Source organism: Ranitomeya imitator, chromosome 3 (genome assembly GCF_032444005.1).
Source record: "Ranitomeya imitator isolate aRanImi1 chromosome 3, aRanImi1.pri, whole genome shotgun sequence".
Classification (NCBI taxonomy): domain Eukaryota; kingdom Metazoa; phylum Chordata; class Amphibia; order Anura; family Dendrobatidae; genus Ranitomeya; species Ranitomeya imitator.
The window spans coordinates 366,915,150-367,203,507 of NC_091284.1; the positions used below are offsets into that span (position 1 = coordinate 366,915,150).

Consider the following 288,358-nt stretch of genomic DNA (forward strand, 5'->3'; position numbering starts at 1 on the left):
AGGTAAAAATTCAAAAATCACACCAAAATGGCGGGCAGAGTGTGTCACAGTACGGCATGTTTCTGATTGGTCGCTCGCAGCAGGCGGCAACCAATCAGACACTGGACACTGTTGACGTCACTTATCTCCGGACATTAGCTCCGGACATTAGCTCCGGACATTAGCTCCGGACAGGAAGTTGGCACAAATTGCAGGAAGTAGTATTCTAGGCAATTATATATTAGAAATGAAAACTTTACATTTTACTCAAAAATATACCTATAAAGAGAAAAACCAGACAAACTGAACATTTTGCAGTGGTCTCTTAATTGTTACCGGAGCTGTACATGGTTGGGCTCAGCACAGCCGAATCCTAATGGAGACAGAAATATCCATCCCAGTAAAAAATATAAATGTATATATTTTTAAAGGTATGGAGAGGCCAAAATAGAACTTGTGCTATGGTGTCCTGTGAATTCTATGTACGCCCCTGCTTGAAAGTCGGCGATAATGAGGGGAATCTACCCTGTTGTTCGGAGCCCGAGGCTCCAGGGGTCCCATGGCCAGATTGTCCTCATCATGCCAGGCAAGGAGGGGAGCCCAGACATATTTCTTTCACAGGCACCCCAAGCTGTCAGTGTCCTCCCCTGATATGCTCTATATAATGGACACCTTTCTGTACTATACAGTATGTGTGTGTATATAAAGTTTACCCTTATATATTATACACTGCTCAAAAAAATAAAGGGAAGACTAAAATCCCACATCCTAGATATCACTGAATGAAAAATTCCAGTTGTAAATCTTTATTCATTTCCTAGTGGAATGTGTTGAGAACAATTAAACCTAAAAATGATCAACATAAATCACAAGTAATATCCCACAGAGGCCTGGAATTGGAATGATGCTCAAAATCAAAGTGGAAAATGAAGTACAGACTGATCCAACTTCAGTGAAAATGCATTGTAGCGTGGCTAAAGGATGTCTAATCGATGGGAGATATGTGTCTTATAGATGGCTTGCTGCTGTGATGTAACCATAGCTACCTATATGTGTTTCAGGACCTGTGGTGATGTCACAACCACATGTCTGGTCATGTGATAGGTTCTGGGTGTGGTTAGACATATAAAAGAAAGCCTAATGCTTAACACAGATAGATATGTGAGGAGGTGAAACCCTCCTGTGTGTGTAAAGGCTCCAGGACTGAGCCGGAAGGACTGGACATTTGTTTTTCTTTTCCTGAGCCAAAGGCTATTTGTTTTTCTGTTATTTCGCCACGTGGTTTATGATGCAATAAACCCTATGAACTTTTTCAAGAAACGTGCCTCCTGAGTCTCAGACATCGCACCCGAGTGAGTGAAATCCCTACAATTGGTGGAGAATGCGGGCAGCGTTCCCAGCGGAGATGAAGAGTCTGTTATTGGATGTCCTGGGTCAAGTCTGTGGTAAGCCAGCAAGCTTTGCCGGAGAAAATGGAGGACCTGCTGAAACACTTGCTCCAGTCGCAGCAAGAGAGCAACAGGCTGTTGATGCAGCAGATTCAACAGAACCAGCAGCAGATACAACAGAGCCAGCAGGAGCAACGGCAGCAGATACAACAGAGCCAGCAGGAGCAACGGCAGCAGATGCAGCTTCTGGCAACCGCCATCCAGGGCAAGACGAGCGCCCCAACCCCAGGTCTGGCTGATGACACCCACGTTCGGAAGACGGTAAGACGCGCGTTGCAAAAAATGACTCCCGGGGATGATGTTGAGGCCTTCCTGACGGTGTTTGAGAGGGTCGCTGAGCGGGAAAAACTTCCGCCAGAGCAGTGGGCAGAGGTACTGGCGCCATACCTGACGGGAGAACCCCAGAAGGCGTACTATGATTTGACCTTGCAGGATGCCAAGGAGTATCACAAATTGAAAGCCGAGATTCTCGCACGTTTGGGGGTGACACTGACTGTCAGGGCAAAGCGAGTTCACTGCTGGGCCTATCACCGGGACAAACCACCTCGTTCCCAAATGTTTGATCTGTTGCACCTGGTCCAGAAATGACTGCAGCCAGAGTCATCTACACCTGCACAGATGGTAGAACGGGTGATGATGGATCGGTTTGTTCATTCCCTCCCAAGGCCTATACAGTCTTGGGTTGCCCAGGGTGATCCCCAGAATGCCGACGAGCTGATCGGACTGGTTGAGAGATACCAAGGGTTGGAAGGCTCCTTCGGGAGGCAGCCCATGCCGTACTGGGGGTCCCAGAAGGGAGCTGAGTCCCAAAAAGGGGTGGTGCGTCCAAGGTCACAAAGGGCGGGGGAGGTGGTGCCCAAGGTCCCTACGGGTGATATTATTTGTTGGAGGTGCCACGGGCCGGGACATATAGCTGCCCATTGTTCCCAGACCACTGAGCAGATGGACTGCAGCATGGGACGCCGTTGTTCATACTATGCGTATCCAGCCTGTAGTGTGAACTCTCCATCCAACGAGGGACCTCAAGCGTGTCCCGTAAAGGTGAACGGTCGAGCAGTAACGGCACTGTTAGACTCGGGGAGCCTAGTGACCCTGGTGAGGGCCACTTTTCCTCTCCACCTGCTCCCAGGAAAGAAGGTCGGAGTGCGATGCATACATGGTGATGCAAAGGACTACCCTATGGCCAGGGTGGACATTGAAACGGCATGTGGCACTCAGTCCCACATAGTCGGCGTCGTTCAGGACTTGTTGCACCCTATAATTATTGGCCGGGATTTCTGTTTGTTTTGGGATTTGTGGGGGAAAGGTTCTGGGCTGCCTAGCAAGAGTAGGGAACCAATGAACCCTGGAAAGGTGTCACCACACCCAGAGTCAGACAGGTTTCCTTTTTGTGTCCTGGTTGGAGATGAGGAGGAAGTGTCCCCTGCATCTGACATTCTGGAGTTAGAGGTATCCGGTGAAAATTTTGGGACTGCTCAACATAGGGACCCCACTCGGAGGGAAGCCTTTAATAATGTCACAGTTATTGACGGGGTGGTACAGGAGCCGGGGGCAGACACAAGATTTCCCCATTTTCTGATGAGTGGGGAGTTGTTGTACCGAGTCACGAAAATAAGGGAGGAGTTGGTAGAGCAGTTGGTAGTGCCGGGTCCGTATAGACGGAAGGTGTTGGACATGGCCCATTCACACATCTTGGGTGGACACCTAGGGGTGGAAAAAACGCAGGAACGGGTTGTGCAGAGGTTCTATTGGCCTGGGTGTCACCGGGAAATAGTGAACTATTGCAGGTCCTGCCCTACATGTCAGCTAACTGCTCCCACTCCTCATTTCCGGAACCCCCTTGTGCCACTGCCCATTATTGAGGTACCGTTCGAGAGAATTGCCATGGACTTGGTCGGTCCCTTAGTTAAATCAGCTCGGGGCCATCAGTATATATTAGTCATCCTGGACTATGCCACACGCTATCCTGAGGCAATTCCCTTGAGAAATTCTTCCTCAAAGAGCATAGCCCGCGAGTTGGTCCATGTCTTTTCCCGGACAGGTCTGCCGAAGGAGATCCTGACTGACCATGGTACACCTTTCATGAGCAAGGTGATGAGGGAGTTATGCAAAGCCCTGAAAATCTCCCAGTTCAGGACCTCGGTGTACCATCCCCAGTCAGATGGCCTTGTTGAGAGATTTAACAAGACTCTGAAGAGCATGCTGAGAAAAGCTATTGAGAAAGATGGTAGAGACTGGGATTGTCTCTTACCCTATCTGATGTTTTCCATTCGTGAAGTTCCACAGGCCTCCACAGGGTTCTCACCATTTGAGCTTCTATATGGCCGACATCTGCGAGGACTCCTGGATATAGCCAAGGAAACCTGGGAAGCCGAAGTCACGCCCCACAGAGCGTCATTGAGCATGTGGCCCTGATGCAGCAGAGGATTGCAAAGGTGATGCCTATCGTGAAAGAGCACCTCCTCCAGGCACAAGAAGCTCAGGCCAGGGTCTACAACCGGTCTGCAAGAGTGAGGCAGTTCAATCCGGGAGACCGAGTTCTTGTGTTGGTTCCGACGGTGGAAAGTAAGTTCTTGGCCAAATGGCAAGGGCCATATGAGGTCATCGAGAAACTTGGTGAAGTAAACTATAAAATTCACCAACCAGGAAGACAGAAACCATTCCAAGTATACCATGTCAACCTTATCAAGCCGTGGCAAGATAGAGAGCCGACAGTAACTCCATCGTTGTTAAGCAACCCAAAAGATGAGGTTGGAGCCGTTACTATAGCGGAGACGCTATCGGAGTCCCAGAAACAGCAATGCTGGGAGTTACTCCAGAAAAACAGGGACCTGTTTTCCGAGTTGCCTGGGTACACGAAGGTCATAGAGCATGAGGTCCTGACAGAGCCCCATGTGCGCGTGAACGTGAAGCCCTATAGAATTCCTGAGGCCCGTCGAGAAATAGTCTCCAAGGAAGTGGAGCGTATGTTGAAGCTTGGAGTCATTGAGGAATCCAAGAGCGGTTGGTCGAGCCCAATTGTCCTGGTCCCAAAACCTGATGGGGAGTGGAGATTTTGCAACGACTATCGGAAGTTGAATGAGGTCTCCAAGTTCGACGCATATCCCATGCCCCGCGTTGATGAGCTCATCGAAAGGCTTGGGCCCGCCAGGTACATAACCACCTTGGATTTGACGAAGGGGTATTGGCAGATCCCCATGGCACAGGAAGCCAAGGAGAAGACGGCGTTTTCTACACCAGATGGATGCTTCCAGTATGTCCGGATGCCATTTGGCCTACAGGGAGCTCCGGCCACTTTCCAAAGGGCTATGGATAGAGTCCTTGCACCCCACAAGGCATACGCTGCTGCGTACCTAGATGATATCGTCATCTTTAGCCCGGACTGGGAGAGTCATCTGGAGAAAGTCCAAGCGGTGTTTGATGCTATAAGAGAGGCCGGATTTACAATAAACCCGAAGAAGTGTGCATTGGGTAAAGAAGAGGCTAAGTACCTTGGATACATAGTGGGTCATGGAGAAATAAAACCCCAAATCAGTAAAGTGGAGGCAATTCAAACATGGCCAAAACCAGTTTCCAAGAAGCAAGTTAAAGCCTTCCTGGGAATCGTGGGATATTACAGGAGGTTCATCCCAAACTTCGCCACAATGGCGGCGCCTCTGACTGACCTGCTAAAAGGCACAAAATCAGTAATGGTTAAGTGGTCCGAAGAAACAGATTCAGCCTTCCAAGAAATGAAAGAGGCTTTATGTAAGCAACCCGTTCTGATGGCCCCAAACTTCAAGAAAGAGTTTATTCTTCAGACAGATGCCTCAGATGTTGGGGTGGGAGCAGTCCTTTCCCAAGAACTACATGGAGAGGAGCATCCTGTTCTCTATCTGAGTAGGAAGCTGTCCTCGTCTGAAAAGAACTACTCAGTCGTTGAAAAGGAGTGCTTGGCCATAAAATGGGCAGTCGACACATTACGGTACTATTTGCTGGGACGTAAATTTAGACTGATATCCGACCATGCCCCACTTAGGTGGATGAGGGAAACGAAGGCTAGAAATGCTAGGGTCACCCGTTGTTTCTTAGCCCTGCAGGACTTCTGTTTCCATGTGGAACATAGGGCCGGAAAGCTGCACGGTAATGCTGATGCCCTGTCAAGAATCCCTTGTCTAGTGGGAGAAAGTGCCAAGCCCCACGGCTTTAGGCAGAGGGGGGAGGTATGTAGCGTGGCTAAAGGATGTCTAATCGATGGGAGATATGTGTCTTATAGATGGCTTGCTGCTGTGATGTAACCATAGCTACCTATATGTGTTTCAGGACCTGTGGTGATGTCACAACCACATGTCTGGTCATGTGATGGGTTCTGGGTGTGGTTAGACATATAAAAGAAAGCCTAATGCTTAACACAGATAGATATGTGAGGAGGTGAAACCCTCCTGTGTGTGTCAAGGCTCCAGGACTGAGCCGGAAGGACTGGACATTTGTTTTTCTTTTCCTGAGCCAAAGGCTATTTGTTTTTCTGTTATTTCGCCACGTGGTTTATGATGCAATAAACCCTATGAACTTTTTCAAGAAACGTGCCTCCTGAGTCTCAGACGTCGCACCCGAGTGAGTGAAATCCCTACAGCATCAAGACAAAGAAATGATGTTCAGTAGTGTGTGTGGCCTCCACGTGCCTGTTTGATCTCCCTACAATGCCTGGGCATGCTCCTGATTAGGCGGCGGATGGTCTCCTGAGGACAGTCTGTGGTGCAATGTGACGTTGATGGATGGTGCGAGACATGATGTCCCAGATGTGCTCAACTGCATTCAGATCGGCGGAACTGGTGGGCAAGTCCATAGCATCCATGCCTTCATCATGCAGGAACTGCTGACACACTCCAGCCACATGAGGTCTGGCATTGTTCTGCATTAGGAGGAACCCAGGGCAAAATGCACCAGTATATGGTCTCACAAGGGGTGTGAGGATTTCATGTTTGTACCTAATGGCAGTCAGGCTACATATGGCAAGCACATGGAGGACTGTGCGGCCCTCCAAAGAAATGCCACTTCACACCATTACTGACCCACTGCCAAACCGGTCTTGCTTAAGGATGTTGCAGGCAGCAGATTGCTCTCCATGGCGTGTCCTGACTCTGTCATGTCTGTCACATGTGCTCAGTGTGATCCTGCTTTCATCTGTGAAGAGCACAGGGCGCCAGTGGCAAATTTGTCAATCCTGGTGTTCCGTGACAAATGCCAAGCGTCGTGCACGGTGTTGGGATGTGAGCACAACCCCCATCTGTGGACGTCGGGCACTCAGACAATCCTCATGGAGTCAGTTTCTAACTGACACATGCACATTTGTGGCCTGCTGGAGGTCATTTTGCAGGGCTCTGGCAGTGCTCCTCCTGTTCCTCCTTGCACAAAGGTGGAGGTAGTGGTCCTGCTGCTGGGTTGCTGCCCTCCTACGGCCACCTCCACGTTACCTGGTGTGCTGACCTGGTGCCTCCAGCCTTTTGACACTACGCTGACACACAGCAAACCTTCTTGCCACAGCTTGCATTGATGTGCCATCCTGGATGAGCTGCAGTACCTGAGCCACTTGCGTGGGTGTTAAAGTCCGTCTCATGCTATCACGAGTGTGAAAGCACAACCAACATTCAAAAATGACCAAAGCATCAGCCAGAAAGCATTGGCACTGAGATGTGGTCTGTGGTTCACACCTGCAGAGCCACTCCTTTATTGAGGGTGTCTGGATAATTGCCAATAATTTCCATCTGTTGTCTATTCTATTTGCACAACAACATATGAACTTGATTGTCAAACAGTGTTGCTTCCTAAGTGGACATTTTGATTTCGCAGAACTTTGATTTACTTGAAGTTATATTCTGTTGTTTAAGTGTTCCCTTTATTTTTTGAGCAGTATATATATATATATATATATATATATATAAACCACAATACTCACCTCTCCTCCTCGTTTCCCCCGCTGATCCTGGCTCTGCTTCGGTCTCAGAGGCTGCACTGTCCTCTGCCCAACACATCATGGTGCACAATGAAGTGACGTGATCGATCACCCGCTGTGTCAGAGGCAGAGGGTAATGATGGGAGAGGGAGCATCATCTTTCAACTCTATCAGCATCTATGATACTGATACAGTTGAATGTGGTGTGCGGGAGGCAGCGACGGCCTCCCTGACTCACGGGCTTCATAGCGATCACGTGGTTTGCGGCTATTAGCGGCATGCCACTGGCTGGGGGCCCCTGGGGGAGTGAGAGCCCTACACAGCTGCCTAGTCTGCTTCACGTAACACTGGCCTTGTGAACACGAAGCGCAGAGTGCAAAATGTAAAATAATTCTTACCAAAACAATGCTATGATGTTTACAACTAGTTCATTCAAGTAGGGTAAAATGACAGTACATGCACCAATACATGTAACAACTGTGGCAATCTGATAAACTAATGACTAATATTGAACATTTAGTAACTTACAACATCCAGTTAGAAAGTCGCTGGTGCCCCAATATGTGCTTTGCCCTGCTTGATCAGTTATACCATGCTCATGCCACTGTAAAATGTTACTGTTTGGTGACAATTTAGGCGCATGCACAAAAGCTTTTTGGTGTCAAGTTGAAAGCTCTTTTACTGCCAATGAATGCATTATTCAAGAAGAGATACTGAATCATCAGAAATAAGCACTGACTTGGCAGAGCAGCTAATATGCAGCCTTGTACTGTTTGGACAAGTGTATAAAAAGCACGGGGCACATTTCTTGCCATAACATAAAGGACAGAATCATTCTTCTGTTCACTGAAAACAAAATGAGGCCTACAAAGAAAATAACACAGTTCCTACAGTCAAATATGGTGAAGGTTCAAAGATGTTTGGAGATTGTTTTGCTGCATCTGGCACTGGGCACCTTGACTGTCTGTAAGGCATCATGATATCTTAAGATTACCAAAGGATTTCAGGCCACAATGTGGTGCCGAGTGTCAGAAATTGGAGTTTGCGTTCTAGGTCATGAATATTCCAGAAAGGAAAATAACCCTAAATATACTTCTAGAAGCGCCCAGAAAAAGATAGAGGCAAAGTGCTGGAGAGTTCTGAAGTGGCCAGCAATGAGTCCAGATCTATATCCCATTGAACACCTGTGGAGAGATCTTTAAAGTACTGTCGGGAGAAGGCACCCTTCAAATATGAGAGATGTGGAGCAGTTTGCAAAAGAAGAGTGGTCCAGAATTCCAGTTGAGAGGTGTAATAAGCTGTATGATGGTTCTAGAAAGCAATGGATTGCAGTTATTTATTACAAAGGGTGTAAAACCAAATTTTAAGGTGAGGGTGCCAACATTTTTATTCTGTCCATTTTTGGGGTTTAACATTAAATTATGTCCAATGTTATTTTTTTTTCTGTTTCTTTTTGTATTATTACAATACACCCAAAGGAAATAAAGATGTGTATAACCAAATGTGTCATTGCAATAATTATTGGGAGAAATACATTTTCTGGAACAATTTCAAGGGTGCCAATACTTTTGGCCAAGACTGTATATAGGTACTGTTCATTAAAGATTGAGGACTGTCTTATCTTTCTAAACTAGCTTGTTTTATTTCTAAGGATTGGCCTAAAGGAATGTTTAACCCCTTAATCCCATATGATGTATATCCTGTAAAGGTGACTTGGGGCTTAATTCCCAGTGACGGGAAAGTACGGCATATGCGATCGGCCGCGCTCACGGGGGGAGCGCGGCTGACCGCGGCCGTGTGTCCGCTGACTATAGCAGCTGACATCTGGCACTATGTGCCTGGAGTGGTCACGGACCACTCCTGGCACATTAACCCCGGGCTCACTGCGATCAAACATGATCGCAGTGTTCCGGTGGCTTAGGGAAGCATCACGCAGGGAGGGGGCTCCATGTGTGCTTCCCTGAGACCCTTGGAGCAACGCCATGTGATCGCGTTGCTCAGAGGGTCTCCTACTTCCTCCTCCCTGCTGGCCCCATATCCAATATAGCCGCAGGGCTGCTTCCAGGTCCTGCAGGGAGGTGGCTTGCAAGCGCCTGCTCAGAGCAAGCGTCCCTGCAGTGCCTGTCAGATCGCTGATCTGACACAGTGCTCTCTACAGTATCAGATCAGCAATCTGACCCTATAACATGATGCCCCCCCTCCCCCTGGGGCAATGTTATAAAGTTAAAAAAAAAATATTCACATATGTAAAAAAAAAAAAAATTCCTAAATAAAGAAAAAAAAAAATATTGTTCCCATAAATACATTTCTTTATCTAAATAAAAAAAAACAATAAAGTACACATATTTAGTATTGCCGCGTCCAGAATGAACCGACCTATAAAACTGTCCCACTAGTTAACCCCTTCAGTGATCACCATAAAAAAATGAGGCAAAAAGCAAAGCTTTATTATCATACCGCCAAACAAAAAGTGGAATAACACGCAATTGAAAATACGGATATAAATAACCATGGAACCGCTGAAAACGTCATCTTGTCCCGCAAAAAATGACCTGCAATACAGCATCATCAGCGAAAAATAAAAAAGTTATAGCTCTCAGAATAAAGCGATGCAAAAATAATTATTTTTTCTATAAAATAGTTTTTAAAAGCGCCAAAACATAAAAAAATGACATAAATGAGGTATAGCTGTAATCGTACTATCCCGAAGAATAAAACTGCTTTATCAATTTTACCAAACGCGGAACGGTATAAACGCCCCCCAAAAAAAGAATTCATGAATTGCTGGTTTTTAGTCATTCTGCATCACAAAAATCGGAATAAAAAGCGATCAAAATATGTCACGTGCCCGAAAATGTTACCAATAAAAACGTCAATTCGTCCCACTAAAAACAAGACCTCATATGACTCCGTGGACCAAAATGTGGAAAAATTATAGCTCTCAAAATGTGGAGATGCAAAAACTATTTTTTGCAATAAAAAACATCTTTTAGTGGGTGACAGCTGCCAATCACGAAAATCTGCTAAAATCCCCGCTATAAATAGTAAATCCATCCCCCCTTCATGACCCCATTATTTAGGGAAAAATAATAAAATAAAAAATGTATTTATTTCCATTTTCCCATTAGGGTTAGGATTAGGGTTACGGTTGGGGCTAGGGTTAGGGTTGGGGCTAGGTTAGGGTTGGGGTGAGGGTTAGGATTGAGGTTAGGGTTGGGACTAGGGTTAGGGTTGGGGTTAGGGCTAGGGTTAGGGCTAGGGTTAGGGTTGGAGTTGGGCTAGGGTTAGAGTTGGGGTTAGGGCTACAGTTAGGGTTGAGACTAAATTTAGGGTTAGGGTTGGGGCTAAAGTTAGGGTTAGAGTTGGGACTAAAGTTAGGATTAGGGTTGGGGCAAAAATTAGGGTTAGGGTTTGGATTACATTTACGGTTGTGATTAGGGTTAGGGGTGTGTCAGAATTAGGGTTATCGTTAGGGTTATGGTTGGGATCAGGGTTAGAGGTGTGTTGGAGTTAGGGGTGTGGTTAGAATTGGGATTAGGGTTGGGGTCTGTTGGGGTTAGGGGGGTGTTGGGGTTAGGGGTGTGGTTGGGGTTAGGGTTAGGGGCATGTTCGGGTTAGAGGTGTGGTTAGGATTATGGGTAAAGTTGGGATTAGGGTTAGGGGTGCGTTTGGGTTAGGGTTTCAGTTAGAATTGGGGGCTTCCACTGTTTAGGCCCATCAAGGGCTCTCCAAACGCGACATGTTCTGCGTTTAAAAAGTAAAACAGTGCTCCTTCCTTTCCGAGCTCTGCCATACGCCCAAACGTTGCTCCCCCCACATGTGGGGTATCAGCGTACTCAGGAACAATTGGACAACAACTTTTGGGGTTCAATTTCTCTTGTTACCCTTGGGGGGCTAAAAAAAACTTTTTATGGAAAAAAATTATTTATTATTTTCACAGCTCTGCGTTATAAACTGTAGTAAAACACTTGGGGGTTCAAAGTTCTCACAACACATTTAGATAAGTTCCTTGGGGAGTCTAGTTTCCAATATGGGGTCACTTGTGGGGGGCTTCTGTTTAGGTACATTAGGGGCTCTGCAAACGCAATGTGACGCCTGCAGACCATTCCATCTAAGTCTGCATTCCAAACGGCGCTCCTTCCTTTCCGAGCTCTGCCATGCTTCTAAACAGTGGTTCCCCCCACAAATGGGGTATTAGCGTACTCAAGACAAATTGGACAACAACATTTGAGGTCCAATTTTTCCTGTTACCCTTGGGAAAATACAAAACTGGGGGCTAAAAAAATAATTTTTGTGAAAATAAAAATAATTTTTATTTTCAAGGCTCTACGTTATAAACTTCTGTGAAGCACTTGGGGGTTCAAAGCTCTCACAACACATCTAGATAAGTTCATTAGGGGGTCTACTTTCCAAATTGGTGTCACTTTTGGGGGGTTTCAATGTTTAGGCACATCAAGGGCTCTCCAAACGTGACATGGTTTCACATCTCATTTCCAGTCAATTTTGCATTGAAAAGTCAAACGGGAAGTCCTTCCCTTCAGAGCTCTGCCAGGCGCCCAAACAGTGGATTACCCCCACATATCAGGTATCAGCGTACTCAAGATAAATTGCACAACAACTTTTGTCATCCAAATTCTTTTCTTACCCTTGGAAAAATTAAAAATTGGGGGGGGAAATATCATTTTTGTAAAAAAATATGATTTTTTATTTTTACAGCTTTACATTGTAAACTTCTGTGAAGCACTTGGTGGATCAATGTATGCATCACACATCTAGATAAGTTCCTTAGGGGGTCTACTTTCCAAAATGGTGACACTTGTGGGGGGTTTCAATGTCTAGGCACATCAGGGGCTCTCCAAACACAACATGGCATCCCATCTCAATTCCAGTTAATTTTGCATTGAAAAGTCAAGCAGCGCTCCTTCCCTTCCGAGCTCTGCCATGCGCGCAGTGGTTTACCCCAACATAAGGGGTATCGGCATACTCAGGACAAATTGTGCAACAACGTTTGTGGTCCATTTTCTCCTGCTACCCTTGGTAAAATAAAACAAATTGGAGCTGAATTAATTTTTTTGTGAAAAAAAGTTAAATGTTTTTTTTTTTTAAACATTTCAAAAATTCCTGTGAAACACCTGAAGGGTTAATAAACTTCTTGAATGTGGTTTTGAGCACCTTGAGGGGTGCAGTTTTTAGAATGGTGTCACATTTGGTTATTTTCTATTATATAGACCCCTCAAAATGACTTCAAATGAGATGTGGTCCCTAAAAAAAATGGTGGTGTAAAAATGAGAAATTGCTGGTCAAATTTTAACCCTTATAACTCCCTAACAAAAAAAAATTTGATTCCAAAATTGTGCTGATGTAAAGTAGACATGTGGGAAATGTTAATTATTAAATATTTTGTGTGACATATCTCTGTGATTTAAGGGCATAAAAATTCAAATTTGGAAAATTGCAAAATTTTCTAAATTTTCGCCAAATTTTCATTTTTTCACAAATAAACACAGGTTATATCAAATAAATTTTACCACTATCATGAAGTACAATATGTCACGAGAAAACAGTGTCAGAATCACTGGGATCCGTTGAAGCGTCCCAGAGTTATAGCCTCATAAATGGACAGTGGTCAGAATTGTAAAAATTGGCCAGGTCATTAACGTGCAAACCACCCTTGGGGGTTAAGGGGTTAATGTTTGTTGGTATATTCTAAGAACAATATATGAAAACATCAGCTACAGCATATCACAATTGTTCATACGCTGCACATCGTCCATTTTCTACAGTAATAGGATCTTACAAAAAATAAAGAATTTTGTATCTATGTACACAATAAGCAGGATACGGGGCCAAAATGCCTAATAAGATGCCAGTTCATGAATATATGCATATAAATCTTCCCAAAAGAATAACAGTGTGTGAGTCTCCAGATTATTCACATCATCACTGTAATATGTGCAAAGTGACTACTAATACCCCTTCTTATCAATAGGCTTAGCTGGAACTTACCATCTAAGAACAGGTAACTACTATTGTTATGCAAATTTCATCCAGTAGTTTTCAGGGAAGATCAAATAAATTCATGAATAAGATTGCAGAAGGGGTATTGATCCTGAAAATCGAGCTATTACATATAATAACAGGAAAATAAATAGCATCGCTTTAATCACCCAAATTTTAGGGCTATGCATATTCCATTACACCACAAGCTGCTATATCTACAGTAGATAGTACTCTTTCTGGAAAGGATTCGATTAATGGGGCACCTGGTGGGTTTTCTTCACTTGTGCTGAGTGAATGATAAAATTTCACTTCTTGAAAGTCCACATCGTGCTTATGCAAAATCAAAGATTATATTTACAGAACATGCTTTTTATTAAAATCTGTAGAAAACTCTCACCCAATGGATCAAATTCAGCTAAAAGAATAAGAATACATTCAAGATATTTCCAAGGACGAGTAACATAGGGGAAATATAGACACTTAATGAGGGGCAAACACATCCCTACTAACAGTGTTTGCACACATATTTTTTATCAGGAAAAAGAACATGTTTTCTAGTGAAAACCATTTAAGGAAATGTTCCGTCTTTGGGGAGACTTCGGAGGGTTTTTTAATTTCTTTAATTGAAGTGTTTCTCATACGATTTTGGAGAGGCTTTTTTTTCCAGTTGCAACTTTTTTGCAGCCTTTTTATTGGATAGTGCCCAGCTTGATATGCTTTCCATTAAGATATGTTTCAAGGAAGGGACATGTCCTTTCTTTTCTTTCAACAGATGTTTCACAAAACCTGAAACAAAAGAAAACTGCTCAAAACACTGAACATATAAAGAGCAAAGTCGTTTTTAGTGATGAGCAAATTTGCTCGGATAAGTTGTTATCTGAGAATGCTTGGGTGCTAACCCAGTGAGAGAGACGTGCACGTGCGGGGACTCGAACATATCCTTATCCGAGCATGTTCGCTCATCACTAGTGGTTTTACAATTCAAATGAATAGGAAGAGTCCTTCCAACGTTTTATTGAGCGATTCTTCAGTGGTCTTTTAGAGCGGACACACTCCAAAAGACTCATCAAAAAACTTTGATTGGGCATGCTCTATCATTAGCAAAAAATGTTAAGGAAGCAAGGAAGCTAGTGGAAGTGGAATCTCCTTCAAGAGACCAGAAATTACAATACAGTTTAAGGCACTATAAATTAGAACACAATTTACACAAGCAAAATTGTTATTTAAGTGTTATATAAAGGCAACCTAGCCTTCATGCTGACTAAAACATGGACAGCATGATTCTGAGCCTGGCTGTGTGTTTGCAGTAAGGTGTAACCATCCTTGAAACACTCCAGTGTATGAAAATCTATGTAGTAATAGTAATTGGACTAGTCTAATCTCTGTGTATGATCTCATCTTGAAATTATATGATCTGCCACAGCATTTCAGAAAACATATACCTGGCTTTCATTGTGGAGCCATTTTTTTAATTCATACTTCTCCTAGTTTGAGCAGCATGAATTGCATAGAGTCAAGATGCCTCCTGAATGGAGAAACTAGTTGCAAGCATTGCTCATGTGTAATTCTAGCCCGTTATTCCTCACAAAAACTCTTCAAATCCTAAAGGTACCGTGGGCCCATTATATGAACTCTGAGCTTTAGTTCCTTCCATAAATTTCTATCAGTTTCAGGACAGGTGATTTACTGGGACATTCTAGACATTTATTTTCTTTCTCTGTAACCAACTGACAGTTTCCTTGGCCACCCCGTGTTAGCTTCATCATCCTGACAAATGATGGCAGATTTTTATCAAGAATGTCTCATTAAATGTCTCCATTCATTCTTCAATTATATTAAGTTTGCCAGTGCTAAAAAAACAGCCCCACAACATTGTGTTCATACCTCCAAACGTTACTGTTTGTGTGGTTTTTGGGGGTTACATGCAGTGCCTTTTGGCTTCCAAACATGATGGGCATTGTGGCATCCAAAGAGTTCAATTTTGGTCTCATCTGACCAGACTACATTCTCACAGTATTTCACAGGCTTGTCTACATTTTGTTGAACAAACTTTAAACACATGAGCATGCTTTTAGTTCCACAACGGAGTCTTGCACCGTGAGCGTATATGCAGGCCGAAGAGGTTGAGTGCATTACTCATTATTTTCTTTGAATCAATTGTACCTGCTGATTCAAAATATTTCTGTAGCTCTCTACAGGTGGTCTTGGCTCTTGTATAACTCTTGTGATAAATCTTTTCTCTCCTCTGTATGAAATTTTGTGGGGAACACCTGGTTGTGGCCAGTTTATTGTAAAATGTTGTTCTTTCCACTTCAAGATAATGGCCTCTACAGTGCTGTTACCTTTAATAGTTTAGAAATTCTACCATTATTATGCTTTGCAGCAATAAGGTTTTGAAAGTCTTGAGACATCTCACTTATTTTACCCACCCCATCACGAGATGTTTCTTCTGTGATGCCTTGGTAATGAAAGACCTTACATAGGCCATCAGTTGAACCAGCTGATATTATTTTTCACTAAGTGGCAGGATTGCTTTCTAATTACTAATAGATTTCCTCTGGTGTCATGCCTTTCTGTGGCTTTTTGCAACTCTCTTTCTGCATGTGTTCAATGCTTTTTCCCGGTGTTTTTTCTCCTTATTACACGTAACTTCATTTATGGACGTTTAATTTCTTTGCTTGTGTGGATTGGATGGGTTATTATCACCATCTGGTTAGAATTTCACGTCAATAGCACCTTTGGAAATAAATGCAATATCTTCAGTCAGATCATTTTGCAAAATGTGCTATAATGTAAAAAAGTTTGCTTTGTACAGTGGGCAAAATAAGTATTTGATCCCTTGCTGATTTTGTAAATTTGGCCTCTGACAAAGTTATGAACAGTCTATAATTTTAAGGGTAGGCTAATTTTAACTTTGAGAGATAGAATATCAAAATAAAATTCAGAAAATCACATTGTATAAATTATATAAAGCTATTTGCATTTTACAGTGAGAAATGAGTATTTGATCCCTCTGGCAAACAAGACTTAATACTTAGTGTCAAAACTCTTGTTGACAAGCACAGTCAGACGTTTTTGTATTTGATGATGAGGTTTACGCACATGTCAGGAGAAATTTTGGTCTACTCCTCTTTGCAGATCATCTCTAAATCATTAAGATTTTGAGGCTGACTGTCATGGTTAGGACATGGTTAACATCCTGTTCTCTTAGGGTTAATTTTGCTGGCCTCCCTTTCATTCTGGGAGGGGTATTTATACTCATACCAAACTAGGATTCGCTGTCAGCTATACTTTCTGTTCTAGTCTGTGTGCCTGGCCTCTGGAGTGTTTGCTCGGTTTGCAATTGTCTTCCTTGCTCTCCTTGCATTACTCTGTTTGTTTGTTCCTCTGGATTTCTGACATCTGGCTTCACTTCTGACAATCCCCTGTTTAACACCTTTGGTACTTCGTGATCTCCTGTCTCTGATCTTAGCTTGTTCGACTAATCTCTTGTGTTTATCCTTCCTCTGTTCCCTGGCTTCTGGCTCTGTCCTCGATCACCTCCCACTCTGTCACATGGTTCAGGTCGTGTTTGTACCTGTTTAGTTATCCGGCTCTTTCCTCAGCTCCCTTGCTGCTATGTTCAGCTTTTCCCACAGCAGTATTACCAGGGAGCCGTGACACTGTTGCTTGTCAACTCAGAGCTTCAACTCCCTCCATAAGTTTTCTATGGGAATAAGGTCTGGAGATTGGCTAGGCCACTTCATGACCTTAATGTGCTTCTTTTTGAGCCACTCCTTTTTTTTCCTTGGCTGTATGTTTTGGGTCATTGTCTTGCTGGAAGACCCAGCCACAACTCATTTTTAATGTCCTGGCGGAGGGAAGGAGTTTGTCATTCAGGATTTTACGGTATATGGCTCCATCCATTCTCCCATTGATGTTATGAAATAGTCCTGGGCCCTTAGCAGAGATACCCCCAAAACATAATATTTCCATCTACATGCTTGAAAGTGGGGGCGTGTTCTTTGGGTCATATGCAGAATTTCTCTTCCTCCAAACACGGCTAGTTGAGTTAATCTCAAAGACCTCAATTTTTGTCTCATCTGACAACAGCACCTTCTCCCAATCACTCACAGAATCATCCAGATGTTCATTGGCAAACTTCAGAGATGCTTTCACATGTTCCTTCTTGAGCAGGGGGACCTTGCAGGCACTGCAAGATTTTAAACCTTTACAGCGTAATGTGTTACCAATGGTTTTCTTGGTCAATGTGATCCCAGCTTCCTTGAGATCATTAACAAGTTCCCCCCATGTGGTTTTAGGTTGATCTCTCACCTTTCTCATGATTAAGGATACCCGACGAGGTGAGATTTTGCATGATGCCCCAGATTGATGTTGATTGACAGTCGTTTTGTATTTCTTCCATTTTCTTACTACAGTAGTGCATCAACAGATGTCTCCTTATCACCCAGTGTCTTACTTATGGTTTTGTAGCCCATTCCAGCTGTGTACAGGTCTATGATCTTGTGCCTGACATCCTTATAAAGCTCTTTAATCTTGCCCATGTTGTAAAGATTAGATTCTGACTGATTAAGTCTGTGGACAGGAGTCTTTTATAAATGTGACTGTTGTAAAGGTACCGTCACACTAGACGATATTGCTAGCGATCCGTGACGTTGCAGCGTCCTCACTAGCGATATCGTTCAGTGTGACAGGCAGCAGCGATCAGGCCCCTGCTGGGAGATCGCTGGTCGGGGAAGAAAGTCCAGAACTTTATATTGTCGCTGGACTCCCCGCAGACATCGCTGAATCGGCGTGTGTGACACCGATTCAGCGATGTCTTCACTGGTAACCAGGGTAAACATCGGGTAACTAAGCGAAGGGCCGCGCTTAGTAACCCGATGTTTACCCTGGTTACCATCCTAAAAGTAAAAAAAACAAACACTACATACTTACCTACAGCTGTCTGTCCTCCAGCGCTGTGCTCTGCACTCCTCCTGTACTGGCTGTGAGTGTCGGTCAGCCGGAAAGCAGAGCGGTGACGTCACCGCTCTGCTTTCCGGCCGCTGTGCTCACAGACAGTACAGGAGGAGTGCAGAGCACAGCGCTGGAGGACAGACGGCTGTAGGTAAGTATGTACTGTTTGTTTTTTTTTACTTTTAAGATGGTAACCAGGGTAAACATCGGGTTACTAAGCGCGGCCCTGCGCTTAGTTACCCGATGTTTACCCTGGTTACCGGCATCGTTGGTCGCTGGAGAGCGGTCTGTGTGACAGCTCTCCAGCGACCAAACAGCGACGCTGCAGCGATCCGGATCGTTGTCGGTATCGCTGCAGCGTCGCTAAGTGTGACGGTACCTTTAGACAGCTGTCTTTAATGCAGGTAACAAGCTGATTAGGAACATCTAATTGGTCTGTAGGCGCCAGAACTCTTAATGGTTGGTAGGAGATCAAATACTTATTTCTCACTGCAAAATGCAAATAAATGTATATAATTTATACAATGTGATATTCTGGATTTTATTTTTGATATTCTATCTCTCAATGTTAAAATTAACCTACCCTTAAAATTATAGATGGTCATGTCTTTGTCAGTGGGCAAATATACAAAATCAGTAAGGGATCAAATACTTGTTTTCCCCACTGTATACATGCACAGTTGGGCTACATTTCTTTGTCAGGATGAAGAAAGCGAAATATTCATTGGGACAGCGGGGACATGATATGAACAGGTGTCCAGTGCATGTAAGTGTATCTAGAATGTTTATAATGTTTATATACTTGACTGTATTACCCACGCTTTGAATAAGGGGAAAAGTGTAACCCATATCATCAAATAACAGTAGGGTAACCTTGTAACTTACTAGTGCATTCAAAACCACTGTGAATATTGCTATGTATGTCCCTGCTTAAAGTACAGCGGTCTCTGTGGTATATATTAAAAGATTGTATATGTTTTAACTCTGTTTAAATAAAAAGTGTTTTATTAAGCTTACTAGTCTTTGCCTGATGAAGAGACCTGTGTAGTCTCGAAAGCTTACAATTTGTTACCATCTTTTCAGTTGGCCATTAAAAGGTATCAACCACTGAGGACTCTCAATTCTAAATATTTTTCTATCTACTGGCTAACACGGTACCAAGATATATATCTTTCCGTTATTAAGCTTAATACACTCATTGGGTCTTTGCCCTTTATGCTAGTGTATTTAATTCAAGTTTTGCCCTGTTACTTTTTATGTGTATGAATAATAGATATCCTGCTATAACTAATTATCAGTGCATTTAACTCTTTCGCATAGAGAGACAATCTGTCCAGGAAGTATCTGGAAGTCAACAGGAGGGAGGCCAGACGTTGTTGGGAGAGGATACGGTCATGTGAGGGTCATATATTCTTGATTTATATTCTTTAATTTTAGATGTATGGTGATATCCATCAATTATTGATTAGTTTGCGTTCCATAGACCATTAATATGTCAATTTGTACTTAACAAATTGCACAATTTATGCAGTAAAGATTTCTTGAATCTTTCATACAGTGAGATCTGATGTGTGATTTAAGTGTTCCCTTAATATTTTTTTAAGTCGTGCAGTTTGCATTGCAACTTTCACAGATATATCCAACATAACAATGGCCTATTCTACAAACATTCAGATATAAATCTGAAAATGTTGAAGCAATACGCAAGTTATATCTGCATACAGTCACAATCTATGATTATTAGTTTGAGAAAATATGATTTATTCATGTTCCATCTTATGTGATTTTCTTGAAGTCCTCTTTTTCCATATTTAGACTCTCTTTAAAAATCCTAGCAAATATGAATAAATAAAAAGTGCAATCCATTTTTGTTCCCCTTGTTTTAGCAGTTTCTTTGATGATTCAATAATTTAGAGTCATGTTCTCTGCAGAGGCCTCACTGACACAAATTACACTTTACTGTATTCATGGGGATATCTTTCTGCAATATGCATAATCTTACATTCCCCTGATTTCCACTTACATTAAACATCTAAAGCAGGCATCCATCTATCTTCCAGGCTGCATTTGCACGTCTTTCTTTTTTCACAGCTCTTAAAAGCATCATCCTATCCCCACAAGCTAATAAAGGCAGTTTGCTGTCACTGTACAGATTTCAAGCAGCAGGACAGGGACTATTTGTGGCCTAAAGTTACTAAAAGAAAATTGCAGTGTTGCAAATGCCAGTGTGCTTATCCACCAGCATACCTTTGTGCAACGTTTTGGCAACTCACCATATAATGTAAAGTTAATCCGTCAGATTTCCCATGCTATGCTTTCTGAAGACATCATGTGTAGAGGAAGATGCATTGAGCTCAAGATACAGGTGCTTCTCACAAAATTAGAATATCATCAAAAACTTAATTGATTTTAGTTTTTCAATACAAAAAGTGAAACTCATGTATTATGTAGAGTGATTACAAACAGAGTGATCTATTTCAAGTGTTTATTTCCGTTAGTGTTGATTAGTGATGGGCGAGCACTGAAATGCTCGGGTGCTCGTTGCTTGAGTCAAGCAGATTGGAATACTCGGGTACTCGGCCAGAACAACGAGCCCAATGTAAGTCTATGAGAGACCCAAGTATTTTTACCGCGATCCCCCCCCCCCCAGGGGTCCTTTTAAGGTCCAAAAATGTCTGAAAATGATGGAAACACTGCTCAAATGACACAGAAACCTCAAATGGCTTATCTAGGGGGGCAGCCGGGGCATGTGCCCCGGGCGCAGCCGGCAGGGGGCGCATTTAGGACTCCTAATTTGGCGGTCCGCAATGTCTCCCCCGGTGGCTGCATTCTGCTGCCCCCCCCAGATTGAGAGTCGGCTGTTCTCTGTGCCGACTGTCAAGCTGACAGCCGACACAGAGAAGTTGCAGCACGCCGGCTCCCAACATGTGCAGATAAACCGCATGTGCAGCCTGTGGGGCTGCACTGGGGTCCGGTGGAGATGGAAGGGGCCCCTGCAGGGTGGTTGCGACGTGCAGGGAGAAATCCTTGCAGCTACGCTGCCTACAAGAGAAAATAGCAGCGGAGAGGAGAGAGGTGTTGTGTGTGTGTATGTGTATAGGTGAGAGGTGCTGCTTGTGTGTTGTGTGTGTATAGGTGAGAGGTGCTGTGTGTGTGTTGTGTGTGTGCATGCGTGCATGCGTAGTGCTGCGGGTGAATGTGCAGAGAGGTAAATGGTTTTGTGTGTGTGTACGGGGAGGAGAGGCGAGGGTAATGATGGGGCTGATGGGGAGAGGGCAATAATTGGGATAGAGGGGGAGGAGGTAATGATGGATGTGGTGGAATGGGCAATGATGGAGGTGGAATGGGCAATGATGGGGTGGGGGGAGGAAATGATGGAGGTGGTGGAATGGGCAATGATTGGGGTGGGGGAGGCTATGATGGAGGTGGGAATGGGCAATGATGGTGGTGGGGGGAGAATGCAATGATGGTGGTGGAGGAGGAAATCATGGAGGTGGTGGAAAGGGCAATAATGAGGGGGAAGAAATGATGGAGGTGGTAGAATGGACAAGGATGGTGGTGGTGGAAAGCACACTGATGATATTGGAGGGGGAGTAAATGATGGAGGTGGTAGAATGGGCAAGTATGGTGATGGCAGCGGAAAGGACAATGATGATGGTGGTGGAAAGGGCAATGATGGGAGTGCTGGGGAAGGAATAAATGATGGAGATGGTGGAATGGGAAATTATGGGGTGGTGGGAGAGAAAGCAATGATAGTAGTGGTGGAGAAGGAAAAGATGGAGGTGGTGAAGAGAGCAATGATGGGGTGGAGTACAGGAAAATAATGGGCATATGTGAGGAAACTGTACAGGAGAATGGGGGGCATGTATGAGGAAACAGTACTGGGGAATGGGGGGCATATCTGAGGAAACAGTATGGGGGATGGGTGCAGACAGTATGAGGAGCGAATGGGGGAATGTATGTGGACACAGTATGAGTAGCAATGTGAAAAATGTATATGGACAGAGTATGGGGAGTGAGGGTGATGGGATGTGTGCAGACACAGTATGGGGAGTCAGGTGAGCAGGCAGTGTAGAAAGTGAGGGGGTAAATATATGAGGAGACAGTATTGTGAATGGGGATGTCACCGGCAGCGACACTTTAGCGTACTATGAGGGGCCCTGTGCCAGTGACGTCGCTAACGAGTATTCCCCCCCACCTGATGATGGAACCTGCACTTTCATCTGCACCTTCCTCTTTGTCCCCGTGTAAGGTGGTATAGTATGCGGGAAGGGGAACCTCACTTTCAGCAGGGTCAGAATCTGGCTGTGTAGCGTGCAAGGGGAATGTAGCTTGGCTAATATTGAAGATGGGGGAAAGCCAAATTTTAATAGCGTTTCCTGCATGAAAGTCCAGTCAACCCTATCGAAAGCTTTCTCAGCATCTATGCTCATTAGTGCAATCGGTATTTTCTTCAATTTTGCATATTGCATAAGATGCAAGACTTTGTATGTGTTATCTTTCCCCTCTCTACCTTTCACAAATACAGATTGATTCAGGGAGATTAAGCCAGTAGCCGCTTTCAAGGTCAAGTGTGAAAAAGAACCTAACTTTCCTCAGAGCAGACAGGGACTTATCAATCCGGGGTAACGGGCATGAGTCCCTCACAGTACATGCATTGAGTTTTGGTAATCCACACAAAAACACAAGGTGCCGTCTGTTATGGCTGGTAATTCAGTACCACAATGGACATAGAGGTCAGTGCACATACAGTGACCTGGCAATAACCCAAAAAATAAGAACGAGCTCTGAGACGTGGGAACTCTGTTGACCGCAATCCCTAATCCTCTCCAACACAACTAGAGGCAGCCGTGGATTGCACCTAACGCTACCTATGCAACTCGGCACGGCCTGAGAAACTAGCTAGCCTGAAGATGGAACATAAGCCTACCTTGCCTCAGAGAAATACCCCAAAGGAAAAGGCAGCCCCCACATATAATGACTGTGAGTTAAGATGAAAAGACAAACGTAGAGATGAAATAGATTTAGCAAAGTGAGGCCCAACTTCCTGAACAGAGCGAGGATAGAAAAGGCAACTTTGCGGTCAACACAAAACCCTACAAAATCCACGCAAAGGGGGCAAAAAGACCCTCCATACCGAACTAACGGCACGGAGGTACACCCTCTGCGTCCCAGAGCTTCCAGCTAGCAGAAAAAACAAATTGACAAGCTGGAATAGAAAAAACAGCAAACAAATAGCAAAGAGGAACTTAGCTATGCAGATCAGCAGGCCACAGGAACACTCCAGGAGGAAACAGGTCCAACACTAGAACATTGACTGGAAACAAGGATCCAAGCACCAGGTGGAGTTAAATAGGGTAGCACCTAACGACTTCACCATATCACCTGAGGAAGGAAACTCAGAAGCCGCAGTACCACTTTTCTCCATCAACAGAAGATCACAGAGAGAATCAGCCGAAGTACCACTTGTGACCACAAGAGGGAGCTCTGCCACAGAATTCACAACAGTACCCCCCCCCTTGAGGTGGGGTCACCGAACCCTCACCAGAGCTCCCAGGCTCCCAGGACGACCAGGATGAGCCATATGAAAGGCACGAACAAGATCGGGAGCATGGACATCAGAGGCAAAGACCCAGGAATTATCTTCCTGAGCATAACCCTTCCACTTTACCAGATACTGGAGTTTCCGTCTAGAAACACGAGAATCCAAAATCTTCTCCACAATATACTCCAACTCCCCCTCCACCAAAACCGGGGCAGGAGGATCAACAGATGGAACCACGGGTGCCACGTATCTCCGCAACAATGACCTATGGAATACGTTATGTATGGAAAAAGAATCTGGAAGGGTCAGACGAAAAGACACAGGATTAAGGACCTCAAAAATCCTATACGGACCAATAAAACGAGGTTTAAACTTAGGAGAGGAGACCTTCATAGGAATATGACGAGAAGATAACCAAACCAAGTCCCCAACCCGAAGTCGGGGACCCACACAGCGTCTGCGATTAGCGAAACGTTGAGCCTTCTCCTGGGACAAGGTCAAATTGTCCACTACATGAGTCCAAATCTGCTGCAACCTATCCACCACAGTATCCACACCAGGACAGTCCGAAGACTCAACCTGCCCTGAAGAGAAACGAGGATGGAACCCAGAGTTGCAGAAAAACGGTGAAACCAAGGTAGCCGAGCTGGCCCGATTATTAAGGGCGAACTCAGCCAAAGGCAAAAAGGACAACCAGTCATCCTGATCAGCAGAAACAAACCATCTCAGATATGTCTCCAAGGTCTGATTGGTTCGTTCGGTCTGGCCATTAGTCTGAGGATGGAAAGCCAAGGAAAAAGACAAGTCAATGCCCATCCTACCACAAAAGGCTCGCCAAAACCTCGAAACAAACTGGGAACCTCTGTCAGAAACGATATTCTCTGGAATGCCATGTAAACGAACCACATGCTGGAAAAACAATGGCACCAAATCAGAGGAGGAAGGCAATTTAGACAAGGGTACCAAATGGACCATCTTAGAGAAGCGATCACAGACCACCCAAATGACTGACATCTTTTGAGAGACGGGAAGATCTGAAATAAAATCCATAGAGATATGTGTCCAAGGCCTCTTCGGGACCGGCAAGGGTAAAAGCAACCCACTGGCACGAGAACAGCAGGGCTTAGCCCGAGCACAAATCCCACAGGACTGCACAAAAGTACGCACATCCCGCGACAGAGATGGCCACCAAAAGGATCTAGCCACTAACTCTCTGGTACCAAAGATTCCAGGATGACCAGCCAACACCGAACAATGAACCTCAGAGATGACTTTATTCGTCCACCTATCAGGGACAAACAGTCTCTCCGCTGGGCAACGATCAGGTTTATTAGCCTGAAATTTCTGCAGCACCCGCCGCAAATCAGGGGAGATGGCAGACACAATTACTCCCTCTTTGAGGATACCCACCGGCTCAGATACACCCGGAGAGTCAGGCACAAAACTCCTAGACAGAGCATCCGCCTTCACATTTTTAGAGCCCGGAAGGTATGAAATAACAAAGTCAAAGCGGGCAAAAAACAACGACCAACGAGCTTGTCTAGGATTCAACTGCTTGGCGGACTCGAAATAAGTCAAGTTCTTATGATCAGTCAAGACCACCACGCGATGCTTAGCTCCTTCAAGCCAATGACGCCACTCCTCGAATGCCCACTTCATGGCCAGCAACTCTCGATTGCCCACATCATAATTTCGCTCAGCAGGCAAAAACTTCCTGGAAAAGAAGGCACATGGTTTCATCACCGAGCAATCAGAACCTCTCTGCGACAAAACAGCCCCCGATCCAATCTCAGAAGCATCAACCTCGACCTGGAACAGAAGCGAAACATCTGGCTGACACAACACAGGGGCAGAAGAAAAACGACGCTTCAACTCTTGAAAAGCTTCCACAGCAGCAGAAGACCAATTGACCACATCAGCACCTTTCTTGGTCAAATCGGTCAATGGTTTAGCAATACTAGAAAAATTGCAGATGAAGCGACGATAAAAATTAGCAAAGCCCAGGAACTTTTGCAGACTTTTCAGAGATGTCGGCTGAGTCCAATTATGGATGGCTTGGACCTTAACAGGGTCCATCTCAATAGTAGAAGGGGAAAAAATGAACCCCAAAAATGAAACCTTCTGAACACCAAAGAGACACTTTGATCCCTTTACAAACAAAGAATTAGCACGCAGGACCTGAAACACCGTTCTGACCTGCTTCACATGAGACTCCCAATCATCCGAGAAGATCAAAATGTCATCTAAGTACACAATCAGGAATTTATCCAGGTACTCTCGGAAGATGTCATGCATAAAGGACTGAAACACTGATGGAGCATTGGCAAGTCCGAATGGCATTACTAGATACTCAAAATGGCCCTTGGGCGTATTAAATGCAGTTTTCCACTCATCGCCTCGCTTAATACGCACAAGATTATACGCACCACGAAGATCTATCTTGGTGAACCAACTAGCCCCCTTAATCCGAGCAAACATATCAGAAAACAATGGCAAGGGGTACTGAAATTTAACCGTGATCTTATTCAGAAGGCGGTAATCTATACAAGGTCTCAGTGAACCATCCTTCTTGGCTACAAAAAAGAACCCTGCTCCCAATGGCGACGATGACGGGCGAATATGCCCCTTCTCCAAATACTCCTTCATATAACTCCGCATAGCGGCGTGCTCAGGCACAGATAAACAGTCGACCTTTTGGGAATTTACTACCAGAATCAAATCGATAGCACAATCACAATCCCTATGCGGAGGTAGGGTATCGGACTTGGGCTCATCAAATAGATCCCGGTAATCAGACAAAAACTCAGGAACCTCGGAAGGGGTTGATGACGAAATTGTCAGAAATGGGACATCACCATGTACCCCCTGACAACCCCAGCTGGACACAGACATGGATTTCCAATCTAATACTGGATTATGGACTTGTAGCCATGGCAACCCCAACACGACCACATCATGCAGATTATGCAACACCAGAAAGCGAATAACCTCCTGATGTGCAGGAGCCATGCACTTGGTCAGCTGGGTCCAGTACTGAGGCTTATTCTTGGCCAAAGGCGTAGCATCAATTCCTCTCAATGGAATAGGACACTGCAAGGGCTCCAAGACAAACCCACAACGCCTAGCATACTCCAAGTCCATCAAATTCAAAGCAGCGCCTGAGTCCACAAATGCCATGACAGAATACGATGACAAAGAGCAGATCAAGGTAACGGACAGAAGAAATTTTGACTGTACCGTACCAATGGTGGCAGACCTAGCGAACCGCTTAGTGCGCTTAGGACAATCAGAGATAGCATGAGTGGAATCACCACAGTAGAAACACAGCCCATTCAGACGTCTGTGTTCTTGCCGTTCAACTCTGGTCAAAGTCCTATCGCACTGCATAGGCTCAGTTACTACCGCCAAATGGTGCACAGATTTACGCTCGCGCAAGCGTCGACCGATCTGAATGGCCAAAGACATAGACTCATTCAGACCAGCAGGCATAGGAAATCCCACCATGACATCCTTAAGGGCTTCAGAGAGACCTATTCTGAAAATAGCTGCGAGCGCACCTTCATTCCACTGAGTGAGTACGGACCACTTTCTAAATTTCTGACAGTATACCTCTATTTCATCCTGACCCTGACACAGAGCCAGCAAATTCTTCTCTGCCTGATCCACAGAATTAGGCTCATCCTTACAGCAATCCGAGCGCCAGGAAAAACGCATCGATATTACTTAATGCAGGATCTCCTGACGCAAGAGAAAATGCCCAGTCCTGAGGGTCGCCACGCAAAAAAGAAATAACGATCCTAACTTGTTGACCTGGGTCACCAGAGGAACGAGGTTTCAAAGCTAGAAATAGTTTGCAATTATTTTTGAAACTCAGAAATTTAGTTCTATCTCCAAAAAACAAATCAGGAATAGGAATTCTCGGTTCTAACATAGAATTCTGAACCACAAAGTCTTGAATACTTTGTACTCTTGCCGTGAGCTGATCCACACATGATGACAGACTTTTAATGTCCATTGCTACACCTGTGTCCTGAACCACCCAAATGTCTAGGGGAAAAAAAAGGCAAAACACAGTGCAAAGGAAACAAAATGGTCTCAGAACTTCTTTTTTCCCTCTATTGAGAATCATTAGTACTTTTGGCTTCCAGTACTGTTATGGCTGGTAATTCAGTACCACAATGGATATAGAGGTCAGTACACATACAGTGACCTGGCAATAACCCAAAAAATAAGAACGAGCTCTGAGACGTGGGAACTCTGTTGACCGCAATCCCTAATCCTCTCCAACACAACTAGAGGCAGCCGTGGATTGCGCCTAACGCTACCTATGCAACTCGGCACGGCCTGAGAAACTAGCTAGCCTGAAGATGGAAAATAAGCCTTCCTTGCCTCAGAGACATACCCCAAAGGAAAAGGCAGCCCCCACATATAATGACTGTGAGTTAAGATGAAAAGACAAACGTAGAGATGAAATAGATTTAGCAAAGTGAGGCCCAACTTCCTGAACAGAGCGAGGATAGAAAAGGCAACTTTGCGGTCAACACAAAACCCTACAAAATCCACGCAAAGGGGGCAAAAAGACCCTCCGTACCGAACTAATGGCACGGAGGTACACCCTCTGCGTCCCAGAGCTTCCAGCTAGCAGAAAAAACAAATTGACAAGCTGGAATAGAAAAAACAGCAAACAAATAGCAAAGAGGAACTTAGCTATGCAGATCAGCAGGCCACAGGAACACTCCAGGAGGAAACAGGTCCAACACTAGAACATTGACTGGAAGCAAGGATCCAAGCACCAGGTGGAGTTAAATAGGGTAGCACCTAACGACTTCACCATATCACCTGAGGAAGGAAACTCAAAAGCCGCAGTACCACTTTTCTCCATCAACAGAAGATCACAGAGAGAATCAGCCGAAGTACCACTTGTGACCACAAGAGGGAGCTCTGCCACAGAATTCACAACAGCCGTCTTTCTTCTGTACTAACACAATTGGAGCAGCCCACGGACTTTGGCTCTCCCTAATCATGCCAGCCTACAACATCTGTTTCAATATGCTCTTCACTTCCTGGTATAACTGTGGGGGGATTTGCCATTAACGCTCTCTTATGGGTGCGGTGCTCCTCGTTGGTATTTCGTGCGTAATGGCCGGGGTGCAGCCAAAATCATCCTCGTGGAGGGTGAAAACTTCTTTATACCTTCCCAGCAGAGCTTCTACCTGTCGCACCTGAGTGGTTTGAGTTCGGGCAGCTCAGCCCGCTTACGTTCCAGGATGGGTCAGCCCTCCTTAATGTCATGAGGCTCTGGCATGGAGATGCAGTTTAATGACACAGTCCAAGGATCTCCAGTTTGTACCTCCAGTTGTACTGTTTGAGGGGGCACTATTTCCTCAGGTAGGTTCATTGTTTGGGCCACCACACTTCTGGGAACAAAAGAAATGTCCTGAGCTTCTAAGTTGATGTACCGCATGGGAACGGTCCCTTCCCATACAATGGCTAATGTATGCACCACTAGGAGCCCTGTGGGTAATTGTTCAGAAGAGGATGGTTCGATTTGGACCTCAACCCCCTCCAAGGGGACACAAGTGCGAACGGCAGAGACAGTAATGTTTATCCTGGTGGAAGAACAATTTTGGTGGAGGCTGGGACAATTACTTTTTTAACATTCCTTTCTCACAGTTAGACTCCTGTAATTGTGCCACTTGTGATAGTTGTTGAAAAAATTTTTTCTCTGTGGTGTATGTGGGCCCCACTGTTTTAGAGTCTCATTAGAGGGGTCTCTGAGAAGAAGGCTCCCAAACTCCTTCAGCACATTCATTTCAAAGGTGACAGCGGGTCCATAATTCACTTCTCCCTGTGTCCGCACCACACCTTTCCCACAGACAGACACCTGCATCCATACCACCCCTGCGACCGGGATGGGTAGCTTGTTGGCTGCCATGAACTTTATCTCAGAGCTCCTTTCAGGTCGGTTTGCTTGGGGAAAGTGTTGCCGGTAGTAAGCCTCTGAAAGTGTGTTACCCTTGCAATGCATTCATATATTGGGTTACGGTCTCCACCTCCCTCTGCATTCTACTAAAAAGACGTGTTCTCGGTTTCCCTATGTCTGTGGGGTCTCCATGAGTCTCCTTCAAGATCTGTAACACCTTGTTAAAGGTATCCCTGTCTCGTGGGGTCCGTAAAATTACTGAATCTCTGGCTTCCCCATCCAAAGCCACCTCAGCCTCCAGCGCAGGGGTCATGGGGTGCATTGTCATCATGCCTCTAAGGCGTTCAGTCCAGCTCCACAGCATAGTGTCGCTCCCCGAGAATTTGGGAAAATTACTCAGCATGGCCCCAGGGAAAGGCTAGTCCTGGGGCCACCCTCAACTGCTTGGTCTGCCGCCTGTATGCTACTGGACTGCATCCTGCCGACTGCGCCAAGTGTAGGTTAATTAATCAGTCTATGTGTGGTGGAGGATGGTGGCTGGAAGATCCCATGGTGGCCCTGCAGGTGCAAGATGTCTCCGATCCGGCCCCACAGAAGGGCGATACACTGACTCCTTGCGATGATCCGGGCAGAGGGGTGGAGGGGCAGAGGTGAAGTTCGGCGGCACAGTGGAAGAAGCATAAAGTTCAGCAGACAAGGCCGCAGCAGAAGCACACAGTCCAGCAGACACAGCCACAGGCACTGGCCGGTCCTTAGCAGGCACCATAAGGATGGGACTAAGTGGTGCCTCCGCGGTGGTGAGTGGAGCCAAGGTACGCACTCTTTACTAGTCACTACCCAGTGTGGATGTCTCTTTAGGCTGAGGGTAGTGCATGTCGGCAGTAACACTATCTGGGAATACAGGCACAGCTAGCTGGCATGGGTTCGTCACGAGGGAGTCAACCGTCTCACTACTCACAAGCTCGTTCCCTGCCAAGTGTTCTGTCTTCCTGCTCAATCTGCTATTTGTGTCGGACCCACCCCAATCAGTCCAGTGTCCTGAACTGCTCCGGTCAGAAATCTCATCCTCCTGAAACAATGGTGACAGCCCCAACAGTTCCGGCCCAGACATGCAAGAGAGACCGTTAGCTTGACTCTCCTCCCTACACTTACAACTACACACCATAATTAAAATGTATTTGGCATGCAAACTCTTATAGAATAAACTGTAAATTACTGCATATGGAATGGCAAGCAGAACTCACACGCTTCATTATTAGTCTGGGTTTAAAACCTGTCAAGTGAAAACATGCTATTAACCTTCAGATGTATGGTAATAAGCATATTAATAGCATTCTGAATCTGCCCCCACTGCTGGAATGAAATTAACTGTCAGTCATAGTTGGGGTGCAGTTTTACAGTTGGCGCTTACTATACACAGAGTGGTGGCTGAACTCGTGCTGCCCACGCCACCATAACTGAAACATGAATGCTGCAGGGACAACCAAAGTTAATTTCCTCCTAGCAGCAGTCATCAAATTAACAGTGCCAGCCAGTAGGGCAGATTCAGAACATTACTAATCTGTAGGCCAATCTCATATCTGCAGGTCAATAGTGTTTTTTCATGTGACAGGTTGCCTTAAAGACTAACAAAAAGAGCTTCTGGACTTGGGAGTAAGGCTCCAGACAGTGTGTGATTTGTTCCTTAGGTGTGAGAATTATTAAGATGATGAGAGATACTTATGGGGATATTTACCATATATACTCGAGTATAAGTTGAACAGAGTATAAACCGAGGCACCTAAATTTTCCAGGGAAAACTGGGTAAGCTTATTAATTCGAGTATAAGCTGGGTATGTATTGTCCCCTTATCCCTGTCCTGCTATGTGTGGCCCCCTGTCTTGTCCTGCTCTGTGTGGTTCCCCACGTCCTGTCCTGCTCTGTGTGGCTACCCCTGTTGTTTGCATGGGTCCCCTCATTGTATACATTGCTCACCCCGTCCCATCCTGTGTGCATGGCTCGGCTCCCCTGTCCCATCTTTGTATGCATGGCTGGGCTCCCCTGTCTCATCTTTGTAACCATGGCTTGGCTCCCCCATCCTCCCCCATACTACCTCATCATACTCACCCTCCTTGCGCCATCGCTGCATGTCCCTGCATCTGCATTGTCCCGATGTGGCAGTTGTTCCTGTGCTAAGCGGTCACTTGGTACCACTCATTAAGTTAATTAATATGCACTCCATGCCTATGGGAATGGAGACGCGTGCATATTCATTACCTTAATAAGCAGTACCACGTGACCGTTCAGCAAAAGGAAGAGGAGCTACCGCACCATTACAATGGAGATGCAGGGACGTTCAGCGACGGCGTGAGGAGGGTGAGTATGATGTCACAGCCGCCGGCTCCTGCCGCTGCTCCACCGCTCCCTTCCCCTGCTGGCTTTCTGGACAATGACTCATGTATAAGCTGAGGGGGGCGTTTTCAGCACAAAAAAAATGTGCTGAAAATCTTGGCTTTATACACACGTGTATATGGTAGTTTAAAGAACAACTCCTGTTTGAAAGCTACATGCTGAGACACTTTCTCTACCCTGCAATTTCACCTGTAAAGACACAGGTATTACTGATTGAATAATACCGTTCTCCAACTTTTTCATGTTGAACCTGGATCATAATGTAAAAATAGCTGCATAGAGGAATAAAATATTTATTATTTTTTAATTTCACCTCTCCATTGCAGAGATTGTAGCAATCACAATATTGGCATTTAATGAGTTAACTTTATATTTTTAAGTCCAAACAGGTGTTATTAGTTAGTTTTCTGCATACTTCTTCTGCCTGCATAAGTTTTCCATTCATCAGCAAGCAGCAACACAAACCCACAATGGCTAAGGTTTTTCAGCACATGAGATGTAATGAGACAGCTCTGGTCTCCTGGTCTAACCTCCTGCATGATTAGAAAGGCCTGGGTATATCACACAGATGACTCACACCTTTCAGATAATTTCGACGTGGGGGTAAGGCTAGGTTCACATTGCGTTAGGGCAATCCGTTTAGCGCATAGCGCTAGCGTATTGCGCTAAAGCAATGCCTTTAGAGGGATCGCGTTTTCCGATCTCGCTAGCACAGATCCCCGATCTGCGCTAGCAAGGAACGGACCTCGGTCCGTCACAAAATAACGGCACATGATAAAAATCACATTGCCATCAATGGGTGCGCTAATTGACCCGTTGCATGGCGTTAATAGCGACAATTTTGCCGTGCAACGGAGTCCGTTAGAGTTAACCCATTAACGCAATGTGAACCTAGCCTAAGGGTAGCAGATAGTAATACTTTATGTTGTCATCAAAGAGTAAAATTGAATCAACAGTTTCCCTCTACATATGAGTGACTGAATGACAGAGACAGATCTTTAAAAAGGTTATTCAGTGATCAGCATTTTTCATCTATCCATAAGAAAGGTGCTAAACTTATGGATGGATACTGGTCCAACCATTGTTATCTCCTCGAAAAGAAAGGTCCTTTATCTCACATGTGAATGAAAGAAAATGTCCATGTTCACATCACACCTATTTTTATGATGCCATAATAGCAGGGTCTACTTGTTCCATGAAAGAATAAAACAATTTTATGAAATGTCATTTTTATTATATAACATATATCCAGGACATAATTTAGACAACAAATTATAGAATGTACAGTACACATGTATATAATGCTACATTTTAAATGTACAGCATAGCTTATGTATCCCCATGTTTATGAATTCCTTGTGACACCATAAATCAATGTTTAGTATTCATCTCCTTGAGTTATCCATAACAGCATTTGGAAGTTTCACGCAGAGGGCAAAGCAAGTTATATTCTTTCTTAATATTTGGCCTTGGCATACAATTCAACTTTCATTTTGTTCCTTCATGGCTGATGGGTCCCATCAAGTAAAATTCAATCTTCATAACCTGTTTCCTTCAAGAAAGAAGGCAGGAAAAAGAAGAGTATTTTCCCAGGGAGATGTCATTTATTTGTGGTTATGATTTATTTTGCTTTTTTTCTTTGCTCGGTCACACAAGAGGAGTATTCCATTTTTTTCTTCATTTAATTTTTTAGATAGGATTGAAAGTAATATTGCTGTCAAAATATCTTTGGGAATAGTGTAAAAGATTTCTCTGGACAAGTCCAAATACACAATACTTGCAACAAACATATATATATGTGTATATGTATAAATATAGACATATATAATTATTTAATTGTTTAATTGTTTTTTTATTTTTTCATTTTTAAAACCCTCCAGTTTTATTTTAATGCTTTCCTTATATACAAGATTATTATAAATATTATTATTATTTTATTATAATGTCAAATATTTATTTTGGGCATATACCTGAGCTCTGCCTGCTGCCATTAATAACAGTGAGGCTGCAGTTGATGGGAATATTTATCAGCCAGCACCAGCACTAGGGGTGGGCTGGGCCTGGTGGATAGAGGCAAATGCCCCCTGGCACACTCCCCCAGCAGCAGTACGGGCCGGCAGCATAATGGATATTGTGCGTGGCTGTGTGCGTGGTGCACTGTGACGCGGCCGACAGCAGACACAGCCGCATCACAGTCTATCAGCGCACACATCTGCGCCAGGGCTGGGAGCTGTGCATGGCCGTCATATTGATGGCTGCGCAGCTCCTGCCCCCTCCATGCTCTCTGTACTACGGGGTCAGGTGTCAGGCGTGCACGATGACGTCATCGTGCATGCGCCAACATGTCCTGGACACTGGAAGCACAGAAGCATTGCAGGGGAGAGACTGGTGAGGTATGAAAAACTTTTGTTTCCTTTATAAAATGAATTTGATGGGTGGGGGGAACTGCAAGTGATGAAGTTGGGGGGTGTAAGGAGGACTGCACATGATGGAGTTTGGGGGTTAAAGGAGACTGCACTTGATGAGGTGGGGGGGTAAGTGTGGCTGCATGTGATGAAGAGGGAGTGGGGTTGTGCAAGATGGAGTTTGGGGCTTAAAGGAGACTGCACATGATGGACTGGGGGTAAGTGGGGCTGCACATGATAAAGGAGGAGTGGGGCTGCACATCATGGAGTTTGGTGGTTAAAGGAGACTGCACATGATGGCATGAGGAGGTAAGTGGAGCTGCAGATGAAAAAGGAGGAGTGGAGCTGCACATGATGGAGTTTGAGGGTAAAAGGAGACTGCACATGATGGCATGGGGGTAAGGCTAGTTTCACATTTGCGTTTAAAAACGCAGTGTTTAAAACGCAAACGCAGGTGGTGAAAAAAACGCATGTAAACACGTGCAAACACTGCGTTTTTAGACGCATGCGTTTTCGCATGCGGTAAAAAAACACGTCGTTTTTACTCGTTTACATGCGTTTTTCCTGCGTTTGCGTTTTTGGTACGCATGATGAGAAATTTTTGGGGGGAATAAAAAGCGTCTTTAGTGTGTGACAGCTGCCAATCATAAAAATCAACTAGAAGACCCACTATAAATAGAAATGGCTAGGGTTAGGGTTAGGGTTAGGATCCCTATGGTTGGGGTTAGGGTTAGGGTTAGGATCCCTAGGGTTAGGGTTAGGGTTTAGATCCCTAGGGTTAGGGTTAGGGTTAGGATCCCTAGGGTTAGGGTTAGGGTTATGGTTAGGATCCCTAGGGTTAGGGTTAGGGTTTAGATCCCTAGGGTTAGGGTTAGGGCTAGGATCCCTAGGGTTAGGGTTAGGGTTAGGATCCCTAGGGTTAGGGTTAGGGTTAGGATCCCTAGGGTTGGGGTTAGGGTTAGGCTCCCTAGGGTTAGGGTTAGGGTTTAGATCCCTAGGGTTAGGGTTAGGATCCCTAGGGTTAGGGTTAGGGTTAGGATCCCTAGGGTTAGGGTTAGGATCCCTAGGGTTAGGGTTAGGATCCCTAGGGTAAGGGTTAGGGTTAGGGTTTGGATGCCTAGGGTTAGGGTTAGAGTTAGGGTTTGGATCCCTTTATCACCTTGATGGTGGGGGGTGGCTTATCAGTGTGTAGACTTGTTTTTTTCTATGGAAACGCATGCGTTAAAAAACGCAACCAAACGCATGTGCTTAAAAACGCATGCGTTTACATAGACAGCAATACGTTTTTTGCGGCAAAAAAACACCTCTAGAAATTACTACATGTTGCATTTCTGCAACAAAACGCAAGCATAGAAACAACGCATGCGTCGTCAAACACGGCAAAACGCATACAAAAAAAATGCATGCGTTTCTAATGTTAAATATAGGAAAAAAAATGCATGCTTTTTTTGCGCTAAAATGCAAATGTGAAACCAGCCTAAGTGGAGCTGCACATGATGAAGGTGGAGTGGGGCTGCACATGATGGAGTTTGGGGGTTAAAGGAGACTGCACATGATTGAGTTGGGGGTAAGTGGGGCTTCACATGATGAAGGGGGAGTGGGGCTGCACATGATGGAATTAGGGGGTTAAAGGAGACTGTACTTAATGGAGTGGGGGGTAAATGGGGCTGCACATGATGAAGTGGAGGGAATGGGGCTGTACATGATGGAGTGGGGCCGCATATGATGACATGGGGTAAGGGGATTGCACACGATGAAGGGGGAGTAGGGCTGCACATGAAGTGAGGGATAAGGGAAACTGCACATGAAGAAAAAGGGGGAGTGGGAATGCACATGATGAAGTGGGGGGAGTGGGGCTGCACATGATGAAGTGGGGGAAGTGGGGCTGCACATGATGAAGTAGGGGTAAGGGGGACTGCACATGAAGTGGGGTAAGGGGGAATGAGCATGATGAATTGGGGGTAAGGGGGACTGCACATGATAAAGTGGTGGGTAAGGTGGACTCCACATGAAGTGGGGGGTAAGGGGGGCTGCACATGATGAAGTGGGGGGAAGCTGACAGCAAATGATGAAGTGTGTCTGAGGGGGGACTGGACATAATGAAATTGAAGGGGCATAAGGGGCTGCAAATGATGAAGGGGCACTGCAAATGAAGTGAGGTGGTGATAGGGGACTGCAGTGGATGAAGTAAGGGGACTTCAAATTAAAGTGGGGTGACTGCAAAATATGAAGTTGGGAGAGGACGGGGGACTGCAAATGATGAATTCAGTGTGAGGGATGGGGGACAGCAATTTAATTAAAGGGAACCTGTCACCCCCTCAGGCGTTTGTAACTAAAAGAGCCACCTTGTGCACCACAAATGCTGCATTGTGACAAGTTGGCTCTTTTATGATAATGGTGGGAATGATAATGCAGCAAGAGGAGGCGTTGCCCAGAGCGCACAGGCCCGGAGTGACAGCTGTGCTGCGTCTGATTAGGAAGGAAAGTCCCGCTCCAGGGACGATTTCAGGGTATGAGGGGCGCAATTTATAAACGTTTATTTCAGCGTGTGCAGGCATCATAACTAAAAGAGCCACCTTGTCAGAATGCAGCATTTGTGCTGCACAAGATGGCTCTTTTAGTTCCAAATGCCTGAGGGGGGTGACAGGTTCCCTTTAAAGGTGGGGGTGGGGAGAGCAAATGATGAATTGAAGGGTGGGTGGGGAGAGCAAATGATGATCTAGGCGGTGAACAAATAATGAATTTTGAGGGAAGGGGAGTAAATGATGTATTGAGTGTGGGGTGGAGCAGTTGATAATGAATAGAGGGTGTGAGAAATACATGACAATGAATTGGGTCAGGAGGGGCATGTAAATATAATGAATTAGGGTTAGAGTGGGAGGTACATAGTGGGGGGCGATGAGGATGAGGTGACTGGTAATGAATTGGGGGAAAGAGTACAGGAGCTAATTAATTTATATATTAAATGGGGAAAGTGGCTATTTTTAGTTAGTGGATGCACAGTGGTGGATTAAAATTTGTATTTGGAATGGTGGGTTAATAATAATAATTTTATTTCTATGGCGCCAACATATTCCACCCCACTTTACATTTTATAGGGGATAGAAAATGGACATAAAGCATAACAATAAACACATAGATACCAAAAGGAATGAGCGCCCTGGTCACAAGCTTACAATCTATGAGGTTGCAATAACTAGTGATGAGCGAACATGCTCGCCACTACTTGGTACTACTCTTCAGATCTATGAGACCTGGCACCGCCCTGCTCGCCGCATTCTGCTCCGGACTTAGGTAGTGTACAGCTGCTGCTGAGGTAGGGTCAGAATCGTCCTTTTAAGGCCGGTGTCACACTCAGCGTAGTGAAATACAGTCCGTATTTTACAGGTATAATACGCAAAAATGATCCCAAAACAGTCTTCCGTATGTCATCCATATGGAATGGGTACTGCGTTTTTTTCTCGCAACCTTGCAAAATGGACATATAATGGATCCATGGGCTCAAATATTCGTGAAAACATATATACAGTATATATATATATATATATATATATATATATATATATATATATATATATACACAGTACAGACCAAAAGTTTGGACACACCTCATTTAAAGATTTTTCTGTATTTTCATGACTATGAAAATTGTACTGAAGGCATCAAAACTACGAATTAATACATGTGGAATTATATACTTACAGCTGTGCTCCTGACTGTAAAAACTGAGGAATGAATTGAAAGCAGGGGAACGTAGCATCGCAGACTTGCTGTTCTGCGCCCCCTGCTGGTATAAACTCATATGAACTCTAGCATGGGAATTTTTCTATTTTCTCATGCTAAAGTTCATATGAGTTTATACCAGCAGGGGGCGCAGCACCGCAAATCTACGATGCTACGTTCCCCTGCTTTCAATTAATTCCCCAGATTTTACAGTCAGGAGCACAGCTGCATTAGCAGGCTCCTGGCTGTAAAATTATTTAACCCCTTCAGATGGATTTACAGCGTGGGACGTGACTGAGCGCCGGAAAGGTATGGGATATTGTTGCTTTTTTATTTTTGTTCTTTTACAGAACGAGGGTCTTCACATGGATTAAGTGTATAATAAAGATTTTACAACCCCAGGTGTGTTTTTATTTCAGTAAAATACTTTATTTTTAATGTGTGTGTATTATTAACCTTTTAATATTATAGGATTAATAATGGATAGGTGTCTTATTGACACCTCTCCATTATTAACCAGGCTTAATGTCATCTTACAATAGCAAGGTGACATTAACTCTTTATTACCCCATATCCCACTGCTACTCGGGAGTGGGAAGAGAGAGGCTAAGTGCCAGAATATGCGCATCTTACAGATGTGCCTTCTCTGGGGTGGCTCGGGGCAGATGTTTTTAGCCAGCGGGGGAGGGGGGGGGGAAATAACCATGGTCCCTCTCTAGGCTACTAATAACTGCCCTCAGTCACTGGCTTTCCCACTCTGGCGGAGAAAATTGCGCGGGAGACCAAGCCAGTTTATTCCGTGATTTAACCCTTTATTTTAACAGCTAGAGCCCCCAAATTTTGCACACAGACTCTAACATTATAAGTGAGGAATATGTGAAAAAAAGGGATATTTCAGCCAGGCCCTGACCACAAGCATACATGACCACACTGGCGCAAAGCTCATAACAAAGATTGATACTAGCGCATGGCCGTGTTGCCATGCAAACCTTTTATATTTGCAACAACTTCAAGACCTTCCCAGAGGACCAATGGGAGTTGCTTCAGGACCTGAGCGTGTGACCCCTGACCTCCAATGAGAGGTCTTCCTTTGGGCATGCTAAGAAGGGAGAAGGCAGGACTTAGTCCCAGAAGCGGTCCAAGAAGCGAGAACTGTAACCCCCATGGGGAAATGTTTGGCAGCCCATACACTTTGTGTATGGGCATTACAAGTCTAGGAGACCCGCTCCTTAACATTGGGCCTGGTTTTTAATAATGCGTTCCACCACATATCATCATTCGCTGCCACTGGAACACCATGGTGAACATGTTGTATGCTGCTACAGCCATTCAATTTTTGGGAAATGGTGTCTATGAAACCCATAAATAATTTTATAAAACTGTAACCCCCATGGGGAAATGTTTGTCAGACTATGCACTTAGTGTATGGGCATTACAAGTCTAGGAGCCCCGCTCCTTAACATTTGCCCTAGTTTTTAATAATGCCTTCCTCCACGTATCATCATTCGCCGTCACTAGAACACCATGGTGAATGTGTTGTATGCTGCTACCGTCATTCAATTTTTATGCAAGGGTTTTTAAAGATGCCTGTTAATCAAGCAAAATCCATTTTGGTTTTGCTTTGGTATGTTTTTAGGTGCACCTGTAAAAATGGCGTGAATCTCTGACAGCATTGCTTACAGCTGTGACCTAGGAGTCAGAAATGCTTCCAGCGGCGATCCCCATGATGTTCCCATGTCATTTGAGCAGTGTTTCCATCATTTGTAGATGTTTTTAGACCTTAAAAGGACCCCCGGGGATTGCGGTAAAAATACTCGGGTTTCCCATAGACTTACATTGGACTCGTTGCTCAGGTCGAGTACGTGAGTATTCCAATTTGCTCGACCCGAGCAACGAGCACTCGAGCATTTTAGAGCTCGCCCATCACTAATAATAACCAATTATATATTGATTGTGGGTGAAGACACAAAAGAGAATAGTAAAACCAAAAACACTCAGTTTGAAAAAAATGTTGCAGTAATCCGCAAGTGCTAGTAAAAGATGTAAAAAACAGGGTATTTGGTTGATACGTTTTTTGCAAAAAATGTATACTAAGCTGCTCTACCAATCTTCACGGTATACCCTTATCAGAGCAGTCCTAACTAATGTATGCAATCCCTATCTGATGTATTTAAAAACCTGATCATCTGTATATAACCTGTGTGAACAGGGTTCAGAGAGGAAAAATCCATGTGTGCATACAGGGTAGAACAGCTTATGTGCAGATAGCCCAAGAGGAGTGGTGGAACTCCCCAGTCTTGTAGACACAAGAGAACAATTATGGAAACAGGAACACATGGGCTACTTGCACAGTGAACAAGTCTGTATGATCATGTTCACACACCACCAAGAAACCTGAAGACACAAAAGAGAATAGTAAAACCAAAAACACTCAGTTTGCAAAAAATGTTGCAGTAATCCGCAAGTGCTAGTAAAAGATGTTAAAATCAGGGTATTTGGTTGATACGTTTTTTGCAAAAAATGTATACTAAGCTGCTCTACCAATCTTCACGGTATACCCTTATCAGAGCAGTCCTAACTAATGTATGCAATCCCTATCTGATGTATTTAAAAACCTGATCATCTGTATATAACCTGTGTGAACAGGGTTCAGAGAGGAAAAATCCATGTGTGCATACAGGGTAGAACAGCTTATGTGCAGATAGCCCAAGAGGAGTGGTGGAACTCCCCAGTCTTGTAGACACAAGAGAACAATTATGGAAACAGGAACACATGGGCTACTTGCACAGTGAACAAGTCTGTATGATCATGTTCACACACCACCAAGAAACCTGAAGACACAAAAGAGAATAGTAAAACCAAAAACACTCAGTTTGAAAAAAATGTTGCAGTAATCCGCAAGTGCTAGTAAAAGATGTAAAAAACAGGGTATTTGGTTGATACGTTTTTTGCAAAAAATGTATACTAAGCTGCTCTACCAATCTTCACGGTATACCCTTATCAGAGCAGTCCTAACTAATGTATGCAATCCCTATCTGATGTATTTAAAAACCTGATCATCTGTATATAACCTGTGTGAACAGGGTTCAGAGAGGAAAAATCCATGTGTGCATACAGGGTAGAACAGCTTATGTGCAGATAGCCCAAGAGGAGTGGTGGAACTCCCCAGTCTTGTAGACACAAGAGAACAATTATGGAAACAGGAACACATGGGCTACTTGCACAGTGAACAAGTCTGTATGATCATGTTCACACACCACCAAGAAACCTGAAGACACAAAAGAGAATAGTAAAACCAAAAACACTCAGTTTGAAAAAAATGTTGCAGTAATCCGCAAGTGCTAGTAAAAGATGTAAAAAACAGGGTATTTGGTTGATACGTTTTTTGCAAAAAATGTATACTAAGCTGCTCTACCAATCTTCACGGTATACCCTTATCAGAGCAGTCCTAACTAATGTATGCAATCCCTATCTGATGTATTAGGTAGTGTAGAGCTGCTGCTGCAATACATCAGATAGGGATTGCATACATTAGTTAGGACTGCTCTGATAAGGGTATACCGTGAAGATTGGTAGAGCAGCTTAGTATACATTTTTTGCAAAAAACGTATCAACCAAATACCCTGTTTTTTACATCTTTTACTAGCACTTGCGGATTACTGCAACATTTTTTTCAAACTGAGTGTTTTTGGTTTTACTATTCTCTTTTGTGTCTTCAGGTTTCTTAGTGGTGTGTGAACATGATCATACAGACTTGTTCACTGTGCAAGTAGCCCATGTGTTCCTGTTTCCATAATTGTTCTCTTGTGTCTACAAGACTGGGGAGTTCCACCACTCCTCTTGGGCTATCTGCACATAAGCTGTTCTACCCTGTATGCACACATGGATTTTTTCTCTCTGAACCCTGTTCACACAGGTTATATACAGATGATCAGGTTTTTAAATACATCAGATAGGGATTGCATACATTAGTTAGGACTGCTCTGATAAGGGTATACCGTGAAGATTGGTAGAGCAGCTTAGTATACATTTTTTGCAAAAAACGTATCAACCAAATACCCTGTTTTTTACATCTTTTACTAGCACTTGCGGATTACTGCAACATTTTTTTCAAACTGAGTGTTTTTGGTTTTACTATTCTCTTTTGTGTCTTCAGGTTTCTTGGTGGTGTGTTAACATGATCATACAGACTTGTTCACTGTGCAAGTAGCCCATGTGTTCCTGTTTCCATAATTGTTCTCTTGTGTCTACAAGACTGGGGAGTTCCACCACTCCTCTTGGGCTATCTGCACATAAGCTGTTCTACCCTGTATGCACACATGGATTTTTCCTCTCTGAACCCTGTTCACACAGGTTATATACAGATGATCAGGTTTTTAAATACATCAGATAGGGATTGCATACATTAGTTAGGACTGCTCTGATAAGGGTATACCGTGAAGATTGGTAGAGCAGCTTAGTATACATTTTTTGCAAAAAACGTATCAACCAAATACCCTGTTTTTTACATCTTTTACTAGCACTTGCGGATTACTGCAACATTTTTTTCAAACTGAGTGTTTTTGGTTTTACTATTCTCTTTTGTGTCTTCAGGTTTCTTGGTGGTGTGTGAACATGATCATACAGACTTGTTCACTGTGCAAGTAGCCCATGTGTTCCTGTTTCCATAATTGTTCTCTTGTGTCTACAAGACTGGGGAGTTCCACCACTCCTCTTGGGCTATCTGCACATAAGCTGTTCTACCCTGTATGCACACATGGATTTTTCCTCTCTGAACCCTGTTCACACAGGTAATGTACAGATGATCAGGTTTTTAAATACATCAGATAGGGATTGCATACATTAGTTAGGACTGCTCTGATAAGGGTATACCGTGAAGATTGGTAGAGCAGCTTAGTATACATTTTTTGCAAAAAACGTATCAACCAAATACCCTGTTTTTTACATCTTTTACTAGCACTTGCGGATTACTGCAACATTTTTTTCAAACTGAGTGTTTTTGGTTTTACTATTCTCTTTTGTGTCTTCAGGTTTCTTGGTGGTGTGTGAACATGATCATACAGACTTGTTCACTGTGCAAGTAGCCCATGTGTTCCTGTTTCCATAATTGTTCTCTTGTGTCTACAAGACTGGGGAGTTCCACCACTCCTCTTGGGCTATCTGCACATAAGCTGTTCTACCCTGTATGCACACATGGATTTTTCCTCTCTGAACCCTGTTCACACAGGTTATATACAGATGATCAGGTTTTTAAATACATCAGATAGGGATTGCATACATTAGTTAGGACTGCTCTGATAAGGGTATACCGTGAAGATTGGTAGAGCAGCTTAGTATACATTTTTTGCAAAAAACGTATCAACCAAATACCCTGTTTTTTACATCTTTTACTAGCACTTGCGGATTACTGCAACATTTTTTTCAAACTGAGTGTTTTTGGTTTTACTATTCTCTTTTGTGTCTTCAGGTTTCTTGGTGGTGTGTGAACATGATCATACAGACTTGTTCACTGTGCAAGTAGCCCATGTGTTCCTGTTTCCATAATTGTTCTCTTGTGTCTACAAGACTGGGGAGTTCCACCACTCCTCTTGGGCTATCTGCACAATAGCTGTTCTACCCTGTATGCACACATGGATTTTTCCTCTCTGAACCCTGTTCACACAGGTTATATACAGATGATCAGGTTTTTAAATACATCAGATAGGGATTGCATACATTAGTTAGGACTGCTCTGATAAGGGTATACCGTGAAGATTGGTAGAGCAGCTTAGTATACATTTTTTGCAAAAAACGTATCAACCAAATACCCTGTTTTTTACATCTTTTACTAGCACTTGCGGATTACTGCAACATTTTTTTCAAACTGAGTGTTTTTGGTTTTACTACTCTCTTTTGTGTCTTCAGGTTTCTTGGTGGTGTGTGAACATGATCATACAGACTTGTTCACTGTGCAAGTAGCCCATGTGTTCCTGTTTCCATAATTGTTCTCTTGTGTCTACAAGACTGGGGAGTTCCACCACTCCTCTTGGGCTATCTGCACATAAGCTGTTCTACCCTGTATGCACACATGGATTTTTCCTCTCTGAACCCTGTTCACACAGGTTATATACAGATGATCAGGTTTTTAAATACATCAGATAGGGATTGCATACATTAGTTAGGACTGCTCTGATAAGGGTATACCGTGAAGATTGGTAGAGCAGCTTAGTATACATTTTTTGCAAAAAACGTATCAACCAAATACCCTGTTTTTTACATCTTTTACTAGCACTTGCGGATTACTGCAACATTTTTTTCAAACTGAGTGTTTTTGGTTTTACTATTCTCTTTTGTGTCTTCAGGTTTCTTGGTGGTGTGTGAACATGATCATACAGACTTGTTCACTGTGCAAGTAGCCCATGTGTTCCTGTTTCCATAATTGTTCTCTTGTGTCTACAAGACTGGGGAGTTCCACCACTCCTCTTGGGCTATCTGCACATAAGCTGTTCTACCCTGTATGCACACATGGATTTTTCCTCTCTGAACCCTGTTCACACAGGTTATATACAGATGATCAGGTTTTTAAATACATCAGATAGGGATTGCATACATTAGTTAGGACTGCTCTGATAAGGGTATACCGTGAAGATTGGTAGAGCAGCTTAGTATACATTTTTTGCAAAAAACGTATCAACCAAATACCCTGTTTTTTACATCTTTTACTAGCACTTGCGGATTACTGCAACATTTTTTTCAAACTGAGTGTTTTTGGTTTTACTATTCTCTTTTGTGCCTTCAGGTTTCTTAGTGGTGTGTGAACATGATCATACAGACTTGTTCACTGTGCAAGTAGCCCATGTGTTCCTGTTTCCATAATTGTTCTCTTGTGTCTACAAGACTGGGGAGTTCCACCACTCCTCTTGGGCTATCTGCACATAAGCTGTTCTACCCTGTATGCACACATGGATTTTTTCTCTCTGAACCCTGTTCACACAGGTTATATACAGATGATCAGGTTTTTAAATACATCAGATAGGGATTGCATACATTAGTTAGGACTGCTCTGATAAGGGTATACCGTGAAGATTGGTAGAGCAGCTTAGTATACATTTTTTGCAAAAAACGTATCAACCAAATACCCTGTTTTTTACATCTTTTACTAGCACTTGCGGATTACTGCAACATTTTTTTCAAACTGAGTGTTTTTGGTTTTACTATTCTCTTTTGTGTCTTCAGGTTTCTTGGTGGTGTGTGAACATGATCATACAGACTTGTTCACTGTGCAAGTAGCCCATGTGTTCCTGTTTCCATAATTGTTCTCTTGTGTCTACAAGACTGGGGAGTTCCACCACTCCTCTTGGGCTATCTGCACATAAGCTGTTCTACCCTGTATGCACACATGGATTTTTCCTCTCTGAACCCTGTTCACACAGGTTATATACAGATGATCAGGTTTTTAAATACATCAGATAGGGATTGCATACATTAGTTAGGACTGCTCTGATAAGGGTATACCGTGAAGATTGGTAGAGCAGCTTAGTATACATTTTTTGCAAAAAACGTATCAACCAAATACCCTGTTTTTTACATCTTTTACTAGCACTTGCGGATTACTGCAACATTTTTTTCAAACTGAGTGTTTTTGGTTTTACTATTCTCTTTTGTGTCTTCAGGTTTCTTGGTGGTGTGTGAACATGATCATACAGACTTGTTCACTGTGCAAGTAGCCCATGTGTTCCTGTTTCCATAATTGTTCTCTTGTGTCTACAAGACTGGGGAGTTCCACCACTCCTCTTGGGCTATCTGCACATAAGCTGTTCTACCCTGTATGCACACATGGATTTTTCCTCTCTGAACCCTGTTCACACAGGTAATGTACAGATGATCAGGTTTTTAAATACATCAGATAGGGATTGCATACATTAGTTAGGACTGCTCTGATAAGGGTATACCGTGAAGATTGGTAGAGCAGCTTAGTATACATTTTTTGCAAAAAACGTATCAACCAAATACCCTGTTTTTTACATCTTTTACTAGCACTTGCGGATTACTGCAACATTTTTTTCAAACTGAGTGTTTTTGGTTTTACTATTCTCTTTTGTGTCTTCAGGTTTCTTGGTGGTGTGTGAACATGATCATACAGACTTGTTCACTGTGCAAGTAGCCCATGTGTTCCTGTTTCCATAATTGTTCTCTTGTGTCTACAAGACTGGGGAGTTCCACCACTCCTCTTGGGCTATCTGCACATAAGCTGTTCTACCCTGTATGCACACATGGATTTTTCCTCTCTGAACCCTGTTCACACAGGTTATATACAGATGATCAGGTTTTTAAATACATCAGATAGGGATTGCATACATTAGTTAGGACTGCTCTGATAAGGGTATACCGTGAAGATTGGTAGAGCAGCTTAGTATACATTTTTTGCAAAAAACGTATCAACCAAATACCCTGTTTTTTACATCTTTTACTAGCACTTGCGGATTACTGCAACATTTTTTTCAAACTGAGTGTTTTTGGTTTTACTATTCTCTTTTGTGTCTTCAGGTTTCTTGGTGGTGTGTGAACATGATCATACAGACTTGTTCACTGTGCAAGTAGCCCATGTGTTCCTGTTTCCATAATTGTTCTCTTGTGTCTACAAGACTGGGGAGTTCCACCACTCCTCTTGGGCTATCTGCACATAAGCTGTTCTACCCTGTATGCACACATGGATTTTTCCTCTCTGAACCCTGTTCACACAGGTTATATACAGATGATCAGGTTTTTAAATACATCAGATAGGGATTGCATACATTAGTTAGGACTGCTCTGATAAGGGTATACCGTGAAGATTGGTAGAGCAGCTTAGTATACATTTTTTGCAAAAAACGTATCAACCAAATACCCTGTTTTTTACATCTTTTACTAGCACTTGCGGATTACTGCAACATTTTTTTCAAACTGAGTGTTTTTGGTTTTACTATTCTCTTTTGTGTCTTCAGGTTTCTTGGTGGTGTGTGAACATGATCATACAGACTTGTTCACTGTGCAAGTAGCCCATGTGTTCCTGTTTCCATAATTGTTCTCTTGTGTCTACAAGACTGGGGAGTTCCACCACTCCTCTTGGGCTATCTGCACATAAGCTGTTCTACCCTGTATGCACACATGGATTTTTCCTCTCTGAACCCTGTTCACACAGGTTATATACAGATGATCAGGTTTTTAAATACATCAGATAGGGATTGCATACATTAGTTAGGACTGCTCTGATAAGGGTATACCGTGAAGATTGGTAGAGCAGCTTAGTATACATTTTTTGCAAAAAACGTATCAACCAAATACCCTGTTTTTTACATCTTTTACTAGCACTTGCGGATTACTGCAACATTTTTTTCAAACTGAGTGTTTTTGGTTTTACTATTCTCTTTTGTGTCTTCAGGTTTCTTGGTGGTGTGTGAACATGATCATACAGACTTGTTCACTGTGCAAGTAGCCCATGTGTTCCTGTTTCCACATTGATTGTGGGTGCACCACTGTATTCAGATGTGTAGTGTAGAAGAAAGTTAGGAATGAGCGCGTTAATAACCTTCGATGACGTCGCGGCTTGTGATTGGTCGCGTGAGTGGTCACATGACCGCTCAGCGACCAATCACAAGCCGCGACGTCATCGAAGGTACTTAACAAGCTCTTTCATAGGAAGGAAAACATGGCGATTGCAGCGGTGACAACCAGGGCCCGTCCGAGGGTAAGTATATCAATATTTTTTATTTTTATTCTTTATTTTACACATTAATCTAAATCCCGATACCGATTCCCGATATCACAAAAATATCAGAACTCGGTATCGGAATTTCGATACCGCAAATATCGGCCGATACCCGATACTTGCGGTATCGGAATGCTCAACACTAGTCCTTATGTATTGCCAGTCCTACTCTAACACAAAAAACACCATAAGAGGAAAAACCTCCACTATTCTTGACAAAAAAACCAGTACACAGGCAGAGATGCTTACTTGTCCAAGGCCTCCAAACAGGTGTGCCAGGCAGCCTAATCCTGATTGTAGGCTGGCTGCATTATCGATATTATTGCACCTGTGCATCTGTCATCCACCATCTTAACTTGGGTCCGCTGCACTTTGGTTAGTTTAATTGTTTGGAGGCCTTGGGCAGGTAAGCATCTCTGCCTGTGTACTAGTTTTTTGATAAACAGTTTTCAACCTGGATGGTGCCCAGGGGCGGATTATCAGAGGGTCAATATGGGCGGTAGCCCAGAGCCCAGTGGTCTGGGGGGGCCCTGGGCTACCGCACAGATTGACCCTCCACTAATTGTCTGAATGCCCGCCAGCATTTGTGTGCCCCCGGACCCGGTGGGCAGAGAGAGGGGGCCCGCATTGGTTGGGAGGTGCGTGTATCAGCCGGTCAGCTGAGAGCTCCGAGTCCCTGCACCAGGCCTGCACCCAGCCGCACACCACATAATGGCTGCTCTGTGCACAGGACCTGTGATGAGGTCACAGGATGGGAGGAGTCAGGGTCACATGATCGGGAGGAGGACCTCCGTGTACAGGACTTTGCTGGTTGCCATGGCGCCAGAGGAGGGTAAGGCAGCGTATGTGTGAGGTCAGGAGGTTTTTACAGGGTGGATGTAGCAGAGCCGTGTGTGTACGAGGTGTATGGATCTGAGCAGCGTGTGAAAGGTCTATGGAGCGGAGTCGTGTGTGTACGATGTGTACGGATCCGTGTGCATGAGGTGTACGGAGCAGAGCAGCGTGTGTATGAGGTGTACGGAGCGGAGTCGTGTGTACAAGGTGTACGGAGCACAGCCGCGTGTGTACGAGGTGTACGGAGCACAGCCGCGTGTGTACGAGGTGTACGGAGCGCAGCCGCGTGCGTACGAGGTGTACGGAGCGGAGTCGTGTGTAAGAGGTGTACGGAGCCATGTGTACGAGGTGTACGGAGCACAGCCGCGTGTGTATGAGGTGTACGGAGCGGAGCCGTGTGTACGAGGTGTACGGAGCACAGCCGCGTGTGTACGGAGCGGAGCCGTGTGTACGAGGTGTACGGAGCACTGCCGTGTGTGTACGAGGTGTACAGAGCGGAGCAGCATGTGAAAGGTGTATGGAGTGGAGTCGTGTGTACGAGGTGTACGGAGCACAGCCGCGTGTGTACGAGGTGTACGGAGCACAGCCGCGTGTGTACGAGGTGTACGGAGCACTGCCGCGTGTGTACGGAGCGGAGTCGTGTGTAAGAGGTGTACGGAGCCATGTGTACAAGGTGTACGGAGCACAGCCGCATGTGTACAAGGTGTACGGAGCGGAGTCGTGTGTAAGAGGTGTATGGAGCCATGTGTACGAGGTGTACGGAGCACAGCCGCGTGTGTACGAGGTATACGGAGCGCAGCCGCGTGCGTACGAGGTGTACGGAGCGGAGTCGTGTGTAAGAGGTGTACGGAGCCATGTGTACAAGGTGTACGGAGCACAGCCGCGTGTGTATGAGGTGTACGGAGCGGAGCCGTGTGTACGAGGTGTACGGAGCACAGCCGCGTGTGTATGGAGCGGAGCCGTGTGTACGAGGTGTACGGAGCACTGCCGCGTGTGTACGAGGTGTACGGAGCGGAGCAGCATGTGAAAGGTGTATGGAGTGGAGTCGTGTGTACGAGGTGTACAGAGCACAGCCGCGTGTGTACGAGGTGTACGGAGCACTGCCGCGTGTGTACGGAGCGGAGTCGTGTGTAAGAGGTGTACGGAGCCATGTGTACAAGGTGTACGGAGCACAGCCGCATGTGTACAAGGTGTACGGAGCGGAGTCGTGTGTAAGAGGTGTACGGAGCACAGCCGCGTGTGTACGAGGTGTACGGAGCCATGTGTACAAGGTGTACGGAGCACAGCCGCATGTGTACAAGGTGTACGGAGCGGAGTCGTGTGTAAGAGGTGTATGGAGCCATGTGTACGAGGTGTACGGAGCACAGCCGCGTGTGTACGAGGTGTACGGAGCGGAGCCGTGTGTACGAGGTGTACGGAGCCATGTGTACAAGGTGTACGGAGCACAGCCGCATGTGTACAAGGTGTACGGAGCGGAGTCGTGTGTAAGAGGTGTACGGAGCCATATGTACGAGGTGTACGGAGCACAGCCGCGTGTGTACGAGGTGTACGGAGCGGAGCCGTGTGTACGGAGCACAGCCGCGTGTGTACGAGGTGTACGGAGCCATGTGTACAAGGTGTACGGAGCACAGCCGCATGTGTACAAGGTGTACGGAGCGGAGTCGTGTGTAAGAGGTGTACGGAGCCATGTGTACGAGGTGTACGGAGCACAGCCGCGTGTGTACGAGGTGTACGGAGCGGAGCAGCATGTGAAAGGTGTACGGAGTGGAGTCGTGTGTACGAGGTGTACGGAGCACAGCCGCGTGTGTACGAGGTACGGAGCGGAGCAGCATGTGAAAGGTGTACGGAGCGAAGTCGTGTGTACGAGGTGTACGGAGCACAGGCGCGTGTGTACGAGGTGTACGGAGCACTGCCGCGTTTGTACGAGGTGTACGGAGCGGAGTCGTGTGTAAGAGGTGTACGGAGCCATGTGTACAAGGTGTACGGAGCACAGCCGCATCTGTACAAGGTGTACGGAGCGGAGTTGTGTGTAAGAGGTGTACGGAGCCATGTGTACGAGGTGTACGGAGCACAGCCGCGTGTGTACGAGGTGTACGGAGCACTGCCGCGTGTGTACGAGGTGTGCGGAGCAGCATGTGAAAGGTGTACGGAGTGGAGTCGTGTGTACGAGGTGTACGGAGCACAGCCGCGTGTGTACGAGGTGTACGGAGCACAGCCACGTGTGTATGAGGTGTACGGAGTAGTGCCGTGTGTGTACGAGATGTATGGAGAGGAGCCGTATGTGTATGAGGTGTACGCAGCGGAGCTGTGTGTGTGCAAGGTCTGCGGAGCAATGTGTATGGAGCGGAACGGTGTGTGTATGAGGTGTACGGAGTAGTGCCGTGTGTACGAGATGTATGGAGCGGAGCCGCGTGTGTATGAGGTGTACGGAGCACAGCCACATGTGTATGAGGTGTACGGAGTAGTGCCATGTGTGTACGAGATGTATGGAGAGGAGCCGTATGTGTATGAGGTGTACGCAGCGGAGCAGTGTGTGCAATGTGTATGGAGCGGAACGGTGTGTGTATGAGGTGTATGGAGTGGAGCCGTGTGTGTATGAGGTGTATGGAGCGGAGTCGTGTATGAGGTGTATGGAGCAGAGCCGTGTGTGTATGAGGTGTATGGAGCAGAGCCGTGTGTGTATGAGGTGTATGGAGCGGAGCCGTGTATGAGGTGTATGGAGCAGAGCCGTGTGTGTATGAGGTGTATGGAGCAGAGCCGTGTATGAGGTGTATGGAGCGGAGCTGAATGTGTACAGAGTGGAGCCGTGTGTGTATGAGATGTATGGAGTGGAGCCGTGTGTACGGAGCGGAGCCGTGTATGCAAAGTTTACGGAGCGCAGCCGCGTGTGTAGGAGTAGCTATGTGTGGCCATTATCATGTGCGGCCAATATACAGTAAGGAGCATCATGTGTGGCCATTATACAGTATGGAGCATTATGTGCGGTCATTATACAGTATGGAGCATCATGTGCGGTCATTATACACTATGGAGCATCATGTGTGGTCATTATACAGTATGGAGCATCATGTGCGGTCATTATACAGTATGGAGCATCATGTGCGGTCATTATACAGTATGGAGCATCATGTGGGGCCATTATACAGTATTGAGCATCATGTGGTCATGTGGGGTCGTTATACAGTATGGAGCACTGTGTGGCCATTATACAATATCGAGCACTGTGTGGCCATATTTTTTTTTTATAATTATTCTTTATGAACAGTGTGATCAGCAGTGCTAAATGGGTGTGGTTGAGACATGGATATGGGTGTGACTAGTGAATGGGTGTGGTCAGAGGTGTGTCCTAAAATTTGCTGCGGCGCGCAACGCGCGCCGCAAACTTTGTCCCTCTTTCCCAACTTCAAAAGTTGGGAGGTATGGTAATATGTGGTCTGGAAATGGTGCGGTGGTATTTGTCCCTTGTATGTGCTATTATTCAATCACTGTGGTTGTAATTTGTGGTCTGGTCATGGTGCGGTGGTATTTGTTCCTTGTATGTGATATTATTGGTCAAGATATACCTAAATTGTATTGCAGATTTTAACAAATATTTCCTAGGTTACAGTAGAGTAGGGCCCGGCCCTTTTTCTGGAATAATCTGGTTCGGGTATATCGTGACCCCCGTCACGTGACCGGGGGGGCCCACAGTGTGTGAACAGCCCGGGGCCCTGGCTACCCTTAATCCACCCCTGATGGTGCCCATATCCGGGCAAAGCGCCAGAATTGTTGCATCTAATAGATGCGCCTTTTCTGTGCAGCTGCGGGCTACTATTTTTAGGCTGGGGGGCCAATATCTATCTACCCTTATCAGCCTGAGAATTGCAGCCCCCAGCTGTCTGCTGTAGCTTGGATTGTTGTAAAAAAAAGGGGGGACCACAATCCTTTTTTAAATTATTTATATAAATAATTTATTTAAAAAAATGGCATGTTGCCCCTCTATTTTTGATAACAAACCACAGTAAAGCTGACAACCTTCAGGTGTTGGTTTTGTCCTGCAATTATTATCAAAAATGGAAGAGACCCCACATCATGTTTTTCAAATGTATTTATTTATTTCTCAGATGCTGGCTGGTGAAAACTCTCATCAGCCTAGCGGCCTCTCACTACTATCAGCGACAGCAGGTGTATGCTGATCAGAGTAATACTGGCGATAACCTTTTTACTGCAGATCACAGCTGCTGGCTCACACACTGTCATCTGACAGCATAGAAACTGCAGCTCTCACCAGCGATAACGATCTTACCGCCGACTAGAACCGCCAGTGTTTTTCACGCTGTCATCAAGATGACAACGTGGGAACAGCCGATGTTCGAGGTGTCGAACCCGAACAGTAACACAGAATTCCTGGAGAAGTACCTGTTTGGGGTCCGTTGAATGAACACAGTCATAACTTCAGAATGCATTACCCCTACCTGAAGATGTAACCATCAGATGACTTGAGTAAAATATCCCTATGTCAAGTGGGCGGAGTAGATGGCGATTATGGGTATGGGTCTGGACAGTGTATGTGGATTGATGACCTGGACATGGACGAATCTAGCATCGATCAAATTAAACCCTGCCCCACTGTCCTTAAATTAAGACATAACCACCTTAATTTTCTCCAGATGAATCTCATCTGGCAGAAAAAGTTGTGTCCTACCCACAGAAGTGATAAGTACACCCGGGTTGTAACCTCTTTGTTTTCCAGCGGCTGTTTACCATGAGATAGGGAAGGACATGTGCCCTTGAAATGGCCTTTTTTACAACAGTAAAAACACACTCCCCCTTTGCACTGAACAACAGACTGCTTTTCAGGATGACATGCACCCAAATGAGCCTTCTAGTTCCTAAGATGACTCATAGCTAGTGTTGAGCGATACCGTCCGATACTTGAAAGTATCGGTATCGGATAGTATCGGCCGATACCCGAAAAATATCGGATATCGCCGATACCGATATCCGATACCAATACAAGTCAATGGGACATCAAGTATCGGAAGGTATTCTCATGGTTCCCAGGGTCTGAAGGAGAGGAAACTCTCCTTCAGACCCTGGGAACCATAGGGATGTGTAAAATAAAGAATTAAAATAAAAAATATTGATATGCTCACCTCTCCGGCGGCCCCTGGACTTCACGCTGCTAACCGGGAGGCTTCTTTGTTTAAAAAGCGCGCCTTTCGGACCTGTGAATGACGTCCTGGCTTCTGATTGGTCGCGTGCCGCCCATGTGACCGGCACGCGACCAATCAGAGGCCGCGACGTCATTCGCAGGTCCTCAATTCCTAGCATTAGCAGTTTTGTGAATGAGAATGACGTCGCGGCTTCTGATTGGCCGCGTGCCGCCCATGTGACCGACCAATCAGAAGCCGGGACGTCATTCACAGGTCCGAAAGGCGCGCTTTTTAAACAAAGAAGCCTCCCGGTTAGCAGCGTGAAGTCCAGGGGCCGCCGGAGAGGTGAGCATATCAATATTTTTTTTTTTAATTCTTTATTTTACACATCCCTATTAATTCGATACCGATACCCGATATCACAAAAATATCGGATCTCGGTATCGGAATTCCGATACCGCAAGTATCGGCCGATACCCGATACTTGCGGTATCGGAATGCTCAACACTACTCATAGCTGATTTATATTGGCCTTAGACCACGTACACATTGAGAAGTCTCCCAATGTTTCTGGCGAAGAAAGTCATCAACTCGGATAGCCAGAGACATGGCCACCTCAAGGGAAACTGGAGTCTCATACGGTGAAAAAAACCCACGTAACACAGTTCTTATTATATGTGCGGCTGCTGAATCCCTGATGAACCCCCGTCATATCCATGGGGGGGGGGGAAACGCGTCGGGCATTGCTTGGAGAGATTGCTGATTAGCGCCTTGTTCACTATCTGAATCCATACAACCGTGTCTCCTGGACATTAGGATGAAATACCACAACTAATAGATGAGTATCAATGCTGGTGGTGCCATATTGCCTCTATGCTGGAAGAGACGATTGTGTCTTTACATTATGAGTACAGATTTTTAAAGGGCTCCTTTACATTTTCTATAGGAGATGACTCATACTGCACTATGCACTTTAATATTGTGGTATTATTTATCAATTAATTTTCTTTATCTGGGAAACCTTCTATGGTTATGTCTGGACAATATTAGATTCATTGCACCCTGTTTACCTATATTTAACAACTTTTTTGGGGGCATACTTTGTCTTGTCTATGTATGCTCAGTATATCACTAGATTATTGTGATAACAATCTTTTACTACGTAACATCTGAGAAATCTGAGACATTTTGCCTTTGTGACATACGGTTTTCGTTTTTTGTATGTTGTTTTTTTTGGGTGCCAGAGTGTATTGGGACATTTTCTGCATCTTATATCCCCATTGTAGGGATTTTTGAGGGACCCTATGGTCAGTCGACGTTGAGTGGGGGCGCCTACCGTAGAAAATTTGGGTGCCTACCTCCACTTCCAGGCAGTGTTTTCCCAAAGGGATCTTTTAGGTTCAACCAGAATTCCTAGGGATCTCTAGGGATTATGAGGGTGAGCCGTCAAGGAGTGGGGGCGCCTACCGTAGAAAATTAGGGTGCCTACCTCCACTTCCAGGCAGGTTGAAGTAAAGCGACCCCTAGGGCCTAACAGGTACATACCATGTGTTCTTTTTATATATTGTATTATTTTTGATGAAAAGACACCTTTTGAATTGATTTCCAATAAAAGTTATATTTTAGGGATCCTTGTTTCTTTTAGGTTTTTTAGTCTCATATAGTGCTAAGGCATCCTTAATGATAGCCCTTCACAGAACTGGCTATGGAGAGTGGGTGTTATGTGGACCACCTCCGAAACTCCTCCGCAGGCCGGTTTCCCTGCAGAAGCTGACGCATTGTGAACTCAGCCAAGGATACATGGTAGGGGTCTTCATTTATATTATCCAGCACCAGAAAAAATTACTCCATCATCTTGAGCGACTGGGAGAAAAAATGCCCATGCTTTGGAGTCACCCTGAAGGAGCGAGATTATTATCCCCACACGTTGCTCCTCAGTTCCTGAGGATCAAGGATGTAACCTAAGGTACAGTTTAAAGACTTCCCTGAAACCACGAACTTTTCCGGCCCTCAAGAGATCCTGTCAAGCAAAGCGATCTTGGGCTTAACTAAGGGTTGACTGGGAGTCATGGTTTCCAAACGTGATGTGCTAGGGTGCTGCAAAACAACAGTGCGTAAATCTGACACTTCCAGGCTCAGCTGCTGCAGTTGTCCTGTCAGAAGTAATAGGATCCATAATGGATCAATAAACAGTTTAGGTCAGAGCTAAAGTCATGACTAGGGTTGAGCGAAACGGATCGGACAAATTGAAAAATCGCCAACTTTCGGCAAAGTCGGGTCTCGTTAAACCCGACCTGATCCTAGTGTGGGATCGGCCATAAGGTCAACGATTAGCGCGACAAAATCACGTTTCGTATGACGTTTTCAGCGCCATTTTTCATCCAATGAAGGAGGACGCAGAGTGTGGGCAGCGTGATGACATAGGTCTCGGTCCCCACCATCTTAGAGAAGGGCATGACAGTGATTGGCTTGCTTTCTGCTGCATCACAGGGGCTATAAAGGGGCGTGCATGCCGACCGCCATCTTACTTCTGCCCATCTTAGCATAGGGAGAGGTTGCTGCAGCTGCATCAGAAGAAGGGATATAGTTAGGGAGGGAAGATTAAGCCCCGAAACTGCTTGTGCTGTAGCGATTTCCACTGTCCAACACTACCTTTTCTTTGCAGGGACAGTGGAGTTTATATTTTTGTGCATCAGCACTGTAGCTTATTAGGCTGCCTTATAAGGCTCCCTGATAGCTGCATTGCTGTTTGTACGCCGCTGTGCAAACAAACTGCTTTTTTAAAAGCAAAAATCCTGTTGCTCCTTTCTGCCCAGTTATCTTGTTTATTTGTCCACACTTTTGTGTGCAGCAGTCCTTTTTATTGCTGCCATACTAGTCCTGAGATCATTGTAGGGAGATTGAAATTGTACTACAGCCCTTTTGTTTTTTGATGTATCTTCCAGCCACGTTCTGCCACTTATATTGTGTAGTGTAATACACTGTGCCTGAGTTTTGGTGCAGTCTCCCACCAAAAAAAGGGAGATTTAAATTGGCACTAAGTGGATCTACGTCAGTTCTGTTAGTTTGTCGTACATCTTCCAGCCACGTTCTGCCACTAACATTGTGTAGTGTAATACACTTGGCCTGAGTTTTGTTGCAGTCTCCCACCAAAAAAAGGGAGATTTAAATTGGCACAAAGTGGATCTACGTCAATTCTGTTAGTTTGTCGTACATCTTCCAGCCAAGTTCTGCCACTTACATTGCGTAGTTTAAAACACTGGACCTGAGTTTTGGTGCAGTCCCCCCCCAAAAAAGGGAGATTTAAACTGGCACTAAGTGGATCTACGTCAGTTCTGTTAGTTTGTTGTACATCTTCCAGCAACGTTCTGCCACTTACATTGTGTAGTGTAATACACTGGGCCTGCGTTTTGTTGCAGTCTCCCCCCCAAAAAGGAGATTTAAATTGGCACTAAGTGGATCTACCTCAGTTCTGTTAGTTTGTCGTATATCTTCCAGCCACGTTCTGCCACTTACATTGTGTAGGGTAATACACTGGGCCTGAGTTTTGGTGCAGTCTCCCCCCCAAAAAGAGGAGATTTAAATTCTCAACAAGTTTATATACACCTTCTACCTTGTTTCACAGTACCATACAACGGTTGTTATTTTTGGTTAGATTTTTCCAAGAATGAGGAAGTCTGGTGGAAGAGGCCGTGGGCGGTCGTTGCCAGCTGGTACTGATGGTGCTGGTGGTTGTGGAGCAACTGGTGGTAGTGGGAAAAGCTACACAAGGCCTCGAAGGCTCCCTTATCTGGGATTAGGAAAACAGCTTTTAAAGCCGCAGCAGCAGGAAAAAGTTTTGGCTTTCCTTGCTGACTAAGCCTCTAGCTCTTTTGCCTCCTCTTCAGAAAGTTCGAAATATAAAAGCAGCGAGTTGTCAGTGGATGCTCCCGGTCAGGAACAAGTCGCTTCCTTGTGTCCTTCACCCAAACCAAAAGTGAAGGATGCGGCAAGCGACACGACAGTTTACTCCATGGAGCTCTTTACACATACCGTGCCTGGGTTAGCGAGGGAAATTGTTAAAAGCCCATTACAAGATGAATCGGACATGAAGTGAACAGATGCACAGCCACAGCTAGATTATTATGCTGTTCCATTGACTCAGATCACTACATTGCCCTAGCAGTGTACTGAGCCAGAATCTGACCCTGATGAGACTATGGTGTCCCATACCGAACGCTATAGCACCTTACACGGTGACACAGAGGAAGGTGCACATGAAATTGAAGAGGAGGTGATAGATGACCCAGTTGTTGACCCAGATTGGCAGCCATCAGTGGAAGAGGGTGCCGCTGCCAGTATCTCAGAAGCGGAGGAGGATGATCCGCAGCAGCTATCTACATCGCAACAGCTTTCATCTGGCAGGCCCGTATCTGGCCAAAAACATTTGTCAAAACCCAAAACAGTTTTAGGACAGCATGGCCATCTGGTTAAAGTAGCACAGCGTGCAATGCCTGAAAAGGTATTCCATAGTAGGAAGAGTGCAGTGGGAGAATTTTTTAACCAAGATCCGAATGATGAGTGCAAAGTTATCTGTAAGAAATGCTCAAAGACCTTTAGCAGAGGGAAGAATCTCCAAAATTTAAATACAACGTGCATGCTTAGACTTTTAACCAGGATGCACTTGCAAGCCTGGACTAACTACCAAACGTCCCGTACCATTGGTGCACATGCTCAGAATGAAGGTAGTCAGCAATGCTACATTGCTTCCCTTACTGTAAGCCCACCGGTTAGGACAACACCATCAACAAATGTGGAGGTATCGTCGCAAGGCCAAAGCAGTCAGGGAATCTAAAGGTTCTTGGTAGGAAACACTGTATGTAGGCCAACATCAAGAATACCATCACCAACCGTCTCTCAATCTGCCATGTCCACCACCACCCCCGCTACTTCCACCATATGCAGCTTCCAGTCAAGCTCACCCTACAAGAGACTCTCGTTAGGAAAAGAAAGCACTCATCCTGTCATCCGTGTACACAGGGTTTCAATGCCCACATTGCTAGACTAATCTCGTTAGAGTTGATGCCCTACCGGTTGGTTGAAAGCGAAGCTTTCAAAGCCCTGATGGCCTATGCAGTACCACGCTATGACCTACCCAGTCAACACCTCTTTGCAAGAAAAGCCATCCAAGCCCTCCACCAGCATTTCAAAGACCGCATTGTCCATGCACTGAGGCAATCAATCAGTAGAAAGGTGCACCTCACAACAGATCCATGGACCAGTAGGCATGGCCAGGGACGTTACTTGTCCATCACAGCACACTGGGTTAATGTGGTGGATGTAGGGTCCACAGGGGACAGCCATAGTGGGACAGCTCTGCCTAGCCCACGGTCTAGGAAACAGTTGGCTGTAGGCGTCGCTACTCCTCCTCCTCCTCCTCCTCCAGAAGCTAAAGCTCGTCCACAGAGCGCAGTTGCATGACCACTCCATCCGCAGCTGCCAGTGTTGCACATGAGGTGTCCCATTATCGAACAGCTAGTGGTAAGCGTCAGCAGGTTGTGTTAGAAATGAAGTGCTTGGGCGACAACAGACACACTGCGGAAGTACTGGCCGAGTACTTGCAGCAAGAATCTCAGTCATGGCTGGGCAGTGTACATCTTGAGGCAGGCAAGGTAGTCAGTGATAACGGAAGGAATTTTATGGCTGCCATAGCCCTTTCAGAACTGAAACACATACCTTGCCTGGCTCACACCTTGAACCTGGTGGTGCAGTGCTTCCTGAAAAATTATCTAGAGTTACCAGCCCTGCTCCTGAAGGTGCAAAGACTTTGCTTGCACATCCGCCAGTCGCCCGTACACTCCAGCCGTATGCTGAATCATCAGCGATTGCTGAATCTTCCCCAGCACTGCCTAATAATCAACATTGCAACAAGGTGGAACTCCACACTGCACATGGTTCAGAGGCTGTGCGAACAGAGGCGTGCTGTCATTTATTTGTGGGAGTATACACATACATGGGCAGGCAGTTGGATGGCAGACATGGAGTTGTCTGGTGTTAAGTGGTCGAAGCTACAAGACCTCTGTCAAGGCCTTCAGTGTTTTGAGGAATGCACACGGCTGGTAAGTTCAGAAGACGCCATCATAAGCATGAGCATCCCACTAATGCATCTGCTGATGCAAAGTTTGATGCACATTAAGGAGCAGGCGTCTGCAGCCGCGGATGAGGGAAGCCTTGATGACAGTCAGATGTGGTCTGGTCAGGGAACTCTCCTGGATGAGGTGGCGGATGAAGTGGAGGAGGAGGATGATGGGGATGAATATTTATGGCATGAGGATGCTTCTCAGGGGGCAATAGAAGCTGGTGGCATTGCAAGGTCAGGTACAGGGTTTTTGCGGGCCACAAGTAACATAGTTACATAGTAACATAGTTAGTAAGGCCGAAAAAAGACATTTGTCCATCCAGTTCAGCCTATATTCCATAATAATAAATACCCAGATCTACGTCCTTCTACAGAACCTAATAATTGTATGATACAATATTGTTCTGCTCCAGGAAGACATCCAGGCCTCTCTTGAACCCCTCAACTGAGTTCGCCATCACCACCTCCTCAGGCAAGCAATTCCAGATTCTCACTGCCCTAACAGTAAAGAATCCTCTTCTATGTTGGTGGAAAAACCTTCTCTCCTCCAGACGCAAAGAATGCCCCCTTGTGCCCGTCACCTTCCTTGGTATAAACAGATCCTCAGCGAGATATTTGTATTGTCCCCTTATATACTTATACATGGTTATTAGATCGCCCCTCAGTCGTCTTTTTTCTAGACTAAATAATCCTAATTTCGCTAATCTATCTGGGTATTGTAGTTCTCCCATCCCCTTTATTAATTTTGTTGCCCTCCTTTGTACTCTCTCTAGTTCCATTATATCCTTCCTGAGCACCGGTGCCCAAAACTGGACACAGTACTCCATGTGCGGTCTAACTAGGGATTTGTACAGAGGCAGTATAATCCTCTCATCATGTGTATCCAGACCTCTTTTAATGCACCCCATGATCCTGTTTGCCTTGGCAGCTGCTGCCTGGCACTGGCTGCTCCAGGTAAGTTTATCATTAACTAGGATCCCCAAGTCCTTCTCCCTGTCAGATTTACCCAGTGGTTTCCCGTTCAGTGTGTAATGGTGATATTGATTCCCTCTTCCCATGTGTATAACCTTACATTTATCATTGTTAAACCTCATCTGCCACCTTTCAGCCCAAGTTTCCAACTTATCCAGATCCATCTGTAGCAGAATACTATCTTCTCTTGTATTAACTGCTTTACATAGTTTTGTATCATCTGCAAATATCGATATTTTACTGTGTAAACCTTTTACCAGATCATTAATGAATATGTTGAAGAGAACAGGTCCCAATACTGACCCCTGCGGTACCCCACTGGTCACAGCGACCCAGTTAGAGACTATACCATTTATAACCACCCTCTGCTTTCTATCACTAAGCCAGTTACTAACCCATTTACACACATGTTCCCCCAGACCAAGCATTCTCATTTTGTGTACCAACCTCTTGTGCGGCACGGTATCAAACGCTTTGGAAAAATCGAGATATACCACGTCCAATGACTCACCGTGGTCCAGCCTATAGCTTACCTCTTCATAAAAACTGATTAGATTGGTTTGACAGGAGCGATTTCTCATAAACCCATGCTGATATGGAGTTAAACAGTTATTCTCATTGAGATAATCCAGAATAACATCCCTCAGAAACCCTTCAAATATTTTACCAACAATAGAGGTTAGACTTACTGGCCTATAATTTCCAGGTTCACTTTTAGAGCCCTTTTTGAATATTGGCACCACATTTGCTATGCGCCAGTCCTGCGGAACAGACCCTGTCGCTATAGAGTCACTAAAAATAAGAAATAATGGTTTATCTATTACATTACTTAGTTCTCTTAGTACTCGTGGGTGTATGCCATCCGGACCCGGAGATTTATCTATTTTAATCTTATTTAGCCGGTTTCGCACCTCTTCTTGGGTTAGATTGGTGACCCTTAATATAGGGTTTTCATTGTTTCTTGGGATTTCACCTAGCATTTCATTTTCCACCGTGAATACCGTGGAGAAGAAGGTGTTTAATATGTTAGCTTTTTCCTCGTCATCTACAACCATTCTTTCCTCACTGTTTTTTAAGGGGCCTACATTTTCAGTTTTTATTCTTTTACTATTGATATAGTTGAAGAACAGTTTGGGATTAGTTTTACTCTCCTTAGCAATGTGCTTCTCTGTTTCCTTTTTGGCAGCTTTAATTAGTTTTTTAGATAAAGTATTTTTCTCCCTATAGTTTTTTAGAGCTTCAATGGTGCCATCCTGCTTTAGTAGTGCAAATGCTTTCTTTTTACTGTTAATTGCCTGTCTTACTTCTTTGTTTAGCCACATTGGGTTTTTCCTATTTCTAGTCTTTTTATTCCCACAAGGTATAAACCGCTTACACTGCCTATTTAGGATGTTCTTAAACATTTCCCATTTATTATCTGTATTCTCATTTCTGAGGATATTGTCCCAGTCTACCAGATTAAGGGCATCTCTAAGCTGTTCAAACTTTGCCTTCCTAAAGTTCAATGTTTTTGTGACTCCCTGACAAGTCCCCCTAGTGAAAGACAGGTGAAACTGCACAATATTGTGGTCGCTATTTCCTAAATGCCCGACCACCTGCAGATTTGTTATTCTGTCAGGTCTATTAGATAGTATTAGGTCTAAAAGTGCTGCTCCTCTGGTTGGATTCTGCACCAATTGTGAAAGATAATTTTTCTTGGTTATTAGCAGAAACCTGTTGCCTTTATGGGTTTCACAGGTTTCTGTTTCCCAGTTAATATCCGGGTAGTTAAAGTGATGATGATTTGCAAGAAAGTGCTCCTAACCCCAGCATAAGCAGTGAATTGACACCTGGAACATTGGCCCACATGGCTGAGTATGCCTTGCGCATCCTAAAAAGGGACCCTCGCATTATCAAAATGATGACTGATGACGATTACTGGATGGCCTGCCTCCTGGATCCACGATATAAAGGAAAATTACAAAATATCATGCCACATGAGAACCTTGAGCAAATATTGGCTACCAAACAAGCAACTCTTGTAGACCGTTTGGTTCAGGCATTCCCAGCACACAGCGGCGGTGATGGTTCTCATACGTGCTATAGGGGGCAACATGGCAGAGGTGTTAGAGGTGCACAAATCCGAAGTGGCATTGGACAAAGGGGTTTTATGACCAGGTTGTGGAGTGATTTCGCAATGACCGCAGACATGACAGGTACTGCTGCATCGATTCAAAGTGACAGAAGACAGCATTTGTCCAGTATGGTTACAAACTATTTTTCCTCCCTTATCGATGTTCACCCTCACAGGTCATTCCCCTTTGATTACTGGGCATCTGAATTGGCAGAATATGCATTACAGGAGCTCGCTTGCCCAGTTGCAAGTGTGCTATCAGAAAGAGTCTTCAGTGCTGCTGGTTCAATACTGACTGAAAAAAGGACACGTCTGGCTACCAGAAATGTTGATGATCTAACCTTCATTAAAATGAACCAATCATGGATTTCAAATTATTTTGCCCCACCTTCCCCTGCTGACAGGTAGCTTGCCTGGAAAATGTCTTGCTTTTGGCCTCCTCTTACTGATTGCTCCAATTCCTCCATTTGCAGCTGCTGAATGTCCACCATAGGCCATTTTTATACCTCCCTAAATGGGCTGACTCCCCCCACAGGGCTGTGGTCACCACTTGGCGCAAGCACCCGTGCGAGTGCCGTTTGCCTGGACAGGTGGGTGTGCCCACTCTTGGGCGACGGCACTGGCACAGGGTCCCTCATAGTACAATGAAGTGTCTCTGATGGTGATGGTGCACAACCAACGTCAGACACACCGTCATAATATGAGGGGCCCTGTGCCAGTACCGCCGCCCATGAGAGAGTGTTCTCCCCCAGCTCGAACAGTGGTCTACCACTTGCAAAACTTACCTCTCTCTGCTCCACCACTGTGTAGTCTGTGCTGTTAAATCCTTCTATGGCACTGCCAATACAAATTTGTTGAAATGATAGATGAGAGTAAAAATATACAGGGGCCCTGGCCTCCATTTAGACCAGTTAATACTTTGCGCCAACTACCACTGTCTGCTACTTAGCAGAGGAGCCCACCCCTGTACCTAGCTATGCCACCAGTTTATTTGTGAACAATTTTTTGGCAGACATTTAGCCCACTTTATTATTTTGGCCTACTAACTGTGTCAGCCACCCATTACAGTTGTCCCCCTCCACTGAACAAAGCAATGCCGCCTGTGTACTCCTGTTACCAATTTTGAGCTGCATTTAGCCTACTTTTTTATTTTAGGCCTACTCAGTCTGTCTGAGCCACTCATTACAGTTGTCCTCCTCCACTGAACAAAGCAATGCCGCCTGTGTACTCCTGTTACCAATTTTGAACTGCATTTAGCCTACTTTTTTATTTTAGGCGTACTCAGTCTGCCTGAGCCACATATTACAGTTGTCCTCCACTGAACAAAGCAATGCCGCCTGTTTAGTCCTGTTACCAATTTTGAACTGCTTTTAGCCTACTTTTTCATTTTGGCCCTATATCTGTGTTTCCTCCTCATCCTGCCCATTGCCCAGCCACTGCTAGATGAGTCTGCTGGTACATTGACCCAGACCACTACTGTTGTGAATTCTGTGGCAGAGCTCCCTCCTGTGGTCACAAGTGGTACTTCGGCTGATTCTCTCTGTGAGCTTCCGTTGGTGGAGGAAAGTGGTACTGCGGCTTCTGAGTTTCCTTCCTCAGGTGATGTGGTGAAGTCATTAGGTGCTGCTCTATTTAACTCCACCTAGTGCTTTGATCCTGGCTTCCAGTCAATGTTCTAGTATTGGGCAGCACACTGCAGCGCCAAAACATGCAAACTTGAAAACACGAAATTTGAACTGCATTACTGCACTAGAAATATGAAAAATGAGAGCTTTTAGCGCATAAAAATGGCCATATTTATGTGTACCTCGTAGCCACTTTACGGCATCTCTCTTATACGAGGTCCTACTCTAAACCTACCTCGCTGAGAATAAACGTCTCCATCTGAATGGGTACATGTGACACCTCTTCTTGGACTCAAATTCTCACTCTCTGTGGAGGGGTATTAGACCTACTATAATTAAAACACCTGTGGCTAGGAGGCGGGAGTGCACGATCAGAAGGCTAGAGAATACATTTCAAAAACCTGACCTGCACATCCAAACATAGACTGAGTGTGAACAGGTGCTGAACCCAGAGTCGCCAACTCGTATATAGTCAAGTAAAAAGGGCAGCACACTGCAGCGCCAAAACATGCAAACTTGAAAACACGAAATTTGAACTGCATTACTGCACTAGAAATATGAAAAATGAGAGCTTTTAGCGCATAAAAATGGCCATATTTATGTGTACCTCGTAGCCACTTTACGGCATCTCTCTTATACGAGGTCCTACTCTAAACCTACCTCGCTGAGAATAAACGTCTCCATCTGAATGGGTACATGTGACACCTCTTCTTGGACTCAAATTCTCACTCTCTGTGGAGGGGTATTAGACAGAGAGTGAGAATTTGAGTCCAAGAAGAGGTGTCACATGTACCCATTCAGATGGAGACGTTTATTCTCAGCGAGGTAGGTTTAGAGTAGGACCTCGTATAAGAGAGATGCCGTAAAGTGGCTACGAGGTACACATAAATATGGCCATTTTTATGCGCTAAAAGCTCTCATTTTTCATATTTCTAGTGCAGTAATGCAGTTCAAATTTCGTGTTTTCAAGTTTGCATGTTTTGGCGCTGCAGTGTGCTGCCCTTTTTACTTGACTATATACGAGTTGGCGACTCTGGGTTCAGCACCTGTTCACACTCAGTCTATGTTTGGATGTGCAGGTCAGGTTTTTGAAATGTATTCTCTAGCCTTCTGATCGTGCACTCCCGCCTCCTAGCCACAGGTGTTTTAATTATAGTAGGTCTAATACCCCTCCACAGAGAGTGAGAATTTGAGTCCAAGAAGAGGTGTCACATGTACCCATTCAGATGGAGACGTTTATTCTCAGCGAGGTAGGTTTAGAGTAGGACCTCGTATAAGAGAGATGCCGTAAAGTGGCTACGAGGTACACATAAATATGGCCATTTTTATGCGCTAAAAGCTCTCATTTTTCATATTTCTAGTGCAGTAATGCAGTTCAAATTTCGTGTTTTCAAGTTTGCATGTTTTGGCGCTGCAGTGTGCTGCCCTTTTTACTTGACTATATACGAGTTGGCGACTCTGGGTTCAGCACCTGTTCACACTCAGTCTATGTTTGGATGTGCAGGTCAGGTTTTTGAAATGTATTCTCTAGCCTTCTGATCGTGCACTCCCGCCTCCTAGCCACAGGTGTTTTAATTATAGTAGGTCTAATACCCCTCCACAGAGAGTGAGAATTTGAGTCCAAGAAGAGGTGTCACATGTACCCATTCAGATGGAGACGTTTATTCTCAGCGAGGTAGGTTTAGAGTAGGACCTCGTATAAGAGAGATGCCGTAAAGTGGCTACGAGGTACACATAAATATGGCCATTTTTGTTGTGAATTCTGTGGCTGAGTTCACTTCTGTGGTCACAAGTGGTATTGCAGTCTCTGGGCTTCCTCCCTCAGGTGTTTTGGTGAGCTCGTTGGCTGCCTTGCTATTTAGCTCCACCTGAGTCTGTCTTCCTTGCTCCTTGTCAATGTTCCAGTGTTGGATCTGAGCTACTGCATCTTTCCTTGGGCCTGCTGCTCTGCTAGATAAGTGCTTCTAGTTTGTTTTCTGTTTTTTCTGTCCAGCTTGCTATTAACTTTTGCTGGAAGCTCTGAGAAGCAAAAGGGTGCACCGCCGTGCTGTTAGTTCGGCACGGTGGGTCTTTTTGCCCCTTTGCGTGGTTTTCGTTTTAGGGTTTTTTGTAGACTGCATAGTTCTCTTTGCTATCCTCGCTCTGTCTAGAATATCGGGCCTCACTTTGCTGAATCTATTTCATTCCTACGTTTGTCTTTTCATCTTGCTAACAGTCATTATATGTGGGGGGCTGCCTATTCCTTTGGGGTATTTCTCTGAGGTAAGTCAGGCTTGTATTTCTATCTCCAGGCTAGTCAGCTCCTCAGGCAGTGCCGAGTTGCATAGGTAGTTGATAGGCGCAATCCACTGCTGCTTATAGTTGTGTGAGGATAGATCAGGTACTGCAGTCTACAGAGATTCCACGTCTCAGAGCTCGTCCTATTGTTTTTGGTTATTGCCAGATCTCTGTATGTGCGCTGATTACTGCACGCTGTGTTGCCTGATTGCCAGCCATAACAGTACAAGGAGCCCTTCAATGATTTCCAATAGAGGGAAAAAAGAAATCCTGACATCATTTTTTTTTCTTAGCTCTGTCTTCAGTCTTTTTTTTCCCCTAGACATTAGAGTGCTTCAGGACACAGCTGTGGACATGGATATTCAGGCTCTGTGCTCCTCAATGGATAATCTCGTTGTAAATGTACAAAAGATTCAAGATACTATTGATCAGAAATCGATGCTAGAACCAAGAATTCCGATTCCTGATTTGTTTTTTGGTGACAGAACTAAGTTCCTGAGCTTCAGAAATAATTGTAAGCTATTTTTGGCCTTGAAACCTCATTCTTCTGGTAATCCTATTCAACAGGTTTTGATTATTATTTCTTTTTTGCGCGGCGACCCACAGGACTGGGCGTTTTCTCTTGCACCAGGAGATTCTGCATTGAGTAATGTTGATGCATTTTTCCAGGCGCTGGGATTGCTTTACGATGAGCCTAATTCAGTGGATCAAGCTGAGAAAAATCTGCTGGCTTTATGCCAGGGTCAGGATGATGTAGAAGTATATTGTCAGAAATTTAGGAAATGGTCAGTACTCACTCTGTGGAATGAATCTGCACTAGCGGCTTTGTTCAGAAAGGGTCTCTCTGAAGCTCTTAAGGATGTAATGGTGGGATTTCCTATGCCTGCTGGTTTGAATGAGTCTATGTCCTTGGCCATTCAGATCGGTCGTCGCTTGCGCGAGCGTAAATCTGTGCACCATCTGGCGGTATTGTCTGAGAGTAAGCCTGAGCCTATGCAGTGCGACAGGACTATGACTAAAGTAGAACGGCACGAACACAGACGTCTGAACAGACTGTGTTTCTATTGTGGTGATTCTACTCATGCTATTTCTAATTGTCCTAAACGCACTAGGCGGTTCGATAGCTCTGCCGTTATTGGTACTGTACAGTCCAAATTCCTTTTGTCCATTACCTTAATGTGCTCTTTGTCATCATATTCTGTCATGGCGTTTGTGGATTCAGGCGCTGCCCTGAATCTGATGGATTTGGATTATGCTAAACGTTGTGGATTTTTCTTGGAGCCTTTGCGGTGTCCTATTCCGTTGAGAGGAATTGATGCTACACCTTTGGCCAAGAATTAGCCTCAGTACTGGGCCCAGCTGACCATGTGCATGGCTCCTGCACATCAGGAAGTTATTCGCTTTTTGGTACTGCATAATTTGCATGATGTGGTCGTGTTGGGGTTGCCATGGCTACAAACCCATAATCCAGTATTGGATTGGAACTCTATGTCGGTAACCAGCTGGGGTTGTCAGGGAGTACATGGTGATGTTCCATTTTTGTCTATTTCGTCATCCATTCCTTCTGACATCCCAGAGTTCTTGTCGGACTTTCAGGATGTATTTGAAGAGTCCAAGTCTGATGCCCTACCTCCGCATAGGAATTGTGATTGTGCTATCGATTTGATTCCTGGTAGTAAATTCCCTAAGGGTCGTTTATTTAATTTGTCCGTACCTGAACACACCGCTATGCGCAGTTATGTGAAGGAGTCCCTGGAGAAGGGACATATTCGCCCATCGTCGTCACCATTGGGAGCAGGGTTCTTTTTTGTAGCCAAGAAGGATGGTTCGCTAAGACCGTGTATTGATTACCGCCTTCTTAATAAGATCACTGTTAAATTTCAGTATCCCTTGCCATTGATTTCTGACTTGTTTGCTCGGATTAAGGGGGCTAGTTGGTTTACTAAGATTGATCTTCGTGGTGCGTATAATCTGGTGAGAATCAGGCAGGGAGATGAATGGAAAACGGCATTTAATACGCCCGAGGGTCATTTTGAGTATCTGGTGATGCCGTTCGGACTTGCCAATGCTCCATCTGTTTTTCAGTCTTTTATGCATGACATTTTCCGTGAGTATCTGGATAAATTCTTGATTGTTTACTTGGATGACATTTTGATCTTCTCAGATGATTGGGAGTCTCATGTGAAGCAAGTCAGAATGGTTTTCCAGGTACTGCGTGCTAATTCCTTGTTCGTGAAGGGATCAAAGTGTCTCTTCGGTGTGCAGAAAGTTTCATTTTTGGGGTTCATCTTTTCCCCTTTTACTATCGAGATGGATCCGGTTAAGGTTCAGGCCATCCAGGATTGGACTCAGCCGACATCTCTAAAAAGTCTGCAGAAATTCCTGGGCTTTGCTAATTTTTATCGTCGCTTCATCTGTAATTTTTCTAGCATTGCCAGACCATTGACCGATTTGACCAAGAAGGGTGCTGATTTGGTTAATTGGTCTTCTGCTGCCGTGGAAGCTTTTCAGGAGTTGAAGCGTCGTTTTTGCTGTGCCCCTGTGTTGTGTCAACCTGATGTTTCTCTTCCGTTCCAGGTCGAGGTTGATGCTTCTGAGATTGGTGCAGGGGAGGTTTTGTCACAGAGAGGTTCTGGTTGCTCAGTGTTCAAACCATGTGCTTTCTTTTCCAGGAAATTTTCTGCTGCTGAGCGTAATTATGATGTGGGCAACCGAGAGTTGCTGGCCATGAAGTGGGCATTCGAGGAGTGGCGTCATTGGCTTGAGGGTGCTAAGCATCGCGTGGTGGTTTTGACTGATCATAAGAACCTTACTTATCTTGAGTCTGCCAAGCGCTTGAATCCTAGACAGGCCCGTTGGTCGTTATTTTTTGCTCGTTTTGATTTTGTGATTTCATACCTTCCGGGCTCTAAAAATGTGAAGGCGGATGCTCTGTCTAGGAGTTTTGTGCCCGACTCTCCGGGGTTATCTGAGCCGGCGAGTATCCTCAAGGAAGGAGTCATTGTGTCTGCCATCTCCCCTGATTTGCGGAGAGTGTTGCAGAAATTTCAGGCTAATAAACCTGATCGTTGTCCGGCCGAGAAACTGTTCGTCCCTGATAGGTGGACTAGTAAAGTTATCTCTGAACTTCATTGTTCGGTGCTGGCCGGTCATCCAGGAATCTTTGGTACCAGGGAGTTGGTTGCTAGATCCTTCTGGTGGCCATCTCTGTCACGGGATGTGCGTGCTTTTGTGCAGTCCTGTGGAATTTGTGCTAGGGCTAAGCCCTGCTGTTCACGTGCCAGTGGGTTGCTTTTGCCCTTGCCGGTCCCGAAGAGGCCTTGGACACATATTTCGATGGATTTCATTTCTGACCTTCCCGTTTCTCAAAAAATGTCGGTCATTTGGGTGGTCTGTGATCGCTTTTCTAAAATGGTCCATCTGGTGCCCTTGGTTAAATTGCCTTCCTCCTCTGATTTGGTGCCTTTGTTCTTCCAGCATGTGGTTCGTTTACATGGCATTCCTGAGAATATTGTTTCTGACAGAGGTTCCCAGTTTGTCTCGAGGTTCTGGCGAGCCTTTTGTGATAGGATGGGCATTGACCTGTCTTTTTCCTCGGCCTTCCATCCTCAGACTAATGGCCAGACCGAACGAACCAATCAGACCTTGGAAACATATCTGAGATGTTTTGTTTCCGCTGACCAGGATGATTGGGTGTCATTTTTGCCGTTGGCTGAGTTCGCCCTTAATAATCGGGCCAGCTCGGCTACCTTGGTCTCTCCATTTTTCTGCAATTCTGGGTTCCATCCTCGTTTCTCTTCAGGACAGGTTGAGTCTTCGGACTGTCCTGGTGTGGATTATGTGGTGGACAGGTTGCAGCAGATCTGGACTCAGGTAGTGGACAATTTGACCTTGTCCCAGGAGAAGGCTCAGCTTTTCGCTAATCGCAGACGCCGTGTGGGACCCCGACTTCGTGTTGGGGATCTGGTTTGGTTATCTTCTCGTCATATACCTATGAAGGTTTCCTCTCCTAAATTTAAACCTCGTTTTATTGGTCCGTATAGGATTTCTGAGATTCTCAATCCGGTGTCTTTTCGTCTGACCCTCCCAGACTCCTTTTCCATACATAATGTATTCCATAGGTCGTTGTTGAGGAGATACGTGGCACCTATGGTTCCATCTGTGGAGCCTCCTGCCCCTGTTTTGGTGGAGGGGGAATTGGAGTATATTGTGGAGAAGATTTTGGATTCTCGTGTCTCTAGACGGAAACTCCAGTATCTGGTCAAATGGAAGGGTTATGCTCAGGAAGATAATTCCTGGGTTTTTGCCTCTGATGTCCATGCCCCAGATCTTGTTCGTGCCTTTCATGTGGCTCATCCTGGTCGGCCTGGGGGTTCTGGTGAGGGTTCGGTGACCCCTCCTCAAGGGGGGGGTACTGTTGTGAATTCTGTCGCTGAGTTCACTTCTGTGGTCACAAGTGGTATTGCAGTCTCTGGGCTTCCTCCCTCAGGTGTTTTGGTGAGCTCGTTGGCTGCCTTGCTATTTAGCTCCACCTGAGTCTGTCTTCCTTGCTCCTTGTCAATGTTCCAGTGTTGGATCTGAGCTACTGCATCTTTCCTTGGGCCTGCTGCTCTGCTAGATAAGTGCTTCTAGTTTGTTTTCTGTTTTTTCTGTCCAGCTTGCTATTAACTTTTGCTGGAAGCTCTGAGAAGCAAAGGGGTGCACCGCCGTGCTGTTAGTTCGGCACGGTGGGTCTTTTTGCCCCTTTGCGTGGTTTTCGTTTTAGGGTTTTTTGTAGACTGCATAGTTCTCTTTGCTATCCTCGCTCTGTCTAGAATATCGGGCCTCACTTTGCTGAATCTATTTCATTCCTACGTTTGTCTTTTCATCTTGCTAACAGTCATTATATGTGGGGGGCTGCCTATTCCTTTGGGGTATTTCTCTGAGGTAAGTCAGGCTTGTATTTCTATCTCCAGGCTAGTCAGCTCCTCAGGCAGTGCCGAGTTGCATAGGTAGTTGATAGGCGCAATCCACTGCTGCTTATAGTTGTGTGAGGATAGATCAGGTACTGCAATCTACAGAGATTCCACGTCTCAGAGCTCGTCCTATTGTTTTTGGTTATTGCCAGATCTCTGTATGTGCGCTGATTACTGCACGCTGTGTTGCCTGATTGCCAGCCATAACACATTTTTATGCGCTAAAAGCTCTCATTTTTCATATTTCTAGTGCAGTAATGCAGTTCAAATTTCGTGTTTTCAAGTTTGCATGTTTTGGCGCTGCAGTGTGCTGCCCTTTTTACTTGACTATATACGAGTTGGCGACTCTGGGTTCAGCACCTGTTCACACTCAGTCTATGTTTGGATGTGCAGGTCAGGTTTTTGAAATGTATTCTCTAGCCTTCTGATCGTGCACTCCCGCCTCCTAGCCACAGGTGTTTTAATTATAGTAGGTCTAATACCCCTCCACAGAGAGTGAGAATTTGAGTCCAAGAAGAGGTGTCACATGTACCCATTCAGATGGAGACGTTTATTCTCAGCGAGGTAGGTTTAGAGTAGGACCTCGTATAAGAGAGATGCCGTAAAGTGGCTACGAGGTACACATAAATATGGCCATTTTTATGCGCTAAAAGCTCTCATTTTTCATATTTCTAGTCCAGTAATGCAGTTCAAATTTCGTGTTTTCAAGTTTGCATGTTTTGGCGCTGCAGTGTGCTGCCCTTTTTACTTGACTATATACGAGTTGGCGACTCTGGGTTCAGCACCTGTTCACACTCAGTCTATGTTTGGATGTGCAGGTCAGGTTTTTGAAATGTATTCTCTAGCCTTCTGATCGTGCACTCCCGCCTCCTAGCCACAGGTGTTTTAATTATAGTAGGTCTAATACCCCTCCACAGAGAGTGAGAATTTGAGTCCAAGAAGAGGTGTCACATGTACCCATTCAGATGGAGACGTTTATTCTCAGCGAGGTAGGTTTAGAGTAGGACCTCGTATAAGAGAGATGCCGTAAAGTGGCTACGAGGTACACATAAATATGGCCATTTTTATGCGCTAAAAGCTCTCATTTTTCATATTTCTAGTGCAGTAATGCAGTTCAAATTTCGTGTTTTCAAGTTTGCATGTTTTGGCGCTGCAGTGTGCTGCCCTTTTTACTTGACTATATACGAGTTGGCGACTCTGGGTTCAGCACCTGTTCACACTCAGTCTATGTTTGGATGTGCAGGTCAGGTTTTTGAAATGTTCTAGTATTGGACCTGTTTCCTCCTGGATCGTTCCTGTGGCCTGCTGTTCTGCATAGCTAAGTTTTGCTTTGCTATTTTGTTTGCTGTTTTTTCTGTCCAGCTTGTCTATTGGTTTTTTCCTGCTTGCTGGAAGCTCTGGGACGCAGAGGGTGTACCTCCGTGCCGTTAGTTCGGTACGGAGGGTCTTTTTGCCCCCTTTGCGTGGTGTTTGTAGGGTTTTGTGTTGACCGCAAAGTTACCTTTCCTATCCTCGCTCTGTTCAGAAAGTCGGGCCTCACTTTGCTAAATCTATTTCATCTCTACGTTTGTCTTTTCATCTTAACTCACAGTCATTATATGTGGGGGCTGCCTTCTCCTTTGGGGTATTTCTCTGAGGCAAGGTAGGCTTATTTTCTATCTTCAGGCTAGCTAGTTTCTCAGGCTGTGCCGAGTTGCATAGGGAGCGTTAGGCGCAATCCACGGCTGCCTTTAGTGTGGTTGGAGAGGATTAGGGATTGCGGTCAGCAGAGTTCCCACGTCTCAGAGCTCGTTCTATGTTTTTGGGTTATTGTCAGGTCACAGTATGTGCTCTGACCTCTATGTCCATTGTGGTACTGAATTACCTTATCATAACAGTACTGGAAGCCAAAAGTACTAATGATTCTCAATAGAGGGAAAAAAGAAGTTCTGAGACCATTTTTTTTTCTCTGCACTGTGTTTTGCCTTTTTTTTCCCCTAGACATTTGGGTGGTTCAGGACACAGGTGTAGCGATGGACATTAAAGGTCTATCTTCATGTGTGGATCAGCTCACGGCAAGAGTACAAAATATTCAAGACTTTGTGGTTCAGAATTCTATGTTAGAACCGAGAATTCCTATTCCTGATTTGTTTTTTGGAGATAGAACTAAATTTCTGAGTTTCAAAAATAATTGTAAACTATTTCTGGCTTTGAAACCTCGCTCCTCTGGTGACCCAGTTCAACAAGTTAGGATCATTATTTCTTTTTTACGTGGCGACCCTCAGGACTGGGCATTTTCTCTTGCGTCAGGAGATCCTGCATTAAGTAATATCGATGCGTTTTTCCTGGCGCTCAGATTGCTGTACGATGAACCTAATTCAGTGGATCAGGCAGAGAAAAATTTGCTGGCTCTGTGTCAGGGTCAGGATGAGATAGAGGTATATTGTCAGAAATTTAGAAAGTGGTCCGTACTCACTCAATGGAATGAAGGTGCGCTCGCAGCTATTTTCAGAAAAGGTCTCTCTGAAGCCCTTAAGGATGTCATGGTGGGATTTCCTATGCCTGCTGGTCTGAATGAGTCTATGTCTTTGGCCATTCAGATCGGTCGACGCTTGCGTGAGCGTAAATCTGTGCACCATTTGGCGGTATTATCTGAGCTTAAACCTGAGCCTATGCAGTGCGATAGGACTTTGACCAGAGTTGAACGGCAAGAACACAGACGTCTGAATGGGCTGTGTTTCTACTGTGGTGATTCCACTCATGCTATCTCTGATTGTCCTAAGCGCACTAAGCGGTTCGCTAGGTCTGCCACCATTGGTACGGTACAGTCAAAATTTCTTCTGTCCGTTACCTTGATCTGCTCTTTGTCATCGTATTCTGTCATGGCATTCGTGGATTCAGGCGCTGCCCTGAATTTGATGGACTTGGAGTATGCTAGGCGTTGTGGGTTTTTCTTGGAGCCCGTGCAGTGTCCTATTCCATTGAGAGGAATTGATGCTACGCCTTTGGCCAAGAATAAGCCTCAGTACTGGACCCAGCTGACCATGTGCATGGCTCCTGCACATCAGGAGGTTATTCGCTTTCTGGTGTTGCATAATCTGCATGATGTGGTCGTGTTGGGGTTGCCATGGCTACAAGTCCATAATCCAGTATTAGATTGGAAATCCATGTCTGTGTCCAGCTGGGGTTGTCAGGGGGTACATGGTGATGTCCCATTTCTGACTGTTTTTTCGTCCACCCCTTCTGAGGTTCCAGATTTCTTGTCTGATTACCGGGATGTATTTGATGAGCCCAAGTCCGATACCCTACCTCCGCATAGGGATTGTGATTGTGCTATCGATTTGATTCCTGGTAGTAAATTCCCAAAAGGTCGACTGTTTAATTTATCTGTGCCTGAGCACGCCGCTATGCGGAGTTATTTGAAGGAGTCCTTGGAGAAGGGGCATATTCGCCGGTCATCGTCGCCATTAGGAGCAGGGTTCTTTTTTGTGGCCAAGAAGGATGGTTCACTGAGACCTTGTATAGATTACCGCCTTCTAAATAAGATCACGGTTAAATTTCAGTACCCCTTGCCGTTGTTATCTGATTTGTTTGCTCGGATTAAGGGAGCTAGTTGGTTCACCAAGATAGATCTTCGTGGTGCGTATAATCTTGTGCGTATTAAGCGAGGCGATGAATGGAAAACTGCATTTAATACGCCCGAGGGCCATTTTGAGTATCTAGTAATGCCATTCGGACTTGCCAATGCTCCATCAGTGTTTCAGTCCTTTATGCATGATATCTTCCGAGAGTACCTGGATAAATTTCTGATTGTGTACTTGGATGACATTTTGATCTTCTCGGATGATTGGGAGTCTCATGTGAAGCAGGTCAGAACGGTGTTTCAGGTCCTGCGTGCTAATTCTTTGTTTGTGAAGGGATCAAAGTGTCTCTTTGGTGTTCAGAAGGTTTCATTTTTGGGGTTCATCTTTTCCCCTTCTACTATCAAGATGGACCCTGTTAAGGTCCAAGCCATCCATGATTGGACTCAGCCGACATCTCTGAAAAGTCTGCAAAAGTTCCTGGGCTTTGCTAATTTTTATCGTCGCTTCATCTGCAATTTTTCTAGTATTGCTAAACCATTGACCGATTTGACCAAGAAGGGTGCTGATGTGGTCAATTGGTCATCTGCTGCTGTGGAAGCTTTTCAAGAGTTGAAGCGTCGTTTTTCTTCTGCCCCTGTGTTGTGTCAACCAGATGTTTCGCTTCCGTTCCAGGTCGAGGTTGATGCTTCTGAGATTGGAGCAGGGGCTGTTTTGTCGCAGAGAAGTTCTGATTGGTCGGTGATGAAACCATGCACCTTCTTTTCCAGGAAGTTTTCGGCTGCTGAGCGAAATTATGATGTGGGCAATCGAGAGTTGCTGGCCATGAAGTGGGCATTCGAGGAGTGGCGTCATTGGCTTGAAGGAGCTAAGCATCGCGTGGTGGTCTTAACTGATCATAAGAACTTGACTTATCTCGAGTCTGCCAAGCGGTTGAATCCTAGACAGGCTCGTTGGTCGCTGTTTTTTGCCCGTTTTGACTTTGTGATTTCGTACCTTCCGGGCTCTAAAAATGTGAAGGCGGATGCCCTTTCTAGGAGTTTTGTGCCCGACTCTCCGGGTTTATCTGAGCCGGCGGGTATTCTCAAAGAGGGAATAATTGTGTCTGCCATCTCCCCTGATTTGCGGCGGGTGCTGCAAAAATTTCAGGCTAATAAACCTGATCGTTGCCCAGCGGAGAAACTGTTTGTCCCTGATAGGTGGACGAACAAAGTTATCTCTGAGGTTCATTGTTCGGTGTTGGCTGGTCATCCTGGAATCTTTGGTACCAGAGAGTTAGTGGCTCGATCCTTTTGGTGGCCATCTCTGTCGCGGGATGTGCATTCTTTTGTGCAGTCCTGTGGGATTTGTGCTCGGGCTAAGCCCTGCTGTTCTCGTGCCAATGGGTTGCTTTTGCCCTTGCCGGTCCCGAAGAGGCATTGGACACATATCTCTATGGATTTTATTTCAGATTTTCCCGTCTCTCAAAAAATGTCAGTCATTTGGGTGGTTTGTGATCGCTTCTCTAAGATGGTCCATTTGGTACCCTTGTCTAAATTACCTTCCTCCTCTGATTTGGTGCCATTGTTCTTCCAGCATGTGGTTCGTTTACATGGCATTCCAGAGAATATAGTTTCTGACAGAGGTTCCCAGTTTGTTTCGAGGTTTTGGCGAGCCTTTTGTGGTAGGATGGGCATTGACTTGTCTTTTTCCTCGGCTTTCCATCCTCAGACTAATGGCTAGACCGAACGAACCAATCAGACCTTGGAAACATATCTGAGATGCTTTGTTTCTGCTGATCAGGATGACTGGGTGTCCTTTTTGCCTTTGGCTGAGTTCGCCCTTAATAATCGGGCCAGCTCGGCTACCTTGGTTTCGCCGTTTTTCTGCAACTCTGGGTTCCATCCTCATTTCTCTTCAGGGCAGGTTGAGTCTTCGGACTGTCCTGGTGTGCATACTGTGGTGGACAGGTTGCAGCAGATTTGGTCTCATGTAGTGGACAATTTGACCTTGTCCCAGGAGAAGGCTCAACGTTTCGCTAATCGCAGACGCTGTGTGGGTCCCCGACTTCGTGTTGGGGATTTGGTTTGGTTATCTTCTCGTCATATTCCTATGAAGGTTTCTTCTCCTAAGTTTAAACCTCGTTTCATTGGTCCGTATAGGATTTCTGAGGTTCTTAATCCTGTGTCTTTTTGTCTGACCCTTCCAGATTCTTTTTCCATACATAACGTATTCCATAGGTCATTGTTTGCGGAGATACGTGGCACCTATGGTTCCATCTGTTGATCCTTCTGCCCCGGTTTTGGTGGAGGGGGAGTTGGAGTATATTGTGGAGAAGATTTTGGATTCTCGTGTTTCAAGACGGAAACTCCAGTATCTGGTTAAGTGGAAGGGTTATGCTCAGGAAGATAATTCCTGGGTCTTTGCCTCTGATGTCCATGCTCCCGATCTTGTTCGTGCCTTTCACATGGCTCATCCTGGTCGTCCTGGGGGCTCTGGTGAGGGTTCGGTGACCCCTCCTCAAGGGGGGGTACTGTTGTGAATTCTGTGGCAGAGCTCCCTCCTGTGGTCACAAGTGGTACCTCGGCTGATTCTCTCTGTGGGCTTCCGTTGGTGGAGGAAAGGTACTGCGGCTTCTGAGTTTCCTTCCTCTGGTGATTTGGTGAAGTTGTTAGGTGCTGCTCTATTTAACTCCACCTAGTGCTTTGATCCTGGCTTCCAGTCAATGTTCTAGTATTGGACCTGTTTCCTCCTGGATCGTTTCTGTGGCCTGCTGCTCTGCATAGCTAAGTTTTGCTTTGCTATTTTTTTCTGTTTTTTTCTGTCCAGCTTGTCTATTTGATTTTTCCTGCTTGCTGGAAGCTCTGGGACGCAGAGGGTGTACCTCCGTGCCATTAGTTCGGTACGGAGGGTCTTTTTGCCCCCTTTGCGTGGTTTTTGTAGGGTTTTGTGTTGACCGCAAAGTTACCTTTCCTATCCTCGCTCTGTTCAGAAAGTCGGGCCTCACTTTGCTAAATCTATTTCATCTCTACGTTTGTCTTTTCATCTTAACTCACAGTCATTATATGTGGGGGCTGCCTTTTCCTTTGGGGTATTTCTCTGAGGCAAGGTAGGCTTATTTTCTATCTTCAGGCTAGCTAGTTTCTCAGGCTGTGCCGAGTTGCATAGGGAGCGTTAGGCACAATAGACGGCTGCCTTTAGTGTGGTTGGAGAGGATTAGGGGTTGCGGTCAGCAGAGTTCCCACGTCTGAGAGCTCGTTCTATGTTTTTGGGTTATTGTCAGGTCACAGTATGTGCTCTGACCTCTATGTCCATTGTGGTACTGAATTACCTTATCATAACACACTACATTCCCCTTGCACTCTACACAGCCAGAATTTGATCCTGCTGAAAGTCAGGTTCCCCCATCCCAAATACTATAACACCTTACACTGGGACAAAGAGGAAGGTGCAGATGAAAGTGCAGGTTCCTTCATCAGGTTGGGGGGCATACTCGTTGGCACTGGCACAGGGCCCCTCATAGTACTGAAAAGTGTCTCTGGCAGTGGGAGGTGCCACCCGCCATCAAACACACCGCCGTACTATGAGGGCCCTGTGCCAGTGCCAACTAGTCCCCCCCCCTGCTTGCTCAGGATTACAGCACTTGCAAAGTTGAAATACTTATCTCTCCCTGCTCCACCGATGTGACGTATTCCGCGTTTCCTGGGCCCACGAAAATTTTGAGCTAGCCCTACCCCCCACAACTTTAGCCAAATGACCCCCTGTTTTCAATGCCTAACTATTATTATAAAGTAAATTAAGATTGACAAGCATCAGTAATACGAATTGATGTTTTTGGCATTAAAATTGGCACTGTAGGTGTTTTCCTGTCCTTCACTCACTGTTGACTTTCATTCTCCATTGGGTCTTTGTGAACCAGCATGCATGTTCATAGATTTTTATCTGCAGAAGTGTGGGGAGACCCTGCCGTCCTTTGTAAAGGACACCACAGATGTCCTTAAGAGACTGGTTGGTCTCATTTTGGAAGAAGATATGTGGATGGTGACTTGCGACGTGGAGTCCCTGTACACGTCGATTGGCCACAGCCACGGGATGCAAGCTGCTAAATTTTTTCTCAATATGACCAAACTCGATCCAGAGCTGATACAGTTTATCCTTAATTTATTGTATTTCATACTTACTCACAACTTTTTTGTGTTCAAGGACCGCCCCTTCCTACAACTCCAGGGAACAGCAATGATGGCGTCTTGTGCGCACTCATATGCAAATCTGTTCCTGGGGCTGTGGGAGAGGGATACGGTCCTTGACACAGTTGGTCACTGCTCGGTCGTCTCGTGGCTGCAGTACATCGACAATGTATTTTTCATCTGGCAGGGCTCCACGTCGTGACTCGAACAATTCCTCGGCCTCCTCAACAATAATCAATTTAATATAAAACTAACTTGGAAATACAGTCAAACTGCAATTGATTTCCTTGATTTACAAATCTCAAAATCCAACAACGGTATGGTCTGCACGGAAATCTACAGAAAAACCACTGCTACAAATGCCTTACTGCACTATTCATCTTCACATCCACCCAAACTCAAGAGTTTCATCCCAATAGGACAATTCTTGTGAGCTCGTCGCATCTGTTCAAATGATGTAACCTTTCATAGACAGACTAAAGATCTAGAGCGTAGATTTAAAAACAGAGGGTATCCAACCAAGGATATAACGAGGGGCTACCTTCGTGCTTCAAAACAGAGCAGATCTAATCTTCTGTCTAAACCCCCTCGTAAAAAGATCACAACTGCAGACACAGGCCCAAGATTCATTACAAAATTCAATTCAAATTGGGCCGAGATTAATCAAATTTTCAGAAAACATTGGCCTGTCTTACTACCTGACAGAGACCTACACAAACAATTAACACCTTACCCCTCCATTACATGGCGAAAGTTGCAGACCCTGGGTGACACACTCTGCAGGAGCCACTACATACCCCCTAAGATCAACCCCTTTTCAAGTAGCAGCAAACGACCACCTTGGGGATGTTTCCCCTGTGGAAATTGCTCAGCATGCCGAAACATCATAAGGACAAAGGAATTTTCAAACTCAAAAGGAGATAAGATCTATAAAATTGTGCACCATATCACATGCAACACAGAGGCAATCGTTTACCACATCAGTTGCCCCTGTGATCTGATATATATTGGCATGACGACCAGGGCATTCAAAATTCGAATACAAGAACATGTCAGAGACATTAAAAACGCAGCACAATGTCCAGAACCACATCTCCTTAAAACTATTCCAAAACATTTTTTGGATGTCCATGCATGCAGTCCAAAAGGCATGATAGCCCGGGGCATTGACCATGTGTACATGGGCATCCGTGGTGGAAACCTAAAACAAAAGCTTCTGCAAAAGGAGACATGATGGATTGTCACACTTAACACTATGACACCTCAAGGCCTCAATGAAGCCATCAGTTTCATGTCTTTTCTTTAAATTCCATCTGTGCGCTATTTTAATTGAGTCATGGTCTTTTTTGATATGTATATTATTCCGATACTTATTTCTTATTTTTATTTTCTAGATACTCTTTCGACATGTCATTATTCATCATGTTCTATCCTATGAGGACCAGTCACATGCAACACCGGATACGAGAAAAACATTTTTGGAGCGATAGCTAAGGAGGTAGAATGTATGGACTATGGATTAACTAAGACAAATGTCATGGATCTGATCTTCCTGTATTGTAATATCATTACGGTACCTGCGTTATTCATGTTGTGCAGTGACCTATATATAATTATATTATGCACTCCCTGTTGGTAGGTCCCCAATAATTTTATACTGTAAATAACAGCATGAAAAAAATTTTTGGGTTATATCCTACCTAATGATTGAATAGCGGGTCTACCCACTAAAAGGTATTGCAGGATAAAACTCCTTAATTTGATTTTTAAACAAGCTAGCCATTTGGGTACAATAATATTTAGATTATTATTATTATTAGACTGGGCAGTTAACTTACAGGGTTACAGTCTGTTTAGAAAGGATCGTAAAAATCGGAGAGGAGGAGGGGTTTGTCTCTATGTAAAGTCTTGTCTAAAGTCCACTTTAAGGGAGGATATTAGCGAAGGGAATGAGGATGTCGAGTCCATATGGGTTGAAATTCATGGAGGGAAAAATGGTAACAAAATTCTCATTGGGGTCTGTTACAAACCCCCAAATATAACAGAAAGCATGGAAAGTCTACTTCTAAAGCAGATAGATGAAGCTGCAACCCATAATGAGGTCCTGGTTATGGGGGACTTTAACTACCCGGATATTAACTGGGAAACAGAAACCTGTGAAACCCATAAAGGCAACAGGTTTCTGCTAATAACCAAGAAAAATTATCTTTCACAATTGGTGCAGAATCCAACCAGAGGAGCAGCACTTTTAGACCTAATACTATCTAATAGACCTGACAGAATAACAAATCTGCAGGTGGTTGGGCATTTAGGAAATAGCGACCACAATATTGTGCAGTTTCACCTGTCTTTCACTAGGGGGACTTGTCAGGGAGTCACAAAAACATTGAACTTTAGGAAGGCAAAGTTTGAACAGCTTAGAGATGCCCTTAATCTGGTAGACTGGGACAATATCCTCAGAAATGAGAATACAGATAATAAATGGGAAATGTTTAAGAACATCCTAAATAGGCAGTGTAAGCGGTTTATACCTTGTGGGAATAAAAGGACTAGAAATAGGAAAAACCCAATGTGGCTAAACAAAGAAGTAAGACAGGCAATTAACAGTAAAAAGAAAGCATTTGCACTACTAAAGCAGGATGGCACCATTGAAGCTCTAAAAAACTATAGGGAGAAAAATACTTTATCTAAAAAACTAATTAAAGCTGCCAAAAAGGAAACAGAGAAGCACATTGCTAAGGAGAGTAAAACTAATCCCAAACTGTTCTTCAACTATATCAATAGTAAAAGAATAAAAACTGAAAATGTAGGCCCCTTAAAAAATAGTGAGGAAAGAATGGTTGTAGATGACGAGGAAAAAGCTAACATATTAAACACCTTCTTCTCCACGGTATTCACGGTGGAAAATGAAATGCTAGGTGAAATCCCAAGAAACAATGAAAACCCTATATTAAGGGTCACCAATCTAACCCAAGAAGAGGTGCGAAACCGGCTAAATAAGATTAAAATAGATAAATCTCCGGGTCCGGATGGCATACACCCACGAGTACTAAGAGAACTAAGTAATGTAATAGATAAACCATTATTTCTTATTTTTAGTGACTCTATAGCGACAGGGTCTGTTCCGCAGGACTGGCGCATAGCAAATGTGGTGCCAATATTCAAAAAGGGCTCTAAAAGTGAACCTGGAAATTATAGGCCAGTAAGTCTAACCTCTATTGTTGGTAAAATATTTGAAGGGTTTCTGAGGGATGTTATTCTGGATTATCTCAATGAGAATAACTGTTTAACTCCATATCAGCATGGGTTTATGAGAAATCGCTCCTGTCAAACCAATCTAATCAGTTTTTATGAAGAGGTAAGCTATAGACTGGACCACGGTGAGTCATTGGACGTGGTATATCTCGATTTTTCCAAAGCGTTTGATACCGTGCCGCACAAGAGGTTGCTACACAAAATGAGAATGCTTGGTCTGGGGGAAAATGTGTGTAAATGGGTTAGTAACTGGCTTAGTGATAGAAAGCAGAGGGTGGTTATAAATGGTATAGTCTCTAACTGGGTCGCTGTGACCAGTGGGGTACCGCAGGGGTCAGTATTGGGACCTGTTCTCTTCAACATATTCATTAATGATCTGGTAGAAGGTTTACACAGTAAAATATCGATATTTGCAGATGATACAAAACTATGTAAAGCAGTTAATACAAGAGAAGATAGTATTCTGCTACAGATGGATCTGGATAAGTTGGAAACTTGGGCTGAAAGGTGGCAGATGAGGTTTAACAATGATAAATGTAAGGTTATACACATGGGAAGAGGGAATCAATATCACCATTACACACTGAACGGGAAACCACTGGGTAAATCTGACAGGGAGAAGGACTTGGGGATCCTAGTTAATGATAAACTTACCTGGAGCAGTCAGTGCCAGGCAGCAGCTGCCAAGGCAAACAGGATCATGGGGTGCATTAAAAGAGGTCTGGATACACATGATGTGAGCATTATACTGCCTCTGTACAAATCCCTAGTTAGACCGCACATGGAGTACTGTGTCCAGTTTTGGGCACCGGTGCTCAGGAAGGATATAATGGAACTAGAGAGAGTACAAAGGAGGGCAACAAAATTAATAAAGGGGATGGGAGAACTACAATACCCAGATAGATTAGCGAAATTAGGATTATTTAGTCTAGAAAAAAGACGACTGAGGGGCGATCTAATAACCATGTATAAGTATATAAGGGGACAATACAAATATCTCGCTGAGGATCTGTTTATACCAAGGAAGGTGACGGGCACAAGGGGGCATTCTTTGCGTCTGGAGGAGAGAAGGTTTTTCCACCAACATAGAAGAGGATTCTTTACTGTTAGGGCAGTGAGAATCTGGAATTGCTTGCCTGAGGAGGTGGTGATGGCGAACTCAGTCGAGGGGTTCAAGAGAGGCCTGGATGTCTTCCTGGAGCAGAACAATATTGTATCATACAATTATTAGGTTCTGTAGAAGGACGTAGATCTGGGTATTTATTATGATGGAATATAGGCTGAACTGGATGGACAAATGTCTTTTTTCGGCCTTACTAACTATGTTACTATGTTACTAGATTATAGATGGATTATTCATCTTAACTGTGTGTTACACACTATATACCAAGACATTTGATGGTCCTTCTCTACTATGATAGCCCTATACTAGCCCCCCTATATGTTCTCTGTATATATATAGCTATGCCCAAATACTGAAATCGTTTAATTGTACTTGATAGATATATTAATCTAGTGATCGCTATCATATCTACTCTGACAGGCTATAACCTTATTGCGGACTCTGGCATTATATCATCCAGTGTGCTACACTATTATAGACTCGGCATAGATGCGCTTTGTGTGTGCGCTGTGCCGGCCCTGTGTCTGGGGAGGCTCAGACTCATCGCTATGGCAATGGGCGGCGATGATGTCAGTCCTCCCGCCGCCCGCGTCGCATGCCGGGTTCCCTCCTCACACGGCTGCACATTGTGCGGGCTGACGCATTTATCCAGCGACTGGCCTCTACCTTCAGATCTCTGGAACTTTTACATTGCTGATCCAGGCATGCACTGTGCCGGCCGGGTGTTGGGGAAGGCTTGGGTGCGTTGCCTCGGCGATGGGAGGTGATGACGTATGTCCTCCCTCCCATCGCTGGTGCCGCGCGCCGGGCCGCCCCCTCACGGGGTGGGGCATCATGCACGGTAGTGCACCGATTCACTGATTGGGTCTCATTCTTCAGATACATATACCCATGACTCTTAGCTTTTAACCACGCCTCCTGACGAAGCTGTAGGCAGTGAAACGCGCGTCGAGGCACTGCATGTCCCACGGACACAGCAGCACACTAGGAACACTATGTCCCAAGGTAAAGTAATATGATCCGTTACCTTCATTGCTAGACTCTGGATTTAACCAACTGCCAGTACGATGTTATTGCCACCGCTGGGCTACATTGGGTGATTATTTGAAATGGAGAGCACCAGTTACTACTAATCATAGTGGTACACAGCTCCCTTAACCCAGCTATCGGCGAGGATTCCTATATCCAGTTTAGGCTATTAGACTCTGGACTTAACCAATTGCCAGTATGATGTTATCGCTACCGCTGGGCTACATTGGGTGATCGTTTGAAATAGAGAGCACCAGTTACTAATGACCATAGTGGTATACAGCCCCCCTAACCCAGCTAACAGTGAGGATTCTGATATCCAGTTTAGTGCATATGGCAAGCCTGCAACTGAACCCTCTGGCCCATTGTCTTGGATACTGTATGCCGCTGTGCCCACCGGGACACGTTCTTTTCTCTTATTGCTAGTATCAATATTGTCATTCTGTTGGTATTGGCGATCCTTTAGCTGTTTTTCACTGATTATTTTCTGTTTAGAACTTTTTGTCCCATCTTTGTATGATTTGTATTTAATAAAAATTATATTTTTTCATTCTGAAAAACCCCCTTCTAATTATTTTGAGATCCACAATATATTTGTTTTACAGTACAGGGCTAATGTTTCTGCTGTTTAATATTATTAGCATAAGGACCCATTGGTTGCTCTTCTAAGCATCTGTCGGTAAAAATGATGGGCCTAAGGGGTTAATCTCCATTTTGGCCACGGAAATCTTTTTTAGGTTATATATTTCATTCCCCATTGAATTGCATTGGGTTTCGTGTTTCATTCAGCCCCCGACTTTTCGCAATAATCGGCAGAATTCACCCGACCCGACTTTTGAGAAAGTCGGGTTTCGCGAAACCCGACTCGATCCTAAAAAAGTAAAAGTCGCTCAACTCTAGTTATGACTCTATTATTGGGTGACCGGGGACTGGAGGCTCCTTCCTTGTCCCAAGGGGTGCTCTTGCCTGCCCTGTCCCCCAGGTTACTTCTGAAAGTGAAAATGCCATGTCCATATACCTTGCATTTTCTCCTGAATCCACCCTCCGTCTGTACCCCTTTTCTCACTCAGGGAAGAGAGGAGTATCAGTGCACCGTAGTACACCAACCATACGAACAAGTTAACATGAACAGGGAAAACGGAAAATACCATGCATTCAAATAAACACTCACATATAACAGACAAATGCATTGAGTAGTGGAGGAACGGGTAAAGCCAAAGTAGGAAAAGAAAGGGAATTATCACACTTACTAAACCAAGCAGCAGTCATAGATACATCCACCAACCGCCTAGTCTCATAACCACCAACTACTATCCTCCCAGCCATGCAGCATAAGCTTGCTCTGAAGATGTGTGTCAGTCGAGACCCAGATTATATAGGGGATAGGAGTAGCTCACTGTGCTCGGCTGAGAGTCCTAGATTAACCACTGTACTGCCAAAAGAAATTTACACCATTTAAAAAGAAGGTGAAGTGCTTCTATTCAGCACAGGAGTAGGAGCAATTGGATGCTGCCATCTTCTGGGTCCCCTCTGTTGCGATATCCTAGTGACACCCACAATCTCAATTGCCCACACAGTCCTACATCCTTGAAGGTGTAGCCACGAAAAACCCATCCAAGAGTTGTTGTCTCTGAGGAGATAGCCATTTACTAAAGACTGTTGGATGGATGGACATAGAGCGGTGTCCACAGCTCTAAGGGATGCAGACTTTTTCCAGAACGGAGAGCAGGCTACAACAGTATTAGGCTACGTTCACATTAGCGTTACGCTAATGTGCGTCGCTGTTGCGTCGGCGACGCAGCGGCGACGCAGCGGCGACGCGCCCCTATGTTTAACATAGGGGACGCGTGCGTTTTTTTGTTTGCGTTTTTCGACATGTGCGTAGTTTTCGACGCTAGTCGAAAGTTGCATTTTTCGTGCGTCCGATTTTCGTCAAAAAACGACGCACGCGTCGCAAAACGCAGCGTTTTTGCGCGCGTTTTTGGTGCGTCGCGCGTTGCGTCGCCGTTGCGTCGCCGGCGCACCGGCGCGCAACGCTAATGTGAACGTAGCCTTATTGTTGCTTTTTATTAGAGATTTGCTTGCTCATCAGTTCAGCCTGAGGTATTAATCTTTTCAATCAGTGGCAGTAAAGGCCCCTTCACATTAAGCGACGCTGCAGCGATACCGACAACGATCCGGATCGCTGCAGCGTCGCTGTTTGGTCGCTGGAGAGCTGTCACACAGACAGCTCTCCAGCGACCAACGATGCCGGTAACCAGGGTAAACATCGGGTAACTAAGCGCAGGGCCGCGCTTAGTAACCCGATGTTTACCCTGGATACCATGCTAAAAGTTAAAAAAAAAAACCACTAGATACTTACCTACCGCTGTCTGTCCTCCAGCGCTGCGCTCTGCTCTCCTCCTGTACTGTCTGTGAGCCGGAAAGCAGAGCGGTGACGTCACCGCTCTGCTTTCCGGCTCACAGACAGTACAGGAGGAGTGCAGAACACAGCGCTGGAGGACAGACAGCGTTAGGTAAGTATCTAGTATTTGTTTTTTTTTACTTTTAGCATGGTAACCAGGGTAAACATCGGGTTACTAAGCGCGGCCCTGCGCTTAGTTACCCGATGTTTACCCTGGTTACCAGTGAAGACATCGCTGGATCGGTGTCACACACGCCGATCCAGCGATGTCTCCAGGGAGTCCAGCGACGAAATAAAGTTCTGGACTTTATTCAGCGACCAACGATCTCCCAGCAGGGGCCTGATCGTTGGTCGCTGTCACACAGAACGATTTCATTAACGATATCGTTGCTACGTCACAAATAGCAACGATATCGTTAACGATATCGTTATGTGTGAAGGTACCTTAAGCAGAGGAAGACATGCAGGCTGGATCTTATCCATACATAAGACCAAACCCAAGATTAGTAATCAAGGAACTCAATCATTCCATTGTTCTTCCAGCCAACAGTCCCATTGTGTGGATGAGAACTGTAGACCCAGGGAAGCCGTCACTACAGGGGGTCTCACATGCAGTTCCAGATTATGGGCTTATGGAATATTCGTCATTCTTTGAGCTAAAAGCAAATGTTTTGAGGGGAGGAAAAGAAGCCACACGTTTAGTCAGGCAGTTGTTGGAGTGATGTTGAGGGAAGAGGATCTAGGCTGAGGTCCTGGAACCATGGATGGATGGCCTATGGAGTTTTGCAGATCAGTTGCCAGCTGGGCGGGATCCCCCTGCTTTGGTTGGAAGATTTGTGGTCAGGATTTCAAGAACTTTCTTAAAAACTGTTAATGCTGGATACATGGGCATTGGTTGTGCTATTTGACATCTGTAGGAGCTTGGACTGTGACAACAGACTATACTGGCAGAGTATATGAAATCTGTGGGCCAGCCAAAAGATGGGACACAGTAAGAATCAACAGGTACAGGGCAGTTGGACTATTGGCAACAGGGAGTGGATCTTGTGGACTGGGGGCAATGTATTTTGGCCATCTCCCTGGATTTGTTGTAAAAGCATGGACGTAAGGAATAAAAATAGTTGCATCGTTAACCTGCCTAGGTGACTATTACAACCCACAACTTCAGATCTACACATTGCCCAGTCAGGATGAATTCTTAAACTTGTAAAAAATGTATTTATCCTTCTGATAACAAATATTTAGCATGTACTGATGTTATGAGGACAAAGGTTTTTTCATATATTGTGTGAAGAATAAAACACTTGTTAAGTTCTAAATTTTCATTATTTTAATGTTTGCAGGCCAAAGAATATGTTGTCCCTAGTGCCATATGCTGCTTACCATTACCAAATATTTTTATGCAAGCTTGCAGCATGTGATCCAGTTTAAAATACAAAATTTGCAGTATTTATACGTCAGCGTTGGGAAGCACTTACCGAGCAATGCAGTATGTAGCACCGGCGCCTCGGCTTACCTCCTGGTCTGCTTCCCAGCACTGTACCGCAGAGGCCTGCACCCCGTGTCCCAAGCTATCTTTCTCTGCTGCCACTTCCTGGTTCTGGCGTGTGGCCTGCAGGTCTCCGGGCACGGTTCTAAAGGCACGCGCGGTCGCGTGCTCCCGGTCTCTCAAGGAAACAGCAAACCAGACAGTGGTCCTGTTTTTCCATGAAAAATTTCATTAAACGAATGTTCTCTTCATCATCTGTGCCTCTGTTTCCATTCGTTACACAGTATATATATGGAGCGCCCCCAGTAGGGCAGTGGGGTACTCGGAGCCGGGCCCTTCGGGTCTCAGGGGGGATGTCACGGTGGCTGACCCGGTCCGTGGCCCTAGGGGCATCCGTTGATTATAGGGGAAAGGTCTTTAAAGGGGAAATGTTCGTGACACCAACTATGGTATTCGGTCAGGGTGACAGATGCTGCTTAGGGGTCCGCTGGGGCAGCTAGATGGTATACCTTCCCACAGGTGAAGTATGTCCCCAGGGCTTCCCAGAGTGTAGATGTGGATGGAGTGAGGCGCAGTGAAGAACGAGGACACAAGGGTGCAGTCTATTTACCTTTTTACTGAAGGCATCAGCATCCACAGTCCTGAGCACCAGATCACAGGGCAGGCAGAGTCCGGCCGGTCCGAAGGCAAATCCAGAGTCCCCTTATCCAGGTGGAAATCAGTAGCCTTCCTCTAGCACCTATGTGTTGTAGTACCTCCCTGCTGTGTGTCTTGGTAAGGTCCTCACAACTGTTGTGAATGTTATGTCTTTCTCTGTCCTCATGATGGTAAGGATAGGACAAACCGATATGACTGATGGCCTGAGGCTTTTTACAGGGACTCTATCACGCCCCAGCCCCCACAAGTTGCCACCGTGCCTGCTGGGTGTAGGGTTGGGCAACTAATATGGAACTAGCTGTCCTGCCGGTCTCTGGAGCCAGGCTTGGAGACGATGACTCCCTCAGTGTTCTGGCTACTGGCTTCTGCGCCTCAGAAGGAGGCAGCCTTTTACAGGGCAGAACTCCTTCTGGTTTCCTCTCCTTTTGCTATGACTTTGTTTCTCACTCTGCAAGTGTGCAAGCAGTCATCAAAGCAAAAGGTGGCTACTTTGAAGAACCTAGAATATAAGACATAATTTCAGTTGTTTCACACTTTTTTGTTAAGTGTATAATTGCACATGTGTTAATTCATAGTTTTGATGCCTTCAGTGTGAATGTACAATTTTCATTGTCATGAAAATACAGAAAAATCTTTAAATGAGAAGGTGTGTCCAAACTTTTGGTCTGTACTGTAGGTGCTAGAGGAAGGCTACTGATTTCCACCTGGATAAGGGGAATCTGGATTTGCCTTCGGACCGTCCGGACTCTGCCTGCCCTGTGATCTGTTGCTCTGGACTGTGGATGCTGAAGCCTTCAGTAAAAAGGTAAAGAGACTGCACCCTTGTGTTCTCGTTCTTCACTGCGCCTCACTCCATCCACCATAAATAAGAAGGTGTGTCCAAACTTTTGTTCTGTACTGTATATCTTGTAGTACCTCCCTGCTGTGCGTCTCGGTAAGATCCTCACAACTGTTGTGGATGTTTTGTCTTTCTCTCTCTGTCCCCCTGATGGTAAGGATAGGACAAATCCGTATGACTTATGGGCTGAGGCTTTTTACAGGGACTCTATCACGCCCCAGCCCCCACAAGTTGACACCGTGGCTCCTGGGTGTAGGGTCGGGCAACTAATATGGAACTAGCTGTCCTGCTGGTCTCTGGAGCCAGGCTTGGAGACGATGACTACCTCGGTGTTCCGGCTACCGGCTTCTGTGCCTCAGAAGGAGGCAGCCTTTTACAGGGCAGAACTCCTTCTGGTTTCCTCTCCTTTTGCTATGACTTCGTTTCTCACTCTCAGCAACACAATTCCCTTCAATGTCTCTTTCCTTGAATGCTGCCGCACGTGGGGCAGGCGCAGCTCCGTGGCCTTCTATCTAGGCCTCCGACAGGATCCCACCCCTGTCAGGGACCCACTACCTGAGAGGAGCTCAGATATCAGCTCACTGGGTGAAGCCCAGCTCACTTCTCTCTATCTTCCTGCCCAGACTACCAGTTTTAGTTTTAGATAGAAGCATGGCTCCCCCTGGCGGCCTGGAGTGTGAAATGTGTTGTGTGGTTTGTGATACCTAGTAAGGTGATCTCCTTTATTGCCTTCAGACGTAATATCACTCCCCCTGGTGGAAGAATGACACTACTGCAACGGCCAGGACCCTGGGGCGCTGCATATATATGTCATGGCAATCTCCTGCCCACAGGAGGTTGTGTGCGTGTGATCGATGCCATGTGTCAGCTGATTCTAAGTGCTGATATCTGTCACTCAGTGACAGGAGAGGTACCCACACCACTTCCAGCACTTAAACCCATAAATGCTGCAATCGATATTCATCACAGCATTTAGCATGCTTGCAGAGGGAGGGAGACCCCTCTGCTCACTGATCGGCACCCTCATGACTTAATTGCAAGTGGACAATGTTGCCATGATTACCCAATGTCGTCATGGTGACATCTGGGTCACCAGAGCTAGCAAACTTGCTATATCATGCTCAGTGCATGATCTAACAAGTTAGAGGGGGGGCTGTAGGAACGGAGTTAACGAAAGCCCCCCATGACTGCGTTGCCAAGGGAACGCAGGGGAGCAATTTTTAAATAATAATGCAGGGAGAGGTGATTGGTTTAGGGGATGGGGGAGGAGTACGGGGGTGGCCCAGAGTTATGGGGCGGGTTATGGAAAAGTGCGGGAAAGGGGGCCATTACTGTTAGGTATCCGACCTGTGAAGACGTGCAGGATGACATCTTCGGGCAGCTGAGGGAGATGGCGAGGTCGCGGCGCGGAGGCTGGCTGGAGGACCAGCTGGCATCATTGCTGGGCAGTCCGGGTGCCCAGGGGACCAGATCCAGGAGGACCCGTCCCCCGGAACGCCTGTCACCGGAGCTTGGAGGGCGCGGCAACCGCCGGCCATGGAGCCCCTCTCGGGACCCTGCGGAGGGTGCGGGCCGGCGGTCACCTACCCTCCCCGGCCCGTCCTCCGGCAGGAATCTACAGGCCGGCGCTGCTGGCGCTGGACGTCGGACGGGAGCAGCGGCGGCGCAGGCCCAGAGGGACCCACACGCCACACCGGAAGTGACTGCAGGAGTTCCGGGTCGCAGCTCCAACACGGTGGCGCCCAGCAGGAGCGGTACCCAGTGAGCAGCGGCGGTGTCTGCGGCGCCGGCGATGTCACCGGTGACAAGAAGCAGAGCGCAAGGAGCGGCGGCGGGGCAAGTGAGGACCAGCAGAGCGGCGGCGGGCACCTCGGGGGTGGAATCACCCCGGGGGCCTGGCAGGGGCGGCGCGACAAGAGGGAGAGCAACGTGCAGGCGCACCTCAACACCACAGCCTGGCCCAGCACGGCGGGGGCGAACATTGGCAGCGGCTGGGGCTCGTGGCAGAGCCCAGCAAGAAGATAGGTCAGGAGTCGGGCTGGCGGCCGCCAGGTCCAGGTCACCCAGAAGGTCCAGGGAGAGTTCCAGTTCGCCTGTTCCGGTCCCCCCTGGTGACGAGGAGGCCAGGGGCGCGGGCCTGGAGCAACACAGCGGCGCAGAGGATTCCGGTTCCAGGAGCGACCCGCAGGAGTTCGGTCATCGCACGGCTGGCGGGGACACAGCACCTGCGCAGCTTAGTGAGTATGAGAATAATTCTGTTGCTGGGTGGGATAGTGGTGCTCGGGCTGGTGATAGTTGGTATGGTGGGGTTGATTTGGCAGGTAGTGGGGGGCCCAGCACCGGGGGGGTCCCGGGGGTCAGGGAACTCTTGGCGGGTATGTCCCAGATTTTGAGGAGATTGGAGGGGGAGGGCCGGGATAGTGTGCGGTCGTCCCCGTTAGGTGCTTGGTTGCCGGCTTCAGTTACGGGTTTGGGAGTGGTAGCCGGATCTGGTAGGGATAGTGAACAGGCGTCGACGGCAGGGGTGTCGGTGTCGGTACAGACCGACAAGGATAAAGGGGACAGGATTAAGTTGGATGATAGCGCTAAGGGGGAGGTTTACGTGTGTTTTGAGGGGCCATTGGGGGCCCATTTAAAGAAAGAGGTTAAAGAGAAAATATGGAAAGATGAATATGTAGAGATTTTCTCCCTGTTGCCCCTGGAGAAGTTCAATCTGGATAACGGTAAGAAGGAGGACAGTAAGAAGGAGGAGGAGGAGAAGAGGCGTTGGCGATTGATACCGCAGACGTTTGCGAACTGGCAGCAGGCGTTTTTCATTTTGGCAGGTGTTATAGGCAAAAAGTTTCCGGAGAATTGTGCAGGTTTGTTCTGCTATGTTGATGCGATAGGGGAAGCATACAGGGCGTACGGGGGCCAGGTGTGGTTACGCTATGACGAGCAGTTTCGGCAAAGGAAGGCGATTAGACCCGAGATAAAATGGGAGCAGAAAAACATAGGTTTGTGGTTAAAGGTGATGGCTCCGACGCGGTTTGGGCAGTCCTTTCATGGGGGTGGAGAAAGTAGCGGTCAGCAGTCAGGGCAAGGAAGTGGGGGACAGGGGTCACAAGGGGTTAAGGACAAGACAGGGACGTGTTGGCAGTTTAACGACAGCCAATGCAAATACAGCAGTACATGCAACTTCAAGCATGTCTGTTCCCACTGTGGGGGGGCCTCACATTTAGTGGCCAAGTGTTTTAAAAAAGCAAGGGCCAAACCAGCGGTGGGAGGCGGTCAAGGGGGTGACACCGGTGAAGGTTCTAAAGATGGCCCCTTATCTAAGTAGGTATCCGGATAGAGAAAAGGCTAAGTTGTTGTGGGATGGTTTTTAAGGGGTTTTAGGATTCCTCATCCGGCTCATGCTATCCCCTTTTCAAAAAAGAATTTGAGGACGGCTAACCTTCAGGCGGATGTGGTTACGGCTAAGTTGGCGAAGGAAGTTGAGTTAGGGCGCATGGCGGGTCCGTTTAGCGATTTACCTGTGGAGGGGGTGGTTGTTTCGCCTCTTGGGGTTGTTCCGAAAAAAGAGCCTAATAAGTTTCGCCTTATTCAGCATCTGTCGTATCCAAAGGGCCAGTCAGTTAATGACGGGATAGCGGAGGAGCTTTGCTCTGTGGTTTATACCTCCTTTGATGCTGCGGTGCAGTGGGTTCGGAGGTATGGCAAGGGTGCACTAATGGCTAAGACAGATGTTGAATCGGCTTTCCGTCTACTTCCGGTTCACCCCGATAGTATCCCGCTGTTAGGGTGTTTTTGGAACGGGGGGTTTTATTTGGATAGGTGTTTGCCTATGGGTGTTTAATTTCTTGCTCGCTGTTTGAAGCTTTTAGTACTTTTTTGGAGTGGGTTGTTCGGGATGTTTCTCAGGTTCCGTCTGTTATTCATTACTTAGATGATTTTTTGTTTGTGGGCCCCGCGGATTCTTTGTTGTGCGGTAATCTGTTGGCTGCGATGGAGTGGGTGGCTGGACAGTTTGGTGTTCCCTTAGCGCGTGATAAAACAGAGGGACCTGTCACGGTGTTGAGTTTTTTAGGCATTCTCATTGACTCGGAGAAGATGGAGTGTCGCTTGCCTGAGGAGAAGCTGTTGGCGTTAAGGCAAGAGGTGTTGAGATGCGAGAAGTTGCGCAAGGTTACGTTGAAAGAGCTTCAGTCACTGTTGGGGCGGTTGAACTTTGCGTGCCGTATTATGCCGATGGGCAGGATATTTTGCAGGAGATTATCAAGGGCTACGGCTGGAGTGCGTTCAGCACATCATTTTCATCATTTTCATCATTTTCGATCAGAGAAAGCTTTGGCCCACAGCGCCCACTGCCCCTCTTAGCTCCTCAACCCTGCTCCTCCAAAACCAGCTTCTCCACCATGACAGAAGATCAGCTCTCCACCCTCCTGTCAAGTTCACACCTCACCACCTGCACGCTTGACCCGCTCCCATCCCACCTCATCCCTAACCTTTCCACGGTCTTCATCCCAACCCTAACGCACCTCTTCAACCTCTCACTCACAACAGGTGTCTTTCCCTCATCCTTCAAGCATGCCAAGATCACACCCATCCTCAAAAAGCCCTCCCTCGACCCATCCTCTGTGTCTAGCTATCGCCCAATATCTCTTCTCCCTTATGCCTCCAAATTGCTGGAGCAACACGTCCATCTTCAACTGTCCTCCCACTTCTCCTCCTGCTCCCTCTTTGATCGGTTACAATCAGGCTTCCGTTCCCATCACTCAGCTGAAACTGCCCTAACTAAAGTCACCAATGACCTACTAACTGCCAGGAGCAAGCGACACTACTCTGTCCTCCTTCTCCTGGACTTGTCTTCTGCCTTTGACACTGTAGACCACTCCCTTTTGCTACAAATCCTCTCATCCCTTGGCATCACAGACTTGGCCCTTTCCTGGATCTCGTCATATCTGACAGACCGAACATTCAGTGTCTCCCTCCCCCACACCACCTCCTCACTTCGCCCCTTGTCAGTCGGTGTTCCTCAAGGCTCTGTTCTAGGACCCCTACTCTTCTCCATCTACACTTTCGGCCTGGGACAGCTCATAGAATCCCACGGTATGCAGTACCATCTCTACGCTGACGACACGCAGATCTACCTCTCCGGACCTGACCTCTCCTCCTTGCTTACCAAAATCCCGCACTGTCTGTCTGCCATTTCAGCCTTCTTTTCTGCTCGCTTTCTACAACTGAACATGGACAAAACAGAATTCATCATCTTTCCCCCACCTCACTCTACCCCTCCACCAGACCTATCCATCAATGTCAATGGCTGCTCACTATCCCCAGTCCCACACGCCCGGTGCCTCGGGGTGATCCTCGACTCTGCCCTCTCTTTCAAGCCACATATCCAAGCCCTTGCCTCCTCCTGTCGTCTCAAACTCAAAAATATTTCCCGGATCCGTGCTTTCCTTGACCGCAACACTGCAAAAACGCTAGTGCATGCCCTTATCATCTCCCGCCTCGACTACTGCAACCTCCTACTCTCTGGACTCCCCTCTAGCACTCTGGCACCACTCCAATCCATCCTACACTCTGCTGCCTGACTAATCCACCCGTCCCCCCGCTATTCCCCAGCCTCTCCCCTGTGTCAAGCCCTTCACTGGCTTCCTATCGCCCAGAGACTCCAGTTCAAAACCCTCACACTGACATACAAAGCCATCCACAACCTGTCTCCTCCATACATCTGTGACATGGTCTCCCGGTACCTACCTACACGCGACCTCCGATCCTCCCAAGACCTCCTTCTCTACTCCCCTCTCATCTCTTCTTCCCATAACCGCATCCAAGACTTCTCCCGTCCTTCCCCCATACTCTGGAACTCTCTACCCCAACACATCAGACTTGCGCCTACCATAGAAACCTTCAAAAAGAACCTGAAGACTCATCTCTTCCGACAAGCCTACAGCCTGCAGTGATCCTCAACCTACTGAACAGCCGTTCAGCCAGCTCTTCCCTCTCCTAGTGTATCCTCACCCATCCCCTGCAGACTGTGAGCCCTCGCGGGCAGGGTCCTCCCTCCTTATGTACTCGTGTGCCTTGTTATCTGCTCATGTTTAATGTATTTGTCTATATTTGCCCCGTATTCACATGTAAAGCGCCATGGAATAAATGGCGCTATAAAAATGTATAATAATAATAATAATAATAATAATTTTGTACGCTTGAACAAAGAGCACAGAGAGGATTTGGCGGTATGGAGGTGTTTTCTGGATAACTATAACGGTAGGGCCCTGATCAAACAGGAGGATTTGAACGATTTTGATTGTGAAATTTTTACGGATGCGGCTGGTAGTGTCGGATACAGGGCGTATTGTGCCGGAAAGTGGAGTGTTGGGGATGGCCTGATTGGTGGCGCAAAGCGGGTTTTACAAAAAATTTGGCGTTGTTGGAGCTGTTTCCAATTGTTGTTTCGGTGTTGATCTGAGGCAGTATTTTTAAGGATAGGCGGATACGCTTTCATTGTGACAATTCGAGAGTGGTGTCAGTGATAAATAGTCTGTCGTAGGGTTGAGCGAAACGGGTCGAACATTTTCAAAAGTCGCCGACTTTTGACAAAGTCGGGTTTCATGAAACCCGATCCGACCCCTGTGCGGGGTCGGCCATGCGGTACGCGACTTTCGCGCCAAAGTCGCGTTTCAATGACGCGAAAAGCGCCATTTCTCAGCCAATGAAGGTAAACGCAGAGTGTGGGCAGCGTGATGACATAGGTCCTGGTCCCCACCATCTTAGAGAAGGGCATTGCAGTGATTGGCTTGCTGTCCGCGGCGTCACAGGGGCTATAAAGGGGCGTTCCCGCCGACCGCCATGTTACTGCTGCTGATCTGAGCTTAGGGAGAGGTTGCTGCCGCTTCGTCAGAAGCAGGGATAGCGTTAGGCAGGGTCCATTAACCACCAAACCGCTTGTGCTGTAGCGATTTCCACAGCCCAACACCACCTTCGGTGTGCAGGGACAGTGGAAGCTACATTTTTTTTTTTTTCCTCAGCGCTGTAGCTCATTGGGCTGCCCTAGAATGCTCCCTGATAGCTGCATTGCTGTGTGTACGCCGCTGTGCAAACCAACTGCTTTTTTCAAAGCACAAATCCTCTTGTTCCTTCCTTTCTGCACAGCTATCTTGTTTGTTTGTCCACACTTTTTATTTAATTTGTGCATCAGTCCACTCCTTATTGCTGCCTGCCATACCTGGCTGAGATTACTGCAGGGAGATAGTAATTGAAGGACAGTTCCTTTTTTTTTTTTTTTTCTTTTTTTTTTTTTTTTTGTGGGAGATTAAGATTGTCATTTCTGCTAGAGTGCCATCCCTGTCTGTGTCATCTCTCACTCAGTGGGCCATAGAAAGCCTATTTATTTTTTTGCTTGATTTGGGTTCTAAAATCTACCTGAAAAAATCACTACATCAATCAGTGGGAGAAAAATATTGGCCTCAGGGCTTGTGTGCCACTCCTTACTCCTGTGTGTGCCATCTCTCACTCAGTGGGCCATAGAAAGCCTATTTATTTTTTTGCTTGATTTGGGTTCCAAAATCTACCTGAAAAAATCACAACATCAATCAGTGGGAGAAAAATATTGGCCTCAGGGCTTGTGTGCCACTCCTGACTCCTGTGTGTGCCATCTCTCACTCAGTGGGCCATAGAAAGCCTATTAATTTTTTTGCTTGATTTGGGTTCTAAATTCTACCTGAAAAAATCAATAAATCAATCAGTGGGAGATTAATATTGGCCTTTGGGCTTGTGTGCCAGTCCTAAGCGTGCCATCTCTCTCTCTCAGATAGTGGGCCATAGAAAGCCTATTTATTATTTTTTTTATTGGGTTTATAAATTTTCCCTGGAAAAAAAAAAAAAAAGTGGGAGATTAATATTGGCCTCTGGGCTTGTGTGCCAGTCCTGAGCGTGCCATCTCTCTCACAAATAGTGGGCCATAGAAAGCCTATTTATTTTTTTGGTTGATTTGGGTTCTAAATTCTACCTGAAAAAATCAATAAATCAATCAGTGGGAGATAAATATTGGCCTCTGGGCTTGTGTGCCACTCCTGACTCCTGTGTGCGTCCTCTCTCACTCAGTGGGCCCTAGAAAGCCTATTTTTTGTTTTATTTGTTTTCTAAATTCTCCCTGAAAAAATCATTTTATTTTATTTGGTTTCTAAATTATTCCTGAAAAAATCATTTTTTTTATTTTTTTTTTTCTAAAGTCTCCCTGAAAAAAAAAAAAAAATCAAATCAGTGGGAGATTAATATTGCCCTTTCTGCTTGTGTGCCAGTCTTGACTCCTGGGTGTGCCATCTCTCTCTCTCCAATTGTGGGCCATAGAAAGCCTATTAATTTTTTTGCTTGATTTGGGTTCCAAAATCTACCTGAAAAAATCACTAAATCAATCAGTGGGAGAAAAATATTGGCCTCTGGGCTTGTGTGCCACTCCTGACTCCTGTGTGCGTCCTCTCTCACTCAGTGGGCCCTACAAAGCCTATTTTTTTTTAATTTGTTTTACTAAATTCTCCCTGAAACAATCATTTTATTTTATTTGGTTTCTAAATTCTTCCTGAAAAATTCATTTTTTTGTATTTTTTTTTCTAAAGTCTCCCTGAAAAAAAAAAAAAAAATCAAATCAGTGGGAGATTAATATTGCCCTTTCTGCTTGTGTGCCAGTCTTGACTCCTGGGTGTGCCATCTCTCTCTCTCAAATTGTGGGCCATAGAAAGCCTATTAATTTTTTTGCTTGATTTGGGTTCCAAAATCTACCTGAAAAAATCACTAAATCAATCAGTGGGAGATAAATATTGGCCTCTGGGCTTGTGTGCCACTCCTGACTCCTGTGTGCGTCCTCTCTCACTCAGTGGGCCATAGAAAGCCTATTTTTTTTTATTTGTTTTCTAAATTCTCCCTGAAACAATCATTTCATTTTATTTGGTTTATAAATTCTTCCTTAAAAATCATTTTTTTTTTATTATTTTTTTTTTTCTAAAGTCTCCCTTTTAAAAAACAAAAAACAAATCAGTGGGAGATTAATATTTACATTTGCGCTTCAGTGACAGTCCTGCGTGTGTGGCATCTCTCTCATTTGTTGCCACCAACAACAGAGTGTGTAACATTGTGCCTGATTTTCGTTGTGGTCTCACCCACCTGTAAAGGGGTAGCTAAATCATACTGAAGTTATAGCTCACCGTGTAAGTTGTGTGACAGCAACAAATACCGTTAGTTTGGTAACGTTTTAAAAACAATGAGGAAGTCTGGTGGAAGAGGTCGTGGCCGGGGGCGTTCATTGTCAGCTGGTAATGAGGGTAGTGGTAGTGGTGGAGCATCAGGTGGTCGTGGGAAAAAAAATATTGCACCTAAGTCTGGAGCTGTGGAGCCAGGTTCGTCGTCTGGCTACACAAGGCCTCGAACGCTCCCTTTTCTGGGAGTAGGAAAACCGCTTTTAAAGCCGGAGCAGCAAGAGCAAGTTTTGGCTTATCTTGCTGACTCAGCCTCTAGCTCTTTTGCCTCCTCTCGTGAAACTGGTAAAAGTAAAAGCAGCGCGTCGTTAGTGGATGTTCACGGTCAGGGACAAGTCGCTTCCTTGTCCTCTTCAGCAAAAACAACAACAGAGAAGAATGCAGCAGGCGACACAACGGGTTACTCCATGGAGCTCTTTACACATACCGTCCCTGGCTTAGAAAGTGAAGCAGTTAACAGTCCATGCCCATTACAAGTTGAATCTGACATGGAGTGCACTGATGCACAGCCACAGCCAGACTACTATGCTGGTCCTTTGACTCAGACCACAACATTGCCCTCGCAGGGTGCTGATCAAGAATCAGACCCCGATGAGACTATGTTGCCCCATCACGAACGCTATACCACCGACCGACACGGTGACACAGACGAAGTTGCACACGAGCTACAAGAAGAGGTAATAGATGACCCAGTTCTTGACCCCGATTGGCAGCCATTGGGGGAACAGGGTGCAGGCGGCAGCAGTTCTGAAGCGGAGGAGGAGGGGCCGCAGCAGGCATCAACATCGAAACAGGTTCCATCTGCCGGGCCCGTATCTTGCCCAAAACACTTGGCAAAGTCAAAACCTGTTGGAGGACAGCGTGGCCATCCGGTTAAAGCTCAGTCTGCAATGCCTGAAAAGGTATCCGATGCTAGAAAGAGTGCAGTCTGGCATTTTTTTAAACAACATCCAATTGATCAGCGCAAAGTCATCTGTCAAAAATGTTCAACTACCTTAAGCAGAGGGCAGAATCTGAAAAGTCTCAATACAAGTTGCATGCATAGACATTTAACCACCATGCATTTGCAAGCTTGGACTAACTACCAAACGTCCCTTAAGGTTGTAGCACCCTCGGCCAATGAAGCTAGTCATCAACGCAACATCCCTTCCGGCAGTGTAGGGCCACCATTTTCTGCACCACCTGCAGTATCTGTGCAGGTTTCTTTGCCAGGCCAAAGCAGTCAGGGTCAGGGAATCACCAGTTTCGTAGTAGGAAACACTGCATCTAGGGCACCGGCGGCAACAATACCATCTCCAACCGTCTCTCAGTCTGCCATGTCCACCGGCACCCCCGCTAGTTCCACGATCTCCAGCTCTCCAGTCCAGCTCACCCTACATGAGACTATGGTTAGAAAAAGGAAGTACTTAGCCTCGCATCTGTGTACACAGGGTTTGAACGCCCACATAGCTAGACTAATCTCGTTAGAGATGATGCCCTACCGGTTAGTTGAAAGCGAAGCTTTCAAAGCCCTGATGGACTACGCTGTACCACGCTACGAGCTACCCAGTCGACACTTTTTTTTCCAAAAAAGCCATCCCAGCCCTCCACCAGCATGTTAAAGAGCGCATCGTCCATGCACTCAGGCAATCTGTGAGCACAAAGGTGCACTTGACAACAGATGCATGGACCAGTAGGCATGGCCAGGGACGTTACGTGTCCATCACGGCACACTGGGTAAATGTGGTGGATGCAGGGTCCACAGGGGACAGCAAGTTTGGGACAGTTCTGCCTAGCCCACGGTCTAGGAAACAGTTGGCTGTAGCCGTTCGCACCCCCTCCTCCTCCTCGTCCTCCTGCAGAAGCGAGACCTCGTCCACAGACCGCAGTCGCACAACCACTCCATCCGCAGCTGCCACTGTTGCACACCAGGTCTCCCATTATGGGGCAGCTACTGGCAAACGTCAGCAGGCTGTATTGGCTATGAAGTGTTTGGGCGACAACAGACACACCGCTGAAGTTCTGTCCGAGTTCTTGCAGAAAGAAACGCAGTCGTGGCTGGGCATTGTAGATCTTGAGGCAGGCAAGGTAGTGAGTGATAACGGAAGGAATTTCATGGCTGCCATCTCCCTTTCCCAACTGAAACACATTCCTTGCCTGGCTCACACCTTAAACCTTGGTGGTGCAGTGCTTCCTGAAAAGTTATCCGGGGTTATCCGACCTGCTCCTCAAAGTGCGTGGACTTTGCTCACATATCCGCCGTTCGCCCGTACACTCCAGCCGTATGCAGACCTATCAGCGTTCTTTGAACCTTCCCCAGCATCGCCTAATCATAGACGTTGCAACAAGGTGGAACTCAACACTGCACATGCTTCAGAGACTGTGTGAACAGAGGCGGGCTGTTATGTTTTTGTGGGAGGATACACATACACGGGCAGGCAGTAGGATGGCAGACATGGAGTTGTCAGGTGTGCAGTGGTCGAAGATTCAAGACATGTGTCAAGTCCTTCAGTGTTTTGAGGAATGCACACGGCTGGTTAGTGCAGACAACGCCATAATAAGCATGAGCATCCCCCTAATGCGTCTGCTGATGCAAAGTTTGACGCACATAAAGGATCAGGCGTCTGCAGCTGAGGAAGAGGAAAGCCTTGATGACAGTCAGCCATTGTCTGGCCAGGGCAGTGTACAGGACGAGGTAGCGGGCGAAGAGGAGGACGAGGAGGATGATGGGGATGATTATATTTTTAATGAGGAAGCTTTTCCGGGGCCAGTGGAAATTGTTGGCGCGGCAAGGCCGGGTTCTGGTTTTTGGAGGGACACAAGTGACGTGGATTTGCCTGAAACTGCCCCTCAACCAAGCACAACCACAGATTTGAGAACTGGAACTTTGGGCCACATGGCGGATTATGCCTTACGTATCCTCAAAAGGGACACACGCATAACAAAAATGATGAACGATGACGATTACTGGTTGGCCTGCCTCCTTGATCCTCGCTATAAAGGCAAATTGCAAAATATAATGCCACATGAGAACTTGGAACTAATATTAGCAACCAAACAATCAACTCTTATTGACCGTTTGCTTCTGGCATTCCCTGCACACAGCGCCCGTGATCGTTCTAACACGAGCTGCAGGGGCCAGCAGACCAGAGGTGTTAGAGGGGCAGAAATCAGAAGTGGCGTTGGCCAGAGGGGTTTTCTGACCAGGTTGTGGAGTGATTTTGCTATGACCGCAGACAGGACAGGTACTGCAGCATCAATTCAAAGTGACAGGAGACAACATTTGTCCAGTATGGTTACTAACTATTTTTCATCCCTTATCGACGTTCTCCCTCAACCGTCATTCCCATTTAATTACTGGGCATCAAAATTAGACACCTGGCCAGAATTGGCAGAATATGCATTGCAGGAGCTTGCTTGCCCGGCAGCTAGTGTCCTATCAGAAAGAGTATTCAGTGCTGCAGGTTCAATACTAACAGAAAAAAGGACTCGTCTGGCTACCCAAAATATAGATGATCTAACCTTCATTAAAATGAACCACAACTGGATTTCGAAAACTTTTGCCCCACCTTGCCCGGCTGACACCTAGCTTTCCTATGTAAAGGTCTTGCCTGTGGACTATTCTGAACGACTTTTCCAATCTCGTAATTTGCAGCACCTGATTGTCCAGCATCCGACATGTTAACACCTCCCTAAATGGCCAAAGTCCCCACACGGGGCCGTGGTATCGCCACTTGGCGCCAGCACCCGTGAGAGTACTGTTTGTCTGAAGAGGTAGGTGTGCCCGCTTTTGGTCGACGGCACTGCCACTAGGTCCCTCATAGTACAATAAAGTGTCTGGCGGTGGTGGTGCGCACCCAACGTCAGACACACCGTTGTAATATGAGGGGCCCTGGGCCTGTACCGCCGGCCACAAGACAGTCCCCCCGCAGGTCAAACAGTGCTCTACCACTTGCAAAATTTTCTCTCACAACTCCACCAATGTTTAGTCTATGCGCTGACATCCTTCAATGCCTGGCACTGTCAATACCATTGTATTGACATTTTTCTTATGTTAGGCCTTCGAAGCCTGTCTGCGGTCACTCCTTCCACTAGGCCTCCAGTGACCTGTCTACTGCTGCCCGTGTTCCCCTGGAACCAATTTTAAATTGCCTACAGCCAGCCCAATTTATTATGTTAGGGCTTCGAAGCCTGTCTGCGGTCCCTCCTTCCACTAGGCCTCCACTGACCTGTCTACTGCTGCCCGTGTTCCCCTGGAACCAATTTTAAATTGCCTACAGCCAGCCCAATTTATTATGTTAGGGCTTCGAAGCCTGTCTGCGGTCCCTCCTTCCACTAGGCCTCCACTGACCTGTCTACTGCTGCCCGTGTTCCCCTGGAACCAATTTTAAATTGCCTACAGCCAGCCCAATTTATTATGTTAGGGCTTCGAAGCCTGTCTGCGGTCCCTCCTTCCACTAGGCCTCCACTGACCTGTCTACTGCTGCCCGTGTTCCCCTGGAACCAATTTTAAATTGCCTACAGCCAGCCCAATTTATTATGTTAGGGCTTCGAAGCCTGTCTGCGGTCCCTCCTTCCACTAGGCCTCCACTGACCTGTCTACTGCTGCCCGTGTTCCCCTGGAACCAACATCAGAAAATATAAAAATAAGTATTTTGCTTATAAAAAAGAAAATACTGGAGAGATATCAAATGCAGACATTTTAACATTAAAAACAAACACATACAACAAAAATCTGGTACAGTACTAAAAATGGCCACCAGCTACAATAACTTTCTCCTGCAAGTAGTTAACTGAAAGTTTTTTTCAATTTAAAACATAGATATGGCATCCACCGAGTGTTGTCCTGTCGCGTCTTCTTTATATTATTGCCAAGAAGATGCAAAACAATGAAAATAATAAAGTCATTATTTACCAAAAAAATAGAGTAAGTCAAAACCACATTGCAAATAAACATTCATTACAAATAAAGAAGCAGGGCGCGTCCGAGGGTGAGTATATACCTAATAAGAATATAATCACCCTCGGACGCGCCCTGCTTCTTTCCGACAGCCTTCCTTCCTAAGAATCAGCCCTTCCGTGGTGTAGAGAGAGGGTGTGTTACACTCCAAGGTGTTCCCCAGGTTGCCTTTCCTGAGCTTCGATCTTCATGCTCTCGTTTAGTAGTTGTCGGAAAGTAGGCTGCATTAGGCCTACAAATTGGGTATGGGGTGGAGAGAGATGGTGTGTTACACTCCAAGGTGTTCCCCAGGTTTCCTTGCCATTGCTTCGGTCTTCCGACTCTCGTTTAGTAGTTGTAGAAAACTACACTGCATTAGGCCTACAACATGGGTATAGGGTGGAGAGAGATGGTGTGTTCCACTCCAAGGTGTTCTCCAGGTTGCCTTTCCAGAGCTTCGATCTTAATGCTCTCGTTTAGTAGTTGTTGGAAACTACACTGCATTAGGCCTCCAAATTGGCTATGGGGTGTAGAGAGATGGTGTGTTCCACTCCAAGGTGTTCCCCAGGTTGCCTTTCCTGAGCTTCGATCTTCATGCTCTCGTTTAGTAGTTGTCGGAAAGTAGGCTGCATTAGGCCTACAAATTGGGTATGGGGTGGAGAGAGATGGTGTGTTACACTCCAAGGTGTTCCCCAGGTTTCCTTGCCATTGCTTCGGTCTTCCGACTCTCGTTTAGTAGTTGTAGAAAACTACACTGCATTAGGCCTACAACATGGGTATAGGGTGGAGAGAGATGGTGTGTTCCACTCCAAGGTGTTCTCCAGGTTGCCTTTCCAGAGCTTCGATCTTAATGCTCTCGTTTAGTAGTTGTTGGAAACTACACTGCATTAGGCCTCCAAATTGGCTATGGGGTGGAGAGAGATGGTGTGTTACACTCCAAGGTGTTCTCCAGGTTTCCTCGCCATTGCTTCGATCTTCAGACTCTCGTTTAGTAGTTGTAGAAAACTACACTGCATTAGGCCTACAAAATGGGTATCGGGTGGAGAGAGATGGTGTGTTACACTCCAAGGTGTTCCCCAGGTTTCCTTGCCATTGCTTCGGTCTTCCGACTCTCGTTTAGTAGTTGTAGAAAACTACACTGCATTAGGCCTACAAAATGGGTATAGGGTGGAGAGAGATGGTGTGTTCCACTCCAAGGTGTTCTCCAGGTTGCCTTTCCAGAGCTTCGATCTTAATGCTCTCGTTTAGTAGTTGTTGGAAACTACACTGCATTAGGTCTCCAAATTGGCTATGGGGTGGAGAGAGATGGTGTGTTACACTCCAAGGTGTTCTCCAGGTTTCCTCGCCATTGCTTCGATCTTCAGACTCTCGTTTAGTAGTTGTAGAAAACTACACTGCATTAGGCCTACAAAATGGGTATCGGGTGGAGAGAGATGGTGTGTTACACTCCAAGGTGTTCCCCAGGTTTCCTTGCCATTGCTTCGGTCTTCCGACTCTCGTTTAGTAGTTGTAGAAAACTACACTGCATTAGGCCTACAACATGGGTATAGGGTGGAGAGAGATGGTGTGTTCCACTCCAAGGTGTTCTCCAGGTTGCCTTTCCAGAGCTTCGATCTTAATGCTCTCGTTTAGTAGTTGTTGGAAACTACACTGCATTAGGCCTCCAAATTGGCTATGGGGTGGAGAGAGATGGTGTGTTACACTCCAAGGTGTTCTCCAGGTTTGCTCGCCATTGCTTCGATCTTCAGACTCTCGTTTAGTAGTTGTAGAAAACTACACTGCATTAGGCCTACAAAATGGGTATCGGGTGGAGAGAGATGGTGTGTTACACTCCAAGGTGTTCCCCAGGTTTCCTTGCCATTGCTTTGGTCTTCCGACTCTCGTTTAGTAGTTGTAGAAAACTACACTGCATTAGGTCTACAAAATGGGTATGGGGTGGAGAGAGATGGTGTGTTCCACTCCAAGGTGTTCTCCAGGTTGCCTTTCCTGAGCTTCTATCTTCAGGCTCTCGTTAAATTGTGGTTAAATGGAACAACTGCATTTGGCGTACTAGTTGGTTTGGGGCCTACTAACAGTGTCTGCCGCTCCTTGCTGTTCTCCTGGTTTCCTGTCCTGAAATTCCGTTTTCAGGCGCTCGTTAAGTAGTTGTTAATGTTAGACTGCATTTGGCCTACTAGTTGGGTTGGGGCCTACTATCGGTGTCTGCCACTCCTTGCTGTTCTCCTCCACTGAACAAAGCTGTGCCGCCTGTTTACTACGGTTGCCAATTTTGAACTGCATTTCGACTACTTACTGATTTGGGCCTACTCTCTGTGTCAGCCTCTCATTCCAGTTGTCCTCCACTGCAATGCCCCCTGGTTATTCCTGTGTTACCAATTTTGAACTGCATTTAGCCAACTTTATTCTTTGGGCCTATATCTGTGTTTCCTCCTCATCCTGCCCATTGCCCAGCCAGTGATAGATGAGTCTGCTGGTACATTGACCCATAACGCAACATTCCCCGTGCACGCTACACAACAACATTGTGACCCTGCTGAAAGTCAGGTTGCTCTTCCCGCATACCATACCACCTTACACGGGGACAAAGAGGAAGGTGCAGATGAAAGTGCAGGCTCCTTCATCAGTTGGGGGGAGGAATACTAGTTGGCGACGTCACTGGCACAGGGCCTCTCATAGTACGCAAAAGTGTTGCTGCCGGTGGGAGGCGCCCCCGCCTTGCAAACACACCGCTGTACTTTGAGGGGCCCTGTGCCAGTGCCAATGCCAACGAGTGGGCCCCCCCTGCTTGCTCAGGTTCACAGCACTTGCAAAGTTGAAATACTTACCTCTCCCTGCTCCACTGCCGTGACGTGGTCCAGATTTCCTGGGCCCACTAATTACTTGAACCAGCCCTACCCACCACAACTTTAGCCAAATGACCCCCAATTTCAAATGCCTTCCAATTATTATAAGGTAAATTACGCTAGACAAGCTTCATTAAGAAGAATGGATGGTTTTGACATTAAAATGGGCACTCTAGGTGTTTTCCTGGCCCCCACTCACTGCCGACTATGCTGCCCCATTGACTTGCATTGGGTTTCGTGTTTCGGTCGATCCCGACTTTACGTCATAATCGGCCGATTTCACTCTACCCGACTTTTGAGATAATCGGGTTTCGCGAAACCCGGCTCGACTCTAAAAAGGTCAAGGTCGCTCAACTCTAGTCTGTCGTCATCATCTCCTCCGGTAATCAAATTGGTTCGGGAGTTAGTTTTGCGGTGCCTGGAGTTGAATGCATGGATTTCGGCTGTACATGTTCCCGGCGTTCAAAATTCTATAGCCGATGCTCTGTCTCGTTTACAGTGGGAACGTTTCCGGGAGTTGGCTCCAGAAGCGGAAGACGCAGGAACAACATGCCCTTTTCATTTGTGGCAGATTGTTGCGGACGAGGAGGTCGGCTGATACAGTCTTCAGTGTCCGGAAGGACGTGGTCAGGTTATGAGGCGTCTTGGCATTTGTGGGAAGGGTGGTTGGAACAGTTGGGTTCAGTTGAATCGGATGGTGACAGGGTGATGGCGATTTTGCTTTTGATTGGATCGGCGGAAGAATGGGGTTGGTCCGTGTCAAAATTGAACAAATTTATAGCTGGTGTTGCTTTTGGTTTTAAGTTCCAGGGTTCCGTCGATGTCACTAAGGATTTCTTGATTCGGCAGGCATTAAAAGGTTTTAGGAAGGGTTTTTCAACTTGCGATACTCGACGGCCCATATTTTTCGGGATGTTGGAGCGTCTGGGAGTAGCATTGGGGGAAGTTTGCAGTTCTGACTACGAGGCCGTTCTGTTTCGACTGGCGTTTTCGTTGGCCTTTTTTGGGGCGTTGAGAATAGGGGAGTTGGTTTCCCCTAGCAGGTTTACACCCGGGTGTTTGTTGGCGGAGGATATTGAATTTTGGTCAGGTGGGGTTGCCTTTTGGATTCGGCGGTCAAAGACCGATCAGTTTGGGAAAGGAAGACGTGTGGTGTTAGGAAAAGTGATTGGGGGGGCGATGTGCCCCTATCGGTGTTTGAAAGATTATTGGGGATTGGGTCCAGATAGGTCTGGCCCACTTTTGCGGCACCGTCAGGGTGAATTTTTATCGCGGTTCCAGTTTACGGCAGTTTTGAGACAAGCGTTGACAAGTTTAGGCCTGGATCCCTTGTCATTTGGGACACATTCATTTCGAATTGGGGCAGCATCTGAGGCGGCTGGTTTGGGGCTGGGTCCGGAGGTTATTCGTCGTATTGGTAGGTGGTCGTCGAATCGTTATTTATCCTATGTGCGTAATTGATTTTGTGGGGGTATTAATTATCGTTGTATTTTGCAAGTCGGACCCCACTTCTGGCGTGGATTTTCGGACATTCTTTTGTGCATTGGGGGGCGATTCGTGCCAATGTTAGACAAGATGGTAGGCAATTGGGATTTCAGAGGGAGGTGGTGGTGGTCCGATGGTTGGGTTTTCGGGGCATGTCGTGGCGAGGGTTTTTGACAGAGTTTTCCAGATCGGTTAGTTTGGATCGTTCCCCGGATATTGTAGTGGTACATTTGGGTGGTAATGATTTGGGTTCTAAGCCAGTGAGAGAATTAATTCGGGACATACGGTATGATTTTTTACGATTGTGGGTATCCTTTCCAGGGATGGTTACGGTGTGGTCTGACATAGTGCCCAGGAAAACGTGGAGGGCGGTACGCTCCATGAAGGGTATCAATAGGGCCCGGGTGAAGCTAAACAGGGCTGTGGCGAGTTTTGTTTCTCGTAATGGGGGGGTGGCGGTTCGCCACTTTGAGTTGGAAGCTGGTGTTGGAAATTATTGGAGGAGTGATGGCGTTCATTTGAACGATATTGGCCTGGATTTGTGGATGTTGTCAATTCAAGAAGGGGTAGAGAGGGCCATGGCGGTGGTGGGGCACTCGCGAGCCTGAGGTGTTCAGTGCTGCTCGTGGTTGGCAGGGGGTGGGGTTCTTGGAGTTGGTTTCATGGGGTTGATCTGGCTTTGGTTTACTGGCTCTGGACGGGGATTTTACCTCGGGAGCTTTGGGGTTGGTTTGCCCGGTAAACGGGTTACATGGTGCCCTCGAGCTGGTGGTTACGGCTGAGGGTAAAGAAGGGTTTTTCATGTTGGTTTTGGGCTTTTGCCTATTAGGTGCCAGATTTATTAGCTCCAAAAACCCTCCCCTCAAGTTTTTATACAAATGTATAAATGGTTGTTTATGTTTGTTATTAATAAAATGGCCGCTGTGGCCAAATTATCCAAAAGAAATAATTGTCGTGTTTTAATTTAAGGGTATTAATAGTCACGGGGTATAAGGATCGAGGGGTAGGTGAGGCCTGGTATCTCGGAGGTCCCATCTTGGAATGCGCAGTCAAGAGGGGGGGCTGTAGGAACGGAGTTAACGAAAGCCCCCCATGACTGCGTTGCCAAGGGAACGCAGGGGAGCAATTTTTAAATAATAATGCAGGGAGAGGTGATTGGTTTAGGGGATGGGGGAGGAGTACGGGGGTGGCCCAGAGTTATGGGGCGGGTTATGGAAAAGTGCGGGAAAGGGGGCCATTACTGTTAGGTATCCGACCTGTGAAGCCCACCCACCCTCCCTTGTTTTGGTCCTTGCTTTGGGCGCTTTGTAAGGGTAACGGGGGGATAATTGGGGGAATTAAGGGCTAATCTTGGGTTTTTTGTAAGGGTTTATGTTATACTGTTGTCACAGTGGCTGGTTGGCGGGGGGCGGGGTTCTTGGAGTTGGTTTCATGGGGTTGATCTGGCTTTGGTTTACTGGCTCTGGACGGGGATTTTACCTCGGGAGCTTTGGGGTTGGTTTGCCCGGTAAACGGGTTACATGGTGCCCTTGAGCTGGTGGTTACGGCTGAGGGTAAAGAAGGGTTTTTCATGTTGGTTTTGGGCTTTTGCCTATTAGGTGCCAGATTTATTAGCTCCAAGAACCCTCCCCTCAAGTTTTTATACAAATGTATAAATGGTTGTTTATGTTTGTTATTAATAAAATGGCCGCTGTGGCCAAATTATCCAAAAGAAATAATTGTCGTGTTTTAATTTAAGGGTATTAATAGTCACGGGGTATAAGGATCGAGGGGTAGGTGAGGCCTGGTATCTCGGAGGTCCCATCTTGGAATGCGCAGTCATGTGTCTGTCACTGCAGCGCTGACAGTTTGTAAAGCATAGGAATGCTTTGCTTTCAAAGCGTTCAGCCTGCAAAAAGTGAAAGTCCCATACTGGAACAAATTAAAAAAAGTAAAGAACAGTGAAAACAGAGTGAAAAAAAGTAAAAATATAAACAAAATCACTAAATAAAAAAAATAAAATATATATTGTGCCCATAAGTAATTTTTTTTTTTTTATAAAAAAATATACATATTTGGTGTTGTTGCATCTGGAACTACCCAATCTATAAAACTGCCCCACTAGCTAACACCTTTAGTGAACACCGTAAAAAAAAAACTAGGCAAAAAATGATACTTTACTATCATACCACCAAACAAAAAGTGAAATAAAACACAAACAAAAAGACAAATCTAAATAAATATACTATATATATGTATAAGCCGAGGTTTTCAGCACATTTTTTTGTGCTGAAAGTGCCTCCCTCGGCTTGTACACGAGTCATGGTCCAAAAATCCGGTGGGGGATGGGGAGCAGGGAGACGGTGGCTGTAGCACAGTGACAGCTGCAGCTGTCAGTTTCCCGAAGACCTCAATACTCACCCTCTATCACTGCATCTCCGTCTCTGCATCTCTGTCCTGGCGCAACAGCTTTTTCCTGTTCTGAGCGGTCACATGGTACCGCTCATTAAGGTCAGGAATATGGACGTGACTACACTCCCATAGGCGTGGAGCCCATATTGATGACCTTAATGAGTGGTACCAGATGACTGCTCAGCACAGGAAGAAGCTGCCGCGCCGCCGGGACAGAGGTGCAGGGACGTTAAGCAATGGTGTGAGGAGGATGAGTGACGGAGGAGGATTGGGGAGAATGGAGGAGGATAGGGAGAACAGAGGAGGATGGGGGAGGATGGAGGAGGACGAGGGAGTACGGAGGACGGAGGACAGAGGAGGACGGGGGAGCCCAGCGGAGCCCAGCCATGCATGCAAGATGGGACAGGGGAGCCATGCATACAAGGATGGTGGGGGGAGCCAAGCCATGCATATGAGGACTGCGGAGCCACACAGGGGGAGCCACACAGAGCTGGACAGGATGGGGGGAACCACACAAACCTGGATAGGAATGAGGGGGCAATACATACCCGGCTTATACTCGAGTTAATAAGCTTACCCAGTTTTCCATGGCAAAATTAGGTGCCTCGGCTTATAGTCGTGCTGGCTTATACTCGAGTATATATGGTAGTCTCTGAAAACATCAACTTATCCTGCAAAAAACAGAGTTGTAAGGTGGCTTATCTGTGGAAAAGCAAAAACATTATATCTCTCAAATTAGAGCAATGCAAAAATAATTAATTTTTCAATAAAATAATTTTTATTGTGTAAAAGCGTCAAAACATAAAAAAGATATATACCGTATATACTCGAGTATAAGCCGAGATTTTCAGCCCAAATTTTTGGGCTGAAAGTGCCCCTCTCGGCTTATACTCGAGTCACGGTAGCGGTGGGGTCGGCGGGTGAGGGGGAGATGGCGCTGAGGTATACCTACCTAGTCCCAGCGATCCTGGCGCTCCCCCTGCCCTCCCACGGTCTTCTGTGCTGTAGCTTCTTCCCCTGTTCAGCGGTCACGTGGGACCGCTCATTAGAGAAATGAATACGCGGCTCCACCTCCCATAGGGGTGGAGCCACATATTCATTTCTCTAATCAGCGGTGCCGGTGACCGCTGATAGAGGAAGAGGCTGCAGCACCGAAGACCGTGTGACAGGCAGAGGGAGCCGGACTCCGGGACCAGGTAAGTATTTTATATTCACCTGTCCCCGTTCCAGCCGCCGGGCGCCGCTCCATCTTCCCGGCGTTGCTCCGCTCTGACTGTTCAGGTCAGAGGGCGCGATGACGCATATAGTGTGCGTGGCGCCCTCTGCCTTATCAGTCAGTGCGGAGAGATGCCGGGACCAGACGCTGGGAGCTGCAAGCAAGGGAGGTGAGTATGGCTTTTTTTTTATTGCAGCAGCAGCAGCAGCAGCAATGGCACAGCTTTCTATGGCACAGCTATGGGGCAATACTGAACGGCGCAGAGCACTATATGGCAGCTATGGGGCAATACTGAACGGCGCAGAGCACTATATGGCACAGCTATGGGGCAATACTGAATGGCGCAGAGCACTATATGGCAGCTATGGGGCAATACTGAACGGCGCAGAGCACTATATGGCACAGCTATGGGGCAATAATGAACGGTGCAGAGCACTATATGGCACAGCTATGGGGTCTCAGGGAAGCACGCAGGGAACCCCCTCTCTGCACGATGCTTCCCTATGCCGCCGAAACGCTGCGATCATGTTTTTCATCAGGTTATTTTTTCTATAAAATAGTTTTTATTGTATAAAAGCGCCAAAGCATAAAAAATAAATAAATGAGGTATCGCTGTAATCATACTGTCCCGAAGAATAAAACTGCATTATCAATTTTACCAAACGCGGAACGGTATATACGCCCCCCAAAAGAAATTCACAAATTGATGGTTTTTGTTCATTCTGAGTAACAAAAATCGGAATAAAAAGCGATCAAAAAATTTCATGTGCCCGAAAATGATACCAATAAAAACGACAACTCGTTCTACAAAAATTAAGATCTCACATGACTCTGTGTACCAAAATATGGAAAAATTATAGCTCTCAGAATGTGGTAATGCAAAAAAATTTTTTGCAATAAAAAGCATCTTTTAGTGTGTGACAGTTGCCAAACATAAAAACCAGCTATAAAAACATGCTATAAATAGTAAATCAAACCTTCGATTATCACTGCCTTAGTTATGGTAAAATAATAAAATAAAAAAATGTATTTATTCCATTTTCCCATTAGGGTTAGGGTTATGGTTGGGGCTGAAGTTAGGGTTGGGGCTAAAGTTAGAGTTATGGTTGGGGCTAACATTAGGGTTGGGGCTAAAGTTAGGGTTAGGGTTGGGGCTAAAATTAGGGTTTGGGTTGGGGCTAAAATTAGGGTTGGGGCTAAAGTTAGGGTTAGGGTTTGGATTTAGTTTACGGTTGGGTTAGGGGTGTGTCAGGGTTAGAGGTATGGTTAGGGTTGGGATTAGGGTTAGGGGTGTGTTGGGGTTAGGGGTGTGTTGGGGTTGGGATTAGGGTTAGGGGTGTGTTCGGGTTAGGGGTGCGGTTAGGGTTGGGATTAGGGTTAGGTGTGTTTTGGGGTTAGGGGTGTGGTTAGGGTTGGGATTAGGCTTAAGGCTGTGTTGGGGTTAGAATTGGAGTTAGAATTGTGAGGTTTCCACTGTTTAGGCACACCAGGAGCTCTGCAAACGCAACATGACGTCCGATCTCAATCCATACAATTCTGCGTTGAAAAAGTAAAATGGTGCTCCTTCCCTTTTGAGCTCTGCCGTGCGCCCAACAGTGGTTCACCCCCTCATATCAGCGTACTCAAGACAAATTGGACAACAACTTTTGGGGTCCATTTTCTCCTGTTACCCATGGGAAAATACAAAACTGGGGGCTAAAAAATCATTTTTGTGGAAAAAAAAAAATATTTTCACGGCTCTGTGTTATAAACTTTGGCAAAACATGTGGGAGTTCAAAGTGATCACCACAATCTAGACAAGTTCTTTGGGGGGTTAGGTTCTAATATAGGGTCACTTGTGGGGGGTTTCTACTGTTTAGGTACACCAGGGGCTCTGCAAACGCAACGTGACGGCCGTAGACCATTCCATCAAAGTCTGCATTCCAAAGCACCACTTCTTCCCTTCCGAGCTCTGCCATGCTCCCAAACAGTAGTTTTCTCCCACATATGTGGTATTAGCGTACTCATGACAAATTGCACAACAACTTTTGGGATCCAATTTTTCCATATACCCTTGGGAAAATACAAAATTAGGGGATAAAAGATCATCTTTGTGGAAATTTTTTTTTTTTTAATTTTCACGGCTCTACATTATAAACTTCTGTGAAGCACTTCGGGGTTCAAAGTGCTCACCACACATCTAAATAAGCTCCTTAGGGGGTCTACTTTCCAAAATGAGGTCACTTTTTTGGGGTTTCCACTGTTTAGGCACATCAGGGGCTCTCCAAACGAGACATGGCATCCCATCTCAATTCCAGCCAATTTTGCATTGCAAAGTCAAATGGCGTTCCTTCCCTTCTGAGCTCTGCCATGTGCCCAAACAGTGGTTTACCCCCACATATGGGGTATGAGCGTACTTAGGACAAATTTTACAACAACTTTTGGGTCTAATTTCTCCTTTTACCCTTGGTAAAATAAAACAAATGTTATCAGAAGTAAATTTTTTGTGAAAAAAAGTTAAAGGTTCATTTTTTTTTTTAAATTTCAAAATTCCTGTGAAACACATGAAGGGATAATAAACTTCTCGAATGTGTTTTTGAGCATCTTGAGGGGTGCAGCTTTTAGAATGGTGTCACACTTGGGTATTTTCTATCATATAAACCCCTCAAAGTGACTTCAAATGTGATGTGGTCCCTAAAAAAAATGGTGTTGTAAAAATGAGAAATTGCTGGTAAACTTTTAACCCTTATAACTCACTAACAAAAAAAAAATTGGTTCCAAAATTGTGCTGATATAAAGAAGACATGTGGAAATATTACCTATTGAGTATTTTGTGTGACATATCTCTGTGATTTAAGGGCATGAAATTTCAAAGTTGGAAAATATTGAAATTTTCACCAAAGTTCCATTTTTTTCACAAATAAACTCAAGTAATGTCAAGGAAATTTTACCACTAACATTGTTAGGAGTCGGGTTCCCACCGATGCACAGGGGGAATCTCAAGCCGTGTCTGCTGCGGTCTCCCATTCTGCATCAGACGCAGTGGAGCCTGCTCAGCGGAGATGTCGGTCCCAACGTCTCACTCAGCCTGATACTGTGCAAAGGGTTACTGCTGCCTTTTCAGGCTCTGCTATTGTACCCTGCACTGGTCTGCGGCAAGCAGGCTTTTCTGGGACTAAGTCCTGCTTTGCACACACTGAGCATGCCCAGGGTAAGATCTCTCAGTGGAGGTCTAGGGTCACATGCTCAGGTACTGCAGCGACTTCCATTGGTTCTCCAGGAAGGCCCTGTACCTGATCAAGTTCTGTGGCAGCCTTCCATTGGTCTTTCTTGGAAGGTCCTGTACATGCTGCAGCTATAAAAGGTTTGCATGGCCGCACGGCCATGCGCTAGTATCACCTCATGTCATAAGCTTGTTAATTGTGGTTGTGCCTGTATGTGTGTGTTCAGGGACCCGGCTGAAATAAACCCCTAGAATGCCAGCACCTCCGGTGAGGAGTATTGCATGTATGTATTCAGGGACCCGGCTGAAATAAGCCCCTAGAATACGGCTCCTCCGGTGAGGACTGTTTGTATGCTTTTCTGGGTGCGTGACCACTGACTGCCTCCAGCTCAGCAGTTAGCTGTGTTCCCCTGTGACACTAACAGGGCACAGCATCTTATTTCCAGCGACTCCATGGAGTTAACAGAGTTCGCTGATACCGCCATATAGCGCCGCCATTTGCCAGCAGCAGGTTCCTCTCCTGCACGGTGGACCCCGGGTTGCGAATGCACCTATTTATACATATATATATGTATATCCTCGGTGCGTTCCGCCAACCCTAACAAACATGAAGTATAATATTTTATGATTTAAAAATGTCAGAATCACCGGGATCCGTTGAAGCGTTCCAGAGTTATGACCTCATAAAGGGACAGTGTTCAGAATTGTAAAAATTGGCCCGGTCATTAACATGCAAACCACCCTTGGGGGTAAAGGGGTTAAAATTTTCCCAACAAAAGCTTAAACTCAAAGCACGAAAAAAGCAATTCCACACTCAGGTCTGTCATCTGTTAACGGAAATATAAGAGACTTCCATGGACTTGTAATACAAAGACTCGGATAAAGCAAAATGGCTCCTCACACCCCAAGAAATCAAATTCAGCAAATTTGGTGCTCCCAAAAGCAAATGCCCCCTCCCTTCTGAGACCCACAGTGTGCCTAAACTGCAGTTACCTACATATGTTTGGCATTTCTGTAGCAAAGGGAGCCTGCCTAATTTACAGGTGAATGAACTGGGCACAGTGTACAGGCACTACAACAAACTGGCCACTACAATGTTCTTATCACTACAACAGTTTGCAATTTTCATTTCGCAACATCCACTGCTGCGTGTTTCTGGAAAACACCCATGGAGTCAAAATCATCACTACAACTGTAGATAAATTCCCAAAGGGTTATCATTTCCAAAATGGGATTACTTGAGGGGTGATTCTGCTCTTCTACCACTTGGAGGCTCTGTATATGGAGGCCGCAAACTCTTCTAGGAAAATATTTCCTGCATGAGGCAAATAGCGCCCCATCCCTCACAAGTCTCATTGTATGGCTAAGTAGTACTTTACAGACATATACAGGGTATTTCTACATTCAGACTGCATAGAGAATACATTTTGGGACTAACTTTGGTGCCATTTTATCTATTTCCCAGTGTAAAATGTAAAATCTGGACCTTAAACAAAATTTGGGTTGTAAAATGTAATTATTTTTTTCTTCCTTGCCCAATGGTATAAAATCAGTATGATCACTGTACCCTTAGATAAATTCAAATTCACTAAGAGATTTAGCTTGCAAAATAGTGTTTCTTATGGAGGGTTCTGCTTTTATGGCACCCCATGGGCTCTGTCAAAATGACATGACACCCTCAAACCATTTCAGCAAAATCTTATCTCCAATAACTTATTTCCTTCTGAGCTTTGCACTGTGCCTCAAAAGTAGTTTGCGACCACATATGGGATATCAGCATACTCCGAAGAGATTGCACAACAAATTTTGGGTTTCATTTTCTTCTATTACCCTTGTGAAAATAAAAAATTAGGGCTAAAATAATTTTTTTTGTGGAAAAAAATGTTATTTTTTTATTTTCACGGCTCTACGCTATAAACTTCTGTGAATTACCTGTGGGTTCAAGGTTTTGGAAATGAGAGCCCTCAAGGAATTTATCTAGATGTCACCACACACATCTAGATACATTCCTTGAGGGCTCTCATTTCCAAAATGGTGTCACTTTTGGGGGGGTTTCCACTGTTAAGGCACATCAGAAGCTCTCGAAACACCACATGACACCTGCAGACCTTCCCATCAAAATCTGCATTCCAAAAAATTACTCCATCCTTTCTGAGCCCTGCTTTGGACCCAAACAGTAGTTTTTCAACACATGGGGTATCTGCATACTCAGAGGAAATTGCACAACACAATTTGAAGTCCATTTTCTCCGTTTACCTTGTTAAAATAAAAATTGTGGGACTAAATGAAAATGTTTACACCAAAAATGGGATTTGTTTTTATTTTTACAGCTTTACGTTATAAACTGTGAAGCATCTAGGGGTTTGAGGTGCTCAGCACACATCCAGATACTTTAAGTTCCCTGAGGGGTCCGGTTTCCAAAATGGTGTCACTTGTGTGGGGCTTACACTCTTTAGGAACATCATGTCCTCTTCAAATGCAACATGGAATCCAGAAATTATTCCAGCAAATTATACTTTCAAAAATGTAAATGGCCCTCCTTCCCTTCCAAGCCCTGCTGTGTACCCAAACATTAGTTTTCCCCCACATATTGGGTATCTGCGTACTGAGAAATAGCATCACAAATTTCATGGTGCAATTTCTCCTATTGCCCTTATGAAAATGCAAAATTTGGGGCTAAAATACATTTTTGTTGTTATATTCATGGCTCAATGTTATAAATGTCTGTGACGCACCTGGGGAAAATTCATGACATACCCTTATTTTAAAATGCTAATTATTTTATTTCAAATCATGTGATGGTAGGCAGATATATGTTCAGAGATAATTATTTGGTGCAGGACATTGAGGCAACGTACATAACATTTCGACCCAATCTCAGGTCTAGAGTTGAAAGACTTTTATTTTTTTAGGATCGAGTCGGGTTTCGTGAAACCCGACTTTCTCAAAAGTCGGGTCGGGTGAAATCGGCCGATTATTGCGAAAAGTCGGGGTCGGCTGAAACACAAAACCCAATGCAAGTCAATGGGGAATGAAAGTCAGCAGTAAGTTGAGGACAGGAAAACACCTACAGTGCCCATTTTAATGCCAAAAACATAAATTTGTATTTCTTAAGCTTGGCAATCATAATTTACTTTTTAATAATAGTTAGGCATTGAAAACAGGGGCGCATTTGGCTAAAGTTGTGGGGGGTAGAGCCGGCTCAAGATTTTCGTGGGCCCAAGAAACGCGGAATACGTCACGGCGGTGGAGCAGGGAGAGGTAAGTATTTCAACTTTGCAAGTGCTGTAATCCTAAGCAAGCAGGGGGGCCCACTAGTTGGCACTGGCACAGGGCCCCTCATAGTACAGCGGTGTGTTTGATGGCGGGTGGTGCCTCCCAGTGCCAGAGACACTTTTACGTACTATGAGGGGCCCTGTGCCAGTGCCAACGAGTATGCCCCCCACCTGATGAAGGAACCTGCACTTTCATCTGCACCTTACTCTTTGTCCCCATGCAAGGTGGTATAGTATGCGGGAAGGGGAACCTGATTTTAAGCAGAGTCAGATTCTGGCTGTGTAGAGTGTAAAGGGAATGAAGTGGTCTGGGTCAATGTACCAGCAGACTCATCTAGCAGTGGCTGGGCAATGGGCAGGATGAGGAGGAAACACAGATATAGGCGCAAAATGAAAAAGTAGGCTAAAAGCAGTTCAAAATTGGTAACAGGACTAAACAGATGGCATTGCTTTGTTCAGTGGAGGACAATTGTAACGAGTGGCTCAGACACACTTAGTAGGCCTAAAATAAAAAAGTAGGCTAAATGCAGTTCAAAATTGCTAACAGGAGTACACAGGCGGCATAGCTTTGTTCAGCGGAGGAGGACAACTGTTATGAGAGGCTCACACAGTTACTAGGCCCAAGTAAGTAAGTAGGCTAAATGCAGTTCAAAATTGGGAACAGGAGTACACAGGCGGCATTGCTTTGTTCAGTGGAGGACAACTGTAATAAGTGGCTCAGACAGACAGAGTAAGCATAAAATAAAAAAGTTGGCTAAATGCAGATCAAAATTGGCAACAGGAGTACTCAGGCGGCATTGCTTTGTTAAGTGGAGGACAACTGTAATAAATGGCTCAGACACACTTAGTAGGCCTAAAATAAAAAAGTAGGCTAAATGCAGTTCACAATTGGTAACAGGAGTACACAGGCGGCATTGCTTTGTTCAGCGGAGGACAACTGTAATAAGTGGCTCAGACAGACTTAGTAGGCCTAAAATAAAAAAGTAGGCTAAATGCAGTTCAAAATTGGTAACAGGAGTACTCAGGTGGCATTGCTTTGTTCAGTGGAGGACAACTGTAATAAGTGGCTCAGACAGACTGAGTAGGCCTAAAATAAAAAAGTAGGCTAAATGCAGTTCAAAATTGGGAACAGGAGTACACAGGCGGCATTGCTTTGTTCAGTGGAGGACAACTGTAATAAGTGGCTCAGACAGACTTAGTAGGCCTAAAATAAAAAAAGTAGGCTAAATGCAGTTCAAAATTAGTAACAGGAGTACACAGGCAGCATTTCTTTGTTCAGTGGAGGACAACTGTAATATGTGGCTCAGACAGACTTAGTAGGCCTAAATTAGAAAAGTAGGATACATGCAGTTCACAATTGGTAACAGGAGTACACAGGTGGCATTGCTTTGTTCAGTGGAGGACAACTGTTATAAGTGGCTCAGACAGACTGAGTAGGCCTAAAATAAAAATTTGGCTAAATTCAGTTCAAAATTGGTAACAGTAGTACACAGGCGGCATTGCTTTGTTCAGTGGAGGAAAACTGTAATAAGTGGCTGACACATTTAGTAGGCCAAAATAATAAAGTGGGCTAAATGTCAGCCAAAAAAATGTTCATAAATAAACTGGTGGCATAGCTAGGTACAGGGGTGGGCTCCTCTGCTGAGTAGCAGACAGTGGTAGTTGGCGCAAAGTATTAACTGGTCTAAATGGAGGCCAGGGCCCCTGTATATTTTAACTATCATTTATCATTTCAACAAATTTGTATTGGCAGTGCCATTGAAGGATTTAACAGCACAGACTACACAGTGGTAGAGCAGGGAAAGGTAAGATTTGCAAGTGGTAGAGCACTGTTCGAGCTGGGGGGAACACTCTCTCGTGGGCGGCGGTACTGGAACAGGGCCCCTCATATTACGATGGTGTGTTTGACGTTGGTTGTGCACCACCACCATCTGAGACACTTCATTGTACTATGAGGGACCCTGTGCCAGTGCCTCACTTCTTTTTCAAAGGTAAAACTACTTACTCCTCCCAAAAGAGCCAAAAAAGTCATACTACCTCTAAGCACAAAGACTCAAAGAGAGATTGTACTATTATGATACACGATTATGTCAAAACGTTACTTTTGTCACCTCAATATCTTGCAACTAGTGTTGAGCGATACCTTCCGATATCGGAAAGTATCGGTATCGGTTGGGATCGGCCGATATTCAAAAAATATCGGATATCGCCGATACCGATACCCGATCCCAATGCAAGTCAATGGGACCAAAATATCGGAATTAAAATAAACCCTTTCTTTCCTTGTAGGTTCATTCTACATCAAGGAAAACAACTAAGAATAATGTAGGATGTATTGTGGGAGGTGGCGGAGACATTAAAGGCAATGAGGTTTAGCCCAATCAAATAGAATAGCATGTTTTTTTTTTTTTTAAGACGTTCGTAGTGAAAAAGATATTGAGTATGTAAATTTTTTTTTATTTTGTCAGATATTGATGTTTCACTATTCCACGCCCTTCCCCTTCTTTTTTTTTCTTTTTTTTTTTACTTTTCCCACACTTTCATCTTCATCATCATCAGCATCTTTGACATCAACTTCTTCTTCACCTTATTCATCTTCTTCTTCATCTTCTACCTATTTTGTTTTTTATTACATTCTTCATATTCATTTTATTCAACTATTATTATTATTCCTATTCTACATATTCTTTTTATTCCACTGTTATTATTCTTCCTATTCTACTTCTTCATCATATTCTCATTTGTGACAGGCATTCCCGTAGTTGTTATCTATAAAAGTTGGAAGATTACACCTTCCGTTCTGCCAGTCACAAAAGTTACATTTGTCCGCGTTCAGTTTGGCCTGCAGCATCAGGCTTTATCCAGGGGCACCACGATGAGGAACGGTCTCACCCCCATACACTGCTTAGTCTTCTTCTGCATATAATTTAAATAATATCTTTTGCTCTGATATTAAGTCTTATGCTTAATGTTCTTCTGCTCTTTGTTCTGCAGCCTCTTGTTCTTCTGCTTCTCGGTCTTCCTTGTCGTCGTCTCCAGGGTCGTCGTCTCCAGTGTCGTCATCTCCGCCGTCGTCGTCTCAGCCATCGTCGTCTCCGCCGTCGTCGTCTCCGCCGTCGTCATCGGGGTGGTCTTCCGGGTCGTCGTCGTCGTCATCGGGGTGGTCTTCCGGGTCGTCGTCATCGGGGTGGTCTTCCGGGTTGTCGACTTTAGGGTCTTAAACTTGGAAATGTAGCAGAAGGTACAAGAAGGCTGAGAAAATGCCAAGAACCAGCTGATGGAACTGGAACTCGGATGGCTAGCCGAAGGTCCAAGAGCCAATGGAACTACCGAGGACCAGCTGACGTTACTGGAACCCGGTTACTAAGCAGAAGGTACCCGTGCCTGAAAGCACTACCAAGGACCACCTGACGTTGGTGGAACTTGGATACCCAGAAGGAGGCACCTAAGCCAAAGGCTCTGCCCGGAACCAGCAGACGGTACTGGAACCAGGATGGGGAGCAGAAGGTACAAGAGCAAAAGACACTGCTGAGAACCAGCTGACGGTGCTGGAACCAGGTGGTGGACCCGAAGGCCCACAGGAGAGGAGAGAACAGCTAGGCCGCGAGGCAGCCGCAGTTACCGAACCCCAACAGTCCTACAGGGGGAGCTGGGCCTACTGGCACTACAGAACCAGCCTTGACTACCAGTTCACGCAGCCCACATAGGAAGCTCCTAAACTGGAGGCACCCTGGAGTTGGCTAACCCGACTGCAACACGACGGGGCAAACATAGGCGTCTCAGCGAGTTTGACACACCCCAGAAACAGCTGACGGTGCTGAAACCAGGTTTGGCACGAGGGAGTACCTGTGACAAAAACACTGCCGAGAACCAGCTGGCGGTGCTGGAACCCAGATGCGTTGCCCCAGTGTGCAAGAGCCAATGGCACGACCGAGGACCAGCTGACGGTGCTGGAACACGGTTACTAAGCTGTAGGTGCCCGCGCTTAAAAGCACTACCAAGGACCGCCTGACGTTGGCGGAACTCGGATACCCAGGAGGAGGCACCTAAGCCAAAGGCTCGGCCCGGAACCAGCTGACGGTGCTGGAACCAGGTGGTGGACCCCAAGGCCCACAGGAGAGGAGAGAACAGCTAGGCCGCGAGGCAGCCGCAGTTACCGAACCCCAACAGTCCTACAGGGGGAGCTGGGCCTACTGGCACTACAGAACCAGCCTTGACTACCAGTTCACGCAGCCCACATAGGAAGCTCCTAAACTGGAGGCACCCTGGAGTTGGCTAACCCGACTGCAACACGACGGGGCAAACATAGGCGTCTCAGCGAGTTTGACACACCCCGGAAACAGCTGACGGTGCTGAAACCAGGTTTGGCACGAGGGAGTACCTGTGACAAAAACACTGCCGAGAACCAGCTGGCGGTGCTGGAACCCAGATGCGTTGCCCCAGTGTGCAAGAGCCAATGGCACGACCGAGGACCAGCTGACGGTGCTGGAACACGGTTACTAAGCTGTAGGTGCCCGCGCTTAAAAGCACTACCAAGGACCGCCTGACGTTGGCGGAACTCGGATACCCAGGAGGAGGCACCTAAGCCAAAGGCTCGGCCCGGAACCAGCTGACGGTGCTGGAACCAGGTGGTGGACCCGAAGGCCCACAGGAGAGGAGAGAACAGCTAGGCCGCGAGGCAGCCGCAGTTACCGAACCCCAACAGTCCTACAGGGGGAGCTGGGCCTACTGGCACTACAGAACCAGCCTTGACTACCAGTTCACGCAGCCCACATAGGAAGCTCCTAAACTGGAGGCACCCTGGAGTTGGCTAACCTGACTGCAACACGACGGGGCAAACATAGGCGTCTCAGCGAGTTTGACACACCCCGGAAACAGCTGACGGTGCTGAAACCAGGTTTGGCACGAGGGAGTACCTGTGACAAAAACACTGCCGAGAACCAGCTGGCGGTGCTGGAACCCAGATGCGTTGCCCCAGTGTGCAAGAGCCAATGGCACGACCGAGGACCAGCTGACGGTGCTGGAACACGGTTACTAAGCTGTAGGTGCCCGCGCTTAAAAGCACTACCAAGGACCGCCTGACGTTGGCGGAACTCGGATACCCAGGAGGAGGCACCTAAGCCAAAGGCTCGGCCCGGAACCAGCTGACGGTGCTGGAACCAGGTGGTGGACCCCAAGGCCCACAGGAGAGGAGAGAACAGCTAGGCCGCGAGGCAGCCGCAGTTACCGAACCCCAACAGTCCTACAGGGGGAGCTGGGCCTACTGGCACTACAGAACCAGCCTTGACTACCAGTTCACGCAGCCCACATAGGAAGCTCCTAAACTGGAGGCACCCTGGAGTTGGCTAACCCGACTGCAACACGACGGGGCAAACATAGGCGTCTCAGCGAGTTTGACACACCCCGGAAACAGCTGACGGTGCTGAAACCAGGTTTGGCACGAGGGAGTACCTGTGACAAAAACACTGCCGAGAACCAGCTGGCGGTGCTGGAACCCAGATGCGTTGCCCCAGTGTGCAAGAGCCAATGGCACGACCGAGGACCAGCTGACGGTGCTGGAACACGGTTACTAAGCTGTAGGTGCCCGCGCTTAAAAGCACTACCAAGGACCGCCTGACGTTGGCGGAACTCGGATACCCAGGAGGAGGCACCTAAGCCAAAGGCTCGGCCCGGAACCAGCTGACGGTGCTGGAACCAGGTGGTGGACCCCAAGGCCCACAGGAGAGGAGAGAACAGCTAGGCCGCGAGGCAGCCGCAGTTACCGAACCCCAACAGTCCTACAGGGGGAGCTGGGCCTACTGGCACTACAGAACCAGCCTTGACTACCAGTTCACGCAGCCCACATAGGAAGCTCCTAAACTGGAGGCACCCTGGAGTTGGCTAACCCGACTGCAACACGACGGGGCAAACATAGGCGTCTCAGCGAGTTTGACACACCCCGGAAACAGCTGACGGTGCTGAAACCAGGTTTGGCACGAGGGAGTACCTGTGACAAAAACACTGCCGAGAACCAGCTGGCGGTGCTGGAACCCAGATGCGTTGCCCCAGTGTGCAAGAGCCAATGGCACGACCGAGGACCAGCTGACGGTGCTGGAACACGGTTACTAAGCTGTAGGTGCCCGCGCTTAAAAGCACTACCAAGGACTGCCTGACGTTGGCGGAACTCGGATACCCAGGAGGAGGCACCTAAGCCAAAGGCTCGGCCCGGAACCAGCTGACGGTGCTGGAACCAGGTGGTGGACCCCAAGGCCCACAGGAGAGGAGAGAACAGCTAGGCCGCGAGGCAGCCGCAGTTACCGAACCCCAACAGTCCTACAGGGGGAGCTGGGCCTACTGGCACTACAGAACCAGCCTTGACTACCAGTTCACGCAGCCCACATAGGAAGCTCCTAAACTGGAGGCACCCTGGAGTTGGCTAACCCGACTGCAACACGACGGGGCAAACATAGGCGTCTCAGCGAGTTTGACACACCCCGGAAACAGCTGACGGTGCTGAAACCAGGTTTGGCACGAGGGAGTACCTGTGACAAAAACACTGCCGAGAACCAGCTGGCGGTGCTGGAACCCAGATGCGTTGCCCCAGTGTGCAAGAGCCAATGGCACGACCGAGGACCAGCTGACGGTGCTGGAACACGGTTACTAAGCTGTAGGTGCCCGCGCTTAAAAGCACTACCAAGGACCGCCTGACGTTGGCGGAACTCGGATACCCAGGAGGAGGCACCTAAGCCAAAGGCTCGGCCCGGAACCAGCTGACGGTGCTGGAACCAGGTGGTGGACCCCAAGGCCCACAGGAGAGGAGAGAACAGCTAGGCCGCGAGGCAGCCGCAGTTACCGAACCCCAACAGTCCTACAGGGGGAGCTGGGCCTACTGGCACTACAGAACCAGCCTTGACTACCAGTTCACGCAGCCCACATAGGAAGCTCCTAAACTGGAGGCACCCTGGAGTTGGCTAACCCGACTGCAACACGACGGGGCAAACATAGGCGTCTCAGCGAGTTTGACACACCCCGGAAACAGCTGACGGTGCTGAAACCAGGTTTGGCACGAGGGAGTACCTGTGACAAAAACACTGCCGAGAACCAGCTGGCGGTGCTGGAACCCAGATGCGTTGCCCCAGTGTGCAAGAGCCAATGGCACGACCGAGGACCAGCTGACGGTGCTGGAACACGGTTACTAAGCTGTAGGTGCCCGCGCTTAAAAGCACTACCAAGGACCGCCTGACGTTGGCGGAACTCGGATACCCAGGAGGAGGCACCTAAGCCAAAGGCTCGGCCCGGAACCAGCTGACGGTGCTGGAACCAGGTGGTGGACCCCAAGGCCCACAGGAGAGGAGAGAACAGCTAGGCCGCGAGGCAGCCGCAGTTACCAAACCCCAACAGTCCTACAGGGGGAGCTGGGCCTACTGGCACTACAGAACCAGCCTTGACTACCAGTTCACGCAGCCCACATAGGAAGCTCCTAAACTGGAGGCACCCTGGAGTTGGCTAACCCGACTGCAACACGACGGGGCAAACATAGGCGTCTCAGCGAGTTTGACACACCCCGGAAACAGCTGACGGTGCTGAAACCAGGTTTGGCACGAGGGAGTACCTGTGACAAAAACACTGCCGAGAACCAGCTGGCGGTGCTGGAACCCAGATGCGTTGCCCCAGTGTGCAAGAGCCAATGGCACGACCGAGGACCAGCTGACGGTGCTGGAACACTGTTACTAAGCTGTAGGTGCCCGCGCTTAAAAGCACTACCAAGGACCGCCTGACGTTGGTGGAACTCGGATACCCAGGAGGAGGCACCTAAGCCAAAGGCTCGGCCCGGAACCAGCTGACGGTGCTGGAACCAGGTGGTGGACCCCAAGGCCCACAGGAGAGGAGAGAACAGCTAGGCCGCGAGGCAGCCGCAGTTACCGAACCCCAACAGTCCTACAGGGGGAGCTGGGCCTACTGGCACTACAGAACCAGCCTTGACTACCAGTTCACGCAGCCCACATAGGAAGCTCCTAAACTGGAGGCACCCTGGAGTTGGCTAACCCGACCGCACCACGACAGGGCAAGCATAGGCGTCTCAGTGAGCTTGACACAACCCGGAAACAGCTGACGGTGCTGAAACCAGGCTTGGCACGAGGGAGTACCTGTGACAAGAACACTGCCGAGAACCAGCTGGCGGTGCTGGAACCCAGATGCGTTGCCCCAGTGTGCAAGAGCCAATGGCACGACCGAGGACCAGCTGGCGGTGCTGGAACCCGGTTACTAAGCTGTAGGTGCCCGCGCTTAAAAGCACTACCAAGGACCGCCTGACGTTGGCGGAACTCGGATACCCAGGAGGAGGCACCTAAGCCAAAGGCTCGGCCTGGAACCAGCTGACGGTGCTGGAACCAGGTGGTGGACCCCAAGGCCCACAGGAGAGGAGAGAACAGCTAGGCCGCGAGGCAGCCGCAGTTACCGAACCCCAACAGTCCTACAGGGGGAGCTGGGCCTACTGGCACTACAGAACCAGCCTTGACTACCAGTTCACGCAGCCCACATAGGAAGCTCCTAAACTGGAGGCACCCTGGAGTTGGCTAACCCGACCGCACCACGACGGGGCAAGCATAGGCGTCTCAGTGAGCTTGACACAACCCGGAAACAGCTGACGGTGCTGAAACCAGGCTTGGCACGAGGGAGTACCTGTGACAAGAACACTGTCGAGAACCAGCTGGCGGTGCTGGAACCCAGATGCGTTGCCCCAGTGTGCAAGAGCCAATGGCACGACCGAGGACCAGCTGGCGGTGCTGGAACCCGGTTACTAAGCTGTAGGTGCCCGCGCTTAAAAGCACTACCAAGGACCGCCTGACGTTGGCGGAACTCGGATACCCAGGAGGAGGCACCTAAGCCAAAGGCTCGGCCTGGAACCAGCTGACGGTGCTGGAACCAGGTGATGGACCCCAAGGCCCACAGGAGAGGAGAGAACAGCTAGGCCGCGAGGCAGCCACAGTTACCGAACCCCAACAGTCCTACAGGGGGAGCTGGGCCTACTGGCACTACAGAACCAGCCTTGACTACCAGTTCACGCAGCCCACATAGGAAGCTCCTAAACTGGAGGCACCCTGGAGTTGGCTAACCCGACTGCAACACGACGGGGCAAACAAAGGCGTCTCAGCGAGTTTGACACACCCCGGAAACAGCTGACGGTGCTGAAACCAGGTTTGGCACGAGGGAGTACCTGTGACAAAAACACTGCCGAGAACCAGCTGGCGGTGCTGGAACCCAGATGCGTTGCCCCAGTGTGCAAGAGCCAATGGCACGACCGAAGACCAGCTGGCGGTGCTGGAACCCGGTTACTAAGCTGTAGGTGCCCGCGCTTAAAAGCACTACCAATTACCGCCTGACGTTGGCGGAACTCGGATACCCAGGAGGAGGCACCTAAGCCAAAGGCTCGGCCTGGAACCAGCTGACGGTGCTGGAACCAGGTGGTGGACCCCAAGGCCCACAGGAGAGGAGAGAACAGCTAGGCCGCGAGGCAGCCGCAGTTACCGAACCCCAACAGTCCTACTGGGGGAGCTGAGCCTACTGGCACTACAGAACCAGCCTTGACTACCAGTTCACGCAGCCCACATAGGAAGCTCCTAAACTGGAGGCACCCTGGAGTTGGCTAACCCGACCGCACCACGACGGGGCAAGCATAGGCGTCTCAGCGAGCTTGACACAACCCGGAAACAGCTGACAGTGCTGAAACCAGGCTTGGCACGAGGGAGTACCTGTGACAAGAACACTGCCGAGAACCAGCTGGCGGTGCTGGAACCCAGATGCGTTGCCCCAGTGTGCAAGAGCCAATGGCACGACCGAGGACCAGCTGGCGGTGCTGGAACCCGGTTACTAAGCTGTAGGTGCCCGCGCTTAAAAGCACTACCAAGGACCGCCTGACGTTGGCGGAACTCGGATACCCAGGAGGAGGCACCTAAGCCAAAGGCTCGGCCTGGAACCAGCTGACGGTGCTGGAACCAGGTGGTGGACCCCAAGGCCCACAGGAGAGGAGAGAACAGCTAGGCCGCGAGGCAGCCGCAGTTACCGAACCCCAACAGTCCTACAGGGGGAGCTGGGCCTACTGGCACTACAGAACCAGCCTTGACTACCAGTTCACGCAGCCCACATAGGAAGCTCCTAAACTGGAGGCACCCTGGAGTTGGCTAACCCGACCGCACCACGACGGGGCAAGCATAGGCGTCTCAGTGAGCTTGACACAACCCGGAAACAGCTGACGGTGCTGAAACCAGGCTTGGCACGAGGGAGTACCTGTGACAAGAACACTGCCGAGAACCAGCTGGCAGTGCTGGAACCCAGATGCGTTGCCTATTAAAGATTGTCTTCCTAGAGCCCCAACTAGCGGTGTTGGAGCTAAGGGTAAGCAGGGGGAGCAGAGTGTAGGCCGAAGCCTGCACTGGAGGCAGCTTTGTGTCTGCGTTGCGTTTGCAGGACACTTTGCCGGCTACACAGTGGGGGAACAGCTGGCGTTGCTGAACCCCACTAACACAATGGCGTGTGTTTTTCTCTGTGCAGCTAGCACTTGCGGTCAAAAACTAGCGATGTTAGAGCCCGTGTTGAAGCAGGAGGAGGAGGAGAGGAGCAGAGTGTAGGCCGAAGCCTATTTGAACCAATTTCAAAGGAAACCTTTAACCCCCCCTCAGGTGTTACAAAGTACAAGAGACACACCTTGTGCAGTATTAATGCTGCACAAGTGAAAGGTTGCTCTATTAATTTGTCTACTTGCACACGCTGAATGAAAGACGTACACAATTTAGCCCATTCTACAGTCAAACTGTAGTGGATGCGTGACTTGACTTTTTAAGGAGACGCAGCACAGGTGTCCCAAATAACGCCTTGGTGCTTGGCGCAGCTTCCTGAGCGTTGTTATTTGCTGTACAGGAGTCTGCGCTCTTGTGTTATCCCTTGGCAATGCCCTGTTAGAGCTGCCCGTCTTATGACCTCATTTCATGTTGGCCGGTGCGGTTAACGATGGCCATAAATCCCAGACCCACAGTGCCTTTTCATAAAGTCACACTGCGGTGCTGTGATTCGTGGCCTTGAGCAGTAAATATTTTGGCCGCTCACACACGTCCTTACACCTGCTTCAGACTGGGCGGCCTCTGCTGATCCCTTCTCGCATGCCGCGACCATGAGGCTGCACAGTCTGAAGAAGGCGGAAGGAGATGAGTTAAGACAGGTGAAGATATGCACTGCTCGTGCCCATCAATCACACCCTCGCAGTCAAAATAAGACAACGAGGAGCATTGTTTCAGGCAGAGCGGACGCACAGGCGCAACAAGCCAACCAATGATGTCAGAAGACGGGAAGCGCTACCAAGGGGGGTGCTGCGTATCATTAAAAAGGAAAGTCACACCTCAGGGACATTGTAATGGTCTGTAATGAGACACATTTTGTACTTGTTGAGTTCCACGTGGGCAAGGAGAAAAAGTCAGCCACCTTGTACAAATGCAGCAGTACTGCTGTACAAGGTGGCTGTTATACATAGAAACACCTGGGGGGGTGGGGGGCAGGCTCCCTTCAATTTCAGTTCATGTGCCTGCGTGGCGTTTGCAGGACACGTTGCCAGCTACACAGCAGGGGAACAGCTGGCGGTGCTGAACCCCACTAACACATTGGCTGGTGTTTTTCACTGTGCAGCTAGCATGTCCGGGCAGAAACTGGCGTTGTTTGAGCCCAGGGTCAGCAGGAGGAGGAGAGGAGCAAAGTGTAGGCCGAAGCCTGCACTGGTGGCAGCTTTTGTTCTGTTGTGCCAGCGTGGCTTGTGCTGGACACGATGCCGACTACACAGCAGGGGAACAGCTGGCGGTGCTGAACCCCACTAACACATTGACTGGTGTTTTTCTCTGTGCAGCTAGCATGTCCGGGCAGAAACTGGCGGTGTTTGAGCCCGGGGTCAGCAGGAGGAGGAGAGGAGCAAAGTGTAGGCCGAAGCCTGCACTGGTGGCAGCTTTTGGTCGGTTGTGCCAGCGTGGCTTGTGCTGGACACGATGCCAACTACACAGCAGGGGAACAGCTGGCGGTGCTGAACCCCACGAACACATTGACTGGTGTTTTTCTCTGTGCAGCTAGCAGTTCCGGGCAGAAACTAGCGGTGTTTGAGCCTAGGGTCAGCAGGAGGAGTAGAGGAGCAGAGTGTAGGCCGAAGCCTAGTTGAACCAATTTCAAAGGTTACCTTTAACCCCCCCCTCAGGTGTTGCAAGGTACAAGAGCCACACCTTGAACAGCATTAATGATGCACAAGTCAAAGGTTGCTCTATTTAATTTTGCTCCTTGCATACGCTGAATAAAACACGTACACTATTTAGCCCATTATACTGTCAAACAGTAGTGGAGGCGTGACTACTAGTCTTTTTAAGGAGATGCAGCACAGGTGTCAAAATTTACACCTAGCTGCTGTGCGCAGATTCCTGAGCGTTGTTATTTGCTGTACAGGAGTCTGCGCTATTGGGATCCCTTGGCCATGCGCTGTGAGCGCTTCCTGTCTTCTGACCTCATTTAATGTCGGCCGTTACGGTTAGCGATGGACATGAATCCCAGACCCACAGTGTGTTTTCAAAAAATCACACTGCGTGGCTGGGATTCGTGGCCTTGTTCAGTAAATATGTTTGACGCTCACACATGTCCTTACACCTGCTTCAGACTGGGCGGCCTCATCTGATCCCTTATCGCCTGCCGCGGCCATGAGGACACCCAGTCTGAAGAAGGCGGAAGGAGATGAGTGAACACAGGCAAACATATGCACTGCACATGCCCATCAATCACACCCTCGCTGTTCAAAAAAATAAGACACCGAGGGGCGTTGTTTCGAGCAGGGCAGACGCACAGGCGCAGCCAGCTAACCAATGATGTCAAAAGACGGGCAGCGCTAACAAGGGTGGTGCTGCGTATCATTAGAAAGGAAAGTCACACCTCAGGGACAGTGGAATGGTCTCAATGAGACACATTTTGTACGTGTTGAGTTCCACGTGGGCAAGGAGAAAAAGTCAGCCACCTTGTACAAATGCAGCAGTACTGCTGTACAAGGTGGCTGTTTTACATAGAAACACCTGGGGGTGGGGGGCAGACTCCCTTCAATTTCAGTTCATGTGCCTGCGTGGCGTTTGCAGGTCACGTTCCAAGCTACACAGCAGGGGAACAGCTGGCGGTGCTGAACCCCACTGACACATTGACTGGTGTTTTTCTCTGTGCAGCTCGCATGTCCGGGCAAAAACTGGCGGTGTTAGAGCCCAGGGTCAGCAGGAGGAGGAGAGGAGCAAAGTGTAGGCCGAAGCCTGCACTGGTGGCAGCTTTTGTTCTGTTGTGCCAGCGTGGCTTGTGCTGGACACGTTGCCGACTACACAGCAGGGGAACAGCTGGCGTTGCTGAACCCCACTAACACATTGACTGGTGTTTTTCTCTGTGCAGCTAGCAGTTCCGGGCAAAAACTAGCGGTGTTTGAGCGCAGGGTCAGCAGGAGGAGTAGAGGAGCAGAGTGTAGGCCGAAGCCTAGTTGAACCAATTTCAAAGGTTACCTTTAACCCCCCCCTCAGGTGTTGCAAGGTACAAGAGCCACACCTTGAACAGCATTAATGATGCACAAGTCAAAGGTTACTCTATTTAATTTTGCTCCTTGCACACGCTGAATTAAACACGTACACTATTTAGCCCATTATACTGTCAAACAGTAGTGGAGGCGTGACTAGTCTACTAGTCTTTTTAAGGAGACGCAGCACAGGTGTACAAATTTACACCTAGGTGCTGTGCGCAGATTCCTTACCGTTGTTATTTGCAGTACAGGAAACTGCGCTCTTGTGTTATCCCTTGGCAATACCCTGTTAGTGCAGGCCGTCTCATGACCTCATTTCATGTTGGCCGGTGCGGTTAACGATGGCCATAAATCCCAGACCCACAGTGGCTTTTCCTAAAGTCACACTGCGGTGCTGGGATTCGTGGCCTTGTGCAGTAAATATGTTCGCCACTCACACATGTCCTTACACCTGCTTCAGACTGGGCGGCCTCAGCTGATCCCTTATCGCATGCCGCGGCCATGAGGCCGCACAGTCAGAAGAAGGCGGAAGGAGGGGAGTGAAGACAGGGGAACATATGCACTGCTCGTGCCCATCAATCACACCCTCGCAGTCAAAATATATGAGACAACGGGGGGCGTTGTGTCGGGCAGGGGGGACGCACAGGCACAGCCAGCCAACCAATGATGTCAGGAGACGGGCAGCGCTAACAATGGGGGTGCTGCGTGTCATTGAAAAGGAAAGTCACACCTCAGGGACATTGTAATGGTCTGTAATGAGACACATTTTGTACTTGTTGAGTTCCACGTGTGCAAGGAGAAAAAGTCAGCCACCTTGTACAAATGCAGCAGTACTGCTGTACAAGGTGGCTGTTATACATAGAAACACCTGGGGGGGTGGGGGGCAGGCTCCCTTCAATTTCAGTTCATGTGCCTGCGTGGCGTTTGCAGGACACGTTGCCAGCTACACAGCAGGGGAACAGCTGGCGGTGCTGAACCTCACTAACACATTGGCTGGTGTTTTTCACTGTGCAGCTCGCATGTCCGGGCAAAAACTGGCGGTGTTAGAGCCCAGGGTCAGCAGGAGGAGGAGAGGAGCAATGTGTAGGCCGAAGCCTGCACTGGTGGCAGCTTTTGGTCAGTTGTGCCAGCGTGGCTTGTGCTGGACACGATGCCGGCTACACAGCGGGGGAACAGCTGGCGGTGCTGAACCCCACTAACACATTGGCTGGTGTTTTTCTCTGTGCAGCTAGCACTTCCGGGCAGAAACTGGCGGTGTTTGAGCCCAGGGTCAGCAGGAGGATGAGAGGAGCAGAGTGTAGGCCGAAGCCTGCACTGGTGGCAGCTTTTGGTCAGTTGTGCCAGCGTGGCTTGTGCTGGACACGATGCCGACTACACAGCAGGGGAACAGCTGGCGGTGCTGAACCTCACTAACACATTGACTGGTGTTTTTCTCTGTGCAGCTAGCAGTTCCGGGCAAAAACTAGCGGTGTTTGAGCCCAGGGTCAGCAGGAGAGGAGCAGAGTGTAGGCCGAAGCCTAGTTGAACCAATTTCAAAGGTTACCTTTAACCCCCCTCAGGTGTTGCAAGGTACAAGAGCCACACCTTGTGCAGCATTAATGCTGCACAAGTAAAAGGTTGCTCTATTTGTTTTGCTCCTTGCACACGCTGACTAAAACACGTACACTATTTAGCCCATTATACTGTCAAACAGTTGTGGAGGCGTGACTTGTCTTTTTAAGGAGACGCAGCACAGGTGTCAAAATTTGCACCTAGGTACTGGGCGCAGATTCCTGAGCGTTGTTATTTGCTGTACAGGAGTCTGCGCTATTGTGATCCCTTGGCCATGCGCTGTGAGCGCTTCCTGTCTTCTGACCTCATTTCATTTCGGCCATTGCGGTTAGCGATGGACATGAATCCCAGACCCACAGTGTGTTTTCAAAAAATCACACTGCGTGGCTGGGATTCGTGGCCTTGTGCAGTAAATAGGTTTTCCACTTACACATGTCCTTACACCTGCTCCAGACTTGGCGGCCTCAGCTGATCCCTTATCGCCTACCACGGCCAGGAGGCCGCACAGTCTGAAGAAGGCGGAAGGAGATGAGTTAAGACAGGCGAACATATGCACTGCTCGTGCCCATAAACCACACCCTCGCTGACAAAATAAATATGACAACGAGGGGCGTTGTTTCTAGCAGGGCGGATGCACAGGCGCAGCCAGCTAACCATGATGACAAAAGACGGGAAACGCTACCAAGGGGGGTGCTGCGTATCATTAGAAAGGAAAGTCACACCTCAGGGACAGTGGAATGGTCTCAATGAGACACATTTTGTACGTGTTGAGTTCCACGTGGGCAAGGCGAAAAAGTCAGCCACCTTGTACAAATGCAGCAGTACTGCTGTACTAGGTGGCTGTTATACATAGAAACACCTGGGGGGGTGGGGCCAGGTTCCCTTTAATTTCAGTTCATGTGCCTGCGTGGCGTTTGCAGGTCACGTTGCCGGCTACACAGCAGGGGAACAGCTGGCATTGCTGAACCCCACTAACACATTGGCTGGTGTTTTTCTCTGTGCAGCTAGCACTTCCGGGCAAAAACTAGCGGTGTTTGAGCCCAGGGTCAGCAGGAGGAGGAGAGGAGCAGAGTGTAGGCCGAAGCCTGCACTGGTGGCAGCTTTTGTTCTGTTGTGGCAGCGTGGCTTGTGCTGGACACGTTGCCGACTACACAGCAGGGGAACAGCTGGCAGTGCTGAACCCCACTGACACATCACCTAGTGTTTTTTCTGTGTAGACAACACTTCCAGGTGGCAACTGACAGTGTTGAAACCCAGGGAATCAAAGAGGAGCAGAGTGTAGGCCAAAGCCTGCAGTGGAGCAAGTTGAAAGGGAACCTTTAACCCCCCCCCCCCCAGGCATTTGTTGCTGAAAGAGCCATCTTGTACAGCAGTAATACTGCACATGGAAAATGGTGGCTCCGAAAATTATGCTCCTTGCAAACGCTGAAGTACACACTCATATAATGTGTCCCCTCACACCGTCAAACCATCCCGGAAGTGGGACTTTCCTTTGTAATGTGACACAGCACAGCCGTCATTCCAACCCCCTTGGTGCCGGGCGCCACCTCCTCAACGTTGTTTGGTTCTGTCACGGAGCCCGCGCTGTAATGTTATCCCTTGGCCATGCACAGTTAGCGGTGCCCGTCTTCTGACATCATGTAGGTGTCAGGCTGGCAGTGCCTGTGCGTCCAAGCTGCCCGAGATCCAACCTTGCAGTGTCATCTAATGTAGTCCCACTGCGGGCCAGGGATCCATGGGCATGCGCAGTGCATATCATCGCCTCTCACTCACCTCCTTCCTGCTTCTTCAGACTGTGCGGCATCACGGCCGTGGCATGCTATTAGGGATCAGCTGACGCCGCCTAGTCAGACGAAGCGTGAAGAAGGGGAGTGAGAGGCTAGTCTATGCACTGCGCATGGCCATGGATACCAGGCCCACTGTGGGATCACATTAGACGACACTGCGAGGTGTGATTTCGGGCAGCGTGGACGCACAGGCGCAGCCAGGACGACAACAAATGATGTCAGAGGACGGGCAGCGCAAACTGTGCATGGCCAAGGGATAACATAACAGCGCAGGGTCCATGACGGAATCAAACAACCCTAAGGAGGCAGCGCACGGTGCCAAGGGGGTAGCAATGACGGCTGTGCTGCGTCACATTACAAAGGAAAGTCCCACCTCCGGGACGGCTGGACGGTGTGAGGGGACACATTACATGAGTGTGTAGTTCAGCGTTTGCAAGGAGCATAATTTCAAGAGCGACCTTTCCCTTGTGCAGTATTAGTGCTGCACATGGTGGCTCTTTCAGTAACAAACGCCTAGGGGGGGGGGTGACAGGTCCCCTTACATTTTAGTTGTGCCAGCGTGGCGGTCGCATGACACATTGCCGGATACACAGCTGGGGATCAGCTGACGTTACTGAACCCCAATAACAGAGGAGCGACTGTTGACTGTGCACACAGCACTTCCAGGCACCAACTGGCGGTGTTAGAGCCCAGGGACAGCAGGAGGAGCAGATTGGAGGTATTGCCGCACACACAGCTGGGGATCAGCTGACGTTACTGAACCCCAATAACAGAGGAGCGACTGTTGACTGTGCACACAGCACTTCCAGGCACCAACTGGCGGTGTTAGAGCCCAGGGACAGCAGGAGGAGCAGATTGGAGGTATTGCCGCACACACAGCTGGGGATCAGCTGACGTTACTGAACCCCAATAACAGAGGAGCGACTGTTGACTGTGCACACAGCACTTCCAGGCACCAACTGGCGGTGTTAGAGCCCAGGGACAGCAGGAGGAGCAGAGGAAAAGCCTGATTGGAGCAAGTTGAAAGGAAACCTTTAACCCCCCCCCCCCCCAAGACGTTTGTAGCTGAAAGAGCCATCTTGTGCAGCACTAAGGATGCAAAAGGAAAAGGTTGCTCTTTTAATTATGCTCCTTGCAAACACCGAAGTAAACACTAAAAATGTGTCCCTTTATACCGTTAAACCGTTCCGGAGGTGCGAATTTCCTTCGTAATGGGACACAGCACAGCTGTCATTCCTATCCCCTTGATGCCGTGCGCTGCCTCCTCAGCGTTGTTTTAAGCTGTCACGGAGCCTGCGCTGTTCTGTTAGCCCTTGGCCATGCCCAATTAGCGCTGCCTGTCTTCTGACATAATTTGGTGTCAGGCTGTCAGTGCCTGTGCGTCCACGCTGCTCCAGATCCCACCTCGCAGTCTCGTCTAACGTAATCCCACTGCGGGCCTTGGAACCATGGGCATGCACAGTGCATAACCTCGACTCTCACTCCCCTCCTTCCCTCTTCTTCAGACTGTGCGGTGTCACGGCCGTGGCATGCTAGGGATCAGCTGACGGCGCACAGTCTAAAGAAGGCGGAGGGAAATGAGCGAGAGCCCGAGGGGAAGATATGCACTGCGCATGCCCATGGATCCCAGGCCCGCAGTGTGACTCAATCAGAAGACACTGCGAGGCGGGATCTCGGGCAGCGCGGCCGCACAGGCGCAGCCAGCCTGACACCAAATTATGTCAGAAGACAGGCAGCGCAAATAGGGCATGCCCAAGGGATAACAGAACAGCGCAGACTCCGTGACAGCTTAAAACAACGCTGAGGAGGCAGCGCATGGCACCAAGGGGGTAGGAATGATGGCTGTGCTGCGTCACATTACGAAGGAAAGTCCCAGCTCCGGGATGGTATAACGGTATCAGTGAACATATTTTATAAGTGTTAAGTTCTGCGTGTGCAAAGAGCTAAAAAAAAAGAGCTACCTTTTCCTTGTGCAGCATTACTGCTGCACAAGATGGCTCTTTCAGTAACAAACGACGGGGGGGGGGGGGACAGGTTCCCTTACATTTAGGTTGTTGTGCCAGCGTGGCGGTCGCAGGACACATTGCCGGCTACACAGCTGGGGATCAGCTGACGTTACTGAAACCCAATAACACTGGGTCGTATGTTTTTACTGTGCAGCCTGCACTTCTGAGCCGCAACTGGCGGTGTTGGAGCCCAGGAATAGCAGTTCAGGTGGTAGAAAGATGAACACAGCAGGAGACCTGGATGACACCCAATTACTTAATCAGGCAGAGGAGTGGCAAATTCCTGCGAGATCCAGGCCTGGTTCATTTTCAGGAAAGTAAGCCGGTCAACATTATCGGAGGATAGTCGCATGCGACGGTCTGTTAGTACACCACCTGCGGCACTAAAGACACGTTCCGATAAGACACTAGCCGCAGGGCAAGCCAGCACCTCCAATGCATACTGGCTTAGCTCTGGCCATGTATCCAGCTTAGAGACCCAAAACTTGAACGGGGAAGAGCCGTCTGGGAGTACAGTAAGAGGGCAAGTCCCGGTAGCGAGGATCGAGGAGGGTGAACACCCAATAATCAGGCATGTTAAGAATGTGGTCGATGCGGCGGTCGTTTCTCAGGCACTGCAGCATGGAATCCACCATGTGCTGCAGAGTGCCAACTGGCCCAGAAACGCTGTCCCCTGCTTGAGACATGATCTCTGCCCGCTCGTCATCACCCCACCCTCGCTGTACACACTGACCACTGGACAATTGTGTCGCTCCCTCCTCTGGACGGAGCTCTTCCTCCTCCATTGACTCCTCCTCATCCTCCTCACAAATTGGCCCCTGCGTACCCCTTTGTGAGGAACCACGTGGCGCTGACTCTCCAGAAGCTGATGGAAAAGGTGACTCCTCATCCTCCACCTCTTCCACCACATCATCCCTTAACCCTTGCAAAGTTTGCTGAAGCAGGCAGATAAGGGGGACAGTCATGCTGACTAGTGCATCATCTGCACTTGCCATCCGCGTGGAATAATCAAAAGGACGCAAAACCTGGCAGACGTCCTTCATAGTGGCCACTCTGTGGTTGTGAAGTCTGATCGGCGCTGACTGCGACTTCTTTGCGCCTGATGCAGCTGGTACTCCATAACTGCTTGCTGCTGCTCACACAACCGCTCCAACATATGTAACGTGGAATTCCACCGGGTAGGTAGGTCACATATGATGCGGTGTTCCGGAAGGCGGAATCGGCGCTGCAGAGCAGCAATGCGGGATCTGGCCAAGCTGGAACGCCGCAAGTGAGCACACTCTAGGCGGACCTTGTGCAGCAGGGCATCAAGATCCGGATAGTCCCTCAGAAAACTCTGCACAACCAAATTGAGCACATGTGCCAGACATGGGATGTGAGTGAGGTTGCCAAGGGCCAAAGCTGCCACCAGATTTCGGCCATTGTCACACACTACCATGCCTGGCTGGAGATTCGCTGGCAGTAACCACACATCGCTCTCCTGCTTGATGGCATTCCAGAGCTCCTGCGCTGTGTGGCTTCGATGCCCCAATGAAACTAGTTTCAAGACGGCCTGCTGACGTTTGGCCACGGCTGTGCTCATGTCGGTCATAGGTAAACGTTCACGGGTCCATGTGGAGGTGGACTGTGACGGATCCTGCAGAGAGGAATCAGAGGAACTGGTGTAAGAGGAGGAGTCGATGCGTACAGACTGGATTCCTGCAATCCTTGGAGTGGGCAGGACACGTCCTGCGCCACTCGCACGATCTGTACCTGGCTCAACAACATTAACCCAATGGGCAGTGAGGGAAACATATCGCCCCTGTCCATGCTGACTGGTCCACGCATCGGTGGTGAGGTGGACCTTGCTACTGACGGCGTTCAGTAGCGCATGTTTTATGTTTGCCTCAACATGCCTGTGCAGGGCAGGGACAGCCTGCCTGCTGAAGTAAAAGCGGCTGGGCACCTTGTACTGTGGGACTGCCAATGCCATCAAGTCACGGAAGCTGTCAGTCTCCACCAGCCTGAACGAGAGCATTTCCAGGGACAACAGTTTGGCAATGCCTGCATTCAGAGCCTGTGCTCGGGGGTGGTTGGCCGAGAATGCCCGCCTTTTCTCCCATGCCTGTACTACCGATGGCTGTAGAGTAGATTGGGAGTGTGAGGATGACTGGGAAGGTGGTGCTGTGGGTGGAATTACACTAGGTCTCTGGACAACAGTGGAGGAAGAGGCAACACGAGATGAAGAGGTGGTAGCTGCCGCTGTTGGTTGGCCTACGTCTTCACTGTGTTTCTGTAACTCCACCGCGTGCCTGTTCCGCACATGTTTCCACATATTTGTGGTATTGAGGTTGCTGACACTTTTACCTCTTTTTACTTTCTGATGACACAGCTTGCATTTGACAAAACAAATGTCATCTGCAACTGTGTCAAAAAAGGACCAGGCACTGCAAGTCTTGGGAGCGCCCTTTTTGGCTTTGGAAAGAGACAGGCTCCTAACGGGTGCCAAAGTGGAGGCTACAGGCTCCGCAGTCTTCCCCCTCCCTCTCCCTCTTTGGCCCGTAAGGGGAAGCTCTTCCTCAGAGCTGCTCCCACCACCTTCCTGTTCCTCACGCCACGATGGGTCAAGGACCTCATCATCTCCACTACCCTCTGCCACCAACTGCTCCTCCTGGGTAGTCTCGGCAGCACAGTACGCATCAGAAAGCGGCACCTGAGTTTCATCATCAGATGCGTACTGCGCTGTGGTCACCGGAGGCACTGGCCCACCTGCCTCTTCAGAGTCAGAGAGATAAAGCTTTTGGGCATCACTGCACACTGCCTCTTCTTCCATTTCTCCAATGCTGCTTGGCTGGCCCCCTGTTTCCAAGCCAAGAGATTCAGAGAACAGAAGTAGAGACGGCTCCTGTCCTGGGCTCTCTGACTGCCTGGCCAATTTGGCAGGTGGTGAAGAGACAGATGGCTGCTCTCCAGTGCTCTGTGATTGAGAGGATGTGGCACTAACTGAAGTCGATGCCGAGGCGTTAGCTGCCATCCACCCGACAATGGCTTCAATTTGGTCTTCACGTAGCAGCGGTGCACGGCGCTCTCCGACAAAGCTGCGCATGAAGGACTGTTCCCTGCTGAAACTGAGTGACGACGAGTCACCGGCGCCCGCAGCAGGCACAGAATCACCACGTCCTCTCCCTGCTCCTCTCCCTGCTCCGCGCCCACGCCCACGTGCCTTACTCCCTGCCCTCTTCATCTTGGTTGACAGATAAAGATAAGCAGAAAAGTACTAAGGCCTTAGTGTGCTTATTCCTGAAATGCTCCTCCTAACAGGTGTAAGAAACACTAATGTTGTAAATTGTGGACTAAACTTTATTATTTTTCAAATGTGGCCTACACAAGTGTTAAGTTGTGTTTGGTGAACTTAACTTTTTTTTTGGTGCAGATCGGGCTACAGAGCTAGTTTAAATCACACGGAGACCGTGTAGACAGCCGTAAACGGCGCTGCAAGGCCAAAAAACCCTCCTCTCGGTTATCCTATATAGTGTTTTTCCACTATTTAGCTGGATACGAGTGGAAAGACACTAATAGGAATTTTTTTTTTCAAATTTTAAACTGGCTGCACTATTTGAAAAAAAGGAAATTGTTTTTCAAGGTATGAGGCAGTAACGCACCCTGAGCTGAATCCAACCGGCTATGGCTGCACACAGACTACAGGGCGAGCTGCGCTCACACAGAGACCGTGCAGACAGCCGTAAACGGCGCTGCAAGGCCAAAAAACCCTCCTCTAGGTTATCCTATATAGTGTTTTTCCACTATTTAGCTGGATACGAGTGGAAAGACACTAATAGGAATTTTTGTTTTTCAAATTTTAAACAGGCTGCACTATTTGAAAAAAAGTAAAATTTTTCTCTAGGTATGAGCCAGTAACGAACCCTGAGCTGAATCCAACCAGCTATGGCTGCATACAGACTACAGGGCGAGCTGGGCTCACACGGAGACCGTGCAGACAGCCGTAAATGGCGCTGCAAGGCCAAAAAACCCTCCTCTAGGTTATCCTATGTAGTGTTTTTCCACAATAGAGCTGGAGACTGGTGGAAAAACACTAATAGGAAATTTGAGAAAAAATGTGCAGCAGGCTGCACTAAGAGCAAAAAAGGACAACTGTGTGAGGCAGTGTGAACCCCCCCTGAGCTGAATACAACCGGGTATATGGCTGCACACAGACTACAGAGTGAGCTGCACACACACACACACAGAGACCTTGCAGAACGCTGTTAAAACAGCGCTGCAAGGCAAGAGCAAGGTGAACAGTGAAGAACACACAGCGTTTTGCTAAATTAGCTTTTGGAAAGGAAAATAAAGCAATTAGCTAGCTCGACTGGCCCTCAGTTAGAACACAGCGTCCTGTCCCTAACTGAAATCACAGCAGAGTGAGCGCAAAATGGCGGCAGCGTTTTTTATAGTGCAGAGTGACATCATTTCAGCAGCCAATCCAAGCCTTGCCAGTACTTACATGCCCACCATGCTAAACAGGATGTGCCCACACTTCCAATCATTCCTCATTGGCTGCTGCGTTCAGTTTGAATTCTGGGAACTTCCGATTCCGGTATCCGATACGCGGGAAGTATCGGAATTCGGTATCGGAATTCCGATACCGCAAATATCGGCCGATACCCGATACTTGCGGTATCGGAATGCTCAACACTACTTGCAACAAATAATTATTTCTGAACATATATCTACCGACTAGGGTTGAGCGACCTTGACCTTTTTAGAGTCGAGCCGGGTTGAGCGAAACCCGACTATCTCAAAAGTCGGGTCGAGTGAAATCGGCCGATTATGACGTAAAGTCGGGATCGACCGAAACACGAAACCCAATGCAAGTCAATGGGGCAGCATAGTCGGCAGTGAGTGGGGGCCAGGAAAACACCTAGAGTGCCCATTTTAATGTCAAAACCATCCATTCTTCTTAATGAAGCTTGTCAAGCGTAATTTACCTTATAATAATTGGAAGGCATTTGAAATTGGGGTTCATTTGGCTAAAGTTGTGGTGGGTAGGGCTGGTTCAAGTAATTAGTGGGCCCAGGAAATCTGGACCACGTCACCGCAGTGGAGCAGGGAGAGGTAAGTATTTCAACTTTGCAAGTGCTGTGAACCTGAGCAAGCAAGGGGGGCCCACTCGTTGGCATTGGCACTGGCACAGGGCCCCTCAAAGTACAGCGGTGTGTTTGCACAGCGGGGGCGCCTCCCACCGGCAGCAACGCTTTTGCGTACTATGAGAGGCCCTGTGCCAGTGACGTCGCCAACTAGTATTCCTCCCCCCACCTGATGAAGGAACCTGCACTTTCATCTGCACCTTCCTCTTTGTCCCCGTGTAAGGTGGTATGGTATGCGGGAAGAGCAACCTGACTTTCAGCAGGGTCACAATGTGTTGTGAAGCGTGCACAGGGAATGTTGCGTTATGGGTCAATGTACCAGCAGACTCATCTATCACTGGCTGGGCAATGGGCAGGATGAGGAGGAAACACAGATGTAGGCCTAATGCAGCGTAGTTTCCAACAACTACTAAATGAGAGCATGATGATCGAAGCATTGGCGAGGAAACCTGGGGAACACCTTGGAGTGGAACACACCATCTCTCTACACCCCATACCCAATTTGTAGGCCTAATGCAGCGTAGTTTCCAACAACTACTAAACGAGAGCCGGAAGATCGAAGCTCAGGAAAGGCAACCTGGAGAACACCTTGGAGTGGAACACACCATCTCTCTACACCCCATACCCAATTTGTAGGCCTAATGCAGCGTAGTTTCCAACAACTACTAAACGAGAGCATGATGATCGAAGCATTGGCGAGGAAACCTGGGGAACACCTTGGAGTGGAACACACCATCTCTCTACACCCCATACCCAATTTGTAGGCCTAATGCAGCGTAGTTTCCAACAACTACTAAACGAGAGCCGGAAGATCGAAGCTCAGGAAAGGCAACCTGGGGAACACCTTGGAATGGAACACACCATCTCTCTACACCCCATACCCAATTTGTAGGCCTAATGCAGTGTAGTTTCCAAGAACTACTAAACGAGAGCATGAAGATAGAAGCATTGGCGAGGAAACCTGGGGAACACCTTGGAGTGGAACACACCATCTCTCTACACCCCATACCCAATTTGTAGGCCTAATGCAGCGTAGTTTCCAACAACTACTAAACGAGAGCCGGAAGATCGAAGCTCAGGAAAGGCAACCTGGAGAACACCTTGGAGTGGAACACACCATCTCTCTACACCCCATACCCAATTTGTAGGCCTAATGCAGCGTAGTTTCCAACAACTACTAAACGAGAGCATGATGATCGAAGCATTGGCGAGGAAACCTGGGGAACACTTTGGAGTGGAACACACCATCTCTCTACACCCCATACCCAATTTGTAGGCCTAATGCAGCGTAGTTTCCAACAACTACTAAACGAGAGCATGATGATCGAAGCATTGGCGAGGAAACCTGGGGAACACCTTGGAGTGGAACACACCATCTCTCTACACCCCATACCCAATTTGTAGGCCTAATGCAGCGTAGTTTCCAACAACTACTAAACGAGAGCATGATGATCGAAGCATTGGCGAGGAAACCTGGGGAACACCTTGGAGTGGAACACACCATCTCTCTACACCCCATACCCAATTTGTAGGCCTAATGCAGCGTAGTTTCCAACAACTACTAAACGAGAGCCGGAAGATCGAAGCTCAGGAAAGGCAACCTGGGGAACACCTTGGAATGGAACACACCATCTCTCTACACCCCATACCCAATTTGTAGGCCTAATGCAGTGTAGTTTCCAAGAACTACTAAACGAGAGCATGAAGATAGAAGCATTGGCGAGGAAACCTGGGGAACACCTTGGAGTGGAACACACCATCTCTCTACACCCCATACCCAATTTGTAGGCCTAATGCAGCGTAGTTTCCAACAACTACTAAACGAGAGCCGGAAGATCGAAGCTCAGGAAAGGCAACCTGGAGAACACCTTGGAGTGGAACACACCATCTCTCTACACCCCATACCCAATTTGTAGGCCTAATGCAGCGTAGTTTCCAACAACTACTAAACGAGAGCATGATGATCGAAGCATTGGCGAGGAAACCTGGGGAACACTTTGGAGTGGAACACACCATCTCTCTACACCCCATACCCAATTTGTAGGCCTAATGCAGCGTAGTTTCCAACAACTACTAAACGAGAGTCGGAAGATCGAAGCTCAGGAAAGGCAACCTGGGGAACACCTTGGAGTGGAACACACCATCTCTCTACACCCCATACCCAATTTGTAGGCCTAATGCAGTGTAGTTTCCAAGAACTACTAAACGAGAGCATGAAGATCGAAGCATTGGCGAGGAAACCTGGGGAACACCTTGGAGTGGAACACACCATCTCTCTACACCCCATACCCAATTTGTAGGCCTAATGCAGCGTAGTTTCCAACAACTACTAAACGAGAGACGGAAGATCGAAGCTCAGGAAAGGCAACCTGGGGAACACCTTGGAGTGGAACACACCATCTCTCTACACCCCATACCCAATTTGTAGGCCTAATGCAGTGTAGTTTCCAAGAACTACTAAACGAGAGCATGAAGATCGAAGCATTGGCGAGAAAACCTGGGGAACACCTTGGAGTGGAACACACCATCTCTCTACACCCCATACCCAATTTGTAGGCCTAATGCAGCGTAGTTTCCAACAACTACTAAACGAGAGCCGGAAGATCGAAGCTCAGGAAAGGCAACCTGGAGAACACCTTGGAGTGGAACACACCATCTCTCTACACCCCATACCCAATTTGTAGGCCTAATGCAGCGTAGTTTCCAACAACTACTAAACGAGAGCCGGAAGATCGAAGCTCAGGAAAGGCAACCTGGGGAACACCTTGGAGTGGAACACACCATCTCTCTACACCCCATACCCAATTTGTAAGCCTAATGCAGTGTAGTTTCCAAGAACTACTAAACGAGAGCATGAAGATCGAAGCATTGGCGAGGAAACCTGGGGAACACCTTGGAGTGGAACACACCATCTCTCTACACCCCATACCCAATTTGTAGGCCTAATGCAGCGTAGTTTCCAACAACTACTAAACGAGAGCCGGAAGATCGAAGCTCAGGAAAGGCAACCTGGAGAACACCTTGGAGTGGAACACACCATCTCTCTACACCCCATACCCAATTTGTAGGCCTAATGCAGCGTAGTTTCCAACAACTACTAAACGAGAGCCGGAAGATCGAAGCTCAGGAAAGGCAACCTGGGGAACACCTTGGAGTGGAACACACCATCTCTCTACACCCCATACCCAATTTGTAGGCCTAATGCAGTGTAGTTTCCAAGAACTACTAAACGAGAGCATGAAGATCGAAGCATTGGCGAGGAAACCTGGGGAACACCTTGGAGTGGAACACACCATCTCTCTACACCCCATACCCAATTTGTAGGCCTAATGCAGCGTAGTTTCCAACAACTACTAAACGAGAGCCGGAAGATCGAAGCTCAGGAAAGGCAACCTGGAGAACACCTTGGAGTGGAACACACCATCTCTCTACACCCCATACCCAATTTGTAGGCCTAATGCAGCGTAGTTTCCAACAACTACTAAACGAGAGCCGGAAGATCGAAGCTCAGGAAAGGCAACCTGGAGAACACCTTGGAGTGGAACACACCATCTCTCTACACCCCATACCCAATTTGTAGGCCTAATGCAGTGTAGTTTCCAAGAACTACTAAACGAGAGCATGAAGATCGAAGCATTGGCGAGGAAACCTGGGGAACACCTTGGAGTGGAACACACCATCTCTCTACACCCCATACCCAATTTGTAGGCCTAATGCAGCGTAGTTTCCAACAACTACTAAACGAGAGCATGATGATCGAAGCATTGGCGAGGAAACCTGGGGAACACTTTGGAGTGGAACACACCATCTCTCTACACCCCATACCCAATTTGTAGGCCTAATGCAGCGTAGTTTCCAACAACTACTAAACGAGAGTCGGAAGACCGAAGCAATGGCAAGGAAACCTGGGGAACATCTTGGAGTGTAACACACCATCTCTCTCCACCCCATACCCAATTTGTAGGCCTAATGCAGCCTACTTTCCGACAACTACTAAACGAGAGCATGAAGATCGAAGCTCAGGAAAGGCAACCTGGGGAACACCTTGGAGTGTAACAAACCCTCTCTCTACACCACGGAAGGGCTGATTCTTAGGAAGGAAGGCTGTCGGAAAGAAGCAGGGCGCGTCCGAGGGTGATTATATTCTTATTAGGTATATACTCACCCTCGGACGCGCCCTGCTTCTTTATTTGTAATGAATGTTTATTTGCAATGTGGTTTTGACTTACTCTATTTTTTTGGTAAATAATGATTTTATTATTTTCATTGTTTTGCATCTTCTTGGCAATAATATAAAGAAGACGCGACAGGACAACACTCGGTGGATGCCATATCTGTGTTTTCAATTTAAAAAAACTTTCAGTTAACTACTTGCAGGAGAAAGTTATTGTAGCTGGTGGCCATTTTTAGTACTGTACCAGATTTTTGTTGTATGTGTTTGTTTTTAATGTTAAAATGTCTGCATTTGATATCTCTCCAGTATTTTCTTTTTTATAAGCAAAATACTTATTTTTATATTTTCTGATGTTGGTTCCAGGGGTACACGGGCAGCAGTGGTGTGGTCAGTGGAGGCCTAGTGGAAGGAGTGACCACAGACAGGCATCGAAGGCCTAAAATAATAACACATGGCTGTAGGCAATTTTAAATTGGTTCCAGGGGTACACGGGCAGCAGTGGTGTGGTCAGTGGAGACATATTGTAAGGAGTGACCGCAGACAGGCATCGAAGGCCTAAAATAATAACACATGGCTGTAGGCAATTTTAAATTGGTTCCAGGGGTACACGGGCAGCAGTGGTGTGGTCAGTGGAGGCCTAGTGGAAGGAGTGACCACAGACAGGCATCGAAGGCCTAAAATAATAACGCATGGCTGTAGGCAATTTTAAATTGGTTCCAGGGGTACACGGGCAGCAGTGGTGTGGTCAGTGGAGGCCTAGTGGAAGGAGTGACCGCAGACAGGCATCGAAGGCCTAAAGTAAAAAAATTGGGCTGGCTGTAGGCAATTTTAAATTGGTTCCAGGGGTACACGGGCAGCAGTGGTGTGGTCAGTGGAGGCCTAGTGGAAGGAGTGACCGCAGACAGGCATCGAAGGCCTAAAATAATAACACATGGCTGTAGGCAATTTTAAATTGGTTCCAGGGGTACACGGGCAGCAGTGGTGTGGTCAGTGGAGGCATATTGTAAGGAGTGACCGCAGACAGGCATCGAAGGCCTAAAATAATAACACATGGTTGTAGGCAATTTTAAATTGGTTCCAGGGGTACACGGGCAGCAGTGGTGTGGTCAGTGGAGGCCTAGTGGAAGGAGTGACCACAGACAGGCATCGAAGGCATAAAATAATAACACATGGCTGTAGGCAATTTTAAATTGGTTCCAGGGGTACACGGGCAGCAGTGGTGTGGTCAGTGGAGGCATATTATAAGGAGTGACCGCAGACAGGCATCGAAGGCCTAAAATAATAACACATGGCTGTAGGCAATTTTAAATTGGTTCCAGGGGTACACGGGGAGCAGTGGTGTGGTCAGTGGAGGCCTAGTGGAAGGAGTGACCGCAGACAGGCTTCGAAGGCCTAACATAACAAAAATGTCAATACAATGGTATTGTCAGTGGCAGGCATTGAAGGATGTCAGCGCATAGACTAAACATTGGTGGAGCTGTGAGATAATTTTGCAAGTGGTAGAGCACTGTTTGAGCTGGGGGGGGGAACTGTCTTGTGGCCGGCGGTACAGGCCCAGGGCCCCTCATATTACAACGGTGTGTCTGACGTTGGGTGCGCACCACCACCGCCAGAGACACTTTATTGTACTAGGAGGGACCCAGTGGCAGTGCCGTCGACCAAAAGCGGGCACACCCACCTCTTCAGACAAACAGCACTCTCACGGGTGCTGTCGCCAAGTGTCGATACCACGGTCCCGTGTGGGGAGTTTGGCCATTTAGTGAGGTGTAAACATGTCGTATGCTGGACAATCAGGTGCAGAAAATTACGAGATTGGAAAAGGCATTCAGAATAGTCCACAGGCAAGACCTTTTCATAGGAAAGCTAGGTGTCAGCCGGGCAAGGTGGGGCAAAAGATTTCAAAATCCAGTTGTGGTTCATTTTAATGAAGGTTAGATCATCTACATTTTGGGTAGCCAGACGAGTCCTTTTTTCTGTTAGTATTGAACCTGCAGCACTGAATACTCTTTCTGATAGGACACTAGCTGCCGGGCAAGCAAGCTCCTGCAATGCATATTCTGCCAATTCTGGCCAGGTGTCTAATTTTGATGCCCAGTAATCAAATGGGAATGACGGTTGAGGGAGAACATCGATAAGGGATGAAAAATAGTTTGTAACCATACTGGACAAATGTTGTCTCCTGTCACTTTCAATTGATGCTGCAGTACCTGTCCTGTCTGCGGTCATAGCAAAATCACTCCACAACCTGGTCAGAAAACCCCTCTGGCCAACGCCACTTCTGATTTCTGCCCCTCTAACTCCTCTGGTCTGCTGGCCCCTGCAGCTCGTGTGAGAACGATCACGGGCGCTGTGTGCAGGGAATGCCAGAAGCAAACGGTCAACAAGAGTTGATTGTTTGGTTGCTAATATTAGTTCCAAGTTCTCATGTGGCATTATATTTTGCAATTTGCCTTTATAGCGAGGATCAAGGAGGCAGGCCAACCAGTAATCGTCATCGTTCATCATTTTAGTTATGCGTGTGTCCCTTTTGAGGATATGTAAGGCATAATCCGCCATGTGGGCCAAAGTTCCAGTTCTCAAATCTGCGGTTGTGCTTGGTTGAGGGGCAGTTTCAGGCAAATCCACGTCACTTGTGTCCCTCCAAAAACCAGAACCCGGCCTTGCCGCGCCACCAATTTCCAGTGGCCCCGGAAAAGCTTCCTCATTAAAAATATAATCATCCCCATCATCCTCCTCGTCCTCCTCCTCCTCTTCGCCCGCTAACTCGTCCTGTACACTGCCCTGGCCAGACAATGGCTGACTGTCATCAAGGCTTTCCTCTTCCTCAGCTGCAGACGCCTGATCCTTTATGTGCGTTAAACTTTGCATCAGCAGACGCATTAGGGGGATGCTCATGCTTATTATGGCGTTGTCTGCACTAACCAGCCGTGTGCATTCCTCAAAACACTGAAGGACTTGACACATGTCTTGAATCTTCGACCACTGCACACCTGACAACTCCATGTCTGCCATCCTACTGCCTGCCCGTGTATGTGTATCCTCCCACAAAAACATAACAGCCCGCCTCTGTTCGCACAGTCTCTGAAGCATGTGCAGTGTTGAGTTCCACCTTGTTGCAACGTCTATGATTAGGCGATGCTGGGGAAGGTTCAAAGAACGCTGATAGGTCTGCATACGGCTGGAGTGTACGGGCGAACGGCGGATATGTGAGCAAAGTCCACGCACTTTGAGGAGCAGGTCGGATAACCCCGGATAACTTTTCAGGAAGCACTGCACCACCAGGTTTAAGGTGTGAGCCAGGCAAGGAATGTGTTTCAGTTGGGAAAGGGAGATGGCAGCCATGAAATTCCTTCCGTTATCACTCACTACCTTGCCTGCCTCAAGATCTACAGTGCCCAGCCACGACTGCGTTTCTTTCTGCAAGAACTCGGACAGAACTTCCGCGGTGTGTCTGTTGTCGCCCAAACACTTCATAGCCAATACAGCCTGCTGACGTTTGCCAGTAGCTGCCCCATAATGGGAGACCTCGTGTGCAACAGTGGCAGCTGCGGATGGAGTGGTTGTGCGACTGCGGTCTGTGGACGAGCTCTCGCTTCTGCAGGAGGACGAAGAGGAGGAGGAGGGGGTGCGAACGGCTACAGCCAACTGTTTCCTAGACCGTGGGCTAGGCAGAACTGTCCCAAACTTGCTGTCCCCTGTGGACCCTGCATCCACCACATTTACCCAGTGTGCCGTGATGGACACGTAACGTCCCTGGCCATGCCTACTGGTCCATGCATCTGTTGTCAGGTGCACCTTTGTGCTCACAGATTGCCTGAGTGCATGGACGATGCGCTCTTTAACATGCTGGTGGAGGGCTGGGATGGCTTTTCTGGAAAAAAAGTGTCGACTGGGTAGCTCGTAGCGTGGTACAGCGTAGTCCATCAGGGCTTTGAAAGCTTCGCTTTCAACTAACCGGTAGGGCATCATCTCTAACGAGATTAGTCTAGCTATGTGTGCGTTTAAACCCTGTGTACGCGGATGCGAGGCTAAGTACTTCCTTTTTCTAACCATAGTCTCATGTAGGGTGAGCTGGACTGGAGAGCTGGAGATCGTGGAACTAGCGGGGGTGCCGGTGGACATGGCAGACTGAGAGACGGTGGGAGATGGTATTGTTGCCGCCGGTGCCCTAGATGCAGTGTTTCCTACTACAAAACTGGTGATTCCCTGACCCTGACTGCTTTGGCCTGGCAAAGAAACCTGCACAGATACTGCAGGTGGTGCGGAAAATGGTGGCCCTACACTGCCGGAAGGGATGTTGCGTTGCTGACTAGCTTCATTGGCCGAGGAATCTACAACCTTAAGGGACGTTTGGTAGTTAGTCCAGGCTTGCAAATGCATGGTGGTTAAATGTCTATGCATGCAACTTGTATTGAGACTTTTCAGATTCTGTCCTCTGCTTAAGGTAGTTGAACATTTTTGACAGATGACTTTGCGCTGATCAATTGGATGTTGTTTAAAAAAATGCCAGACTGCACTCTTTCTAGCATCGGATACCTTTTCAGGCATTGCAGACTGAGCTTTAACCGGATGGCCACGCTGTCCTCCAACAGGTTTTGGCTTTGCCACGCGTTTTGGGCAAGATACGGGCCCGGCAGATGGAACCTGTTGCGATGTTGATGCCTGCTGCGGCCCCTCCTCCTCCGCTTCAGAACTGCTGCCGCCTGCACCCTGTTCCCCCAATGGCTGCCAATCGGGGTCAAGAACTGGGTCATCTATTACCTCTTCTTGTAGCTCGTGTGCAACTTCGTCTGTGTCACCGTGTCGGTCGGTGGTATAGCGTTCGTGATGGGGCAACATAGTCTCATCAGGGTCTGATTCTTGATCATTACCCTGCGAGGGCAATGTTGTGGTCTGAGTCAAAGGACCAGCATAGTAGTCTGGCTGTGGCTGTGCATCAGTGCACTCCATGTCAGATTCAACTTGTAATGGGCATGGACTGTTAACTGCTTCACTTTCTAAGCCAGGGACGGTATGTGTAAAGAGCTCCATGGAGTAACCCGTTGTGTCGCCTGCTGCATTCTTCTCTGTTGTTGTTTTTGCTGAAGAGGACAAGGAAGCGACTTGTCCCTGACCGTGAACATCCACTAATGACGCGCTGCTTTGACATTTACCAGTTTCACGAGAGGAGGCAAAAGAGCTAGAGGCTGAGTCAGCAAGATAAGCCAAAACTTGCTCTTGCTGCTCCGGCTTTAAAAGCGGTCTTCCTACTCCCAGAAGAGGGAGCGTTCGAGGCCTTGTGTAGCCAGACGACGAACCTGGCTCCACAGCTCCAGACTTAGGTGCAATATTTTTTTTCCCACGACCAGCTGATGCTCCACCACTACCACTACCCTCATTACCAGCTGACAATGAACGCCCCCGGCCACGACCTCTTCCACCATACTTCCTCATTGTTTTAAAAACGTAAACAAACTAACGGTATTTGTTGCTGTCACACAAATTACACGGTGAGCTATAACTTCAGTATGATTTAGCTACCCCTTTACAGGTGAGTGAGACCACAACGAAAATCAGGCACAATGTTACACACTCTGTTGTTGGTGGCAACAAATGAGAGAGATGCCACACACGCAGGACTGTCACTGAAGCACAAATGTAAATATTAATCTCCCACTGATTTAATTTTTTTTTTTTTTCAAGGAGACTTTAGGAAAAAAAATAATAGAATAAAATGATTTTTTCAGGAAAAATTTAGAAACCAAATAAAATAAAATGATTTTTTAAGGGAGAATTTAGAAAACAAATAAAACAAAAAAAGGCTTTCTATGGCCCACTGAGTGAGAGATGACGCACACAGGAGTCAGGAGTGGCACACAAGCCCAGAGGCCAATATTTATCTCCCACTGATTGATGTAGTGATTTTTTCAGGTAGATTTTGGAACCCAAATCAAGCTAAAAAAATAATAGGCTTTCTATGGCCCACAATTGGAGAGAGATGGCACACCCAGGAGTCAAGACTGGCACACAAGCAGAAAGGGCAATATTAATCTCCCACTGATTTGTTTTTTTTTTTTTTTTCAGGGAGACTTTAGGAAAAAAAAATAATAGAATAAAATGATTTTTTCAGGAAGAATTTAGAAAACAAATAAAACAAAAAAAGGCTTTCTATGGCCCACTGAGTGAGAGATGACGCACACAGGAGTCAGGAGTGGCACACAAGCCCAGAGGCCAATATTTATCTCCCACTTTTTTTTTTTGTTCCAGGGAAAATTTATAAACCCAATAAAAAAAAATAATAAATAGGCTTTCTATGGCCCACTATCTGAGAGAGAGAGAGATGGCACGCTTATGACTAGCACACAAGCCCAAAGGCCAATATTAATCTCCCACTGATTGATTTATTGATTTTTTCAGGTAGAATTTAGAACCCAAATAAAGCAAAAAAAAAAAAATAAATGGGCTTTCTATGGCCCACTGAGTGAGTGATGATGCACACAGGAGTCAGGAGTGGCACACAAGCCCTGAGGCCAATATTTTTCTCCCACTGATTGATGTAGTGATTTTTTCAGGTAGATTTTAGAACCAAAATCAAGCAAAAAAATAAATAGGCTTTCTATGGCCCACTGACTGAGAGATGGCACACACAGGAGTCAAGAGTGGCACACAAGCCCTGAGGCCAATATTTTTCTCCCACTGATTGATGTAGTGATTTTTTCAGGTAGATTTTATAACCCAAATCAAGCAAAAAAATAAATAGGCTTTCTATGGCCCACTGAGTGAGAGATGGCACACACAGGGATGGCACTCTAGCAGAAATGTCAATCTTAATCTCCCACAAAAAAAAAAAAAAAACAGGGAGTGTCCTTCAATTACTATCTCCCAGCAGTAATCTCAGCCAGGTATGGCAGGCAGCAATAAGGAGTGGACTGATGCACAAATTAAATAAAAAGTGTGTACAAACAAAAAAGATAGCTGTGCAGAAAGGAAGGAACAAGAGGATTTGTGCTTTGAAAAAGCAGTTGGTTTGCACAGCGGCGTACACACAGCAATGCAGCTATCAGGGAGAATTCTAGGGCAGCCCAATGAGCTACAGCGCTGAGGGGAAAAAAAAAAATGTAGCTTCCACTGTCCCTGCACACCGAAGGTGGTGTTGGGCAGTGGAAATCGCTACAGCACAAGCGGTTTGGTGGTTAATGGACCCTGCCTAACGCTATCCCTGCTTCTGACGAAGCGGCAGCAACCTCTCCCTAAGCTCAGATCAGCAGCAGTAACATGGCGATCGGCGGGAACTCCCCTTTATAGCCCCTGTGACGCCGCAGACAGCAAGCCAATCACTGCAATGCCCTTCTCTAAGATGGTGGGGACCAGGACCTATGTCATCACGCTGCACACACTCTGCGTTTACCTTCATTGGCTGAGAAATGGCGCTTTTCGCGTCATTGAAACGCGACTTTGGCGCGAAAGTCGCGTACCGCATGGCCGACCCCGCACAGGGGTCGGATCGGGTTTCATGAAACCCGACTTTGCCAAAAGTCGGCGACTTTTGAAAATGAACACATTTCAAAAACCTGACCTGCACATCCAAACATAGACTGAGTGTGAACAGGTGCTGAACCCAGAGTCGCCAACTCGTATATAGTTAAGTAAAAAGGGCAGCACACTGCAGCGCCAAAACATGCAAACTTGAAAACACGAAATTTGAACTGCATTACTGCACTAGAAATATGAAAAATGAGAGCTTTTAGCGCATAAAAATGGCCATATTTATGTGTACCTCGTAGCCACTTTACGGCATCTCTCTTATACGAGGTCCTACGCTTGACCTACCTCACCGAGAATAAATGTCTCCATCTGAATGGGTACATGTGAAACCTCTTCTTGGACTCAAATTCTCTCTTTCTGTGGAGGGGTATTGGACCTACTATAATTAAAACACCTGTGGCTAGGAGGCGGGGAGTGCACGATCAGAAGGCTAAAGAATACATTTCAAAAACCTGACCTGCACATCCAAACATAGACTGAGTGTGAACAGGTGCTGAACCCAGAGTCGCCAACTCGTATATAGTTAAGTAAAAAGGGCAGCACACTGCAGCGCCAAAACATGCAAACTTGAAAACACGAAATTTGAACTGCATTACTGCACTAGAAATATGAAAAATGAGAGCTTTTAGCGCATAAAAATGGCCATATTTATGTGTACCTCGTAGCCACTTTACGGCATCTCTCTTATACGAGGTCCTACTCTAAACCTACCTCGCTGAGAATAAACGTCTCCATCTGAATGGGTACATGTGACACCTCTTCTTGGACTCAAATTCTCACTCTCTGTGGAGGGGTATTAGACCTACTATAATTAAAACACCTGTGGCTAGGAGGCGGGAGTGCACGATCAGAAGGCTAGAGAATACATTTCAAAAACCTGACCTGCACATCCAAACATAGACTGAGTGTGAACAGGTGCTGAACCCAGAGTCGCCAACTCGTATATAGTCAAGTAAAAAGGGCAGCACACTGCAGCGCCAAAACATGCAAACTTGAAAACACGAAATTTGAACTGCATTACTGCACTAGAAATATGAAAAATGAGAGCTTTTAGCGCATAAAAATGGCCATATTTATGTGTACCTCGTAGCCACTTTACGGCATCTCTCTTATACGAGGTCCTACTCTAAACCTACCTCGCTGAGAATAAACGTCTCCATCTGAATGGGTACATGTGACACCTCTTCTTGGACTCAAATTCTCACTCTCTGTGGAGGGGTATTAGACCTACTATAATTAAAACACCTGTGGCTAGGAGGCGGGAGTGCACGATCAGAAGGCTAGAGAATACATTTCAAAAACCTGACCTGCACATCCAAACATAGACTGAGTGTGAACAGGTGCTGAACCCAGAGTCGCCAACTCGTATATAGTCAAGTAAAAAGGGCAGCACACTGCAGCGCCAAAACATGCAAACTTGAAAACACGAAATTTGAACTGCATTACTGCACTAGAAATATGAAAAATGAGAGCTTTTAGCGCATAAAAATGGCCATATTTATGTGTACCTCGTAGCCACTTTACGGCATCTCTCTTATACGAGGTCCTACTCTAAACCTACCTCGCTGAGAATAAACGTCTCCATCTGAATGGGTACATGTGACACCTCTTCTTGGACTCAAATTCTCACTCTCTGTGGAGGGGTATTAGACAGAGAGTGAGAATTTGAGTCCAAGAAGAGGTGTCACATGTACCCATTCAGATGGAGACGTTTATTCTCAGCGAGGTAGGTTTAGAGTAGGACCTCGTATAAGAGAGATGCCGTAAAGTGGCTACGAGGTACACATAAATATGGCCATTTTTATGCGCTAAAAGCTCTCATTTTTCATATTTCTAGTGCAGTAATGCAGTTCAAATTTCGTGTTTTCAAGTTTGCATGTTTTGGCGCTGCAGTGTGCTGCCCTTTTTACTTAACTTTTGAAAATGAACGACCCGTTTAGCTCAACCCTACTACCTACCTACATGTGGTTTGAAATAAATGAACTTGCATTTTGAAATACGAGCGTGTGGTGAATTTTCTTCAGAAGTACTGTCACTCTGAAATTTTAACAATATCATTAAGATATGATGTATTTAATTGAAACTATGTATGAGCCTCTGCCTAATGCAGAAGAAATGTTGAAGAATTATTGTGTTATACTGTATATCAAGTGTTGAAACCTGTTTAAAGCATGAAAGTAAAGACATTTTTTAAATTTCACAATGGACTCTTGCTTCACTGAGTCATCACAAAATATCATGATCCTTACACCATCTAGCTACTTGTTGCCCGGAAAGGGGTAAACAGCAAAACCACAAATCACACACACTCAGGGGTACTGTAACAGGGTGTTTTACTCCTTCACCCCCGGAGCTTTTTCAGTTATGCGTTTTCTTTTTTCCCTTCCCTCCTTCCCAGAGCCATAACTTTTTTATTTTTCCGTCAATATGGCCATCTGAGGGCTTATTTTTTGAGAGATGAGTGGTGCTTTTGAACGACACCATTGGTTTTACCATGTCTTGTACTAGAAAACAGGAAAAAAATTCCAAGTGTGGTGAAATTACAAAATAAGCGCAATCCCAAACTTGTTTTTTGTTTGGCTTTTTTGATAGATTCACTTAATGCTAAAACTGACCTGCCATTATGATTTTCCCAGTCATTATGAGTTCATAAGCACCACACATGTCTAGGTTATTTTTTATGTAAGTGGTGAAAAAAAATTCCAAACTTTGCTTAAAAAAAAAAAAAAGAAAAAAATTTTTGTGATAACCGTAGCGTCTCCATTTTTCGTGATCTCGGGTTGGTTGAGGACAGGGCCGGACTGGCCATCGGGCACTTCTGGCAAATGCCAGAAGGGCCGGTGCCACTAGTTTGCCGCTGCACTCTTCCCCCCTCCCTGCCAGTGCCGCCGTGGCATTCAACTATACTGGTGTCTATGACGCCGGTACAGTTCAATGCAATGATGGAGGAGAGAATGTCTGCTGATGCTCCCTCTCCCATCATTCCCCGCTCTGCCTCTGACCCTGCGGGTGTGCGATGACATCATATCATCGCACACCTGCTGTGTCCCGGGCAGAATGCAGCCACTGCACCAGGAGCAGGGAGCAGCGCAGGCAAGAGGAGAGGTGAGGAGAGGGTTTTGTTGTTTTTTTTACTGGACTGTGGGGCCATTATCGGGGGGGAGGAGAGATGAGATTCGGGCTGTGCTAGTCTGTCATTGCCTCAGTTACAGTTGTGTGGGCTGTGCTGTATATACATAGAGTTCAAAATAATCACTGCACTCGTGTATTTTTAAGTTGCATATATCAAAAGTTTATTTGACTGGAATCAATGAAAAGAGGTACTTGGCGAATTGACGTTTCGGCCAACTCCGTGGCTTTGATCACAATTATCGCTGTAACAAGCAAAGGACAAAAACTATTACTAACCGACAGGTGTATATACATATTTACATTTGTACATAAAAGAATACATGTCAAGAGAATTTAACTGCCATGGTCGGACATACTTCATCAGGATAAAGAATATACACTGCATTAAAAAAAGGCTCAAATAGAGTTACATAACGGAGAGAGGTTCAAGGGAGAAAGTTATAAAAGGTATTTGAGATAAATGTGGAAAGCGAACATACCCCGTTAAAAATCTGTTGTTTATAAAGAAAGAACACTGTATGACTGGTGAGTCAGCTAAAGGGACGCAGTTATATAACCTGGAAGGAATAATGTAGAGTAAGGTTGCAATTGAGACCGTATATGCACACACTACTGGAAACTTGGACCATACCCATAGAACTGTAGACCAGTGATCCACCCACAGAGTAGAGTGTTGTGTAGAAATATTCCAGATGAACTGGAGCCAGAGCAAAAACAACATGAATAACGCATAGAAAGCCACCGATAGTACCCTTGATACCCATGTGCCTGGTTATATCTATACATATATCTCTATACCATAGAAGTGAACTACATGCCATAAACATACTAACTAAACTGGTATGGTAAAAGACGCTTGCCAGTGCACTATAACCGTAATTCCGGCTGGAAGGAAATCTGTGGCTGTAATAAACGTTTAGATATACATACGCATCCTTATGGAACTAAAACCACTTCTGAAGAAACGTGCACAAATGGACTCAAAATGGTAGATATACATGAGGATCAGGGAAGAAATATATGAACTGGCCCGACTGTAGGTACATACAGAGTCAATGAGATACCTGTCCTGCGTGTAAGATCAGAGGTACAAATCAGGCTGTAACCTTCCTGCGTTCTCTGGAATGTCCCGGAAGGAACAAGGAAAAATAGTGCTATGGGCAAGAATGTAATATATACGGCTCAGACTCTAAGGGAAGTATTTAAATGATAGATACTAATATATACACTCATTAATGTACTGGGGGTACCTGTATCACATATGCATTCAGGGGCACAGACGTATTGATAGTAACATAGTAACATAGTTAGTAAGGCCGAAAAAAGACATTTGTCCATCCAGTTCAGCCTATATTCCATCATAATAAATACCCAGATCTACGTCCTTCTACAGAACCTATTAATTGATAGTAACATAGATTCAGGGGCACAGTTGCGGTAGTGAACTCCCTGTGTGATGTGGTATGCTGCAGGTGGAGCTAAGGATAGCATCCCTGTTAGTAAGAGGAAAATGCAGGCTTAAAACATAATCAGGGTGGTGGTACACTTATCTGTATGCTGTGCTGGAATCTCACTAAGTCTCCTTGTTTCCTGTGCAGGGGGCAAGCGTTGGTGGCGAAGTGGAGAGAGCCGACACAATCCTGTGTCACGGTGGTGGATCAGCTTAGTGTTAGTGCTGGCTCCCGGCGTTTATGTAATTCCCCGGCCGGTCATGTGACCGGATGTGCAGGGGAATGCCGGCGTGTGCGCAAGTGTGTTATCGCCGGTGTTAGTATGCAGTAGTAACGGCGCCTGCGCACTAGATGCTGAGATGAGCGCTTGCATAATGCCCCCAGTAATCAGCGCTTGCGTACTGGATTATAAACGCCTGTGCTATATGTTCAGCGGTCGGCGCTGGTGTAGTGTATCTGACTCAGCTATACCTACAAGTATAAGGTTGTGCCCAGTGTGTCACAGAAGGTGCTGTATATACTATTGTGTGGTCTGTGCTGTATATACTACTGTGTGGGCAGTGCTGTATACTACTGTGTGGGCTGTGCTGTATATTCTACTGTGTGGTCTGTACTGTATATACTACTGTGTGGGTTGTGCTGTATATACTACTGTGTGGGCTGTGTTGTATATACTACTGTGTGGGCTGTGCTGTATACTACTATGCGGGCTGTGCTGTATACTGCTACGCAGGCTGTACTGCATACTACTACACGGACTGTGCTGTATACTACTATGCGGGCCGTGCTGTATACTACTACGCAGGCTGTGCTATATTATGCAGGCTGTGCTATATACTATGTGGGTTGTGCTATATACTATGCGGGCTTTGATATATACTATGGGGGGTATATGATATTCTGTGGGGGAGGCCGTGTTATATACTATGTGGCTGTGTTATATACTATTGCGGGGGGTATATTATATTATATGGAGGAGGCTGTGTTATATACTATGGGGGGTATATCATATTCTATGGGGGCTGTATTATATTTTATGAGGGATGATTGCATCATACTTTTTGATGGGGCTGCATTATATTCTATGGGGAGGTGGGCTGTATTATATTCTATGGGGGTTACATTATACTCTGGGGTGGCTGCATTATGCTCTGAGGTGGCTGCATTATACTCTGGGATGGCTGCATTATACTCTGTAGGGTGGTGGCTCCATTATACTCTGTAGGGTGGTGGCGGCATTATACTGTATCGAGGACTATGGGGAATACGTTATACTATATGAAGCACTATGGGGTGCATTATACTATGGGAAATTAATTGTTCTACATGGATGACTATGGTATGGCAGTGCATTATAGTATATGGAGCACTATGGGGAGTGTATTATGCTATAAGGAGGACTATGAGGAGTTTATTATACTATCTGGAGGACTGAGCAGTGTATTTTAATATATGGAGGACTATAGGGAGTGTATTATACTATATGGAGGACTGTAGTGCACATTATAATATATGGAGGACTATGGGGTGTATTTTACTAAACAAGTAAAATGCTGCATATTCAGATTGTTTTTGCCGGAACAAAAATCATTGTTCTCAGTAGCACATCGCCGGTGTAAACTGTAGATGTGCTGCTGATAACATGACACTGTATGGTGATCTGTTTGTGATCTATTAGTGATGGTTCTGTCTCATCATTCTTTTTCAGACAGTGGAAAGAGGCCATGAAACAAGCGTTGAAAAACTTCAGTATTGTCGATCAAACTCATTTAGCGGCCTGAACTCAGCGCATGTAAGTACAGCCGAAATGCTTTTGTGTGATGTGTAATATGTTAGCATTTGGGGCCCCATTTTAAACTTTGCCTAGAACCCCACTTTGCCTAAAACCGACACTGCCTACAAGTGTACAAAGATATTATACAGTCACCATGTGACAAATGGGCCTGTATAACTTCAAATGCTGGGGCTGAATTTTAGTCCCAGTCCGGCCCTCGTTGAGGACTTATTTTTTGCACCCCAAGCTGACATTTTTAAAGATAGCATTTTGGTGCAGATAATAATTTTGGCATTTTTACTTTCTTTATCACTACATCATTTAGCGATCAAGTTAATTTTTTATCTTATTGATGGAGTGGGCGATTCTGAATATGGCTACACCAAATATGTGTAGGTTTGATTTTTATTTATTGTTTTATTCTGAATGGGGCAAAAGGGGGGTGATTTAAAATTTTATATATATATTGTTTTATATTTTAATTATTTTTTTAATATTATTGCCATGCTTCAATAGTCTCCATAGAAGACTAGAAGCTTGCACAACTCGATTGGCTCAGCTACATAAAGCTGAATTGCTGACTTGCTATGAGCACCCGCCACTGGGTGGCGCTCATAGAAATCCGGCACTGACAGCCATAGAGATCTCAAGGAGACCTCTGGTTGTCATGCCGACAAACTGCTGATCCCCCATCATGTGACGGGGTCACCGTTGCATGTATTTGCGGCCCGATGGCCAGAAGCATTATTTAAATTCCACTGTCAGAGTTTGACAGTGGCAGTTAACTAGCTAAAAGCTGCGGGTGGATTGCGATTCCACCCGCGGATATTGCGGGCACATGTCAGCGGTTCAAAACAGCTGACATGTCCCTGAAAAGATGTGGGTTCACCGCCGGAGCGGGGGACAACAACATCAGCGTACTATTATGCCCGAAGTCGGTAAGGGGTTAAGGATGGTGAAGCAACCCTGGGATGGTCTCTAATATGCATTGTGACCTCCTAGGCCTGGTCGACGCTGTAAGTGCTGGCCTAGAATTAATAGGCTGGAAGATGTGGGTCATGAAGGGGTTAGGAAGAGATAGATGTGAGGACGATAAGGTCCATAAGGATACAGCCTGACAGACACATGTTGCTCAGGTCTTCAACAGTGAATCAACCAGTATGGTGCCAGCTAATCAGGGAGACATTATTAGCTTGCAAGTTCAGATTAACCGTTCCTTCCTTGAGAATTACTTAAGGAAGAAACTTATTCCACGTCGTTTGAGGATTCAAGTATTTCCATCTTTCCCTGAATGATAATACATTCACCAATAAGTGGGAAGAAATATGTACTAAATCTTCTTTCCAATTCATGGAGCTATTGATCAAATTAAATAAAAAGTCTGTTACATCTTTGGAGACTGAAATTAATGAACTACAGTATATAATAGTTTTCAAAATTTATCTACACCAGACGGCCTGACAGCCTTCAATTCTAAGAAAAAAACACAGAAAAATGGGGCTTAACTTGAGTTGGTACACATGCAGAGGTTAAACGCATGTTCACATTCGCCGCAAAACATTAAAAACTACAAGAGAAAAAAGTGAGCAAAAACCCTGATGTAACTAAGTAAAAAAGCAAAAGTGCATTTAAATAACACAGAGTTTTTAGTAATACTGTTTTTTGATCAAAAAATAGCACAAAAGCCATCCCGCCGCGTCAAGGTAATTCTGATAGGAACAGTCCTACACTGCCTAATATTATAATAATAATAATTTTTATTTATATAGCGCCAACATATTCCGCAGCGCTTTACAAATTATAGAGGGGACTTGCACAGACAATAGACATTACAGCATAACAGGAATACAGTTCAAAACAGATACCACGAGGAATGAGGGCCCTGCTCGCAAGCTTACAAACTATGAGGAAAAAGTGAGGAAAAGTGCATTTAAATAACACAGAGCTTTTAGTAATACTGTTTTTTGATTAAAAAATAGCACAAAAGCCATCCCACCGCGTCAAGGTAACTCTGATAGGTACAGTCATACACTGTCTAATATTAAGACCTTACCATCTGTCAATGTTGACCTCAGTGTGAATAAGGGCCGACAAAAAGGACTTATTCACAAAAACAGTATTGCTAAAAACTCTGTGTTATTTAAATGCACTTTTGCTTTTTTGCTTAGTTACATCAGGGTTTTTGTGTACTTTTATCTTTTGTAGGTTTTAAAGCCTTCAATACTACTATGGATAAGAGTTCCGAAGAATGGGAAACACAAATCCAGACGGTACAAGCTAAAAAGCTACTCTGTGACAATACTGATTACCAACAGGGTTCTGTCTACAAGCGGAGATGAGTTCAACCCCACACTAAAAAACAGAGATCATTTTCTTTCTCTACTGTCTCATCTTCTGGTGAAACATCGGATATATCACAACATTCCATAAGAACTCACTTTGGGAAGGGTGATAAAAGGAAGTTGGAACAGAAAACTAATACCAACAAATGCACACTGGGATCAAACCCGAGGAGTGATACACTGAAGGTAATTAATTTGTCTGATCATAATTTCAGCGATAAGGAGATTTCTCTTCTTTCCAAGTGTTTAACATTCTCACCCAGCATCCAGTTTGATGCGTTCACAGCTATAAAGGATCTACACATTTTTGGGAGGTCCATTCTTTTTAACAAATGACACCACAGTGATGAAATCCAAAAACTTTTTCCTATGCGTGCTAAACAAGCAGCTTTAAGTACGTAAATAATTTACCTAGCTCCAAACACCTATGCACCTATGTCTGAAACAACTTAGTAATCTCAAGGACATTACATATAAACCAGCGGACAAAGGTGGAAATACTGTTGTATGGCCATCTAAACTATATGACGATGAGGCTTATCGCATGCTGAGGAATTTATCATGTTACAAGAAGTTAACCTTTAACCCTCTGTCTTTGTATAAGGAGGAGCTATGTAGAATACTATGAAAAGCGGAGAAAGTATGTGATACGTGATATATTGTTGACAAAGGATCCACATGTCCCATCACTGTATCTTCTACCAAAAGTTCATAAGAATTTACAAACTCCCCAAGGTAGGTCCATCATTTCTGGGGTGAGGGGGCCTTACGGAAAGCATTGAAAAGTACATTGACTTCTTTCTCAAACCACAGGTAGAAACTATCCCATCAAACTTTAGGGATATGTCTGATTTCTTGAAAAAGATTGTATCCATTCACATTGATGAAGACATGGTTCTTGTAACATGTGATGTGGAGTCACTGTATACTAATATTTGCCACCAAGATGGTTTGAGAGCAGTGTCCACTTTCCTGGCCATGACAAATTTCTCAGCCAATGATATTGATTTTTTGCTATCTCTTCTTCAATTTTTACTCACTCACAATTTTTTCTTTTTAACAGATCCTTCTACCTACAGCTCCAGGGAACAGCCATGGGTGCAGTGAGCACATCTTTGTATGCCAATTTCTTCCTGCGCCTGCGGAAGAGGGATCTGTTCTTGTCAGATTGAGGTGCGTCAATGGAGCAGGTGGTATTTTGGGCTACATCGACGATATTTTCCTGATCTGGCGAGGTACTTCATCAGAACTTGAAAAATTTTTTGGGCTCTTAACAACAATGATTTAAATATACATTTATCCTATCATTTCAATTATCCCCAAATTTAGTTTTTGGATGTCTTGTTCAGAGAGATCAGGATGGTCTTCTGCTTTCTGATGCCTTCAGTAAAGATACAGATGGTAATTCGGTGCTTCATGCAACCTCCTCACATTCTCCTCATGTAATAAATTCTGTTCCCATTGGTCAGTTCCTTTGCATCAAAAGGATATGTTCTACTGAGGCAGATTTTGAATCTCATACTGAGGAAATGAATAATTGTTTTTTGGAGAGAGGATGCATCAAAAAAATCAGTTAAGAAATCTTACAACAGGGCCAGGAAAACAGTTCGCCAGAAACTCTTTTGCTCATCTAGGAGACAGGAATCTAACAACCAGGTAAGATTTGTTATTCAATATCACTCCCAGTGGAGTATGATGCAAGAAATTGTCAAAAAGTATATGCGCGTATTTTGTTAGCTGACCCGGTCTTAAGAAAATACCTTTCCTCCAAACCCTCTATAACAGCCAGATGGTTTCAGAATCTAGGTGATCCTTTGGTCAGGAGCTATTATGCACTCAATGCTCCTGCCCCGTTGTTTTCCACTGGATCCCATATCCAACAATCAAATTGGGGTTGTAAACCTTGTGGATGGGGTGTGGCATGTCCCAATATTGATAACACCAGGGACTTTCTTTCATCAGACGGACAGAGCTCTAAAATTTCTCATTTGGTCACTTGCACCACAACCACAGTTGTCAACCATGCATCTAGTCCTTGTAAGAAAATGTATATTGGTCTTACTATACGGGTCCTCAAGGTGAGAGTATGTAAGGGACATATTGGTAGCCAAAAATGAAGATGATCTTGATTCTCTAAAGATTATTCCTAGGCAATTCCAACAGTACCATTCATGTGATCCTACTGGTCTTTGTATTAAAGGAATTGACTGTGTACATATGGATCTCCATGGTGGGAACCTAGGCCATTTCCTAGCACAAAAAGATTCCCACTGGATATGGAAATTGCATACCCTACAACCACAGAGTTTAAATGAAAGCTTTGCCCCCTTTCTCTGATTTACTTGCCTCCTTTATATCTTGTTGTTTGGCTTTTAAGTGTTTTTATTCTCATTTATTTATATTGTATTTTGGTATTAACTTACTTTTATCTTCCAGCCGCTATCCTTTAGTCCTGATACGTTGATGTCGTTCTGATCTTTGGATGTCCCATTTGCAGCACAAAAAGGAATTCCCATTCTACACGAGCCATTTCATTTGGACCTTTTTTTTCTTTTTTCGTTTTTTCATATATGTATTTATTACTGTTCACCTCTTTTATCTACTGTAACACGCACTATTATGTGATTATGTTTCACTTTATGGCAAATTTAATCTTTTTATCTTGATTATTAAATGATTTTACCTTGATTATATAACTGTTGGCACTGCACTTTAGTTCTTTTCTTGACTTCTTATCCAATTGCATATTTAAATATTTATTCACCTGTCATTTAGGGTTAATTCCCATGTTTGATACAAATTATTACTTAGCACTTTTTGGTCTGGATATGTACAGTACATTTATCCTCATTTGCCAGGATATGCTTATAGAATTGTCTTTTTGGGGTAAACTCCTCCCCCCCTAGTGTTTATATACACATGTGATCACAGAGCACTTTAGGTTAAATGTTCATATCCATCCATTATGTAAGGATATAATATTATTTATCACTCCCCCCTATTTTTAATTTCCTTTAGTGTTTCAGCTATCCATGTTTACACGCACATCTTGGGTTCCCAAGGTCATCACTTTCCTCACTTACCCTTTTTTAAATATGCAGGCATCCACCTTAGGCCATTGGTCTCTCATCATATCTCTGTGATACTGGACAGTGCGCATACGCACTATCGTTTAGTTGCGAGGCGCCTCCGACTGCATCTATAATCGGCTCTGCACTGACCTTGTGACTGCAGGTCCGCTCTTGTGACCTCTGTGGGCTGTCCCTCATGTCGTGCAGCCATTGCATCCATCTGTGACGCCGGCTCCAAAAAGCGTCAGCTTGACATGCGCCAACTCACTGTCGGGTCTACACATTTCATTCTGAGACATTGTTTCTAATTGGCTGGCATCTTATATATAATCTCACTCCGACCTAGCGATGCCATTCCCCTGGAAGAAGGCACTTCAGCCGAAACGTGCGTAGAGGTTGTGGCACTGCAGGTCTCAGGTAATGACATACCATCTAGATGTTCTCTTTGCACTTTGATTTTTTACTTGCAATCATGTTCACTAGTGGCTTTACTCCCATCACTTGTTGATCAGGTACTTACCTCAAATGTATGTGAACTTTTACTTGTTACATGTGCATTCTGAACTTTCCTCTGTATCTCTAACCTGCAGTTCCACATGTTTTGTTATTTTCATTGTTTGATTACCCTTTCTGCTTTATTCAAACTTTTCCCCAGTTTTTAATTATAAGGTATATTTTTTATCTATCTTTTAGTTCTTTCATGTGCATTTTTTTCTTTATATGTTTCACACCATCTGAATATAGCAGCCAGTTGCATGTGATTGTTTTTAGAAAGAGATTTTACATTTTTTGGTCTCATGCTAATTTGTAAATATACAAGGCCATTGTTTTCCTTATCTTTAATTTAAATAATCTATTTATATTTTTGGAATACCAGTTTTAACTCCTTTATGACCAATGACGGACATAGCATCTCATGAGCGTGTCTCAGTTCCTGCATCATGACGTGATATGCCCGTCATGATTTCAAATCTACAGTTAATCTGTTTCCAGAGGCACTAGATGGGCACAACGTACAGGCACTACAGTGAAAGGACGCTGCAATGTACTGGGCACTAAAATGGCATATTTGCATTTTCAATTATCAACATCCATTCCTGCTCATTGTAGAAAAACATCCATGAGTCAAAATAATCACTATACTTGTAGATAAAATCACAGAGAGGTGTAATTTCAAAACTGGGGTGATGCGACCTCTCCCTATGCCAGCCGTAACACACTGAGCTGAACATGAGAAGTGTTGCCTGTGACTGGCGGTAACCTTAATGACGCTATGTTAATATTGATGAAAGGATTTTACTTTGTCTGTCTTATTAAATTTGACTAATGTGTTAATAATGTTAATTACTAAGCCCTAGGCTTGATGTCAGCTAACAGAAACCAGCTGACACCAACCGAACAACTATTACCCCACTTGCCATCACACCAGGGCAAGTGGGAAGAGTGGAGGCTAAGCACCAGAAATAAAGCATCTTATGGATGTTCCATTTCTGAGGTGGCTGAGGGCTGATGTTCTTAGTCTGGGAGGAGGCCTAATGCATTGCCCCTTCCTAGAATATTACTATCAGTCTGCAACTGTCTTGTTTATCCGTAGCTGGTTAGTAAAGATAGAGGGGGCCCCACATCATTTTTTGGGAGGGTCTCCCCAATACTAACCAGTAGGGTTGAGCGAAACGGGTCGAACATTTTCAAAAGTCGCCGACTTTTGGCGAAGTCGAGTTTCATGAAACCCGATCCGACCCCTGTGCGTTGTCGGCCATGCGGTACGCGATTTTCGCGCCAAAGTCGCGTTTCAATGACGCGAAAAGCGTCATTTCTCAGCCAATGAAGGTAAACGCAGAGTGTGGGCAGCGTGATGACATAGGTCCTGGTCCCCACCATCTTAGAGAAGGGCATTGCAGTGATTGGCTTGCTGTCTGCGGCGTCACAGGGGCTATAAAGGGGCATTCCCGCCGACCGCCATCTTACTGCTGCTGATCTGAGCTTAGGGAGAGGTTGCTGCCGCTTCGTCAGAAGCAGGGATAGTGTTAGGCAGGGTACATTAACCACCAAACCGCTTGTGCTGTAGCGATTTGCACTGTCCAACACCACCTTCGGTGTGCAGGGATAGTGGAAGCTACATTTTTTTTTTTCTCAGCGCTGTAGCTCATTGGGCTGCCCTAGAAGGCTCCCTGATAGCTGCATTGCTGTGTGTACGCCGCTGTGCAAACCAACTGCTTTTTTCAAAGCACAAATCCTCTTGTTCCTTCCTTTCTGCACAGCTATCTTGTTTGTTTGTCTACACTTTTTATTTAATTTGTGCATCAGTCCACTCCTTATTGCTGCCTGCCATACCTGGCTGAGATTACTGCAGGGAGATAGTAATTGAAGGACAGTTCCTTTTTTTTTTTGTGGGAGATTAAGATTGGCATTTCTGCTAGAGTGCCATCCCTGTCTGTGCCATCTCTCACTCAGTGTGCCATAGAAAGCCTATTTATTTTTTTGCTTGATTTGGGTTCTAAAATCTACCTGAAAAAATTACTACATCAATCAGTGGGAGAAAAATATTGGCCTCAGGGCTTGTGTGCCACTCCTGACTCCTGTGTGTGCCATCTCTCAGTCAGTGGGCCATAGAAAGCCTATTTATTTTTTTGCTTGATTTGGGTTCCAAAATCTACCTGAAAAAATCACTACATCAATCAGTGGGAGAAAAATATTGGCCTCAGGGCTTGTGTGCCACTCCTGACTCCTGTGTGCATCATCACTCACTCAGTGGGCCATAGAATGCCTATTTTTTTTTTTGCTTTATTTGGGTTCTAAATTCTACCTGAAAAAATCAATAAATCAATCAGTGGGAGATTAATATTGGCCTTTGGGCTTGTGTGCCAGTCCTAAGCGTGCCATCTCTCTCACAAATAGTGGGCCATAGAAAGCCTATCTATTTTTTTTTTTGGTTTTATAAATTCTCCCTGAAAAAAAAGGGAGATTAATATTGGCCTTTGGGCTTGTGTGCCAGTCCTAAGCGTGCCATCTCTCTCTCTCAGATAGTGGGCCATAGAAAGCCTATTTATTATTTTTTTTATTGGGTTTATAAATTTTCCCTGAAGAAAAAAAAAAAAAAAAAGTGGGAGATTAATATTGGCCTCTGGGCTTGTGTGCCAGTCCTGAGCGTGCCATCTCTCTCACAAATAGTGGGCCATAGAAAGCCTATTTATTTATTTATTTTTTGGTTTTATAAATTCTCCCTGAAAAAAAAAATTGAGATTAATATTGGCCTTTGGGCTTGTGTGCCAGTCCTAAGCGTGCCATCTCTCTCTCTCAGATAGTGGGCCATAGAAAGCCTATTTATTATTTTTTTTATTGGGTTTATAAATTTTCCCTGAAAAAAAAAAAAAAAGTGGGAGATTAATATTGGCCTCTGGGCTTGTGTGCCAGTCCTGAGCGTGCCATCTCTCTCACAAATAGTGGGCCATAGAAAGCCTATTTTTTTTTTTTTTTTGTGTGTTATAAATTCTCCCTGAAAAAAAAAAGGGCGATTAATATTGGCCTTTGGGCTTGTGTGCCAGTCCTAAGCGTGCCATCTCTCTCTCTCAGATAGTGAGCCATAGAAAGCCTATTTATTTTTTTGGTTGATTTGGTTTCTAAATTCTTCCTGAAAAAATCATTTTTTTTTATTATTTTTTTTTTCTAAAGTCTCCCTGAAAAAAAAAAAAAATCAAATCAGTGGGAGATTAATATTGCCCTTTCTGCTTGTGTGCCAGTCTTGACTCCTGGGTGTGCCATCTCTCTCTCTCTCTCTCCAATTGTGGGCCATAGAAAGCCTATTATTTTTTTAGCTTGATTTGGGTTCCAAAATCTACCTGAAAAAATCACTACATCAATCATTGGGAGAAAAATATTGGCCTCTGGGCTTGTGTGCCACTCCTGACTCCTGTGTGCGTCATCTCTCACTCAGTGGGCCATAGAAAGCCTATTTTTTGTTTTATTTGTTTTCTAAATTCTCCCTGAAAAAATCATTTTATTTTATTTGGTTTCTAAATTCTTCCTGAAAAAATCATTTTATTCTATTATTTTTTTTTCTAAAGTCTCCCTGAAAAAAAAAAAAATCAGTTGGGAGATTAATATTGCCCTTTCTGCTTGTATGCCAGTCTTGACTCCTGGGTGTGCCATCTCTCTCTCTCTCTCTCCAATTGTGGGCCATAGAACGCCTATTATTTTTTTAGCTTGATTTGGGTTCCAAAATCTACCTGAAAAAATCACTACATCAATCATTGGGAGATAAATATTGGCCTCTGGGCTTGTGTGCCACTCCTGACTCCTGTGTGCGTCATCTCTCACTCAGTGGGCCATAGAAAGCCTATTTTTTGTTTTATTTGTTTTCTAAATTCTCCCTGAAGAAATCATTTTATTTTATTTGGTTTCTAAATTCTTCCTGAAAAAATCATTTTATTTTATTTTGTTTCTAAAGTCTCCCTGAAAAAAAAAAAAAAAAAAAAAACAGTGGGAGATTAATATTTACATTTGTGCTTCAGTGACAGTCCTGCGTGTGTGGCATCTCTCTCATTTGTTGCCACCAAAAACAGAGTGTGTAACATTGTGCCTGATTTTCGTTGTGGTCTCACCCACCTGTAAAGGGGTAGCTAAATCATACTGAAGTTATAGCTCACCGTGTAAGTTGTGTGACAGCAACAAATACCGTTAGTTTGGTTACGTTTTTAAAACAATGAGGAAGTATGGTGGAAGAGGTCGTGGCCGGGGGCGTTCATTGTCAGCTGGTAATGAGGGTAGTGGTAGTGGTGGAGCATCAGGTGGTCGTGGGAAAAAAATATTGCACCTAAGTCTGGAGCTGTGGAGCCAGGTTCGTCGTCTGGCTACACAAGGCCTCGAACGCTCCCTTTTCTGAGAGTAGGAAAACCACTTTTAAAGCCGGAGCAGCAAGAGCAAGTTTTGGCTTATCTTGCTGACTCAGCCTCTAGCTCTTTTGCCTCCTCTCGTGAAACTGGTAAATGTAAAAGCAGCGCGTCGTTAGTGGATGTTCACGGTCAGGGACAAGTCGCTTCCTTGTCCTCTTCAGCAAAAACAACAACAGAGAAGAATGCAGCAGGCGACACAACGGGTTACTCCATGGAGCTCTTTACACATACTGTCCCTGGCTTAGAAAGTGAAGCAGTTAACAGTCCATGCCCATTACAAGTTGAATCTGACATGGAGTGCACTGATGCACAGCCACAGCCAGACTACTATGCTGGTCCTTTGACTCAGACCACAACATTGCCCTCGCAGGGTAATGATCAAGAATCAGACCCTGATGAGACTATGTTGCCCCATCACGAACGCTATACCACCGACCGACACGGTGACACAGACGAAGTTGCACACGAGCTACAAGAAGAGGTAATAGATGAACCAGTTGTTGACCCCGATTGGCAGCCATTGGGGGAACAGGGTGCAGGCGGCAGCAGTTCTGAAGCGGAGGAGGAGGGGCCGCAGCAGGCATCAACATCGCAACAGGTTCCATCTGCCGGGCCCGTATCTTGCCCAAAACGCGTGGCAAAGCCAAAACCTGTTGGAGGACAGCGTGGCCATCCGGTTAAAGCTCAGTCTGCAATGCCTGAAAAGGTATCCGATGCTAGAAAGAGTGCAGTCTGGCATTTTTTTAAACAACATCCAATTAATCAGCGCAAAGTCATCTGTCAAAAATGTTCAACTACCTTAAGCAGAGGACAGAATCTGAAAAGTCTCAATACAAGTTGCATGCATAGACATTTAACCACCATGCATTTGCAAGCTTGGACTAACTACCAAACGTCCCTTAAGGTTGTAGCACCCTCGGCCAATGAAGCTAGTCATCAACGCAACATCCCTTCCGGCAGTGTAGGGCCACCATTTTCCGCACCACCTGCAGTATCTGTGCAGGTTTCTTTGCCAGGCCAAAGCAGTCAGGGTCAGGGAATCACCAGTTTCGTAGTAGGAAACACTGCATCTAGGGCACCGGCGGCAACAATACCATCTCCCACCGTCTCTCAGTCTGCCATGTCCACCGGCACCCCCGCTAGTTCCACGATCTCCAGCTCTCCAGTCCAGCTCACCCTACATGAGACTATGGTTAGAAAAAGGAAGTACTTAGCCTCGCATCCGCGTACACAGGGTTTGAACGCCCACATAGCTAGACTAATCTCGTTAGAGATGATGCCCTACCGGTTAGTTGAAAGCGAAGCTTTCAAAGCCCTGATGGACTACGCTGTACCACGCTACGAGCTACCCAGTCGACACTTTTTTTCCAGAAAAGCCATCCCAGCCCTCCACCAGCATGTTAAAGAGCGCATCGTCCATGCACTCAGGCAATCTGTGAGCACAAAGGTGCACCTGACAACAGATGCATGGACCAGTAGGCATGGCCAGGGACGTTACGTGTCCATCACGGCACACTGGGTGAATGTTGTGGATGCAGGGTCCAAAGGGGACAGCAATTTTGGCAGAGTTCTGCCTAGCCCACGGTCTAGGAAACAGTTGGCTGTAGCCGTTCGCACCCCCACCTCCTCCTCCTCGTCCTCCTGCAGAAGCGAGAGCTCGTCCACAGACCGCAGTCGCACAACCACTCCATCCGCAGCTGCCACTGTTGCACACCAGGTCTCCCATTATGGGGCAGCTACTGGCAAACGTCAGCAGGCTGTATTGGCTATGAAGTGTTTGGGCGACAACAGACACACCGCGGAAGTTCTGTCCGAGTTCTTGCAGAAAGAAACGCAGTGGCTGGGCACTGTAGATCTTGAGGCAGGCAAGGTAGTGAGTGATAACGGAAGGAATTTCATGGCTGCCATCTCCCTTTCCCAACTGAAACACATTCCTTGCCTGGCTCACACCTTAAACCTGGTGGTGCAGTGCTTCCTGAAAAGTTATCCGGGGTTATCCGACCTGCTCCTCAAAGTGCGTGGACTTTGCTCACATATCCGCCGTTCGCCCGTACACTCCAGCCGTATGCAGACCTATCAGCGTTCTTTGAACCTTCCCCAGCATCGCCTAATCATAGAAGTTGCAACAAGGTGGAACTCAACACTGCACATGCTTCAGAGACTGTGCGAACAGAGGCAGGCTGTTATGTTTTTGTGGGAGGATACACATACGCGGGCAGGCAGTAGGATGGCAGACATGGAGTTGTCAGGTGTGCAGTGGTCGAAGATTCAAGACATGTGTCAAGTCCTTCAGTGTTTTGAGGAATGCACATGGCTGGTTAGTGCAGACAACGCCATAATAAGCATGAGCATCCCCCTAATGCGTCTGCTGATGCAAAGTTTGACGCACATAAAGGATCAGGCGTCTGCAGCTGAGGAAGAGGAAAGCCTTGATGACAGTCAGCCATTGTCTGGCCAGGGCAGTGTACAGGACGAGGTAGCGGGCGAAGAGGAGGAGGAGGACGAGGAGGATGATGGGGATGATTATATTTTTAATGAGGAAGCTTTTCCGGGGCCACTGGAAATTGGTGGCGCGGCAAGGCCGGGTTCTGGTTTTTGGAGGGACACAAGTGACGTGGATTTGCCTGAAACTGCCCCTCAACCAAGCACAACCGCAAATTTGAGAACTGGAACTTTGGCCCACTTGGCGTATTATGCCTTACGTATCCTCAAAAGGGACACACGCATTACTAAAATGATGAACGATGACGATTACTGGTTGGCCTGCCTCCTTGATCCTCGCTATAAAGGCAAATTGCAAAATATAATGCCACATGAGAACTTGGAACTAATATTAGCAACCAAACAATCAACTCTTGTTGACCGTTTGCTTCAGGCATTCCCTGCACACAGCGCCCGTGATCGTTCTCACACGAGCTGCAGGGGCCAGCAGACCAGAGGTGTTAGAGGGGCAGAAATCAGAAGTGGCGTTGGCCAGAGGGGTTTTCTGACCAGGTTGTGGAGTGATTTTGCTATGACCGCAGACAGGACAGGTACTGCAGCATCAATTCAAAGTGACAGGAGACAACATTTGTCCAGTATGGTTACAAACTATTTTTCATCCCTTATCGACGTTCTCCCTCAACCGTCATTCCCATTTGATTACTGGGCATCCAAATTAGACACCTGGCCAGAATTGGCATAATATGCATTGCAGGAGCTTGCTTGCCCGGCAGCTAGTGTTCTATCAGAAAGAGTATTCAGTGCTGCAGGTTCAATACTAACAGAAAAAAGGACTCGTCTGGCTACCCAAAATGTAGATGATCTAACCTTCATTAAAATGAACCACAACTGGATTTCGAAATCTTTTGCCCCACCTTGCCCGGCTGACACCTAGCTTTCCTATGAAAAGGTCTTGCCTGTGGACTATTATGAATGACTTTTCCAATATCGTAATTTTCTGCACCTGATTGTCCAGCATACGACGGGGCCGGGGTATCGCCACTTGGCGCCAGCACCCGTGAGAGTGCTGTTTTTTTTTCTGAAGAGGTGGGTGTGCCCGCTTTTGGTCGACGGCACTGCCACTGGGTCCCTCATAGTACAATAAAGTGTCTCTGGCGGTGGTGGTGCGCACCCAACGTCAGACACACCGTTGTAATATGAGGGGCCCTGGGCCTGTACCGCCGGCCACAAGACAGTTCCCCCCCCCAGCTCAAACAGTGCTCTACCACTCGCAAAATTATCTCTCACAGCTCCACCAATGTTTAGTCTATGCGCTGACATCCTTCAATGCCTGGCACTGACAATACCATTGTATTGACATTTTTGTTATGTTAGGCCTTCGAAGCCTGTCTGCGGTCCCTCCTTCCACTAGGCCTCCACTGACCATTGTACTGCTGCCCGTGTACCCCTGGAACCAATTTTAAATTGCCAACAGCCCAATTTTGTTATGATAGGCCTTCGAAGCCTGTCTGCAGTCCCTTCTTTCTACTACTACTACACTGACCAGACCACTGCTGCCCGTGTACCCCTGGAACCAATGTTAAATTGCCTGCACCCCTATTTTTGTTATGTTAGGCCTTCGAAGCCTGTCTGCGGTCCCTCCTTCCACTAGGCCTCCACTGACCATTGTACTGCTGCCCGTGTACCCCTGGAACCAATTTTAAATTGCCAACAGCCCAATTTTGTTATGTTAGACCTTCGAAGCCTGTCTGCAGTCCCTTCTTTCTACTACTACTACACTGACCAGACCACTGCTGCCCGTGTACCCCTGGAACCAATGTTAAATTGCCTGCACCCCTATTTTTGTTATGTTAGGCCTTCGAAACCTGTCTGCGGTCCCTCCTTCCACTAGGCCTCCACTGACCATTGTACTGCTGCCCGTGTACCCCTGGAACCAATTTTAAATTGCCAACAGCCCAATTTTGTTATGTTAGGCCTTCGAAGCCTGTCTGCAGTCCCTTCTTTCTACTACTACTACTACACTGACCAGACCACTGCTGCCCGTGTACCCCTGGAACCAATGTTAAATTGCCTGCACCCCTATTTTTGTTATGTTAGGCCTTCGAAGCCTGTCTGCGGTCCCTCCTTCCACTAGGCTCCACTGACCATTGTACTGCTGCCCGTGTACCCCTGGAACCAATTTTAAATTGCCAACAGCCCAATTTTGTTATGTTAGGCCTTCGAAGCCTGTCTGCAGTCCCTTCTTTCTACTACTACTACACTGACCAGACCACTGCTGCCCGTGTACCCCTGGAACCAATGTTAAATTGCCTGCACCCCTATTTTTGTTATGTTAGGCCTTCGAAGCCTGTCTGCGGTCCCTCCTTCCACTAGGCCTCCACTGACCATTGTACTGCTGCCCGTGTACCCCTGGAACCAATTTTAAATTGCCAACAGCCCAATTTTGTTATGTTAGGCCTTCAAAGCCTGTCTGCGGTCCCTTCTTTCTACTACAACTACACTGACCAGACCACTGCCGCCCGTGTACCTCTGTAACCTATTTTAAAGTGCATACAGCCAATTTTTTTTCTCTATTTTACAATTATAAAGCCCAGATGGACTACGCTGTACCACGGTAAGAGCTACCCAGTCGTCACTTCTTTTGCAAGAAAAGCCATCCCAGCACTACAGCATCATGTAAAAATCTGCATTCTCCATGCTCTCTGGCTATCTAATAGTAGAAAGGTGCACCTGACAACAGATGCATGGACCAGTAGGCATGTCCACGAAAGGTTAGATGTCCATTACGGCGCACTGGGTTAGTGTTGTGGATGCATGGTCCACAGGGGACAGCCTACAAAGTCTGTCTGCAGTCCCAAATATAAATTGTCCTCCGCTTACCACACCAATGCTGCCTGTGTACCCCTGGAACATTTCATAAACTCCATTGACCAAAATTTGGGGTTTACAGCCTACTACCAGTGTCTGCCGCTCCAAGGTGTTCCCCGGGTTGCCTTTTCTGAGCTTTGATCTTCAGGCTCTTCTTAAGTAGTTGTTGAAAACAACACTGCATTCGGCCTACAAGTTGGGTCTGGGGTGTAGAGATGGTGTGTTCCACTCCAAGGTGTTCCCCAGGTTTCCTCGCCATTGCTGCGATCTTAATGCTCTCGTTTAGTAGTTGTTGGAAACTACAGTGCATTAAGCCTACAAATTGGGTATGGGGTGTAGAGAGATGGTGTGTTCCACTCCAAGGTGTTCCCCAGGTTTCCTCGCCATTGCTTCGATCTTCCTGCTCTCGTTTAGTAGTTGTTGGAAACTACACTGCATTAGGCCTACAAATTGGGTATGGGGTGTAGAGAGATGGTGTGTTCCACTCCAAGGTGTTCCCCAGGTTTCCTCGCCATTGCTGCAATCTTAATGCTCTCGTTTAGTAGTTGTTGGAAACTACAGTGCATTAGGCCTACAAATTGGGTATGGGGTGTAGAGAGATGGTGTGTTCCACTCCAAGGTGTTCCCCAGGTTTCCTCGCCATTGCTGCGATCTTAATGCTCTTGTTTAGTAGTTGTTGGAAACTACAGTGCATTAGGCCTACAAATTGGATATGGGGTGTAGAGAGATGGTGTGTTCCACTCCAAGGTGTTCCCCAGGTTTTCTCGCCATTGCTGCGATCTTAATGCTCTCGTTTAGTAGTTGTTGGAAACTACAGTGCATTAGGCCTACAAATTGGGTATGGGGTGTAGAGAGATGGTGTGTTCCACTCCAAGGTATTCCCCAGGTTTCCTCGCCATTGCTGCGATCTTAATGCTCTCGTTTAGTAGTTGTTGGAAACTACAGTGCATTAGGCCTACAAATTGGGTATGGGGTGTAGAGAGATGGTGTGTTCCACTCCAAGGTGTTCCCCAGGTTTCCTCGCCATTGCTGCGATCTTAATGCTCTCGTTTAGTAGTTGTTGGAAACTACAGTGCATTAGGCCTACAAATTGGGTATGGGGTGTAGAGAGATGGTGTGTTCCACTCCAAGGTGTTCCCCAGGTTTCCTCGCCATTGCTGCGATCTTAATGCTCTCGTTTAGTAGTTGTTGGAAACTACAGTGCATTAGGCCTACAAATTGGGTATGGGGTGTAGAGAGATCGTGTGTTCCACTCCAAAGTGTTCCCCAGGTTTCCTCGCCATTGCTGCGATCTTAATGCTCTCGTTTAGTAGTTGTTGGAAACTACAGTGCATTAGGCCTACAAATTGGGTATGGGGTGTAGAGAGATGGTGTGTTCCACTCCAAGGTGTTCCCCAGGTTTCCTCGCCATTGCTGCGATCTTAATGCTCTCGTTTAGTAGTTGTTGGAAACTACAGTGCATTAGGCCTACAAATTGGGTATGGGGTGTAGAGAGATGGTGTGTTCCACTCCAAGGTGTTCCCCAGGTTTCCTCGCCATTGCTGCGATCTTAATGCTCTTGTTTAGTAGTTGTTGGAAACTACAGTGCATTAGGCCTACAAATTGGATATGGGGTGTAGAGAGATGGTGTGTTCCACTCCAAGGTGTTCCCCAGGTTTTCTCGCCATTGCTGCGATCTTAATGCTCTCGTTTAGTAGTTGTTGGAAACTACAGTGCATTAGGCCTACAAATTGGGTATGGGGTGTAGAGAGATGGTGTGTTCCACTCCAAGGTGTTCCCCAAGTTTCCTAGCCATTGCTGCGATCTTAATGCTCTCGTTTAGTAGTTGTTGGAAACTACAGTGCATTAGGCCTACAAATTGGGTATGGGGTGTAGAGAGATGGTGTGTTCCACTCCAAGGTATTCCCCAGGTTTCCTCGCCATTGCTGCGATCTTAATGCTCTCGTTTAGTAGTTGTTGGAAACTACAGTGCATTAGGCCTACAAATTGGGTATGGGGTGTAGAGAGATGGTGTGTTCCACTCCAAGGTGTTCCCCAGGTTTCCTCGCCATTGCTGCGATCTTAATGCTCTCGTTTAGTAGTTGTTGGAAACTACAGTGCATTAGGCCTACAAATTGGGTATGGGGTGTAGAGAGATGGTGTGTTCCACTCCAAGGTGTTCCCCAGGTTTCCTCGCCATTGCTGCGATCTTAATGCTCTCGTTTAGTAGTTGTTGGAAACTACAGTGCATTAGGCCTACAAATTGGGTATGGGGTGTAGAGAGATCGTGTGTTCCACTCCAAAGTGTTCCCCAGGTTTCCTCGCCATTGCTGCGATCTTAATGCTCTCGTTTAGTAGTTGTTGGAAACTACAGTGCATTAGGCCTACAAATTGGGTATGGGGTGTAGAGAGATGGTGTGTTCCACTCCAAGGTGTTCCCCAGGTTTCCTCGCCATTGCTGCGATCTTAATGCTCTCGTTTAGTAGTTGTTGGAAACTACAGTGCATTAGGCCTACAAATTGGGTATGGGGTGTAGAGAGATGGTGTGTTCCACTCCAAGGTGTTCCCCAGGTTTCCTCGCCATTGCTGCGATCTTAATGCTCTCGTTTAGTAGTTGTTGGAAACTACAGTGCATTAGGCCTACAAATTGGGTATGGGGTGTAGAGAGATGGTGTGTTCCACTCCAAGGTGTTCCCCAGGTTTCCTCGCCATTGCTTCGATCTTCCTGCTCTCGTTTAGTAGTTGTTGGAAACTACACTGCATTAGGCCTACAAATTGGGTATGGGGTGTAGAGAGATGGTGTGTTCCACTCCAAGGTGTTCCCCAGGTTTCCTCACCATTGCTTCGATCTTCCTGCTCTCGTTTAGTAGTTGTTGGAAACTACACTGCATTAGGCCTACAAATTTGGTATGGGGTGTAGAGAGATGGTGTGTTCCACTCCAAGGTGTTCCCCAGGTTTCCTCGCCATTGCTTCGATCTTCCTGCTCTCGTTTAGTAGTTGTTGGAAACTACAGTGCATTAGGCCTACAAATTGGGTATGGGGTGTAGAGAGATGGTGTGTTCCACTCCAAGGTGTTCCCCAGGTTTCCTCGCCATTGCTGCAATCTTAATGCTCTCGTTTAGTAGTTGTTGGAAACTACAGTGCATTAGGCCTACAAATTGGGTATGGGGTGTAGAGAGATGGTGTGTTCCACTCCAAGGTGTTCCCCAGGTTTCCTCGCCATTGCTGCGATCTTAATGCTCTCGTTTAGTAGTTGTTGGAAACTACAGTGCATTAGGCCTACAAATTGGGTATGGGGTGTAGAGAGATGGTGTGTTCCACTCCAAGGTGTTCCCCAGGTTGCCTCGCCATTGCTTCGATCTTCAGGCTCTCGTTTAGTAGTTGTTGGAAACTACACTGCATTAGGCCTACAAATTGGGTATGGGGTGTAGAGAGATGGTGTGTTACACTACAAGGTGTTCTCCAGGTTGCCTTTCCTGAGCTTCTATCTTCAGGCTCTCATTAAATTGTGGTTAAATGGAACGACTGCATTTGGCGTACTAGTTGGGTTGGGGCCTACTATCGGTGTCTGCCACTCCTTGCTGTTCTCCTCCACTGAACAAAGCTGTGCCGCCTGTTTACTACGGTTGCCAATTTTGAACTGCATTTCGACTACTTACTGATTTGGGCCTACTCTCTGTGTCAGCCTCTCATTCCAGTTGTCCTCCACTGCAATGCCCCCTGGTTAGTCCTGTGTTACCAACTTTGATCTGCATTTAGCCCACTTTATTCTTTGGGCCTATATCTGTGTTTCCTTGTCATCCTGCCCATTGCCCAGCCAGTGATAGATGAGTCTGCTGGTACATTGACCCATAATGCTAAATTCCCCGTGCACGCTACACAGCAAGATTGTGACCCTGCTGAAAGTCAGGTTCCTCTTCCCGCATACCATATCACCTTACACGGGGACAAAGAGGAAGGTGCAGATGAAAGTGCAGGTTCCTTCATCAGGTGGGGGGAGGAATACTAGTTGGCGACGTCAATGGCACAGGGCCTCTCATAGTACGCAAAAGTGTTGCTGCCGGTGGGAGGCGCCCCCGCCGTGCAAACACACCGCTGTACTTTGAGGGGCCCTGTGCCAGTGCCAATGCCAACGAGTGGGCCCCCCCTGTTTGCTCAGGATCACAGCACTTCCAAAGTTGAAATACTTTCCTCTCCCTGCTCCACTGCCGTGACGCGTTCCAGATTTCCTGGGCCCACTAATTACTTGAACCAGCCCTACCCCCCACAACTTTAGCCAAATGACCCCCAATTTCAAATGCCTTCCAATTATTATAAGCTAAATTATGATTGACAAGCTTCAGTAAAAAGAATGGATGTTTTTGCCATTAAAATGGGCAGTGTAGGTGTTTTCCTGGCCTCCACTCACTGCCGACTATGCTCCCCCATTGACTTGCATTGGGTTTCGTGTTTCGGGCGATACCCGACTTTTCGCGATAATCGGCCGATTCCACTCGACTCGACTTCTAAGATAGTCGAGTTTCGCGAAACACGACTCGACTCTAAAAAGGTCAAGGTCGCTCAACCCTACTAACCAGTAAAGGCTGAGCAAACAGCTATGAGCTGATATTAATAGCCTGGGAACCTTTATGGCTATTGGCCCCATCACTGAATATTAACATCAGCCCTCAGCTGGTTATGAAAATTAAGGGGGATCCAAAGCCACTTTATTTATTTATTTGATTAAATAATAAATGCAAGTACAGAAAAATAAGCCTGCAAAGCACTGATTAGAAATCACACTATCCATCTATCTACCTATCTATCTACCTGTATACGGACGACACTCAGATCTACCTCTCTGGCCCAGATGTCACCTCTCTGCTGTCCAGAACCCCGAAGTGTCTGTCAGCCATATCCTCCTTCTTCACCTCTCGCTTCCTAAAACTCAATGTAGACAAAACCAAAGTAATCAGCTTTCCCTCATCTCAGGTATCCCCCCTACCTGACCTATCTATTATGGTAAACGGCATCATGCTCTCTCCCGTACCTGAAATCCGCTGTCTCGGGGTAACTCTCGACTCTGCCCTGTCCTTCAAAGCGCACGTCCAAACTCTTGTCACCTCCTGTCACCTCCAACTCAAAAATATTGCCAGAATCCATTCCTTCCTCAGACCACAATCTAACAAAACTCTTGTGCATGCCCTCATCTTCTCCCGCCTTGACTACTGCAACACCTTCCTCTGTGGCCTCCCCGCTAACTCTCTTGCATCACTCCAGTCTGTCCTCAACTCTGCTGACCGGCTAATCCACCTCTCTCCTTGCTAGTCCACTGCTTCTCCCCTCTGCAAATCCCTCCACTGGCTCCCAATTCCCCAACGAATCCAGTTCAAACTACTAACACTGATCTACAAAGCCATCCACAACCTGTCCCCTCCCTATATCTCTGAACTAATCTCCCAATACCTTCCCTCACGTAATCTCCGATCCTCCCAAGACCTCCTACTCTCCTCCACACTTATTTGTTCCTCACACAACTGCCTCCAAGATTTCTCCCGAACATCCCCCATCCTCTGGAATTTCATGCCCCAACACGTCCGACTATCCACCACCCTCGGATCCTTCAGACGGAACCTGAAAACCCATCTCTTCAAGAACGTATACAGCCTGAAATAAACATTCTGCTGCCTAGCCATCGCCAGAGCCCCTGCCCGCCATTGCCAGAGCCGCCGCCTCGCCATCGCCAGAGCCGCCGCCTCACCATCGCCAGAGCTGCCGCCCCTACCTTCTGCCTCTCCCCCACTATCCCATAGAATGTAAGTCCGCAAGGACAGGGTCCTCTCACCTCTGTACCAGTCTGTCACTGTAAACTTGTCTACTGTAAACGATATCAATAACTCTGTATGTAACCCCTTTTTCATGCACAGCACCATGGAATTAATGGTGCTATATAAATAAATAATAATAATATCTATCTATCAATCAATGTTTCTCATTGCTATCTATCTCTAGCTTTGAACATCTTCAATGCATACAACTCTTTAATTTATAGATTCATTTTTATGCTTTAATTATCCAGACATCATGCTTTGTTTTATAAAAGAATTTTTTTCTCTGGATCTATGGCTTTCCACTGTTATGTTTTTTTATGTTCTGTGCATTACACTGATATGCAATTTTCTGTGTTTATTTACTAGAGTTCTGATGAAGGCCTAAGTATTGGCCGAAACGTCAACAATTTTTTTGTCAACAGTGGATCAATAATAAAATTCTGAATATTCTTGTTTTGCATAATATTTGAGGGTGCCGAATTTCTTGTCTTAATACTGTGAGTGGTACCCTATTCGTGCACCTCATCACATATGGAGTGCCGTGCAATTACCTTGAAATCTGCAGATATGCTACTGATAAGATGATACTGTATGGAGACAGATTGATCTAATAGTGGTCATTCTGTCCCCATCATTGTTCCTCAGCGTTTGTAAAGCAACCGGAAAACAAGCATCAAATGACCTCATTATTATTGATCACGCTCATTTAGCGGCCTGAACTCAGCGCTTGTAAATGCAGCCAAAATGTTTCTGTGATGGTGCAATATGTGAGTATTTGGAACCCCACTTTAAACTTTTACCCAGGGTCACACTTTGCCTAAAACTGGCCCTGATCCTGATGACTGACGATGCAGAGATTGGGTATTCTGTCATGGGACACTCATACTGTCTGGTCATGGCAAATCATTTCACAAAATATGTGGTGGCTGTAGTCACCAGAGACCAGACAGCAGAGTCAATCTACAAACAATTTATAAGTGTTCAGGTGTCTGCAGAGAATTCATTCGGATCAGGGGACATACTTCCATTTCAACCTGAATGACCCAGCTCTACCAGCTTTATGGTATAGAGCATTCCTGCACTACCCTATGCCACCCCCAAGGGAACGGAGTGTGCTAGCAGTTTAACTGCACCCTTCTCCAGATGGAGTTAAAGGAATACTTACCAGAATTAATGTGGGCCTATAACAACAGGGTACACAGCACCGACTTCTCACTACATATGCTCATGTTTGGGAAAGCAGGCTGAGAGATTGAAAATCTTCACATGCCTGACCCAATGAATCCACTGCCAAAAAATATTTCCACATGGGTGCAAAAGCATCGCCGGCTGCTAAGGGTGCTGCACAAGGTTGTGGGGGAGTGTCTAAGGTAAGTAGTGCAGAAACTCACTCCGGTACATGACTTACACAAATACCTTACATACATTGACATACAGTGGGGCAAAAAAGTATTTAGTCAGTCAGCAATAGTGCAAGTTCCACCACTTAAAAAGATGAGAGGCGTCTGTAATTTACATCATAGGTAGACCTCAACTATGGGAGACAAACTGAGAAAAAAAATCCTTAAAATCACATTGTCTGTTTTTTTAACATTTTATTTGCATATTATGGTGGAAAATAAGTATTTGGTCAGAAACAAAATTTCATCTCAATACTTTGTAATATATCCTTTCTTGGCAATGACAGAGGTCAAACGTTTTCTGTAAGTCTTCACAAGGTTGCCACACACTGTTGTTGGTATGTTGGCCCATTCCTCCATGCAGATCTCCTCTAGAGCAGTGATGTTTTTGGCTTTTCGCTTGGCAACACGGACTTTCAACTCCCTCCAAAGGTTTTCTATAGGGTTGAGATCTGGAGACTGACTAGGCCACTCCAGGACCTTGAAATGCTTCTTACGAAGCCACTCCTTCGTTGCCCTGGCGGTGTGCTTTGGATCATTGTCATGTTGAAAGACCCAGCAACGTTTCATCTTCAATGCCCTTGCTGATGTAAGGAGGTTTGCACTCAAAATCTCACGATACATGGCCCCATTCATTCTTTCATGTACCCGGATCAGTCGTCCTGGCCCCTTTGCAGAGAAACAGCCCCAAAGCATGATGTTTCCACCACCATGCTTTACAGTAGGTATGGTGTTTGATGGATGCAACTCAGTATTCTTTTTCCTCCAAACACGACAAGTTGTCTTTCTACCAAACAGTTCCAGTTTGGTTTCATCAGACCATAGGACATTCTCCCAAAACTCCTCTGGATCATCCAAATGCTCTCTAGCAAACTTCAGACGGGCCCGGACATGTACTGGCTTAAGCAGTGGGACACGTCTGGCACTGCAGGATCTGAGTCCATGGTGGCGTAGTGTGTTACTTATGGTAGGCCTTGTTACATTGGTCCCAGCTCTCTGCAGTTCATTCACTAGGTCCCCCCGCGTGGTTCTGGGATTTTTGCTCACCGTTCTTGTGATCATTCTGACCCCACGGGGTGGGATTTTGCGTGGAGCCCCAGATCGAGGGAGATTATCAGTGGTCTTGTATGTCTTCCATTTTCTAATTATTGCTCCCACTGTTGATTTCTTCACTCCAAGCTGGTTGGCTATTGCAGATTCAGTCTTCCCAGCCTGGTGCAGGGCTACAATTTTGTTTCTGGTGTCCTTTGACAGCTCTTTGGTCTTCACCATAGTGGAGTTTGGAGTCAGACTGTTTGAGGGTGTGCACAGGTGTCTTTTTATACTGATAACAAGTTTAAACAGGTGCCATTACTACAGGTAATGAGTAGAGGAAAGAGGAGACTCTTAAAGAAGAAGTTACATGTCTGTGAGAGCCAGAAATCTTGATTGTTTGTTTCTGACCAAATACTTATTTTCCACCATAATATGCAAATAAAATGTTAAAAAAACAGACAATGTGATTTTCTGGATTTTTTGTTCTCAGTTTGTCTCCCATAGTTGAGGTCTACCTATGATGTAAATTGCAGACGCCTCTCATCTTTTTAAGTGGTGGAACTTGCACTATTGCTGACTGACTAAATACTTTTTTGCCCCACTGTATTACACATGCATATACATAGTACAACCAAACACAGCATAAATTAGATACACCAATGCACATAACACATGCAACACAGAAATACATTTTTGTGATGCACTTCTGCAGATGATATTTTTTTTATTTATACTTTTACAGATATTTCGGAAATAACAAAAAAAAAGGTTTTTAAGTAAAAACAACTGTATCAATTTTGTTTTTTATTATGCTGTATTTTTTAAGTGTTATTTTGCCAAACATTTACATAAGCTTTAAAATTGTATTAACTTTTTTTAATGATTTAATGGAGAAAAAGGCAATCATGCTTTTTTAAGCTATTTACTGATCGCCATATTCACTGTATGGTATGTGTAGTTTCGATAACAGGTATAACAAATATTTTTACATTATTTGATCATTTGTGAAGTTTATTTAAAAATAAAAGTGTATGGAAAAATTTGACTATTGTAATTGTTTTCATTTTTTTTTTTTGTAATTGCATGGGCAAAACATTTTCTAACTACTTTTTACCCCTTAATATAAAAGGCAGTCCTTGGGTTAATATCACAGCCTTTTTCATGCAATTTTTTTTTTAATTTTATAAGTCTGTTTGCAATGTTTTAAGTATAGGGACTCGCAAGACAATAAGGACCCTTGATGTGGGTTGCGAGCTTGACTATTTTGCGAACTCGGCTTCAGGAAAATGGCCGCCGAGATCTCCATGTGCGCACGCGCGCCATTTTCCTGAAGCCCCGGGAAGCCGAGAAGAACCATCTGCGCACGCGCGGCCTCACAAAGATGGCCGTGCCCACCGATAAACGGCTGAATAGTGCAGATTGCGCTATTTTCCTTCAAGCTGTGCAGTGGATTTGCCAGTTGGACATGCGCACACCACTACGCCACCAACGGAGATCTGGGGGAGAAACAGCGCTGTCACCACGCCCATATGACCTGACCAGCGTGAGTGACAGCCCAAAACGGTGACTTAACAAAGATATTTCGGCAGCATAGGTGGGGAATAAAGGCTCACAAAATACACTAATGTAAAGCACAGCTCTGCCCCTATTTAACGGTATTTGTAGCTCATCTTGAAAAATACTTGTACCACATAAGGATTCTCCATTTTTTCATTTTCATTTTTCCTTTCCCTTCTTCCAAGAGCTATAGCTTTATATTTTTTTATCAAAATGGCCATATGAGGGCTTGTGTTTTGTGGTACGAGTTGTACTTTTGGATGACACCATACATTCTACCACATATTGTACTGGAAAACAGGAAAACAAATTAAAAAAACGTTGAAATTGCAAAAAAGTGCAATACCACAATTGTTTTTTGGGATTTTTATTTAACATTTTCACTATATGGTAAAACTGTCTTGGCAATATGTTTCTCCAGGTCAGTATGAGTAAGAAAATGGCAACTATGTATATATATATATTTTTTTATTTAAGTGGTGAAAAAAAAAATTCCAAAGTTTGTAAAAAAAAAATGCTTTTAAGCCTACTAAAACAGGCCAGAAAAAATGGCATATATAGAGTATGATACATTGAAAAAGAGACACTAAAATTGGTAACCCCCCATAATTGTGTTGTATAAAGTTCATTTCATAATGCAATATAGACATTAAAGTAATGAGGTTGTATGCAAAATGAAGTAAAAATGACAAAAATAGTGAAAATGGCACATCTAAAAAAGTTTACAGCTGAAATTCGTCAATATCTTTAAGATTTTTTCCTAAATAGAGAAGAGTAATTTATTTAAAGGCAAACTTGCAGCGCCCCAGAGACCTGGTCGCTGCAGTATGATGCTCTGCCTCTCTGCCGCTAAGGGGAGTGATGGTACGTCTGATGGCACTAAAGGAGTTCTTCTGACCAGGTATCACCAGCACACATTACACTTCACACTCCGGCCACTAGGGGGAGAAAAAGGCTTTATTTATTGGGCCACTCCTCACACTGGTAAAACAAGGGATTGATTAGGACGTTAGTCAGCAGCTGACTTGGTTGGATTCAGGCAACATTCCGTGGCAGGGGTGTTGCAGGGAGAAGATTCAGGGGGGTCCCTGTCAGGCGTGGGAACCTGGCAAGTACCTAGCGAACAGAACAGAAAGAAAGAGACACGAAGCAAAGGATATTGTGGAACAGTTAGAAACGAGATCAAGCACAAAGGAGAGCCAGTAGGAGTCGTGCCCCGCGAATGGCAACATCCTACTGAGGCGCGTAGCCGGTGGCCGGAACACCGAGGAAGTAACTAACTCTATGCCTTACTTCAAACTCCATAGGACAGTTAATTATAGGTTGGCTGTCTACCTTAAATTTCCTACGCAGACATAGGGGGCAACGCATGGAGAGGGGCATCTCTAGGGTCCCGGAAGAGCTCCGAGCCTTCCCGTCATACGGGTGCATCCTAGCCATAACATACCTGGGGGACGAGAAACTAGAAACATCTGGAACGAAAGAGAAAGAATTAGAAAGAACTAGAATGAATGAACAAAAGAACAGAAGTTGTGAGGACTATTCCGAATGCTCAGCAGGGTAGCACTACAACACACAGTCGCTAGTGGTAGGCAACAATTTCCACCTGCAAAGGGAACTCTGGATGTGCCATTGGACCGGCCAGTCTCAGACAGCCCTGTTAACTGTGCTTTGGATTGCGGATCCTGAAGTCTTCAGTAAAGAGGTAAAGAGACTGCTACCTTGTGTCCTCGTTATTGTCTGCACCTCACACCATCGCCATCTACATTACTGGGAAGCCCAGGGGACATACTTCACCTGTGGGAAGGTATACCATCTAGCTGCCATTCCATCACCCCAGCGGACCCCAAGCAGCGTCGGTCACCCTGACCGAACACCACAGGTGGCGTCGCAAAATCTTGACAGACTCGCATCACCTTTCATTGGACACCCCTTAGCAGGGTCACGAACCGGGTCCAGCCACCATGACAACCCCAGAACCGAGACAGAGAGGACCAGTACTGAGTAACCTGTGGCCCTGTGTCTGGGGGCGCTCCAAACTGAGTTTGCCTTGAATTTTACTAAAAAATATGATTAGCATGAATCTGAGTTTATAGTTGTTCACTTCATACAGACCCAGAAAAATAAGGACCTGCCAGGTCCCATTTTGAAGGATTCAAATGGTCAGTAAAGGAATTAATATGAAAATGATATACTCTCCTCTTTCCACTCCTCAACTTCTCCTGTTCTCATAGTTCTAGTCTGATCTTCTGGTATGGAGCTGCACGGTGAAAGATAACGCATATTATTATTATTTTTTTTTTGCACTACTCTTATTATGCTCTGGACAAAGGTCAGTTTTAGACAAGCCATTTGATTGCCCATACCCAACACAAACAAGATAAGCCTTACTGAGGCAGGCGAACCAACAGTTTTATGGATCTCTATGAACCTATCAGTTTCGATAATTAGACCTATGATCAGGATGGGACTTGCATGTGTTTGGGCATTTTCAGTTGTCTGTGATAATTGGTGTGATGTCTGATTGCAATGATCGAACTGGCCACATATCTCCTGACCCGATTGTGACAGCCTCAGTGAAATATATGAAGCTATCACGCTCTGGTCTGGAGATGTGTGGCCAGCCCATGCATTGCGATCTAACATCGGACCGTTTATCATGGACATCTGAAAAAGATCTAATACAGACACACAAATGTGCCAGTGATACTGCTTCTTGACTATTTTTACAGTTCTGACTTTATCTGAACAAAAGGCATCAAAAGCCACCATGTGGGTATCTTGCCAAATAAGATTTATATAAGTTAAGCCAATAATGAGGCAATCAGATCTCTCCACAGGAATAGCAATAGAAGCTTTTTCATTTGCAAACATTTCTCTTTCCTCAATATTGAAGAGCGTAAACTAAATGAACTTTTAAACACATTTTAGAGACTTATGTTGCTAACATTTTTTATCTTAAAAGCAAAAGCTCAATTAAAATGAGAAGCATGTGAAATTGGTTGAGTTTCGATTCTTCCTTGTCATGTATATTTTACATGGTGGGATGAGTTTGGGCTCAATGAAACCATAATGTTTGACAAACGAGTTGTAGCTGCTCAGATCTTCGGAGCTCCAGTGGGAAGCATTCGAATAGATTATAAGGGCAATGGAGGTTGTTGATATGTATCTGCCAGCAGAAAGCAGTGAATTTCAAATTATGTTACTTCAAAGACAGCTACACCCTTTTCACATTATAAGTACAAGACATATATATTTAATATGCAAGATTCCAAACCTGAAATAAAATTAGTGAAATTAAGTCATCTCTATGGGATTGATAGATAGTTATGGTGTATTTACAGGGTCATTCTACTTGCAAGTCAAAACATGCTTACTGAGTTTGTAACTGAGAATAGTTACAGCAAACAAAACAAAAAATGTCCACCACTGCAATCTATATCACAGCTTTGTTGTCTTGATGAGTGTGTCAAATGTGTAAAGGCATTGATTTCAATATTTGTACTATTTATGAAAAATAAAAAGTAATTCAGTAAGCAGTGGTCAGAATAATGAAACAAGTGATACTTCCTTAAATTACTACTGTCTGGTTCCCCCCCCCCCAGTCTCTATTTCTTGATGCTATTGTATAATTACAATACAAGCAAATGTGACTTACATAGTAACATAGTTTTTAAGGTTGAAGGAAGACTTTACGTCCATCTAGCTCAACCCATAGCCTAACCTAACTTGCCCTAACATGTTGATCCAGAGGTAGTAAAAAAAAAACCCATGTGGCAAACAATAAGCTCCACATTGGGGAAAAAAATTCCTTCCCGACTCCATATACAGCAATCAGACTAGCTCACAGGATCAATGCCCTATCAAGGAAACTAGTGTATATAACCTATAGCATTAAACTTTTCAAGAAAGGCATCCAGTGACAGTCCCCTCTTAAATTTTAGTAATGAATCACTCATTACAACATCATACGGCAGAGAGTTTCATAGTCTCACTGCTCTTACAGTAAAGAATCCGCGACTGTTATTATGCTTAAACCTTCTTTCTTCCAGACGTAGAGGATGCCCCCTTGTCCCTGTCTCAGGTCTATGATTAAAAAGCTCATCAGAAAGGGCTTAGTACCATCCTCTCATATATATATATATACATTAAAATAAGATCTCCCTTTAGCCTTCATTTTTCCAAACTAAATAGCCCCAAATGTAATACCTATCTTGGTATTGCAGACCACCTAGTCCTCTAATAACCTTGGTCGCTCTTCTCTGCACCCACTCTAGTTGAGCTATGTCTTTCTTATACACCGGAGACCAGAACTGTGCACAGTATTCTAAGTGTGGTCGAACTAGTGACTTGTATAGAGGTAAAATTATGTTCTCCTCTTGAGCATCTATGCCTCTTTTAATGCATCCCATTATTTTATTTGCCTTTGTAGCAGCTGCCTGACATTGGCCACTAAATGTGAGTTTGTCGTCTACCCATACACCCAGGTCTTTTTCATTGATGGTTTTGCCCAGAGTTTTAGAATTAAGCACATAATTATACATCTTATTACTTCTACCCAAGTGCATGACCTTACATTTATCCCCATTAAAGCTCATTTGCCATTTATCAGCCCAAGCTTCTAGTTTACATAAATCCTCCTGTAATATAAAATTGTCCTTCTCTGTACTGCTTACCCTGCAGAGTTTAGTGTCATCTGCAAATATTGAAATCCTACTCTGTATGCCCCCTACACGGTCATTAATAAATATGTTAAAAAAAAGTGGGCCTCACACATCCCCCCACGATAATGTAAAAAGCATGGCTGAGGGATTTTTGCACTTCTGACCATGGTCCCCAAAGCATGGCAGCTGTAAACCCCCCCCCCCCCCCCTGAATACAACAAACCAGCCCTATGGCAGACACTGGGTAATTTGAAGCTAGTGTGTGAGAAGGGTGTGGCTTTAAACTGCAGGTGACCAATGCTGCAAAGCCACCTGTGGTCCCTCCCTTCTCAGTCAGGAATTTCTTTGTCTCCAGGGTCTGAGAACATAAATATCTCTGACCTCAGTGAATATCATTAACCAGCCCTTTAGTGATGTCACGAGGCTGGAGTTTATAAGTCTTTACACTTAACCCAGCCGGCAGTCTGAGTTTTTTTTGCCTGAGGAGCTGTACTATGCACTGGAATATTTGGGAGCGCTGCCAACCAGCATGGTTTCGCCTGACATGAACTGAGAACATGTGAGTTTTACCTTTTCTCATTTAATCCCTTTATTTTATAATTGCTTGTACATATTTCCAATTGTCTCATATTGTAACATCTTTATATACCTTTGTAAACACTGCCTTAATCTTTCAGAGTAAAATATATAAATTAAAAAAAAAAAAAAGAAGTGGGCCTAATACTGACCCCTGTGGTACCCCACTGCGAACCTAGACCCAGTCCAAGTGTGCTCCATTAATAACCACCCTTTGTTTCTTGTCCTTGAGCCAGCTCTTAACCCACTTACACATATTTTCCCCTATCCCCACTGTTCTCATTTTATGTATCAACCTTTTCTGTGGCACCGTATAAAAGCTTTTGAAAAGTCCATATATACCACATCCACTGTGTGTCCTTAGTCCAGTGCAGAACTTACCTCTTCATAGAAGCTTATCAGATTAGTCTGAGAGGAATGGTCCCCAGTAAACCCATGTTGATATTGGGTCATGAGGTTATTCTTCTTCAGTTTCTCCAATATAGCATCTCTTAGAATACCCTCCAGGATTTTACCCACAGTAGAGGTTAAGCTTCCTGGCAGTAGCGTAGCTACCGGGGGGCAGAGGGTGCGGGCGCCGATATAGTTACATTCTGCAGCAGAGCAGGGAGAATCGATCTCCCTGCTCTGCCGCCTGGCCACTATAGGGCCCCTGAGCAGGCGGGGGGCCTGGTGCCAGCATCGGAAGATTAGCTGTACCAGCATTTAGCCAATACAGCTGATCGCAATGATGGCAGAAGGAGCGCTCCACTCCTTCTCCCATCATCCCCCTGTCAGTGTTGGCATCTGACATTGCCGACACTGACAGCGGGCGCGATGACATCACTGCCCAGCACCCACTGTCAGGAGATCAGCAGGAGCAGCGCAGGAACCAGGAAGAAGAGAGGTGAGTATTTATTTGTTTTTTTTTAATGGGTGCTGCATCCTTATTACAGGGTCTGCCTATGGGGATCTGCCGTATTGCAGGGTCTGACTATACTGGTGCTGCCTTATTACAGGGTCTGACTATGGCGGTGCTGCCTTATTACAGGGTCTGACTATGGCAGTGCTGCCTTATTACAGGGTCTGCTTATGGGGGCTGCCTTATTACAGGGTCTGACTAAGGGGCTGCCTTATGACAGGGTCTGACTATTGGGGTGCTGCCTTATTACAGGGTCTGCCTATAGGGGTGCTGCCTTATTGCAGGATCTGCCTATAGGGGTGCTACCTTACTACAGGGTCTGACTAAGGGGGCTGCCTTATTACAGGGTCTGAATATGGGGGTGCTGCCTTATTACAGGGTCTGCCTATAGGGGTGCTGCCTTATTACTGGATCTGCCTATAGGGGTGCTACCTTATTACAGGGTCTGACTAAGGGGGCTGCCTTATTACAGGGTCTGACTATGGGGGCTGCCTCATTACAGGGTCTGACTATAGGAGTGCTGCCTCATTTGAGAGTCTGATTATGGGGGCTGCCTTATTGCAGGGTCTGACTATGGGGGTGCTGCCTTATTACAGGGTCTGCCGCCTTATTACAGGGTCTGCCTATAGGGGTGCTGCCTTATTACAAGGTCTGACTATGGGAGCTGCCTTATTACAGAGTCTGACTATGGGGCTGCTGCCTTATTAGAGGGTCTGCCTATGGGGGTGCTGCCTTATTACAGGGTCTGCCTATATGGGGGTGCTGCCTTATTAAAGTATCAGCCTATGGGGGCTGCCGTATGCTATAGAGTCTGCCTATGGGGAGTGCATCATACTATATTGTGCACTATTTGGTGCATTATGCTACTGTATATGGAGGCTATCTGGGGGGCCATCATACAGTGTGGAGATTACAGTGTGGGGGTCATTATACATTGTTGGAGCCATCAAACAGTTTGGGAGCTACTAAGGAGTCAGTATACTGTGTGGGTGCATTATACTGTGTATAAGAGAGCATCATACTGTGTATAGGGGAGCTGTACAGGGGGAGACTCGGGACAATATTAAATGTAAAGTGGCCACTTGTTATAGGGGAACTCAGGTTACTGTGGCTATCAAAGGGGCACACACAGGGCATTATTACTTTCTAGGGGCAAAATATGGGCACTGTTTTCTAGGGCACTTGCATCTGGCATTACTATATTGTAGAGAGTTGCTTTAGAATTTAGAGGGCACAGAGAACTACACAGCAGGTGCAGTAATAAGGACACATACGGCTGCAGCGGCTCAGTATTGGGGTATCAGGAGCAGTAATAGGGACAAAAACGGCAGCGGCAGCTCAGTATTGGGGTATCAGGTGCAGTAATAGGGACACATACGGCAGCAGCGGCTCAGTATTGGTGTATAAGGTGCAGTAATGGGGACGCATACGGCAGCAGCTGCTCAGTATTGCGGTATCAGGTGCAGTAATAGGGACACATACGGCAGCAGCAGCTCAGTATTGGGGTATCAGGTGCAGTAATAGGGACACATACAGCAGCAGCGGCTCAGTATTGTAGTATCAGGTGCAGTAATAGGGACACATACGGCAGCAGCGGCTCAGTATTGGGGTATCAGGTGCAGTAATATGGTCACATATGGCAGCAGCAGCTCAGTATTGGGATATCAGGGGCAGTAATAGGGACACATACGGCAGCAGGGGCTCAGTATTGGGGTATCAGGTGCAGTAATAGGGACACATACGGCAGCAGCAGCTCAGTATTGGGGTATCAGGTGGAGTAATAGGGACACATACGGCAGCAGCGGCTCAGTATTGGTGTATAAGGTGCAGTAATAGGGACGCATACGGCAGCAGCGGCTCAGTATTGGGGTATCAGGTGCAGTAATAGGGACACATACGACAGCAGCGGCTCAGTATTGGGGTATCAGGTGCAGTAATAGGGACACATACAGCAGCAGCGGCTCAGTTTTGTAGTATCAGGTGCAGTAATAGGGACACATACGGCAGCAGCAGCTCAGTATTGGGGTATCAGGTGCAGTAATATGGTCACATATGGCAGCAGCAGCTCAGTATTGGGATATCAGGGGCAGTAATAGGGACACATACGGCAGCAGGGGCTCAGTATTGGGGTATCAGGTGCAGTAATAGGGACACATACGGCAGCAGCAGCTCAGTATTGGGGTATCAGGGGTAGTAATAGGGTCACATAGGGCAGCCCTAACCCTAACCCTAGCCTTAACCCTAGTTCTAACCCTAACCCGAGTTCTAACCCTAACCCTAGTGAAAAAAAATATATATATATTTTCTTTATTTTATTATTGTCCCTACCTATGGGGGTGATAAAGAGAGGGGGTTGATTTACTATTTTTTTTATTTTGTTCACTGTGATAGGTTATATCACAGTGATCAAAATGTACCTGTAACGAATCTGCCGGGTGGCAGATTCGGCGGGCAGACTGCGCATGCGCCTGCCATTTTGGAAGATGGCGGCGCCCATCGAAGATGCCAGACGGAAACCGGGAGGGTCCCTGGGATTCCAGCGGTATGGGGGGGTGGGATCGAACAGTGGCAGTGGGCACCGGAGCGGAGAGGAGGGGAGAGGAAAGCAGCGGAGGGCAGTGGAGCACAAAACGGAGGGGAGGAAAGACTGACAGCGGCATCAGATCGCGGTTTCCAGCCATGGCCGATGGTATTGCAGCATCGGCCATGGCTGGATTGTAATATTTCTTTAAATTTCCCCCAGGCTAAAGTACCACTTGTCCCTGCAGATCGGGTGAAATTGGAGTTAACCCTTTCACCCGATCTGCTGGGACGCGATCCCTCCATGACGCCACATTAGGTGTCACAGGTCGGATTGGCACCGACTTCCATGACGCCTACGTGGCATCACAGGTCAGGAAGGGGTTAAATACAAAAGATAGGGTCAGCATCCTAATATGGTTCCTCATGTACGTGTGTTATTTCCAGAAAAAAATAGGAAGTTAAAGTCTAAAAAATCTTCAATGGCCTGTCTGAAAACTGCAAGATTTTGAATTTTATTTTAAATTTTTATTGTGACATGTAAAAAATATATATTTTCAGTATGTTAATAATAAATGCATATAAAACAAAACCTGATTTAAATAATAGATTATTTTGTGATTGCACATTCCCTACTAAGTACTTGGATAGTAATTACATTTAAACATTGCTTCAACTTCGCTCAGTTGGCAAATGCGGTGAACAAAATGTTGCCTTATTAGTCTACATCATTATTTTCATTACCAGCCTTTCAAATATGTTTCCTTTTTAGTGTCTAATAGAAAAACAAACAAAAAGTATTAATTTCTTTGGCACGTCATAGCTTAAAACATAAATGCAAAAAAATGGCCAAAATATTATTCATTTAGGATGTAGCTTACAAAAAATGATTATTACTGGAAACTTAAAAATTCCAGTGGACAAAAATGTCAAATTCACAGCTTCTTTTTATAGCATCATCTTTTAATCCGTGTGTCTACTTGAGAAGGTGACCTTTTGTGAACAAGTAGAATACAGTATACAAGCAGCTACAATTTTATGGTTGTTTGAAGAATGTGTCTGATTTTTTTTTAGTTTTTTCTATATACATCTTTCCATGCTACTTTACATACTTTTTATATAATGTTACATATGTATTCTTCAAAGCCAACACTACTGTATCTCACCTGGTCTGGGTTATTAACAAAGATAATTAAAAGAAATCAGTCCTAATTACCCCCCAAGCCATCTATAGTGGCATGTAAAAGTTTGGGCACCCCTGGTTCAAAATTACTGTTATTGAACAGTTAAGTAAGTTAAAGATCAAATGATCTCTTAAAGGTCTAATGTTAAAAGTGACACATTTCCTACATATTTCATACAATTATTATTATATTTTTAAATATATAAAAATTGCAAAAGGAAAAATGGGCCTATACAAATATCTGAGCACCCTACATGGTTGGTATCTAGTAGCAGGGCCATTTTTTAGACAAAGTGGGGCCCTGGGCAAAAGTTTAATGTGGGTCCCTAAATTCTCACATATTGCACCATCACACAGAAAACATTTCTATTGTATTTACATGCGCTGAGTACAAGCCATTAAACAAGCATGATCAACAATTTTGAAGTCATTTGATGCATGCTTCATGATTTCTTTACTCCGGCTGAGGAAGAATGATGGGTACAGATAGTCCTCAATACATTATAATGCAGGTCCCATATTGTATACATAATATAACTAGCTGTTTCCAGCCAGCTAACGCTCGGCACGCTCATTGCTATCTAATATAAACCTTGTGATATCTCTCTCTGTCCTTATCAATCTGGTCAGGTGTTCGTTGTTGATAACCAATCCTACGATTTTGTCGATATTGTTGTTGTCAATCAGCTACTGCATCATTGTCCAGATTTTCCTGCGGCCTGTGAGATGGACCTGGCCACTTTTCTTGGCTCATTTTGTTTGGGAGAATGCGGATGCAATTAAATGTACGTTTACCTTGGCTGAAGTGGTTGAATTACATAGAAAGGAAGTGCTGCATGTGGTAATGTGGGGGGCGGAGCCTCATGTGGTAATGTGTGGGGACGCAGCCTCATGTGGTAATGTGTGGGGACAGAGCCTTGTGTGGTTATGTGTGGGGACAGAGCCTCGTGTGGTAATGTGTGGGGTCACAGCCTCATGTGGTAATGTGTGGGGACAGAGCCTTTTGTGGTAATGTGTGTGGATGCAGCCTCGTGTGGTAATGTGTAAGGACGAAGCCTTGTGTGGTAATGTGTGGGGACGCAGCCTTGTGTGGTAATGTGTGGGGACAATCACACGTGACAGCTCTATAACAGAGCAAACTTTTAACACCAAATCAAATATAAAGTATTTGTGATTGACATTACAATGCTTTAATATTCTGTGTGCTCAGAAAACCCCTTTAAGGAGATTAGCCAGTACTATTTCAACTACTGCAATTCTAAATCTGACTGTAGGTCAACAGATTGCAGAAGACAGCATCTTCTACTGCTCAGTCTGAATTAAGTTGCAAAGGACATTAAGTTCTTAGTGAAACTCTACCCTCATCCATATGGTACCTAAAAATGAAAGCAATCAAAAGGATTTTATCCTTTGTGTTCGCTGTTTGATTTCCTAGACTATTTGTTTATAATATTCAAAAAAATCATTCAGGCCAGTTTCACACTTGCGTTTGGCTGGTTTGCGTACTTTCTCGCTTACGCTCCCCCTACGCTCCGCCTACTTCCGCATGCATCCTGCGTCGTCCTGCGTACCTATCTTTAACATTGGGTATGCAGGGACATGTAGGCGGAGCTTAAGGGAGGGAGTACGCAGCCATACGCAGACCAGCCAAACGCAAGTGTGAACTTAGCCTCAGACTGACAATCGTTGTGTCAAGAATGACTGTTTTATTGTTATTGTTGTTTTATTATTATTAAATGACTGTTTTACTGTTTTTCTGCATGCTGTTTTAATGCTTTCCTTACTTTTTATTAACCCCTTCCTGACCTTTGACGCCACGTAGGCGTCATGAAAGTCGGTGCCAATCCGACCCATGACGCCTATGTGGCGTCATGGAAAGATCGCATCCCTGCAGGCCGGGTGAAAGGGTTAACTCCCATTTCACCCGATCTGCAGGGACAGGGGGAGTGGTAGTTTAGCCCAGGGGGGGTGGCTTCACCCCCTCGTGGCTACGATCGCTCTGATTGGCTGTTGAAAGTGAAACTGCCAATCAGAGCGATTTGTAATATTTCACCTATTATAACGGGTGAAATATTACAATCCAGCCATGGCCGATGCTGCAATATCATCGGCCATGGCTGGAAATACTAATACTTCCTCAATAGGAATCCGCAGGTGAAATCCGCACAAAAAACACTGGAAATCCGCGGAAAATCTGCAGGTAAAACGCAGTGGCTTTTACCCGCAGATTTTTCAAAAATGATGCTGAAAAATCTCACACGAATCCGCAACGTGGGCACATAACCTTAGGGTTAGGGTTGGAATTAGGGTTGTGGTTAGGGGTGTGATTAGGGTTATGGCTACAGTTGGGATTAGGGTTAGGGATGTGTTGGGGTTAGGGTTAGGGCTGTGATTAGGGTTATGGCTACAGTTGGAATTAGGGTTGTGGTTAGGGTTAGGGGTGTGTTGGGGTTAGGGTTGTGGTTAGGGGTGTGTTGGGGTTAGGGTTGTGATTAGGGTTATGGCTACAGTTGGGATTAGGGTTAGGGGTGTGTTGGGGTTAGTGTTGGAGGTAGAATTGAGGGGTTACCACTGTTTAGGCACATCAGGGGTCTCCAAACGCAACATGGCGCCACCATTGATTCCCGCCAATCTCGTATTCAAAAAGTCAAATGGTGCTCCCTCAATTCCGAGCCCTGACGTGTGCCCAAACAGTGGTTTACCCCCACATATGGGGTACCAGCATACTCAGGATAAACTGCACAACAATTACTGGGGTCCAATTTCTCCTGTTACCCTTGTGAAAATAAAAAAATGCTTGTTAAAACATCATTTTTGAGGAAAGAAAAATGATTTATTATTTTCACGGCTCTACGTTGTAAACGTCTGTGAAGCACTTGGGAGTTCAAAGTGCTCACCACATATCTAGATAAGTTCCTTGGGGAGTCTAGTTTCTAAAATGGGGTCACTTGTGGGTGGTTTCTACTGTTTAGGCACACCAGGGGCTCTGCAAACGCAACGTGACGCCCGCAGACCATTCCATCAAAGTCTGCATTTCAAAAGTCACTACTTCCCTTCTGAGCCCCGACGTGCGCCCAAACAGTGGTTTACCTCCACACATGGGGTATCAGCGTACTCAGGAGAAACTGAACAACAACTTTTGGGGTCCAATTTCTCCTGTAACCCTTGGGAAAATAAAAAATTCTGGGCTAAATAATTATTTTTGAGGAAAGAAAACGTATTTATTATTTTCACGGCTCTGCATTATATACTTCTATGAAGCACTTGGGGGTTCAAAGTGCTCACCACACATCTAGATAAGTTCCTTTCAGGGTCTAGTTTCCAAAATGGGGTCACTTGTGGGGGGTTTCTACTGTTTAGCCACATCAGGGGCTCTGCAAACGCAACGTGACGCCCGCAGAGCATTCCATCAAAGTCTGCATTTCAAAACGTCACTACTTCAATTCCGAGCCCCGGCATGTGCCCAAACAGTAGTTTACCCCCACATATGGGGTATCACCGTACTCAGGAGAAACTGGACAACAAATATTGTGGTCAAATTTCTCCTGTTACCCTTGGGAAAATTAAAAAATTCTGGGCTAAATAATTATTTTTGAGGAAAGAAAACGTATTTATTATTTTCACGGCTCTGCATTATAAACTTCTGTGAAGCACTTGGGGGTTCAAAGTGCTCACCACACATCTAGATAAGTTCCTTTCGGGGTCTAGTTTCCAAAATGGGGTCACTTGTGGGGGGTTTCTACTGTTAAGCCACATCAGGGGCTCTGCAAACGCAACGTGACGCCCACAGAGCATTCCATCAAAGTCTGCATTTCAAAACGTCACTACTTCACTTCCGAGCCCCGGCATGTGCCCAAACAGTGGTTTACCCCCACATATGGGGTATCAGCATACTCAGGAGAAACTGGACAACAACTTTTGGGGTCAAATTTCTCCTGATACCCTTGGGAAAATAAAAAATTGCAGGCTAAAAGATCATTTTTGAGAAAATATTTTTTATTTTTTATTTTCATGGCTCTGCGTTATAAACTTCTGTGAAGCACTTGGGGGTTCAAAGTCCTCACCACACATCTAGATTAGTTCCTTTGGTGGACTAGTTTCCAAAATGGGGTCATTTCTGGGGGATCTCCAATGTTTAGGCACACAGGGGCTCTCCAAACGTGACATGGTGTCCGCTAATGATTGGAGCTAATTTTCCATTTAAAAAGCCAAATGGCGTGCCTTCACTTCCGAGCCCTGCCGTGCGCCCAAACAGTGGTTTACCCCCACATATGGGGTATCAGCGTACTCAGGACAAACTGGACAACAACATTTGGGGTCCAATTTCTCCTATTACCCTTGGCAAAATAGGAAATTCCAGGCTAAAAAATCATTTTTGAGGTAAGAAAAATTATTTTTTATTTTCATGGCTCTGCGTTATAAACTTCTGTGAAGCACCTGGGGGTTTAAAGTGCTCAATATGCATCTAGATAAGTTCCTTGGGGGGTCTAGTTTCCAAAATGGGGTCACTTGTGGGGGAGCTCCAATGTTTAGGCACACAGGGGCTCTCCAAACGCGACATGGTGTCCGCTAACAATTGGAGCTAATTTTCCATTTAAAAAGCCAAATGGCGTGCCTTCACTTCCGAGCCCTGCCGTGCGCCCAAACAGTGGTTTACCCCCACATATGGGGTATCAGCGTACTCAGGACAAACTGGACAACAACATTTGGGGTCCAATTTCTCCTATTACCCTTGGCAAAATAGGAAATTCCAGGCTAAAAAATCATTTTTGAGGTAAGAAAAATTATTTTTTATTTTCATGGCTCTGCGTTATAAACTTCTGTGAAGCACCTGGGGGTTTAAAGTGCTCAATATGCATCTAGATAAGTTCCTTGGGGGGTCTAGTTTCCAAAATGGGGTCACTTGTGGGGGAGCTCCAATGTTTAGGCACACAGGGGCTCTCCAAACGCGACATGGTGTCCGCTAACAATTGGAGCTAATTTTCCATTCAAAAAGTCAAATGGCGCGCCTTCCCTTCCGAGCCCTGCCGAGTGCCCAAACAGTGGTTTACCCCCACATATGAGGTATCGGTGTACTCAGGAGAAATTGCCCAACAAATTTTATGATCCATTTTATCCTATTGCCCATGTGATAATGAAAAAATTGAGGCGAAAAGAATTTTTTTGTGAAAAAAAAGTACTTTTTCATTTTTACAGATCAATTTGTGAAGCACCTGAGGGTTTAAAGTGCTCACTAGGCATCCAAATAAGTTCCTTGGGGGGTCTAGTTTCCAAAATGGGGTCACTTGTGGGGGAGCTCCAATGTTTAGGCACACAGGAGCTTTCCAAACGCGACTTGGTGTCCGCTAACGATGGAGATAATTTTTCACTCAAAAAGTCAAATGGCGCTCCTTCCCTTCCGAGCCTTACCATGTGCCCAAACAGTGGTTTACCCCCACATATGAGGTATCAGTGTACTCAGGAGAAATTGCCCAACAAATTTTAGGATCCATTTTATCCTGCTGCCCATGTGAAAATGAAAAAATTGAGGCTAAAAGAATTTTTTTGTGAAAAAAAAGTACTTTTTCATTTTTACGGATCAATTTGTGAAGCACCTGGGGGTTCAAGGTGCTCACTATGCATCTAGATAAGTTCCCTGGGGCGTCTAGTTTCCAAAATGGGGTCACTTGTGGGGTAGCTCCAATTTTTAGGCACACGGGGGCTCTCCAAACCTGACATGGTGTCCGCTAAAGAGTGGAGCCAATTTTTGATTCAAAAAGTCAAATGGCGCTCCTTCCCTTCCAAGCCCTGCCGTGCGCCCAAACAGTGGTTTACCCCCACATATGAGGTATCAGCGTACTCAGGACAAATTGGACAACAACTTACGTGGTTCAGTTTCTCCTTTTACCATTGGGAAAATAAAAAAATTGTTGCTAAAAAATAATTTTTGTGACTAAAAAGTTAAATGTTCATTTTTTCCTTCCATGTTGCTTCTGCTGCTGTGAAGCACCTGAAGGGTTAATAAACTTCTGGAATGTGGTTTTGAGTACCTTGAGGGGTGCAGTTTTTAGAATGGTGTCACTTTTGGGTATTTTCAGCCATATAGACCCCTCAAACTGACTTCAAATGTGAGGTGGTCCCTAAAAAAATGGTTTTGTAAATTTCGTTGTCAAAATGAGAAATCGCTGGTCAAATTTTAACCCTTATAACTTCCTAGCAAAAAAAAATTTTGTTTCCAAAATTGTGCTGATGTAAAGTAAACATGTGGGAAATGTTATTTATTAACTATTTTGTGTCACATAACTCTCTGGTTTAACAGAATAAAAATTCAAAATGTGAAAATTGCGAAATTTTCAAAATTTTCCCCAAATTTTCCGTTTTTATCACAAATAAATGCATAATTTATTGACCTAAATTTACCACTAACATGAAGCCCAATATGTCACGAAAAAACATTCTCAGAACCGCTAGGATCCGTTGAAGCGTTCCTGAGTTATTACCTCATAAAGGGACACTGGTCAGAATTGCAAAAAACGGCAAGGTCTTTAAGGTCAAAATAGGCTGGGTCATGAAGGGGTTAATAATTGAGCTGCTTATAAAGCCTCTATGAGATATCTATACTACATGATACGTGTATGGATCATGATGCATAGACTGACCACAATTCTTATGACCCGAGCTTGACTGGCTCATATATTCCTATGTAACAGTACGTCAAAATGAGGTTTGAGAGCCATACCATTTTATTTCCTGTGTAAATATAGTATATATGTTCCTGTGACACAAGTCACAATAGAACTTCATACTCTATGTAAAATACATATAAAATTCCCAAAGTAATCAGCACTTTGAAGCTGAAAATCAGGATCACATTTCCACATTATACATCTTGAAAATAATTTATTTCTAGGTAAATTTATTTTTAATTAGAAGTAATCTAACAAAGTAGATCCCAGGTATTTTTAACATGTATTTTCTATAATGCACATCTCTGAGCCTTTTAGTCTCAGTAATGTTTGCATTGTTTGTTTCAGGGGGACATAAGAGACAGGGTCATTCTATCTTATTGATCGCCATAGTCTGTGCCTAAATGCAATTTTCCTTTGGTTGCATTCAATTTTTAAATTGTCCTTAATTTAGAAAATGTTCTTCATTGTGACCCGCACAATAGTTATGCAAATTAGTTTACTGCTTCTTGGAAGATTGAAGAGATTGCAGAAAAGGAGAAGATTGCTAAATTTAGACAATATGTGGTATAACTTTCTGAAGTAAAACCATAGTTTCATGACAGTGCCCAGCTCAAATAGTTCCAATGAAACCATCTCCTCCATTAATTATTTTTCTTTCTCCCCCCAGTCTCCCATATCTCTTAACTTATAATAATGATACACAGGAGACCTTTTTTTGGATATAATTGGCCACAGAGACTATTTATTAACAAACAATAACTAAATGAAAGAATTGGGGGAGATCCATGGGGCTATAAGATCTAGCACATGTAGAACAAAGTAATTGTCGATAGAATTAGACCCACAGCCATGGAACATTTCTTCTCTACTGCTTTTCAAGGCAGCTAAAGGCATTACCTATTCAGATTTTCATTAGTTATACATGCATTCTCCCCTAGATGACTAATAATAGTTTTATTGAAGTACCCTATCAAACTATATCAAATACCTTGACATCCATAGACAGGTGTCTAGCAGAATGGAGGCTGGGTGAAGAATATATATGCATACAATGGGCATGGAAATTATTTACACCCCCTTAAATTTGACACGCTTTGTTTCATTGCAGCCATTTGGTAAATTCAAAAAAGTTCTTTTTTTTCATTACTAAAAATGTAAAGGGGTCCAAATACTTTCCATACCCACTATATATATAACCCAGTATATATATTTATACTATAAAGGCTTTTATTTATATATATATATATATATGTATATATATATATATATATATATATATATATATATATATATATATATATATAAAAGCCTTTATAGTTTTAGGTCAATTAGGAATACTAAAATTATTAATAATTGCCAATTGCCAGAATAATGAGAGAGAATGTTACTTTTAAGGCATTTTTATTACTTACTGCAAAGTCAAATTTTACATACACAAAGATTAATATGCTTGTAAACAATTCTGGACTGCCTATATGATGTCTTGTCTCTGGAAGCTTCTTATAGGTTTTTTGGCAGCATCAGAGTTAATTAGAGACACACCTGTAGACGTATATTAATGAACACCTGAAACACACTGCTTCTTTGTGTAGCATCATGGGAAAGTCTAAATATATCAGCCAAGATATGAGGAAGAGGATTGTGGACTTGCACAAGTCTGGTTCATCCTTGGGTACAATTTCAAGATACCTGAAGGTGCCTTGTTCATTTGTACAAACAATTATGTGGAAAATTATACACAAGTACAAACAAGATGGGAATGTCCAGCCATCATACTGCTCAGGAAGGAGATGAGTTCTGTGTCCCAGAGATGAACATGCTTTGGTCCGACATATACATATCAACCTAAGAGAAAAGCAAAAGAACTTGTGAAGATGATGGCGGAAGCTGGTAAGATTGTGACAATATACAGAGTGAAACGAGTACTGTATCAACCTGGGCTGAAAGGCCACTCTGCCAGGAAGAAGCCATTACTCAAAAAAACCCATAAAAAGCCAGATTAATGTTTGCAAATGCACACAGGAACAAATACATTAATTTTTGGAGAAGTCCTGTAGTCTGATGAACTAAAATTGAACTTTTTGGGCATAATGACCATCGTTACATTTGGAGGATAAAGGGAGAAGCTTGGAAGCCTAAAAACACCATCCCAATTGTGAAACACGGGGGTGGCAGCATCATGTTGTGAGGTTGCTTTGTTGCAGGAGGGACTAGTGCACTTCATAAAATAGATGGTATCATGAAAAAAGAAGATTATGTGGCAATACTGAAGCAACATCTCAAGACATCAGACAGGAAATTAAAGCTCAAGCAGAAATGGGTCTTCCAAATGGACAGTGACCCAAAGCATACTGCCAAAATGGTAACAAAGTGGCTTAAGGAAAACAATTTGAATGTTTTCGAGTGTCTATCACAAAGCCCTGTTCTCAATCCTATTGTAAATTATGGGTAAAGCTGAAAAGACAGATGTGAGCAAGGCGATATCCCAAACGTTTGATCCAAAGCATTCAGTTTAAGGTCAAGGGTACCAAATACTTATGAAATGTATGTAAACTTTTGACTTTGCAGTAAGTGATAAAAATGCCTTAAAACATTCTCTCTCTTATTATTCTGACATTTGGCAAATGTTAATAATTATGGCAATCCTAACTGACCTAAAACAGGAAAGGTTTACATGGTGTATGTAAACTTCTAGTTTCAACTGCATATATATACTGTATATTGAGAGGAGTTGACTCACTCGGCTGCTTGCAGAGGTTAACACAGAAACGCTTCTTAGGTAAGTCACCTGCTGGTTTAATATAAGACATCATAAACCATGACAGGGTTTAACAAAATAAACATGGCCTTTCTGCCATAACAGCAAAACAAAAGATAAACCACAGCAAAATCCTTATCTCTGAGGGTTCTGCCACTCAGACCACCACATGTCTTCAGCTCCTCTTGGAGCCACGTCTACAGTCTTCCTCTCCAAACACACAATAATATAGAGATAATACAACATTGGCTGAAAATATAACTCCCCAGCCACACCCTTGAGATGGAGATATGGTGAGTAGGCATCTCACCCATCTCTCACCTACTCACCAAAAAGCCCAGTCCCTGATAATGGCTGAGTAACCCCTTCAGCACATAGCATGCCAGAGAGGAACTTATGGGTTTCAGATGAAGGAAGAAAGCAATCTTCGTAAGACATATCTCCCCTCACATACAGTGCCAGTGATCCTGTCACATATCCCACCTCTGACCAGAGTCGGGGTTTGGAACTTTCTGGCACTAAACAGAGGATTCGGGAGAGAGCATCCACATTACTTTGTAACTTGCCTGGTCTATGCTTTATGTAGAACCTGAAATCTTGGAAGGCTGAGAACCACCTAGTCACCCGGGTATTCTTACCCTTCTTTTCCCTTAACCAATCCAGAGGGGTATGGTCAGACTTTAGCTTAAAACTATGACCTAGTAGGTAATACTTCAGTGTATCCAAGACCCACTTCATGGCTAAGCACTCCTTCTCAACAATCACATTGTTTTTCTTGCAGGAAGAGAGTTTTCGGCTCAACCACAGGATGTGATGCTCTTCCCCATTTACTTCCTGAGACAGCACGGCTCTCAACCCAACTTCTGGAGCATCTGTCTGGACCATGAATTCTTTGCTAAATTCCGATGCAACCAGAACTGGATGTTTACACAGAGCGGCTTCAGCTCCTAAATTGCCACATTTGCATCAGCAGTCCATTTTACCATCGTCCACTTGATGCCCTTAGGGAGATCTGTTAATGGTGCAGCAATGATGGTAAAACTTGGAATAAACCTCCAGTAATATCCCACAATTCCAAGAAACACTTTCAAATGCATCTTTGAAAGTGGTTGTACCAACTTCTCAATCGCCTCGATCTTGTTTATCCATGGCTTCATTTTGCTTCTCCCAACAACATAGCCTAAATACTTGGCCTCTTCCTCCCCTATGGCACACTTTTTTGGATTTACAGTGAACCCAGATTTTATCAAAGCGTCCAGTATTGCCTGTACCTCTGGTAGAAGACTACTCCAGTCAGGGCTGAAGACCACAATATCATCAAGTCAGGCTGTGGCATACTTTTCATGTGGAGCCAAGATACAATCCATAGCCCTCTGGAAGGTAGCTGGGGCCCCCGGTAGTCCAAAGGTCATTCTGGTGTATTGGAAACACCCATCAGGCATCAAGAAGATTGTCTTCTCCTAGGTACTCTTGGACATGGGGATCTGCCAGTAGCCCTTCGTCAGGTTCAATGTTGTAATGTACTTTGCAGGTCCAAGTCTCTCAATGAGTTTGGCCATGTGGAGCATCAGATACGCATCAAAACTGGACACCTTGCTCAGCCTTTAGCAGTCATTGCAAAGCCTCCACTCACCATCGAGCTTTGGCACAAGGGCAATGGGATTCCACCATCCACTTTTTGACTTCTCTATCACACCTAGGTCTATCATTTTTTTAACCTCATTTGATATTATCTCCTGGCGTGCTTTGGGAATCCTATAGGGCTTTAGGTTTACTTTTACATGCGGCTCTGTTATCATGTCATGCTCCACCACCTGTGTATTCCCTGGCAACTCCAAGAATAGGTCTCAGTTCCACTGCAGCAATTTCCGACACTGTTGTTTCTAGGCCAGTGTCAGAGTCTTTATATATAAAGCCAGGAGGAACCTGATAAATCTAAAACATAACCTTTATTTGTATCCTTTAAAAATAATTTCTTATGGATAAAACGGACAGAAATATCAGTGAAGTAGAGATGACGGTATTGAGTACGGGGCTATCATTTATTCCCACCACGGATTTTTCCACCTCTGATTGTGTCAAGGATATAAACCTATTTGTAAGAAAATTAAGATGGCATAAATTTTTCAAACAACAGAATAGGAGGATTTGCGCAGGGCTGGACATCCCAGTGGATATACTCCAGGATGTGCAGCTCTTGGCTAATCTTGACCATATATTGCCATCAACAAGCGGCCAAGGTCCTTTCTCATCTCTGAGAAAAACCAGTACCAGGATGCCACCGATTGGGGGTGATGTTTCCGCTATAGATGTGTTTCTTCAGTTAACCACAGAGGAAATTAAACAAAAAGAAAGTATCCACATTAGATACAATCTAACTAAGAATCAGATGGAGGCACTCCAGAATTTAGAAAGAGACACATCTATAGTGGTGAAACCCTCCGATAAAGGGGGAAACATAGTAGTAATGAATATAGAGGGATACAGGGACATGTGTCTCTCCTTGTTGAATGATACAGCTACGTACACTCGGGTCATGAGTAACCAGATGGATACTACAAAGGACAAATTAAAAAACATTCTTGATGGGGCTATAAATAAAAAACTGATTAGCCAGGAAGAATATGACTACCTCTTTCCGAAACACCCAGTGATGGCTACGTTTTATGCACTCCCAAAACTGCATAAAGGGGTTCACCCTCTGAAGGGAAGACCCATCGTATCGGGACTTGGGAGCATAAGCCAAAATGTGGGTACTTACTTGGATGAGATCCTTAGACCCTTTGTGAGTTCGCTGCCATCGTATCTGAGGGATACGGCTGATCTCCTGAATAAATTGGACAATATCGTTGTGGAACCAGAGGTGGCAAGCATCGATATTGAAGCTTTGTACTCGTCAATTCCACACAACTTTGGAATTTTGGGTGTGAAACACTTCTTGGGTACTAGGGGCTGTCAATGTGCCCCCCATAATGAATTGGTCATTTCGCTTCTTGAATTTGTCTTACAGAATAACTACTTTACCTTTGATGGTAAGGTCCTCCACCAGCTCAGGGGCACCGCCATGGGCAATCCATGTGCGCCAAGTTACGCAAATCTGTTCCTGGGCTGGTGGGAGGACACCATCGTATTCTCTGATAGACTTATGCACCTCACAAGTAAGGTGGACCTGTGGGTCAGGTTTATAGACGATGTTTTCATCTTATGGCAGGGTACTGTTTCTGAATTTCGGGAGCTCATTGATCTACTGAATCAGAATGAGATAGGCCTTAGGTTTACTTATGAAGTGGACCCTAATAGATTGGCATTTCTTGACGTCTTAATTACTAAACCCATAAATGGGGACACATTAGAAACCACCATCTTTCGAAAGCCTACCTCCACTAACTCTCTTTTGAAGTGGGAGAGTCATCACCCATATTCCCTTAAGAGGGTATACCCAAGGGCCAATACCTACGTTTAAAAAGGAACTGTTCAAACCCTAAGGATTTCAAAACCAAGGCGGATGACCTGCGTCAGAGATTTCTGACCAAAGGTTACCCTGACCGAATATTGAGGGAAGCATTTAAATATGCAAAAGAACAGGAGAGGAGGGAACTCATGGTACCCAAAAAGAGATGGATGAGGACATCAGAGATTTTGTAGGTGAAAGACCCCTCATTACATACAGAAAGAGTAAGACCATTGGTAATCGATTGGTACGCAGCCACTTTGTTACACCTGCCACTAGAGAAACCTGGTTTACCGGTAAAGATCAAGGGCTGTTATCGGTGTGGGGACTGCATGGCCTGTGAACACATAACAGTGGGAAAAAAGTTTGAAGGTGTTGATGAGTCTTTTGAGATCAGGGACTTTATCAACTGCAAAACAAAAGGTATCATCTATTGTATCATGTGTAAATGTGGTAAGGCCTATGTAGGCAAAACCTTTAGAGAATTTAGGAGAAGGATAGGTGAGCACTTAGGCGATATTCGGAATAAAAGAGATACATCGGTGGCCAGACATGTCAATGTAATGCATAATGGGGACATGAAGGCCATACAATTTATGGGTATCGAGAAAGTGAGACCACCAAGAAGAGGTGGTGACTTTGATAGGATTCTGCTCCAAAAAGAGTCAAGGTGGATCTTTCGCCTTCAGACCTGCCATCCGCAGGGTCTGAATGAGCAATTGAATTATAGTTGCTTTCTTTGAAATCACGTGGGGTGTACATATTTTATTTCCTTCTCTGGTCGTGAATAGGCCGTGAATAGGTCTTGAATAGGTTGGAATTTGGTTTACGGTCCCTTGGGGGCTTTAGGTCAACAAAACAGGACATTCATAATCCATCAGGATATTTAGGATATGAGCCACTGCCATACCTTATAGATATACATGTTTCTCCGATCCAACTACAGGGGGGATTAAAAGGAGATTCTTTAATAATTTTTTATGGATTGACTTAGAGGGATCTCTTCCCTTTTGACTAGCTACCTCCTCTCATGGCTATATCTAAGAATATTCCGGCATAGCGGTTTTTTCCTTTACTAAGAAACAAACCAGCGTTATGTAAATGTCGGGTACCAATATAAGGATCGGGGTGAGCATATCAGGGCATTGACACATATCTGTTCTTACTTCGGTTGACACAAAAGCAGAGATACTAGGAACCTGATGTGCCTGCCTGCATAGCGCGTAATAGCGGGCAAAAAGGCCGCATACGCACAAAGGCAGAAATACTAGGAACCTGATGTGCCAGCCTGCATAGCGCGCAATAGCGGGTAAAAAGGCCGCATGCGCACTACCATAACATATCGTGGGGACGTGGGTAGTCATGGTAATGGAGATGCAGGCAGATGACAGAGCCGGTACTAGGTCGGCACTGCGCAGTAGCGGATATAATAAGAGGTATGCACCGGAAGTGAAGGCGGACTTAATGGTGGTGTATAGTCCGCATGCGTAGTAATGGAGACCGGATAGGAGTCCACATGGCAATACAACGCCAAGAATACCTAGTAAGTAAAGCGGTCATAACAACTGGCCGGAAGTGAGGTAGGACGCCATGTAATTAGATTGAGAGGGGGAAAGACTATATTAGGGAGTGCAGTCCTTGTATGCATCTCACCTTACCATAGTCCACACTGGAAGCCAGATGCACTGGACACATAAGAGCCACCTGCCAATGCAGGGGCTTGATATCCCCAAATAGAACATCGCATTACATGCATACCCCCGTTTTTCTGTTCCCCTGATGAGTCTCCCCTATGGGAGAGGAAACGCGTAGGGAAAGTAACTTGGTTGTGGTGGGTACAATATTTAGCCTGACTTGGGGACTGTCCTTGTCAGGACGGGAGCAGTACAGGGGCACGACTGGGTAGCATAGTTATTGTCAACTCTCCCCTCCCCCTCAAATGTACATGAGGACGCTCCCGAAAAAAATGACTGATGTGGTGAGATCAAACCATTTTTTTTACTGAGCACTAGTGTTGAGCGATACCGTCCGATACTTGAAAGTATCGGTATCGGATAGTATCGGCCGATACCCGAAAAATATCGGATATCGCCGATACCGATATCCGATACCAATACAAGTCAATGGGACATCAAGTATCGGAAGGTATCCTCATGGATCCCAGGGTCTGAAGGAGAGGAAACTCTCCTTCAGGCCCTGGGATCCATATTAAAGTGTAAAATAAAGAATTAAAATAAAAAATATTGTTATATTCACCTCTCCGGCGGCCCCTGGACATCAGCGGGAGGATCCGGCGTCCGGCACGGCTTCTTTCTTCAAAATGCGCGCCTTCAGGACCTGTGGAATGACGTCCCGGCTTCTGATTGGTCGCGTGCCGCCCATGTGACCGCCACGCGACCAATCAGAAGCCGCGACGTCATTCCTCAGGTCCTAGAAGGCGCTCATTCTAGGACTTTAGCTGAGGAATGACGTCGCGGCTTCTGATTGGTCGCGTGGCGGTCACATGGGCGGCACGCGACCAATCAGAAGCCGGGACGTCATTCCACAGGTCCTGAAGGCGCGCATTTTGAAGAAAGAAGCCGTGCCGGACGCCGGATCCTCCCGCTGATGTCCAGGGGCCGCCGGAGAGGTGAATATAACAATATTTTTTATTTTAATTCTTTATTTTACACTTCCGATACCGATACCCGATATCACAAAAATATCGGATCTCGGTATCGGAATTCCGATACCGCAAGTATCGGCCGATACCCGATACTTGCGGTATCGGAATGCTCAACACTACTGAGCACTGGTTATTTTGAGCACTATATGCACTTTTTTCACTGTTTTATCCATAAGAAATTATTTTTAAAGGATACAAATAAAGGTTATGTTTTAGATTTATCAGGTTCCTCCTGGCTGTATATATACTTTCTATTAGAGGACCTTATAGGGGTACCATATCCGGATACACCTTAGTATTTGGCTATTTTTCTTCTTTTTCCAGTGTCAGAGTCTTGCCAATTTTGACCTCATCCACTTTGGCTTTGGGACAGGCTCTCAGTAGTGAGCATGCAGAAAATGCTTGGAAACACCAGACAAACTGCGCGTTGTACGGTTTTGTGAATCATAAATATGTTCTGATATGTTTGGTGGATGGGCTCACAATTTTTGGCCAAATCTTTTGCTAAGCATCTCATGTGTTTTTTCATAGATTTCACAAGCCATTATGCTATTCACATTTCATGTATCGCACATTTCCTTGCTTTAGTACAGTAAAATTGAGTGCAGCCATTGATCAATTTGCTGTGTAAGTCTTTTTTGGTTATGCACCAGTTCAGACTAGATTGCTGTTCAGTCAGTTTTCCTATATTTACTATGTACTATTTTTTCTGACTTGAACGCCTCACCCTTCACCATGCTGTGATTTTAAGTACATCCAAACACAGTTGGTTCCAACCTTCCTATAAATGCAGGCTTTACAATGTTATTAGCCAGAGGTAAGTGTAATAGAAAGAGACAAAGCGCACAACCGTAATTCAAATAACAGGGAGGTGCCAAAAAGGCAAATAGTAAGGAGCCACATGAACAAGGAGGAGAAAAAGACACTACCGTAAAGCCCGCACACTACACCAAATATTAATAATATATGAAATTTCTATTGGGTACACCAAAACAGCAAAAAACACATATAAAACATAAGTAAAAACAGAACAATAGCACCCCACTCATGGACCCCCTACAAGCATTACATCCATGTAATACGTGGTAAATGACATGATGACAATAAATACAAAGCTGCAAAAAAAAAAAAAAATATATATATATATATATATATATATATGATAGTCATCAAAAGCATGTAAGCTAATACTAATGCATCTGGAATGGCAAATATACAAGACCTCCTATAGTGACCATGTAACATACAAAACACTCAGCCACGGCTAGTTTAGTGGCTAATATGTATCCTGCTTAGATCAATATAGACCCATAACACAAAAATGGCCATGATCTAGAATAATCCTAAAGGCAGGCCACCATAGCCCATAGAAGATGAGCAATCAGGCCGGCACAGGTAAATAACTGTAAAACACGGCCCTAGTCATGTGTGCACATGAAATAGCGCAGAGCCAAAGGTATGAGCCATAGTAAAGATATCACTAACAGGCCAACAAAGGAGGGAGATACCAACCAGGAGGGGGCCCCAGATGAAAATGGGAGCGGGGCGCGACCCAACGCGTATCGCCGTAACCTGTACGGCTTCGTCAGGGGAAAGCCAGAGGTAAGTGTTCACACTAGGCAAACAGGTCAGGTACCCATCCGATCTGAGATTACCTTGACATTTGGTGGATGGTCTCACAATTTTTGGCCATGTCTTGTGCTAAGCATCTCATGTGTTTTTTTATAGATTTCACTAGCCATTATGCTATTCACATTTCATGTATCGCACATTTCCTTGCTTTAGTGCAGTAAAATTGGGTGCAGCCATTGATCTATTTGCTATGTGCTGATAATCGTTTGCTCAGTGTTCTGTTGGTGCACCCAACATATTGCACTCTGAATTTCTCATATGAGATAAGGTACACTAGATATGTGCTCCCACAATTCATCATCGATTTTATACTGAAAGTTTCTCCTGTCTAATAAGCAACAAACTGGTATTGTTCATGCACCTGCAAGCCCACAGGTTTTTTGGCTACACTGATAGGAGCCTTTTGCTGCCAACCAAAAGAGATGTCATATCTTACGGTCTCGCTCTCCCACACCACATTCTATCTCGCCCCCTGTCAGTCGCTGTTCCAGAAGGCTCAGTTCTAGGACCCCTGCTCTTCTCCATCTACACCTTTGGCCTGGGACAGCTCATAGAATCCCATGGTCTGCAGTATCATCTCTACGCCGATGACACGCAGATCTACCTATCTGGACCTGCCATCACCTCCTAACTGACCAAAATCCCACAACGTCTGTCATCTTTCTTTTCTACTCACTTTCTAAAACTGAACTTGGACCGTGCAGCATGTGCAGAGAGAAATTGTCGGCACATTGCATATCACCCTGTTAACTGGCATGGACAAAGAACTCTATATTGATGCAAGTTGATGAACTGAGGGTTGCAAACGGTGGAAGTGAACACCCAGCTTACGTACTTTCTACAGCAGCTCACCCAGGCCAGTATAGTGGCATAGAAAATGCAGTACCATCAGAATGAGGACATTAGCTATGCAAGGCCGTGTGTGGGCTTTAGTAGGGCCACCACCAGGTTCACACCATTATTAGAAACAGCCTTCCCTGGATGCAGGTTCAGTGGAGACAGCCATAGCTCAAGCTCAGCCTAGAGAGCTGTCTACAACTCTTCAACTGTATGACTGTGATCTCCAAGGCATATAAATTTTACCTCTGCCTGATTGAGGTGAGCCCTGGCTGTGCAGTACAGAGCTGGTGGGGATTTGCTCTACATTGTTGGAATGTGTGTCTCATTAAGGCAGAGGTTGAGGGCGCAGGGGAAGTTCCTAGAGGAGGCAAAGGAGGAGGCTGAAGCAGTGGAGGAAGTGTTAAATGTAGAGGTTTGTCCTGCAAGCTTTGCTGATTCAAAGACTTGTGGAGTAGGGTTGAGCGAAACGGGTCGTTCATTTTCAAAAGTCGCCGACTTTTGGCAAAGTCGGGTTTCATGAAACCCGATCCGACCCCTGTGCAGGGTCGGCCATGCGGTACGCGACTTTCGCGCCAAAGTCGCGTTTCAATTACGCGAAAAGCGCCATTTCTCAGCCAATGAAGGTGAACGCAGAGTGTGGGCAGCGTGATGACATAGGTCCTGGTCCCCACCATCTTAGAGAAGGGCATTGCAGTGATTGGCTTGCTGTCTGCGGCGTCACAGGGGCTATAAAGGGGCGTTCCCGCCGACCGCCATGTTACTGCTGCTGATCTGAGCTTAGGGAGAGGTTGCTGCCGCTTCGTCAGAAGCAGGGATAGCGTTAGGCAGGGTCCATTAACCACCAAACCGCTTGTGCTGTAGCGATTTCCACTGTCCAACACCACCTTCAGTGTGCAGGGACAGTGGAAGCTACATTTTTTTTTTTTCCTCAGCGCTGTAGCTCATTGGGCTGCCCTAGAAGGCTCCCTGATAGCTGCATTGCTGTGTGTACGCCGCTGTGCAAACCAACTGCTTTTTTCAAAGCACAAATCCTCTTGTTCCTTCCTTTCTGCACAGCTATCTTTTTTGTTTGTCCACACTTTTTATTTAATTTGTGCATCAGTCCACTCCTTATTGCTGCCTGCCATACCTGGCTGAGATTACTGCAGGGAGATAGTAAGTGTAGGACAGTCCCTGTTTTTTTTTTTTTTTTGTGGGAGATAAAGATTGGCATTTCTGCTAGAGTGCCATCCCTGTGTGTGCCATCTCTCACTCAGTGGGCCATAGAAAGCCTATTTATTTTTTTGCTTGATTTGGGTTCTAAAATCTACCTGAAAAAATCACTACATCAATCAGTGGGAGAAACATATTGGCCTCAGGGCTTGTGTGCCACTCCTGACTCCTGTGTGTGCCATCTCTCACTCAGTGGCCCATAGAAAGCCTATTTATTTTTTTGCTTGATTTGGGTTCTAAAATCTACCTGAAAAAATCACTACATCAATCAGTGGGAGAAAAATATTGGCCTCAGGGCTTGTGTGCCACTCCTGACTCCTGTGTGTGCCATCTCTCACTCAGTGGGCCATAGAAAGCCTATTTATTTTTTTACTTGATTTGGGTTCTAAAATCTACCTGAAAAAATCACTACATCAATCAGTGGGAGAAAAATATTGGCCTCAGGGCTTGTGTGCCACTCCTGACTCCTGTGTGTGCCATCTCTCACTCAGTGGGGCATAGAAAGCCTTTTTTTATTTTTTTTTATTTGGTTTCTAAATTGTCATTGAAAAAATCATTTTATTTTATTTGGTTTCTAAATTCTTCCTGAAAAAATCATTTTTTTTATTTTGTTTCTAAAGTTTCCCTGAAAAAAAATAAAAAAAAATAAAACAGTGGGAGATTAATATTGCCCTTTCTGCTTGTGTGCCAGTCTTGACTCCTGGGTGTGGCATCTCTCTCTCTCTCTCTCAAATTGTGGGCCATAGAAAGCCTATTTATTTTTTTTGCTTGATTTGGGTTCCAAAATCTACCTGAAAAAATCACTACATCAATCAGTGGGAGAAAAATATTGGCCTCTGGGCTTGTGTGACACTCCTGACTCCTGTGTGTGCCATCTCTCTCTCAGTGGGCCATAGAAAGCCTTCTTTTATTTTTTTTATTTGGTTTCTAAATTGTCATTGAAAAAATCATTTTATTTTATTTGGTTTCTAAATTCTTCCTGAAAAAATCATTTTTTTTTATTTTGTTTATAAAGTCTCCCTGAAAAAAAAATAAATAAATAGGTGGGAGATGAATATTGCCCTTTCTGCTTGTATGCCAGTCTTGACTCCTGGGTGTGCCATCTCTCTCTCTCTCTCAAATTGTGGGCCATAGAAAGCCTATTTATTTTTTTGCTTGATTTGGGTTCCAAAATCTACCTGAAAAAATCACTACATCAATCAGTGGGAGAAAAAAATTGGCCTCTGGGCTTGTGTGCCACTCCTGACTCCTGTGTGTGCTATCTCTCACTCAGTGGGCCATAGAAAGCCTATTTATTTTTTTGCTTGATTTGGGTTCTAAAATCTACCTGAAAAAATCACTACATCAATCAGTGGGAGAAAAATATTGGCCTCTGGGCTTGTGTGCCACTCCTGACTCCTGTGTGTGCCATCTCTCACTCAGTGGGGCATAGAAAGCCTTTTTTTATATTTTTTTTATTTGGTTTCTAAATTGTCATTGAAAAAATCATTTTATTTTATTTGGTTTCTAAATTCTTCCTGAAAAAATCATTTTATTTTATTTTGCTTCTAAAGTCTCCCTAAAAAAAAAAAATAGATGGGAGATTAATATTGACATTTGTGCTTGATTGACAGTCCTGCGTGTGTGGCATCTCTGTGATTTGGTGCCACAGAAAACAGAGTGTGTAAGATTGTGCCTGATTTTCCTTGTGGTCTCACCAACCTGTAAAGGGATATTGAAATCATACTGAAGTTATTTGTCACCGTGTAAGTTGTTTGACAGCAACAAATAAAGTTACTTTGGTTAAGTTTTTAAAACAATGAGGAAGTCTGGTGCAAGAGGTCGTGGCCGTGGGCGTTCATTGTCAGCTGGTAATGATGGTAGTGGTAGTGGAGCATCAGGTGGTCGTGGGAAAAAGAATATTCCACCTAAGTCTGGAGCTGTGGAGCCAGGTTCGTCGTCTGGCTACACAAGGCCTCGAACGCTCTCTTTTCTGGGAGTAGGAAAACCGCTTTTAAAGCCGGAGCAGCAACAGCAAGTTTTGGCTTACCTTGCAGACTCAGCCTCTAGCTCTTTTGCCTCCTCTTCTGAAACTGGTAAATGTAAAAGCAGCGCGTCGCTTGTGGATGTTCACGGTCAGGGACAAGTCGCTTCCTTGTCCTCTTCAGCAAAAACAACAACAAGAGAGAAGGATGCAGCAGGCGACACAACGGGTTATTCCATGGAGCTCTTTACACATACTGTCCCTGGCTTAGAAAGTGAAACACTTAACAGGCCATGCCCATCACAAGTAGATTCTGACATGGAGTGCACTGATGCACAGCCACAGCCAGACTACTATGCTGGTCCTTTGACTCAGACCACAACATTGCCCTCTCAGGGTACTTATACACAATCAGACCCTGATGAGACTATGTTGCCCCGTCACGAACGCTATACCACCGACAGACACAGTGACACAGACGAAGTTGCACACGAGCTAGAAGAGGAGGTAATAGATGACCCAGTTGTTGACCCCGATTGGCAGCCATTGGGGGAACAGGGTGCAGGCGGCAGTAGTTCAGAAGCGGAGGTGGAGGAGGGGCCGCAGCAGGCATCAACATCGCAACAGGTTCCATCTGCCGGGCCCATTATCTGGCCCAAAACGCGTGTCAAAGCCAAAACCTGTTGGAGGACAGCGTAGCCATCCGGTTAAAGCTCAGTCTGCAATCCCTGAAAAGGGATCCGATGCTAGGAAGAGTGCAGTCTGGCATTTTTTTAAACAACATCCAATTGATCAGCGCAAAGTCATCTGTCAAAAATGTTCAACTAGCTTAAGCAGAGGTCAAAATCTGAAAAGTCTCAATACAAGTTGCATGCATAGACATTTAACCACCATGCATTTTCAAGCCTGGACTAACTACCAAACGTCCCTTAAGGTTGTAGCACCCTCGGCCAATGAAGCTAGTCAGCAACGCAACATCCCTTCCATCACTGTAAGGCCACCATTTTCCGCACCACCGGCAGTATCTGTGCAGGTTTCTTTGCCAGCCAAAAGCAGTCAGGGTCAGGGAATCACCAGTTTTGTAGGAGGAAATATTGCATCTAGGGCACCGGTGGAAACAATACCGTCTCCAACCATCTCTCAGTCTGCCATGTCCACCGGCACACCCGCAAGTTCCACGATCTCCAGCTCTCCAGTCCAGCTCACCCTACATGAGACTCTGGTTAGAAAAAGGAAGTACTTATCCTCGCATCCGCGTACACAGGGTTTGAACGCCCACATAGCTAGACTAATCTCGTTAGAGATGATGCCCTACCGGTTAGTTGAAAGCGAAGCTTTCAAAGCCCTGATGGAGTACGCTGAACCACGCTACGAGCTACCCAGTCGACACTTTTTTTCCAGAAAAGCCATCCCAGCCCTGCACCAGCATGTTAAACAGCGCATCGTCCATGCACTCAGGCAATCTGTGAGTACAAAGGTGCACCTGACTACAGATGCATGGACCAGTAGGCATGGCCAGGGACGTTACGTGTCCATCACGGCACACTGGGTGAATGTGGTGGATGCAGGGTCCACAGGGGACATCAATTTCGGGACAGTTGTGCCTAGCCCACGGTCTAGGAAACAGTTGGCTGTAGGCGTTCGCACCCCCTCCTCCTCCTCCTCGTCCTCCTGCAGAAGCGACAGCTCTTCCACAGACCGCAGTCGGCCAACCACTCCATCGGCAGCTGACACTGTTGCACACCAGTTGTCCCATTATGGGGCAGCTACTGGCAAGCGTCAGCAGGCTGTATTGGCTATGAAGTGTTTGGGCGACAACAGATACACCGCGGAAGTTCTGTCCGAGTTCTTGCAACAAGAAACGCAGTCGTGGCTGGGCACAGTAGATCTTGAGGCAGGCAAGGTAGTGAGTGATAACGGAAGGAATTTCATGGCTGCCATCTCCCTTTCCCAACTGAAACACATTCCTTGCCTGGCTCACACCTTAAACCTGGTGGTGCAGTGCTTATTGAAAACTTATCCTGGGTTCTCCGACCTGCTCCTCATAGTGCGTGGACTTTGCTCACATATCCGACGTTCGCCTGTACACTCCAGCCGTATGCAGACCTATCAGCGGTCTTTGAACCTTCCCCAGCATCGCCTAATCATAGACGTTGCAACAAGGTGGAACTCAACACTGCACATGCTTCAGAGACTGTGCCAACAGAGGCGGGCTGTTATGTTTTTGTGGGAGGATACACATACACGGGCAGGCAGTAGGATGGCAGACATGGAGTTGTCAGGTGTGCAGTGGTCGAAGATACAAGACATGTGTCAAGTCCTTCAGTGTTTTGAGGAATGCACACGGCTGGTTAGTGCAGACAACGCCATAATAAGCATGAGCATCCCCCTAATGTGTCTGCTGATGCAAAGTTTGACGCACATAAAGGATCAGGCGTCTGCACCAGAGGAAGAGGAAAGCCTTGATGACAGTCAGCCATTGTCTGGTCAGGGCAGTGTACAGGACGAGGTAGCGGGCGAAGAGGAGGTGGAGGCTGAGGAGGATGATGGGGATGAGTATATTTTTAATGAGGAAGCTTTCCCGGGGGCACTGGAAATTGGTTGCGTGGCAAGGCCGGGTTCTGGTTTTTTGAGGGACACAAGTGACGTAGATTTGCCTGAAACTGCCCCTTAACCAATCACAACCGCAGATTTGACAACTGGCACTTTGGCCCACATGGCGGATTATGCCTTACGTATCCTCAAAAGGGACAAACGCATTACTAAAATGATGAACGATGACGATTACTGGTTGGCCTGCCTCCTTGATCCACGCTATAAAGGCAAATTGCAAAATATTATGCCACATGAGAACTTGGAACTAATATTAGCAACCAAACAATCAACACTTGTTGACCGTTTGCTTCAGGCATTCCCAGCACACAGCGCACGTGATCGTTCTCACACGAGCTCCAGGGGGCAGCAGACCAGGAGTGTTAGGGGTGCACACATCAGAAGTGGCGTTGGACAGAGGGGTTTTCTGACCAGGTTGTGGAGTGATTTTGCTATGACCGCAGACAGGACAGGTACTGCTGCATCAATTGAAAGTGACAGGAGACAACATTTGTCCAGTATGGTTACTAACTATTTTTCATCCCTTATCGATGTTCTCCCTCAACCGTCATTCCCATTTGATTACTGGGCATCAAAATTAGACACCTGGCCAGAATTGGCAGAATATGCATTGCAGGAGCTTGCTTGCCCGGCAGCTAGTGTCCTATCAGAAAGAGTATTCAGTGCTGCAGGTTCAATATTAACCGAAAAAAGGACTCGTCTGGCTACCCAAAATGTTGATGATCTAACATTCATTAAAATGAACCACAACTGGATTTCGAATTCTTTTGCCCCACCTTGCCCGGCAGACACCTAGCTTTCCTATGAAAAGCTCTTGCCTGTGGACTACTGTGAATTACTTTTCTAATGTCTAATTTGCTGCAGCTGATTGTCCAGCATACGACATGTTTACACCTCCCTAAATGGCCAAACTCCCCACACGGGGCCGTGGTATCGCGACTGAGAGTGCTGTTTGTCTGAAGAGGTGGGTGTGCCCGCTTTTGGTCGACGGCACTGCCACTGGGTCCCTCATAGTACAATAAAGTGTCTCTGGCGGTGGTGGTGCGCACCCAACGTCAGACACACTGTTGTAACATGAGGGGCCCTGGGCCTGTACCGCCGGCCACAAGAGAGTTCACCCAACCCCAGGTCAAACATTGCTCTACCACTTCCACAGTTATCTCTCACACTTCCACCAATGTTTAGTCTATGCGCTGAACATCCTCCCATTCCTGCCACTGACAATACCATTGTGTTGACATGTATGATGGTACTTAACATAGTCAGGGGCAGTGTCCTCTATTTACCACAGTAAATACTTTGCGCTAAATTAGTAGGTCTGAAACTACGCAGAGGATCCCACCCCTGAACCTAATGATTGCACCCTTTAGTGTTTTCGTTTTGTTTTAATGCGAGACATTCACATTTATTTATTGTTTTAGACTACTAACTGGCAGACACTCATTACAATCGGCCTCCGCTGACCTGACCACTGCTGCCCGTCTACCCCTGGAACCAATTTTAAATTGCCTACAGCCAGCCCATTTTATTATGTTAGGCCTTCGAAGCCTGTCTGCGGCCCGTTCTTTCTACTACTACTACACTGACCAGTCTACTGCTGCCTGTGTACCCCTGGAACCTATTTAAAAGTGCCTACAGCCCAATATTTTTTTATGTTAGGCCTTCGAAGCCTGTCTGCGGCCCGTTCTTTCTACTACTACTACACTGACCAGTCTACTGCTGCCCGTGTACCCCTGGAACCAATGTTAAAGTGCCTACAGTCCAATATTTTTTTATGTTAGGCCTTCGAAGCCTGTCTGCGGTCCCTCCTTCCACTAGGCCTCCACTGACCTGTCTACTGCTGCCCGTGTACCCCTGGAACCAATTTTAAATTGCCTACAGCCAGCCCATTTTATTATGTTAGGCCTTCGAAGCCTGTCTGTGGCCCGTTCTTTCAACTACTACTACACTGACCTGTCTTCTGCTGCCCGTGTACTCCTGGAACCAATTATAAAGTGCCTACAGCCTGTCCAATTTTATTATGTTAGGCCTTCGAAGCCTGTCTGCGGTCCCTCCTTCCACTAGGCCTCCACTGACCTGTCTACTGCTGCCCGTGTACCCCTGGAACCAATTATAAAGTACCTACAGCCTGTCCAATTTTATTATGTTAGGCCTTCGAAGCCTGTCTGCGGTCCCTCCTTCCACTAGGCCTCCACTGACCTGTCTACTGCTGCCCGTGTACCCCTGGAACCAATTTTAAATTGCCTACAGCCAGCCCATTTAATTATGTTAGGCCTTCGAAGCCTGTCTGCGGCCCGTTCTTTCAACTACTACTACACTGACCTGTCTACTGCTGCCCGTGTACTCCTGGAACCAATTATAAAGTGCCTACAGCCTGTCCAATTTTATTATGCTAGGCCTTCGAAGCCTGTCTGCGGTCCCTCCTTCCACTAGGCCTCCAATAACCTGTCTACTGCTGCCCGTGTACCACTGGAACCAATTTTAAATTGCCTACAGCCAGTCCATTTTATTATGTTAGGCCTTCGAAGCCTGTCTGCGGACCGTTCTTTCTACTACTACTACACTGACCAGTCTACTGCTGCCCGTGTACCCCTGGAACCAATGTTAAAGTGCCTACAGTCCAATATTTTTTTATGTTAGGCCTTCGAAGCCTGTCTGCGGCCCGTTCTTTCTACTACTCCTACACTGACCAGACCACTGCTGCCCGTGTACCCCTGGAACCTATCTTTTATTGCATAGAGCATCCTTTTTTTAATAGTAGGCGTACAAAGTCTGTCTGCGGTCCACTATTGAAATTGTCCTCCACTGCCCAGAGCAATGCTGCCTGTGTACCCCTGTAACCTTTTTTAAGCTGCAGTGAGCCACATTTTTGGTTGAAGGCCTACTACCTGTGTCTGTCTGCGCCACTCAATTCAGCTGTGTTCCTTTGAAAAAAGCTGAGAATCAATAGTCTTGTTTTCAGCCTCTAGGAATTTTAAAACTGCATTGGGGGTACAACTTTGGTAGGGCCTACTAACGGTGTCTGTCGCCCCAAGGTGTGCCCCAGGTTTCGTCCACATTGCTTCGGTCTTCCGACTCTCGTTTAGTAGTTGTAGAAAACTACACTGCATTAGGCCTACAAATTGGGTATGGGGTGTAGAAAGATGGTGTGTTACACTCCAAGGTGTTCCCCAGGTTTCGTCCACATTGCTTCGGTCTTCCGACTCTCGTTTAGTAGTTGTAGAAAACTACACTGCATTAGGCCTACAAATTGGGTATGGGGTGTAGAGAGATGGGGTGTTCCACTCCAAGGTGTTCCCCAGGTTTCCTCGCCATTGCTTCGATCTTAATGCTCTCGTTTAGTAGTTGTTGGAAACTACACTGCATTAGGCCTACAAACTGGGTATGGGGTGTAGAGACGGTGTGTTCCACTCCAAGGTTTTCCCCAGGTTTCCTCGCCATTGCATCGATCTTAATGCTCTCGTTTAGTAGTTGTTGGAAACTACACTGCATTAGGCCTACAAATTGGGTATGGGGTGTAGAGACGGTGTGTTCCACTCCAAGGTGTTCCCCAGGTTTCCTCGCCATTGCTTCGATCTTAATGCTCTCGTTTAGTAGTTGTTGGAAACTACACTGCATTAGGCCTACAAATTGGGTATGGGGTGTAGAGACGGTGTGTTCCACTCCAAGGTGTTCTCCAGGTTGCCTTTCCTGAGCTTCTATCTTCAGGCTCTCGTTTAGTAGTTGTTGGAAACTACACTGCATTAGGCCTACAAAATGGGTATGGGGTGTAGAGAGATGGTGTGTTCCACTCCAAGGTGTTCCCCAGGTTTCCTCGCCATTGCTTCGATCTTAATGCTCTCGTTTAGTAGTTGTTGGAAACTACACTGCATTAGGCCTACAAAATGGGTATGGGGTGTAGAGAGATGGTGTGTTCCACTCCAAGGTGTTCCCCAGGTTTCCTCGCCATTGCTTCGATCTTAATGCTCTCGTTTCGTAGTTGTTGGAAACTACACTGCATTAGGCCTACAAATTGGGTATGGGGTGTAGAGAGATGGTGTGTTACACTCCAAGGTGTTCCCCAGGTTTCGTCCACATTGCTTCGGTCTTCCGACTCTCGTTTAGTAGTTGTGGAAAACTACACTGCATTAGGCCTACAAACTGGGTATGGGGTGTAGAGAGAGGGTGTGTTCCACTCCAAGGTGTTCCCCAGGTTTCCTCGCCATTGCTTCGATCTTAATGCTCTCGTTTAGGAGTTGTTGGAAAATACACTGCATTAGGCCTACAAAATGGGTATAGGGTGTAGAGAGATGATGTGTTCCACTCCAAGGTGTTCCCCAGGTTGCCTCTCCATTACTTCGATCTTAATGCTCTCGTTTAGTAGTTGTTGGAAACTACACTGCATTAGGCCTACAAATTGGGTATAGGGTGTAGAGAGATGGTGTGTTCCACTCCAAGGTGTTCCCCAGGTATCCTCGCCATTGCTTCGATCTTAATGCTCTCGTTTAGTAGTTGTTGGAAACTACACTGCATTAGGCCTACAAATTGGGTATGGGGTGTAGAGATGGTGTGTTCCACTCCAAGGTGTTCTCCAGGTTGCCTTTCCTGAGCTTCTATCTTCAGGCTCTCGTTTAGTAGTTGTTGGAAACTACACTGCATTAGGCCTACAAAATGGGTATGGGGTGTAAAGAGATGGTGTGTTCCACTCCAAGGTGTTCCCCAGGTTTCCTCGCCATTGCTTCGATCTTAATGCTCTCATTTAGTAGTTGTTGGAAACTACACTGCATTAGGCCTACAAAATGGGTATGGGGTGTAGAGAGATGGTGTGTTCCACTCCAAGGTGTTCCGCAGGTTTCCTCGCCATTGCTTCGATCTTAATGCTCTCGTTTAGTAGTTGTTGGAAACTACGCTGCATTAGGCCTACAAATTGGGTATGGGGTGTAGAGAGATGGTGTGTTGCACTCCAAGGTGTTCCCCAGGTTTCCTCTCCATTGCTTTGAACTTCTGGCTCTCGTTTAGTAGTTGTTGGAAACTACACTGCATTAGGCCTACAAATTGGGTATGGGGTGTAGAGAGATGGTGTGTTACACTCCAAGGTGTTCCCCAGGTTTCGTCCACATTGCTTCGGTCTTCCGACTCTCGTTTAGTAGTTGTAGAAACCTACACTGCATTAGGCCTACAAATTGGGTATGGGGTGTAGAGAGATGGTGTGTTACACTCCAAGGTGTTCCCCAGGTTGCCTCTCCATTGCGTCGATCTTAATGCTCTCGTTTAGTAGTTGTTGGAAACTACACTGCATTAGGCCTACAAATTGGGTATGGGGTGTAGAGACGGTGTGTTCCACTCCAAGGTGTTCCCCAGGTTTCCTCGCCATTGCTTCGATCTTAATGCTCTCGTTTAGTAGTTGTTGGAAACTACACTGCATTAGGCCTACAAAATGGGTATGGGGTGTAGAGAGATGGTGTGTTCCACTCCAAGGTGTTCCCCAGGTATCCTCGCCATTGCTTCGATGTTAATGCTCTCGTTTAGTAGTTGTTGGAAACTACACTGCATTAGGCCTACAAATTGGGTATGGGGTGTAGAGACGGTGTGTTCCACTCCAAGATGTTCCCCAGGTTTCCTCTCCATTGCTTCGATCTTAATGCTCTCGTTTAGTAGTTGTTGGAAACTACACTGCATTAGGCCTACAAATTGGGTATGGGGTGTAGAGACGGTGTGTTCCACTCCAAGGTGTTCCCCAGGTTTCCTCGCCATTGCTTCGATCTTAATGCTCTCGTTTAGTAGTTGTTGGAAACTACACTGCATTAGGCCTACAAAATGGGTATGGGGTGTAGAGAGATGGTGTGTTCCACTCCAAGGTGTTCCCCAGGTATCCTCGCCATTGCTTCGATGTTAATGCTCTCGTTTAGTAGTTGTTGGAAACTACACTGCATTAGGCCTACAAATTGGGTATGGGGTGTAGAGACGGTGTGTTCCACTCCAAGGTGTTCTCCAGGTTGCCTTTCCTGAGCTTCTATCTTCAGGCTCTCGTTTAGTAGTTGTTGGAAACTACACTGCATTAGGCCTACAAAATGGGTATGGGGTGCAGAGAGATGGTGTGTTTCACTCCAAGGTGTTCCCCAGGTTTCCTCGCCATTGCTTCGATCTTAATGCTCTCGTTTAGTAGTTGTTGGAAACTACACTGCATTAGGCCTACAAAATGGGTATGGGGTGTAGAGAGATGGTGTGTTCCACTCCAAGGTGTTCCCCAGGTTTCCTCGCCATTGCTTCGATCTTAATGCTCTCGTTTAGTAGTTGTTGGAAACTACGCTGCATTAGGCCTACAAATTGGGTATGGGATGTAGAGATGGTGTATTGCACTCCAAGATGTTCCCCAGGTTTCCTCTCCATTGCTTCGAACTTCTGGCTCTCGTTTAGTAGTTGTTGGAAACTACACTGCATTAGGCCTACAAATTGGGGATGGGGTGTAGAGAGATGGTGTGTTACACTCCAAGGTGTTCCCCAGGTTTCGTCCACATTGCTTCGGTCTTCCGACTCTCGTTTAGTAGTTGTAGAAACCTACACTGCATTAGTCCTACAAATTGGGTATGGGGTGTAGAGAGATGGTGTGTTACACTCCAAGGTGTTCCCCAGGTTGCCTCTCCATTGCTTCGATCTTAATGCTCTCGTTTAGTAGTTGTTGGAAACTACACTGCATTAGGCCTACAAATTGGGTATGGGGTGTAGAGACGGTGTGTTCCACTCCAAGGTGTTCCCCAGGTTTCCTCGCCATTGCTTCGATCTTAATGCTCTCGTTTAGTAGTTGTTGGAAACTACACTGCATTAGGCCTACAAAATGGGTATGGGGTGTAGAGAGATGGTGTGTTCCACTCCAAGGTGTTCCCCAGGTTTCCTCGCCATTGCTTCAATGTTAATGCTCTCGTTTAGTAGTTGTTGGAAACTACACTGCATTAGGCCTACAAATTGGGTATGGGGTGTAGAGACGGTGTGTTCCACTCCAAGATGTTCCCCAGGTTTCCTCGCCATTGCTTCGATCGTAATGCTCTCGTTTAGTAGTTGTTGGAAACTACACTGCATTAGGCCTACAAATTGGGTATGGGGTGTAGAGACGGTGTGTTCCACTCCAAGGTCTTCTCCAGGTTGCCTTTCCTGAGCTTCTATCTTCAGGCTCTCGTTTAGTAGTTGTGGAAAACTACACTGCATTAGGCCTACAAACTGGGTATGGGGTGTAGAGAGATGGTGTGTTCCACTCCAAGGTGTTCCCCAGGTTTCCTCGCCATTGCTTCGATCTTAATGCTCTCGTTTAGGAGTTGTTGGAAAATACACTGCATTAGGCCTACAAAATGGGTATGGGGTGTAGAGAGATGGTGTGTTCCACTCCAAGGTGTTCCCCAGGTTGCCTCTCCATTACTTCGATCTTAATGCTCTCGTTTAGTAGTTGTTGGAAACTACACTGCATTAGGCCTATAAATTGGGTATGGGGTGTAGAGACGGTGTGTTCCACTCCAAGGTGTTCCCCAGGTTTCCTCGCCATTGCTTCGATCTTAATGCTCTCGTTTAGTAGTTGTTGGAAACTACACTGCATTAGGCCTACAAATTGGGTATGGGGTGTAGAGACGGTGTGTTCCACTCCAAGGTGTTCTCCAGGTTGCCTTTCCTGAGCTTCTATCTTCAGGCTCTCGTTTAGTAGTTGTTGGAAACTACACTGCATTAGGCCTACAAATTGGGTATGGGGTGTAGAGACGGTGTGTTCCACTCCAAGGTGTTCCCCAGGTTTCCTCGCCATTGCTTCGATCTTAATGCTCTCGTTTAGTAGTTGTTGGAAACTACACTGCATTAGGCCTACAAATTGGGTATGGGGTGTAGAGACGGTGTGTTCCACTCCAAGGTGTTCTCCAGGTTGCCTTTCCTGAGCTTCTATCTTCAGGCTCTCGTTTAGTAGTTGTTGGAAACTACACTGCATTAGGCCTACAAAATGGGTATGGGGTGTAGAGAGATGGTGTGTTTCACTCCAAGGTGTTCCCCAGGTTTCCTCGCCATTGCTTCGATCTTAATGCTCTCGTTTAGTAGTTGTTGGAAACTACACTGCATTAGGCCTACAAAATGTGTATGGGGTGTAGAGAGATGGTGTGTTCCACTCCAAGGTGTTCCCCAGGTTTCCTCGCCATTGCTTCGATCTTAATGCTCTCGTTTAGTAGTTGTTGGAAACTACGCTGCATTAGGCCTACAAATTGGGTATGGGGTGTAGAGAGATGGTGTGTTGCACTCCAAGATGTTCCCCAGGTTTCCTCTCCATTGCTTCGAACTTCTGGCTCTCGTTTAGTAGTTGTTGGAAACTACACTGCATTAGGCCTACAAATTGGGTATGGGGTGTAGAGAGATGGTGTGTTACACTCCAAGGTGTTCCCCAGGTTTCGTCCACATTGCTTCGGTCTTCCGACTCTCGTTTAGTAGTTGTAGAAACCTACACTGCATTAGGCCTACAAATTGGGTATGGGGTGTAGAGAGATGGTGTGTTACACTCCAAGGTGTTCCCCAGGTTGCCTCTCCATTGCTTCGATCTTAATGCTCTCGTTTAGTAGTTGTTGGAAACTACACTGCATTAGGCCTACAAATTGGGTATGGGGTGTAGAGACGGTGTGTTCCACTCCAAGGTGTTCCCCAGGTTTCCTCGCCATTGCTTCGATCTTAATGCTCTCGTTTAGTAGTTGTTGGAAACTACACTGCATTAGGCCTACAAAATGGGTATGGGGTGTAGAGAGATGGTGTGTTCCACTCCAAGGTGTTCCCCAGGTTTCCTCGCCATTGCTTCGATGTTAATGCTCTCGTTTAGTAGTTGTTGGAAACTACACTGCATTAGGCCTACAAATTGGGTATGGGGTGTAGAGACGGTGTGTTCCACTCCAAGATGTTCCCCAGGTTTCCTCGCCATTGCTTCGATCGTAATGCTCTCGTTTAGTAGTTGTTGGAAACTACACTGCATTAGGCCTACAAATTGGGTATGGGGTGTAGAGACGGTGTGTTCCACTCCAAGGTGTTCTCCAGGTTGCCTTTACTGAGCTTCTATCTTCAGGCTCTCGTTTAGTAGTTGTTGGAAACTACGCTGCATTAGGCCTACAAAATGGGTATGGGGTGTAGAGAGATGGTGTGTTCCACTCCAAGTTGTTACCCAGGTTTCTTCGCCATTGCTTCGATCTTAATGCTCTCGTTTAGTAGTTGTTGGAAACTACACTGCATTAGGCCTACAAAATGGGTATGGGGTGTAGAGAGATGGTGTGTTCCACTCCAAGGTGTTCCGCAGGTTTCCTCGCCATTGCTTCGATCTTAATGCTCTCGTTTAGTAGTTGTTGGAAACTACGCTGCATTAGGCCTACAAATTGGGTATGGGGTGTATAGAGATGGTGTGTTGCACTCCAAGGTGTTCCCCAGGTTTCCTCTCCATTGCTTCGAACTTCTGGCTCTCGTTTAGTAGTTGTTGGAAACTACACTGCATTAGGCCTACAAATTGGGTATGGGGTGTAGAGAGATGGTGTGTTACACTCCAAGGTGTTCCCCAGGTTTCGTCCACATTGCTTCGGTCTTCCGACTCTCGTTTAGTAGTTGTAGAAACCTACAATGCATTAGGCCTACAAATTGGGTATGGGGTGTAGAGAGATGGTGTGTTACACTCCAAGGTGTTCCCCAGGTTGCCTCTCCATTGCTTCGATCTTAATGCTCTCGTTTAGTATTTGTTGGAAACTACACTGCATTAGGCCTACAAATTGGGTATGGGGTGTAGAGACGGTGTGTTCCACTCCAAGGTGTTCCCCAGGTTTCCTCGCCATTGCTTCGATCTTAATGCTCTCGTTTAGTAGTTGTTGGAAACTACACTGCATTAGGCCTACAAAATGGGTATGGGGTGTAGAGAGATGGTGTGTTCCACTCCAAGGTGTTCCCCAGGTTTCCTCGCCATTGCTTCGATGTTAATGCTCTCGTTTAGTAGTTGTTGGAAACTACACTGCATTAGGCCTACAAATTGGGTATGGGGTGTAGAGACGGTGTGTTCCACTCCAAGATGTTCCCCAGGTTTCCTCGCCATTGCTTCGATCGTAATGCTCTCGTTTAGTAGTTGTTGGAAACTACACTGCATTAGGCCTACAAATTGGGTATGGGGTGTAGAGACGGTGTGTTCCACTCCAAGGTGTTCCCCAGGTTTCCTCGCCATTGCTTCGATCTTAATGCTCTCGTTTAGTAGTTGTTGGAAACTACACTGCATTAGGCCTACAAATTGGGTATGGGGTGTAGAGACGGTGTGTTCCACTCCAAGGTGTTCTCCAGGTTGCCTTTCCTGAGCTTCTATCTTCAGGCTCTCGTTTAGTAGTTGTTGGAAACTACACTGCATTAGGCCTACAAAATGGGTATGGGGTGTAGAGAGATGGTGTGTTCCACTCCAAGGTGTTCCCCAGGTTTCCTCGCCATTGCTTCGATCTTAATGCTCTCGTTTAGTAGTTGTTGGAAACTACGCTGCATTAGGCCTACAAATTGGGTATGGGGTGTAGAGAGATGATGTGTTGCACTCCAAGATGTTCCCCAGGTTTCCTCTCCATTGCTTCGAACTTCTGGCTCTCGTTTAGTAGTTGTTGGAAACTACACTGCATTAGGCCTACAAATTGGGTATGGGGTGTAGAGAGATGGTGTGTTACACTCCAAGGTGTTCCCCAGGTTTCGTCCACATTGCTTCGGTCTTCCGACTCTCGTTTAGTAGTTGTAGAAACCTACACTGCATTAGGCCTACAAATTGGGTATGGGGTGTAGAGAGATGGTGTGTTACACTCCAAGGTGTTCCCCAGGTTGCCTCTCCATTGCTTCGATCTTAATGCTCTCGTTTAGTAGTTGTTGGAAACTACACTGCATTAGGCCTACAAATTGGGTATGGGGTGTAGAGACGGTGTGTTCCACTCCAAGGTGTTCCCCAGGTTTCCTCGCCATTGCTTCGATCTTAATGCTCTCGTTTAGTAGTTGTTGGAAACTACACTGCATTAGGCCTACAAAATGGGTATGGGGTGTAGAGAGATGGTGTGTTCCACTCCAAGGTGTTCCCCAGGTTTCCTCGCCATTGCTTCGATGTTAATGCTCTCGTTTAGTAGTTGTTGGAAACTACACTGCATTAGGCCTACAAATTGGGTATGGGGTGTAGAGACGGTGTGTTCCACTCCAAGATGTTCCCCAGGTTTCCTCGCCATTGCTTCGATCGTAATGCTCTCGTTTAGTAGTTGTTGGAAACTACACTGCATTAGGCCTACAAATTGGGTATGGGGTGTAGAGACGGTGTGTTCCACTCCAAGGTGTTCTCCAGGTTGCCTTTCCTGAGCTTCTATCTTCAGGCTCTCGTTTAGTAGTTGTTGGAAACTACGCTGCATTAGGCCTACAAAATGGGTATGGGGTGTAGAGAGATGGTGTGTTCCACTCCAAGTTGTTGCCCAGGTTTCTTCGCCATTGCTTCGATCTTAATGCTCTCGTTTAGTAGTTGTTGGAAACTACACTGCATTAGGCCTACAAAATGGGTATGGGGTGTAGAGACGGTGTGTTCCACTCCAAGGTGTTCCCCAGGTTTCCTCGCCATTGCTTCGATCTTAATGCTCTCGTTTAGTAGTTGTTGGAAACTACACTGCATTAGGCCTACAAAATGGGTATGGGGTGTAGAGAGATGGTGTGTTCCACTCCAAGGTGTTCCCCAGGTTTCCTCGCCATTGCTTCGATCTTAATGCTCTCGTTTAGTAGTTGTTGGAAACTACACTGCATTAGGCCTACAAAATGGGTATGGGGTGTAGAGAGATGGTGTGTTCCACTCCAAGGTGTTCCCCAGGTTTCCTCGCCATTGCTTCGATGTTAATGCTCTCGTTTAGTAGTTGTTGGAAACTACACTGCATTAGGCCTACAAATTGGGTATGGGGTGTAGAGACGGTGTGTTCCACTCCAAGATGTTCCCCAGGTTTCCTCGCCATTGCTTCGATCGTAATGCTCTCGTTTAGTAGTTGTTGGAAACTACACTGCATTAGGCCTACAAATTGGGTATGGGGTGTAGAGACGGTGTGTTCCACTCCAAGGTGTTCTCCAGGTTGCCTTTCCTGAGCTTCTATCTTCAGGCTCTCGTTTAGTAGTTGTTGGAAACTACGCTGCATTAGGCCTACAAAATGGGTATGGGGTGTAGAGAGATGGTGTGTTCCACTCCAAGTTGTTGCCCAGGTTTCTTCGCCATTGCTTCGATCTTAATGCTCTCGTTTAGTAGTTGTTGGAAACTACACTGCATTAGGCCTACAAAATGGGTATGGGGTGTAGAGACGGTGTGTTCCACTCCAAGGTGTTCCCCAGGTTTCCTCGCCATTGCTTCTGTCTTAATGCTCTCGTTTAGTAGTTGTTGGAAACTACACTGCATTAGGCCTACAAAATGGGTATGGGGTGTAGAGAGATGGTGTGTTCCACTCCAAGGTGTTCCCCAGGTTTCCTCGCCATTGCTTCGATCTTAATGCTCTCGTTTAGTAGTTGTTGGAAACTACACTGCATTAGGCCTACAAAATGGGTATGGGGTGTAGAGAGATGGTGTGTTCCACTCCAAGGTGTTCCCCAGGTTTCCTCGCCATTGCTTCGATCTTAATGCTCTCGTTTAGTAGTTGTTGGAAACTACACTGCATTAGGCCTACAAATTGGGTATGGGGTGTAGAGAGATGGTGTGTTACACTCCAAGGTGTTCCCCAGATTTCGTCCACATTGCTTCGGTCTTCCGACTCTCGTTTAGTAGTTGTAGAAAACTACACTGCATTAGGCCTACAAATTGGGTATGGGGTGTAGAGAGATGGTGTGTTCCACTCCAAGGTGTTCCCCAGGTTTCCTCGCCATTGCTTCGATCTTAATGCTCTCGTTTAGGAGTTGTTGGAAAATACTCTGCATTAGGCCTACAAAATGGGTATGGGGTGTAGAGAGATGGTGTGTTACATTCCAAGGTGTTCCCCAGGTTGCCTCTCCATTGCTTCGATCTTAATGCTCTCGTTTAGTAGTTGTTGGAAACTACACTGCATTAGGCCTACAAATTGGGTATGGGGTGTAGAGACGGTGTGTTCCACTCCAAGGTGTTCCCCAGGTTGCCTCTCCATTGCTTCGATCTTAATGCTCTCGTTTAGTAGTTGTTGGAAACTGCACTGCATTAGGCCTACAAATTGGGTATGGGGTGTAGAGATGGTGTGTTCCACTCCAAGGTGTTCCCCAGGTTTCCTCGCCATTGCTTCGATCTTAATGCTCTCGTTTAGTAGTTGTTGGAAACTACACTGCATTAGGCCTACAAATTGGGTATGGGGTGTAGAGACGGTGTGTTCCACTCCAAGGTGTTCTCCAGGTTGCCTTTCCTGAGCTTCTATCTTCAGGCTCTCGTTTAGTAGTTGTTGGAAACTACACTGCATTAGGCCTACAAAATGGGTATGGGATGTAGAGAGAGAGTGTGTTCCACTCCAAGGTGTTCCCCAGGTTTCCTCGCCATTGCTTCGATCTTAATGCTCTCGTTTAGTAGTTGTTGGAAACTACACTGCATTAGGCCTACAAAATGGGTATGGGGTGTAGAGAGATGGTGTGTTCCACTCCAAGGTGTTCCCCAGGTTTCCTCGCCATTGCTTCGAACTTAATGCTCTCGTTTAGTAGTTCTTGGAATCTACGCTGCATTAGGCCTACAAATTGGGTATGGGGTGTAGAGAGATGGTGTGTTGCACTCCAAGGTGTTCCCCAGGTTTCCTCTCCATTGCTTCGAACTTCTGGCTCTCGTTTAGTAGTTGTTGGAAACTACACTGCATTAGGCCTACAAATTGGGTATGGGGTGTAGAGAGATGGTGTGTTACACTCCAAGGTGTTCCCCAGGTTTCATCCACATTGCTTCGGTCTTCTGACTCTCGTTTAGTAGTTGTAGAAACCTACACTGCATTAGGCCTACAAATTGGGTATGGGGTGTAGAGAGATGGTGTGTTACACTCCAAGGTGTTCCCCAGGTTGCCTCTCCATTGCTTCGATCTTAATGCTCTCGTTTAGTAGTTGTTGGAAACTACACTGCATTAGGCCTACAAATTGGGTATGGGGTGTAGAGACGGTGTGTTCCACTCCAAGGTGTTCCCCAGGTTTCCTCGCCATTGCTTCGATCTTAATGCTCTCGTTTAGTAGTTGTTGGAAACTACACTGCATTAGGCCTACAAAATGGGTATGGGGTGTAGAGAGATGGTGTGTTCCACTCCAAGGTGTTCCCCAGGTTTCCTCGCCATTGCTTCGATCTTAATGCTCTCGTTTAGTAGTTGTTGGAAACTACACTGCATTAGGCCTACAAATTGGGTATGGGGTGTAGAGATGGTGTGTTCCACTCCAAGATGTTCCCCAGGTTTCCTCGCCATTGCTTCGATCGTAATGCTCTCGTTTAGTAGTTGTTGGAAACTACACTGCATTAGGCCTACAAATTGGGTATGGGGTGTAGAGACGGTGTGTTCCACTCCAAGGTGTTCTCCAGGTTGCCTTTCCTGAGCTTCTATCTTCAGGCTCTCGTTTAGTAGTTGTTGGAAACTACACTGCATTAGGCCTACAAAATGGGTATGGGGTGTAGAGAGATGGTGTGTTCCACTCCAAGGTGTTCCCCAGGTTTCCTCGCCATTGCTTCGATCTTAATGCTCTCGTTTAGTAGTTGTTGGAAACTACACTGCATTAGGCCTACAAAATGGGTATGGGGTGTAGAGACGGTGTGTTCCACTCCAAGGTGTTCCCCAGGTTTCCTCGCCATTGCTTCGATCTTAATGCTCTCGTTTAGTAGTTGTTGGAAACTACACTGCATTAGGCCTACAAAATGGGTATGGGGTGTAGAGAGATGTTGTGTTCCACTCCAAGGTGTTCCCCAGGTTTCCTCGCCATTGTTTCGATCTTAATGCTCTCGTTTAGTAGTTGTTGGAAACTACGCTGCATTAGGCCTACAAATTGGGTATGGGGTGTAGAGAGATGGTGTGTTGCACTCCAAGGTGTTCCCCAGGTTTCCTCTCCATTGCTTCGATCTTCTGGCTCTCGTTTAGTAGTTGTTGGAAACTACACTGCATTAGGCCTACAAATTGGGTATGGAGTGTAGAGAGATGGTGTGTTACACTCCAAGGTGTTCCCCAGGTTTCGTCCACATTGCTTCGGTCTTCCGACTCTCGTTTAGTAGTTGTAGAAAACTACACTGCATTAGGCCTACAAATTGGGTATGGGGTGTAGAGAGATGGTGTGTTCCACTCCAAGGTGTTCCCCAGGTTTCCTCGACATTGCTTCGATCTTAATGTTCTCGTTTAGTAGTTGTTGGAAACTACACTGCATTAGGCCTACAAATTGGGTATGGGGTGTAGAGACGGTGTGTTCCACTCCAAGGTGTTCCCCAGGTTTCCTCGCCATTGATTCGATCTTAATGCTCTCGTTTAGTAGTTGTTGGAAACTACACTGCACTAGGCCTACAAAATGGGTATGGGGTGTAGAGAGATGGTGTGTTCCACTCCAAGGTGTTCCCCAGGTTTCCTCGCCATTGCTTCGTTGTTAATGCTCTCGTTTAGTAGTTGTTGGAAACTACACTGCATTAGGCCTACAAATTGGGTATGGGGTGTAGAGACGGTGTGTTCCACTCCAAGATGTTCCCCAGGTTTCCTCGCCATTGCTTCGATAGTAATGCTCTCGTTTAGTAGTTGTTGGAAACTACACTGCATTAGGCCTACAAATTGGGTATGGGGTGTAGAGACGGTGTGTTCCACTCCAAGGTGTTCTCCAGGTTGCCTTTCCTGAGCTTCTATCTTCAGGCTCTCGTTTAGTAGTTGTTAGAAACTACACTGCATTAGGCCTACAAAATGGGTATGGGGTGTAGAGAGATGGTGTGTTCCACTCCAAGGTGTTCCCCAGGTTTCCTCGCCATTGTTTCGATCTTAATGCTCTCGTTTAGTAGTTGTTGGAAACTACGCTGCATTAGGCCTACAAATTGGGTATGGGGTGTAGAGAGATGGTGTGTTGCACTCCAAGGTGTTCCCCAGGTTTCCTCTCCATTGCTTCGATCTTCTGGCTCTCGTTTAGTAGTTGTTGGAAACTACACTGCATTAGGCCTACAAATTGGGTATGGAGTGTAGAGAGATGGTGTGTTACACTCCAAGGTGTTCCCAAGGTTTCGTCCACATTGCTTCGGTCTTCCGACTCTCGTTTAGTAGTTGTAGAAAACTACACTGCATTAGGCCTACAAATTGGGTATGGGGTGTAGAGAGATGGTGTGTTCCACTCCAAGGTGTTCCCCAGGTTTCCTCGACATTGCTTCGATCTTAATGCTCTCGTTTAGTAGTTGTTGGAAACTACACTGCATTAGGCCTACAAATTGGGTATGGGGTGTAGAGACGGTGTGTTCCACTCCAAGGTGTTCCCCAGGTTTCCTCGCCATTGATTCGATCTTAATGCTCTCGTTTAGTAGTTGTTGGAAACTACACTGCATTAGGCCTACAAAATGGGTATGGGGTGTAGAGAGATGGTGTGTTCCACTCCAAGGTGTTCCCCAGGTTTCCTCGCCATTGCTTCGATGTTAATGCTCTCGTTTAGTAGTTGTTGGAAACTACACTGCATTAGACCTACAAATTGGGTATGGGGTGTAGAGACGGTGTGTTCCACTCCAAGATGTTCCCCAGGTTTCCTCGCCATTGCTTTGATAGTAATGCTCTCGTTTAGTAGTTGTTGGAAACTACACTGCATTAGGCCTACAAATTGGGTATGGGGTGTAGAGACGGTGTGTTCCACTCCAAGGTGTTCTCCAGGTTGCCTTTCCTGAGCTTCTATCTTCAGGCTCTCGTTTAGTAGTTGTTGGAAACTACACTGCATTAGGCCTACAAAATGGGTATGGGGTGTAGAGAGATGGTGTGTTCTACTCCAAGGTGTTCCCCAGGTTTCCTCGCCATTGCTTCGATCTTAATGCTCTCGTTTAGTAGTTGTTGGAAACTACACTGCATTAGGCCTACAAATTGGGTATGGGGTGTAGAGACGGTGTGTTCCACTCCAAGGGGTTCTCCAGGTTGCCTTTCCTGAGCTGCTATCTTCAGGCTCTCGTTTAGTAGTTGTTGGAAACTACGCTGCATTAGGCCTACAAAATGGGTATGGGGTGTAGAGAGATGGTGTGTTCCACTCCAAGGTGTTCCCCAGGTTTCTTCGCCATTGCTTTGATCTTAATGCTCTCGTTTAGTAGTTGTTGGAAACTACACTGCATTAGGCCTGCAAAATGGGTATGGGGTGTAGAGACGGTGTGTTCCACTCCAAGGTGTTCACCAGGTTTCCTCGCCATTGCTTCGATCTTAATGCTCTCGTTTAGTAGTTGTTGGAAACTATACTGCATTAGGCCTACAAAATGGGTATGGGGTGTAGAGAGATGGTGTGTTCCATTCCAAGGTGTTCCCCAGGTTTCCTCACCATTGCTTCGATCTTAATGCTCTCGTTTAGTAGTTGTTGGAAACTACGCTGCATTAGGGCTACAAATTGGGTATGGGGTGTAGAGAGATGGTGTGTTGCACTCCAAGGTGTTCCCCAGGTTTCCTCTCCATTGCTTTGATCTTCTGGCTCTCGTTTAGTAGTTGTTGGAAACTACACTGCATTAGGCCTATAAATTGGGTATGGAGTGTAGAGAGATGGTGTGTTACACTCCAAGGTCTTCCCCAGGTTTCGTCCACATTGCTTCGGTCATCCGACTCTCGTTTATTAGTTGTAGAAAACTACACTGCATTAGGCCTACAAATTGGGTATGGGGTGTAGAGAGATGGTGTGTTCCACAACAAGGTGTTCCCCAGGTTTCCTCGCCATTGCTTCGATCTTAATGCTCTCGTTTAGTAGTTGTTGGAAACTACACTGCATTAGGCCTACAAATTGGGTATGGGGTGTAGAGACGGTGTGTTCCACTCCAAGGTGTTCCCCAGGTTTCCTCGCCATTGCTTCGATGTTAATGCTCTCGTTTAGTAGTTGTTGGAAACTACACTGCATTAGGCCTACAAATTGGGTATGGGGTGTAGAGACGGTGTGTTCCACTCCAAGATGTTCCCCAGGTTTCCTCGCCATTGCTTCGATCGTAATGCTCTCGTTTAGTAGTTGATGGAAACTACACTGCATTAGGCCTACAAATTGGGTATGGGGTGTAGAGAGATGGTGTGTTGCACTCCAAGGTGTTCCCTAGGTTTCCTCTCCATTGCTTCGATCTTCTGGCTCTCGTTTAGTAGTTGTTGGAAACTACACTGCATTAGGCCTATAAATTGGGTATGGGGTGTAGAGAGATGGTGTGTTCCACTCCAAGGTGTTCCCCAGGTTTCTTCGCCATTGCTTTGATCTTAATGCTCTCGTTTAGTAGTTGTTGGAAACTACACTGCATTAGGCCTGCAAAATGGGTATGGGGTGTAGAGACGGTGTGTTCCACTCCAAGGTGTTCACCAGGTTTCCTCGCCATTGCTTCGATCTTAATGCTCTCGTTTAGTAGTTGTTGGAAACTATACTGCATTAGGCCTACAAAATGGGTATGGGGTGTAGAGAGATGGTGTGTTCCATTCCAAGGTGTTCCCCAGGTTTCCTCACCATTGCTTCGATCTTAATGCTCTCGTTTAGTAGTTGTTGGAAACTACGCTGCATTAGGGCTACAAATTGGGTATGGGGTGTAGAGAGATGGTGTGTTGCACTCCAAGGTGTTCCCCAGGTTTCCTCTCCATTGCTTTGATCTTCTGGCTCTCGTTTAGTAGTTGTTGGAAACTACACTGCATTAGGCCTATAAATTGGGTATGGAGTGTAGAGAGATGGTGTGTTACACTCCAAGGTCTTCCCCAGGTTTCGTCCACATTGCTTCGGTCATCCGACTCTCGTTTATTAGTTGTAGAAAACTACACTGCATTACGCCTACAAATTGGGTATGGGGTGTAGAGAGATGGTGTGTTCCACAACAAGGTGTTCCCCAGGTTTCCTCGCCATTGCTTCGATCTTAATGCTCTCGTTTAGTAGTTGTTGGAAACTACACTGCATTAGGCCTACAAATTGGGTATGGGGTGTAGAGACGGTGTGTTCCACTCCAAGGTGTTCCCCAGGTTTCCTCGCCATTGCTTCGATGTTAATGCTCTCGTTTAGTAGTTGTTGGAAACTACACTGCATTAGGCCTACAAATTGGGTATGGGGTGTAGAGACGGTGTGTTCCACTCCAAGATGTTCCCCAGGTTTCCTCGCCATTGCTTCGATCGTAATGCTCTCGTTTAGTAGTTGATGGAAACTACACTGCATTAGGCCTACAAATTGGGTATGGGGTGTAGAGAGATGGTGTGTTGCACTCCAAGGTGTTCCCTAGGTTTCCTCTCCATTGCTTCGATCTTCTGGCTCTCGTTTAGTAGTTGTTGGAAACTACACTGCATTAGGCCTATAAATTGGGTATGGGGTGTAGAGAGATGGTGTGTTCCACTCCAAGGTGTTCCCCAGGTTTCGTCCACATTGCTTCGGTCTTCCGACTCTCGTTTAGTAGTTGTAGAAAACTACACTGCATTAGGCCTACAAATTGGGTATGGGGTGTAGAGAGATGGTGTGTTCCACTCCAAGGTGTTCCCCAGGTTTCCTCGCCATTGCTTCGATCTTAATGCTCTCGTTTAGTAGTTGTTGGAAACTACGCTGCATTAGGCCTACAAAATGGGTATGGGGTGTAGAGAGATGGTGTGTTCCACTCCAAGGTGTTCCCCAGGTTTCCTCGCCATTGCTTCGATCTTAATGCTCTCGTTTAGTAGTTGTTGGAAACTACACTGCATTACGCCTACAAATTGGGTATGGGGTGTAGAGACGGTTTGTTCCACTCCAAGTGGTTCTCCAGGTTGCCTTTCCTGAGCTTCTACCTTCAGGCTCTCGTTTAGTAGTTGTTGGAAACTACGCTGCATTAGGCCTACAAAATGGGTATGGGGTGTAGAGAGATGGTGTGTTCCACTCCAAGGTGTTCCCCAGGTTTCTTCGCCATTGCTTCGATCTTAATGCTCTCGTTTAGTAGTTGTTGGAAACTACACTGCATTAGGCCTACAAAATGGGTATGGGGTGTATAGACGGTGTGTTCCACTCCAAGGTGTTCCCCAGGTTTCCTCGCCATTGCTTCGATCTTAATGCTCTCGTTTAGTAGTTGTTGGAAACTACACTGCATTAGGCCTACAAATTGGGTATGGGGTGTAGAGAGATGGTGTGTTGCACTCCAAGGTGTTCCCTAGGTTTCCTCTTCATTGCTTCGATCTTCTGGCTCTCGTTTAGTAGTTGTTGGAAACTACACTGCAATAGACCTATAAATTGGGTATGGGGTGTAGAGAGATGGTGTGTTACACTCCAAGGTGTTCCCCAGGTTTCATCCACATTGCTTCAGTCTTCCGACTCTCGTTTAGTAGTTGTAGAAAACTACACTGCATTAGGCCTACAAATTGGGTATGGGGTGTAAAGAGATGGTGTGTTCCACTCCAAGGTGTTCCCCAGGTTTCCTCGCCATTGCTTCGATCTTAATGCTCTCGTTTAGTAGTTGTTGGAAACTACACTGCATTAGGCCTACAAATTGGGTATGGGGTGTAGAGACGGTGTGTTCCACTCCAAGGTGTTCTCCAGGTTGCCTTTCCTGAGATTCTATCTTCAGGCTCTCGTTTAGTAGTTGTTGGAAACTACACTGCATTAGGCCTACAAAATGGGTATGGGGTGTAGAGAGATGGTGTGTTCCACTCCAATGTGTTCCCCAGGTTTCCTCGCCATTGCTTCGATGTTAATGCTCTCGTTTAGTAGTTGTTGGAAACTACACTGCATTAGGCCTACAAATTGGGTATGGGTGTAGAGACGGTGTGTTCCACTCCAAGGTGTTCTCCAGGTTGCCTTTCCTGAGCTTCTATCTTCAGGCTCTTGTTAAATAGTGGTTAAATGGAACAACTGCATTTGGCCTACTAGTTGGGTTGGAGCCTACTATCGGTGTCTGCCACTCCTTGCTGTTCTCCTCCACTGAACAAAGCTGTGCCGCCTGTTTACTACGGCTGCCAATTTTGAACTGCATTTCGACTACTTACTGATTTGGGCCTACTCTCTGTGTCAGCCTCTCATTCCAGTTGTCCTCCACTGCAATGCCCCCTGGTTAGTCCTGTGCTACCAATTTTGAACTGCATTTATCCAACTTTATTCTTTGGTCCTATATCTGTGTTTCCTCCTCATCCTGCCCATTGCCCAGCCAGTGATAGATGAGTCTGCTGGTACATTGACCCATAACGCAAAATTCCCCGTGCACGCTACACAGCAAGATTGTGACCCTGCTGAAAGTCAGGTTCCTCTTCCCGCATACCATACCACCTTACACGGGGACAAAGAGGAAGGTGCAGATGAAAGTGCAGGTTCCTTTATCAGGTGGGGGGAGGAATACTAGTTGGCGACGTCACTGGCACAGGGCCTCTCATAGTACGCAAAAGTGTTGCTGCCGGTGGGAGGCGCCCCCGCCGTGCAAACACACCGCTGTACTTTGAGGGGCCCTGTGCCAGTGCCAATGCCAACTAGTGGGGCCCCCCTGCTTGCTCAGGATCACAGCACTTGCAAAGTTTAAATACTTACCTCTCCCTGCTCCACTGCTGTGACGTGTTCCAGATTTCCTGGGCCCACTAATTGCTTGAACCAGCCCTACCCCCCACAACTTTAGCCAAATGACCCCCAATTTCAAATGCCTTCCAATTATTATAAGCTAAATTACGATTGACAAGCTTCAGTAACAAGAATGGATGTTTTTGCCATTAAAATGGGCAGTGTAGGTGTTTTTCTGGCCTCCACTCACTGCCGACTATGCTCCCCCATTGACTTGCATTGGGTTTCGTGTTTCGGGCGATACCCGACTTTTCGCGATAATCGACCGATTCCACTCGACTCGACTTCTAAGATAGTCGGGTTTCGCGAAACACGACTCGACTCTAAAAAGGTCAAGGTCGCTCAACCCTATTGTGGAGCAATGCCTGCCTCTACAGCCACAAGCGTCACCCAGTGCCCAGAGCAGGGCCGGCGTTATGCACAGGCAGACCAGGCAGCTGCCTGGGCCCCCCGCCCCTCCAAGGGCCCCCTGCTGGTTCCATGACCACAATGGAGCTTGCTTACAATTAAAATAGCACAAGGCATTCGTTTGCTTTGCAGAAGAGGCAGACATAAGTGCATCTGTCTCTTATCTGTTCTGCAATTGTGAGTGTTTCCTAGCGGCGCTGACTGCCTTGTGTTATCTATGTCGGCTCAGCCTGAGGCAGAAGCAGTCAGGCGTGTTATACTGACCTGACCTGCGCTCTGCATGTTCTCGTGTTCTTCCGCTGTGGCCGTCCATCCTCAATCTGCAGCAGGCTTCAGGTTATAATTTATACTGTGTCCTGGGCTTGCAGCTGCTGTTCAGCGGCAGGACCTTCCTATGTGACACGGTCACCTGACCACTGACGTTGTCCTGACGCTGCACAGCAGTCAGCAGCCCCTGTCAGGGACACAAAAATGCAGGAGCTGTGCTGCCACCCAGAAGACAACTGTTCCCATTCACTGCTGCTTACTGGGTGAGTTTTTTCAACTGCACTACCACACCAGTCACACGCTGCAGTCTGCGCAGTCAGCAACCAAAACTCCAGTGTAATTAACGTAAAAAATAAATGAAAAAAAAAGTTATATAAAAAAATGAATGATACCTACTACTGTCTATCACTCGTCAGCATCCTGCACAGGCTGCTCTGCAGTGTGCGCTGGCACCAGGAGTGATGATGTCACTGATCGCTAGCCACGGGACCACTTTGTTCTGTGAGGCTATATGTGCACACTTTCCGGATTCCATTGCGGATTTTTCCACGTGGATTCTGAAGAATCAGCAGGTAAAACCCCTGCGTTTTACCTGCAGATTCAACGTGGATTATCTGCGGATTTTATGCAGATTTTGTGCGGATTTTGCCTGCGTTTTTACACCTTTGTATTCCTATTATGGAATACGTGTAAAACGCTGCAGAATCCGCACAAAGAATTGACATGCTGCGGAAAATAAACCGCAGCGTTTCTGTGTGGAATTTTCCACAGCATGGGCACAGCGGATTTGGTTTTCCATAGGTTTACATGGTACTGTACACCACATGGAAAACTGCTGCGAATCCACAGGGCCAAGTCCGCTGCAGATCCGCAGCCAAATCCGCAACGTGTGCACATAGCCTTATTGGGGTCGCTCACAGTAACTGAACCTGCGTCTGAGACGCAGGTTCAGTTACTCTATTGCTGTGCGGGCCCGCACGGCAATAAAGCGCCAGCCAATTGGAGGCTGACAGCTGACGTCAGCATGCACGCCACCGGCGTATTACAACATTGTCATAGGCCGGCGAGTGCGAGCTTGAAACGCTTGGAGGGATCATCGCCGCAGGAGCACAGCCAGGTAAGGAGAAAGGTTTTTTTTTTTTTTAATTTATTGAAAGCAGCAAGATGCAATATGTTTCGCCAGCATGATGGAGACACATAGACCATATGTCTCCATTCTGCCCAGGGTAGAATGGAGACATGGGGCAGAATGGAGAGTCGGGGGCAGGATTGGAGACACGGGGGCAGGATTGGAGACACAGGGGCATGATGGAGACACAGGCAGGATGAGAGACACAGGCAGGATGAGAGACACGAGCGCAGGATGTCTCTGTGTGCATACATCAGACTGCACTCAGATAACATCTGAGTGCAGTCCGATGTCTTACATACACCCATACACTTGTATAGGTGCTGATAGAATATAACACTACTCAACAAGACTGTTAATATGAGGCATACAGCAGGATACAACTAGAGTGAGGATACCCGAGAAAATGTGTTTTTAGTGACTTAACTAGTTGTAGTCAACAAAGCACAAACCCAACCTTGTGATATGTTTTACTCCTTGGACAGAAATTTTGTCTTTGTTATTTAGTGGCTTCTTGGGGTTAAAGATGTTGCTACTAGTTAAAAACTCACTTCAATGCACTGAATTGACTGTAGTGTGGTTGTTAGTGCAATGTTTCAGAATTTGGGGCCCCACTTTGAATTTTGCCTAGGGCCCCACTTTGTCTAAAACCGGCCCTGGCCCAGACAGATGTAATGCCCTTGGCTTTGCTTACACATCCAAGTGTCTGTGGTGAAATGCACCCTGGCAGACATAGATTTATTCAAGGAATGAGTGATGTCTGCAACACCCTGGTGTAGCGCAGGCACAGCTTTCTTAGAAACGTAATGGTGACTGGGCAACTGGTGCTGGGGGACTGCGACAGCCATCAGCTTCTGGGAAACCGTCTGTATCTACCAGGTGGAAAGACAGTATTTCTGTGGCCAACAGATTGGAGATTTTGGAGTCCAACCCCTTAGCTTTGTCATGCATAGGAGGAATCAATTATTTACTTGACCACAACTGCTGGAACGTAAGCTGACTGCAGTGCTGAGAGAGAGTGGAGTATGGTGAACCAAACAAACGCTGGACCATGAGGGAGGAGCAGGTGGAGAAGTTAAGGTGGATTGAGAAAGTTGTGGTGTAATAATAATAATAATAATTGTATTTATATAGCGCCAACATATTCCGCAGCGCTTTACAAATTATAGAGGGGACTTGTACAGACAATAGACATTACAGCATAACAGAAATACAGTTCAAAACAGATACCAGGAGGAGTGAGGGCCCTGTTCGCAAGCTTACAAACTATGGGGAAAAGGGGAGACACGAGAGGTGGATGGTAACAATTGCTTTAGTTATTCGGACCAGCTATAGTGTAAGGCTCAGGTGTTCATGTAAAGCTGCATGAACCAGTTACCTGCCTAAGTATGTAGCAGTACAGACACAGAGGGCTAATACTGCATAAAGTGTATGAGAACATGATGCGAAGAACCTTTTTTTTTTTTTTTTTATTATAAAAATAGGCCACACAGGGATCGTTAGGTTAATGCATTGAGGCGGTAGGCCAGTCTGAACAAATGAGTTTTTAGGGCACGCTTAAAACTGTGGGGATTGGGGATTAATCGTATTAACCTAGGTAGTGCATTCCAAAGAATCGGCGCAGCACGTGTAAAGTCTTGGAGACGGGAGTGGGAGGTTCTGATTATTGAGGATGCTAACCTGAGGTCATTAGCGGAGCGAAGGGCACAGGTAGGGTGGTAGACTGATACCAGGGAGGAGATGTAGGGTGGTGCTGAGCCATGGAGTGCTTTGTGGATGAGGGTAGTAGTTTTGTACTGGATTCTGGAGTGGATGGGTAGCCTGTGTAATGACTGGCACAGTGGTGTGTTCGTTCTCTGAGATCGGTCAAAAACAGCAAGCATGTCTGTTTCCGTTACAGTTCACGACAGGATCTCAGTCAACATGAATGAAGTGGGTAAATAACCCGAGGTTCTGCGGTTGAAGACCTGCATAACAATATTTGGCATGGTAACAGAGGAGGTCGTAGCAGCAGATATGATTGATGGGACAACTGATTGTTGTTGAGGTTCGCTGATTTGCATTTTAATGTATTGGGATTCCCAGAGTAATGCATGTTTTTTTTGAATATGTGAAGGTTCATACATGTACTAGTCAAATTATTGCACTTTTTCCACTATACTCAGGTTTTTTTTTTTTAAAGTTGACAGATTACATGAGTTGGCTCATCCTTTGCGGTGTCAAAAAATGCCCAGGCTAGGCAACCCTTGCCACCCCTGTGAGCTGCAGACCAGTGAACACTGCTGGTCACAGCCACAGTTGTGGCTGAGAATGGCATTGCTCGCAGTGGCTGCATAACTATGAGTCTGTGATATGCGGGGCAATGTAACCTCCTTGTGTTCCTCCTCATTTTCCTCCTCAGATGACCTACTCAGTTGTGTGCCTCCGTGCTCATGCCAACTGGGATTTACCACCTCATCATCATTATCCTCTGTGTTAACACATTCCTTGCCCTTAAAATCGCCCTCCTCCTCTACCAGCCCTGAGAGCAAAGCACAGTCCGCCTGGGCTTCAGATATCTGTGTCTCATCAGGTTACCTCCCCCTAGGGCTTAACATCTGGTGATGAAGGTCGGGATGCTGCTAGGACCCTACTCCGTCCTGCCCGGATCCAAGCTAAAATAAATTCTGGGCATTTGTTCAGATTTCCTCCTCCTGACTCTGTGAAGATTTTCAGTACACTTCTGATGCCCATGGCACAGAATATGTAAACAGCTCTTCGGAATCACCCATCTGTGGTTCTCTACAGTCAGTTGTACTGTTGTACAGCTGTGAGGCAGGGGAAGCAAGGGTAATTTGTGTGCTACCTCTGTGTACTGTACTGGGTGTGATGTTGAAGTGGATGAAGAGGAGGAGAGTCCACTTGAAACAGCGCTTACCATCCACTTAAGAACATGCTCTTCCTAGGCCTCATCAACAAGGCATATCGCTGTGCGTCTGCCAAAGATGGGTAGAGGAGTAGCCCATCCTGTAACAGAAGTTGTCAGTTGTCTTTATATAGGACGTGACATTGTTGGTTCACTAGTACTTTCACAAACATTACAACCTACTGCACGTACACCTTGAATACCAAGCCTAATACCTCTTCCACCACGACCTCACTTTTGCCCAATCATGATAGTGTGGTAGGAACACAGTATTAGCAACAAAAAATTAGATTTTAAACTCTGCATCAGCTCTGCAAACAGCTGAATTTCAGAGGCAATAAATGACAAGGTGAAATATGTTGTGCTGAATCACGTTATTCACAGAAGAAATATTTGTTTAAGTGTGGATGTGGCCTGTATGACAACGAAGGTATGCTCCAAACAATTTTAAAAGTAAATCTCTTCTACTGTTTGACTTTAGTAACAGAATAATTTTTGGGAAGCCTTTGGATGAGGCCTCTATATCATGGGCTTGATGCTACAAACAATTTGAAAATGAGATGTCCCTTACGGTATGACATTTCTAACACAAGAATTTTTGGGGGCCTGTGAATGAGGCCTCTATAACAGACTAGATGCTACAAATGATTTGAAAGTGAGATGTCCCTTATTGTATGATGTTAGTAACAGAAGAATTTGGGTGGGCCTGTGGATGAGGCCTTTTTAACCTAAACTAGATGCTACAAACAACTTGAAATTGAGATGTTCCCTACTGTATGATGCTAGTAAGAGAAGAATTTTGGGGGGCCTGTGGATGAGGCCTCTATAACAGACGAGATGATACAAACAATTTGAAAGTGAAATGTCCCCTACTGTATGGCCTTAGTAACAGATGAATTTTGAGGGAGCCTGTGTATGAGGTCTCTATAGCCTAGAGTAGAGGCTGCAAACATTTTGAAAGTGAGATGTCCCCTACTTTATGACGTTAGTAATAGAGACACTTTTGGGGGGGTCTCTGGATGAGGAGTCTATAACATAGACTAGATGCTACAAACAATTTGATTGAGACATCCTCTACTGTATGATGTTAGTAACAGTAGCCTTTTTTGAGGGGCCTGTGGATGAGGCCTCTATAACAGACTATATGCTTCAAACAATTTGAAAGTGAGATGTCCCCCACTGTATGAAATTAGTAACAGAATAATATTTTGGGGTCCTGTGGATGAAAGCCTCTATAATAGACTAGGTGCTACGAAAAATTTCAAAATGAGATGTCCCCTACTGTATAACGATAGTAACTAAATAATTTTTATTAGTGTAGGTGATGCCTGTTTAGCCTAGAAGATATCCTTCAAACAATTTCAAAATTGGATTTAGCCTGCCGCATCACGTTTGTAAAACCCCCCAAATGTTCTTTTTTATGTGCAACAGCTCTGCACACACAACAATTTCACTGCCACAAAAAACAACATGGGATATGGCGGGCAGTATCATGCTTAGCAACAGAAAATTTTTATTTTTTCATGTGCAAGAAGTGTACAGACAGCTTAATTTGAACCACAAAAAATTGCAAAGTGGGATACGGTGGGCTGTATCATGTTTACCAATAGGAAAGCAATATCATTTTTTATGTGCATGAGCTACGTACACTGTGTGGAATTTCACCGCCACAAGGCCAGATCTGACATGGTGAATCATGGTAGCAACTGCCCCAAAATATATTTTTTCATGCACAACAGCTCAAATTAGAGAACAGTGTCATCACACCTCTAAATGACAAGGTGGGCATGCTGTTTCACATTTAGCTAGTGAAAAAATAAGATTTAGAATGGTATACTCGTGTATGAAGCGCAATAGAAGCAGTGCACAACACACTTGTATGACATGTACCCTACTGTTTTTGTCTGTGGACCTCAGTAATGGCAAAAAAATATTACTGGAACGTCGATTTCACAGCCACACAGGACACTGCCTAGCTGAACTATCTTACTAAGAAACGACCGCCTAGCTAACTACCTAAAATCTAACTACTAACAATGCCAGCGTCATATATATTAGCAAAATGGTGCTAAAACAAGATGTCTGCTGTTTATATGGAGAGGGACATGTGATTTCTGCAGCCAATGACATGAGCCATTGTGTCAGGACATTGTGAATGTTTGCTGTGCCATGACTGGCTAGTCGAAATGTGCACACATAAAGTTAGAAAAAAAAATTACAGTCTACAAGCACCCCACGCCTCTGAGCTCTGCAAACACGTAACCCACGCTTATGATACACCACCATTATCATACCAAAAGCGCTAAAAACACTTTAGTGGCAATGCAAATGTTTGTCTGCTCTTTTTACCGAATGTTACCGATTTTATAAAATTTTGCTTGTGTTTCCGATCGCAAATCCAAATGTGTCATATTCGTGTCGAATTTATGTTTGGCAATCGTTTTTTGAACAAATTTGCTCATCACTATTCACCAACAGAGCATTTCCTGAAACTACCTTTGGGGAACGTTTGGTGGGATTGGAACACCCCCCATTTGTGGGTCTAGATGCCTTCCATGATGAACCCACCCCCTTTGGGTATCCCAGTATGGGGAAGTGGCAATGTCTGGTTTCCTGAGGGATCTCTCAACAAACTGATATCTCTCCACGAGGCTAACCAGGTCGACCACATTCCGAGGATCGCCCTGGGGAACTCAGGTCTGTATTGCCCTTGGAAAGGAGTGGATGAACCTATCCATCACAATTCACTTGACTATTTCTGCAAGAATGGAAGTTTCTGGTTGTAACCACTTTTGAACTAGATGAGACAAGTCGAGTATCTGAGACAAAGGGGTTTGTCACCTGCATAATCCCAGCGGTGGACTCGCTGAGCACTGAGATAGTTACTCCCAAGCTTGCCAAGATTTCAATCTTTAATTTGTTGTTTTCTTTGGCATCCTGGAGTGCTCAGTCATAATACACCTTTTGGAGTTTGCTTAACAAATATGGCACCAGCACCTTCATCCACTGCTCAGGAGGAAGTTTCTCCCATTCAGCCACCCTCACGAAAATGGTCAGAACAACTTCAACATCATCCTCCGGGGTCATCTTGTGCATGGCTCATCTTACTGCTTTCTGGATGAATGAGTCATCACTTGAAGTGGGCAAAGAGACTGCTGGTCTCCTATGAATGGCCTCTGTGAGGAGTTACATGTCACGTTAGCACCTCCTGTTGCTGTTGGTTCAGCTTTTGGAGTTGCTGTTCGAACAGTTTGTTATTTTCCTGTTGCACCAGCTGCTGCTGTTGACTTGCCAGTTGTTGCTTTTGTTGGACCTGAAGCAGATGCTTGACAAGCTCCTCCATGCTGCCAGCAGATTTTACTCAAGACATACAGTTCATCCACAACCCCCATGTGTGTTCCTGAATCGATGCCTGCATTCAAAATACCAACTGTGAGGGGTTGACTCACTCACATGACTGCAGAGGTAAACACCGGAATGCTTCATAGGTAAATCATCTGGTGGTTTATTATAAGACTTTCGTCTCCAATCACACAGCAACACAGAAAAAAAACAACAGTGGCTGAACATTTAACTCCCCATCCACACCCTTGAGGTGCAGATATGGTGAGTAAGCATCCCACTTATCTCTCACATACTCATCAAAAAACCCCGGCCCTAATGACTTGCTAAACTCTTCAGTACATAGCATGCTGGAGATAAACTTATGGGTTTCAGATCACAGAAGAAAGCGATCTTCGTGACACATATTTCCCCTCATGTACAGTGCAAGAGACCATGTCACTATATATATCTATATCTATATCTATATATATCTATATATATATATATTTACATATATATATATATAGATATATATATATATCTACTATATAAAGCTGAATGTGTGTGTGTGTGTGTGTGTGTGTGTATGTGTGTATGTCCGGGATTGGCTCCTGCACCGTCGCAGCTACAGCCACTAAATTTTGCACACTCACACGTCTGGACCCCGAGAGCGTCATAGGCTATATTGTGAGGCGAAATTTTAACCCCGCGCGTTCCAATTCACCAAATAATTTTGCCCCTATCTACATAATGGGGAAAAAAGTGAAAGGAAAAGTGTTGGAAGCGTCGCAGCTACAGAAACAAAATTTTGCACAGTCACACGTCTGGACCCTGAGAGCGTCATAGGCTATATTGTGAGGCAAAATTTTAACCCCGCGCGTTCCAATTCGCCAAACAATTTTGCCCCTATCTACATAATGGGGAAAAAAGTGAAAGGAAAAGTGTTGGAAGCGTCGCAGCTACAGCAACAAAATTTTGCACAGTCACACGTCTGGACCCTGAGAGCGTCATAGGCTACGTTGTGAGGTGAAATTTTAACCCCACGCTTTCCAATTCACCAAACAATTTTGCCCCTATCTACATAATGGGGAAAAAAGTGAAAGGAAAAGTGTTGGAGGCGTCGCAGCTACAGAAACAAAATTTTGCACAGTCACACGTCTGGACCCTGAGAGCGTCATAGGCTACATTGTGAGGTGAAATTTTAACCCCGCGCTTTCCAATTCACCAAACAATTTTGCCCCTATCTACATAATGGGAAAAAATGAAAGGAAAAGTGTAGGATGCAAATTGACAGCTGCCAGATGTGAACAAGGGGGACTTAAAGAATGAGAGCAATGGCGCCAAAGAGTATATACCGTACAGTTGCTAAGGTGGGGCCCCGACATGGGATACTCACCACACACGGGGATATGAACACACACACAAAATGCGCCACACACTACCACGTGCTTGAACACATATTACCCTCAGCACACATTTCACCACAAATACACCAACCTTGCCACATAAAAGTCGAAACACAAAAGTCGCCGCTCAAAACTCGCCACGCGCAGAACTCGCCACATGCAAAAACTAGGCTCTTGCAAAACTCACCACAAGTGCAAAACTGACCTCATGGAAAACTCGCCACACGCAAAACTTGCACACACGGAAAAATTGCCACATGCACAAAAGTTGCAACACATACAAAAGTGGCCTCACACAAAACTTGCACATACTCAAAAGGCACCACACATAAAACTCGCCACGCGGAAAACTCGCCATGCGCAAAACTTGCTGCACACAACTTGCTACACTAACCTGTCACATGCAACTCGACACACAAAAAGTTGCTACACGCATGTTACCACACAAAACTCATCTCACAAAAGTCGCTACATGCATGTCGCCACACGCAACTCAACACACACAACTTGACAAACGAAACTCGCCCTAAAACACACACAAGTCTGGTATTATCCTTCAAAATAAAAATCTGATTAATAAGCAGACAAAATACAATAAATGTACCATATAGGAAATACGGCAGCTGTCAGTCACATGACCTGTCTATTATGTGTATTTGTGAGCTAATATATACTGCCAGGGGAAGGGCTTCCTGTTGGCTGGGGATTTATCAGGCTGCCAATTTAGCTTACAAATACTGAGGTAAAAATACTGAGCAAATAACGTGTGAACAAGGTCTAATACAGGAGGAGATGACACACTGGTATATACTATATACAGGGGAGATGACACACAGATATATACTATATACAGGAGAGATGACACACAGGTATATACTATATAGAGGAGGAGATGACATACAGGTACATATATATACAGGAGGAGATGACATACAGGCATATACTATATACAGGAGGAGATGACACACAGGTATATACTATATACAGGAGCAGATGACCTACAGGTATATACTATATACAGGAGGAGATGACATACAGGTATATGCTATATATAGAAGATGACATGCAGGTATATACTATTTACAGGAGGAGATCACACACATACATACTATATACAGGGGAGATGACACACAGGTATATACTATATACAGGAGGAGATGACATACAGGTATATACTATATATAGAAGGAGATGACATTCAGGTACATACTATATACAGGAGATGACATACAGATGTATACTATATATAAGGGGGATGACAAACATGTATATACTGAGGTGATGAGGTGAAAATGAGAGGTGTGAGGTGAAAATGAAAAGGTGTGAGTGCAAAATGAGAGGAGTGAGGAAAAATAGTGGAGTGATCAGAAAATGACAGATGTGAGGTTGAAATGACAAGTGTTAGGGGGGAATGAGAGGAGTGAGGGAGAAAATGAGAGGCGTGATGGGAAAATAAGAGAAGTGAGGTGCCATAACTAACCACAGATATTTACTATGCCCAGGCAACGCCGGGCTCTTCAGCTAGTACTATATAAAGCTGAATGTGTGTGTGTGTGTGTGTGTGTATGTGTGTATGTCCGGGATTGGCATCTGCACCGTCGCAGCTACAGCCACAAAATTTTGCACAGTCACACGTCTGGACCCCGAGAGCGTCATAGGCTATGTTGTGAGGCGAAATTTTAACCCCGCGCGTTCCAATTCACCAAACAATTTTGCCCCTATCTACATAATGGGGAAAAAAGTGAAAGGAAAAGTGTTGGAAGCGTCGCAGCTACAGCAACAAAATTTTGCACAGTCACACGTCGGGACCCTGAGAGCGTCATAGGCTTCGTTGTGAGGTGAAATTTTACCCCCGCGCGTTCCAATTCACCAAACAATTTTGCCCCTATCTACATAATGAGGAAAAAGTGAAAGGAAAAGTGTTGGAAGCGTCGCAGCTACAGCAACAAAATATTGCATAGTCACACGTCTGGACCCCGAGAGCGTCATATGCTATGTTGTGAGGTGAAATTTTAACCCCGCGCTTTCCAATTCACCAAACAATTTTGCCCCTATCTACATAATTGGAAAAAATGAAAGGAAAAGTGTAGGAGGAAAATTGACAGCTGCCAGATGTGAACAAGGGGGACTTAAAGAATGAGAGCGATGGCGCCAAAGAGTATATACCGTACAGTTGCTAAGGTGGGGCCTCGACATGGGATACTCACCACTAGGGTTGAGCGAATCGGGTCGTTCATTTTCAAAAGTCGCCGACTTTTGGCAAAGTCGGGTTTCATGAAACCCGATCCGACCCCTGTGCGGGGTCGGCCATGCGGTACGCGACTTTCGCGCCAAAGTCGCGTTTCAATGACGCGAAAAGCGCCATTTCTCAGCCAATGAAGGTAAACGCAGAGTGTGGGCAGCGTGATGACATAGGTCCTGGTCCCCACCATCTTAGAGAAGGGCATTGCAGTGATTGGCTTGCTGTCTGCGGCGTCACAGGGTCTATAAAGGGGCGTTCCCGCCGACCGCCATGTTACTGCTGCTGATCTGAGCTTAGGGAGAGGTTGCTGCCGCTTCGTCAGAAGCAGGGATAGCGTTAGGCAGGGTCCATTAACCACCAAACCGCTTGTGCTGTAGCGATTTCCACTGCCCAACACCACCTTCGGTGTGCAGGGACAGTGGAAGCTACATTTTTTTTTTTTCCCCTCAGCGCTGTAGCTCATTGGGCTGCCCTAGAAGGCTCCCTGATAGCTGCATTGCTGTGTGTACGCCGCTGTGCAAACCAACTGCTTTTTTCAAAGCACAAATCCTCTTGTTCCTTCCTTTCTGCACAGCTATCTTTTTTGTTTGTACACATTTTTTATTTAATTTGTGCATCAGTCCACTCCTTATTGCTGCCTGCCATACCTGGCTGAGATTACTGCAGGGAGATAGTAATTGAAGGACACTCCCTGTTTTTTTTTTTTATGTTTTTTTTTTGTGGGAGATTAAGATTGACATGTGCCATCCCTGTGTGTGCCATCTCTCACTCAGTGGGCCATAGAAAGCCTATTTATTTTTTTGCTTGATTTGGGTTATAAAATCTACCTGAAAAAATCACTACATCAATCAGTGGGAGAAAAATATTGGCCTCAGGGCTTGTGTGCCACTCTTGACTCCTGTGTGTGCCATCTCTCAGTCAGTGGGCCATAGAAAGCCTATTTATTTTTTTGCTTGATTTTGGTTCTAAAATCTACCTGAAAAAATCACTACATCAATCAGTGGGAGAAAAATATTGGCCTCAGGGCTTGTGTGCCACTCCTGACTCCTGTGTGCATCATCACTCACTCAGTGGGCCATAGAAAGCCCATTTTTTTTTTTTTGCTTTATTTGGGTTCTAAATTCAACCTGAAAAAATCAATAAATCAATCAGTGGGAGATTAATATTGGCCTTTGGGCTTGTGTGCCAGTCCTAAGCGTGCCATCTCTCTCTCTCAGATAGTGGGCCATAGAAAGCCTATTTATTATTTTTTTTATTGGGTTTATAAATTTTCCCTGGAACAAAAAAAAAAAAGTGGGAGAATAATATTGGCCTCTGGGCTTGTGTGCCAGTCCTGAGCGTGCCATCTCTCTCACAAATAGTGGGCCATAGAAAGCCTATTTATTTTTTTGCTTGATTTGGGTTCTAAAATCTACCTGAAAAAATCACTACATCAATCAGTGGGAGAAAAATATTGGCCTCAGGGCTTGTGTGCCACTCCTGACTCCTGTGTGCATCATCACTCACTCAGTGGGCCATAGAAAGCCCTTTTTTTTTTTTTTTGCTTTATTTGGGTTCTAAATTCTACCTGAAAAAATCAATAAATCAATCAGTGGGAGATTAATATTGGCCTTTGGGCTTGTGTGCCAGTCCTAAGCGTGCCATCTCTCTCTCTCAGATAGTGGGCCATAGAAAGCCTATTTATTATTTTTTTTATTGGGTTTATAAATTTTCCCTGGAACAAAAAAAAAAAAAGTTGGAGATTAATATTGGCCTCTGGGCTTGTGTGCCAGTCCTGAGCGTGCCATCTCTCTCACAAATAGTGGGCCATAGAAAGCCTATTTATATATTTTTTTTTTGGTTTTATAAATTCTCCCTGAAAAAAAAAAGGGAGATTAATATTGGCCTTTGGGCTTGTGTGCCAGTCCTAAGCGTGCCATCTCTCTCTCTCTCTCAGATAGTGGGCCATAGAAAGCCTATTTATTATTTTTTTTATTGGGTTTATAAATTTTCCCTGGAACAAAAAAAAAAAAGTGGGAGATAAATATTGGCCCCTGGGCTTGTGTGCCACTCCTGACTCCTGTGTGCGTCATCTCTCACTCAGTGGGCCATAGAAAGCCTTTTTTTGTTTTATGTGTTTTCTAAATTCTCCCTGAAAAAATCATTTTATTTTATTTGGTTTCTAAATTCTTCCTGAAAAAATCATTTTATTCTATTATTTTTTTTTCCTAAAGTCTCCCTGAAAAAAAACAAAAAAACAAATCAGTGGGAGATTAATATTGCCCTTTCTGCTTGTGTGCCAGTCTTGACTCCTGGGTGTGCCATCTCTCTCTCTCTCTCCAATTGTGGGCCATAGAAAGCCTATTATTTTTTTAGCTTGATTTGGGTTCCAAAATCTACCTGAAAAAATCACTACATCAATCAGTGGGAGATAAATATTGGCCTCTGGGCTTGTGTGCCACTCCTGACTCCTGTGTGCGTCATCTCTCACTCAGTGGGCCATAGAAAGCCTTTTTTTGTTTTATTTGTTTTCTAAATTCTCCCTGAAAAAATCATTTTATTTTATTTGGTTTCTAAATTCTTCCTGAAAAAATCATTTTATTCAATGATTTTTTTTCCTAAAGTCTCCCTGAAAAAAAAAAAAAAAAACAAATCAGTGGGAGATTAATATTGCCCTTTCTGCTTGTGTGCCAGTCTTGACTCCTGGGTGTGCCATCTCTCTCTCTCTCTCCAATTGTGGGCCATAGAAAGCCTATTATTTTTTTAGCTTGATTTGGGTTCCAAAATCTACCTGAAAAAATCACTACATCAATCAGTGGGAGATAAATATTGGCCTCTGGGCTTGTGTGCCACTCCTGACTCCTGTGTGCGTCATCTCTCACTCAGTGGGCCATAGAAAGCCTTTTTTTGTTTTATTTGTTTTCTAAATTCTCCCTGAAAAAATCATTTTATTTTATTTGGTTTCTAAATTCTTCCTGAAAAAATCATTTTATTCTATTATTTTTTTTTCCTAAAGTCTCCCTGAAAAAAAAAAAAAATCAAATCAGTGGGAGATTAATATTTACATTTGTGCTTCAGTGACAGTCCTGCATGTGTGGCATCTCTCTCATTTGTTGCCACCAACAACAGAGTGTGTAACATTGTGCCTGATTTTCGTTGTGGTCTCACTCACCTGTAAAGGGGTAGCTAAATCATACTGAAGTTATAGCTCACCGTGTAATTTGTGTGACAGCAACAAATACCGTTAGTTTGTTTACGTTTTTAAAATAATGAGGAAGTATGGTGGAAGAGGTCGTGGCCGGGGGCGTTCATTGTCAGCTGGTAATGAGGGTAGTGGTAGTGGTGGAGCATCAGCTGGTCGTGGGAAAAAAAATATTGCACCTAAGTCTGGAGCTGTGGAGCCAGGTTCGTCGTCTGGCTACACAAGGCCTCGAACGCTCCCTTTTCTGGGAGTAGGAAAACCGCTTTTAAAGCCGGAGCAGCAAGAGCAAGTTTTGGCTTATCTTGCTGACTCAGCCTCTAGCTCTTTTGCCTCCTCTCGTGAAACTGGTAAATGTCAAAGCAGCGCGTCGTTAGTGGATGTTCACGGTCAGGGACAAGTCGCTTCCTTGTCCTCTTCAGCAAAAACAACAACAGAGAAGAATGCAGCAGGCGACACAACGGGTTACTCCATGGAGCTCTTTACACATACCGTCCCTGGCTTAGAAAGTGAAGCAGTTAACAGTCCATGCCCATTACAAGTTGAATCTGACATGGAGTGCACTGATGCACAGCCACAGCCAGACTACAATGCTGGTCCTTTGACTCAGACCACAACATTGCCCTCGCAGGGTAATGATCAAGAATCAGACCCTGATGAGACTATGTTGCCCCATCACGAACTCTATACCACCGACCGACACGGTGACACAGAAGAAGTTGCACACGAGCTACAAGAAGAGGTAATAGATGACTCAGTTCTTGACCCCGATTGGCAGCCATTGGGGGAACAGGGTGCAGGCGGCAGCAGTTCTGAAGCGGAGGAGGAGGGGCTGCAGCAGGCATCAACATCGCAACAGGTTCCATCTGCCGGGCCCGTATCTTGCCCAAAACGCATGGCAAAGCCAAAACCTGTTGGAGGACAGCGTGGCCATCCGGTTAAAGCTCAGTCTGCAATGCCTGAAAAGGTATCCGATGCTAGAAAGAGTGCAGTCTGGCATTTTTTTAAACAACATCCAATTGATCAGCGCAAAGTCATCTGTCAAAAATGTTCAACTACCTTAAGCAGAGGACAGAATCTGAAAAGTCTCAATACAAGTTGCATGCATAGACATTTAACCACCATGCATTTGCAAGCCTGGACTAACTACCAAACGTCCCTTAAGGTTGTAGCACCCTCGGCCAATGAAGCTAGTCAGCAACGCAACATCCCTTCCGGCAGTGTAGGGCCACCATTTTCCGCACCACCTGCAGTATCTGTGCAGGTTTCTTTGCCAGGCCAAAGCAGTCAGGGTCAGGGAATCACCAGTTTTGTAGTAGGAAACACTGCATCTAGGACACCAGCGGCAACAATACCATCTCCCACCGTCTCTCAGTCTGCCATGTCCACCGGCACCCCCGCTAGTTCCACGATCTCCAGCTCTCCAGTCCAGCTCACCCTACATGAGACTATGGTTAGAAAAAGGAAGTACTTAGCCTCGCATCCGCGTACACAGGGTTTGAACGCCCACATAGCTAGACTAATCTCGTTAGAGATGATGCCCTACCGGTTAGTTGAAAGCGAAGCTTTCAAAGCCCTGATGGACTACGCTGTACCACGCTACGAGCTACCCAGTCGACACTTTTTTTCCAGAAAAGCCATCCCAGCCCTCCAACAGCATGTTAAAAAGCGCATCGTCCATGCACTCAGGCAATCTGTGAGCACAAAGGTGCACCTGACAACAGATGCATGGACCAGTAGGCATGGCCAGGGACGTTACGTGTCCATCACGGCACACTGGGTAAATGTGGTGGATGCAGGGTCCACAGGGGACAGCAAGTTTGGGACAGTTTTGCCTAGCCCACGGTCTAGGAAACAGTTGGCTGTAGCCGTTCGCACTCCCTCCTCCTCCTCTTCGTCCTCCTGCAGAAGCGAGAGCTCGTCCACAGACCGCAGTCGCACAACCACTGCATCCGCAGCTGCCACTGTTGCACACCAGGTCTCCCATTATGGGGCAGCTACTGGCAAACGTCAGCAGGCTGTATTGGCTATGAAGTGTTTGGGTGACAACAGACACACCGCGGAAGTTCTGTCTGAGTTCTTGCAGAAAGAAACGCAGTCGTGGCTGGGCACTGTAGATCTTGAGGCAGACAAGGTAGTGAGTGATAACGGAAGGAATTTCATGGCTGCCATCTCCCTTTCCCAACTGAAACACATTCCTTGCCTGGCTCACACCTTAAACCTGGTGGTGCAGTGCTTCCTGAAAAGTTATCCGGGGTTATCCGACCTGCTCCTCAAAGTGCGTGGACTTTGCTCACATATCCGCCGTTCGCCCGTACACTCCAGCCGTATGCAGACCTATCAGCGTTCTTTGAACCTTCCCCAGCATCGCCTAATCATAGACGTTGCAACAAGGTGGAACTCAACACTGCACATGCTTCAGAGACTGTGTGAACAGAGGCGGGCTGTTATGTTTTTGTGGGAGGATACACATACACGGGCAGGCAGTAGGATGGCAGACATGGAGTTGTCAGGTGTGCAGTGGTCGAAGATTCAAGACATGTGTCAAGTCCTTCAGTGTTTTGAGGAATGCACACGGCTGGTTAGTGCAGACAACGCCATAATAAGCATGAGCATCCCCCTAATGCGTCTGATGATGCAAAGTTTGACGCACATAAAGGATCAGGCGTCTGCAGCTGAGGAAGAGGAAAGCCTTGATGACAGTCAGCCATTGTCTGGCCAGGGCAGTGTACAGGACGAGTTAGCGGGCGAAGAGGAGGAGGAGGACGAGGAGGATGATGGGGATGATTATATTTGTAATGAGGAAGCTTTTCCGGGGCCACTGGAAATTGGTGGCGCGGCAAGGCCGGGTTATGGTTTTTGGAGGGACACAAGTGACGTGGATTTGCCTGAAACTGCCCCTCAACCAAGCACAACCGGAGATTTGAGAACTGGAACTTTGGCCCACATGGCAGATTATGCCTTACGTATCCTCAAAAGGGACACACGCATAACTAAAATGAAGAACGATGACGATTACTGGTTGGCCTGCCTCCTTGATCCTCGCTATAAAGGCAAATTGCTAAATATAATGCCACATGAGAACTTGGAACTAATATTAGCAACCAAACAATCAACTCTTGTTGACCGTTTGCTTCTGGCATTCCCTGCACACAGCGCCCGTGATCGTTCTCACACGAGCTGCAGGGGCCAGCAGACCAGAGGAGTTAGAGGGGCAGAAATCAGAAGTGGCGTTGGCCAGAGGGGTTTTCTGACCAGGTTGTGGAGTGATTTTGCTATGACAGGACAGGTACTGCAGCATCAATTCAAAGTGACAGGAGACAACATTTGTCCAGTATGGTTACAAACTATTTTTCATCCCTTATCGATGTTCTCCCTCAACCGTCATTCCCATTTGATTAGTGGGCATCAAAATTAGACACCTGGCCAGAATTGGCAGAATATGCATTGCAGGAGCTTGCTTGCCCGGCAGCTAGTGTCCTATCAGAAAGAGTATTCAGTGCTGCAGGTTCAATACTAACAGAAAAAAGGACTCGTCTGGCTACCCAAAATGTAGATGATCTAACCTTCATTAAAATGAACCACAACTGGATTTCGAAATCTTTTGCCCCACCTTGCCCGGCTGACACCTAGCTTTCCTATGTAAAGGTCTTGCCTGTGGACTATTCTGAACGACTTTTCCAATCTCGTAATTTGCAGCACCTGATTGTCCAGCATCCGACATGTTAACACCTCCCTAAATGGCCAAAGTCCCCACACGGGGCCGTGGTATCGCCACTTGGCGCCAGCACCCGTGAGAGTACTGTTTGTCTGAAGAGGTGGGTGTGCCCGCTTTTGGTCGACGGCACTGCCACTAGGTCCCTCATAGTACAATAAAGTGTCTGGCGGTGGTGGTGCGCACCCAACGTCAGACACACCGTTGTAATATGAGGGGCCCTGGGCCTGTACCGCCGGGCACAAGACAGTCCCCCCCCCAGGTCAAACAGTGCTCTACGACTTGCAAAATTTTCTCTCACAGCTCCACCAATGTTTAGTCTATGCGCTGACATCCTTCAATGCCTGGCACTGTCAATACCATTGTATTGACATTTTTCTTATGTTAGGCCTTCGAAGCCTGTCTGCGGTCCCTCCTTCCACTAGGCCTCCACTGACCTGTCTACTGCTGCCCATGTTCCCCTGGAACCAATTTTAAATTGCCTACAGCCAGCCCAATTTATTATGTTAGGGCTTCCAAGCCTGTCTGCGGTCCCTCCTTCCACTAGGCCTCCACTGACCTGTCTACTGCCACCCGTGTTCCCCTGGAACCAATTTTAAATTGACTACAGCCAGCCCAATTTATTATGTTAGGGCTTCGAAGCCTGTCTGCGGTCCCTCCTTCCACTAGGCCTCCACTGACCTGTCTACTGCCGCCCGTGTTCCCCTGGAACCAATTTTAAATTGCCTACAGCCAGCCCAATTTATTATGTTAGGGCTTCGAAGCCTGTCTGCGGTCCCTCCTTCCACTAGGCCTCCACTGACCTGTCTACTGCTGCCCGTGTTTCCCTGGAACCAATTTTAAATTGCCTACAGCCAGCCCAATTGATTATGTTAGGGCTTCGAAGCCTGTCTGCGGTCCCTCCTTCCACTAGGCCTCCACTGACCTGTGTACTGCCGCCCGTGTTCCCCTGGAACCAATTTTAAATTGCCTACAGCCAGCCCAATTTATTATGTTAGGGCTTCGAAGCCTGTCTGCGGTCCCTCCTTCCACTAGGCCTCCACTGACCTGTCTACTGCCGCCCGTGTTCCCCTGGAACCAATTTTAAATTGCCTACAGCCAGCCCAATTTATTATGTTAGGGCTTCGAAGCCTGTCTGCGGTCCCTCCTTCCACTAGGCCTCCACTGACCTGTCTACTGCTGCCCGTGTTCCCCTGGAACCAATTTTAAATTGCCTACAGCCATCCCAATTTATTATGTTTGGGCTTCGAAGCCTGTCTGCGGTCCCTCCTTCCACTAGGCCTCCACTGACCTGTCTACTGCCGCCCGTGTTCCCCTGGAACCAATTTTAAATTGCCTACAGCCAGCCCAATTTATTATGTTAGGGCTTCGAAGCCTGTCTGCGGTCCCTCCTTCCACTAGGCCTCCACTGACCTGTCTACTGCTGCCCGTGTTCCCCTGGAACCAATTTTAAATTGCCTACAGCCAGCCCAATTGATTATGTTAGGGCTTCGAAGCCTGTCTGCGGTCCCTCCTTCCACTAGGCCTCCACTGACCTGTCTACTGCTGCCCGTGTTCCCCTGGAACCAATTTTAAATTGCCTACAGCCAGCCCAATTGATTATGTTAGGGCTTCGAAGCCTGTCTGCGGTCCCTCCTTCCACTAGGCCTCCACTGACCTGTCTACTGCTGCCCGTGTTCCCCTGGAACCAATTTTAAATTGCCTACAGCCAGCCCAATTGATTATGTTAGGCCTTCGAAGCCTGTCTGCGGTCCCTCCTTCCACTAGGCCTCCACTGACCTGTCTACTGCTGCCCGTGTTCCCCTGGAACCAATTTTAAATTGCCTACAACCAGCCCAATTGATTATGTTAGGGCTTCGAAGCCTGTCTGCGGTCCCTCCTTCCACTAGGCCTCCACTGACCTGTCTACTGCCGCCCGTGTTCCCCTGGAACCAATTTTAAATTGCCTACAGCCAGCCCAATTTATTATGTTAGGGCTTCGAAGCCTGTCTGCAGTCCCTCCTTCCACTAGGCCTCCACTGACCTGTCTACTGCCGCCCGTGTTCCCCTGGAACCAATTTTAAATTGCCTACAGCCAGCCCAATTTATTATGTTAGGGCTTCGAAGCCTGTCTGCGGTCCCTCCTTCCACTAGGCCTCCACTGACCTATCTACTGCTGCCCGTGTTCCCCTGGAACCAATTTTAAATTGCCTACAGCCAGCCCAATTTATTATGTTAGGGCTTCGAAGCCTGTCTGCGGTCCCTCCTTCCACTAGGCCTCCACTGACCTGTGTACTGCCGCCCGTGTTCCCCTGGAACCAATTTTAAATTGCCTACAGCCAGCCCAATTTATTATGTTAGGGCTTCGAAGCCTGTCTGCGGTCCCTCCTTCCACTAGGCCTCCACTGACCTGTCTACTGCTGCCCGTGTTCCCTTGGAACCAATTTTAAATTGCCTACAGCCAGCCCAATTTATTATGTTAGGGCTTCCAAGCCTGTCTGCGGTCCCTCCTTCCACTAGGCCTCCACTGACCTGTCTACTGCTGCCCGTGTACCCCTTGAACCAACATCAGAAAATAAAAAAATAAGTATTTTGCTTATAAAAAAGAAAATACTGGAGAGATATCAAATGCAGACATTTTAACATTAAAAACAAACACATACAACAAAAATCTGGTACAGTACTAAAAATGGCCACTAGCTACAATAACTTTCTCCTGCAAGTAGTTAACTGAAAGTTTTTTTCAATTTTAAACACAGATATGGCATCCACCGAGTGTTGTCCTGTCGCGTCTTCTTTATATTATTGCCGAGAAGATGCAAAACAATGAAAATAATAAAATCATTATTTACCAAAAAAATAGAGTAAGTCAAAACCACATTGCAAATAAACATTCATTACAAATAAAGAAGCAGGGCGCGTCCGAGGGTGAGTATATACCTAATAAGAATATAATCACCCTCGGACGCGCCCTGCTTCTTTCCGACAGCCTTCCTTCCTAAGAATCAGCCCTTCCGTGGTGTAGAGAGAGGGTTTGTTACACTCCAAGGTGTTCCCCAGGTTGCCTTTCCTGAGCTTCGATCTTCATGCTCTCGTTTAGTAGTTGTCGGAAAGTAGGCTGCATTAGGCCTACAAATTGGGTATGGGGTGGAGAGAGATGGTGTGTTACACTCCAAGGTGTTCCCCAGGTTTCCTTGCCATTGCTTCGGTCTTCCGACTCTCATTTAGTAGTTGTAGAAAACTACACTGCATTAGGCCTACAAAATGGGTATCGGGTGGAGAGAGATGGTGTGTTACACTCCAAAGTGTTCCCCAGGTTGCCTTTCCTGAGCTTCGATCTTCCGGCTCTCGTTTAGTAGTTGTTGGAAACTACACTGCATTAGGCCTACAAATTGGGTATGGGGTGTAGAGAGATGGTGTGTTCCACTCCAAGGTGTTCTCAAGGTTGTCTTTCCTGAGCTTCGATCTTCCGGCTCTCGTTTAGTAGTTGTTGGAAACTACGCTGCATTAGGCCTACAAATTGGGTATGGGGTGTAGAGAGATGGTGTGTTCCACTCCAAGGTGTTCCCCAGGTTTCCTCGCCAATGCTTCGATCTTCATGCTCTCGTTTACTAGTTGTTGGAAACTACGCTGCATTAGGCCTACAAATTGGGTATGGGGTGTAGAGAGATGGTGTGTTCCACTCCAAGGTGTTCTCCAGGTTGCCTTTCCTGAGCTTCGATCTTCATGCTCTCGTTTAGTAGTTGTCGGAAAGTAGGCTGCATTAGGCCTACAAATTGGGTATGGGGTGGAGAGAGATGGTGTGTTACACTCCAAGGTGTTCCCCAGGTTTCCTTGCCATTGCTTCGGTCTTCCGACTCTCATTTAGTAGTTGTAGAAAACTACACTGCATTAGGCCTACCAAATGGGTATCGGGTGGAGAGAGATGGTGTGTTACACTCCAAGGTGTTCCCCAGGTTGCCTTTCCTGAGCTTCGATCTTCCGGCTCTCGTTTAGTAGTTGTTGGAAACTACACTGCATTAGGCCTACAAATTGGGTATGGGGTGTAGAGAGATGGTGTGTTCCACTCCAAGGTGTTCTCCAGGTTGCCTTTCCTGAGCTTCGATCTTCCGGCTCTCGTTTAGTAGTTGTTGGAAACTACGCTGCATTAGGCCTACAAATTGGGTATGGGGTGTAGAGAGATGGTGTGTTCCACTCCAAGGTGTTCCCCAGGTTTCCTCGCCAATGCTTCGATCTTCATGCTCTCGTTTACTAGTTGTTGGAAACTACGCTGCATTAGGCCTACAAATTGGGTATGGGGTGTAGAGAGATGGTGTGTTCCACTCCAAGGTGTTCTCCAGGTTGCCTTTCCTGAGCTTCGATCTTCATGCTCTCATTTAGTAGTTGTCGGAAAGTAGGCTGCATTAGGCCTACAAATTGGGTATGGGGTGAAGAGAGATGGTGTGTTACACTCCAAGGTGTTCCCCAGGTTTCCTTGCCATTGCTTCGGTCTTCCGACTCTCATTTAGTAGTTGTAGAAAACTACACTGCATTAGGCCTACAAAATGGGTATCGGGTGGAGAGAGATGGTGTGTTACACTCCAAGGTGTTCCCCAGGTTGCCTTTCCTGAGCTTCGATATTCCGGCTCCCGTTTAGTAGTTGTTGGAAACTACACTGCATTAGGCCTACAAATTGGGTATGGGGTGTAGAGAGATGGTGTGTTCCACTCCAAGGTGTTCTCCAGGTTGCCTTTCCTGAGCTTCGATCTTCCGGCTCTCGTTTAGTAGTTGTTGGAAACTACGCTGCATTAGGCCTACAAATTGGGTATGGGGTGTAGAGAGATGGTGTGTTCCACTCCAAGGTGTTCCCCAGGTTTCCTCGCCAATGCTTCGATCTTCATGCTCTCGTTTAGTAGTTGTTGGAAACTACGCTGCATTAGGCCTACAAATTGGGTATGGGGTGTAGAGAGATGGTGTGTTCCACTCCAAGGTGTTCTCCAGGTTGCCTTTCCTGAGCTTCGATCTTCCGGCTCTCGTTTAGTAGTTCTTGGAAACTACACTGCATTAGGCCTACAAATTGGGTATGGGGTGTAGAGAGATGGTGTGTTCCACTCCAAGGTGTTCTCCAGGTTGCCTTTCCTGAGCTTCGATCTTCCGGCTCTCGTTTAGTAGTTGTTGGAAACTACGCTGCATTAGGCCTACAAATTGGGTATGGGGTGCAGAGAGATGGTGTGTTCCACTCCAAGGTGTTCTCCAGGTTGCCTTTCCTGAGCTTCGATCTTCCGGCTCTCGTTTAGTAGTTCTTGGAAACTACACTGCATTAGGCCTACAAATTGGGTATGGGGTGTAGAGAGATGGTGTGTTCCACTCCAAGGTGTTCTCCAGGTTGCCTTTCCTGAGCTTCGATCTTCCGGCTCTCGTTTAGTAGTTGTTGGAAACTACGCTGCATTAGGCCTACAAATTGGGTATGGGGTGTAGAGAGATGGTGTGTTCCACTCCAAGGTGTTCCCCAGGTTTCCTCGCCAATGCTTCGATCTTCATGCTCTCGTTTAGTAGTTGTTGGAAACTACGCTGCATTAGGCCTACAAATTGGGTATGGGGTGTAGAGAGATGGTGTGTTCCACTCCAAGGTGTTCTCCAGGTTGCCTTTCCTGAGCTTCGATCTTCCGGCTCTCGTTTAGTAGTTCTTGGAAACTACACTGCATTAGGCCTACAAATTGGGTATGGGGTGTAGAGAGATGGTGTGTTCCACTCCAAGGTGTTCTCCAGGTTGCCTTTCCTGAGCTTCGATCTTCCGGCTCTCGTTTAGTAGTTGTTGGAAACTACGCTGCATTAGGCCTACAAATTGGGTATGGGGTGTAGAGAGATGGTGTGTTCCACTCCAAGGTGTTCCCCAGGTTTCCTCGCCAATGCTTCGATCTTCATGCTCTCGTTTAGTAGTTGTTGGAAACTACGCTGCATTAGGCCTACAAATTGGGTATGAGGTGTAGAGAGATGGTGTGTTCCACTCCAAGGTGTTCTCCAGGTTGCCTTTCCTGAGCTTCGATCTTCCGGCTCTCGTTTAGTAGTTCTTGGAAACTACACTGCATTAGGCCTACAAATTGGGTATGGGGTGTAGAGAGATGGTGTGTTCCACTCCAAGGTGTTCTCCAGGTTGCCTTTCCTGAGCTTCGATCTTCCGGCTCTCGTTTAGTAGTTGTTGGAAACTACGCTGCATTAGGCCTACAAATTAGGTATGGGGTGTAGAGAGATGGTGTGTTCCACTCCAAGGTGTTCTCCAGGTTGCCTTTCCTGAGCTTCGATCTTCCGGCTCTCGTTTAGTAGTTCTTGGAAACTACACCGCATTAGGCCTACAAATTGGGTATGGGGTGTAGAGAGATGGTGTGTTCCACTCCAAGTTGTTCTCCAGGTTGCCTTTCCTGAGCTTCGATCTTCCGGCTCTCGTTTAGTAGTTGTTGGAAACTACGCTGCATTAGGCCTACAATTTGGGTATGGGGTGTAGAGAGATGGTGTGTTCCACTCCAAGGTGTTCTCCAGGTTGCCTTTCCTGAGCTTCGATCTTCCGGCTCTCGTTTAGTAGTTGTTGGAAACTACGCTGCATTAGGCCTACAAATTGGGTATGGGGTGTAGAGAGATGGTGTGTTCCACTCCAAGGTGTTCCCCAGGTTTCCTCGCCAATGCTTCGATCTTCATGCTCTCGTTTAGTAGTTGTTGGAAACTACGCTGCATTAGGCCTACAAATTGGGTATGAGGTGTAGAGAGATGGTGTGTTCCACTCCAAGGTGTTCTCCAGGTTGCCTTTCCTGAGCTTCGATCTTCCGGCTCTCGTTTAGTAGTTCTTGGAAACTACACTGCATTAGGCCTACAAATTGGGTATGGGGTGTAGAGAGATGGTGTGTTCCACTCCAAGGTGTTCTCCAGGTTGCCTTTCCTGAGCTTCGATCTTCCGGCTCTCGTTTAGTAGTTGTTGGAAACTACGCTGCATTAGGCCTACAAATTAGGTATGGGGTGTAGAGAGATGGTGTGTTCCACTCCAAGGTGTTCTCCAGGTTGCCTTTCCTGAGCTTCGATCTTCCGGCTCTCGTTTAGTAGTTCTTGGAAACTACACTGCATTAGGCCTACAAATTGGGTATGGGGTGTAGAGAGATGGTGTGTTCCACTCCAAGGTGTTCTCCAGGTTGCCTTTCCTGAGCTTCGATCTTCCGGCTCTCGTTTAGTAGTTGTTGGAAACTACGCTGCATTAGGCCTACAAATTGGGTATGGGGTGTAGAGAGATGGTGTGTTCCACTCCAAGGTGTTCCCCAGGTTTCCTCGCCAATGCTTCGATCTTCATGCTCTCGTTTAGTAGTTGTTGGAAACTACGCTGCATTAGGCCTACAAATTGGGTATGAGGTGTAGAGAGATGGTGTGTTCCACTCCAAGGTGTTCTCCAGGTTGCCTTTCCTGAGCTTCGATCTTCCGGCTCTCGTTTAGTAGTTCTTGGAAACTACACTGCATTAGGCCTACAAATTGGGTATGGGGTGTAGAGAGATGGTGTGTTCCACTCCAAGGTGTTCTCCAGGTTGCCTTTCCTGAGCTTCGATCTTCCGGCTCTCGTTTAGTAGTTGTTGGAAACTACGCTGCATTAGGCCTACAAATTAGGTATGGGGTGTAGAGAGATGGTGTGTTCCACTCCAAGGTGTTCTCCAGGTTGCCTTTCCTGAGCTTCGATCTTCCGGCTCTCGTTTAGTAGTTCTTGGAAACTACACCGCATTAGGCCTACAAATTGGGTATGGGGTGTAGAGAGATGGTGTGTTCCACTCCAAGTTGTTCTCCAGGTTGCCTTTCCTGAGCTTCGATCTTCCGGCTCTCGTTTAGTAGTTGTTGGAAACTACGCTGCATTAGGCCTACAATTTGGGTATGGGGTGTAGAGAGATGGTGTGTTCCACTCCAAGGTGTTCTCCAGGTTGCCTTTCCTGAGCTTCGATCTTCCGGCTCTCGTTTAGTAGTTGTTGGAAACTACGCTGCATTAGGCCTACAAATTGGGTATGGGGTGTAGAGAGATGGTGTGTTCCACTCCAAGGTGTTCCCCAGGTTTCCTCGCCAATGCTTCGATCTTCATGCTCTCGTTTAGTAGTTGTTGGAAACTACGCTGCATTAGGCCTACAAATTGGGTATGAGGTGTAGAGAGATGGTGTGTTCCACTCCAAGGTGTTCTCCAGGTTGCCTTTCCTGAGCTTCGATCTTCCGGCTCTCGTTTAGTAGTTCTTGGAAACTACACTGCATTAGGCCTACAAATTGGGTATGGGGTGTAGAGAGATGGTGTGTTCCACTCCAAGGTGTTCTCCAGGTTGCCTTTCCTGAGCTTCGATCTTCCGGCTCTCGTTTAGTAGTTGTTGGAAACTACGCTGCATTAGGCCTACAAATTAGGTATGGGGTGTAGAGAGATGGTGTGTTCCACTCCAAGGTGTTCTCCAGGTTGCCTTTCCTGAGCTTCGATCTTCCGGCTCTCGTTTAGTAGTTCTTGGAAACTACACCGCATTAGGCCTACAAATTTGGTATGGGGTGTAGAGAGATGGTGTGTTCCACTCCAAGTTGTTCTCCAGGTTGCCTTTCCTGAGCTTCGATCTTCCGGCTCTCGTTTAGTAGTTGTTGGAAACTACGCTGCATTAGGCCTACAATTTGGGTATGGGGTGTAGAGAGATGGTGTGTTCCACTCCAAGGTGTTCTCCAGGTTGCCTTTCCTGAGCTTCGATCTTCCGGCTCTCGTTTAGTAGTTGTTGGAAACTATGCTGCATTAGGCCTACAAATTGGGTATGGGGTGTAGAGAGATGGTGTGTTCCACTCCAAGGTGTTCTCCAGGTTGCCTTTCCTGAGCTTCGATCTTCCGGCTCTCATTTAGTAGTTGTTGGAAACTACACTGCATTAGGCCTACAAATTGGGTATGGGGTGTAGAGAGATGGTGTGTTCCACTCCAAGGTGTTCTCCCGGTTGCCTTTCCTGAGCTTCGATCTTCCGGCTCTCGTTTAGTAGTTCCTGGAAACTACACTGCATTAGGCCTACAAATTGGGTATGGGGTGTAGAGAGATGGTGTGTTCCACTCCAAGGTGTTCTCCAGGTTGCCTTTCCTGAACTTCTATCTTCAGGCTCTCATTAAATTGTGGTTAAACGGAACAACTGCATTTGGCGTACTAGTTGGTTTGGGGCCTACTATCGGTGTCTGCCACTCCTTGCTGTTCTCCTGGTTTCCTGTCCTGAAATTTCGTTTTCAGGCGCTCGTTAAGTAGTTGTTAATGTTAGACTGCATTTGGCCTACTAGTTGGGTTGGGGCCTACTATCGGTGTCTGCCACTCCTTGCTGTTCTCCTCCACTGAACAAAGCTGTGCCGCCTGTTTACTACGGTTGCCAATTTTGAACTGCATTTCGACTACTTACTGATTTGGGCCTACTCTCTGTGTCAGCCTCTCATTCCAGTTGTCCTCCACTGCAATGCCCCCTGGTTATTCCTGTGTTACCAATTTTGAACTGCATTTAGCCAACTTTATTCTTTGGGCCTATATCTGTGTTTCCTCCTCATCCTGCCCATTGCCCAGCCAGTGATAGATGAGTCTGCTGGTACATTGACCCATAACGCAACATTCCCCGTGCACGCTACACAACAACATTGTGACCCTGCTGAAAGTCAGGTTGCTCTTCCCGCATACCATACCACCTTACACGGGGACAAAGAGGAAGGTGCAGATGAAAGTGCAGGTTCCTTCATCAGGTGGGGGGAGGAATACTAGTTGGCGACGTCACTGGCACAGGGCCTCTCATAGTACGCAAAAGTGTTGCTGCCGGTGGGAGGCGCCCCCGCCGTGCAAACACACCGCTGTACTTTGAGGGGCCCTGTGCCAGTGCCAATGCCAACGAGTGGGCCCCCCCTGCTTGCTCAGGTTCACAGCACTTGCAAAGTTGAAATACTTACCTCTCCCTGCTCCACTGCCGTGACGTGGTCCAGATTTCCTGGACCCACTAATTACTTGAGCCAGCCCTACCCACCACAACTTTAGCCAAATGACCCCCAATTTCAAATGCCTTACAATTATTATAAGGTAAATTACGCTTGACAAGCTTCATTAAGAAGAATGGATGGTTTTGACATTAAAATGGGCACTCTAGGTGTTTTCCTGGCCCCCACTCACTGCCGACTATGCTGCCCCATTGACTTGCATTGGGTTTCGTGTTTCGGTCGATCCCGACTTTACGTCATAATCGGCCGATTTCACTCGACCCGACTTTTGAGATAGTCGGGTTTCGCGAAACCCGGCTCGACTCTAAAAAGGTCAAGGTCGCTCAACTCTACTCACCACACACGGGGATATGAACACACACAAAATGCGCCACACACTACCACGTGCTTGAACACATATTACCCTCAGCACACATTTCACCACAAATACACCAACCTCGCCACATAAAAGTCAAAACACAAAAGTCGCCACTCAAAACTCGCCACGCGCAGAACTCGCCACATGCAAAAACTAGGCTCTTGCAAAACTCGCCACAAGTGCAAAATTCTCCTCATGAAAAACTCGCCACACGCAAAACTTGCACACGCGGAAAAATTGCCACATGCACAAAAGTTGCAACACATGCAAAAGTTGCCTCACACAAAACTTGCACATACTCAAAAGGCACCACACATAATACTCGCCACGCGCAAAACTCGCCATGCGCAAAACTTGCTGCACACAACTTGCTACACTAACCTGTCACATGCAACTCGACACACAAAAAGTTGCTACACACATGTTGCTACACAAAACTCATCTCACAAAAGTCGCTACATGCATGTCGCCACACGCAACTCAACACACATAACTTGACAAACGAAACTCACCCTAAAACACACACAAGTCTGGTATTATCCATCAAATATAAAAATCTGATTAATAAGCAAACAAACTACAACAATTGCACCATATAGGAAATACGGCAGCTGTCAGTCATATGACCTGTCTATTATGTGTATGTGTGAGCTAATATATACTGCCAGAGGGAGGGCTTCCTGTTGGCTGGGGATTTATCAGGCTGCCAATTTAGCTTACAAATACTGAGGTAAAAATACTGAGCAAATAACGTGTGAACGAGGTCTAATACAGGAGGAGATGACACACAGGTATATACTATATACAGGGGAGATGACACACAGATATATACTATATACAGGAGAGATGACACACAGGTATATACTATATAGAGGAGGAGATGACATATAGGTACATATATATACAGGAGGAGATGACATACAGGTGCCCCTGTATGCAGTACGGTGTGTGAGAGGAGCCATTGGAGTTATTGGCTCCTCTCACACACCATACTGCATACAGGGGCACCACGTGACCGAGCTAGTCACGTGACCCGAACATCACGCAGGTCCTGCAAACTGCTGCTTAGTACAGCGAAGCACCACGAGCGCCTGTCACCGGCCGGGACAGCGCGCTCAGAAGCTTTCCTACTTAGCTGACTACTTAGGAATAAGGACAGGCTCGGACTGGCCCACCAGAGAACCGGAGGATTCTCCGGTGGGCCCAGGCACTGACACCTGCTGGCATACTTGCCATCATCTGCCTAGGGCCCCCACTGCTTCAAGGGCCCCCACTGCTCCAGCACGCTGTCTCACACAGAAAGCTGCCAGCGAGGAAGAGGCTGCAGCCTGCAGGGAGGTGAACAGTGCTGTGTGAGTGTGCCTGTGTCTGTCGGCTACCCAATCACACAGATGGGCACCATGTATCAGCCTGCAGCTGTACACAACCGTTTGCTCCTCCATGCAACATTATGTCTCAATGCATAGTCATGGTGTCTGACATTACTATAGGAGGTTTGAATATATAAGGGGAACGGATCTGGGATCTGAATTGTGTTAGGGGCTCTGGTCTGAGGTCTGATTATACACGGAGGTTTGATCTGGAGTATGAGATTAATATAGGGGCCTAATTTAGGGTTTGACTATATTTAGGGGCAGTGGTTTGGATTCTGGCATTTATATATGGGCATAATATGGGGTGTGATAATATGGGGGGGTCTGGTCTATATTAATATAGGGGTTTGGTCTAGGGTCTTATAAAATATATGGGCTATGATAATATTATAGAGGGTTCAATCTCTGGTATGAAAATATAGGGGGCCTGAACCGAGTTCTAAATATATGTAGGGGGCTAGTCTGTGGTTTGTTATTTATATAAGGGTCTGGTCTGAGATCTGATTTACTGTAAAGTGCTGATCTGGGCTCTGATTACATGGAGGTGATAGGCAATGATGGTGGTGGGGAGACAGTGATGGAGGTGATGGGCAATGATGGTGATGGGGGAGACAATGATGGAGGTGATAGGCAATGATGGTGGGGGGCAATGATGGTAAGGGAAGGCAACGATGGAAGTGATGGGCAATGATGGTGAGAGGAGGCAATGATGGAGGTGATGGGCAATGATGGCGGTGGGGGAGACAGTGATGGAGGTGATGGGCAATGATGGAGGTGGGGGGAGACAATGATGGAGGTGATGGGCAATGATGGTGGGGGGCAATGATGGTAAGGGGAGGCAACGATGGAAGTGATGGGCAATGATGGTGAGAGGAGGCAATGATGGAGGTGATGGGCAATGATGGCGGTGGGGGGAGACAGTGATGGAGGTGATGGGCAATGATGGCAGTGGAGGGAGACAATGATGGAGGTGATGGGCAATGATGGTGGGGGGCAATGATGGTAAGTGGAGGCAACGATTGAAGTGATGGGCAATGTTGGAGGTGATGGGCAATGATAGTGAGAGGAGGCAATGATGGAGGTGATGGGCAATGATGGCGGTGGGGGGAAACAGTGATGGAGGTGATGGGCACTGATGGCGGTGGGGGGAGACAATGATGGAGGTGATGGGAAATGATGGTGGGGGGCAATGATGGTGAGGGGAGGCAACGATGGAAGTGATGGGCAATGTTGGAGGTGATGGACAATGATCGTGACAGGAGGCAATGATGGAGATGATTAGGCAATGATGGTGGGGGAGGCAATGATGGAGGTGATGGGGGAGGCAATGATGGAGATGATGGGCAATGATGGTGGTGGGGAGAGACAATGATGGAGGTCATTAGGCAATGATGGTGGTGGGGGAGGCAATGATGGTGGGGAGAGGCAATGATGGAGATGATGGGCAATGATGGCAGTGGGGGCAAGCAATGATGGAGGTGATGGGCAATGATGGTGGTGGGGAAGCAATGATGTTAGGGGGAGGCAATAGGCAATGATGGTGGCAATAAGCAATGATTGTGGGGGTGGCAATGATGGAGGTGATGGGCAATGATGGCGGTGGGGCAGGCAATGATGGAGGTGATGGAATGGGCAGTGATGGGGTGGTGGGGGAGAAGAAGGCAATGATGGAGGTGGTGATGAGGACAATGAGGGGGTGGAGAGGGGCTGCATTATACTTTGTGAGGAGGGCTACATTATTCTCAGGGGACTACATTATATTCTGCGGGGGCTCCATATTACTATATGAGGGGTCTACAGTGTACGCTATGGGGGGGCTGCATTATATTCTGTGGTGGGGCTGCCTTATTCTCTCAGGGGGTGACATTATACTCTATGGGGGACTACCCCTCTATGATTCTACCCCAGCACCTGCTACATAATTAAGACATGTACTACCTTATATTATACCCTGATATTAGCGTGTTTTACCACACAATTGGTGGTCTTGTATTTTTAGGTAGCTGTATAGTGGGCCCCAAGAATGATTTTCTCTGGTGGGCCCAAGGTGCTTCAGTCCGACGCTGAATAAGGAGATAAGTAATATTCCATTACTTTACAATAAAAGGACATTTCCTCTCGGAAACAACGTGTACTTTAGTTCACAGGTAGCTTTTCTTTTATTGACTGAAAGTCCTGTCGTTTTTATAATACCATTCTAGGAGGTAAATCCTCCACTAAGACTCCATTTTATTGTGCTCCATTTTTCTTAGGTGAATCTGCAAGTAGCAGAGCATTATCTTTATATAGATACACTCACTCTAGTATTCCTAATTGCCGCATATTTTCTGCTAAATAGGTGTGTATACTAAATACCTTGTTTTTTTTACTTTAGTTGAACTCACACACATTCCCCTGGAATTGCCTCTCTCAACATACAGCGTCAGACAGCCAACTGCACACTACCAAAAAAAGGTAATTATTCGCAATAACCTTTGCATTTATTGGTATCTTACAAGTGCATATTTCTAGGCGTGGGTATTGCATTATATATCTTCTTGTAGCCTTACTCTCCCGATGTGGTTTGGGATTATACTTGCAGCTGACCTTATGCACCTGCACTAGCGCCGCTACAAAACATCTATTTTTTCTTATATATATATACAGTTAGGGCCAGAAATATTTGGACAGTGACACAAGTTTTGTTATTTTAGCTGTTTACAAAAACATGTTCAGAAATACAATTATATATATATAATATGGGCTGAAAGTGCACACTCCCAGCTGCAATATGATAGTTTCCACATCCAAATCGGAGAAAGGGTTTAGGAATCATAGCTCTGTAATGCATAGCGTCATCTTTTTCAAGGGACCAAAAGTAATTGGACAATGGACTCTAAGGGCTGCAATTAACTCTGAAGGCGTCTCCCTCGTTAACCTGTAATCAATGAAGTAGTTAAAAGGTCAGGGGTGGATTCCAGGTGTGTGGTTTTGCATTTGGAAGCTGTTGCTGTGAGCAGACAACATGCGGTCAAAGGAACTCTCAATTGAGGTGAAGCAGAACATCCTGAGGCTGAAATAAAAGAAAAAATCCATCAGAGAGATAGCAGACATGCTTGGAGTAGCAAAATCAACAGTTGGGTACATTCTGAGAAAAAAGGAATTGACTGGTGAGCTTGGGAACTCAAAAAGGCCTGGGCGTCCACGGATGACAACAGTGGTGGATGATCGCCGCATACTTAATTTGGTGAAGAAGAACCCGTTCACAACATCAACTGAAGTCCAGAACACTCTCAGTGAAGTAGGTGTATCTGTCTCTAAGTCAACAGTAAAGAGAAGACTCCATGACAGTAAATACAAAGGGTTCACATCTAGATGCAAACCATTCATCAATACCAAAAATAGACAGGCCAGAGTTAAATTTGCAGAAAAACACCTCAAGAAGCCAGCTCAATTCTATGGACAGATGAGACAAAGATCAACCTGTACCAGAATGATGGGAAGAAAAAAGTTTGGAGAAGAAAGGGAATGGCACATGATCCAAGGCACACCACATCCTCTGTAAAACATGGTGGAGGCAACGTGATGGCATGGGCATGCATGGCTTTCAATGGCACTGGGTCACTTGTGTTTATTGATGACATAAGAGCAGACAAGAGTAGCTGGATGAATTCTGAAGTGTACCGGGATATACTTTCAGCCCAGATTCAGCCAAATGCTGCAAAGTTGATTGGACGGCGCTTCATAGTACAGATAGACAATGACCCCAAGCATACAGCCAAAGCTACCCAGGAGTTCATGAGTGCCAAAAAGTGGAACATTCTGCAATGGCCAAGTCAATCTCCAGATCTAAACCCAATTGAGCATGCATTTCACTTGCTCAAATCCAGACTTAAGACGGAAAGACCCACAAACAAGCAAGACCTGAAGGCTGCGGCTGTAAAGGCCTGGCAAAGCATTAAGAAGGAGGAAACCCAGCGTTTGGTGATGTCCATGGGTTCCAGACTTAAGGCAGTGATTGCCTCCAAAGGATTTGCAACAAAATATTGAAAATAAAAATATTTTGTTTGGGTTATGTTTATTTGTCCAGTTACTTTTGACCTCCTAAAATGTGGAGTGTTTGTAAAGAAATGTGTACAATTCCTACTTTTTCTATCAGATATTTTTGTTCAACCCTTCAAATTAAACGTTACAATCTGCACTTGAATTCTGTTGTAGAGGTTTCATTTCAAATCCAATGTGGTGGCATGCAGAGCCCAAATCGCGAAAATTGTGTCACTGTCCAAATATTTCTGGCCCTAACTGTATATATATATACTGTATATATATATATATATATATATATATATATATATATATATATATAGTGAATACCAATTTGCCAATTTAATTTTAATATATATATATTGGTAAATTGGTAAAGTTCTGGAAGGCAGATATGTTTTACAGTGCTTAGTGGCATCAGTGATATAAAACCACTCTTAAGTGCAGTGAAGGGTTAAACACATTTGCATAATGGGCTGGCTTTTATGTAGACATTAGTGTTGAGCGATACCGTCCGATATTTGAAAGTATCGGTATCGGATGGTATCGGCCGATATCCGAAAAATATCGGATATCGCCGATACCGATATCCGATACCAATACAAGTCAATGGGACACAAATATCGGAAGGTATCCTGTAATGGATCCCAGGGTCTGAAGGAGAGGAAACTCTCCTTCAGGCCCTGGGATCCATATTCATGTATAAAATAAAGAATAAAAATAAAAAATATTGATATACTCACCCTCTGACGCTCCCTGGTCGTCACCGCTGCAACCGCCTTGCTTTCGTTCCGAAGAATGAGCGCCTTAAGGGCCTTCGATGACGTTGCGGCTTGTGACTGGTCGCTGAGCGGTCATGTGACCGCTCACGCGACCAATCACAAGCCGCAACATCATTGAAGGTCCTTAACGCGCTCATTCTTAGGAATGAGCGCGTTAATGACATTCGATGACGTCGCGGCTTGTGATTGGTCGCGTGAGCGGTCACATGACTGCTCAGCGACCAATCACAAGCCGCGACGCCTTCGAAGGCCCTTTACGCGCTCATTCTTCGGAACGAAAGCAAGGCGGTTGCAGCGGTGACGACCAGGGCGCGTCAGAGGGTAAGTATATCAATATTTTTTATTTTTATTCTTTATTTTACACATTAATCTTAATCCCGATACCGATTCCCGATATCACAAAAATATCGGAACTCGGTATCGGAATTCCGATACTGCAAATATCGGCCGATACCCGATACTTGCGGTATCGGAATGCTCAACACTAGTAGACATCCATAGAGCAGGTGGGTGGATGTCTACCTTTTCTCCACCACAGGATGTGGTCTAAGGCTTAAGTAGCTGGCCTACAAAGGCAGCAGGGTTCAGTGTCTGGAGAGGAACACTGCAGAGAAGTGTGTTCTTTATGCCTGAACCGTGGATCTTGCTACCCTGAGGGGGTTGATGCCTGCTAATACAAGGACTATGCCTAGTGCTATAGTTTTTATTTTGTTTCGCTGCTTTACCCAGAGGGCTGTGTTAGTTTGTACTAAATTTTAGTTTATGCCGCATCTGAATATACCAAGCGCATTTCTAAAGCCGCAGTGTTCCCTTGTCTACCTCTGTGTACAGCCGACTGAGCCAATTTACCATAGGTGGTGTTAGAAGTGGTGGCAGCATTCCCAGTGAACAAATGTGATGGCTACAAGAGGTACTGCATGTCCTGGATGAAGGCGGCCACGAGACTGCATACAATGTCAGTCAAAAAAGAGGACCTGTGACAGCATACAACGTCAGGCAAAATGGAGAACCTGCTTAAGCATCTAGCAAAGCACAGTAACAGCAGACAAATTACAGCAGCAACAGATGGTGCAACAGGAGACAAGTAAGCAGCTTATACAACAAATGCAACAGCAGCACCAGCAGCAGATTGACTGGCTTGCAAAGGCGGTTCGTGGAAGGCTACCAGCCACGCCCTCAACTCCAGGTGACGACACATACATCCGGAAGTCGGTAAGACAACCCATTCAGAAAATGACCCTGGGTGATTACGTGAAGTATTTTTGGCTGTGTTTGAGCAGGAAGCGGAGAGAAGAGAGAAGCTACTGCCAGAGCAGTGCTGGGTGCTGTACCCCAATCTTACTGATGAGCCCCAAAAGGCTTATTATGATTTAGCATTACAGGATGCACAGGAGTATGCCAAATTAAAAACTGAAATAGTGATACACGTGGGAGTAATTACGTCAGTAAGAGCTCAAATGGTTCACCACTGGTTGTATTATGTGGACAAACCCCCTCAATCCCAAATACTGGACTTGCTGCAACATGTGAAAAAATGATTGCAGTCATAATCCTCCACTCCAGCCCAGATGGTTGAGCTTGTTGTCATGGACAGATTTATTCACTCCATTCCAAGGACGGTGCAGACCTGGGGTGCCCAGGGAGATCTCCGGAATTCGTATGAGAAGGTGGGCTTAGTGGAATGGTACAAGGTGGTCCAGAGGTCACTAAGAAAGCCAGAGGGTGATGCATCCCCATACTGCAGTACCTAACAGGAGCCTGAGTCCCCAAAAGAGGGGTACTAGAGCCACCACTGGAGGAGTTCTAGGTCCCAAGGGGTCATTGAGGGGTTGTCAAGGTTTGTGACAAGGGTTGGCAAAGACTTGCTTTGCTGGAGATGTCATAGTCCGGGACATATAGCCACCTGTTATCCCTTGTCCACTGAAGAGATGGACTGCTGCCTAGTTAGGCATTGCTAATACTATGTTTATCTTACCTACTAGATGGTGGCCCGATTCTAATGCATCGGGTATTCTAGAATATGTGTGTGTGTATGTACGTCGCGCTTAGCACAGCCACGTAGTACAGTCATGGCCAAAAGTATTGACACCTCTGCAATCCTGTCAGATAATACTCAGTTTCTTCCTGAAAATGTTTGCAAACACAAATTATTTGGTATTATTATCTTCATTTAATTTGTCTTAAATGAAAAAACACAAAAATAATTGTCCTAACGCCAAATTGGATATAATTCCACACCATGCATAAAAAAGAGGGTGAACAAAAGTATTGGCACTGTTGGAAAAATCATGTGATGCTTCTCTAATTTGTGTAATTAACAGCACCTGTAACTTACCTGTGGCACCTAACAGGTGTTGGCAATAAATAATTCACACTTGCAGCCAGTTGATATGGATTAAAGTTGACTCAACCTCTGTCCTGTGTCCTTATGTGTACCACATTGAGCATAGAGAATTGAAAGAAGACCAAAGAACTGTCTGAGGACTTGAGAAACCAAATTGTGAGGAAGTGTGAGCAATCTCAAGGCTACAAGTCCATCTCCAAAGACCTGAATGTTCCTGTGTCTACCGTGCGCAGTGTCATCAAGAAGTGTAAAGCCCATGGCACTGTGGCTAACCTCCCTAGAAAAGAAAAATTGACAAGATTGTGCGGATGTTGGATAAAGAACCTCGACTAACATCCAAACAAGTTCAAGCTGCCCTGCAGTCTAAGGGTACAACAGTGTCAACCCGTACTATCCGTTGGCATCTGAATGAAAAGGGACTGTATGGTAGGAGACCCAGGAAGACCCCACTTCTTACCCCGAGACATAAAAAAGCCAGGCTGGAGTTTGCCAAAACTTACCTGAAAAAGCCTAAAACGTTTTGGAAGAATGTTCTCTGGTCAGATGAGACAAAAGTAGAGCTTTTTGGGCAAAGGTATCAACATAGAGTTTACAGGAGAAAAAAAGAGGCATTCAAAGAACAGAAGACAGTTCCTACAGTCAAACATGGCGGAGGTTCCCTGATGTTTTGGGGTTGCTTTGCTGTCTCTGGCACTGGACTGCTTGACTGTGTGCATGGCATTATGAAGTCTGAAGACTACCAACAAATTTTGCAGCATAATGTAGGGCCCAGTGTGAGAAAGTTGGGTCTCCCTCAGAGGTCATGGGTCTTCCAGCAGGACAATGATCCAAAACACACTTCAAAAAGCTCTAGAAAATGGTTTGAGAGAAAGCAATGGAGACTTCTAAGGTGGCCAGCAATGAGTCAAGATCTGAATCCCATAGAACATCTGTGGAGAGATCTAAAAATGGCAGTTTGGAGAAGGCACCCTTCAAATATCAGGGACCTGGAGCAGTTTGCCAAAGAAGAATGGTTTAAAATTCTAGCAGAGCATTGTAAGAAACTCAGTGATGGTTACTGGAAGAGGTTGGTTGCAGTTATTTTGGCTAAAGGTTGTGCAACCAAGTATTAGGCTGAGGGTGCCAATACTTTTGTCTGGCCCATTTTTGGAGTTTTGTGTGAAATGATCAATGTTTTGATTTTTGCTTCATTCTCTTTTGTGTTTTTTCAATTAAGACAAATTAAATGAAGATAATAATACCAAATAATTTGTGTTTGCAATCATTTCAGGAAGAAACCGAGTATTATCTGACAGAATTGCAGGGGTGTCAATACTTTTGGCCAAGACTGTATATAGCATAGCCAGGTAGTATATAACACAGCCACGTAGTATATAACACAGACAGCTACGTAGTATATAGCACAGCCACATAGTATATAGCACAGCCACATAGTATATAGCACAGCCACGTAGTATACAGCACAACCACGTAGTATAAAGCAGCCATATAGTATATAGCATACAGATAGTATATAGCAGCCACATAGTATATAGCACAGCTCACATAGCACAGACAGCCACTTAGTATATAGCACTGCCATGTAGTAAATAGCACAGCCACATAGTATATAGCAGCCACGTAGTATATAGCAGCCACGTAGTATATAACATAGCCCACATAATATATAGCACAGCCCATGCAGTATATAACACAGCCCACGCAGTATATAATGCAGCCCACACAGTATATAACACAGTTCACATAGTATATAGCAGCCAGACAGTATATAGCACAGCCCATGTAGTATATAACACAGCCCATGTAGTATATAACACAGCCCACGTAGTATATAACACAGCCCACACAGTATATAACACAGCCCATGTAGTATATAGCAGTCTGGGCACCATATCCCTGTTAAAAAAAATTAAAATAAAAAATAGTTATATACTCACCCTCCGGCATCCACCGAAGCTGTCCCGATGTTCGTGATGTTGCCGCCAGCTTCCATTCCCAGTGATGCATTGCGAAATTACCCACATGACTTAGCGGTCTAACGAGACCACTAAAGCCCCCGTCACACATAGCGAGATCGCTAGCGAGATCGCTGCTGAGTCACAAGTTTTATGACGCAACAGCGACCTCAGTAGCGATCTCGCTATGTGTGACACGTAGCAGCGACCAGGCCCCTGCTGTGAGATCGCTGGTCGTGTCGGAATGGCCTGGACCGTTTTTTGATCGTTGAGGTCCCGCTGGGTAGCACACATCGCTGTGTTTGACACCTTACCAACGACCTCGTTGACCGGACGTCCCATTGAATCGTCATGAAATAGCATCGTTGTACAGGTCGCTACAGGTCGCCGCATCGCTGCTACGTCGTTGGGGAGATCTCACTGTTTGACATCTCACCAGCGACCACATAGCGACGCAGCAACGATCCCTGACAGGTCGTATCGTTGTCGGGATCGCTTAAGCGTCGCTATGTGTGACGGGGCCTTAAAGGTCATCTAGTCATCTAGGTAATTTCGCAATGCATCACTGGGAACGGAAGCTGGCGGCAGCATCGCACACATCAGTGGACAGCGGAAGGTGAGAATAGCACAATTTTTTATTTTTTTTAATTATTTTTAACATTATATCTTTTTTTACTATTGATGATGCATAGGCAGCATCAATAGTAAAAAGTTGGTCCGGGAAGGGGCGACACACTGGCACTGACTGGAGGGGAGTAGGGAGGGGCCAATTCGCAGCCGGACTAAGCCTGTCGCTGATTGGTCATGGCCTGCCAGCCGCGACCAATCAGCAATGCGGGATTTCCATTGCAGACAGACAGAAATACAGAAAGACAGACAGACAAACAGATGGAAGTACCCCTTAGACGATTATATATATATATATAGATAGTGTGAACTATCAGCCCGGTGAAGGGCTGCAGGCTTGTCCTGTGACAATAAATAGGCTGCTGGTATCAGGTCTCTTAGATTCAGGAAGCTTGGTAACCCTAATAAGGCCCACACTCCCCCACCAGTTGATCCCAGGGAAACAAGTGGGCATCCGCTGTATCCATGGGGACACCAAAGACTACCTCGCCGCCAGAGTGTTGATGAAAACAAGCCCGCATACTGAGTCCCATGAGGTCGGGGTAGTCAAAGGTTTGCTACACCCTGTGATAATCGGTCAGGATTTCAGCCTGTTTTGGGACTTGTGGGGAAAGGTGGGGATACCAAGTGACACAGACAGTAGCCAGCTCAACTCTCATGAAACCCCATCTCAGCTGAAGTTGGATGAGTTCCCCTTGTGTGTCCTAGCTGGTGACGGGGATGAGATGGTGACCAGTGGGGCCGAAATTCCTGAACTGAAGATTTCTGGGGGGAATTTTGGGACTGCCCAAATGCAGGATCTTTCTTTGAAAAATGTGTTTGACCATGTGACTGTGATAAATGGGGTTGCTCAAGAGCTGAGAGCCAACACCAGGTTTCCATATTTCACTTTACATTAAGAACTGATTTATCATGTACCAAACCTAGAGGGGAAGTGATAGAGCAGGTGTTGGTGCCTGGTCCCTATAGGCGTAAGGTTTTAAGTCTGAACCATTGTCTTATCTTAGATGGGCATCTTGGAGTTGGCAAGACTGAAGAGCAGGTCTTTTAGAGGTTCTACTGGCCTGGGTGTCACCGAAACATTGTTCATTTCTATCAATCCAGGCCTACCTGTGATGGATTGCCATGGACCTGGTGGGTCCCTTAATTAAGTTCACCAGGGGTCATCAATACATCCTGGTGGTAATAGACTTTGCTACGTGGTACCCAGAGGCTGTACCACTGAGAAACTCCTCCGCCAGGAGTATAGCATGAGAGCTATTTCTTATTTTCATCCGTACGAGCCTACCGAAGGAGATCCTGACAGACCAAGGTGCACCGTTCATGTCCAGTGTAAAGAGGGAGTTGTGTAAGGCCCCCCAGATTACCCATACATATAATTTAGAGTAAAGCGCACAACTGCAATAAATGTAGTCGGAGGGAGGTGCAAAAAGCCGGTAGTAAATAACAATGTGACAAAAAAAGAGAAAGAAAAGGACTACCGTAATGCCTGCACACTACACCAGACAAATATGATATGAAACAATAATAAACTTTATTAGACACATCATAACAAAGTCATAAAACATAAGTAAAACAAACAGGAGCCCCACTCATAGACCCCCCGCCCTACATAATATATAGTACGCACTCAAAGACCCCTCACATAAATAATCAGAGGGATCACATGAATGTATAGTTCAAAATATAAAACAATTCTTTATTGAAACATACAATTAAAACACTTTTTTCCCACTATACAGTAGGTCATAAAATTGAGAATACCTCCGATCTACAAAATAGCAGGTCCTATGCCCTCATGTGAACAAAATACCTATAAAAGCCTATTGTTGGTCAACCTAAACATCAAAATGACCTAAACAATGGCACAATAGTTGTGGTAACTGTAAAGTATCTGTAAGTAACAATAATATAAAGAGTGTAACACATATAAATATAGCGCTCTATGATTGCAATAAATTACACAGTAAGAAACATATCTGTAAATATCATTTGTGCATTTGTATCGATATTCAAACTGCGTAACACCAATCCATGCAGGTAACCGGTGCTACAAATGTACCAAACAATATATCACTACTAAAACTGCATATTTCCCATTTTGCACGATGTGCTAATTGAATGTCTAAATGCAGAGAGGAACGTTTGTGCCTACACCAATACTAAACCAATAGTGCAAATTATGTCCGGTGTTTTAATTACCACCGTTACCACTGCCCAATGAGCATAGATGTAATGAAGCGCTATACATATGCCAAGTACTCAACCGCTACTCTAATGCGATGTATTTGCCTCTAAGTAAATAATATGGAGATAAAGACTACCACTGTTTCACTCCATGGTGATAAATCGATTATACCACACAAAGAAAGCTGGAGATATATTTACCATGTGTCACGGAGCACAGGACCTGCTCGCCCGACGCGCGTTTCGATAGAATATCTTCTTCTAAGGGCGTGCGTGTAGGTAGGAAGTGGGATGTATTTAACCTAATGCCGACCAATCAGGTGTTATGCGGCTGCTCATAGGGGTTGAAACAAATCTGACGGCATTATCCCCACGTGGGGATGTAACCTGGATACCAGGACGCTTTACTCGCCGAACTCCAGGAACAGTGCACGGGAATAAGTCTATGTGACACATGAAGCAGAATGTACTTGTAGTCATAATTATTTGTAAGATACCATCATTGTGCCTATACTGACCTACTAAGCTTCACACATATAAGTAATTTAAACTGGTATTGGCGGCGCATGCGCACTTGAGATCCTTACGCTTCAGGGATCCACCCACCGACGGCAGTGAACACCCCAGCACCCTGACCCAGCATATCCAGGTGAGGATACCAAGCCGTCCCGAGCCGTCAGGGGGAGGGTCCGGCGGGGACCACAAAGCGCATGCGCACTACCAGTATCCAATTACTGTGCTAAGTGAACATACATTTTTTCATGCCATCATTATACAGTCACATAAATACAATGAATAGACATAGTAAGAAAAATATATCTATGAAAAAAATATAACTGAAATCAAAGGTTTCTGTGTTCTGGCAGATATTCTATCAGCAAATCATGCAATTCCGCCACTGCAAGTATATTTCTTCTTGATAGATTCACGTGACAGTTCAGCAAGCCATATATTATAATGCCGATTCCAGTTCGTTATATGGTGTATAGACGCAGCCATAAGTAATCGGTCCAAGGCAAATGACGTACACTAATAATGAAACAACAAAACATTATTAAAAACAGATAAAAACAACCCAATTTCCCCTAAAAACTATGTCAGAAAAGAAGAAAAAGAAGGGGAAAAAAAGAAAAATAGGCAGACAAGAACACGCCACAAAATCATAGGAAAGCACCAAATCCCAGACTTTCATTTAGACCCTGAGGGGTCATGGTACCCAACCTATATATCCAGCGGCTCTCAGTTTGTGCCAGTACTCTCCCCAAATCACCACCCCGAACACCCATGGAGATCATGTCAATACCCTTCACCACCAAACCTCTTGGATTAGAGTTATGGAATTTTTTAAAATGGCGAGGTAACGTTTTTAAACTGATCTCATCCTCACTTGTTTTAGCTCTTTCGATATCCCTGCAATGTTCACGAATGCGGATCTTGAGTTCGCGAGTAGTGAGACCAATATAGATCTTCCCGCATGGGCATGTGGCGTGATAAATCACGCCTTTGGAGGAACAGTTGATATTTTTCCTGATATCGAACTGTTTTGAGCCGTCAAAATTGGTAAAAACTTTTGTTTTTATTGTATTTGCACAAGCCTTACAAAGGCCACATGGATAAAATCCAGCACTCAAACCTAGCTCTGATTTCTTGTGGGTATTCAATTCACAAGGATTATAAAAACTATGCACCAGAGTGTCGGATAAGTTCCTAGATCTTCTAGCTGTTACCAAGGGCTTGGTGGGCAGGATCTTTCTCAATATTGGGTCAGTCAGTAGCACTTGCCAATGTTTATCCACGATTCTTCTAAATTGGCCCCATTTGTTGTGGTATGTGGTAATCAGCCTAGCATATCCTTGGTCATTATCTCTTGTTTTATTTGATGCCCCATATAACAGTTCTTGCCTGGAGCTGCCGGCTGCCCTGTTGTAACCTCTTTTTATACTCTTCTTGCTGTAGCCCCTATCTCGGAACCGTTCAGCTAATATTTTGGCCTGAATTTGAAAATCGTTTGGATCAGAGCAAATCCTTTTGGCCCGAAGGAACTGACCAATTGGAATACCCCTTATAGTGGAAAGGGGGTGGGATGAAGTGGCATGCAAGAAAGAGTTAGTCGCCGTCGGTTTTCTGTAGAGATTAGTTTGAAGCTGACCACTAGGATCTACGCTGATAGAAAGATCAAGAAATTCAACCACTCTACCAGCATGGAAAGTGAGCTTGATGTTCAGTTTGTTATCGTTAAGTTGATCCATAAACGTAGTCAGATCATTCATTGAGCCCTCCCATATAAACCAAATGTCATCGATAAACCTCATCCAGCCTGAAACCAGGCTGGACAGGGGTATCGGTGAACATACAAAGGTCTCTCGCTCCCACGCTCCAAGGAAAAGATTGGCGTACGAGGGGGCACAACTGGCCCCCATCGCCGTACCTTGGAGCTGGAGGTATGTTACATTTTTGAATATAAAGATGTTATGTGTAAGGGCATAGCTCAACAACAACATCAATAGCTCTACTACATCACGATCCAAGCTGCTAGAGATTAAGAATAACTTAGTAGCTTGAAGCCCGTCTTCATGTCGAATAGATGTATATAGGGCTTCGACATCGGCGGTCACCATTACCGCCGTGTCGCTAAGGTGAATATTCTCGATACGGCGCAGGGCAGCATTTGTGTCTTGGATATATGAAGGCAGTGTGCTAACCAGGGGCTTGAGATAATAATCAATTACCCTCGTAACCATTTCACATAAGCCACCACAGCCAGAAATAATAGGTCTCCCGGGCGGGTCCACAGGATCTTTATGGATCTTCGGGATCAAATATAAAGTTGGTAGTCTTGGGTGCATGTTTTTGATGATGTCCACAAATTTTTTTGGAATGATGCCCTGAATGAAGGCTTCATCCAAAATTTTAATCAGTTCATTATGGAACAAAGACGTTGGATTACTGCTAAGCTTCCGATAGCAGTTTCTATCATTCAACAATTTCATGGCCTGTCTCTCATACATTGCATTGGGCCAAATCACGATGTTACCACCCTTATCAGAGGGTTTGAACACCACATCGGTTAAATTGGCTAAGGCATCAATGGCCTCCCTCTCCTTTCTACTGCAATTGGAACTACCATATCCATTGTGACTTAAACTTTCAATATCAGTAGCGACTAGTCTAGTGAAGACGTCAACAGCTGAACATAGACCCAATGGAGGAAACTCCCTTTCCACTATAAGGGGTATTCCAATTGGTCAGTTCCTTCGGGCCAAAAGGATTTGCTCTGATCCAAACGATTTTCAAATTCAGGCCAAAATATTAGCTGAACGGTTCCGAGATAGGGGCTACAGCAAGAAGAGTATAAAAAGAGGTTACAACAGGGCAGCCGGCAGCTCCAGGCAAGAACTGTTATATGGGGCATCAAATAAAACAAGAGATAATGACCAAGGATATGCTAGGCTGATTACCACATACCACAACAAATGGGGCCAATTTAGAAGAATCGTGGATAAACATTGGCAAGTGCTACTGACTGACCCAATATTGAGAAAGATCCTGCCCACCAAGCCCTTGGTAACAGCTAGAAGATCTAGGAACTTATCCGACACTCTGGTGCATAGTTTTTATAATCCTTGTGAATTGAATACCCACAAGAAATCAGAGCTAGGTTTGAGTGCTGGATTTTATCCATGTGGCCTTTGTAAGGCTTGTGCAAATACAATAAAAACAAAAGTTTTTACCAATTTTGACGGCTCAAAACAGTTCGATATCAGGAAAAATATCAACTGTTCCTCCAAAGGCGTGATTTATCACGCCACATGCCCATGCGGGAAGATCTATATTGGTCTCACTACTCGCGAACTCAAGATCCGCATTCGTGAACATTGCAGGGATATCGAAAGAGCTAAAACAAGTGAGGATGAGATCAGTTTAAAAACGTTACCTCGCCATTTTAAAAAATTCCATAACTCTAATCCAAGAGGTTTGGTGGTGAAGGGTATTGACATGATCTCCATGGGTGTTCGGGGTGGTGATTTGGGGAGAGTACTGGCACAAACTGAGAGCCGCTGGATATATAGGTTGGGTACCATGACCCCTCAGGGTCTAAATGAAAGTCTGGGATTTGGTGCTTTCCTATGATTTTGTGGCGTGTTCTTGTCTGCCTATTTTTCTTTTTTTCCCCTTCTTTTTCTTCTTTTCTGACATAGTTTTTAGGGGATATTGGGTTGTTTTTATCTGTTTTTAATAATGTTTTGTTGTTTCATTATTAGTGTACGTCATTTGCCTTGGACCGATTACTTATGGCTGCGTCTATACACCATAT

At 45.9% G+C, this 288,358-nt stretch overlaps 2 long non-coding RNA genes across 2 annotated transcripts; one reads left to right on the forward strand and one right to left on the reverse strand.

Moving 5' to 3' along the window:
• Nucleotides 1-13,829: 13,829 nt before the first annotated feature.
• On the reverse strand, nucleotides 13,830-242,665 carry LOC138672102 (uncharacterized). Its single transcript, XR_011319579.1, has 3 exons — nucleotides 242,544-242,665; nucleotides 112,036-112,129; nucleotides 13,830-14,145 (listed from the first exon to the last, which is right to left on the reverse strand). It is a non-coding gene; the product is annotated as an uncharacterized lncRNA (long non-coding RNA).
• Nucleotides 164,232-166,059, forward strand: LOC138672101 (uncharacterized). Its single transcript, XR_011319578.1, has 3 exons — nucleotides 164,232-164,296; nucleotides 164,625-164,734; nucleotides 165,998-166,059. It is a non-coding gene; the product is annotated as an uncharacterized lncRNA (long non-coding RNA).
• Nucleotides 242,666-288,358: the final 45,693 nt, after the last annotated feature.